This window comes from Vombatus ursinus, unplaced genomic scaffold (genome assembly GCF_900497805.2).
Source record: "Vombatus ursinus unplaced genomic scaffold, bare-nosed wombat genome assembly UNPS02009835.1, whole genome shotgun sequence".
Taxonomy (NCBI): domain Eukaryota; kingdom Metazoa; phylum Chordata; class Mammalia; order Diprotodontia; family Vombatidae; genus Vombatus; species Vombatus ursinus.
The window spans coordinates 24,699,374-24,987,731 of record NW_020949613.1 but is presented as its reverse complement, the minus strand read 5'-3'; the positions used below and the strand labels follow the sequence as shown (position 1 = coordinate 24,987,731).

The window sequence follows — 288,358 nt, the reverse complement described above, 5'->3', positions numbered from 1 at the left end:
ATTTTTGGGGTATGCTTTCACCCCGACAGTGCTAGGGTTCGGCACCCACAAGACTTTTCTCCTGAAGTCCCAGCCCTGAAGGGTGGGTTAAGTCTTATCCCCAAAATCTCTGCTCCTTTCTATTGGACCTCCCATTTTCAGGTTTCAGTCCATTTTCTTTTTTCTCCAAGTGCCTCTAGGGTCAGGGACCAAAACAAAAAAAAAAAAAAAAAAAAAAAAAAACACAAAAAGGCTCCTCTGATGGATATCCTCTGTAACTGGCTAGAGTAAAGTGACATGTGATACCTCTGAATTTTGACCAGTCTAATATCTGAATTGGTTGAAATAAAGGCTAATTCTAATTTATCTTAAAAACAAACTAAGCCTAAAAAGCCAACAAGAAAATTAGATTCATGCACACTTTGTCTTTGTCAAGCTGTTTCTGTCTCTATGTGTGTTTGTAAAACGTTTCACGTTTGTAGTGAAAGATTTAAAATGCTGCCAGAAAAAAAAAAAGAAAAAAGCTTCAAAGGTCTATAATTAGAGAGGGAACACTGGGAAAAAACTCCCACCTTAGGCTTTCAGTGGGAGATTAAGATTCTTTTTATGGGGGGGTGGTCCCCAACACTGGCCAAGTTGGGATACCAGAATAAAGTTAGATAATGAGTAATGGAATCAAAAAGCAAGGAGAGACTCTCCCAGAAGTTAGTGGAAGGTACAGCAAGAAGCCTTTGCTGATAAGTATCTAGAGCATACAGCCCAAAATAGCAAGGGCTGAGAGAGGGAAAAGCTACGGGTTTGAATTCAGGTTTAATCAGATCCTAAAGCTAGAGTTTGTACTTCACGTTTAAATCAAGACAACTGCCTTGCACCCCCTTCCACCAATATATTTAGTATCAAGACAATGTGTTTAAAACTGCAAAAATAAGAGTTTTTCTGTCATTTAAGCATTAACATTGTAAAAGCTGTTTGTGAAGGGTATAGGGAAAATACAGCTCTCTTGATTTGTAAATTGTTAAGCATTAACTCCCTCCAGATTCTAAAAAGTGAAGACAAGCAGGACCTACAGTAGTATGAGAACAATTTTTTTTTTATTTGGAATATAAAGGAAAGCAGAGGTAGTCTGAGTAATGGGTTTGAAAGATTAGTAAAGAGGAATAAAGGTTTGAACGAAAATATGACAGAAAAAAAATGGTTTGGAAATAGATGGGGGTGGGATGGTTCACAGTAAGCCCACATGCTCTAAGCCCCATCCTTGGATGATTGTTCTGGGTGCCTTTGTGCCAGCTTCAAATGGTTTAAGAATGTTGAGAAGGTATGAGGAAGTTTGATTTTGTTTTAAGTAGAAAGATTGAAAATGAAAATGTTGTAACTTGATTTGAAATCCAATAAAGTTATAGAGGAATTATGTCCACTCACTTTTCAGGATAAACGTGCAGGAAGGCCTTATTAAATCTAACCTTACATAAATATTGGCTATTAGTTATTAAGATATTAGTTATTATGATTTGAGATTATCATATAAAATCTTAAAATGTTTCCCTGTACTGTTCAATTCATTATTAAGCTTTGGAGGTTTCTACCTGGGGGAAACTGATCACACCCTGTCAGCATTGATTCAAATTCCTCAGGGCTCTTTGCCTGGGTCCAACTGTTAGCTAACCCTGATGATTACAGGTGATTTTTAAAGTGTTTGTAAAACAGTTGTAAAACTTATACGCATCAGCATGAACTCCCAGGAGGTAGTTTTTCTTTGATAAGCCTCAGAAAGAGATTTCTCAGCTCTCTTAAAGAAGTAGAGAAAAAAAAGTTATTCAGAGTTAGGAATTGCCACCATGTGTCTTTTTTTTTTTAGGGGAATATATGAATTTGTGGATAATATTTCCTTTTAAAGGGCCAAGAGTATTGGACTTTAAAAAATTTTAAATGTTTGTCATTAGTGATTATAAATCCAGATATAATTTAAGTCTATTTTCCTCAGTTTAATGTTCTGTAAGGGGATAACAATGGAACCCACTTCCCAGGGATGTTGTGAGGATCACATGATTGTAAAATAACTGGCATATGCTAGACAACATCATTATTATCTCTCTAATTTAATGTAATTATTCCATACCTGATAACTTTGAAATAGTTTTAAAATACCAAAAGGAGGCTCAGATTCTCAAAATCTGGCCCTCTTGCATTAGCAATACAAATGCTTAGATTCCTTAAGAGTTTGACCAATATGGTAGATTCTTAAAATCTCTCCCACCCCCTACCCCACCACCATCACTGAAATGAGGCTTGGGTCAAATTCATTCAGGCAGGACCCATGTCTCTTGCTCTCGATATTTCAGGGTCCCAGCACCCCTAAACCTTAACATTTTGGTGGCAGACAGTTACAAAGCTATCTCACATTTGACCTGATGCTCTCAAGCTCTGGGTCCATTGGTTTGGTTCAAGGTCAATGGTCCTGGGTATACCTTCCACAGCATAGAGAACAAGGACAGATGCCCTATCCAGAAGCATATACTCAATTCTGTCAATTTTCTCAGTGCCAAGGAATTGGGAAAACTGCAGGTGCTTTTTGCTTCCCAGAGGTTTACTTACTCCCTCCCCTGTACAACCCTGGATCCTTCTTCACAAATGCTACAGGGAAAAGTTAGAATAGCTAAAAATATCTTAGCAGATTCTAGAGCTTTTGTGATTGATCATTAAGGAGTTTTGAAACACCCCCTTACAACCCTGGTCACTCCCCCCACTCTCTTCTATTAACCCCTCTCATCCCAGGTTAGACTAGAAGAAGAGTTTCACCCTCCCCCCCACCTTGGAATTCACCCTCCCCAACCTGGTGAAAGGAAAGGGGGTAGCAGCTAAAGCATGGGCCCCACTGGCAATGGTCTTGGGCCCTGGGACAACCTTTGCCTGGAAGCATCACCCAGGTTCAGCACATCCTGCTTACCTCCCCACTCCCACCTCAACCCTCAGCAGCCATAGGGAGAGAGGGAAGGGGGATGGGTCAAGGTAAAGAAGCTAGCCAGCCTCCAAACTTGGGTAAGCCCGCTCTTTTAAAGTTGTAATTTTAGCATGTTAATGATGACATTCCGATTCTCTGTGTAAAGTAATTTGGAAATATGCGCAACAAAATTGAAGTCACCTGATTGGTAATGAGTTTGTTTCAAGTTTCAAATTGGTAAACTTTTTGTATCAGTTATGTCAAGCAACTTTTCATAATTTGGCTGCAGCTCAATTTGGCTATTGTTAGTTATTGTTTTAATGTGTAAAATTGCCAAAAAGCTTGTTTGGGTTATGGCTTGCTGAGAATTTGCAAGTACACAGAAATAATCTCTAACGATTGCTTTTTATACCAGGACAAATTAAAATTTAAGATGTAAGTCCAGAAAAAGTTTTTTTCCTAAGCTGTGATTAGTGAAACTTGCTGTTTGAGATAAAAGATCATGGGACCATAAATTATTTTGTTTTGAGTTGTCTGATGGATCATAATAATCCATCAATAATCAAAAATCCACCATCTGGGAGAAATGCCACAAGCTACTCAAAGAGAATGTGATACTGGTGGGAAGTCTGCATCGGGAAAAGCTTTTAGCCTCTGTCAAAGATGGGATCTTCTTGGCTCAGTTTCCCCATTATGTTCCTCTGAAAAGGAATGTTACCCACCCGGCCATACCTGAGTCTGGCTATGACGTGGATATGACACTGCATGGCTGGAAAACTGCGAATTATCTCAATTCAAGCAGAGCTAAGGATGTTTTATCATGAAATATTTGGGCCTTTAATCTAGTCCCTGCTTTGTGTTTTATAGCAAATTTCTATAATCAGAGCAAGTGGTCAGTAAAAGATCAATGCAAGTGTGTCAGATCTTGCTGTTTTGACCTGAATATAGTCATTCAATACACCAAACAACTGAAATTAAATCAGAAAACATCTTTTTTTAGAGGGAGGTAACCTATTTGGCCTAATCATTGCTTAAGTATCCTCTCAAGTGTTTTGTTGTAATTGAAGTAAAAGTCAGTTGGCAAATTCGTTTAGGTAACTATTGAACCCAGGGGTGGAAAACTTACACCTGCAAAAGTGTTACTTAAACTTTTGAGAAAGTAACAAGATCAGATAATCCTGCAGGTCAAATGTAAATGATTCTAATGGGGCTCTTGCACTTTTACTTCTTCCTATATCTCGGCCCTGCAAATTTGCTTGTCAGATTTGTGTCTTCCAGACTACAGTCCATTCATCCGCAGTTGGCAGCAAACAATGGGTCCCAGCCAATGTCCCTAACACCATCTCCCCTCCCCACATCATGCCCTGGATGCAGCCTGTGCTCCATTCCAGTCAACCTCCTCTTTGGGACCCCCTTGAGGAATGGACAACTCACACTCCTTGCCAGCAGGAAGCAGTTTCAGAAGATGAGACCTTTGCTCTTCACCTCAAAAGAATTTGGGTCCCATTGTTTGAGGGGGAAATGATGGGAATGGGACATGAACCCCTAAAGAAAAAGACTATTGTGTCTTTAGGATCTGGACCCAAAAAGGAAAAGCCCTAGATTTTCCCACAAGGCCCAGCTCCCTGGTGTTTGCTTGGGGCAATCGACCCTTCTCAGTTAATTAACTGCCTTTTCTTTACCCATACCTGGCCCCACCCTAGACCTCCACTCCTTCATCCTATCTAGATCCCAGTCTTCGCTGACCATGTGGTCCAGATCCCTGGCCCTTCTCTGTTACCTCACAGTCACCTCAGATTACTTAGCCACTCCTAAATCCCTCCCACAGTCTTTCTGTATATAAGGTCCATCTGGCCTCCATTAAGAGGCCCAGATTCTTAAAATCTGGCCTGCTTGCATTAGCAATACAAATGCTTAGATTCCTTAAGAGTCTGGCCAACGTGGGGGATTCGTAAAATCTCATCCGCCCCATGCCCACCCCACCCCCATTGACGTTCTACTAAACTTTGTCTTTGGCTGAAAGAAAAAAAAATATAATAAAATAAAATGCCAGAAATAATAAGATCAATAATTTTTATATGCAATAATCTGAAATTGATGTCATCTGAAGTTTACTGTTTGTGTTACTACTGTATTTCTCAATTTTTAATCTGAATTTTGTTGCATATGAATTGGTAGGTACTTTTTAAAAAAAGGATGTGATTTTTTTTGAAAACTATTAACATTTAATGAAGTATATTTGGTTATAAGCAAGTAATAATAAATATACTGATATTTACTATGAGAGAGATTTTTCATTTGAAATTTTGGCTATTATGAAAATACATAAGGTGGTTTCAGGTTGTAGTTTCAACATATTAATGATGAGATGAATGATTCTCTGTGCAAGGTGAACTAGAAATGCATTTACCTAAATTGATAATGAGTTGTTTCAAGTTTTAAATACATTATAATATGTAGGGTATTGTTACATTTTTAAATTGTGCAATTCGGTAAACAATTCTATCACCTCTGTTGTTAGAAAAGAAATCCTCTTATAATCTAGATGTTGTTAGATTAAAAATTGCACTGTGAGAGGGGGAAAAATGAATGGGTTAGGAAGCTGTTAGGTCATTCTGTGTAGCCATGTGTTGTAATACTTTTAGTAATTTAAGAAATTAAACTTCCAAGTTTTGTCTAAATTTCAAAGGAAGTTTCAGCTAAAATTATTGGTTCTCACTTAAAAAAAATTTAAGATTGTTAACTATGCTATTTGGAGTTATTGTTTAAATCAAGTATTTCCAAAGGTATTTTTCTGAAAGGAAACTTGGTAATTATGCAAAGAAAGGATCTTGTAAAATCTCCTTATAATTAATTTAGCTTGTTATAGTAACAGGATACATTGTAAGCTGTTTTTAAGAAAGGGAAATACTTTTATGAAGAAATGTTTTGAGAAATCTTTTGTGTGATTTTTAGAAGGCCTACTAAATTTCCATTTGCAAGCTAATTTGTTGCAAGTAATAATTTGATATTGATGACAATTATGTCCAAACTTACTGTGAATTTCAAGTTTCATTATGTTATTGAATCAGGAATTAGAAGAGGTGTAGGAATGCATGCAAACTACTTAAGGCTCACTTTAAAAATGTTCCCTAACCAATGTGAGATTATAGTCACATCTGAAACCTTAATTATGGGAATTTGCTATTCAACACTTTATGGGACTGTTAATGGCTGTTATCCTGAATCTAACTCCAGGTACAGTGATCAAGAAACTGACTGAGCCACTGACCCATGAGGCCAGCAACCCTGTGTGTGTTTGGGTGGGTTGGGAGTAACTGCAGAGGGCATTCTCATGGGAAGGTCGGAAGAACAACTACTCTGCATTATCTGAGGTAGGATTCTCCTGACTCAATTTCCCCAGTATGACATCTGGCAGACTTTAAGCCTGGCTCAATGAAGTTGGCCATCTACTATAACTTCTGCCTGGAACTGACACAAAGTTAGGGAAACACTGTTCCCTTACTTTAATTATGTCCCTATTCTTTTATGGCAAATTTCTGTAATTAAAAGTTTTGTATGTACAATATTAAGTCTGTTAAATAATAGCTTGATGCTGGAACATCTGAGGTTATTATAGTAAGATACCTGTCTCAGTTTGTTACAATTAGTTAATGTTAAAAGAATGGAATGGCTTGTGGTCTATCTTGCAAACACCACAAAAGAAGTATCCACTTTAAGGGTTATTTATTTGTACATGACCAGAAGCTGGAATTGTTTTATTACTTGATACGTACTGTTTTAAATTGATTACTCAATGTATGGTTGGAGTCTGTTATTAATTCCTTAGTGGAATCTCATCCTCCTGATAGGGAAATGAATAATGAATTAATGCAAAATATATATGCAAAATATAAAAAATGGAATTAATGCAAGGTATAAAACAGAAGAAAGAGGATCACGACAAGAAGACAGTCTGCTGGACACTGCTTGAACAGCACTCAGACCAGAAAACTTCATCAGAAGGTATCACAAAAACAGTTGTATGAGACACTTTAAATGAACTATTTATTGTTACTTTTTACCCTTTGGCTCTCAGTATCTGTACATAATAAGGCGACTGCCCCCACAGTTTAATTTCTCTCAAGCTGGCTTGACATGCATTTCGTGGGAGTTCATTCTAAAACTGGGCCCCCTTAAGGCCAGTTCAGAACTGGCTTGAGTTGGAAGGGGTACAGTCTTATATGCCCTTTGAAAAGGCTGTCCAGTCATCACTTTAAACTCAACATTACCAAGACTATAAAGGGTACCACTATCCTCCTAGTCCCCCAGGTTCACAACATAAATACATCATCTTCAACTCATTATCTCTCACCCCTCCATATCCAATCTATTGTCAAGGCCTACAGATTTCACTTTTGCAACATCTCTCAAATATGCTCGCTTCTCTCCTCTGATACATCTACTACCCTAGTATAGGAGGTCCTTACCACCTCACACTTGGACTGTTGCTGGTGAATCTGCCAGCCACAAGTCTCTCCCCATACCCATCCAACCTCCATTCAGCTGTCAAAGTAACTTTCCTACAGTGCAGGTCTGACCATGCCTACCTCTACTTCCTATCACCCTCCAGGACCAAATGCAAAATCCTGTTTGGCCTTCAGCTCACCGCTACCTTTCCAGTCTTCTTACACCTTACTCAATGCCACATACTCTTCTGATACAGTGACAATGGCCTCCTTGCTATTCCATAAACAGTATATTCCATCTCTCAGCTTCAGGCAATTTCTCTAGTTATTCTCTACGTCCACCTCCCCATATCTGCCTAGTGGCTTCCCTGGCTTCCTTCAAGTCAATTAAAATCCCAACTTCAAAAGGATGCTTTTCCCAACCCCTCTCAATTCTAATGGCTTGCCTCTGTTAATTATTTCCTTTTTATTCTGTATATAGTTTGTTTGTACAGTACAAACTGTATGTTTGAAGGGGAAGTTAGGTGGTACAGTGAGCAAAGTGCTGGGTCTGTAGTCACCAAGACAACTTCAAATCCAGTCTGGGACACTTACTAGCTGTGTGAGTCACTGGGTAAGTCACTAACCTCTGCCTGCCTCTGCTTCCTCATTTATAAAATGGAGATCATAATAGCACCTACCCCCCCAGAATTATTGTGAGGATCAAATGAGGTAATATTTGTTTTAAAAGAAGTGCTTAGCACAGAGCCTGGCACACTGTAAATACTGTATAAATATTAGGCAGAGATATAGACAGTTGTAAGACATTTCAAAAATGGGAATTTGTTTTAACTCAAATGATATATTTGAGAACATTTTTATCATAACTTGAATTTTGAATCTTTCTCAAGAAACAGAGAATGAGAAAAACTTCACCACTTCTGCAACTCTGCTAACGCCCACTTCCCAAACAAAATTCATATCTTTTTCATGATAAAGTATCATAATTATTATATATCTTCTGGTACAGTAGGAACAATGAGCTAAGAAGGCCTGGTCAGCATCACCTCCATTCCCGCTACCCCTTTTTTTCCTCTGCTGTAACCTGTCCAACTTGCAAGTGCAGCACTGGGGCTCAGGCTAACCAGCAGTCCAAGGCTGCAGAGGTGGCCACTATTTATTGTAGTATTTATATATTTCTTAACCATTTAACATGTACAAAACTCTGCTGCCATTTTTATTAGGTTTCTTTCTTTTTCTTAATGTGTCACTAATGAAATTTTTGAACACTGTACACTTAGCTCTGTCTTCCCCATAAGCTCCGTGATTTTACTGAAGCATTTTGCATAGCTTGGTGCTTTTTGGTGAGGAACACACACCACTATATCAATTATAGCAGAATTTCATGTATTTATTTGCTTGCTGTCTTTCCCATTAGACTATAAGCTCCTTGAGGGCAGGGGATGTCTTTTGCCTCTGTTTGTACACTCAACACTTAGCACAGTACTTGGTATATTTGTTATTGTTGTGTCATTTGTTGTGTCTTTGTGACGAGATTGGTTTGCCAATTCCTTTTCCAGCTCATTTATACATGAGGAAACAGAGCCAAACAGGGTTTAGTGACTTGCCCAGGATCACACAGGTAGTGTCTGAAGCCAGATTTGAACTCAGGAAGATGAATTTTCCTGACTTCAGGCCCAGCACCCCATCTGTGCCACCTAACTGCCTTATTGTCAGTCAGTTACTAGCTAGTAAGTGTCTGAGGTAATATTTGAACTCTGATCTTCCTGATTCCAGGGCCAACGCACCCGCTTGGCATATAGGACCAAGTTGTGCACATTTCTGGAGAGGATGGCTGGGCCATGCTTGGTCCTATTTTGTGTCGTCTTGTTGCTTTCTCAGAATATTGTCAGCTAAGGCTAGGGACATGGAAGCTTTCAATGCACCCAAAGTGGTTTAATTAAATGTGAAGACTGACCTTCTGACTTGGATTTGAGTCTGAGCAATAAAACTACGGGTTTGCCCCTGCTTGGAACTTCAGTAGATAATTGCTTGATTCAGTCACCTTCAATCAGCAGGAAAACTCTGAAGATTCAACATGACAAAGCTGTAAGGTACCCTTTGGTCTGGGCTTCCTGTCCTGGTTATTCTGTGGCAGGCTTCAGAACAGGCTCCTAGGGTTAGAAAAACAACTTTGGCATTTGCTCCTTTCTCAGTACACAGCCTATCATTCACAACCACTCCCTGGTAGGGAAGGGGGAAGGGAATAAGTATTTATATAGTACCTACTATGTGCCAGGCACTGTTCTGAGCACTATACAAATATTATCTCATTTGGTCCTCACAACAACCCTAGAAGGTAAGTGCTATTATTATCCCCATCTTATAGTTGAGAAAACTGAGGCAACATACAGAGATTAAGAGACCTACCCAGGGTCACATAGCTAGTGTCTGAGATCAGATTTGTATTCAAGTCTTCCTGACTCCAGATCCAGCACTCTATCCATTGCTATCTCTAGAAGGCCCTACATAACCACATCTAGCAAACGTTCCCTCCTTAGTCCACACTGGAACTGTGACCCAGTACTGGGTGGAGAATGACTGGGTTTCCAGCTGACACTTGTTCCCACCCCCTGAGTCAGGTCCTTCTGTGCTAAATCTGAAAACTCTTCTTGTCCTGGTGCATAGCTATGCGTAGACCTTCTTTCAGTCTCTGTGCTTCATGGTTCTACATCATTGCTACTGACTATAATCCACCCCCACTGTCCACAGACGCCACTGTCCACCTCCCTGTGCTGGTGGAGCTAGAAGAATGATACACTGATTCTTTACTTGATTACTTGATTATGAATTAATACAAGATATTTATTAGATCTTTGTCGAGTAGTTGTAGGGGAGAGCTCCCAGCTGTGCTACTTCCTTCTATTTCCCCCATCTTAGCTGTTCTCAACAATTTGATACTCCTCATCTATTTAGTTTGTGTTACATAGACCTCATCATCCATCATCCACAGGTAATCTCTTTTCAACTCAGACTCTACTCTGAATCTTTTTCATGACGATGGAAAATACCTTCGAGAACATACATCTCTGTTTTATGCTTCATTCAGCATTCGTGATAACAGGGTAAATGGACGTTTCTCTACTTTGTTACAGCTGCTCATTTTTCCTTCTTTTTTTTCACTTTAAGGCTATTTTTTCCAGATTAATTTAGAATTTTATTTTTTCCCCAGTTACATGTAAAAACAATTTTTAACATTCGTTTTTAAAACTTTGAGTTCCAAATTCTCTCCCCTTAGTTCCTTGTTTTTCAAGTAACCTTGCATGATTATGACACAGAACTGGAAGATACTTTGTTGAGGAGTATCTCCAAAAAGGCATTTTGCTTTACCAAATCAAATGTTTTCATATGGTCAAGAAACAATAAAATAATATGATCCTGTATTGTCTTCAACTTTTAGTCAAGTCTGTGATACTACAAATGCAGTCTATCTATTAATACTTTCATCAAGGATGCCTTCAGTTACTGTGTTGATTATTGTCAAACAAAGTTTACAGAGCTAGAGCAGCAAGCAGACAAGTCAGCAGGTATTAATTTTATCGTGGTCATTTCTTTCTTGCCAGTAAGAAGGAGCATTTTGTATCAAGTACTTCATGTTTCCCCCTTCTCCGAATTCCTTGAGAATCAATCCTGCAACATTCTCACAATTGAGTCACCTCTAGCATGGATTTCTTCTACGCATATTTGATCAAGTCCAGATGCTCTTCCCAATTATACTCTCTATCATGCCATTTCTACATCCTTTATAAGCATATCCAAAACTATAATGTTTGTGTGGTGATTTCACTGTCACCAATCATGAAAAGAGCCTATTATAAAGAACTTGGCAGAATTTTTCCATCTTTCATCTGTTTGTCCTTCTAGCCTTATCCTTAAATGCCCTGGGGAGGACTCTCCTTAGGTCTTTCCTTAAGCTTTCTCTAAATAGATTTTAACCACCAGCATCCCTCAATGTTTTGAGGTGATAGTGCTCATAATTTTCTACCATCTTTCTCCGTAAGATTTTACAAAGACAATTATAACAGCAATATATAAATGGAAAAAAAGACAATAACAGAAACTGAATGCTTTGAAATTATGATTCTTATGGATTTACAGTGTTCCATTAATACTCACTCACCACCCCTACCCCAGTCCTGCTTGTGGTCAAGGATATATATTATCAAAAAGACTGATTAGTGATAGGGATGCAGTCTAAAGAAAAGTTAGCTAGTCCACAGAGAGTTTTAAAAAATGGTCTTACTAGCTAAGCAACTGAGCTAAAACTTAGCAACATATTTCAGGTGACTCAACATTGCACAAAGCATGAATAAGTGACTAAGCAAAGGAGTGATTTCATCACAGCGTATAAAATTGCCTACATAGAAACTACCTCCATCAAAACAAACTGCAACCCATGTCTCACTTACTATAGAGTACAGTCACCTAAAGAATTTTCAGGTCAGATAGGTAGCATATTTGATAGAGTGCTAGACCTGGAGTTACGAAGACCTAAGTTCAAATCCAGCCTCAGACACTTACTAGCTATGTAACCCTGGGCAAATCACTTAACCCTATTTGCCTCAGTTTCCTCATCTGTAAAATGAGCTGGAGAAGAAAATGGAAAACAACTACAGCATCTTTGCCAAGAAAACTCCAAATGAGGTCACAAAGAGTCAGACACCACTGAAACAACAAAAGAGAATTTTCAGAGGTAGGATTTGAACCCGGCTCTTCCTGACTCCAAGCTCTTCTAAAAATAAACCTGAGGGGGGAAAAAAAGTAAATGATTGTAATCTGCTATGCGATCTTATGATTAAGGAGACCTTTTTAAATTTTGTATTCACAGAGCTAAATCTTAGACATAATCAATTATTGCTTCATGTATTCTGCTAATGTTTAGTGCTTTCCTGATGCTGGCTTATTTTTTTAAGTAATTAAACAATAAAGTAGAATTTCCTCCTATTTAATTAAAATTAAGTAAATGTCATTTTATACTACATATGTATTTGTTTTAAAGAAACATGGTACAGTGGAAAGGGCAGTGGTTCTGAGGACTTTGATTCAAATCTCTCTCTAATAATTACTAGCCTATAAGACCTTTGGCAAATCATCTAACTTGTACAATAGTCATCTAACCTTCTCAGTTTCCTCCTCTGTAAGGTAAAGAGGTTGAACTATCTGACTTCTAATGTCTGTTCTATAACTAGATCTTTGATTCTAATTCTAAGTGAAATGAGTGAAACCACTAAGCCTTTAATTTTCCCCAAAAAGACCTAAACTAATAAAAAGGAAGGACTTTTACTAATAACTATATATATATATGCACACATATATATTGTATTTGACAATTCACAAAGTCCATTCTTCACAATAACTGAGATAGTTCAAGTATTATTACACTCCATTTTATAGATGAGGTATTAAATTTTATTATATTCTCTCATACACAACTTCTTCTAAGAGCTATTTTCATTTACTTCCTAAGGGTCAAATTTTAAAATAAAACTTTTTTAAAAGGAAAAAGCTCATAAATTAGCAAAAGAATTTAAGAAATACTTTGCAGATCTCAACTGATAACTTACAAAAGAGAGTCAATAAGAACATGGAAAGATAAGTTTCTGTCAGTTGTATTCTGAAACAATTCCTCCCTCAGAAATACTGAATCACTTAATATCTAGCTATTCTCACTGTTAAAATAGGACTATATTTAGTTAATGGTTGCAATATGCCCATAAATATAAAAAAGTAAAACTATGCCTAATAGGATTACAAGCACAGCCTATGTCAAATATTTTAAAACCACTTACTTTTTGACTTAATTAGGTATAACTGTTACAACAAATTTTGAAGGTTTTTAATAAGAAATACAATATTATTAATTCAAATACAAAGGGTAAATAGTACCGGCAAGGAAATAGGACAAAAAAATGAAACAGTTCAAGATAGGGTAGAAAGGGATAAAGAGAAAGAGGTCAAGGTAGAGTAGGAGAGATGGGGAAGGAAAAAGTTTAATAGGTTCTAAGGTACGAATCAGTGGAGATGAATTAATCTTGTCAGATGATCGCTAACTGGGTTTCAGAATAAATTAAACAAATTATCACTTAATATTTCTGGCTTCTGAAATACACATTTTCTGACTGACCATTTATTAAAAAAGTTTCAACTTCTGTTATCCTTAAAACTAGGGCTGACCCAAGGCCAAAATAATAAAGTAGATGAAGTGTTTCATCGCATTCTGTACTCCTTTTTAAACAGTTTAAACAACAGAAAGGCCATTAATTTGGTGTTAGAAGATCACTGTCCCCTCTAACTTGAGACAACTCCCACAGTTTGCTTGATCTGTTCCCAAAACAGCTAAGTGTTTCTGGAAAAATTCAAAAAACTGATCAAGTCCACTACAAATTCATGCTAATTCTTGTTAAATATCTCAGCCAAACCTTTACCACAGGTTGGCAATCTTTTTGATCAACTCCTGTTAGATCCTTACTACACTGCTCACAGCAATTATTCCAAACATTTACTATCCAGAGGAAATCAAGGTCATTCAATGTAAACTCCCTTCACTTCCCTCTTCTGCATTTCAAAATCTTTCTTCACCCTCCCTCATCTTTGCTCTCCTCTTATCCTTGTTAAGGTTAACCCTCAGTCTTTGTCTGGATCCCTTCCCAAAGATCTAAGACCTTCAATTAACCCCTCCTTCTAGCATCTTCAATATCTCCCTTTCCAGTGGGCTTTTTTCCTCTCCATCCACAAACATGCTCAAATTTCCCCAGACTCCCCACTCCCCTCCAAAAAGAACCCTTCAAGCCTTCAACCACCCCTCTCTTTTCTTTTACCAACAAACATCTTCAATTACTTGAAGAGTTTCTTTCATGGGGATATTACACTAAATTAATATAATTGGTAAAATTCTGAGTGGAAGCTGAAATGTGGAAATTTTTTAAATTATTTTTAGAATTGGGCTAAATGCATTCTTTATTATTATTATTTATTATTATTATTATTATTATTATTACATCCTCTTCTGACTACTTACAGCAAAATAACTGACTACAAAAAGGACATATCTAGACAAAAGCATTAAGAACTACATTTTACTTCTCATTTTACACAGTAATGCAAAATTAAGTAGAACCAAACAGAAAACTTTAAAACAAATAATTGTTTTATAATTTGAGTTTCATTGGTCATTTTGCCAGTTTGTAGTGACTAATATAATAGTACTCTAATTTTTGGAACAAAAAAAATCCTAATTTTTTAAAAGGCTTATTAGTATGTCACAAGCAGAATTACATACAGAGTAGCAAGCCACCTAAAATTAGTGACATTATCTACAAAATGTATTGCTACTTCTCTGACTCCTAAAACATGACAATATATCAAAAGAATGTCAGTAAAGAGGTTAAAGTTTCAGCTTCCCAAAACATAGTTTAATAAAAGCATAATATTTTTAAAAGCTTATTTATAACGTATAATGAATTCACTCTACCCTACTGTCTTTTTTGGCATCTTGCCTTTAAAGCAAGTTTAATTACCAACATGGCTGTGAATGACTTCCTCTTAAGCTCTTCCTTTAAGTCCAGTGAGTCCATAAAAATCTAACATATGATTTATAATTACTATGTTTACTTAGAAAATCACTTATTTAGACCAGTGAAGAGTAAAATATTTTCCTTTTCTCCAAAATAGATATGGGCAATAAGCCTACAGTGACTTTTTAAAAATAAAGTAAATGCTTATAAATAATAAATTCTCACTCCTTTTAACTTAATTACACAAGACATTATTCAACAATTAAAATTCAACTCAGCTTCAACTTGGTCTAAACTCAAAATAACTGCCATCCTGGAATGGTGATGTTCAAGCTGCCAAGAACTTTTCACAAACTAAGAATCCACTCTCCCTCACTTTAAGCTTGTTCCTTTTTCAGTTTATTTTGTATAGCTCCTTTTCTTAATTCCACTAAGATCTTTTCCGCAGTATTCAAAAGATCTTTCCCCATAAAGGTAAAGGGGGAAAACAGAGTTTGGAGTGTTAAATCTGGAATTACAGGGGCTGAGTTCAAACTCACAATGTGCTCCTTACCACCTGTTTTATCTTGGGTACCATACTTAACCTTTGGGCCTCAGTTTCCACATCAGTAAAATGGGTAGGTTGGAGTTGCTCTTCAAGGTCCTATCTAATTCCAGATCAAAGATCTTTATAGTATGAAAGGCTTCAACTAGATACATGTTTGGTTTTTTATATGAGGCAACTGGGGTTAAGTGACTTGCCCAGTTACACAGCTAGTAAGTGTTATGTGTCTGAGGTCACATTTGAACTCAGGCCCTCCTGACTCCAGGGTCAGTGCTCTATCCACTGTGCCACCTAGCTGCCCCCAAGTTTGTTTGTTTTTCCACGAATAAACCAACTTCCATTTTTTTCAATTCAATTCCAAAAACATTTGGTAAGCACATCCTATGTGCAAGGGACATTGTGGCACACAGAAAAGACCTGAATCCCTACCAAAATGTAGATTACAGTCTAGTTAGTAACTATTAATTTATAAAAATTTAGATTAGTTTCATAAGCATTCTTGAGCACTTTGTTTACATATATGCAATATTTAAATTATTTTAAAACAACTCAATACAGATTTCATAATAAAAGTCACTCTCAAATTCAGTCATTTTCAGTCATACCTGACTCTTTGTGATCCCATTTGGGGTTTTCTTGGCAAAGATACTAGAGTGGTTTCCAATTACCTTCTCCAGCTCATTTTACAGATGAGGAAACTAAGATAAACAGTGTTAACTGGCTTGCCAAAGGTTAGACAGCTGCTAGGTGTCCAAAGCCAGATTTGAACTCAGGAAGATGAATCTTCCTGACTCCAGGCCCTGAATTCCACTGTGCCACCTAGCTGCCCTTAACTCTCAAATACTGGAATATAAAATGAATTGGGATCAATGAATGTTATTTTTCTACTGACTTCTTGACCACTTTATATGGAACAAAAGCATATTTCAAAATGCTGTAACATTTTTAAACAATTTTATTCAATTCAACAATATTAATCATTTAGTTGTGTGAAATGCATAGTAATTAAAACAAAGTAATTTTTCAACATAAAACTCAAAAGATTAAAAATATTACTCTCTTGCTGTGTTCAAAATAAGGCACAAGATAAAAAGATTAAAAAACTAAAAATATAGTATAGTACCAAAAACTGGTAGGACAGTCGTATGAAGAAGCAGACTGCTAATTAGGAGTCTGATATATATTGGTTGTGTGGCCCCTCTGCAAGACATTTAACCACACAATACCTTTATGCAAATCCCTACAAGTATAAATTTCTGAACAATTACCTGTCTGCCTTGGCAGAAAAAAGTTAAGTCCACCACCAAAATTACCTGGGGGGGGGGGGGGTCACCACTTTCCTCACACATTATCTACACTTACAGGATAGCCTATCTGGTCCAATCCCTTCATTTTACAGATGAGGAAAGTGAAGCTGAGAGAGATCAAATGACATGCTCACAGTCACAAAGTATTTGAGACCAGATTTGAATTCAGGTCTTCCTGACTCTAAGCCCAGAGCTTCATCCTCTGCAGGACTTAGAACATCTACATGAAGCAGACCCTAAAGACTGAACAATTTGACCTTTTTAGCAAATTCAAACGATGTTTCTCTGCAGAATTCCTTCCAAGCATTCCTATAGAAATGCATGTTTTTTGGAATCCAAAATTCTGAAGAAAATCAGTCAACAAATCAGGAATAAATATTAAATTCTCGAGAGACTTAAAAGCTAACCAATCAACGTGAGACATTCCTGGTCCAAAGGAAACCACTGACATTGAGCTGAAAGCAACAGGAGAAAAAGCTGACACACAGATTTGAGCCTTACAGTAAACATTTCACCAAGAAAGGAACACATAGGGGAGAAATGGTCCCCATATAGTCAGTCTTGCTCTGTCACCATACTATAAGCTTGTGTTTATGGTCTTATCTGCTACTGTGATTCATTTTTGCAAATAAAATATTAATAAATTTATATGCATAACATACTTAATACAAATCCTATGAGTAGTAGTCCAATAAATAAGTTTTAGAAGCAAAATAAATCCTTAAAAATTGCAATTTCAACATATGACTCTATATAGTACTGTTAACCTTTCTAAGAGATCTGAATGTTATTACTCAGGTATTATCCAATAATGTTCACTGGCATTTTCCAGTATTTGAATATTTTCTACAGGCTATAATTCTTTGCAACTATTACTAAACTTAATATTTCTTATTTAAACACATTTTTAGATATCTATAATAATGAGTAAGCGTATGAACAACGTAGGAAGCATTTTAAGAAGGACAAAGGAAATCAGTCAGCGTTGCTGCCAAATAGGTTTTAAATAATTTTCACAATATATTGTTAACGATAATTATAATCCACGTACTTGTTATTAGATATCCTTTACAGTAAACTTCTGAAACTTTCAATAAAACCCTATCACAGACAAATTATTGTTTGCTGTTATGGTCACTCATTATTTTTTGAAAACATAAAGAAAATATTATGAAAAATATAGAATAATTTGTCACTTCAAGAATTCTCAAAAAATTCTGATTTCTCCTTCCTTAATCCCAAAGACTAATATATGCCAGGAATTTGGAAACACTATTGTCCAAGCTATCTTTATACTTTAAACTTTCCTGTAAACTTTGGAGAAAGGACCAGAGGCTAAGGTTAAAAAAGGGAAGAAGTGTGATAAGAGAAGATACATTTTACTTAAAATATGTGAATTTTTCACAGGTGCGTGCTTATAATTATAAAATGATTTATATTAATATCTTTGGACAAACTGAGCAACAGATTGAAAGCTCCAAATTGAACTTAGCAGAATTATAAAATCTAAGAATCAGAAAGAAATCCTCAGTAACTTCAACTCTGTCCCACAATTATCTCAAACTCATTATGTCCAAAACAGAACTCCCTATCTTTTCCCCCACTCTCTATCCTTATTCCAAATTTCCCTATAACTTGTAGGAATCATCTTTCCAGTCACACAAGTCCATATCCTTACTGTCATCCTCAACTCTCTCACTGCCAAATCTTGTCATTTCTATTTCTACATCTTTCCATTCATAAAGCCAACATCCTAGTTCAGCCCCTCATTGCAATGACTATTGCAAAAGTCTCCACTTTGTATTCCCAGTCTCATATTTGTCTATTACATCCCATCCTCCACTCCCAACAAGCTCATTTTCCTAAAGTGCAGGTCCAACCCCTTCTCAAACTTAAGAGGTTCCCTCTTACTTAGAGGACAGAACATACACTCTTTTTTGACATTTAAAGATCTCCACAGAGGAGGCCAAATCAAGATGGCTGAGTAATAGGATGTAATACAGTGAACTCCACTCCACACACTTCTCCAAATATATCTAGAAAATGCACCAGACTAAATACTGATAAGAAAATCTAGGAGAAGTCAAAGTAAGTAATTTGTCCAGCCCAGCTTGACATAGGGAAAAGAGGGAAGTCTGCTGATACTGTGAACACTGGGGACTGGGTCAGGACAGGAACACTCCATCACCCACAGAGAGGTGCACCAAAGCAAGAGGAGGCCTAGACACATACTGGGTTACTGTGACAGGGACAGGTGACAATTACCAGTTCTTTCACCCACTACCGAGTTTTGGGTCACAGATCCAGGGCAGACTGTAAAGGGGACTTGCACAGTTAAGTGGCATTACAGGCAGGGAGGCCCTGTATTGTGTATGTAAAAAGGAGAAAGTTCAAAAGCCAGCAAGAGTAGTGTGGCTCAGACCCCAGGCACAAAGCAAGGTCTCATTTCTAGCATCTAGTACAGCCTGCAGAAGAATAAGCAAGGCAAGAATCCCATAAGTTTACAATTGTAACTCATCAGAGCTTCCCAGTTTGCTGATAACAGGCTGAGTCCAGCAGCAGTCTGCTACCATATATAACTAAACCCAGGCCAGGAATGTGCAGAATTCAGACCTGGCAGAAAGCAATCAAACTGTGCCCTGGATCTAACCATTTTGGGAACATGTAAAGAACCTGAGTTCTCCAGCTTGTTCCTGAGACTACGGAATAACACAACACTGAATAATCCAAGAAAGCAGAAACAAGACCAGCTCAGACCTTCCCTCTCAAAGTGTGCCAAAGTCCAACCCCAACATCAAGCTCAAAGTATGAAAAACCCCATCATGAGGTAAAGGAATAAGCATTTCATATAGTCCCTCTTACTGCCAAGCATTGTGTTAAGCACTTTATAAATATTACTTCATTTGATCTTCACAACAACCCTTTGAGGGAGTTGCTGTTATTTTCCCTATTTTATAGTTGAGAAAACTTGGGCAAAGTTTAAGTGATTTGTCCAAGCTTGACACACACAGTTAGTAAGTGTCTGGGGCCAGATCTGAATTCAAGTCTTCCTGATTCTAGGCCCATCACTCTACTGAGCCACTAAGCTGCCTCACAGGAAGAATAATAAGCTAGTATGGTGGCAGGGAAGCTCAAGACACAAGTGCAAATGAAAGGAATTATTCCAAAACACATACAAGTAATGAATGACTCAGAGAAAAACACCTGGGCACAAATTAAACTAGAATGCCTCAAAGAGATGAAGAAAGCTTATTTTAAGAAGAGTTAATAAGTATGTTTTTTAATGAATGAAATGATAATACTTAAGGGGAAAATTGGAGAAGAAATGAGAGCTAAGGAAAAAAGAAGTGGAAAGAGAATTAACAGTATGTCACAAAATGTACTAAACCTTGCTCAAGTAGCAAACTCCCTTAAACCTGAATGGAACAAACAGAAACTAATGACTCCATGAGACAACATGGAAATATTAAAATAAAGTCTGAAAAAGACTGAAAAAGAAGAAAATGTAAGGTACCTCATAGAAAAAAAGCTGTTCTGAAAACATGTTAAGGTGAAAAAAGTTAACAATCATTGAATGTGAATTCTATGACCAAAAAAAGAGCCTAGACATTTTATCTCAAGAAATCTTAAAGGAAAACTGCCCAGATTTCTTAGAACCAGAGGGCAAAACAGAAATGGAAATAATACACTGGTCACTTCCTAAAATTAATCCCAAAAGTAAAAATCACAGGAATATCATAGCCAAAACCCAGAACTTCCTAGTCAAAGAAAATATACTTCAAGCAGCAAGAAAGAAAGAATTCAAGTACTGAGGAATCACAGTCAGAATCACATAAGATTTAGAAGCAACTATTCTGAAGTAAAAGTGAATTTGGAATATTCAAAAAGGCAAAAGATAAAAGACTTTTTAGTTGTTTCAGTCATGTCCAACTATTCATGATGTCATTTGAGGTTTTCGTGGCAAAGATACTGGTCTGCCACTTCCTTCTCCAGATCATTTTACAGATGAGAAAACTAAGGTAAACGGGTTAAGTGATACACTGCTAATAAGTGTTTAAGTCACATTTGAACTCAGATCTTCCTGACTCCAGACCCAGCACTCCATCCACTGCTTCACCTAACTACTCCAACTGCCTTAGGCCTTGAGCCAAAAACAAATTACCAGAAAAACTAAGTATAACGCTACATGGGGAAAAAATGAACCTTTAATGAAATAGAGGACTTCCAACACTAATTATAAAATTTTAAGTAAAAATTAAATCCTGTAAACAGAATACAACATTTCAAGAAAGAAACCATTCATAATGACCAAGCTGGACTTATCTCAAGGGTAGTTCAACATTAGGAATATAATCTGTTACATTAAAAACAAAAACACATGATTATCTTAATAGATACAGAAAAAGTCATTGATAAAGTACATTAACTTATGCTAAAAACTCTACAAAGAATAGATATAGAGGCATCCTTCTATATCATAAAAAGTATCTACATAAAATAAAAAGCAAATATCACACATTATGGTGTATACTCGAAACTCTCCCTATAGATATAGGAGAAAACTAAAGACTCCCATTTTCCCTATCACTGACATAGTTCTAGAAATGTTAACAATAGCAACGAGATAAGAGAAAGAAATTAAAAGCTTAAAGAGAGATAAAGCTATCTCTATTTACTGATAATGTGAGTTTCCTTCCTAAATAATCAGCAAAGATACCAATTGAGATAATGCCTTCAGCAAAGTTACAGGCTACAAAACCTTCAAAAATCAACAGTGTCTCAGTAAAGGAATAATAAAATGCAAGGAGCAACTAACAGAAAAGGGAGATCCAATTCAAAATAACTAAAAAATACATTAAATATCTGGGAATCAGTCTACCAAAGCATACAAAATAAGAGTATATATTCAGTGACAAAGTGTTCCTTAAAGAAATAAAGAACTGAAGAAATATTCAGTGCTCGTAGTTGGGCAGCGCAAGAATAGAAATGACAATACTATCAAAATTAATTTACAATTTTAATACTATACCAAACTATCAATTGGATACTTTAAAAAAGAACTTGATAAAATTGTAATAAAATTCACAGAGAAACAAAAGATCTATAATATCAAAGGAAACAACCAAAAAATAGTACCCAGTAACCCAGTGTTCAATCAAATAAAAAACATAAATTGTTTAGGAAATAATTTCTTTTTGATAAGAACTACTGGGAACGCTGCAAAGCAGTCACAGGAAATTAGGTGTAGAGCAAACAACACTGTACATTATATTCCACAATAAATTCAAAATAAATACACGACTTTAATATTAAAGAAATTTAATATTAAAATTTTTTAATATTAAAATATTTTGCAGAAAAATTGGAAGAGAAACAGATCATATACTTTTCACAAGCTATAGTTGAGAGATGTGTTCAACTGCATATCTCAGACAAAAGTAGTATCACCTCTGTAACAGCACTTTCCTCACAATCCCTATTGGGGTAAGTAGTGAAAGTATTATACTCATTTTATAGATAAGGAAACTAAAAGTAGGAGCAACTAAATGGCCAAGCCAAGTTTCCTCTAGTAAATGATTAGTAAGCAGCAAACTGAGGATGAGCCACGTCTTTTGATCCCAATTCCAGTATACTTTCCATTGAGAATTACTACTGTTCTTTTGCATATTATACTAAATTTTAAGGCCACTTCAATCTCTCAGAACCTCCAAATCTCCTTCAAGACTCATTTCAAGTATGAACTTTTTACATGAGGATTTTCCTGAACACCCAGCTGGCTAGTGACATCCCACTCCAATAACCTTGCATCAAATTTATACTTACCAATAAATGTATGTGTTGTCCCCCCCAATAGAATGCAAACTACTTGAGGGCAAGAACAATCTCTCTTCTGTCTCAGTAGGCTGAGAACTTCATGCAGGGCCTGGCAAAAAGGAGGAACTTAATAAATGACTTGTTTTTTATCAATTCATTTTATGTTAATCAGTTTTCACAATGTTACAATATAATGTATACATTACAGTATTACCTAAATAAAAGTTTATGCAATATTAGATTACATTAATATAAGTGAAACAGAACAAAGGAGGCGATATGGTGGCAGGGCCAACAAAACTTTAATTTCTACAATGCTTTTTTCCCTTCTATTTTTATCTAATTTTTTTCAATTAACAAAATCAATCTCTCCCTCTTACCTTCCCCTATCCCTCCAAAAAAGAAGGGAAACAAATTTGAAACAAATATACCAAGTCAAACAAAACAAATTCCTGTACCGATCATGTCCAAAAAAATGTCTAACTCTGCACCCTGAACCATTTATCTCCCTGTCAGAAGGTGGACAGCATGTTTATTATGTGTATAAAGATATGGTTTTGCTTCTTAGAATTTATTTAACTGCAAGTACTATCCTTCCTTGCTCTGAGGCATACAAATGAATTAAAATTGCTTGCTACACAATGTTAATATCCCCTTGTTAGTATCTTTGTAGATTGGAAGTTTATTTCTCCTCTCACATGGACTTGGAGATAGCTTTTCACATATGCAGAATCTTAAGAAAACATACTAAGACACTACTTCTTCCCTCTGAGTGTTACGTTCATCTTAAGTCTTTGTTCCCACCTAAATGAGAAACCTTACCAATTTTTCTTAAGCTATCAATTACCAATGTCTTGAACTCATATCTTTTCACCATTATTTAGCAAAGACCTTAAACACTTTCAATGAGAAACTTGGTAAATATTTAAGGTAGAAATATGAGCTCCGGAAAAATGAATTAAGTTAGCAACCAAACAGCGCAGGGATACCTCAATCTAATTAAGGTAATTACCTAATTCCCCCTTGAACAAACTTAATTGTTTGGAAAAATTATTCTCCAGCATAAGTTGATATTTTTGGTGACTACTGTTCTGATTACCCAAAATTGTTGGTTATACTGATCTAACTAATTGTGGAATTTTGTTTTTGTTTAGGAGTACTATGGAGCTTAACTTGAAACTCACAACTAAACAAGAATCTTCTCTACAACATACTCAACACCCAACATTTAATTAAAGCTCTATGGTAAGGGGAAATGCCTTACCTCCCAAAGCAGCCCATTCCATTTGGAGATAATACTGTTAGCCAATTTATCTTTATATCAAGCCTAAATTTGCCTCTTCTGTCCACTGTTCCTAGTTCTGCCTTCTGCACCCACACAGAACAAGTCTAATCTTTCTACATGAGTCTTTCAAATATTTGAAGACAGCCAGCTACCATACACAAATCCCACCCCAGTCCAAGTCTTCTATTTGCCAAACCAATTATAACCAGGTCCTTTAACAAGTACCAATATGATAGAAATTTGAGGCCCTTGACCATCCTGGCTGCCTTCCTCTGAACATTCTCCAGCCTCTCCAAAAATATGATATCCAGAAATGAACTCAATACCCCAGAACTGGTTACACAGTAAAAATTATTTTACAGCATCATCGTAAGTAATAAGAATATAAGATGAAAAGAAAGAACATACATAGTAGTAAAGTAGAAATTCAATTTCAAAGTAAGCATGAGAAGCTGAAATTGAAATTGGAGTAAGAATGTGAGCCAAAAGATAGACTTAAGAAGGTAATCTGATTACAGGAAAAGGCATAAATAAATTGTTTCAGGAACAGTATTTTAAATTTAATGAAGATGTGGTAGAGTGGAAACTTATAATGATTAAAAGTTAAATAAAATATGAAAAAAGTTTCACCAGATAGTAAGAAAGGAACAAAATTAAATTCTATGGAATATGGAGCAACAGTGTACGTTACCAGCTTCATATAAAAGATAATACCTAAGGTTTCCAAAGCACTTTACACATACATACTCACTTTAAACTCACAACCACCCTAAGAGGTAGATGGCTACTATTATTCTATAGATGAAGAAAACTGAGGTTGAGAGAGATTAAATGACTTGCCCAAGGTCAGACAAACCCTGATAAGAATAAGGGAAGAGAATTTAAGATACACACATGGTGAGAAACTTGAACCTAAGATTTCATTAGTATAGGGAACTTCCAAGTGAAGAAATTCTTCTACCACTTTAGATTAGCACCTTTTCTAAATCATATAGTCTTAGAGAATTACGTAGGGCACTGAGAGGTTGCTCAGGGTCACAAAGTCAGTATGGTCAAAGGCAGGTCTTAAATCCACGTCTTCCTATAGCAGAAGATGGCTCTCTATCCACTAAGCTATGATGCCACTATAAGATAAATCAGTAGAAATTTAAATTTGGTGCTTATCAACTAAAAATATTAAAATTCAAATTAATTCAACATTTTCTTATTAAACTAATTTAAACCTATGAATAAATTCCAACAATGCTTAGCATGTCAGATTTTTTTAATGTTTATTTAATCAGTGAAATATATTTCAACATCTCCAGCATGCAATTTAAACTACACAGGCTTCCTAATCTCACTTTAATATTTAGAATAAGGTTACTCAGAAGACTTAACTTCATTCTAAACTCCAATACAGCTCCTCATCTGTCCATGAGTTTTAGGTAACACCTCACTCCTTCCATCTCTTTAACTTATCTTATCTTGAATAGAAAAAGTTTCTCCAAGTGACACTGGAGGAAACACACTCAATCTTGAAAACCTGGAAAGTCAAGTTATCACCCAGTACAGATCAACATCTCAACTTCATTTTGGAGATGGAGAAAGTATCCCTCTCAGTATATTGAAAGGGTCAAATTCTCAAACGATATCTTCTTTATCCAGCAGGTAAAATGAGCAGCTGTAAATGAAGGAAAAAAAAAAAAAAAAACCTCTGCAATCATTAGGGACTAGGTTTAAAAAAAAAAAAACTATCCTCCAAAAACCTTGCCAACTAAAGCAGTCCCACACAACATAAAAACTTCAAAGCATGACCTTTTGTTATTATTAATTTATGCTTGTTCTGTTAACATCAATGGATTCTCCAAAAGGTAAAATGTAGAAACTTTAAAACTTACGATGATAAATCTTAAGCCTTATGAAGATAAACCCTGACTTTTCAAATTAAAATAAAATGATGTTTTATTTTAATTTTTCAGAAAATGTTCCCAAGGACCATTCCCCGGAAACTTGAAGGCAAAAATTACTTTTGCCACTGTGCAGCAATTGCTATAATATCAATACAACAAATAAAAAATATTTAACCAAGTAATGGTCAATCTAGTCCAAATACCTTTTCAAATATCTAAGCGCCAAATATTGTTGGTTCTATGTCCATAATATTTGTTACATCCATACCCTCCACTTTACTCACTATTCTAGCTCAGGCCTTCATCACCTGAAGTGATTTTCCTAAGATCAACATCTAAACATGTCAGTCCTCTACTCAAACTCCAATGGCTCCCTGTTGTCTTTAGGATCAAATATAAATTCCACTGTCAGGTTTGTAAGGCCCTTCACAAATATATTTCCAACTTTATTAGTTCCTTTTCCAAAACCTGTGGTTTTTAATTACTCATTGGTAGGACAAGACAATATAATAAAAATGACAATTCTACCTAAATTAATCTACTTATTCACTGCTATACCATTCAAACTACCAAAAAAATTATTTTCTAGGGCTAGAAAAAATAACAAAATTCACCTCGAAGAACAAAAAGGTCAAGAATATCAAGAGAATCAATGAAAAAATGTGAAGGAAGGTTGCCTAGCCATACAAGATCTCAAACTGTATTATAAAGTGGTAATTATCAGAACAAGCTGGTACTGGCTAAGAAACAGAATGGCGGACCACTGGAATAGATTAGGTACACAATATATTGTATATGACCCCAGTAATGTAGTATTTGATAAATCCAAAAATCTAAGCTTTGGGGACAAAAACTCTATTTGACAAAAACTGCCAGGAAAACTAAAAAATAGTATAGCAGAAACTAGGTATAGAACAACATCTCATACCACATACCAAGATAAGGTCAAAATGGGTATGTAATTTATACATGGAGGGTGATACCATAAGCAAATTAAGAGAACATGGAATAGTATACCTGTCAGACCTATGAAGAAGGGAAGAATTTAGGACTAAGCAAGATGTAGAGAGCATTATCAAATGTAAAATGGATAATTTTGATTATATTAAATTAAAAAGGTTTTGCACAAATTTATGTAATCTGCAAGAGTGCAGTTATTTTTATGGGTCTTCAAGGAGAAGACAAAAAAGGAAATTTTCATGATTGAGTATGCTTAAAATTTCTTTGTTTCAACTGAAATTCAGTCAGTTTCAAAGTAGAGTTCAAAACCTGTGAAACATTTAATTATTTTAAATTCGTTGTGTTGGCAGGTTGTAGGCCAACTTAATAAAATTCTTGCTCAAATATTGGTGTGAACATATGTATATATGAAACATATATGAAACATATATGAACTCATTGGGCATTAATTGGCTTCCACTGTTTGCAGCCTTTGTTGCCCAGTTATTTGGTCTAGATCTGTAACTTTGTGTCCAATGAAATAATGACTCTCAAATCTGAGAAGGGCCATATAAAGCATTTAAAGTACTTTCTTATTTATGACTTATAGATCTCGATGAGAATCGTATCAGAATACTTCTACTAAATTAAAAATTCTCCTCTGTAGAAAATCTTAGTCACTCTTTTCAGTCACTCTACTCAACAAAAAGTGAAAAACTTGTGTGGGTTTTTGTTTTTCTTTTTGCTACATTCAGAAACAGTCTGAAAATTTCTCATTTACAGAACATTATTTTCTTTTGTTTTCCACTTTTAAAGTTAATTTTCGAGGAAGAAAATCACAGAAATAAAATCTTTTTTAAAAAAATTTTTTAGAAAAGGTTTTGCACAAACAAAACTAATGTAACCAAAATTAAAAGGAAAGCAGAAAACGGTGGCAGGGGAGAGGGGATTTTACAGCAAGTATCTCTGATAAAGTCCTCATTTCTCAAATATATAGAGAAGTGAGTCAAATTTGTAAGAATACAAGTCATTCCCCAACTGATAAATGGTCAAAAGATATGAACAGGCAGTTTTCAGATAAAGAAATCAAAGTTATCTATAGTCATATGAAAAAATGCTCTAAATCATTATTGATTAAAGAAATGCAAATCAAAACAACTCTCAGGTACTACCTCACACAGAAAAATGATAAATGTTGGAGGGGATATGAGAAAACTGGTACACTAATGGACTGTTAGTGGAGTTGTGAACTTACCCAACCATTCTGAAGAGCAATTTGGAACCATGCCCAAAGGGCTATAAAACTGTCCATACCCTTTAATTTGGCAATACCACTGCTAGGTCTGTATCCCAAAGATATAAAAAGGAGTGAGGGGAGAGAATTTATTTGTACAAAAATATTTATAGCAGCTCTTTTGTGGTAGCTAAGAAATAGAAATTGAGGGGATGCCCATCAACTGGAGAGTGGCTGAACAAGTTGTAATATATGACTGTAATGGAAAATTATTGTGCTATAAGAAATTACAAATAGGATGATTTCAGAAAAACCTGAGATACAAAGTGAAGTGAGTGGAATCAGGAGAACATTGTACACAACAGCAGCAATACTGTATGATGATCAACTGTGAACGACTTAGCTATTCTTGGCAATACAATGATCCAAGACAATCCCAAAGGATTCATGATGAAAAATGCTATCAGTCTCCAGAGTAAGAACCAATGTTATCTGAATACAGACTGAAGCATACTTTTTTCACTTTCTTTTTTTGTTTAAGGCTTCTAGCACAAAATAACTAATATGGAAATATTTTTACACAATTAAACATATATAATCTATATGAGATTGCTTACCATGTCAGAGAGGAGTGAGGGAAGGGAGGAAGAGATAGAATTTGGAATTTAAAACTTATAAAAAAGAAACCCACAAGTATTAAAATTTGTTTTTACATGTAATGGGGGGGAAATAAATATTATTTTTAAAAAAGAATCCTGGGGCAGCTAGGTGGTGCAGTAGATAGAGCACTGGTCGTGGAGTCAGGAGGACCTGAGTTCAAATCTGGCCTCAGACATATAACACTCACTAGCTGTGTGACTCTGGGCAAGTCATCATTTTTAGACTGTCTGAATGCCATGACCAAAAACAAAAACAAAACACTTAAACATCATATTTCAAGAAATCTTAAAAGAAAACTGTCCAGATAACTTAAGAGTCACAAGGCAAAGTATAAACAGAATCTACCAATCAGCTCTGGAAAGAAACCAAAACGAAAATTCCAAGGAACATTAGAGCCAAAAGCCAAAGTTTCCAGGTCAAGTGAAAAATAATGCATGCAACCAGATTGAAACCACAGTCAGAATTACACAATATTTATCAGCTACCACGATGAAGGAACACAGGATTTAGAGTATGATATCCCATAATGCAAAGGATAATAGGCTTACAACCAAGAATAACTCACCCAGAAAAAATGAGAATAATACTTACATTAGGAAAAATGGACCTTTAATAATATAAAGGAATTCCAAGCATTCTTGACAGATTCCTAATGGGGAGAGTGACTTAAATTTCAATCAGCACCCTCATCTGAAATGGTCAAAGGACAGAAGAATATACACATATGGAGTTGAATACAGAAATACTTTTCACTATATTTGTTTCATTATAGGCCAATGATTTTGACTCCTTACAAAATTTAGAGTGCATGATTAGTTACTGAACATTTAGAAAAGGAAGTTGTGATCATTAAGAACAAATACATCCAGCTGGATTAACCTCATTTCTTTCTTGAAAAAAAAGTTACTAGACTGGTAGATCAGGGGAATGTATACAGATAGAGTTTACCTAATTAAATTTTAGGAAAGAATTTGATAAGTCTGACTATTCTTTAGTCAAAAGGGAGAGAATATGAAAGAGGGAAACAGGGGGAAAAGAAAAAGGGAGACAGGAGACTAAGAGAGAGAGCAGATCAAGTGAGGGATGAATCCTATGAAAAACAAAGACAAACAATTCTGAAAGACTTAGGAATTATGATCAGCAGATGGACAAAGAGTACGCACAAGGAAACATGCCACCCACCTTCTGATAGAGAAGTAAAGACTCAAGAGTGCAGGAGATTTTTTTTTTTTAACATGGCCAATGGGAGAATTAGTTTTCCTTTACTATACGTGCTTTTGTAACAACAGTTTTATTTTTCTTTCTCAATGGTGGGTCAAGGTGAAGTTGGGAGAAGGTAGGTTTTTGCTGATTGGGGAAAAAATAAAGTTTAATTTAAAAAATAAAAAAAATTATGCTCTCAAATTTTTAATGCTTCCTAACAATTCCCCAGTTTTGTATCATCTGCAAATTTGATCAGCATGTCATCAATACATCAAAACATTGATAAAAAATCTATATAGCACAGTGACATGGATATATCCCTAGGGATCTCTTTTTCAAGTTCATATAAAGCCACTAATCTCTTCTTCTGGCCATTCAACAAATCTCAACTCCACCTAATTCACCTAACTATCTAGTCTCTCAATTTTGACTAAAAAAATAGCAGGAGAATCTTTACAAATTATTTCCTAAAACTGAACTAGGTAAGCTATAGAATAGCATTCTCTTGATCTACCAGTCTAGTAACATTTAAAAAAAAAAGAAATTAGATCGATCCAGTATGATCCTTTCTTAATGACCACTGCTCCTTTTTCTATTCACTAATTATCCCCATTAATAATGCAGTCTAAAATTTTGTAAGGAGTCAAAACTACTGGCCTATAGTTTATAAACATTGAATTTCCCTTTTGGAAAATCAGAAGACCAGCATTTCTTCTTTTCCATTTTTGTAACTACTCTTTGATTCCCTGTCATCAACCAAAGATCACTGAAAGTGGCTCAGCAATAGTATCTGCCAGTTTTTTTCGTACTTTGGCAGGTAGATCAGCTCAGTTTGATGACCAGGGTTTATTGAAAGGAATCAGGTGCTTCCATACTATACCCCTATTCACCACTATTGGTTGTTTTTGTCCAGGGCTTTCCAATCCATTGATTATTTTCCTTGGAGGAAGAGACAGAAACAAAATAATAATAAAACAGTTCTACATTCTATGTCTTCCATTATCATCATCCCATCAATTCTGAGCAGCTGTCCTTTTCCTTCTATAATTCTTCCCTTTCCATTAAAACAGCTAAAAACACTTTCTTTTGTTGTCCTTCATATTCTACACTATCCTCAGCTCATCAGCTTAGTTTTTGAGGTTTAGTACAGGTGGCACTACTTTTAGAGGACACGCTATTGTACTTACTCATCCTTCCATTAGCATCCTTTACTGCTACCTCTTGCACGTGTCTTTTTAAAATGTAAATCAGTCAATGAGTTCACTGCATGGTAACACAGGCCACTTTAGACAATTTCTCCTTTTTCTTATCAGCACTTTTTCTCTTTGCATCTTCAAATTTTCATTCTTGTGAGCTAGCCATCCCTCCCCTAAAAAATTTTAGGCCACAGGATTGTATACATGCATTCTTTGAACCCTCTGAAATGTGTTTCCTCAAAATCTACAATGCATTCAGATGTCAGACTTTCCTCTCCTTTATCATAAATTCTAATGTGAAATGATCACTTCCTCCCATGATTTCCATCATTTCTACTTCAGAAATAGTTTTCTTGGGGCAGTGAGGTGCCGCACTGGATAAAGCTCCAGCCTTGGAGTCAGGAGGACCTGAGTTCAAATTTGATCTCAGACATTTGACAATTAATAGCTGTGTGACCCTGGGCAAGTCACTTAACCCTGACTGCCTCACCAAACAGCAAAAAAAGAAAAAGAAAAAAAGAAATAGTTCTCTTGCTCAATCAACAAGTATTTAAGTATCTACTATGCATCAGGAGGCATGGTACTTTGGCACGAACTCTTTAAGAACAAAGAATGAAATAATCCCTACCCACAAACAGCTTACAGTACAATGAGGACAAGAGTATATGTAAATATAATACAGCATAAATATAAAGTTAATAAATTCAAACATATGCCAAGTCATTAAATACAAGGTGATTTAAAAATCAGATCATTAGAATCTAGAGAAATCATGAAAGGTTTCATGTAGAGGATGGTGTTTGCCATGTCATAAAGGAAGAGATGGTCTCTATTAAGGTAGAGGGGAAAAAAAGTAATGCATTCCAGATATACTGGACAAGCCAGGACAATGACACAGACAGAAGACAGAATATTATGTGTGACAGGCTAGTTTGGCAAGATCACAGTATGCAGGAAGAAAAGTCAATGTCCAATGATGCAACAAAGATAAATCAGAGCCAGGTTATGGAGGGCTTTAAAGCTAAGCATAGCAATTTATATTTGACAACAGAGGCAACAGAAAATGACTGGGGTTGCTTGAGTAACAGAGTCACGTGGTAAGCTCTGAGCTTGAGGAAAATTACTCTAGTAGCCAAATGTAGGGTGGCCTGAAATGGTGAGGTAAGAAGAGTGATTAAAAGGCACTGCAATAATCAAGGCAAGAGGTAGAAAGGACCTAACTACAGTGGTAGCTGTGCACATAGGCTGCCTACTACTTTGTAAGATTTTGTTTCCTATAAACTCCCAGATGCTTCTAATGCTATTCTTTTTCTTACACTGCAGCTCCTCTTTATGGTATCGAGCTTGGTGAACATATCTATGCATTTTTCTCTTTCTCCCTTCTTCTTCAATTTTTAAATCTGTTTTGATATAACTGACAAGGCACCAAAATTTTTACTAGTCTTTGTTAGGTACATCTTAAGTTCTATATAAGACTCCTGTAATATTGCTATATTTTAAGCTGTTAGCCATAAATCTAAATTCCATTCTCAGACATTATCTTTTTAACAAACAGTTCAATTCCCAAATTTGCATTTCTCTTCTAAGTCATTTTCTTTAATCAGCAAGAGTGATGGAAAATACCATCAATGTTCCTAAAGTCTTAAGGCTTCTTGTCCAAGACTTCATCATCCTTAGAAATTCCTTCTAGATTCCTTAAGAAAAGATCATGTATACCTAAGTAGATCACCAGAAATATACAGCAGTCATCAGGTTTGACAAGTGTTAAAAGGTTTTTTTGTCATATCCTAGATATATAAACTAGACAAGTTAAGAGATATTGTCACATAAAATAAGAAGTTGAGTTTAAAAACTAAATTCTCTCCTAATTCACTAGTGCCTATTGATACAAGCTTTTCCCCCCCCAAAAAAGTAATCATGTACATTTAAGAAAATAAGGTCTAATCCATATCCCTATGGATTCCTATATGCCTCTATGGTATAGAGATCTTCATTTAAACCATACCAGAAATACAACTACCTCCTCCAAAAATCTTGGAAGAAGAGACACAATCTATAGCAACATTTTCCAGATTTCATACATATATTAAGCACCTATTAAGGTACATAGCACTCAACCAGATTCCAGGGGAAAAAAAAAACACAAAAATCAATCAGAATCACATCTGCCCTTAAAGAGAGCACAATCCAATAGATAGAGAAAAAACTTTTGACAAAATACAACACCCATTCCTATTTAAAAAAAAAACACTAGAGAGCACAGGAATAAATGGAGTCTTCCTTAAAATAATAAGAAGCATCTCATTATATGTAATGGGGTTAAGCTAGAAGCATTTCCAATAAGATCAGGGGTGAAACAAGGATGCCCATTATCACCACTTTTGCTCAATATGGTACTAGAAACACTAGCTTTAGCAATAAGAGAAGAAAAAGAAATTGAAGGTATTAGAATAGGCAAAGAAGAAACAAAGCTATCACTCTTCGTAGATGATATGATGATATACTTAAGAGAATACTAAAGAATCAAGTTAAAAAATGCCTGAAACAATAAACAACTTTAGCAGAGCTGCATGATATAAAATAAACCCCCATCAATCACTGGCATTTCTATATATCACTAATAAAGCCCAAAAGCAAAAGATAGAAAGAGAAATTCCATTTAAAGTTACTGTAGACATTATAAAATACTTAGGCGTCTACCTGCCAAAACAAACCCAGGAACTATAGGAACACAATTTCAAAACACTTCTCACACAAATAAAGTCAGATCTAAATAATTGGAAAAAATATCACTTGCTCATGGGTAGACCGAGCTAATAGAATAAAAATGACAATCCTACCTAAAATAATTTACTTATTCAATGCTATATCAATCAAACTACCAAAAAATTATTTTATAGAGCTAGAAAAAATAACAAGATTCATTTGGAAGAACAAAAGGTTCAGAATATCAAGGGAACTAATGAAAGGAAATGCTAGGGAAGGTGGCCTAGCCATACCAGATCTTAAATTGTGTTATAAAGCAGCAATCATCAAAACTACTTGGTACTGGCTAAGAAGTAGAGTAATGGATCAGTGGAATAAGTTAGGTACACAAGAGACAGTAGTCAATGACTATAGTAATCTACTGTTAGATAAACCCAAAGACTCCAGCTTCTGGGATAAGAACTCACTATTTAACAAAAACTGCTGGGGAAACTGGAAAACAGCATGGTAGAAACTAGGCATAGACCAAAATCTTACACCACATAGCAATCAAGTCAAAAATGGGTACACGGTTTAAATATAAAGGTTGATACTATAAGCAAATTAGGGGAGCAAGGAATAGTTTACCTATCAGATTTATGGAGAACAGAACAATTTATGACCAAACGAGATACAGAACATCATAAAATGCAAAACAGAATTTCGATTATGTTAAGTTGAAAAGTTTTTGTACAAACAAAACCAATGCAACCAAAAAGGGAAACAGAAAGCTGGGAAACAATTTTTACAACCTCTTAAGGGCCTCATTTCTAAAATATACAGAGAACTAAGTCAAATTTATAAGAATACAAGTCATTCCCCAATTGATAAATGGTCAAAGGATATGAACAGGCAGTTTTCAGATGAAGAAATTAAAGCTATCTATAGTCATGAAAAAAATGCTCTAAATCACTATTGATTAGAGAAATACAAATCAAAATGATTCTGAGGTACCACATCACACCTATCAGATTGGCTAATATGAGAAAACAGGAAAATGATAAATGTTGGAGAAGATGTGGGAAAATTAGAACATTAGTACATCGTTGGTAGAATTGTGAACTGATCCATCCATTTTGGAGAGCAATTTGGAACTATGCCAAAAGAGCTATAAAACTATGCATACTCTTTAACCCAGCAATAGCACTTCTAGGGCTGTATCCCAAAGAGATCATAAAAATGGGAAAGGGATCCACATGTACAAAAATATTTATAGCAGTTCTTTCTGTGGTGGTAAAGAATTGGAAATTGAGGGGATGTCCACCAATTAGAGAATGGCTGAACAAGATGTGGTATATGAATGTAATGGAATACTATTGTGCTATAAGAAATGATGAGCAAGCGGACTTCAGAAAAACCTGGAAAGACTTGTATGGACCGATGCTGAGTAAAGTGAGCAGAACCAGGAGCGCATTATACACAGTAAAAGTCACAATGTGTGATGACTAACTTCAATTGACTTAGCTCTTCTCAGCAATGTAAGGATCTAAGACATTTCCAAAAGTCTCATGATGGAAAATGCTATCCACAACCAAAAACAGAACTGTGGAGTTTGAATGCAGATCAAAGCATACTATTTGCCATTCTTCTTCTGTTTTGTTTTGTTTCTTCTTTCTCGTGGTTCGTCCTATAGGTTCTAATTCTTCTTTACAACATGACTAATGTGAAAATATGTTTAAATATCTATCTATATATATATCTATCTATATATCTATATCTATATAGATAGATATATATATACTGCCTTATATTTTTATGTTTATAAAGTGCTCAAACTCCAAAAAAAAAAGAGTACAATCTAGTAGAAGAATAAAAAATGAATAAAAATACATACACAGACTCATAAACAAAAGGTAACAATAGTACCTAAAGTATAAACAAAATTTTACCAAAATTAGGAATGAGACACTAATTCTGGTAGGAAGATCAGGGAAGGCAGCCAAGAGAATTTTTAATTTCAGCCTTGAATTATGAATATTTTAACAGGCAGAGAAAAAGGGGTATTAAGGTATAACAAACAGCATAGTACACATTTTTCTTCTTATACTACAAGACAAATCCCTCCTATTCTAGATGAAACCTACTTGTCAAATTATTAGTGTACTTACATGTATATTTCATATGCAATATGCATTGTATATACAATATATTTCATATACAATAAAGCATTACATTTCTTCAACACTTCAAGAATCTATATAGTAATTCCATCTACAAACACAGATCACAAACCCTGCATGGTTAACAAATGGATTTTTAGATTTGCTATAGCTGAAAATTCTTTGAGGCCAACCTTCTTGAAGCTGGTAGCTGAAAAGGTAATAACCTTAAGCTGATAAACCACTCAGAACTTAGTCCTTGGAGGACTGACATCCATCATTGACTTCTATTGGAAGTATTTTCAGTTAAACAGGACCTGTCAGAGTTTGTACTGTCATATCCTTCAAGAATCCCAGAGTCACCTTCATATCCCAATGAAGTTGCCAGAATACAACACAAAAGGCATATGAGAGTTTTAATGATTGGTTATATTAATTACTTCACAGTTCTACCTAATTGCAAGGGCCAATTATTTACAGGCTATGGCAAGTTGTCCTCCAATTGTCATCTGATAAGTAGCACAGCTCTGAAAACAAGGCACAAATCTTTCTACAGGGTTAATCCTCCATTTCCCAGGATACTTCCTGCTTTTCCTTCACTCTATGCTTAGCTAACAAGCTACGGTACACTTGGAATTGGAGAAGATATATTTCCAAATCAGGTTAACAGCCAGCATAATTTCTTATCAGAAGCAGCTTGGGAAAAGTCTACCAGGCCAGCACACATGACAAGAGTAGAAGTAGTGTTTTCTTTTATGCTTAGGGATATAATAGTGTTCTTTATAGTCTCTCTGCTTGATTCAGGCAATTATTTTTATCACCACGCAGAATTTTACTGTTATCTTTAGTGACAAAGAAACTAAAATGCTGAGCACTAGAAGCAGGGATGATCATATTTATTAAAAGCAGCTTTTTGGTATTTGGAGATAACAGTATTGGGAAGGAAGGGAACATCCCCATTGTAGTTTACCATCTATAACAAACAACATAAAAAAATATAACTCACAGATGTTAAAATAATGAAGGATTTATCTCTACTATAAATTTTAAGAGATATTTTACAATGCCAGTAGATGTTATAAAACTAATGTTATAAATGTTATAATGTTATAAAACAATGATCTCATCACTTATCAAGACAGTTTAGGAAAACAGCAAGCATTTCTTTAGAAATACATCAAAAGATACCAGCCATTAATTAAAAAGCATCAAAAATCAATAAGCAACAGACTATAAATAACATTTGAACAGCAAATACAATGCATGCCTTTGGCTATTTCAATATTGAAAGCACTGAGCAATCACACAAAGCACTAATTGACCTTTCCTTTTAGTAAGAAAAGACAAAATTGAAGAGACACTAAAAGTACATCAGATACCTAGTAGTGAAAAGCACATAAATACACAAAATAACACAGCAAAATGTAAAGGATAAACTTATTCAAGGATTTTCAGAATTATGAAGAAAAAGATCTGTAACAAATTAAAACTCAAATGAGTTCATGTATGGCAGCAAAGCAAAAGCAATTATAATTAGTAATTCTGTTCAATAATTTTGAAAACATAGTTTTAAAAAGCTTTAAACTACTGATATTGGAAATTTTTAGAAAAAACAAGTTGTCATGTATAATAAATGTCTCATTTGTGAACTACAACATAACTATGCTTTATAAATAAGAACTTAAAATATTTTTATTCTTTAGATATCACAAATTGTGCAGTAATATTTTGACATATGATTCATCAAGCAAAGATGGCAGAAAATACAAATAATACTAAAGTAATTTTACTGGGGCAATAATCAAGCTTCACCATGCTACCTATCAACTAATAGATCATAGATTCAAAGGGCAGACAGAAACATTTTCAGACTCAGTCAACCTGTGGATTGGTTACTATGGCAGGGGGAAAAATATGAGGGGGAGGGGAAGGAGGGGTGTGTGTGTGTGTTTAATTTGAAGGTGTCTGAAAGGTAAACTATCAACAATATTTCCTAAAGAGAGAGAGAGAGAGAGAGAGAAAGAAGAGGATTATCAAATTATTTTTCGCTAATGTACAAAGGGAACAATAGTTCAGAAAGAATAGGGATATGTACAGTACCTTTGAAACTAATATGCTGAATTTCACTCATATATATATATATACACACACATATATACATATACATATACATATACATATGCACACACACACACATATATATAAAAGTAAGCTGTGCATAATAGAAGGGCAGCTAGGTGATAACAGTGGATAGAGCACTAGACCTGTTCAGAAAAACTCCTCTTCATGAGTTCAAATCTGGCCTCAGACACTTACTAGCTGTGTGGCTCTGGGAAAGTCACTTAGTCCTGTTTTCCTCAGTTTCCTCATCTGTAAAATAAGCTGGAGAAGGAAATGGCAAACCCCTCCAGTATCTTTGCCAAGAAAACCCCAAATGGGGTTATGAAGAGTCAAACACAACCAAAAAACAACTGAACAACCACAAAAGTACATAACAGATTTGTGGTTTCATATATAATCCTTTCTCTTTGTATATGGAAATATTCCCAATGATGTTTAATCAAGTTCAAAATAACAAAAGAAAAATTCATGGTTCATCATAAAAAAAGGTAAAACGGAAAGGGTCATAGTTGTAAAATTTAAACACTCTCAAGGCTGAAAGGGGTCTGGAGATATCTATTAAACCAAGTAAGAACATTTCCTAAAGCATCTCAAGTAAAACCTACAAGAATTTATTAAATGCCAGGCACTGTGCTAAAGACGTAGATAAAAAGTAAAGCAAAAACAATTCCTGTCCACAAGGAACTCAAAATCTAATAACAAATAAAAATCTATACTGATTCCATAACCTGCTCGGATGCCTAACAATTAACGTCAGATGTTTTCTCCAATGATTGGCCTAAACTTTTCATAATGCTGCTTAAAATAAATTCTTATTCTTGGCCTTCATACACATGAGGATAGTTACTCAGCCATATCTTATCCAATCTGATTAATACTAATTTTCTTAACTTTTCTTAAAGTCTGTTACTTCAACTTTTTACCATCTTTGTTGCTCTCTTCTGAATTTTCTTTAATTTCTTTACACTCACAAGATCAAATATTTGAAGATGGGAGGGACCTTATGGGCCATTTTGCCCAAACAATCATTCTACAGATGAGGAAATTGAGCTTCAAAGAGGTCGTGACTCACCTAGGATCATATATCTAGTAAGTGCAGGAGGAACAATTTAAACCAGTACCCTATAACCTAGTTATGGAGTCCAAAACTCAGAATAGTATTATTACAGTAAGAAATAAACTACTGAAGGACACTTATGGTTAGGCACTTCTCTAATAATGAGCAGCATCCAATTCACAAAGGTTCCAAACTCCAGTCAGCAGGTACTCGTTCCCCCAACCCATCCTATCTTACCCTATTCTTCTGCACCCCATTCTCAGAGTTCATTTCTCCAACTACAATATTCCCTTCTCACTGAACACTCAAAGAGGAACATAATATGCTAACAATACACAGGTATTAGTAGTAGTTGGACAACTAAGTGGCACATTAGATAAAGCACCAGTCCTGGAGTCAAGAAGACTTGAGTTTAAATCCAGCCTCGGATACTTAGTAGCTGTGTGACCCTGGGGCAAGTCACTTAGCCCTGTCTGCCTCAGTTTTCTCATCTGTAAAATGAGCTAGAGAAGGAAATGGCAAACCACTCCAGTATCTTTGCCAAGAAAACACTAAATGGGGTTATGAAGAGTAAGAGGAGACTCAAATGATTCAACAATAACAATAACTAATAGCATTATTTCAGCTACATTACGAGTTCAATTGAATTCTTAGGTTTGACCTTCCCAATTAATCATCCTTTATAGTTTCTATGAAAAATTATATGCCACCAACAAATAACATACAAACTAACTTCTGAAAGCCAAACCTATTAACTAGGACTTCTATTATGGTACTTAGTCCAGTTTCTCTGCCTTCTATTCACTTAGTCATTTATTCAACAAATATTTATTGAGCAGTTATTAACAAAGGTACTTTCTCGAAGTGTCTGCCTAAATTAGCTAAAGCATATTAAACTGGATAGAAAAAAACTAAGAACAGCTTTGTACCAATAAAACTTTATTTTTTATAACTGCACAATTTAAGTTAATCGCATACATAATTTTATATAATTGGTTAAAAGCCTATTTCAGGAGCAGGGAACCTGCAGCCTCAAGGCCATATGTGGCCACAGGTCCCCCACCCCTGGATTCCAATCAATATAAAGCCCACAGACCAATACACATTTTAATATAATTCAAAAAAAAATCTTCCTCAAATCCTTTCAAACAAAAACTGAAAGGAATTTTAAACTGCTATTTTTTTAAAATTAAGGACAGTAAATCTGTCTTATTTTCCTCAAAAAATTAAATGTGAGCAAGAAGAATGACCTTTAACATTTCATATTTCATATTACGAAATTTTTCTCAACATCAGTATTCCTACTGCTTAAAAATGCAATTGTCACCAAAAAAAAAGAAAATTAATTATGAAGACCTCAATGACTGTTGCAGAATGAAGTTAACAGAACAAGAACAATTTACATAATGACAACATTATAGACAAAAACAATTTTGAAAAACTTCAGAACTCTGATCATGGCAATGATAAACCAAGAATCCAAAAGGGCTAAGGATAAAACAACACCCCCACATTCTGCCAAACAGGAGATGGACATAAAATACAGAATGAGATATATATTTTGATATGGCCAATATGGACATAAAATGCAGAATGAGATATATATATATTTTTTGATATAGCCAATACGGAATTTCATTTTGCTAGACTATGCAAATTTGTTATAAAGGTTTTCTTTTCTTTTTTTCTGTTCAACAGGAGACATGGACAATGAGAGAGAGATAATAAATGCTTGTAAAAATAAATAACTTTAAAGGATAAGATCAAAAAGGGGCAGAGCCAAGAAGGCGGAGGGAAAGCAGTGACTTGCTTGAGCTCTCCCCCTAAACCCTTCCAAATACCTATAAAAAATGGCTCTAAACAAATTCTAAAGCAGCAGAACCCACAAAAAGACAGAGTGAAACAAATCTTCAGCCAAAGACAGCCTGGATGGTTGATCGGAAAGATATATCACACTGGGCTGGGAGAGGAGCACAGTTCGGCGTCGGCTTGCAGGTCGCAGCAGCCCTGGTGCAGGCCTCCGAGGACTGAATCGCAGGCCGCTGTGGCGGTTTCCAGACTTCTCAGCCCCCGAACGCCCAAGGCAACTTAGAAGGTCAGTGGGAAAAGTCTGTGACTGCGGAGAGAGAGGAGCCGCAAGTCTCCAGCGCAGCCCAGGGTCGCAGCTGTTTTCTGAGCTTCCGGCCCACAGACTGAGGGGGAATCATGTGGCTGATCAGAGGGGGATTGCAGGGATCTCTTTGTCAGTGGTGAGGCAGGAATCTCTTGCTTTGCCCATGCTTGGATCCGGATCACAGATCTGATGGGCGGTCCTGAGGTGAGGAGGAACGTTGGTGTGGTGAAGCTTGTTGTGGCGGTGGAGAGAAAACACCTCACCCCTTATCTTACCACCTTAGAAGAACTGAAAATTTACAGATCCCTAGAAGTATCTCTGAAAACAGCTGTACAAACCCCCGACGCTTGGGACAGTTCATTCTCCACATTGGAAGCAGACTCTTATCTGAACAAAGAGTTTAAAACTCAACTAACTGACTGGGATCGTGAGTAAGCAGCGCAAAAAGAGTCAGACTATATTATCTTACTTTGGTGATAAAGAAGAGCAAAACATACAACCAGAAGAAGACAACGAAGTCAAAGCTCCTATATCCAAAGCCTCCAAGAAAAACATGAATCAGTCCCAGGCCTTGGAAGAGCTCAAAAGGGATTTTGAGAAGCAAGTAAGAGAAGTAGAGGAAAAACTAAGAGTGATGCAAGAAAATCATGAAAAATAAGTTAACAGCTTGCTAAAGGAGACCCAAAAAAATACTAAAGAAAATAACACCTTAAAAAATAGCCTACCCCAAATGGGAAAAGAGGTCCAAAAAGCCAATGAGGAGAAGAGTGCCCTCAAAAGCAAAATTGGCCAAATGGAAAAGGAAGTCCAAAAGATTACTGAAGAAAATACTTCCTTAAAAATTAGAATAGAGCAATTGGAAGCTAGTGACTTTATGAGAAATCAAGACACTGTAAAACAAATACGAAAGAATAAAAAATTAGAAAACAATGTGAAATATCTCATTGGAAAAACTGACCTGGAAAATAGATCCAGGAGAGAGAATTTAAAAATTATTGGACTATCTGAAAGCCATGATCCAAAAAAGAGCCTAGACATCATCTTTCAAGAAATTATCAAGGAAAACTGCCCGGATATTTTAGAACCAGAGGGCAAAATTAGAAATTGAAAGAATCCATTGATCACCTCCTGAAAGAGATCTCCAAAGGAAAACTTCTAGGAATGCTGTAGCCAAATTCCAGAGTTCCCAGGTCAAAGAGAAAATATTACAAGCAGCCAGAAAGAAACAATTCAAGTATTGTGGAAACACAATCAGGATAACACAAGATTTAGCTGCTTCTGTATTAAGGGACCACATGTATTATTATATAATATTCCAGAGGGCAAAGGAGATAGGATTGCAACCAAGAATCACCTATCTAGCAAAACTGAGTTTAATCCTGCAAGGGAAAAAATGGTCATTCAGTGAAATAGAGGACTTTCAAACATTCTTGATGAAAAGACCAGAGCTGAATAGAAAATTTTATTTTCAAATACAAGACTCAAGTGGAACATGAAGAGGTAAACAGGAAAGAGAAAATCATAAGAGACTTATTAAGGTTGAACTGTTTACATTCCTGCATGGAAAGATGATATTTGTAACTCATGAGGCCTTTGTCAGTATTAGGGTAGTTGGAGGGAAAAAAATTAGATGTATGTACATATAGATATAGATTGATAGAGGGCACAAGGTGCGTTGAAAATGAAGGGGTCATATCTGGAGAATAAAATTAAGGGGTGAGAGAGGATTATGCTAAGAGAAGAAGAAAGGGAGAGGTAGAACGAGGTAAATTATCTCACAAAAAAAACAGAAAAGAAAAGGCTCTTACAGTGGAGGGGAAACGGGGAAAGGTGAGGGGGAATGAGTGAATCTTACTCTCATAGGATTTGACTTAAGAAGGGAATAACATACACACTCAATTGGGTATGGAAATCTGTCTTACCCTACAGGAAAATGGGGGGGGCAAGAGAGAGTAGGGGGATGATAGAGAGGAGGGCAGATTGGGCAAAAGGGTAATCAGAAGCAAATACTTCTGAGGAGGGACAGGGTCAGAAGAAAGAATCGAATAAAGGGGGGGGCGGGATAGGACTAAGGGAAATAGAGTTAGTTTTTCACAGAATGTCTACTATGGAAGTGTTTTGCATAACTGCACATATATAACCTATATTTAGTTGCTTGCCTTATCAATGAGGGTAGGTGGGGAGGGAGGAAGGGAGAAAATTTGGAACCCAAAGTTTTAAAAACACGTTTTAAAAAAAATGTTTTTACATGCAACTGGGAAATAAGAAATACAGGAAATGGGGTACAGAAATCTATCCTGCCATATAGGAAAATAGAAGGGGAAGGGGATAAGAGAAGGGGGGGAGAGATAGAAAGGAAGGCAGACTAGGGGAAGGGGTATTCAGAATGCATGCCATCTTGGGGTGGGGGGAGGGGAGAGATGGGGTGAAAATTTGGAACTCAAAATCTTGTGGAAATAAATGCTGAAAACAAAAAAATAAATAAAATCATCATATTAAAAAAAGGATAAGATCAAAAAACTGAATCTGACAGTTCAAAGTCATCACTCTTAAAAGCTAAACTACAAAGAAAAGGCAAAAAGAAAGCAGTGAGGCTGATACGTATTCAGAATACACTTTTTCAAAATTAGAAATATTTTAAATCATTTTCAACTATCCTCTAACCATATTTCTTTTACTTCCAAGGTTAAAACAAAAGAACGCTAGAAAATGCACATTAAAATGTAGGGATATAATAGTCTACTTTACCAAGTTTAGAATTTTAACAATTCATAATGTCATTTTGTTAAATATTGATTTACATTTTACAGAAATGTTGTGTGTTAAATGTGACCAAAGTTAAGCGCCTACGTTCACTAGTCAAAAGTAAGGAAGGGGCTATAAAAACAATTTTGACAAAGTCATCCAAAGAGAACTCGGTGTATCTGGCAGCCTGGAAGTTAACTTTCTCTTTTAGCAACTTTTAGAGGGCAAGAAAATGAAATCACTTCTCTAAGCACTGAAACTATGCCTAGTGAACAGCCATGATGAATCTAACATGCTTTGTGGAGAGAGTCCAATTTAATTCTTATCAAAATCACAAGATGAGAGGTCAGAACTATGGATGTGGAATGCAATGGGTAACTTACAGACATGGTCACACCGATACTTGCCTTTACATAAATATTTTCATTGTTGTAAAAAAGGGTTCAACTGGGGGAGTGAGAAGGTAGAGGAATTAAGAAAAATAACAAAATACAATAAAACTAACAAAGAATTAGAAGCACATTCCACCTAAATACACTCTGAAATACATTATTTTGTGATATAACTATCAAAAATGACTCCATTTTAATAAACTGGGGTTATGAACATCTTTCATATTAAAATGATTAAATATTAGCAGAGTAATATTTTGCTTATCCTTTACTGAGTAGTATCCAAGTAAAATTATGTATAAATTTTCACTTCCCCACTTCCTGGAAGCAATTTAAATATGTCCCAGAAGAATAAATATGCTAAAAATATAATTAAGCCAGCAGTATAAATAACTGGACAAATTATTTATTCTAATAATCAGTACTCTTTAAAATGTCAATAATTTATTGACATTATACAAAATTCTCTAGAAAAAATGTAGCATTTTATCTTCTACATGAAGTAAATAACTGTAGAATTAGAAAAACAAAGTTTTAAAAATAAAGCTTTGAAATAAAATCTGTCTTTATAATGTGAATTACAAACAAGAAATTGAAAATTTCAGAATAATGACAAAAATTAATTTAAAAATACCACTTATTTCAATTCAGGGAAGGAAGTTTATATTTCAATATTTTAAAAGTTTTTTCTTGGACATTTTCTAATACCCACTCACATAAATGGAACACGAACTAATAATTTAGAGATGAAAAAGATTTTCATATGATAGAGTATAAAGAGTACTAGATTTGCAGTTAAAAGACCTTATTTCAAACCCTGATTCAATTAGCTTACTATCTATTTGATCTTCAACAAATCACTTAAACTCTGAGTCCCAGTTCCTCATATGTAATATTTTTGGGGTTGAACTTGATGGCCTCTAAATCTATGAACCTCACAAAATTATTGGTTTTGCCTGCTGTTGAGAAAAAAATTGCTTCATATATTAATTTCAAATGCTTAATCTGTTTATGATCAATAATCAAAAAAATTGTGATTAAAAAGTTTATAAATCTTTGAGGAAAGATTTAGACTGAGAAAGTAAGATAGTCTTTATACATTAAGAATCATATGCACAGAAAGTAATTGCAGATGCTTTGCCATTCCAAAGTACAGAAGTAAAACAAATAAATATAAATTGAAGCAAGAAAAATTTGGGTTAGAAATGAAAAAACTTTTACTTGAAACTGCCTACCTAAATAGGTTACAGAAACTTCATCTCCAGAGATCTTGAGGATTAGAACTAACAGTGGCCTGTTCCCGATGGTTTGGGCATACCTGCCAAAGAACAAGGACTTCAACCAGATGACCTTTCAGGGTCACTCCCAATGCGTCAGTTCTCAAAACAACAGTGGTTTACATGTGCAAGTTCAAGTCATGAGAAACAGTTTTAACTGTAGCTTATGTTCTACTACTCCCTAATTCATACCATAAATTTTAGTAAAAAGGTCAAAACAGCCCAAATTATTTTAATATTTTTACATCAAGTTATTTTTTGTCTCACCACAATTTTACTTCAATGAAATACATTTGGAGAGAAAAAAACTTTTAAAAACCCATTTCCAGGGGGTGGGGCCAAGATGACAGAGTAAAAGCGGGGACTTGCTTGCGCTCTCCCCCAAAGCCCTCCAAATACCTGTAAAAAAAATGACTGTAAACAAATTCTAGAGCAGAAGAACCCACAAAAAAATTGAGTGAAACAAATCTGCAGCCCAAGACAACCTACATGGTCGACAGAACAGATCTGCTGTGCTGGGATGGGAGAGGGGCACAGTCCAGTGCTGGCACAGACCGGGCGCCAGTGGGACCAAGTAGGCCTCAGGGGACTGAATCACAGGCAGCAGTGGTGGTTTCCAGACTTCTCAACCCACAAACGCCAAAGACAATTTAGAGGGTCAGTAAGAAAGGTCTATCAGATCTGGGTTAAGAGAGGAGCACGGTCCAGCCTAGCCCGAACATAGCCCCAGAGCAGTGGCAGTGGCAGCTGCTTCTGGAGTTCTCAGCCCACATACGGTTAAGGGGATCGAACAACTGATCACAAGATTACAGGGATCTCTTTGCTGGCACTGAGGCAGGATTCTGTAGCTTTGCCCATACTTGGATCTGGGTCACAGTCCTGGGTGGCAGTCCTGGGGAGAGGGGGACCACTGGCATAGCAAGAGCTTGAGGCAGCAGTGGAGATGGAACCCTCCTCAGAAAAGTTCCAGGGCAGAAAAGAGTGCTTGTGGTTACTCACAAACCAGAGCACAAGCCAGGAAAGGAGTAAACACCTCTCCTTAGATCATATCACCTTGGAAGAACTGAAAATTTACAGATCCCTAGAAGTATTTCTGAAAACAGCTGCACAAAACCCCTGAAGCTTGGGACAGTACACCCTCCACAGTGGAAGCATAGCACTACCTTAACAAAGAGTTAAAAAGTCAAGTAATTGGCTGGAAAAATGAGCAAATAGAGGAAAAAAACTCAGACTATAGAATCTCACTTTGGTGACAAAGAAGATCAAAACATACAACCAGGAGTAGACAACAAAGTCAAAGCTCCTACATCCAAAGCCTCCAAGAAATGTATGAATTGGTCTTAGGACATGGAAGAGCTCAGAAAGGATTCTGAAAATCAAGTAAAAGAAGTAGAGGAAAAATTGGGAAGAGAAATGAGAGGGATGCAAGAAAATCATGAAAAACCAGTCAACAGCTTGCTAAAGGAGACCCAAAAAATACTGAAGAAAATAACACCTTAAAAAATAGACTAACCCAAATGGCAAAAAAGGTCCAAAAAGCCAATGAGGAGAATGCCTTAAAAAGCAGAATTGACCAAATGGAAAAGGAGGTCTAAAAGCTCACTGAATAAAATAATTCCTTAAAAATTAGAATGGAGCAAATAAAAGCTAATGACTCTATGAGAAATCAAGAAATTATAAAACAGAACCAAAACAACGAAGAAATAGAAGACAATGTGAAATATCTCAATGGAAAAACAACTGACCTGGAAAATAGATACGGGAGAGATAATTTAAAAATTATTGAACTACCTGAAAGACAAGATCAAAAAAAAGAGCCTAGACATCATCTTTCAATAAATTATCAATAAAAACTACCCTGATATTCTAGAACCAGAGGGTAAAAATTGAAATTGAAAGAAACTACCGATCATCTCCTAAAAGAAATCCCAAAAGGAAAACTGCCAGGAATATTATAGTCAAATTCCAGAGTTCCCAAGTCAAGGAGAAAATACTGCAAGCAGCCAGAAAGAAATAATTCAAGTATTGTAGAAACACAATCAGGATAATCCAATATGTAGCAGCTTCTACATTAAGGGATTGGAAGGCTTGGAATATTATATTTCGTGGATCAAAGGAGCTAGGATTAAAACCAAGAATCACCTACCTAGCAAAAGTGAGTATAATCCTTCAGAGGGAAAAAATGAACATCAATGAAATAGAGGACTTTCAAGTATTCTTGATGAAAAGACCTGAGCTGAATAGAAAATTGATTTTTAAACACAAGACTCAAGAGAAGCATGAAAAGGTAAACAGGAAAGAGAAATCATATGGAACTTATTCAAGTTGAACTGTTTACATTCTCACATGGAAAGATGCTATTTGTAACTCATGAGAATTTCTCATTATTAAGGTAGTTGCAGGGAATTATATATAGAAAGAGGGAGCAGGGTGTGTTGAATATGAAGGGATGATATCTAAAAAATAAAATTAAGGGGTGAGAGACAGAAATGTATTGGGAGAAGGAGAGAGAGGTAGAATGGGGTAAATGATCTCACATAAAAGAGGCAAGAAAAAGCTTTTACAGTGGAGGGGAAAAGGGGGGGAGGTGATAGGGAATGAGTGAACCTTATTCTCATCAAAATTTGGCTTAAGGAGTGAATAACATACACACTCAATTGGGTATGGAAATCTATCTTACCCTACAGGAAAGGGATAAGGGGAGGAGGGGTGATAGAAGGGAGAGCAGATTGGAAGAGGGTGTAATCAGAAGCAAACGCTTCTGAGGAGGGACAGGGTCAAAGGAGAAAATAGAATAAATGGGGGGCAAGATAGGATGGAGAGAAATATAGTCAGTCTTTCACAATATGACTATTAAGGAAGTGCTTTGCATGACTACACATGTATAACCTATATTGAATTGCTTGCCTTCTCAATGAGGGTGGGTGGGGAAAGAGGAAGTGAGAGAATTTGGAACTCAGCTTTAAAAACGAATTTTAAAAATTGTTTTTTACATGCAACTGGGAAATAAGATACACAGGCAATGGGATATAGAAATCTATCTTACCCTACAGGAAAACAGAAGGGGAAGAGGATAAGAAGGTAGAAATGATACAAGGGAGGGCAGTTTGGGGGAAGAGGTCATCAGAATGCATGCCATCATGGGGGGGGAGGGAGAAGATGGGGAGAAAATTCAGAACTCAAAATCCTGTGGAAGTGAACGTTGAAAACTAAAAATAAATAAATTAAAAAACAAAAAAAATTTTTAAAGTCACTCTAGTTAGGAATTTTATAATTTTTGATAAAACAACTAAAAATGAAATTTACTCATTATTGAATAGACTCACAATTGGTTGGAAAGTAATGTAAAACTCAACTCATTTATACTTGTAAACAAAAAGAAGGATTTCATATTATCTCATACAAATTTAAAAATAATTTTTCATTGAAAACATTCAACATATGTAATAGGACGACATAGGTCCTAATCAGTTCTTCTCAAAGTGACCTAAGGCAAGTCAATTCATTTCCCAGGGCCTCAGGTTTTTCAACCTCAAATCTCAAAAATAAAAATGCTTCACTATATTAGATCTCATTAAGGTCTCTTCCACTTCTAAACTTGGGAGTTCTATGTACCTAGCACATAAAAGGAGCTTAAAAATGCTGGCTGAATTGAAATAAGCTGTACTTCTTGCTACCTGACTTTTTTTTTTTCCTCAAATTTTATTTAAAGAGCAGTAAATTAAGCTTTTGGTTCATATGTTCACGATACAGACAGCAGTTTTGATAAGATAGTAATTAAAAATATGGGTTTATATCACTTTATGTACTAGATATGTACTCTAAACTTGTACATACATTCACATCTTAAATATGTTAAAATGTTTGCATTAAAGGGATATGACTAAAGCAAATGTTCTTAATTTTTTTTTTGTATCATGGATCTGTTTAGCAGTCTGGTGAAACGTATGAACCCTTTTCAAAATAATGTTTTTATATGAAGAAAATACATAAGATTACAAAGGAAATCAATTATACTGAAATATAGTTTTCAAGAAAATAATTAAGAATTAATTAAAAAGAACTACTGGCAGAGAAATATAGAAAGATTTGTCCAACAGAGTATGCAACATCCCACACACAGGCATACATTTCTTTAGTGAAAAGGAGAAGTAACCAAAGAATCTGAAGATTAGAAAGTTGCCTAGAAGCCATGTAACCCACTTAGCATCACAGAGCTGGAAGGGACCTCCTGACCTAAACCGTTACGTACTATTTGACAGAAGAGAAAACTGGCCCAGTAGGCTAAATGACTAGTCCAAGGTCACACATGTAGTGTCTCATATGATATGATGCAGAAAACAATCCACAATCCCAATGGAAATGGAAAAACTGAAGGAAAAAAAAACACCTAAATGATATGCAATAACAATTATCAAGCTTGGGCCCCCCAGAGAAGAGAAGAAAATGTGCATTTATAGAAGAGTTAGGGGCCTAAAGGTGTGGCATACTACTTATAATGTCAAACTCAGATGGGTTGGATGGTTTGATGAACTTTTGTTTTTTTCCTCTTGGTTTTATTCTGTTAGAATAATACATTTCTCTAGAGAGGAAAGTGGGTAATTACACATTTAGAAATGAAGGTGATAATAAACAAAAGTTTTCAAACTTAAAAAAAAAATAAAGGAACTCTGAAAGAAATCTTTTGCAAGATAAAGAATACTTTCACAAATTATAGAAACTTTTTGAAATGAGTATCATCACTTTACATAATTTTTATATTTTATAAATTCTGATTACATATTTTTTCCTAAATAAGGCATTCCAATTTTATAACTTTATTCTGGCGGCTTAAGTATCAAAAATCTAGAAACTAGCAAAAAGGGTGTTTTTTAAAGGTGATATTTACCTTGTTTTCATAGATAATAATCAAGATTCATTTAAATTAGAAGCTAATTTTAATATAAAAGTTATGAAACAGAAATCAACCAAATTTAGAAAAGCACCTACTTTTCAACTGTAAAAATGTAGAATTTGCAGATTTTTTACAATTATGTAATTCCTACATCTAGAAAAAAAAGCATTTGTGTAGTATAGTGGAAAGAGCACTGATCTTCTAAGTCATGCAACCTGAGTTCAAATGATGATTCTGCACACATTCCCCACGTGACCCTGGTCAAATCTTAGTACAACTATCACACCCCTGATCTAGCACACCTAACTATGACTTCCTAAATCCTCAATCTTCTCAGGGAGTCCTGTGTCAGTTAATATAGACCTCTGTCTTTGTCCCAAAAGTTTCTAGTGTTTCAAAGGCCTTTCCAAATCAGTCCCACTTTGAATTGCCAGTTTCTGCCTCCTGTTCAAATTATCCTAGGCTATACCTCCACCTGCTCCTTACTGATATGAAGTGGGTCTTCTGGACTTCATAAGACACAGCATACAGGGGCCTGAATAGTCTAATTACCTGCCTCCCTTGATGAATTTCTTTCCAGCCACTGTCTGTCTGAAATCCTTCCTCAACGTTTAGCATAGTTCCACTTCATTATCCCAGTGATTCTGAATCATTGGCTGACAATGCAGAAACTTCACTGACCATTTCCACTGAGTGCTCCCTTATTCCTATCCCCCTGAACTCTACCGTCCCAATGACCCACTACAAATCTACCTAGCCCTTCCACTACACTGTCTAGCATGTCTACTCCATAATTAAGAAACTTATTTTTGGGGCAGCTAGGTGGCGCAGTGGATAGAACACCAGCTCTGGAGTAAGGAAGACTTGAGTTCAAATCCGGCATGAGACCAAACACTTAACACTTACTACCTGTGTGACCCTGGGCAAGTCACTTAACCCTGATTGCCTCACCAAAAAGCAAAAAAACAAAAAGCTTATTTTCACCTTGCTTTTTTTTTCAATCACTCTGCATCTTTTGGTACTCACTGAAACTTGAACTGCATTAATAGCTGGCCAGTTTTTGCAATACTGGTCACACTTGCAGTGATTCATACCTCCACTAACTGGTTTTGGCAAAAAGGTCTGAATACTATTTTCTCCTCATTGCAACTTCCCAGACTCTCCATCTACCACCATCATTTGGCAACCTTTTCTCTTTCGTTGTTGTTGTTCAATTGTTTTCAGTCACATCTGATTCTTTGTGACCCTATTTGGGATTTTCTTGGCAAAGATACCAGAGTGGTTTGCCATTTCCTTCTCCGCTCATTTTGCAGATGAGGAAACTGAGGCAAATAGAGTTAAGTGACTTGCCCAGGAAAGTCTTAGACAGCAAAAGTCTGAGGCCAGAATTGAACTCAAAAAGATAAATCTTCCCAGCTTCTGGTTTAGCCCTATTAACCACTGAGTCACCTAGTTGCCTTTCTCCTTTGAAGTTCATTCAATTCTGGTTTATCACCCAATCAAGAATCTGGCAGCTGTTATTCACTAACCCCAAAGACACTATACTTACTTATTTCCTCAAGGAATTCAGTGTGTGGCTCACACAATCTTTCTCTACACTCCAGCTCCAGATACTTCAACATACATACTGATGAACAGCAATACTGTATGATGACCAACTGTGAGTGACTTTGCTATTCTCAGCAATACAATGACCTAAGGCAATTCTGAAGGACTTATGATCAATGAAAAATGCTAACTACCTCCAGAGAAAGAACTGATAGAGTGTGAATACAGATCAAAGCATACTTTTTTAATTTTCTTTTTTTGGGGGGAGGTTTTTTTGGTCTTTTTTTTTTACAACATGACTAATATATGGAAACATGTTTTGCATGACTGCATATGTATAACCTACATCAAATTGCTTACCTTCTCATCGAGGGGAGAGGGGAAGGAAGAAGGAAGGGAATTTGGAACTCAAAATTGAAAAAAAAACAAATACTAAAAATTGGTTTTATGTGTAATTGGGGAAACAATAAAATATTAAATAAATATCAACATATATACTGATGCCCCCTCAAACATCCTAAATCCCTAGTTCCTCAATTAACTCATTTTCCATGGTCTACTCCACCTCAGCTACACACAGGGATGGTCATACTCTTGATCTTGACATCCCTCACAAATGCTCCATCTCCACACTCCATTTCCATGTTCATGAACTCTGAAATTCCTTTATTTTATCATAATATTTTATCATTGTACCTTTTTTCCCTCTGCCTTATAACTTTTAACCTTGTTCTTTGTCCTCACTGTGACCTCTAATCCCTCCTTCCTCCCAGTTCTTTTCCAGTCCATTACCCCTGCACTAGTCACATTCTCCTCCCTTCCTTAGCTCAAGTGCTTGATGAATCAGTTCAACTCTACACTATCCTTTAAATTCAAGTCCCTTGCTCTCTTTGTACTGCTGTCAATTAGGCCTTTCCAAGAATCAATCATCCACTGCCCTTGCTCCTATTCATGTGCTGCTGAATGAAACTAGAGAAAAATCACCCAAAAATGCTGACCAGGTCCACTACAAATTTATGTTACATAATCTCAACTGGGCCTTCATTACAACAAAGCAATCTTTTTACACACCCTAATCAATTTACTCTATCACTCACCACAGTAGCTATTCAAACCTTTGCATCCCTCTTCAAACCTCCCATGGCACCCTACTAACATCACTGAGCACCTCACTTTCTACTTCACTGAAAAAATTGAGACTATTCACCAAGAGCTGCTTCTCCATCTCACATGTCTCAAATGTCTTCCCCCACTATTTCTTACTTCACTCATCTCAAGTGAAAACACGGCCTTTCTCCTTGCCAAGGCAAACCCTTTTACATGTATCCCTGATTCCATTCTTTCTTATCTTCTCCAACAGACTTCCCCCTCTATCATCCTTAGTCTCTCCCTAGCAACTTTCTGCTTCTCTACTGACTAGAAACATGCTCACATCTCTCTCATTCTTAAAAAATCTTCACTTAATTCCCCATTATCTATGCTATGATAGCAGAGCTATCACCCTCTGCTTCTTTTCATGACTAAACTTGAGAAAAACACCTAAAATTGGTGTCTTTTCTTCTCCTATCACTTTCTTATAAACTCTCTGGTCTGGCTTCTGACCTTATCATCCAACAGAAACTACTATCTCCAAAGTTGTCAATGATCTTTTAACTGCCAACTCTAAATACCCTCTTCTCAATCCTCATCCTTTTTTGACTTCTCTGTACACTATGACACTGCACATAACTCTCTTCTTGAGGTCTTCTCTCTAGGCTTTCATGACACTGCTGTCTCTTGGTTTTCTTCCTTGTCTGCCTGCCTGACTTTTCTTCTGACCATTCTTCTTCTCCTTTCCTGGATCTTCATCTAGGTCACATCCATTAAAAGATATTGCCTCTCACTCCCCCATATAGCTAATATGCCGCCATGTTCTATTGATTCTGCCTTCAAAACATTCCCAGATCTCTTCACACAACTGTCACTTCAGTATACGTAATTGCGATAGCCTTCTGGGTCATCTCCCTGCCTCATTTATTTCCCCACTTCAATCCATCCTCCACTCAGATGCCAAAGAGATCTTCCTAATAATATGCCTTGACACTCCCCTATTTCCTAATGTACTTTGTCACTCCCCTATTTCAATAAAGTCCAGTGGCTCCCTATGATCTCTGGGATTAAATATAAAATTCTCTGTATGGCTTTTAAAGCCCCTCATAACCTATCCCCTTCCTGCATTTCCAATCTTTTTACATTTTACTTTCCAAATACTCTAAAATTCAGCTATACTGGTCTTTCTACATATGACACTTTCTCTCTTGACTGAGTTTTCACTGTTTGTCCTTCATGCCTAGAAATGTAGAGCTTATATACGATTGTCTTGGGGAAGGAGGTAGAGATGGAGAGGGAAAAAATTTAAAATTCAAAAGCTTATGGAAGTGATTGTTGAAAACTAAAAAAAAAAAATTAATTTTTTTTTAATTGTCTTCACATGTAATTGGGAAAAAATAAAATACCATATTTTTTTAAAAAGTAAAAACTCATAGAGTTAAGAAACTAAGGGACTTGCCCAAAGTCCCACAGCCAATATGTGCCAAAAGTGAACTTATACTTTGAAATCAGGGCACAATGCTAAGGGGGGACAAAAAAGTATGTTTTAACTTTAAAAATAGTTACTTTTTTATAGTAAGCAAAAAAGCTCATATATTTTAAGGAAAAAATTTGTGTGCAAGCTTTACTCATTTGCACTCACCATTTAAGTTCCTTACAGGCAGGGTCTATTTTGTCTTTCACATTGTACCTCCAGTGCCTGCACATAAGTAGGCACTTAATGTTTGTTGAATTGAATTGCTGAATTAACAGGCAAGGGACTGGAGTAGCATATGTGAGTCACAAAGGTCAACATTCTCATTCACAAATATATTCAGATTCAGTTCTAGAATAAATTATACCATATTCATAATATTCTAATACTGCAGGTAGAAAATTATTCTAATATAATATGATTGTAATGAGCAATTACATTAATGATTAATGAGCATTTATTAAGCATTTACTACATATCAAATTCTAAGCCAAGCACTGGGGATACAAAGAAAGAAATAATTCCTATTTTCATGAGAGACAAGTTCAATCTAAAGATCAGAGTCCCTGAATGCATGCATTCAAACATCATCATTCCATGTCCTAAGAAGTTTTTAAAATTATATTTATATTGGTATGCTTCTACTATATTAAATTTATGTGCTAATAATCAAAATACTATCTTCAAAATTAGGCCCCAGTATTTCCTAGAACAGTGTTTTTTATACATTAGCCTCAAGTAAATTAAAGAAATTGACTCATAAAAAGTACCAAGCAAGTGTAAAAGCATATCAAAATCTAGTCTATTTTCTGAAATTTTAGATGAATACATTTTATATGAAAGCTACAAAATTTCAACATACACTATCAAAAATCTTCAATTTTTCACTTTTGTAAGTATTTATAGATCCTTTTTTGCTAAGATGATGATAACGATTCTGCCTCCTAGTTACGTGACCATTTAACTTTTCTGAGCCTCAATTTCCTCAATTATAAAACAGAGAGAATTACATATCCTTACAACTTCATATGACTGTTGTGAGAAAGATACTTTGTAAACTGTAAAGTATAACATAAACTGAGGAAGTAGAGCTAGGTTACTAACAGTAATTACCATTAGTTGGACAATATTATTTTTAGGGTTTTTCTCCAGTAGTTGAGAAGGATTAATGTGAAATCATCCAACAACAGTCTCAATCTAAGCTTTCTTTATCCTACAGTATGTAATTTCATGAGAGGTATTGTTTAGCTGGGAGCCACCTAACAGGAAGAAAACAACCCTGGGATCCTATGCAATAAAACTATTGTTTCTTCCTTAAGCCAAACATGTATGTGAAATACATCTGAAATCATTTCAGATTTTATTTTTTTAGTATAGGACACAATATATGATCATTTTTATGGAAAGTTAAGCAAGGTGGATATGATGTAATATAAAAAACTAGGTCTAGGAACTGAGACCAGGATTTTATTTCCAACACTGCTATTAATCATCTGTGTAACCTTAAGCAAGTCACTCCAATTTGGTTTCCTGACCTATAAACTAAAATCACTGGACAACAAAATTTCTAAAATCCATTCCAGCCCAAGAGTCCATGACTCTTTGGCCTTAAACATATATTCAGACAAAAGCTACACAAGGTAAACGCCTGATATGATCCCACTTTTACACACAACTCAATGAGAAAGAGCCTTTCATGTAAATCTTTTATTTTTTTTATAAATTTTTAGATTAAATATTGGATATTTAATATAAAGTTGATCTTTCTATAAATTTCAGGAAATAATATTTTACGCATTCCAATCCAAGAAACACTGAGAGGCAGCTAAAGTTGGACTCAGTTGATTTACTTCCCTTTCAGATACTAGCTGTGTGATCCAAGGCATGTGATTTTATATCTCTAAACCTGTTTCTTCATCTGACAACTTCACAAGGTTGTTGTGAGGATAAAACTAAATAATGTAAGCTACTTTGCAAATCTTAAAGTGTTACATAAATGTGACCAATTATTTATACTAATTTTTTTTTTAATTCTACTAGATTTACTGACATGGACTACTAGGCGTTAGGCATTATGTTTGGTGCTGGGAATGCAAGTCTAAGTAAACAACTTTCAAAGCAACAGATTTATAAATATAGCCATTATCTCTCACCTCTTTCCTTCTATTTCTCATCACTCTTTTCCTTCCCTATCACAAGCCAATTAAGTAGTGGCAGCAGGTAATGGCTTTCTACAACTGACGCTACTACTGCCACCAGGAAGAACCCCTGAGGATCATGGTACTAAAGGGAGTATTATCTACGTTCTCTAAGTCAGGCTTTTTCATTTCTGGTGCTACTCTAAGAAGAGTGGAAAAACTCTTCATCCTACACATCCCAATTCATAGCTCAAGCTTCTGCTCTGGTAAATGATGAGCATACAGAAGCAAAGATCTAGCCTTCACTAAATAAAATAACACACAGAAATTTTAACAAGCATTTTAAATTGTGAGCCTACTGGTGATAAAATTATACCTTTTTGTACATACTATTATTCGGGGGGGATGTGGCTGATACAGGAATTTATATTTTGCATGAATATACATATTTGTAATGGATTTTATTTTTCTTGTCTTCTCAATGAGCAGAGGAGGGGAAAAGAGAAGGGAAAGAATTTGAGACAAAATGAAATAAATTGAATTTTAAAAACACACATTATATATATATATATATATATATATATACACATATACATATACACACACACACACACACACACACACTATTACTATTCCAGATCACTAAGGTAGTAGAATACTTTATTACACATTCTTGTTCAATAGATGAAGGTCTACATCTAAAAATGCTAACACCTTAGAGGAGTTCAACTGACCGGCCTCTGCCTGAAGCAATAGTAATACTAATTTGGTTCCAGGTTCTCAAAGCAAAAGGCCTTAACAAGCTGAGGGGGTGGTGCAGGGAAGGAGAAAGTCAGGAAAAAAGATGTGGATGGGATCTAAAGCATGATGTGGTCTGATGTGGACCTAGCTAGCTATAATATAACGTGAGTTTATGCTCGCTAACTCACCAATCTGGCCAGCTTGATCCCAAGCACAAATTCTAAAGCTGAATGGCTCAGGTACCTCAGGGCATGATCTCTGGAGGTCCAAATGGCAAGAAGACTGCCAGATGGATAGGATGTAAAGGATGAAGATTATCGATTGCCTAGATCATGATTTACAGTTAAGAAAGGCAACTCACAGAGGTGAGTACATACATCAGTACATACATCTTGAACAGAAATTGCAAATAAACACTAAACCGAATAGGACAAGAAGGAAGGGCAAGGTGTTATTTGGGAAACTATGTGGATGCTCTAAATGACACAAAGCTTCTCTGTGAAAAAGAGGCCTACCTTTTTAATAAGAATATTCTTCAGGTAATCAATGTAGTTACTATCAACAGTCCCCTTTTGGACCCTGTGCTGTCCCTTGATTCAGTGTAAGATCACATCAGCTTTTTTGACAGTAACATTACACTGTCCCCCTGAAAATCCCAGGTCTTCTTCACATGAAGTGTTGTCTAGTCACATTTGCTAATCCTGTATTTTCGTTGATTATTTCTTAATCCCAAGTATACGACTTTACATTTGTCCCTATCTTCCTAGAATCCCTAGTTTCCTTCAAAACTCAGCTCCTGTGCCATCTTCTACATGAAACCTTCCCCTTCAAAATTATCTGGTATTCATTTTATACACATTTTATATATAACTATATATGCGTATTGTGTCTTCCATTATCTAGCTATTGCCCCATCAATGGACACCTACTGTTCTGTACCTACTGTTCTTTGCTACTACAAAAAGTGCTACTCTAAGTATTTTGGTGAATATAAGAGCTTTTAATTTACTGAATTTCTATTTCAAAGCACTGTACTCACAAGAGCAACAAAGTTACTAAAAGTTGTTTGGTTTGGACCCTTGACTTCAGTAGGACTATATCAAAACCATCCTGTATAGCTACCTCATTGACATTCTGATAGGATCTGTGATCTCATTCTCATTGGTATTTCTTCCAGTGGTGTAGATCACAATGCCTCCAAACCTTATTATCCTATACAGCTCTTGTCTATGCCCTCCTACAAATTCTCACTCCCCTCTCTTACCCATGTGTTGTTTTTTTGAGAGGAAAGGGAGCACCTTCCTCTAGATAAAGGGCTGAACCTTGGGATTTTGCATAGATTTCAGGGAATCCATAAACTTAGATGGGAAAAAAATTACCTTTTTAGTTTTGTTAATTTCTAATTGAAATTTAGCATTTCCTTCTTATTTAAAAACATTTTGTGAAAAGGGGTCCATGGACTTCACCAGACTACCAAAGGGGTTCATGACACAAAAACAGTTACTAAGCCCTGCTCTAGATTTCTTCACATTACATCTCTAACAGTTAGTCCAAAGAACCTGGACTCCTTGCTCTGTAACAAGCTTAGGTAAGCTTTTCTAGTAGTATAACTCTCTGATGATATCTTTTAGTTGTTTCTCCAGTATATTTCTTTTTAATTCCAAATTCTCTTCCTTCCTTCTACCCCTACCCCACTCATTGAGAAGGTAAGATATACGATGCCTATTATACATACAAAGTCATGCAAGAAATTTTCATATTAGCGACATCAGCACAATTCTTTTTTTTTTTTAACTGGGGAGGGATGAGGCTTTATTAAAAAAAAAATCCGAAATCTTAATGTACTTTGTAGCACTCTTTTGATTTATTTGTCTAGTACCTGTGTCAGTCAAATCTGTAATAACCTATACCCGATGAAACCTTGCTGCTTCTTTGGATTGCTGTTTCGTTTTCTCGGTTTACACTAATAATCTTTGAATATCACATTCTAAAACTCTGATGAAAATTGAAGTCAAACTTGCAATTTGTATTGTCATTATTGTCTCTTTCCTGAAAATTAGGTAAAAAATTTTCCCTTTCCCAATTCTAATGTATCTTTTAATTCTCCAATTTAAGTGTTTGTATAATAACTCATCCCTTAATACTAGACTGAGTAAATCAAATCAAAACAAAGCCTGTTTTCTGAGAGCTGACTCTGTTTTCTGTCTCCATTTCTTCTTCTCTTTCTGTTTCTGTCTCTGCCTCTCTGTCTGATTTTCTCTTTTTCTTTCTCTGTTTCTCACAGTCTCTCTGTCCCTCTTTTTTTAAATTTATTTTTAGCTTTCAACATTCACTTCTCTAAGATTTTGAGTTCTAAATTTTCTCCTCCTCCCTTCCTCCCCCCTCCCCAAGATGGCATACGTTCTGATGTAAGCTATACATATACATTCACATTAAAGATATTTTCACATTAGTCATGTTGTAAAGAAGAATTAGAACCAATGGGAGAAACCACAAGAAAGAAGAAACAAAAGAGAGAGAGATAGCGTGCAAACAGTATGCTTTGATCTGCATTCAGACTCTACAATTCTTTTTCTGGATGTGGATAGCATTTTTCATCATGAGTTGTTTGGAGCTGTCTTAGATCTTTTCATTGCTGAGAAGAGCAAAGTTCACATGATGTTGCTATTATTGTGTAGAGTGTTCTCCCGATTCTGCTCGCTTCATTCAGCATCAGTTCATGTAAGTCTTCTCAAGTTTTTCTGAAGTCCACCTACTAATCATTTCTTACTGCACAATAGCATTCCATTATATTCACATACCACAACTTGTTCAGCCATTCCCCAATTGATGGGCATCCCCTCAATTTCCAATTCATGACCACCACAAAAGAGCTACTATAAATATTTTTGTACATGTGGGTCCTTTTCCCATTTTTATGATCTCTTTAGGATACAGACCTAGAAGTGCTATTGCTGGGTCAAAGGGTATGCACAGTTTTATAGCCCTTTTGGCATAGTTCCAAATTGCTCTCCAAAATGGGTTGGATCAGTTCACAACTCCACCAACAATGCATTAGTGTTCCAATTTTCCCACATCTTCTCCAACATTTATCATTTTCCTGTTTTGTCATGTTAGCCAATCTGATAGGTGTGACGTGATACCTCAGAGTCATTTTGATTTGCATTTCTCTAATCAACAGTGATTTAGAGCATTTTTTCATGACTATAGATAGCTTTAATTTCTTCATCTGAAAACTGCCTGTTCGTATCCTTTGACCATTTATCAATTAGGGAATGACTTGTATTCTTATAAATCTGATTCAGTTCTCTATGTATTTTAGAAATGAGACCTTTATCAGAGACATTGATTATAAAAATTGTTTCCCAGCTTTCTGTTTCCCTTCTAATCTTGGTTACATTGGCTTTGTTTATGCAAAAACTTTACAACTTAATGTAATCAAAATTATCCACTTTGCATTTCATGATGTTCCTCATCTCATTTGGTCACAAATTCTTCTGTTTTCCATACATCTAACAGGTAAACTATTCCTTGCTCTCCTAATTTGCTTATAGTATCAACCTTTATATCTAAATCATGTACCCATTTTAACTTGATCTTGCTATGTGGTGGAAGATGTTGGTGTGTGCCTAGTCTCTGCCATGCTATTTTCCAGTTTTCCTAGCAGTTTTTGTTAAATGGTGAATTCTTATCCCAAAAGCTGGAATGTTTGTGTTTATCAAACAGTAGATTACTATATTCATTGACTACTGTGTCTTGTGTACCTAACCTATTCCACTACTCTACTTCTGAAGTCCTCCTATTCATCATTTCTTATAGCACAATAGTATTCCATTACATTCATATACCACAACTTGTTCAGCTATTCCCCAATTGATGGGCATCCCCTCAATTTCCAATTCTTGGCCACCACAAAAAGAGCTGCAATACATATTTTTGTACATGATCCATTACTCTACTTCTTAGCCAGTACCAAGTAGTTTTGATGATTGCTGCTCTATAACACGACTGAAGATCTGCTATGGCTAGGCCACCTTCCCTTGCAATTCCTTTCATGAATTCCCTTGATATTCTGGACCTTCTGTTCTTCCAGATGAATTTTGTTATTATTTTTTCTAGCCCTATAAAATAATTTTTGGCAGTTTGATTGGTATGGCACTGAATAAGTAAATTATTTTAGGTAGAATTGTCATTTTTATTATATTAGCTCAGCCTACCCATGAACAACTGATATTTTTTCCATTTATTTTGATCTGACTTTATTTGTGTGAAAAGTGTTTTGTAGTTGTGTTCATATAGTTCCTAGATTTGTCTTGGCAGGTAGACTCCCAAACATTTTATATAGTCTACAATTACTTTAAATGGAATTTCTCTTTCTTTCTTTTGCTGTTGGGCTTTGTTAGTAATATATAGAAATGCCAATGATTTATGGGGGTTTATTCTATATCCTGCAACTTTGCTAAAGTTGTTTATTATTTCAAGTAGTTTCTTACTTGATTCTCTAGGATTCTCTAAGTATACCATCATATCATCAGCAAAGAGCAAGAGGTATGTTTCTTCTTTGTTTATTCTAATTCCTTCAATTTCTTTTTCTTTTCTTATTGCTAAAGTTAATCTAGTACAATACTGAATAACAGTATTGTAACATTAACAGATAATGTTTAACAGATAAATAATAACAATAACAGATAACGGACACACTTGTCTTACCCCTGATCTTATTGGAAATGTTTCTAGCTTATCCCCATTACACATAATGCTTGCTGAGATAGATGCTACCTATCATTTTAAGGAAGACCCCATTTATCCCTATGTTTTCTGGTGTTTTTAATAGGAAGGAGTGTTGCATTTTGTCGAAAGCTTTTTCTGAATCTACTGAGATAATCATGTGATTTATGTTAGTTTTGTTGTTGATATGGTCTATTACACTGATAGTTTTTCTAATATTAAACCAGCCATGCATTACTGGTATAAATCCTACCTGGTCATAGTGTATTATCCTCATGTTAAGTTCCTGTAATCTCTTTGCTAATATTTTATTTAAAATTTTTGCATCTATATTCATTAGGGAAATTGGTCTATAATTTTCTTTCTATGTTTTGGCTCTTCCCAGTTTATGTACCAGTGCCATAATTGTATCATAAAAAGAAATTGGTAGGACTCCTTCACCTATTTTCCCAAATAGTTTATATGATATTGGAACTAATTCTTATTTAAATGTTTTATAGAATTCACTTGTAAATCCATCTGGCCCTGGAGATTTTTTTCTTAGGGAGTTCAATGATGGCTTGTGCAATTTCTTTTTCTGAAATGGGTTATTTAAGAATTTTATTTCCCCTGACTGTGGCAAAGGCATGTGGGGGTCCTGGTGTTGGTGCTTGCTTGCTCCACCACCCTGAGGCTCAGGAGCTCCCACTGGTTTGCTGAAGTGGGGCATGCTCCTGGCTCGCCAGGATGCCTCAGGTCCTGGACTGTGCTCCCCTTCATTCAAAGTGAGAGGGACCTTTCCTGCTGATCCCCCAAGCCTCCCAAGGCTAACAAAATACTCGACCCCATTTTTCTGCTAGTTCTGCTGTTCCAGGATTATTCCTGGGGCGATATTTTCTGGGTTTTTGGAGGTCAATAAGGGAACATGAGAGTGACTTACTGCTTACGCTGCCATCTTGGATTCTGGAAGTCACACAATTCTAAACTGGTAATATGTTTTAGCCTACTCATGACCATGATAATTCCTTATCATTATCCTTTCTATGACTTGCTGCAACTTTAATTCTTACCATTTCTACCTTCACAACACCTCTTGTATCCATCACTTTTTTCTACTCATATTGCCACTACCCTACTTCAGGGCCCTCATCACCTCTCTCCTGGACTATTGCAATAGCCTCCTGAATGGCCTTCCTGCCTCAAGTGTCCCCTAACTCTATTCCATCCCTCACCAGCTCCCAAAATCATTTTCCTAAACTGCACATTTGGCCATGTTACTCCCCTAAATCAATATACTCCAATAGCTCTCTATTGTCCTTACGAACAAATATAACTACTGTATTTAGCTCTTAAAGTCCTTCACAGCCTGGCCCCTAATAGACCTTTCTAATGTTCTTATTCATTACCACTCTTCCTATATTCTTTGATCCAACTAGATTGGCCTTCTGGCTATCACACACACACACACACACGTGCATACACAAAGGTCATCTTTTTTTTTTTTTGCGAGGCTACTGGGGTTAAGTGACTTGCCCAGCATCACATAGCTAGTAAGTGGAAGATGAAGAAGAAGAAGAAGAAGAAGGGGGGGGGGGAGGAAGAGGAGGAGAAGAAGAAGTTGTTGAAGGGGGAAGGAGAAATACCTGGTTTGAGGTCATGATGACCTGTACCAGCAGTGGGAAATGACTTTAGAAGGTTGAGTTAGAGTCAATTTCATCTTGCAGAATGAGTTCCTGGAGCTCATTAACTCCAGAAGCACAGCAAGGTGAAAAACTATGAGGAGAATTTCCTGCTTAAATGGTAAAGGATTACAGAGGAGCTCTCCAAATATCCAACCTGCACCCACTCTAATCAAAGGAAGTGAGGAGTCCCAGGTTCAAAGGGTGCTGAGGAAGTCTGAGTGTCAGAGTAGATTTCAGAGGGATTTCTTATTTGATAAAATATTCCAGATTTTCCTTTTGTGGACAACATTGTGCTAGTTTGAACAAGCCCTAGAACTACTACTACCTGGATGAAATCTATAACTACTCAAAAAAGTATGGCCTAACCATCCATAAAAAAAGAGCCAAGTGGATCAAAAATTCTTATTACTGAGACATGACATGCAATTAGATAGACAACCTAAAAAGCATGCCCATAATATAGATACTTTGAATAGACACTGTATTTAGCTAAATGGAAGGACAAGAGTGACCCACCCTGTCTTTACAAAAATGAAAAGCTCTTTTGTTAACTGCAAACTTCTTCCTGAAACTCCAGTGCTCTATTTACTGCACCACCTAACTGACAAAGCCTCCAGAGAATTAAAACTGAATATCACTCAAAGGACAATGGAGAGACACAAGTGGTTTTCGGTAGAATTCACCACAGAACAAATGGGAACTACAAAGAACCAGAATAAAGGATGTCAGCAGAGAAAATATGATTGAAAATGATGGGCAGTCACATGGCAAGAGTGAGGAATTCCAAACTTTCCTATGATGTTCTCAGAAAATCAAGAGAAAGTGAGAAAGGCCCCCTATACTGAACTTATAGGAAAACAAAGCCAAGTATCACACAAGATGAGCTGGGATGCCCGTTACAATTCTGCATCATCTGATGTATGCCACATAAATGAGATCACAAATATCTCTGAGTATGGTTTGGACTAAATGACATCTGTCCTTTCCAACTCTGAGATTTTCTGAAATAAAATTATCTAGTAACACAGCAGATTTACAGGAGAGTTCAGCACCAATATTCCTTTCATCATATGTGTATGTATGGAAAAACCTGTACAATTTCAAAAACTCTTTCAAGATACCTTTTGGACAGCCTTTACAAAACTAATACAATGATGTGCTATCAGTCGATGATAAATTTAACAATTTTAGACAGATGCCAGTTTTATGACCTACATACAAACATCTTGTCCAATTTCAGTCACCAAACCCAATCACAGAATTATTTAAAACCTCAAAGACAAACATATTAAATATGCAAGATGTCCTATCTGTTTCATCTGCAAAGAGCCTGTTAAACAGGAAATGCAGAGAAACTTATCTTTTTTTCAAGAAATATTCTATATTTTGTCCCATAGCCACTAAGATCACAGTGTTTGAAAGAAAAACACAAGGTACCCACAAACCAAAACACAGCTGGTTGATCTAATTTTAGAACAAATAAGGGAAGAAACCTCTCTGGAATAACCCAATCCACACTTCAAAGGAAATTCAAATAACCCAACATAAAAAGAACAGCAGCCTTAGGATGAATATCCCTCAGGACAGAATTTTCTGTGTGCTATGAGTAGCTCAATACAAATAAACACTATATTTTTTTTTTAAAAAGGCTCAAGGGTTTAGAAATTCTGAATTTTTTAAAGAACAGTTTATAAAACATGCTGAACATGAGCAGAAAATGCATTTTTAAATTATATTTTATTAAATTATATTTTGAAATGATTTTTACATGTTATTAAAGTTACTTTCCTCCATATTCTATTAAAATCTAAGTCTAAATGTACAGTGACTCAAGTGTTATTTTAAAATTCACTTGTTATACTAAAACCGTGGTCCATCTCCAGTCTTTTTATTTCCTATTCACTATAACAATCAAAAACAAAAAACTAGATTATGAGTTTAAATGTATAAATAAAAGATGTTAATATTCTTTAAATTCTCAATGATCCACATTCATTCATTTATCTTCCTGTCCAAGCAAACAAATTCTTCCAGCAACCCCAAGAGACCCAAACCTGGCCTAGCAGCCTCTTACTCAACCAATGTTTTTGTATCTCTCTTTCCCTGGGGCCCTTTTGAGAGCAGAATGGAGGCTGGCACAGATGGAGGAAGGGGGCAGGGTAGACACTGGACAGAAAAACAAGATACAACACTTTCCCACACTGAACAGGTCTCAGCCTAGACACTGTAGAAAATCTTTCCTCCTCACTGTTTATATTATCCTCAGGAATGTATTCCTGACAGTGACAATATGCCATATGTGTGTCATGGTTAGTTCCTAAAATTTAGTTTACATTAAGATAAACTAGAAAATAGAAAGTCAGGAAATGATAAAGAGAATAACAAATTGCAAAACTATTCATAAGATCACAGGACTTAGAACTGAAATGTAACTTAAGAGATCAAGTTATTTTATAGACATAGGCTCAGATAGGTTGAGTGACTTGCTATAAATTACACAGTAACTGGGATTCAAGCTTAAGTACTATTACTCTGCATCCATACTTTTTCTATTACTCCATGTTGTTATCTGAAATACTAAAAATTAAATCAATTTTTTAAAGTAGTAATTAAATATTACAATAAACTATCTTACTTGTAAATAAACTGATACCACTTCAAGTACAAGGTCTAATGTTCTACTTTTGCACAATGAATGTATTATCTCATAACTTCAAGTAGACATAACATTACATCATATCCACTAAAGCACAGAACTAGTCACACTCTTACTCCCTATTTTACAACAGGCTTTTAATTCTAGAATATGTTATTACTGGTTTGCTTTCCCCATGGAACACTCAACTCCGCAAGAATATATCTACTCCAGAAAACATTAATCAATAAACATTTTTAAGTGTCCACTATATTCCAGGCCCTGGACTAAGAATTAGGGATACTGAAAGAGGGAAAAGATAGTCCCTGCCCTCAAGGTACTTACAATCTAATGGGGGAAACAACATGCAAACAAATATATACAAAGCAATCTAAAAAGATGATAAATAGGAAATAATTAACAGAGGAAAAGCACTGGAATTAAGAGGTGGGATTGGGGAAAGCTTCCAGCAGAAGCTGGAATTTTAGTTGGGACTTAAAGGAAGCCAGGAAAGTCAGTAGTCAGAGCACAGGGAAAGTGTTCCAGGCACAGGGACAGCCAGAGAACATGGCTGGAGCTAAGAGATGTAGTGTCTTATTCGTGGAAGAGCCAGGAGGGCCACTGTTACTGGATCGAAGAATACATGTGGAGGAGTAAGGTGTAAAAAGACTAGAAACGTAAGGGGGGCCTAGGTTATAAAGGGCTCTAAACGCCAAACAGAACGTTTTATATTTGCTCCTGGAAGCAACAGGGAGCCAATGGAGTTTACTAAGTAGAAAAGTGACATGACAGGACCTGCATTTTAGGAAAATCTCTTTTAGAAGCTGAATGGAGGATGGATTGGAGAGACTTGAGGCAGGCAGATCCACCAGCAGGCTACTGCAATAGTCCAGGCATGAAACGATGAGAGCCCGTACCTCAGTGATGGCAGTGTCAGTGGAGAGAAGGGGCATATTTGAGAGATGTTGCAAAAGGCCTTGACAACAGTGTGAACATGGTGGGAGGAGAGAGAAAGAGATAGTGGGGAATCCAGGACAACAACTAGATCGCAAGCCTGAGGGACTGGGCTCCACAATAATAAGGAAGGTAGGAGTAATATACTCTGTTGAAACAAACCTTAGATATCATCTAGTATTACCCTTTCATTATAAAAATAAAGAAACTGAGGCCCAGGGTAGGTAGATGACCAAGGCCAAAGAGCAACAATTTTAGTTAAGGAGCTTTAACTAGAACCAACAGCTCCTCCCCACAACAATACGGAACTTTTTTTTTTTCATTAGCTAGCCAAAGTCATATCAAGAAACACCCATTATAAAATACAGAAGAATGGGAAAAATGAGGAACCCCCACTACAGATTTCAGAAGTTAGAAAAGGCCCTTAAAGATAGTTTATTTACTCCATTTTACAAATGATGAAACTTCAGTAAAGAGAGCTTAAAAGACTTGAATTCACCCCATGTGTGAATTCACTGCCCATGCATCACAAATATCTCTAACTCAGAAAACAAAAATTACATGTACAATGTAAAGTTACTGAATTTTCCCTAACACATAATACAGAAGGAAATGCAGAAAGAAATAAAAGTTGACCTTTCACGTTTAAAATTTTTTTTAACTACAAAGAAGCAAAAACAATTTACTTTTCTTTTCCATCGGCTTGTTATGACTAAGAAAATGATGCTGATTCCAGAACTGTTATCTTCACTTTGAACTGGTCTTTCAAATAAGTAGCCATCGTCTGAGCTTCCAGCAAGTTTTGATTCTAGTCAAGTGTAAAAAATGTTTATTCACAACATGGCTCTTAAACTGCATGGGATCTACTTTCAATATGGTATAGTTATTCTGCTCAGTTTTCTACAACTATATCACATGGTAACAAAAAAAAAAAATAGTTGCTATAAAGGACACATAACATTCCAGAAAAATCAGAACTATTTTACTCAACTATAAATCTAAATTCACTGTTTCATCAAAATCTTATACCCTTTGATTATTATATTTATGTGGCAACAAGGGTCACAAACGATCATATGAAGTCAATCAAAATTTTCCTACTCTATAATCCTCATTCTACCCATCCACCTACACAACAAACAAAAATGACAATGACAAGTTTATACAACACTTTAAAGGTTACAAAACATTTCCTTTACAACAATTCTGTGATATAAATGGTAAACATATTGCCACTGCCATTTTATAGACAGGGAAATTAAAAAAATAGTCTCAAGAGAAGTGAGTCTTTTTGCTCACTTTTACTTACTAGCTTTTACAAAGCTAGTAAGTGAGAACCAGGATTAGAATTCAAATTTCTTCTGACTGTAAACCCAGTGCTCATACACATATTTGGAGCTGTAAGGGACCTTAGAGATTATTTAGTCCAACTCCCTTACTGACAGATGAGGAAATTAAGGATGAGAATGAGGATGAGGATGAAGTAACTTGGCCAAGGTCACACAAATAATTAGTGGCAGGTATGGAATTTGAACCCTGGTCCTCTAGTGCTCTTTCCATTAACCCAACTACCTCACTGCCTTTTCCTAAAAATACAGATAACATCAAAATACTATAAATAAAAGGCATTTTCTATAGCTATTTAAAAAGCTTGGCAATCTAGAGTAGTTACTAAAAAGTTTAATTTATATAGTAATATTTTCAAAGTTTAAAACAATGTTCTCTAATCTATTCCCCATCATTACTGGAGTAAAGTAAGGTTATGTTTATAGCCCACTTATTATTATTGTTGGTTCTAAAGAATCGACAAGCATTTGAGGCACCTACGTGGTATTATGGATAGAGTTCTTGACTCCAACCTGAGTTCCAATCTGACCTCAGAAATTTGGTAACTGTGCGGTTCTAGACAAGTCATTTAATCTCTGTCTGCCTCAGTTTCCTTGTCTGTAAAATGGAGATAATAAAAGCACCTACTTCATAGGGTTGTTGTAAGTTAAAGATAATAATTGTAATGCACTTTGCAAACCTTAAAATGCAATATAAATGGCAGTTTTTATTATTATGTATTAAGTGCTTCCTATGTGCAAGGCACAGGGCTAAAAAAAAAAAGCCATAAAGATTACCAGAAGTTCTTAAAAACAGTCATCTAACTAAAACCATAAAATGATGGTTGTGCACAAAGCCACAAGAAGACCAGAAGTGATAGGCCATCTGTAGTAATCCCAGTAATGCTGATAAATGAGAATATGAAAGCGGACCAAGATCATGTTCTAACCTGCACCAGAGAAATCCTACTAATGGCCCAAGGTATTCATCGACAATACTGTTTCGACAACATAGTTGATAATAAATATTATTAGCTGATTAACACTGTCAAAAAAGCACAAATATAAAACCAAATACTTAAAAAAAACAGAATTACCAATGAGCTCTTAGAATGCAAACAGACTATTTCCACTGACATAACTATGGTATAGGTAGCTAGGTTGATATGGCCATTACTAACAATTTCAGTTTTGAATTAAAGAACCTCTAAAAAGTAAATGCAAGAAAACCCAAACACAAAAGTCAAAGAAGAGCTTTAATGTTCATTCAGAAACACTCTGGTGATGATATAGCACTTTGTACTATTCAATCCAGACTATGAGCATCTGGTTTAACCTACCTTAAAAAAATGGAATAAACAACTTAACAAGGCTTCTTCCAAACTTAATATTTTCTCTATCTTACACTCTTTGGATTCAAATGTCCTACTAAATATGGTAATTTTTTTAAAAGAAGGAAAAGGGATTCACTTGTAAAGCAGTCTCGAAAAGCTGAAAATCTGAGGTCTGTACTGAATATATGAGATTCCATGTATACTCTGAGAAACTAAGCCCTAAGCAAAATTTTATCATTTGTTTTTAAGGTCCTCCTAATGCTCTCTGAACCCCCTAAGCCTCCTAACCTACCCAGAGGAACTACATGTTCCTTTCCTTTATCCCTAGCCTGTATCAAAATCTATCTGTCCCAGGTCCCATTTTCACAGAGCCCTATTCTGACAATGCGATAATGGATGATTCTAGCGGCTACCTCTACCAGGTAATACATTTATATTGTAACAAAGAAGTGATTCTAATAGTGGGTATTTCAGGCATATTGAAAGCCAGCAGGGGAGATATCTGGAGCAGGCAAGCTCATCCAGGTTCAAGCTCACCTTCAAATCAATAAATACTTGTGTCAGTCTAATTCACTGACTGGTAGGTCCAGCCTTACTTAATACTGATTATTATATGAGGTATATAATTAAAGAACCTCAAAACAACAGTAAAATGTTATTCAGGATTAGAAATATGTAGACACACCCCTTCACCTTATTCATTACTGACATCTAAATATAAAGAAAAAATATAACTATAATCAACAAATATAATGATGCATGCTAGACACCAAAAGTATTTTTTAAAAATGTCACTTTTGTAATGTCACATATCAGTCATAAAATGACTTTTTTAAAAAATTAAATTTTAAAATGATGTACCCAAAAAAAAAAAAGAAATCATCAATTTCACCAAGAAAGCTAATATGCCAAAAATAAATCATCTAGTACCTCAACTACTGTTCTCCAATTAAAAATAAAAATTTTTAAATTATATAAACTTCTAGCCACTGGATACAACTACCAGAAGAATACTAATGTCCTGATTTTAGAATATTCCTAATTCAATATAACCAACACACACACACACACACACACACACACACACACACACACACACACACCCAGTTTCCCATACGGCACTGTTAGGAGGTTAAGAGTAGTAATTCTGTGTAAACTTCAGCATGAGAGGTGCTCACACCATTGTCCGAAAGCATAGGCACCTTCAGAATTTAAATTCTATCTATTAGTTATCTGTTTATGGTTATGCCTTTTCTCTCCCAACTGTATTACAAATCCATCAAAAGTTTACTCGTCTTTGAAACCCTAACATTTGATCTAAGACATGCTCTCAAAGTACAACTGTTCTACTCTTCAACTTGGTAGTCAAGGCCCCACAATCTGTCCTTACTTCCCTCTGTTCCCTTGTAACCCTGTGCTCCAGCCAAACCAGTCTTCTCACTATTCCTCAAACCAACCGTCCTTGCCCATGCTGTTCTCAAAAATCTTACCCATTCTGCAAATTCCATCTCAAAACCCACCTCCTGCATAAAGCTTTTCCATTATCCTCTCAGCTACATAAATGAAGGAGTAAAAATAATTAGCAACTCATTCTCCTTTATTGCTACCTCTATTATGGCCCTTGTCATATTCTTCCTTGTACCTATCTTACCCCACCCCTTATACTCATCTCAACTAGATTATACCCTACTTGAGGACAGAGTTCATCTTTCTCTTCTTTGAATCCTCCACTGTGCCATTAATACTTGTTGAATGATGATGGGTAGAGATAAACTTGACCTTGGTACAGGGAACTCCCAATGACAAACTTGCAACATTACCAAGACAGGTCAGCACTCTCTCTGAAACTTATAATTTTTGAACCAGAGGTTCTTAATCTTTTTTTGTATCATGGATCCCCCCTTGGCAGTCTATGGATCACTTTTTTTTTTTGCTTTTTTTTTGGTGAGGCAATTGGGGTTCAGTGACTTACCCAGCGTCACACAGCTAGTAAGTGTGAAGTGTCTGAGACTGGATTTGAACTCAGGTCCTCCTGACTCCAAAGCCACAGCTCTATTCACTGTGCCACCTAGCTGCCCCTTATGGATCACTTCTGAGAATAATATTTTAAAATTTTTCCAATAAAATACATAGGATTAAAAAAGAAACCAAGGGGTAGTGAAAATAAAGATGCATTTTTTCTCATCCAAATTCATGGACCTCTTGAAATTTAGCTATGGATTCCATGGAAATCCCTAAACCCCAGGTTAAAAACCTCTGTGTTAAGAAGTTGCCTGGATATTCAGCAATGTTGTGACAAAGTCATGTGAGAGACACAGGTTAGGAACTCCCCTCTCCTTTTGAAAAGAAACATACGAGCTGATTAAGGGAACCACTCATATTTGAAAAGCATATGTGGCCATTCACTAGTTAGGGGTGAAAGAAATATTCAGAAATTAAGATTTTATAAAAGCTAAAAATATCAATAAAACTTTTTTTAAAAGATGAAGATGTTGCTGCTGCCGTTGTTGTTGTTGTTCCCTGGAACACTGATAGGTTAAGTGATTTAGCTAGGGTCACACAGGCAGCCAGTACGTGTCAGTCAGAATTGAACCCCTGCCCTTCTGGCTGTGAGACCAGCCTTCTATATAGTATACCAAGCGTACATCTACAATACTGATGACCTATTTTAAACTCCTATCCCAATAAAAATTCCTGCCACATGCAGCACCTTACTTTACAAAGATTAACTTGTACGACTACATATCAAATGAGCATATAGCATATACAAAAGATTTCTATGGCTTTCAATTACTAACATCTTCCTTTGTACATTACTTAGTAGCATCATATGAGTATACAAAGAAGGAATGCATTACAGTGTTTTGGTTTCATTTGAGAAATATGCTTTCTACATAACAAATAAATTCCTCTCTGGTACTACAACATTTCTAAAGAAGACAAATGGGTCAGATGGGTTCTTCCAGTTATGTTTCTCGTGGTTTGGTACTACTGGGTGCATCCCTTTGACTTCCTACTTTTCCTTAAGTCACCATTTATGTCAACGATGTTCTCAAGAAAAAATTCCATTTAATGATTGTTGTCTATTTAAGTTTGGCACTTATCAAATTGTGTAGTTACTACTGAAAATTATTTTAAATGCATCCTTTAAAAAAATTGTTTTATTGAATACTCCAATAGCAGAATTCAAAAGTTCATTTTAACTCCATTAAGTTCAATTATCTACAGTAAAGATAAGGAGTTGCAGTGCTGATAACACAAAAGTAATTAAGCTTGGGAAGGCATTTCTTATATTCTTACATTTGTACTACATAATAGAAAAAAAGTGCATTTACATTTATATGTGGTTTAAGAATTCACAATACTTTAAACAAAATAACAAAATCCCCTAAAAAAAAAAAAAAGACAAACCAGTTTGCCTCCACCTTTCTGCTCCTTTGCCTGATTCTACCTACCTCCTATTTCATTCATTAACTCAGATGCAAAAGATGCTGGTTCCCAAAGCTTTGCATGGTCCTTTCTGCACACTAGTTAGCTTACATCTTCCTAAGGACAGGAAAAGACATTATTTTCAACTAAAGTTTTCCCTTTCAGTTCCTGCTTGCCTAATATAAGCAAAGGAAAAGGGGGCTGGAGAGAGCTTAATAAAGCAGCACTGCTGTTAACAACAATTAATCAGTGCAAGCAGCAGTGTAAAAACATTTTGAAAATAAACCCTCTCTGAAAGATAAAAGAATTGGCTGAATAGTATTGAAAAGGATACTTCACTCTTATGGGAAAAATCTTTTCTCTTAGGATAAATAAAACAGTGCTCACTAAAAGCAACTTACTATTCATTTTAGCTACAGCGAAAACTGATAGCTTTACTCATCTGCGTAAGCTAGGGATGAGGTTACAGCAAACAGCCTATCTAATTCTATGTTCTATAATCTATACAGTCCATTTTAGCTAAGCAATAATAATTTGTGAAAATACTAGGCAACAGATTATGCTTGACACTGTTTAGTACTGACTTGTTATCAAAGAAAAAAAAAAACAGGAATTAAATCAGAAGCTCCTACCTAAAAGTAAGTAGCCATATCAAACCTCCAATTACCCTCGATAATACAATGCCAGTTCTTCTGGCAGTTTAAACAATTCTCTCCACCAAAGGGTCGATACAAAAGTATAACCACATTGTTCCAACTATCATAATTCAAATAAACCATAATTTATCAAATTTAGTCTTTTTTTAAAGAAATTTTAATCAAGTCATTTATGGATATGAAATGCAAATAAGTAATTTCCAAGTCACCAAATTTCAAAATTTCTATTTTAGATAGGCATGTTCCATAAATTCAAGATTCTATTAAATATAAAAAGTAGTTAAAACTAGGTAACAATATTAAATGTTTCAGATACTTATACTTATTCAAATCAGTCAAAATCTTTTTTTAAAAGTTGTTGAAGGAAATCGCAGGTCCAGTTCCCCAATAAAGCATAATTGTCTAAACAATGGGTGACATAATATTCAATACACATTAAGCACATTCACAACAGGATGAAACTTCGGCTGCTCTCTCACTTCCTGACTACTGTTCTTTACAAACTTTACTACTGAAACTTTTTTATACTTTAGTCCAATTTAAAAATAACTCAGTGAAATAACTGAAATAAAAATGATATAGTTTGGGGGGGTTATTCCAGAAGAAATATTTTATGTTATTGTTTTTATATTTTTTTATTGTTATGAACTCGACAAATATCAATGAACATAATTATTTCTATATATGAATACAAAGAACAGGAAAAATTACATATAAAACCACAAATATCCACTGTGTAATAGCTTTTTTTAAGTATATTATAAACTTAACACTATAGTTCTGAAACCATCTTGCTTATGTCTTTCTGAACTTCCCCCTCTGCTCTTTTCTATGTATTTTTTTTAATGTTTCATAGTTACTCTTTTCCTTCTTTTTTCTGACATCACTATCAATACTCTCTCCTCTCCACCCACCTAAAAAAGCTTACTGATTTTTAACAGTTTCTGAAACTACACTTGGAACAAAGGCTAGAAGAAAAAGGTTGTATATAAAATTCAGTATTCAAATTTATAAAAAGGTTAAAGGGACCCTTGTTTACCACTCTACCTATAAATTTCTGAATAACTATCTAAAATAAGTTTAGTACTTGAAAAAGCAAATTTACAAAAAACATGAGTAATACTTTTATTATTTCTTCCTCTGACAGTGGCCCACCACATGGTAATTACGTTGCTTGATGAATGAAATATGATAATTTTGTTGAACAGGTCCTAATCACCAAACTGTAGCCCAAGGAAGACATCTCTTTAAATTCAGTTAATTTGTGCAAAAAACCCTCTGCTTTGCTGTTAACCTTTGTACCCTGACCACTACCAATCCAAGTTCAAGATCCACGTTTTATGGCAAGTGTAATTTCTGTTAAACCTTGAGATCACTTTGATTTAAGAAGTTATGCTAAAATCTTGTTTCCTCTGGAAGGAAAAAAAATCCCCAATAAATTCTAACTAGATATATTTTATCTATATCACTAAATCACAACAGCTTCAAAAATTTATGTTAAGTTTCAGTGGTATTCCTGACATTAATACTTGTAGGTTAGTACTTAAATATTGCCTCCATAACATGTATTATGAAAACACTAATGGATGTAAAAGTCAGTATATTCTCAGTGGTTGGGCTAATATCAGGAAGAGGACAATTATCAAACTACAAGTTCCCTGAAATCAAAATCACAGCAACAGAAGGCATTTTTACCCTTTTAGGAGTAAACGTCTATTTAGTAACTTACTTCTATTAACTTCTATTATTTTTAGAGCAATGTGAAATGCAGTTTTGGTTTTTTAAAATCCTTAACCTAATCACTTACACAATTACATTATTATTAATGCAAGTTGATTCTTTCATTTATCGAACAGATTTACTTAGATGTTTGCTTTTTTTAGTCATTTAATCAAAATATAAGATTCAATGGAGATCATGCAAGAGTTAAAAAAAAATGAAGCTCTGGCCACTCATGATATGGATGGGAAACTATGGGTGTAGAAAAGTGACTAGGCCTGTAGTCTAGGTAATGTTTGCTAGTTTTGTTCAACTGCATTTTTTTTTCCCTTTTTTGATTTGCTAGAAGGAATGAATGGATAGATGGGTAGTACAGGAATAATATATTCAGAAATGAATGGGATGTAAAAACAAAAGGTACCGATTTTTTTAAAAGATATTCTAAAAAAATATATTTTTAAAGCTATCTTTCTACCAAAAATAAAAGATTACTGTTAGTGTGTTCCCTCTGAATTATATCCCCGGTTTGTCCTGTATATATTTTGTTTGTACATAATTGTGAGCTCCTTGAGGAGGGAATATTTTTGCCCTTTTCAAGTCCCCAGCACTTAAGCACAGCACCTAGCACGTAGTAGGTGCTTAATAATACGTGCTTGTTGCTTTGGTTTGATTCCTGGAGGACATGAATTATCTGCCTACAGAAGAGCAAAGACGTTTTCTTAATAATAATCCAAATGGAATTTATTAAGTGCTTACTAATCAACTCCTAAAGTTTTCATTTTTTTTTCTCCCAAACTCTCCCTGCCTTTTACTGTGAGCGTCAGAGACAGCCCCGGGGGCAGGCACGGCAAGTGGTTCCCGCAGAATGGGCTCCATCTTCATCACCTCCCCACCTTCGCCACCCAGCAGGTTCACAGGCCGGACCCAAGCTACAGAGCGAGCCGACTGTCTTCTGTTCCGGCCCGGCTGCATGCCCCTTCTTTCTCCCCTTTTCCCAGAAGTCGGGGAAAAGGGGAGAAAGAGCCCGGCAGTGACCCCTCGCCTTTCCCCATGGAGACCCTAGCTCCCCCACCACACCCCCTGCAGACGCAGAGGACAATGCTGCTGCTGCCCCGACTCCGGGGCAAAGAGTGGGGGCCCGCGGGGGAGACAGGGAGGCCCGGGCTGCCCCTCCGCAGCCCCCGGCCCACAGCGGCGGGACCGAGACCAGAGCCTCTCCGGCCGGCCGGCCGGCGCACGCAGCTGCCCCTGGTGTGTGGACACTCCCTCCCTCACTCACCTGGACTGGGAGGCAGGTGAGCCGCGGCGGCGGCGGGCGGGGTGTCCCAGAGCGGAGGCGGCCGGGAGAGGGAGAAGAGGAAGAGAAAAAGGAAGGCAGGACTGAGCGGCTGCCCAGCGGGAAGAAGGGCAGGGTGCTGCTGGCGCGGGGCTCCTGGCAGGGACGGCGGCGGCAGCGGCTCCCGGTCCTGCTCCACTTCCTGCTCCCAGTGCAGCTGATCCCCGTCTCCGCCTTCCCCTTCTCTCCCTCCGCCCGCCGCGCCGAGCAGAGTCCGAGGGAGGAACTCGGCTGGGGCTCACGTCACCGACACCGAGAGGAGCCCGAGAAGGCGGAGGCGGGGCCGCCGGCGCCGCGGGCTAGGGGAGGGATGCAGGGCGCGCGCCGCTCCCAGGGAGTGGGGAAGGAAGAGGGGGCGCGCGTCACTCTCAGGGCGTGGAGAGGGAAGGGAGGCGCGCGCGGAAGGGAGGCGGGGAGAGGAGGCGGGCGCGCGCCTCTCGGAGTGTGGGGGAGCTGGCAGCCACCGTGCGCGCCCACGCGGCCACACTCCCTGGCAACCCCTTCAATCTCCCGAGGCTTGCATGTCGGAGTCCTGTCCCGCGGCTCCACACCCCCATCTCTCAACCTCTGTTCTGCCTAGCTCTAGGTCTTGATCCGATAGATAGGCATAAGAGGGCTGCGCGCATGAAGGAGTCGGGGGAGGGAGAGAGGTCGCCCCTCTTTCTTAGCACGGCGCTAGGCAATTGCCACTGGGGAATTTCCTTAGATCACAGATTTAGAGCTGGAAGCGACTGTAGCGGCCATTCAATCCCATCGCCCTCATTTTCCGGATGAAGAAACTGGGGTCCTGGGAGATTAAATGACTTGTCCAGAGTCACGCTAGTGACCTGTCTCCCTTCATGGAAGTAAGTGGCGAAGCCTGAAGTGGAACCCAGGTCTTCATTTAATAGTTTTCGGGGAAAAAAGAGAAACTGACAGGTCCAGTCTGCGTTTTCGGCTGTGTAAAAGCTTCCTCCTAATTTTATTGAGTTTTTAGCATCAAGAAAGCAAGTTGTCTACCAGCTCTAAAACTCTATGTGCTTAAAGAAAGAAGCCAGTGTTTCTGGGAAGGAAACCAAAAATGTTGTGGGAAAGAGAAGGGAGGCTTAAAGTATCCTGTCACAGTAATTAAGTACTGTATATCAGTGCCTTTCAGCAGAACTGACTAGTTTTGGTTTTTTGTTTGGTTTTCTTGTAGCTGGATAGTCAAGCTGAGGGCTATCAATTGAATACGAAGTCTGAGAGAGGCTCTTCCATTTCTCCTGAAAAGAGGTTACTCCTGAAGTTTATTAGTCCTTCCATTGTCTAACTTGTCCAGAACATCTAGAAACACTGCCCCTACGTACACACACACACACACACACACACACACACACACACCCTCACGCACAGATACAATGTATCTGTATTTGAAATACTGCTTTTGTTAGATTTCTATATGAAGCCGGTGACCTGCTTCCAAATTTATTTGTCTCTATAAGAGGCAGAGGGTAGGAATGTTGCATTTCTATTTGTGCTCACGCCCGTCCCCTAAAAAAATGAAAAGAAAAGAAAACTTGAACTTAAAAAAGCATTATCCTACTTTTAGTTTGTCTTCATTTTCCATAACTGATTTATTTGAAAATAATTTTAAAATCTAGAAAGGGCTATTCAGACAGACATTGCTTGATGAGTCTTTTGTCAGAGGTACCATAGCACAATGAAAAGAACAATGAACTTGAAATCAGATTAGGATCTGACTCTTCATTAACTCTATGATCTTGATCAAATCATTCATCTGCTCAGCCTCAGTTGCTTATCTGCAGATTATGATATCTGCATTGCTTCACAGGCTTGTGAGGAGTAAATAATTTGTAGGAAAGTACTTATAGCTTATAAATTACTATATAAATGTAGCTTTTATTATTGTGGTCCTTCTGAAGTAAAAAAATTTCAGTTTGGAGGAAATTAAATGCATCCACGATGCTGAACGTTTTTATGGAAAAAAAAAAAAGAATAAATTCCATTTGAAAATTAGATTAGTTTCCCAATATATCAAAGTAGCCACTTTAAAAGTTCAGAAAATCCATTGTAACCTACAGACATAGCTTTTGCAAAATGAGGAAAGAAGAAAAAAGTCAATGTTACTTCTAATTGCAATCTTCCTGGAATTAGGCAAAAAGCCAAATTCAGACAAGGTACTTTAGAGAGAAACCATGGCAATAAATTATGAAGAATGAATTGGGAGAAGAAGAAAGAGGAAGGGAAACCAAAAAAGGAAACAATTTGCTAGAACCACAGAAATCTAAAGCTAGCTAGACGGAAGTAAATGTTAAATAAAAGTACTAAAAGGAAGAAGTAATGGGGAAAAAATATATTAAAGTACTGTTATGACAGCCCATGCCTTCCCTTTACATTTTGAGTTTAGAATTGTGTATATACCATTTAATTTAAAAGTTTCCTGGAAACCATTAGAAGCTAACACATCTTGAGAAGTATAATATATCGTATGACTAATGATTGCTATGATTGACAGCAAAGGAAAAGAAGGAATACGTCATTTTATATATATATATATATATATATTCATATTCAGTCTCAGTCCCTTTTCTAGTTAAGCATGGTTTCCTAGTTATCTGTTCTTCACTGTAAAAATCCCCCTAAACTTTGTTCTTTTTCTGGTTTGTTTTTTCTTCACAGAAAAACAGAAATACTTCCCCTGTTTCACAAAAAAAAAAAAATAAAAGAAGTAAATTTTCCTCTTCTTTGGAGTATTCTAGTCCTTTCCACAGGTGAAGTATAATATATCATCCAAAGAATCTGAGTTTTCTCTAGCTGTAAACTTCTAAGATCCCTCTGATTCAACTGCTAAGACACATAGCACAAGTATGGCACTTGTATCCACAAAGTCTCAAGTGAACTAGAGAAACGTTTATGGAGCGGCTTGGACAAGAATCACATAAGATGAGAACAGTCAGTAAACATTTATAATGTACCTACTGTGTGCCAGGCACTGTACCAAGTAGTAAGGATACAAAGAAAGTCAAAAGACAATCGTACTTTCAAAGGATTCATGGTCTAATGAGGAGACAATATACAAACAAATATGTACAAATGGGCTATTTACAGGATAAATTAGAGATAATCAAGATAACAAATATTAAAGGGGATTGGGAAAGGCTTCTTGTAGAAGATAGGATTTTAGCAGGTACTCAGAGAAAGCCAGGGAAGTTAAGAGGTAGAAATGAGGAGGGACAGAATTCTAGGCATGGGAAACAGTGAAAAATCAAGAGTCAGTATGTGATGGAATGTCTAGAATGAAGAGAAGCATCCTTGCTATGTTCTTGAAGCACAGAGAGTCCATAGGGGTAAGGTGTAAAAAGATTGGAAAGGGAGGGCAGGATGGAAAAAAGCTCAGAATGCCAAATGGAGGATTTTGTATTTGACCCTAAAGGTGATAAGGAATCATTGGATTTGATTGAGTGGGGGGTGACAGGGTAAGAACTGAACTTTAAGATAATTTTGATAGCTGAGTAAAGGCTCAATCAATTAATAAAAGGCTAAGGTGGGAAGACAATTGTGACTTGGAACATGAGGTGTAGAGGGCCTATAGGGTAGTAGTGGTAGTGTCAGAGGAGAGAAAGGAGCATATGTTAGAGATGCTAAGAAGGTAAAATCAACATGACATAGCAACAGATTAGATATGGGTAGGGGAATGTGCAGAGGAAGGATGCCACGAGGGTTAAGAATTGAAGATGATACCTAGTTTGCAAGCCTGATTGACTGAAAGGATGGCAACATTAATGTCAGTAATAGTATTGACAGTAATAGGGAAGTTTGGAAGAAGGGACAATTTGGGGAAAACAATGATGAGTTCTGATTTGTATATGTTAAGTTTAAGAAACACATTTCAACAAAAAAAAAAGAAAGAAAGAAAAAAGAAAAAAAAAGAACCTGGGGCAGCTAGGTGGCTCAGTGGATAGAGCACCAGCACTGAAGTCAGGAGGACCTGAGTTCAAATCCGGCCTCAGACCAAACACTTGACACTTACTAGCTGTGTGACCCTGGGCAAGTCATTTAACCCCAATGGCCGAAAAAAAAAAACCACATTTCAAGATGTCCAATAGGCAGTTAGAGATGTGAGATTGGAAGTCAGCAGAGAGGTTAGGGCTAGATAAGTAGATCAGAGAATCATCAGCATAAAGATGATAACTGAATCCATGGGACCTGAGGAAATCACTAAGTAAAATAGTGTAGAGGGAGAAGAAAAAGAAGGTCCAGGACAGAGACCTGTGGGGTACCCATATTTAGTGGGAGTAAGTAAGTCAGTAAGGAGCAGTCAGATAGATAGGAGAATCAGGAGAAAGTAGTGTCACAAAAAATCTAGAGAAATGAAAATATCAGAGAGAAGAGGATAATCCATAATGTAAAAGGCAGAAAAGTCAATAAGGATGAGGATGAAGAAAAGGCCAGTAGATTTGGCAATTAAGAAATCATTGGTAACTTTGGAGAGAGAAATTTCGGTGGAATAATTAGGTCAGAAGCCAACTTTCAAAGTTAAGAAGAGAGTGATAAGAAAGAAAGTGGAGGTACCCATCATGGACTACTTTCTTAAGTTTAGTCATAAAAAGATGGAGAAATATGGGACAATAGCTAGTCGGGGTACAAAGATCAAATAAGATTTTTTTGAAGATTGAAGAGAGATGGGCAATTTTGTAGGCAGAAAGGAAGCAGTGAGTAGACCTGAAGAGTCTGAAGATAAGAGAGCAGGCATCTTTAGGGGGCAATCTGCTGAAGAAGATGAGAAGGAATGGGTGTTTGTGGGTTAGGATCCGTAGGGGGACCAATCCTCCAAAAGAGGAATTCTTTTATTAATCCCATGGGTAATCTACTATACTGTAATTATCCCTAGAAGAAGAAAAACAAAGCACAAGAAAAAAAGCTGATAGTAAGGATTTCATTTTAAAAAAAAAAAAACTTGTAGAACTTGGAGGTACTTTCTACATCTACAATGCTGTATTGTGATTATTGGAAATCAGTCATTTGCAAGTTCCTCAATCATTAACAAATATATCCATTATTCTGTACTTACTATGTCAAATTTACTGACTTAGCAAAATTTTCAATAACAAAAATGAAATTAAAATAAGGTTTCTAGTGAAGTCCCAGTTAACCAGAAAATTCACCAACCACAAGACATTTTCCAGATTCTTGTAGTTCCTTGAGGTTCTACAGTGGTTTCCCTCATTAGGGACAGATTGCATAAATCCTTATCCACTAATTTACTGTCCTATGACCTGGGGAGGAAGTTACACAATCATACTGACTGGATCTACTACAAATCTGTGTTATCTAATCTCAACTGGGTCCCCATTGCTGCAGGGCCAATTCTTTTATTTTTCCCTAATCGACTACTGAAATTGCCATACAGCTATTGTAAACCACTCCTCTCTTCAAGCCGCCTATCTTATAAGCAAAAGACCTTGTCACAGTTTACTGAGAAAATGAAGCCTTTTTACACCTTATATCCCTTCACCATCAGTCCCCATTTCAGCCTCCTTTGTTCCAGTAGTCTCTGAGGAAGTAGCCCTTCATGCTAACTCCAACCCTTCTACTTGTGTCCTTTACCCCATCCCCTCCCATTTCTTCCTGGAATTTGCCCATTATAATCATTCCCTAGCTTTCTGATCTTCAATTCTTCCTCCACCCCTTCCTCTCTATTGCCTCTAAACATGCCCAGATCTTCCCTATCCTACTTTTTTTTAATTAATAAGCTTTGCTTGATCCCGCCATCATTTGAGATGATGATGATGATGATGATGGTGATGATGATGAGAGCCAGAGAGAAGCTAGAGAGAGCTAGAGAGAGCCAGAGAGAGAATCTACCCTGTACAACCCAACTCGAAAGGAAAAAAATCATCTATATTTGTCTCTTTTCCTTTCCTTCAGTTCATTTCTAAACCCCATAAAGTCTGGATTACTCTCTCCAAGATTACTAACCATCTTTTAAATGTTAATTCAAATGACCTTTTTTCAGCCCTTATTCTTCTTAACTTCCTTGTAACATTTGATATGGTTGACTACTCCCCTCCCTTCTCCCTGACTTTTCATGATACTGTTCTCTGTTTTGTTTGCTGGGTTGTCATCCGTGTCTTCCCCCTAATGCCTGGTTGTACAACAGAATTCTAATCTAAATCCTCTCTTCACTCTACAATCTGACTTGATGATTCCATCAAGTTTGATTATCACCTCTATGCAGATGACTCCCAAATTTACATATCCAGCCCCAGATCACCAAATGGATATCTCTACCTTGATGTCCTGTAAGTTATTTCAAATTCAATGTAAAAAATGGAATAAATGATTTCTCCCTAAACTTACCCTTCTCCCACATAGCCCTATTCCTGCTAAAATTACCACCATCCTTCTAGAAACACAGGGTAGCAACACAACATCTCTCATATCTCTTCCCTTTTCTCTGCTCACACTGAGATTCTTCACCTCTCACCTGGTTATTGATATGATCTCTTAATTCATCTTCTGGCATTTAACTTCTCTATACTCCAAAGCATCATCCACAAAGCTGCCAAGCTGATATTCCTATAGCACAAGGTCTGACCATGTCACTCATGTCCTCATGGAGCTTTAATAGCAACTATTGCCTCAAGGATAAAAATAGAGATGTAACAAATATAATAAATTCCCGTTAGGCATTTAAAAGCATTTACAGACTAATTTCATGTTACTCCTCCTCATGAACCTTATTAAAACTGAACTGGCCTATTCACTGTTTCCTGTTCACTCTAGTCACCTTTCTCAACCCTCTCTCAAAAGAACCATCTGGACTCTGCCTCTGAGGTCCCTGGGCTCTGATAGATGAGCTTCACCTTATCTTGCCTCAAACAAAACCCTCATGTCACTTTTGACCACATCAATTTCTGGCCAATTTACCACTCATTTTTGTAGCTCCTCTTCCAGTACTATTTTCCAGTATTAGAATATAAACTTCTTGAAGGTAGGGAGAGCTTACTTACTTATATTACTTACATAAGCACCCTAGTACTTAGTACAATGCCTGGCACATAATATGTCTTTTACAAATGTTTTATCATTCATTAATCATTCATAACATTTCATCTACCACCTTGCACCTTTGCATTGGCTATGTTTGGAATATTCTTCCTCTAACTCTTGTTACAATGATAATGATGATAATTATGACAGTAATGGTGATGATCAAAAGTAGCATTTATATAGCACTTTAAGGTTTGCAAAGCATTTCACGTATATTACTTTATTGGATTCTCACAACAACCCTGAAAGGTAGGTGCTATTATTACCCTCGTTTTACAGATGAAGAAATCAAAGCTAAAGAAGTTAAGTGACTTGCCTAGGATCCCAAGTAATGTGTCTGAGACAGGATTTGAACTCGGGTCTTCCTGACTCCAGCTCTAATTCTCTATCCACTTGTTATGCCCAATTTATAACACCTTGTTAGAGTAACATAACCCCTAAGGTTAATGAAGTTGCCTCCTCCTAGGCTTTAGGAAGTTTATTTTAAACAAAAAGTTATGAGTTTAGTCCCAATTTCTGAGCCCTCAGTTAAGAATCTCTGCCTCTCTTTAAGGCTTATGTCAGGTGCCACCTCCTACACAAGACCTCTCTTCACCCATCCTACAAATTATTGATGCCCTACCTGTCACCCAAATTATTTCAAATTCATTTTGTACCTATAGAGTATGTAAACTGCACTAAGATTTTTGGGATACTCTATATATACAAAATGAGATGAGCCTTGAAGGGAGATGGAGATTCCCAACTAAGGGTTCAGAATTATGGTGACTGAACTCATAACTTTTTTGTTTAAAACAAAATTAAAATTTTAGCTATTAAAAGCTTAAAATTGCAGAGAGACTTTTAGGACACCTTGTATTTAGTGCAGTGGGGTCTGGTTCATGCACAAAACGTCTAAAATAGTGTCTCCCCAAATGGAAACACCTGGGAGCCTGCTTCTGAGAGAGTTATAGTGATAGGCAGTGAGGTAGTTCAGTACATAGAGCACCAGACATAGAATCAGCAGGACCTGAGTTCAAATATGACATCAGATACTAGTTATGTGACCCTGGACAAGTCACCTAACCTCTGCTTACCTCCGTTTCCTCATCTGTAAAATGAGGATAATAATAGAACCTACCTCCCGGGGTTGTTTTGAGGATCAAATAAGATAATCATTGTAAAGTTATAACACAGTGCCTGGTACATAGTCAATGCTATATAAAATGTTAGCTACTGTTATTATACATAGATGTAATGGGTATATCTTAGGAAATCTGTGCAACATGCACAGACATTATATAACTGTTTGCAGACAGCTAACCACATAGTGAATTCTATTCTTTGATTATCTGCATGGATTGAACAGGGGACATCTTCAAAAAAGACTGAGCTTAAGCCTAGTTCATCTTGTCTCATTCTCTTCATTTTCTCCCTTTTGCCCTGTATTCTCCTTGTTCCCACTCTAAGGATGTCACTTACCCCCAGAGCTCTAATTCCCCTTCTCCATCGACAAGAAGAACACTAGAGCACTAAGTGCCAAATCTGTGCAGATTATACCCATTATAAGGTCCCCATGTCCTTGAACATGGTGAAGGCAATGGAGTGCTGAGAGAGCTGGTTAGTGACTAACAAATAGCCTACTTTGCTATTAATTTATTGAATTGTTACCTCATTGGTATTCTAAACCAGTGATGTCAAACTCATATGGAGAGGATCCATGTGGGCATCATATTGACACCACAAGTTAACATTATGTTGAATTGTATTTTTATTTATTTTATTAAACATTTACCAATCACATTTTTTTTGGTGGGGCAATCAGGGGTAAGTGACTAGCCCAGGGTCACACAACTAGTAAGTGTCAAGTGTTAGAGACTGGATTTGAACTCAGGTTCTCCTGACTCCAAGGCTAGAGTTCTATCCACTGTGCCACCTACTTGCCCCTACCGATTACATTTTAATCTGGTTCTTACCTTACTGGTGCTCTGGAGATCAACACCTCTGTTCTAGATCATAGAGACAGCTGATATTACTTTATCTTATGCATAACTCTTATTTTGGAGAAGTTTGAGAGATTGTGAGGATCACAGAAAAATGTTTAGTCTTCCATATTGTTAGTCATGTCATCCAGAAGTTGTCTCATTTTCATCAACTGGCTCTGGTGGTTTGACTCCTTCACTAAAAGTGTCAGGTGTGGGACAATACTGTTAAGAGAGAAAGAGGCCTTGGGGTCTTCTCTCCATCAAGGCCCTGAGAAACACAACTCAATCCTTAGTGTATCCCCAAGGTATTTAAAATATTTCTAAAACAGTTCTTGCTACAACTTTGAAGTAAATATCCATTTGTAAAAGCTAATTGATGTTAAGTGGTTAAATGGAATGAGGGCTCTACTCACTGGCAGCTAACCAGGTGGGGAACGTAGGCCCAATGCCATGGCAGGAGAGAAAAGACACCCCCCCCTTCCCCAACCAACTTAGGGTACACTAGAACCAGCCAACCCAGCTGGCTCTGGGATAGAAGAACAGAGAATATTCACTACATTTGTATTTATTTAACATTATACAAGTTGTATCCCTAAGTAGAATGTAAACTACCGGAGGACAGAAAATTATTTGTTTTTGTCTTTGTATTCATATCACTTAGCACAATGTCCTATGCATAGGAGAGGCAGAATACTTGTTGAAATTACTTGATTATAAAGAGATTAAAACAAAGTAAAACAAATGGAGTTAAACTAAACATCTAGAATTATCATAAACTCTGTAAAATTTTTACATTATTATGCATCTTTGTAAACTTATTGTCTGTGTAAACACAACATATATTGGTAGCAAAAGACTCGAATAAAACTATTTGATTAAAATCCTTGTTAAACATATCCCTCTACATGATGCTGTTAAAATAAACAAAGAGTTGAAGATATTTGGACTCCACTGCTTAAAGACAGCAATGTCTTGGAAGAAGTCAGAAAAATAGAAGCCATCACTAACCAGGAAGTGTTTAATTAAACTGGAATTAGAGTTAAACATTATCAGAAAGTTAATAATAAACATAGTCTTGAGAAGAACAAATCACTATATGGAGTCACATCAGCAATCTCTAGGGTTTTTATTTCATACACTAACTAAACATGATATTTTTCAATGGTTCACTAACATCAGTCATTTATTCTTTGAAAACTCTGAAATTAAATTCACTTTCACTTTATTAGGTAGTTGACACTAAAAAACTAAAATCTTGGGAAGAAAGCTTTTAAAATATGGTTTACCTCTCAGAGATAAGATTATGGATCCAATGAAGTATGTGTTAAAGAAGAATTAATAATGTTAAAATAACTAAAGTTTAGTTACTCTGGTTTAGATGTAATATTTTTTTAAGAGGTGGGTTGTTTTTTGTTTTTCCGGTTTTTTTTTTGGTGGCTTACATTTTTTAGGTTAAACATTTAAGGATCCTTTGATGGGCTTTACTATCCAAAGAAGAGGAGGATCTTAGACTTCAAGTATGAAGAAATATGAAAACAATTAACTCCTTGGAGATTCTGAGTGAGTAGCATTTTAATTCAATTTCAGTTAATATCCATTCTACATACTTAATTTTATGAAGGGCAACATGCTATGCCGTGCTAATACAAAGCTGATCATTGTCCATGCATTCAAAAAATATATAATCTAGCAGGAGAAATAGCAAAAATGCATTCAGACAAGGTAGGATGCACCTTATGGTGGTTGAGTGTATAAATGAATAAATGGTATAAGGAGGGTACAAATTGCTATAGAAGAAGGAAAGATCACACAGCTGACTAGATCAGAAAAGGATAGACGTAAGAAGTAACATTTGAGCTGGGACTTATTTTATTTCTTTTCAATTAACAAAATTCTTTTCAATTAACAAAAATCTGTTTTTTTTCTCCTCTGTCACTGGAAAAAAAATAGAAAAAAAAGACCTTGAAACAAGTATAAAAATTCAGACAAAAGAAATTCCTACATTAGCCATGTCCCAAAAATGTCTCATCCTGTACCCTGATTTCATCATTTCGCCATCAGGAGATGGGCAATGTTTTAACATTGGTCTCTGAAACCATTATTGGTCATTCCATTGATCAGAGTTCTTGTGTTTCAAAGTTGTTTGTCTTTGCAAATTGATGTTATTGTATATATTGTTCTTCTGGAGGGAAATAGGTGAAGATGGGCATGCTCCTTTAAGAGAACATAATAAGAAAAGACAGCAGAACAGCAAGAAAAGACTTGATCAGATTTTGGGATGAATTAGGTCTCTAGCTTCATTTCAGGACTGAGTACCTGGAAGGTAATTGTGGATTTGTGATCTCATCAGTTCACAAACCTGTTTCCAGTCTAGATCACAATAATTCACCTCTACTACTCCATGTAATTCTTATCTGTTTTCCCACAGATCTTCTATAGAAGTACCATTCAATATGTTGGCAATCTTTCTTTGAATATTTCACAGATGTTGCTGCAAAATTTAGACTGCCCAGTTGCCGCCCCTCACTTTCACAATATAACCATGTATAAATAATTTCTTGGTTATAGTAGAAAGACCAATATAACACACTTTATGAAGACCACTACCAAATTCTCCTTGCACCTTTATAACATCTCCTTTTCTGGTCACACATGCCCTTCTTTTGATATCTCTTCTCCTGCGCAAGGTATCATTGGTAATAAGCAATAGCCTGCTTGCACTCACTATGTGGTACTCTCTGGGTCCATTATACTTTTCACCATCCACAACCTTGATTTTTCTGAGTCCATGGTGCTCCACGATAAACAGCCACAACTGTTACCTAGAGAATATTGGTGAGAATAAAAGATAATAAGAATGATAAAGGGAAGAGGATAAGAATCATTAAAAATGTGGTCCATGGGAGCTCTGATCATTCTTATCCCAAATCCCACTATCACAAACAAGTTGGGTTCCCAGAGTTAGGTGGGTTATATTTCTCCTCTTAAAGTTCTAGAAGCTTCCTTGAGGAATGAGGAGTAATTCTCTGATGCCATTGTCTCAAGCCCCTTACTAATGTGCTTTTCTCCCTCCCCCCCACAACCAAAGATTATTATTTAAGAATCAAATTTAGTCAGCCAGTCTTATGAAGATTTTAGAAAGGGATTTTATTAAAGTAGTCCACTAAGCAAAATAGGCCATCCTTTCCTCCCAATCTATGATTTATTCTCCCACAAGCACTTATATAGATTAAGAGAAAATGGACACAAACTTAGAGAAGAATGCATGGCCAAAGAGTAACTCACAGCTCCTGATTGCTAAATCTTTTCTCTAATTTTCGTTCCTCTTAAACATGATGTAGTCTCTTTAGCGGACTTTGTAGAGGCCTGAGTCCAGTTTGTTTCTGGCTCTGGATGATAATAGACAGTGCCACCGACAAATTCAGGGAAACCACTTAGAGTATCATTGAGAAGATGGGAGCCATTACTGTCCTGGGAGGTGGGAGGTACAATGCTAAGATACCAATGAGAAGATGGGAAGTCCAACATCCTCTGGACTTTTTGAAGCTGGAAGATCTTCCTCTGCTTGAGGTGGGGTGAGGAATTGAAGAAGATCTGGATGATCTGGATGATTCTTTCTAAAGAAGTTCCGTTTTCAGAGGAGTTCACTAGAACTCTATTCTCACTGCAGTTTCTTGAATTTTCTCTCTTCTAAACTCATTTGATAATTTGTAGATGATTCCTGGGTTGTGGTCAAGTTTCCTCAGCTTATTGTTCCTCAGCACAATTCCTGTGAAAAATTCCAAAACTTTTTGAACTTAGTATAAGTTCATTGCATTGATTGAGATATGTTCACACTAGTTAAGGTTTCAGGACTATAACACAATGTGTGGGGCAGAGGGAAGGGGGTTGTCAGCAAGAATGGAAAGGAATGATTAGTTCCAGTCGTAAATATAATTATTGTGGGTACTTTAGGGTTGGACTACTCATGGCTATGGTAGAAACATATGTGGTACAGGTAAATAATAGTTAGGAAATATTGTGTACATTGCCAGAAGATGTCACTGTGTCAGTTGGTCATAATTGTTTTTCTTTTTTACTAGAAAAAGTTCTGTGTCAGGAGGGAATGTGTTTCAGGACATGATCATGATGAAAAATAAAAAAAAAATCAAAACATAGAAGAAAAAGATAGTGTTAGGAGCTCTAAAATTCATCATGAACTGGAGATAACAAGGAAAATTAAGGATAACAACACTTTTTGTTTTGTTTCAGTTTAAGATATATTAGAGAAGAGAGAAACATCAAAGGATAAGATTACTTCTCAGAAAGCTCATGTTTTCTTTCTGTTTTCTGTGCCAAGAAGAATGATCTTTGGACTGGAAAGACCTGAATAAAAATGGCTAACAGGGAGATGAACCCAAGATAAATAGGGGGATAGTAAGAGATTACCTGGATGGTCTTGATGAGTTCAGATCATTAGGCCTAGATAAACTACATCCTAGAGCAGTGCTTCTTAAACTGTGGGTCTTGACCTCATAGGATCCCCATTTGGGTCCCCATTTGGGGACAGTAAAAGGTTTCTGAATATACAATAACCAAAAATTAATTAAAAATCAAACACAAAATAAAACTGTGGTGTTTCTGGCAGAGCTTGCCTATGTTGCATTGAGCAACTTCACTGCACCCTTGGTTCTGAACACAAAGCACTTTGCTCTAGGCACTCTCTCAGGCCATGAAATGCCAACAAACACTGCTGAAACATGAAAGGGGGTCTCAAGTGGAAAAAGTTTTAAGAAGCACTGTCCTAGAGTACTGAAAGAACTAACATGTTATTACTGAGTCATCTTTGAAAAACCGAAGAATGGGGGCAGCTAGGTGGCGCAGTGGATAGAGCACTGGCCCTGAAGTCAGGAGGACCTGAGTTCAAATCGGCCTCGGACCAAACACTTGACACGTACTAGCTGTGTGACCTTGGGCAAGTCACTTAACCCCGATTGCCTCACAAAAAAAAAAAAAAGAAAGAAAAAGAAAAACTGAAGAATGAGTAGGAAAGGGACTACAAGTCTGGAGAAAGGAAAATGTTCCAACTTTCAAAAAAGAATGGAGTTTTCACAAAATAGACCACTGAGCTTTATTTTAACTTCTCAAAAAAAGGTTCTAGAACATCTTATTAAAGAGATTTCTAGACATCTAGAAAAGAATATGTCAACCACAGAGAATCCGTACAACTTTATCAAGAAGAAGTCATGCCAGACTAAACTCATTAACTTTTTCAACAGGACTACTGGGCTGGTAGAAAAGAAAAATGCTATAATAGGTGATTTGCTAGATTTTAGTAAAGCCTGTGCAAAGTTCCTCATGGTGTAGCATGATGTGGGATGAAACGGAGAGGTGTGGGTTGGATAATAGTAGAGTCAGGTCAGTTTGGAATAAGTTGAATGATTGGACCTACAAAGCAATCATTATTGGCAGACTATCCTGCCAACTATGTCAAATGTAAGGGGACAGAAGTCTGCCCTAATTATACCAATTATAGTCTGGCATACCATTTTTTGAGAGGGGGAAGGGAAGGAAGGAGAGAGGGAGGGACCCATTGACACAAGGACAACTCTATGCCCCTTTTCAGCCTGAAGAAGCTAAAGAAGCTAAGACCTTCGTCCCTTTTCCTCTTTGAGGGAGGAATAATGGAATCCTAATAAAGCTGCCCCCAGCCCCAACATTCTAACTTCCTTATGGACCGTACTGAATAGCAGGCATGTCCTGATTTAACCACACTGCTCTTAGCTAGCCACTGCCCCCAGATCCAATTCACATATTTGAACAGGTATGTCCTTGTACTCAACCAGAATCCCATCATCCATTTAGGACCACAATACCTAACTATCCATCTTGACCAGACAAGGACCACAATAGCTAGCCAATCAGAAAGCAGCATGACCAGGATGTTTGACCACCGAACCATAGAAGGGACTTTGATTTGAGTGAGGAAGGGCTATGCAAAGTCACCAGCCTCATTTTTTCCTCCAGAGCCATCTGGATCCAGTGGCCAGATGTTCATCAGTAGGACTGAAGACAGCCCAGGATGCAGTGGGAGACCTTGACCCTTTTAAGCTAAAGCCTTTCCAGGCTTCTTTTCCAGGTTCTCACTTTGAGTGGTATATAGTGTAAATGTTGGTATATGCCTAGTTTCTGCCATGCTGTTTCCATAGCAGTTTTTTTTTTTTAAGGCAATTGGGGTTAAGTGACTTGCCCAGGGTCACACAGCTAGTAAGTGTCAAGTGTTTGGTCTGAGGTCACATTTGAACTCAGGTCCTCCTGACTTCAGGACCAGTGCTCTATCCACTGTGCCACCTAGCTGCCCCCCAGTAGTTCTTGTTAAATAGTGAGTTCTTATCCCAGAAACTGAAGTTTTTGGGTTTATCAAATAGTAGATTACTATAGTCATGGGCTACTGTGTCTTATGTACCTAGCCTATTCCACTGATCCACCACTCTTATTTCTCAGTCAGTATCAAGTAGTTTTGATGATTGCTGCTTTATAATACAATTTAAGATCTGCTATGGGTAGGCCACCTTCCCTTGCAATTCTTTTCATTAATTCCCTTGATATTCTGGACCTTTTGTTCTTCCAGATGAATCTTGTGATTATTTTTTCTAGAATACTTTTTTTTTCTTTTTTTTTTGGCAATCAGGGTTAAGCAACATGCCCAAGATCACATTGCTAGTAAGTGTCTGAGGCCAGATTTGAATTCAGGTCCTCCTGACTCTAGGGCCAGTGCTCTATTCACTGTACCACCTAGCTGCTAAAACTCACTATTTGACAAAAACTGCTGGGAAAACTGGAAAATAGTATGGCAGAAACTAGGCATAGACCAACATCTTACACCATATACCAAAAGAAAATCAAAATGGGTACATAATTTAGATGTAAAGGTTGCTACTATAAGCAAACTGAGAGAGCAAGGAATAGTTTACCTATTAGATTTATGGAGAACAGAAGAATTTATGGCCAAACAAGAGATAGAGAACATTATTAAATGCAAAAAGGATCATTTTGATTACATTAAATTGAAAAGTTTTTGTACAAAGTCAATACAACCAATATTAGGAGGGAAGCAGAAAACTGGGAAAGAATTTTTACAACCAATGTCTCTGATAAGGGCTTCATTTCTTTTTTTTCTTTTTCTTTTTTCTAGGCAATTGGGGTTAAGTGACTTGCCCAGGGTCACACAGCTAGTAAGTGACAAGTGTTTGGTGTGAGGCCGGATTTGAAGTCAGGTCCTCCTGACTTCAGGGCTGGTCTCTATCCACTGTGCTACCTAGCTGCCCCTCTAAGGGCCTCATTTCTAAAATATATAGAGAACTAAGTCAAATTTATAAGGATACAAGTCATTAAATGGTCAAAGGATATGAACAGGCAGTTTTCAGATGAAGAAATTAAAGCTATCTATAGTCATATGAAAAAATGCTCTAAATCACTATTGATTAGAGAAATGCAAATCAAAACAACTCTGAGGTACCACATCACACCTACCAGATTGGCTAACATGACAAAACAGGAAAATGATAAATGTTGGAGAAGATGTGGGACAATTAGAACATTAATGCATTGTTGGTGGAGTTGTGAAATGATACAACCATTTTGGAGAGCAATTTGGAACTATGCCCAAAGGATTATAAAAATGTGCAAACCTTTGACCCAGCAATAGCACTTCTAGGTCTGTATCCCAAAGAGATCATAAAAATGGGGAAAGGACCCACATGTACAAAAATATTTATAGCAGCTGTTTTTGTGGTGGCAAAGAACTAAAAATTAAGGGGATGCCCATCAATTGGGGAATGGCTGGACAAGTTGTGGTATATGAATATAATTGAATACTATCGTGCTATAAGAAATGATGAACAAGTGGACTTCAGGAAAACTTAGTAAGACTTGTATGGACTGATGCTGAGTGAAGTAAACAGAACTAGGAGAATGTTGTACACAGTAACAACCACATTGCACATTGACTAACTTTGATAGACTTAGCTCTTCTCAGCAATGCAATGATCTACAACATCTCCAAAAGTCTCATGATGGAAAATGCTATCCACATCCAGAGAAAGAACTATGGAGTCTGAATGCAGATTGAAGCATACTATTTGCTTTTTTTTTTCTTCTGCTTTATTTTGTTTCTTCTTTCTTGTGGTTCTTCTTTACAATATGACTAAAGTGAAAATATGTTCAATAGGAATGTAAATGTAGTGCCTATATCAGATTGTCTTGGGGAAGGAGGTGGGGAGGGAGGAGAAAATTTAAAATTCAAAAGCTTATGGAAGTGAATGTTGAAAACTAAAAATAAATTAATTAATAAAAAAGAAGGGGCTTCTCTCGTATTACCTAACCTTTAACAAGTCCCTCCTCCTTTTTAATATTTATAATTTCTGTTATGTAAATTGATCTTAACCCTATAAAAATCCATCTTGCTTTCAGTGAAGTCGCTGGTTCTTTTTGGAACCTAGCCCACTTCTGAGGGGCGTCAATCCTCAATAAATGCCTATACTTGGATTAGAGGTGGTCTGACTGAATTCTTTGAGAAAGTGCCACCACAATACACCATGAAACCATAATAGAGTCCTAGGTCACATTCCCACTTTGGCCTACCTCCTCACAATGGCTCAATGTCAACCTGGAAAGGTGTTGCTAGTGTACTACCCACTCTGGGATCTGTTGCTTATGTTTTGGTAATTAATATTTTATCAGTTGGTTAGATAACAGAATAGATAACATGTTATCAAATTTTCAGCTCAATCCATCCACCAGCATCTATTGAATGCCTTTTACATACCAGTCACTGTGTTGGGCATTGAGAAAACAAAAATTGTAACTTTATTCTTGAAGAAAATTTATTCTAACAAGAGAAACAACACATCCATATATATGCATATGAAAAAACACAAACACAGCAGATAAAACTTGGGTGAGGGAAGCAGCACTAGTTGTAGGAGGCTCCAGGAGAGGCCTAAAACAAAAGGTGGCACTTGAGCTGAGTCTTGAAGGAAACCAGAGATTCCAAGAGGGCATGCATTCTAGCACAATCTTTGCACCTAGTGGGAAGGCATAGATGTTAAAAGTGGTGAACAAGAAAACCAGTGTTATGGGTGACTCCTATAGCTTCCTGTCTTATGTCTTCTGGGGCCCATCTCAGAAATGCCAAGATAGCCCAATGTATGAAGTTTCAAATAGAAAACCTATGCCTCAGCTGTTTGGCTGAACCTATTCTTCCAGAAGCTAAGATAGACAAGTGAATTCTCCCAAAGTCATTATGAAAACAAGCTTCTAAATGCCCTTAGTATGATATGATTTCAAATAGAAAGAAAGGTCTGTTTTAGAACAGTCTACATATGATAGTTATAATACTATTTTAATAAAATTATTAAATAGTGCTTTTGTCTTTGCTATCCTCGCATTGCTTGAAGTGTCTCCAAGTTCTTGCTTCCTAAACTTATAGTCCTAGAGATCACAGTTGCTTTACCAGAAAGAGAGACAACTCGGGTTTTGAGCAGGTATAGAAAAGAGAGATGGGTAGTCCCCTACTCAAGGTCATTGAATAACAGAGATACATGAGGGGAAATCTAATTGTCCCTCTAGAACTTCCGCCATCACATGGAATGATTGGTTAGTGTTGATGCTTAAATGACTGCCAACAGTTGGGATAAGAGTTATCTATAGGCACAGAGAAATATATGGTTGTTTTGGTTTTTGGTTTTTTTTTTTTCATGTAGAAGCTTTGCTATGGTGTGGTGAAAGATGACTAAAGTGGATTGGAAATGAAAGTCATTGAAACTAAACTGGTTGAAGAACTGGGAGACCAAAGTATTAAAACTATCAATAGTGTGCATAGATAGGCAGAGCCAAGATGGCAATAAGGCAGGAACCTACCTGAACTTGTCCAAACTCACCTCCAAACAGCTGCAAAATAATGCCTCAAAATGAATTCTGGAACAGCAGAACCAGGAAAAAGGTGGGGTGAAGGATTTTTCCATACCAAGACAACTTAGAAGGATGGTAGGAAAGATTGGTCTCACTTGCGTAAAAGGGGAGTTCAGTACAGTGCAGCTGGTGTCTGAGCAAGTCAGTAACAGGTTGCATCCCAGCAAGCCAGTAGGATGCTTGGAGCCTCTGTGCAGGCCAGCTGCAAGGCTTTGAACCCCCAGTGCAGCAGGCCAACAGGCAAAATTTGATCCCCTGGCGTAAGAAGCTTGGGACAGTACCCCCTTGACTCCAGAATCAGAGACCAACTTTAAAAGTCACAAAATAGGATGTAAAATGAACAAAAAACCAAAAAGGAATGTGATCAAAAACAGTTACTATGGCAACAGGGAAGCTCAAAACACAAACTCAGGAGAGGACAACATCATCAAAACAGCTACATGTAAAGCCTCAAAGAAAAATGTGAATTGGTCTCAGGCCCCAAAAGAAATCCTGGAAGAGATCAAAAAGGATTTTTAAAATTAAATAAGAAAGGTAGAAGAAAAATTGAGAAATGAGAGTGATGGAAGAAAATCATGAAAACAGAGTCAATAGCTTGGTAAAGGAGACACAAAAAAATGGAAGAGGATGTAAAAAAAAAATTCACTGAAGAAAAAAACTTCTTAAAAAGTAGAATTGGGAGCAGCTAGGTGGTGCAGTGGATAGAGCACTGGCCCTAAAGTCTGAAGGATCTGAGTTCAAATCAGGCTTCAGACCAAACACTTGATACTTACTAGCTGTGTGACCTTGGGCAAGTCACTTAACCCCAATTGCCCCCCCAAAAAAAGTAGAATTGGTGGGGCAGGTAGGTGGTACAATAGATAGAGCACTGGCCCTGGAGTCAGGAGGACCTGAGTTCAAATCTGGCCTCAGACACTTGACAAATAGGCAAGTCATTTAACCCCAATTGCCTCACCCCCAAAAAAGATAGAATTGGCCAAATAGGAAAGGGGGTACAGAAACTAATTGAAGAAAATAATTTCTTAAAAATAAGAATTGGGCAAGTGGAAGCTAATGACTCCATGAGACATCAAGAATCAATTAAATATAATCAAAATAATGAAATAATAGAAGCAAATGTGAAATATCTCATTGGAAAAACAATTGGAAAATAGATTGAGAGATAATTTAGGAATGATTGGACTACCTAAAAGCCATGATAAAAAAAAATAAAAAGAAACCTGGATATCATATTTCAAGAAATTATCAGGGAAAACTGCCCTGATATCCTAGAACCAGAGGGTAAAATAGAAAAGGAAAGAATCCACTGACCACCTTCTGAAAGAAATCCCAAAATAAAAACTCCTAGGAATATTATAGCCAAATTCTAGAGCTCTCAAGTCAAGGAGAAAATACTGCAAGCAGTCAGAAAGAAACAATTCAAATATTGTAAAGCCACAGTCAGGATTACACAGGATTTAGCAGCTTCTACATTAAAGGATTGGAGGGCTTGGAATATGATACTCTGGAAGGCAAAGGAGCTAGGATTAAAACCATGAATCACCTACCTAGCAAAATTGAGCATAATCCTACAGGAGGGGAAAATGGAAATTCAATGAAATAGAGGACTTGCAAGCATTACTGATAAAAAGAGCAGAGCTGAATAGTAGATTCAATTTTCAGATATAAGACTCAAGAGAAGGGTGAAAAGGTAAATAGGAAAGAGAAAACATAAGGGATTCAATAAGGTTAAAATGTTTATATCCCTACTTGGGAAGATGATATTTGTAACTTTTGAGAACTTTATCACTATTAGGACAGCTGGTAGGTGTATACATAGACAGAAGGTATAAGTATAAGTTGATTTTGATGGTATGATATTAAAAACAACAACAACAAAATTACAGGGTGAGAAAGAGAATTGCTCTGGGAGAAGAGGGAAGGGAGAGGTGAAATAGGGTAAATTATTTTGCATGAAGAGGTACAAAAGACCTATTACAGTTGAGGGAAAGATGGAGAGGGGTGGGCATCGCTTGAACCTTACTCTCATCAAAATTGGCTCAAAGAGGAAATAATATATACATTCAGATGGACATAGAAATCTAGCTTACTCTATAGGGAAGTGGGAGGGTAAGGGGATAAGAGAAGGGAGGGAAGATTGGGGAAGGCAGTGGTCAAAAGCAAAACACTGGGGAGGAGGGATAGGGTGAAAAAAGAGAGAGAGGAGGATAAGCAGGGGGAAATAGGATGGAGGGAAATACATAGTTAGTAATCATCACTGTGATTGTGAATGGGATGAACTCAACCATTAAACAGAAGTAGATAGCAGAGTGGGTTAAAAACCAAAATCCTACAATATGTCATTTATAAAAAACACATTTGAAGCAGAGAGACACACACAGAATAAAGGTAAAATACTGGAGCAGAATATATTATACTTCAGCTGAAGTAAAAAAAAAAAGCAGGGGTAGTAATCATGATCTCAGACAAAGCAAAAGCAAAAATAGATCTAATTAAAAGAAATAAGGAAGGAAACCACATTTTGCTAAAAAAAAAAAAGTACCATAGACAATGAAGTAATATCAATACTAAACATATGCACTAAATGATATAGCAACCAAATTTTTAAAGGAAAGGTTAAATGAATTACAGGAGGAAATACACAGTAAAACTATACTAGTGGGGGACCTCAACTTTCCCCTCTTGGAACTAGATAAATCTAACCAAAAATAAACAAGAAAGAAGTTAAGGAGATAAGTAGAATTTTAGAAAAGTTTGATATGATAGGCCTCTGGAGAAAATTGGGTGGAAATAGAAAGGAATATACATTTTTCTCAGTGGTACATGGCACCTACCCAAAAATTGACCAAGTATTAGGGCATTAAAAACCTCACAATTAAATGCTGAAAATGCATTCTTTTTAGATCACAATGCAAAAAAAAATTACATTCAATAAAGGGCAGTGGAAAGATAGATTAAAAATTAATTGGTCACAACCGAGTATCCCGCCGGAAGTATGTGTGTCATAACACAGAAGCTCATTTTGTGCTTCAGAGTATCTTCCCAGTGAAGAGCATATTCTGTTGAAAAGTTGTTCGGTTTGGCAGGCCTCCTAAGAGAACAAGAAAAAAGACTTGTCCACTATTCTAATTGGATAAGGCTCAGCAACTTTTATTTGAAATGTACCAGTTGGGTTTTTTGGGGGAGTATTCAGATTTTTCGTTCATTCATTTTTACACAGTACTTGATCCACGACTGTAATGATGTGAGGACATTTAGATTTGGTAGTTTATTGCTGCAGTTGACAAAACTGAAGGAGGGCATGTGTACTTCTTTTTTCCACTCTAAACATCTATTTCATGAAATGGAACTACTGACATCTACTAACAGGATATTCATTACAGAAATGTTGACTTTACTTGAAAACAGTGTGTCTGTCAAACCAAATCAAGTGCTTTCACAACTGTGTATAATAGTGTTACACAAAGCATTTAGTGCTTCTCTAGCATTGTGAGTGTATACAGGCAGGTGTGCAACTATCTGTCTGTAGAATAAAGCCAAAATATTCCACCACAGTACCTCTCCTCCCCAAGTTATAAAAATAATAAACCTAACTTCCTGGGTCTTTTTTGTTTAAACATAAATGTGCATTGATACAATGTATAATATGTATTTGGATTTTTAAAATTATATATATATATACACCTTTTTAAAACTTGGGAAAAAAATTAATTGGAAACTAAATAATCTAATCCTCAAGAATAAGTGGGCCAAAGAACAAATCATAGAAACAATAAATAATTTCATTAAAAGGAAAGAAAACAATGAGACAATACACCAACATTTATGGAATGCAGCAAAACAGCATTTAGTGGAAATTTCATATCTCTAAATGATACTATCAGTTAAATAGAGAATTGGCAGATCAAGGAATTGGGAATGTAACTAAAAAAAATTAGGAAAAAAAAACAAATTAAAAATCTCCAGTTAAACACCAAATTGGAAATGCTGAAAATCAAAGGAAAGATTAATAAAACTGGAAGTATGAAAACCATTGAACTGATAAATGAAATTAGAAGCTAGTTTGCGGGGAAAAAAATAAACCATTGGTTAATTTGATTTAAAAAGAAGGTAAAGAAGATCAAAAATGAAAGGTGTGAATTCACCACCAATTTAGAGGAAATTAAAGCAATTAGTAGGAGCTATTTTGCCCAATTATATGCTAATAAATATGACAGTCTAAGTGAAGTGGATGCATATTTACAAAAATATAAGTTGCTCAGATTAATAGAAAATGAAATAAAATATTTAAATAACTTCACTTTAAGCAAAGAGATTGAACAAGCTATCAATGAACTCCCTAAGAAAAATCCCCAGGTCCAGATGAGTTCACAAGTGAATTCTACCAAATATTTAAAAAAACAATTAATTCCAATACTATATAAACTATTTGGAAAAACAGGTGAAGGAGAGTTCTACCAAATTACTTTTTAGGACATAAATGTGGTGCTGATGCCTAGATCAGTAAGAGCTAAAATAGAGAAAGAAACCTACAGACCAATCTCCCTAATGAATATTGATGCAAAAAAAAAATAAATAAAATATTAGCAAGGAGATTACAGCAATACATCACAAGGATCATACACTATGACCAGGTGGAATTTATATACAAAATGCAGAGCTGAATCAATATTAAGAAAATTATCAGCATAATTGATCATATCAATATCAAAGCCAACAGAAATCATATGATTATCTCAATAGATGCAGAAAAAGCCTTTGACAAAATACAACATCCATTCCTACTGAAAACACTAGAAAGCATTGGGATAAATGGAGCTTTCCTTAAAATGATAAGCAATATCTCTATAAAACCATCAGTAAGCATTATCTGCAGGGATGAGCTAGAAGCCTTCCCAATAAGATCAGGAGTAAAGCAAGGATGCCCATTATCATCACTATTACTCAATATTTTACTAGAAATGCTAGCTTTAGCAATAAGAGATGAAAAAAAGGAATTAAAGGAATTCAAATAAGCAATGAGGAAACAAACTACTACTCTTTACAGAGTAAACTAAAAAACTAGTTGGAATAATTAACAACTTTAGCAAAGTTAAGTAAATAAACCCACACAAATCATTAGCATTTATATTATCAACAAAATCCAGCAGCAAGAGTTAGAAAGAGCAATTCCATTCAAATAACTGTAGATCATAAAATATTTAGGAGTCTACCTGCCAAGACAAACCCAGGAACTATATGAACAAAATTAAAAAACAATTCACATAAATAAAGTCAGATCTAACAATTGGGAAAATATTAATTGCTCATGGGTAGGCTGAGCCAATATAATAAAAAGGACAGTTCTACTTAAATTAATATACTTATTCAGTGTCATACCAAACTACCAAAAATATTTTATAGAGCTAGAAAACAATAATAAAATTCATCTGGAAGAACAAAAGGTCAAGAATATCAAGGGAATTAATGAGAAAAAATGTGAAGGAAGGTGACCTAGCTATACCAGATCTCAAACTGTATTATAAAGAGGTAATTATCAAAACAAGCTGGTACTGGCTAGGAAATAGAATGGTAGATCAGTGAAATAGATTAGGTACACAATATATTATAGTAAGTGACCATAGTAATTTAGTGTTTGATAAACCCAAAGTTCTAAGCTTTTGGGACAAAAACTCACTATTTGACCAAAAACTGCTGGGAAAACTAGAAAACAGTATGGCAAAAACCAAGCTTAGACTAAAATCTCACACCATATACCAAGATAAGGTCAAAATGGGTATGTGATTTACAATAAAGGGTGATACCATAAGCAAATTAAGGGAGCATGGAGTAGTTTACCTATCAGATGTATGGACAAGGGAAAAATTTAGGACCAAACAAAACACAGAGAGCATTACAATATGTAAAATAGATAATTTTGATTGTATTAAATTAAAAATTTTTGCATAAACAAAGTCAATGCAACCAAAATTAAAAGGAAAGTAAAATGTGGGGAAAATTTTTACATCAAGTATTTCTGATAAAGGCCTTATTTCTTAAATATGTAGAGAACTGAGTCACATTTATAAAAATTCAAGTCATTGTCTAATTGATAAATGGTCAAAGGATATGAACAGGCAGTTTCCCGACAAAGAAATCAAAGCTATCTATAGTCATATGAAAAAATGCCCTAAATTACTACTGATTAGAGAAAGGCAAAGTAAAACAATTCTGAGGTACCACCTCATACCTATCAGATTGGCTAAAATGACAGAAAAGTAAAATGATAAATGTTTAAAGGGGACGTGGGAAAACTGGGACACTAATGAACTATTGGTGGAGTTGTGAACTGATCCAACCATTCTGGAAAGCAATTTGGAACTATTCCCAAAGGCCTATAAAACTCTGCATACCCTTTAATCCAGCAATACCACTACTAAGTCTGTATCCCAAAGAGATTTTTTTTGAAAGGAAAAAGAACATATTTGTAAAAAAAAAAACAAAAACAAAAACAAAACTATTTGTAGCAGCTCTTTTTGTGGTGGCAAAGAACTGGAAATTGAGGGAATGTCCATCAATTGGAGAACGGCTAAACAAGTTGTGGTATGTGTTTGTAATGGAATACTATTATGTTATAAGAAATAACAAGCAGGATGATTTCAGAAAAGCCTGGAAAGACTTAAATGAACTGATGAGGAGTATAGTGAGCAGAACCAGGAGAATATTGTACACAACAACAATAATATTGTTGCAACAGCAATATTGTACAATGAACAAGTGTGAATGATTTAGCCATTCTCAGCAATACAATGATCTAAGATAATCCCAAAGGACTCTTGATAAAAAAGGCTGTCTGCCTCCAGAGACAGAACCAATGGCATCTGAATATAGACTGAAGCATACTATTTTTCACTTTCTTTCTTTTCTTTTCCTTTTTTTGGTTTGTTTTCTTCCACAATGTGATTAATATAGAAATGTTTTCCATGGTTGCACATGTATAACTTAAATCAGAGGAAGGTAAGGATAGAATTTGGAACTCAAAACCTAAAAGAAATGCTTTTACATGTTTTTGTTTTTACATGTAATTGGGGAAAAATAAAATATTAAGGAAAAACTATCAATAACATGGTTATTGAGGCTGCTGAGAATCAATTCATCAACAAGCATTTATTAAGGACCTATTATGTTCTAGGCATTAAGAACAATAGAAAATCTAAGATATTCCCTGCTCTCAAGAAATTTATATTCTATTGAGGGATTATGGCTGGAGACTATATTGAAAGAAGTCTATTACCCACGTGAAGGAGGCATTGAGGAAAGTGTTCTGGAGACCAGTAGGGAAATGTACAGGATGAGAAAGAGTAGCTTTAAAAGTGGAGAGGTTTTGCTTTTCTTTTTGTGTCCTCAGTGCTTAGAACACACATTGTAAGTATTTAATAAATGCTTATTGACTAAGTGGTGATATGACAACTTGGGAGCCATTAAGAGCGAGGAGTTCACTGGTCCCTTATTCTAAACTGGTGAGTCAGGAGAACAGGTAAAGAAGCAGTCTTGATTGGATGTGATAATGTCAGGGGAAAATACAAGTGATAAAAGAAGTGGAAAGAAAGTTGAAAGGCAAGATCAAGGATATTGTGGGTGGGTGGGTTGGTTTATAATAGAAAAAGAGTACCAAAGGGCAGAGTGGAAGGAGCTATTAGAGCATTTGGTATATGTGGAAAAGACTAACTTGGTTCCTTTTATCATCATATCGTCAGGAACAAACATTTATTGATTGTTTTTTATGTGTAATACATTAGGTTGGGTTTTGGGGAGGACCCAGAAATTTAAAAGTCCATACCCCTAAAGGGCTCACATGTACAAAAATATTTATAGCAGCTATTTTTGTGGTGGCAAAGAATTGGAAATTGAGGAGATGTCCACTAATTGGGGAATGGTTTAACAATTTGTGGTATGTGAAGGTAATGGAATACTATTGTGCTATAAAAAATGATGAGCAGGCAGATTTCAGTAAAACCTGGAAAGAGACTCACATGAACTGATGCTGAGTGAAGTGAGCAGAACCAGGAGAACATGGTACACAGCAATAGCAACATTGTGTGATGATTAACTATGATAGACTTAGCTCTTCTCAGCAATACAATGATGCAAGACAATTCCAAAAGACTAGTGATGGAAAATGCTAACCACATCTAGAGAAAGAGCTATGGAGTCTGAATGCACATTGAAGCACACTATTTTCACTTTTTTTTGTTTTTTGTTTTTTCTTTCACATGATTTTTCCCTCTTGTTCTGATTCTTCTTTCACAACATGATTAATGTGGAAATATATTTAACATAACTGTACATGCATAACCTATATCAGATTGTTTGCTGTCATAGGGAGGGGTGGAGGAAGTGAGAAAAATTTGGAACCCAAAATTTTACAAAAATGAATATTGAAAACTATCTTTACATGTAATTGAAAAAAAATACTATTAAGGAAAAAAAAATTTTAAATAGGAAGATTTTTTTAGGAAGTACTTACTCCTTAAGGGGCTCATAACCTCACTGGAGAGACAAGAAATTCATATGAGATAAAAAAAAAAGACTACAATTTATTTGTCTTCAAAATGTTTAGTTTAGTCCTACTATGATGTCTTCCTGATGTCAAGATTGCTGAAAGGCTAGACAGTTGAGCACAATTCAGAAACTGACAAGGTTCAATTGCAGGTACAGTAAGAGATTATGATGTCTGTCTAAGGACTGTCTACCTATACGGAGAGGCTCATTTACAAAGTGTTGATCATAAAGGACTCCCTGTGGGAAGGACCAATGTGACCCTTAGGACAGAAAAAAATACTAAGTCTTATTCAGGCCTACATGGCCCTGTTCTGCTCTTAAAATGAGTATGGTGGAACCTTATTTAGCCAAAAATGCTAAGAATTACACAGTTCTTAGGTAAACCAGAAACAATAATTATTGGGATTCTCAATATGTGATCTTTGTGTATTTGCTAAGATGAGACACTATTAGAAATATTGCCAATGTTTATATCAACGTTTCTGATATAGATGAGACTAGAAGACATAAAGAAGCTACAATTAAATGAAAGGGCAGGTGCACAGGAGAGAACAAAAGAAAACCTACAAAGAAGCTGGATAGCTTGGAAAACAATGTGTAGTATTTATTATATAGATCTTCTTGAAATGGAAATTAACTGTTTTATATTAAATTCTCTCTTATGTCCTGCTGTATACATGGCAATGTTCTTTTTTCTCTTCTTGTTTTGTATTTAAGTTTAAAATAAATGAAAAGAAGAGAAAAAATTAAATGAAATAAAAGAAAAAATAATAAATGAAAGGGTAGCCCAAAGATTCTCCTTGGGGAGGTGAATAAAGGAATTAAAGGAGTTTGTGATTCTTGATGATCTATCTTCTTGCAAAGTTCATGATGATTGTAAGCAGACAACCATGAAGATTGTTACATCTTTGGCACCAACATTTTAAAAGTGTTAAGGCCTTGGTTTGTGTGTGTGTGTGTGAGGCAATTGGGGTTAAGTGACTTGCCCAGAGTCACACAGCTAGTATTATTTGTCTGAGGTCAGATTTGAACTCAGGTCCTGATGTGTAGTATTTGTTGATTTACAAGATGCAAATACTCACATTGAAAATTTTGTTAATTATGTATCTCAGAAACGAGATCTTTATCAGAGAAATTTGCTGCAAAGATGTTTTCTCAGTTAACTGTTTCCCTTCTAATCTTAACTCTTATTAGATTTATGTTTATATAATCGAACTTATCCATTTTTTTCTATGATACTCTTTCTGGTTTAATCATGAACTCTTTTAAATCCATAGATCTGAAAGGAACTTTCTTCCTTGTTCCTCTCATTTCTTTATGATATAACTTAGTATACCTAGGTCAGGTATCCATTTTGGAGCATATATGATGCTAAACATCTAAACCTAATTTCTGCGAGACTGAGCAGTTTTCCAAGCAATTTTTGTCAAATATTGAGTCCTTACTCCAGTAACTAAGGTTTGGGGTTTAACAAACAGTGTACTACCAAGGTCTTTGCTTCTGTTACCTTATCTGTTCCATTGATTAACCTGGCTCACTGTCTTCAAACCAGGGCTGAAATATTTTGATGATTATTGTTTTGCATTATAAGTTTGAGATCCTTTTCTGCTTAGGCCCCTTTTCTTCCCACTTTTTTTCATTGTTTCTCATGAAATTCTTGATCTTTTGTTCCTCCAGATGAATTCTGTTGATTTCTGGTAAATATGATAAAGCAATATAAAGTAATATTTTGGTAGTTTTGTTAGGTATCTCTGTTAAAATAACTTATGTAGAATTATTTTTATTATTCTAGTTCAGCCTACTGATGAGCAATTAATATTTCTCCAATTACTTAGATCTACATATTCATATTTTAGTTATATTCATACAGTTCTGTGTGTATCTTGGTAGGTAGGCTGAACATTTCATACATTCTGTAGTTATTTTAAATGGGATTTCTTTTTCTATCTTTCTGCTAGGTTTTTGCTGGTATCATATTTTTGTTGTTGTTGTAAGCACGTTATCATAGTCTTCGATTACAGTTGCTCCCTTAATTTCTTTTTCTTGTCACCATTTCAAACAAAAGTGGTGACCATGGACTTCTTAATTTACTTCTGATTAGAAAGGACTCCATTCCATTCCATATAATGCTAGTACCTGTTTTTTTTTTCTTTCACTTTTTGCCACTTAATAGTATTTTATTTTTTCCAATTACACGCAGATAGTTTTCAACATTCACTTTTATAAGATTTTGCGTTCCAAATTTTTCTCCCTCCCTCCCAAAACACTCCTTCCCCCCACACTCCCTCCCCAAAACGGCAAGCAGTCTAATATGGGCTATACATGCACAATCATATTAAACATATTTCCATATTAGTCATGTCATGAAAGAAGAATCAGAACAAAAGGGGAAAACCACAAGAAAGAAAAAAAACAAAAAAAGTGAAAATAGTATGCTTTGACCTATATTTACACTTTGTAATTCTTCCTCTGGGTGTGGATAGCATTTTCCATCACAAGTCTGTTGGAATTGTCTTATATCATTGTATTGCTGAAAAGGACTAAATCTATCAAAGTTGATCATCACACAAATTTGCTGTTACTGTGTACAATATTCTGGTCCTTGGTTTTTGGTATATACTATTCAACATGTTAAGAGGTTAACTTATTGCTATCTTCTAGTATTTTCAATAGAAATGGGTATTCTATTTCCTCAAAAACTTTTTTTCCGCCCCATCTATTAATGTGAATACGATTTTGGTTGTTCTTGTAAGATGGGCTATTATATTGATAGTTTTTCTAACATTGAACAACCCTGTTTTCTTGGTATAAATCCAACTTAGTCATAGTGTATAATCTTTGTGAAATGATATTGTGGTCTCCTTGCTTGTATTTAATTTTTTGTATCAATATTCTTTAGGCATATTAGGCTATAATTTTTTATTTCTTTGTTCTTTCTCCCGGTTTAGATATCAAAACCATATTTGAATCATATAAGGAATTTGGTAAAAACCCCTTATTTTCCTATTTTTTACAGATTACATGTAATATTGGGTTAATTTGTCTTTAAATATTTGGTGAAATTTACTATTTTCATTGTAAATCCATTTTGGTCTCAGTACTTTTCTCTAGGAACTATTTTATGGCTTATTTCTTTTTGATTGGGTTAATTTCTCTTTTCTTTTTCTAATAATCTGGGCATTTTATATTTTTGTAAATATTCATGTGAATGTCAGTTTTATTAGCATGTAATAGGACAAAAAGTTTCTAGTAATTTTCTTTATTCATCATTTGTTGTGATTTTACCTTTTTTCATTTTTGTTTTATGTAGTGAAAATCTAACTTTCAACACTCATCAAGGTAACACTGTGGATAACTTAAAGTACATATGGAGGGAATATATATGGAATAATTAAATAACATAATTAAATTGGGATGTAGGAAAGGGATATCAGTTAAATGAGTTATCTGAATTGGTATATCTGTGTGGCTAGTCTTATGAGGAGCTACCCTTCATCTATTAGCTGATGTGATCTAGTTACTTACAAAATAAACAACCTGTAGTGTTCCTTAAGAGGCTACACATTTTATTTACTGTACTTTAGAAAATACATAAAACCATCTACTGATTATATATAAAGGACTATTAGATTACTTTATAATTCAACTATGAAAGGACATTTAGTTGTATGCAAAGCAAGATTCCATTAGAATGCTCATTATTAAGATAAGGAGTGTCAGGAGAAAGGATTAGAACTCAAGATATTTCTTATGCTCCCCAGTTAATCTACTCAGACAAAACACTGTATTACAAACACTGTAGCTTTGTATCCTTCACAATCTTCATTTTTTCTGCTTAATTCCAGTTACCTTTGTGATCTCCTCCCAAACTCCATCCTTAGACTCCATTCCTGTGTCCCCCCAGTTCTGATGTCACACTTTAAACTAATGATCCACACCCAACTTCCTGGTCATTTCTTCGTATCTCAGAGCTTATATTTATATTTGTACCCCCATCACTTAACAGTAGGCCTGGCACTTGTTAAACATTGCATCAACTCCCACAACTCTCCTGTCTTAGCCATAACATTCCCTTCACCTAGAATAACCTCCTTCCCCACCAACACATAGTGAAATCCTACCCATCATTCAACGTCTAGATCAAATGCCAGTACTTTCACGAAGCCTTCCCTGATCGTTCCTTGAAAAATGATCCTTTCCTCCTTTGCACTTTCCACCTATGCTACTCACTTGGATCTTACCTTATACTGCCTTGTATTTTAATTGTGTACTTTTGATATTCACCAAATTATAAAGATCCAGGATGTAAGGGGAAACCAAGTGCTTTTCACCTATCCTCAGGGTTGTTGAAAGGAAAGCACTATATATACTTCAGAATGCTACATAAATACATAATCTGATTTCACACAGTGAGTTACACACAACAGGAATTCAGTACTTTGAATGAATACATCATAAAACTGTAATAACCAGTAAGAGCGTAACTGAAAATCTTTATTGTAGTGGCAAAATAAAGAGCAAAGAGCCGAAAGGCAGAAAACCTAAAATCTAGCCCTGGAACTGCCATTAACCAGCTGTGTAGTTAGGAGCAAGTCACTTCACTTCTGATCCTGTTTCCTCATTTGCAAAAGGGGTTGGGCTAGAGGTTGTAGGTGCATTTCCAATTCTATCCTATAACTCTATGGTTTAGTAACAAAAGGAAGCAGGTGGTAGCAATAGGTAAAGAACACCTCCTTCTATTATCACTGTGGCTTCTTTCAACCACTTTCCTGCAGAAAACGTGTTGTGTCAGCTCTTAGGAAAGAGCCACTCAGCACTTTCCTGGCTAAGGTAGAGAGAGACAAGAGACTAAAGTCAGCTCTCTGGCAGCTTGGAGCCCTCCATTTGTCTCCACTTCTCACCTCCATCCCGCCAACTTACAAAGTGATTACAGTCTTCAAAACGGTATATACAACTATATAGCGAACGCATAGGCAAGACTCCATTAAGGAATGTTTCTTTTATAAAATAAACCAAGATAATTCTACAAGACTTACGGTGTTTCCTAAAGCAGTCATGAGAAACTATATACAGTATTCCTTAAGAATAAGGATAGATAATAATGTTCTGTAATCTGGATGCCAGAAACTAGGGAAAGCAACTAAGTCACTACCATTATTACTATAGCACCTTATCACTTCAGGGGTGACTAGATGAACTTCTGGACTGCCAATATTCCTTTCTCTTCTTGAAGAACTCCAGTATTATGGTTTCTTGTACCCCTCATAGTAGCAAAAGGATGAGTATGGGTAGAAGTGATGAACCAAAAAGTTATCCTTCGGCCATGTGACCCTTATTCCTAATTTGTAAATTTAATTTTTATAAATACCTATGTTCTTAGCTTCCTTTAAAATCTTACTGCATTGCCTCACTATGGTGTGGTGTCCTTGGGTTCTCAAAGGTTCTAGAAGTCACAGGATAAATTCTGGCAAGACCCAAGTTAGGAAAGTTTTAGTATAGGTGTAGCAACACATGTGACTTTCTGAGGACAAGCTTATCTAATTTTGGAAATGTTCATCGATGGTTTTGTCATTGAGTAATGAATTTTATATCCTGCCCAACCCTTAAACTTCTGCATAATGTGGTAAAGTAGAAAAGATTGCAATTTCAAGATAGACTACTTAACAATTTGTTAGCAAGCTATGCCCAATGAATCGACACACTTCTGAAAGAACTGAAACATCCATATTGACTGATCATAAATGATAACAGGAGACAACGTTGCAGCAGAAAAGGTTTTCAGGTTTTCAGAAGTATTACAGGGTCAGCTAGGTGGCGCAGTGGATAGAGCACCAGCCCTGGAGTCAGGAGGACCTGAGTTCAAATCTGCCCTCTTGGCACTTACTAGCTGTATGACCCTGGGCAAGTCACCTAACCCCAATTGCCTTGCAAAATTAAAAAAAAAAAGTATTACAGAACCTTAGATTTAGAACTGGAATACACCTTAAAGGTCCATCTAGTTTAACCCTGAATTTTACAAATCTGGAGTCCTGGAAAGGTCAAGTATTTTATCAAGGTTAGACAGGTAAGCAAGTAGCACATCAGATTGTAACTCCAACCTCACTGACTCTAAATCCAGTGTCCTTTCCACTATATAATGTGTCCTTCCATATTAAGTAGTTTCCCAAAAGTAACAAATATAATTTCACTGGGCCTTTTATTATCTCACCCTACAATGCTAACGATGAACATAAACAAAATGCCTACTAGATAACTGGTACTTAAAAGGCTTCTTGCAGATCATGCACCAATGTGTATAGGCTGAATTAGTACAAAAGTTCTGAGAACTCAATGAAAATCTCAAAATGCTTGTCACAACTTGTAGGCTGAAAAAGCCCAGAAACCACAGTGCTAACCATAAAGACAATGGTGGGTTTGAAAAGGTTGTAATGTTATCAATAAAAACATAAATAATAAGTGACCACGGGCCAGTCATATAGTAGAGACACAGCAGAGAGAGAGAGAGAGGGGGAGGAAGAGGAGAGGGAGTGAGAGGGAGAGAGAAAGAGAGGTGTTCATTTTGGTTATTTTAAAAAACATGTAATTAAGAATTAAACATTCTTTTCTTTATCCTCAACTAGGTAAAAATTAAATTTTTTTATAAAATAATGTTGACTTTGAAAATTAAAATAAAACAAACCATGGTTCATATGAATTAACTGGAATCAATACTATTTTGGTATTCAATTTTCTTAAACATACATAGCAATAGCAGGAAAAACAGAATATTAAAATGTCACCACTGTTTCTAAACTGCTAGGCAAATGTTGACTTGAGATGCATAAATTTTTCATGTAAGTAATTTAAAACTCTTCTAAGAATTATTAACCAGTTATTCTACCCACCAAGGAAACCATTATCTAATTAGACACTGGATACTTTGTATAATTGAGTCATGCTGTTTCAAGTATCTAGTAACAAAACTTCAGACCTTTAAAGAAATACCGGTCAACAACCTGGAGACACAGACACATCAAAATTAACTTGATGTCTACTGCAGGTCTATACGAAAAGAGGTGTATATAGGAAAACACAATTATCCACTGACTCTGTGTCTTTCTGGACAAATGATTCTCAAATATAGTTTTGAGATCCTAGTTCAAGTGAAATTAAAATGTACACACTCACACAAAATTATTTTAAAACATTCTTTTAAAAAGAATTTTGTATAGAACTAGGAAAGGTTAAAAAAACTGCAATGTATTCAGTTTTGTACCTTTAATATTTTGGGAATCATCAATCTATGGAATCTACATACTTTATTGTAAAAACAAAAAATTCTGACTGCTTCTTTGGTAAGGTAGAGTGGATTCAAGAGTTAAGAAATATTTTACCTAATCAAGGAATAGATGTTATATATTTTAATCAGAGTTAAAACACTTTTCCTTGAAATAAGGTAAAAAGACATTCTGTAGTACTAATTTTTATATTTATAGTACACACTTACATTTGGACAGTATGTACAATGTATTTTTAAAGAGGTCAAATGAATCAATTTTGCAAATTTTCTATTAAGTTCATTTTATTAAAAAAATAAGTTCTATGTTCAACACGTATATTAGCTTGCTGTAAGACTGAAAATCTAAAAGCATCTTACCATAACATTTATTGAATGATGATAAAATTAAACATTTTTTTCTTCACATCCTGAAATGTGCAACTAAGTTCTAGGCTATTTCTAACAATGAAATAATCCCAACATGTCATCTGAAATAAAAATTTTGTAATGAAGCATAGGTGTTAGCAAAGAAAAGAAAATTTATAGTTGACAATTATGCTGAACTTTAAAAAATGTGTATTTCTCTACTAAATAAATGTACTAAAATTATTCTTGCAAGGAAAGGACATGGAAGAGAAAATGAAAGAATTAATCTCTATACAAATTACAATGACTAATTTTAAGTTTATCTCAATAGTTTTCTTTTTAAACAGTGAACCTTTTCCCTCCACAAATTTTAAGTGTAAGTAGAGAATGGTCCTTGAAAGCTGCAAGAGATCTCCAAACTGAAACCAAAACTGTTTTGTTTTTTTTAAACCAAGTAATTTAAAATGCTTCCCTCCATCCCCTTTTTGCTCCTGCCTTGTTTTTCTCTTCCCTTCATATCCTATATACTTCCAATTCTATCATGGAACGCAAAATGAGCGTAAAAAATTGTATTTCAATTCTGAACACAGAATTTTTTTTTTTAAAAAAAGGACAGTTTGTCTTTATATGTATGAAGATTTCATTGGAAAAGTAATGAATGACTGGGTAGAATCATGCAAGATTTGTACATGACAGCTGTAAATCTCTCATCTCAATACCAACACCTTTGAAATTTATGAAGAAGAATGTAAGGTAGGAGCTTATTCTGCATTTTACAATGATTTAAGGCTGTAACATCCTTTACATGTAAGAATAAATCATACTGTGAAAATATCTCAATTAAAAAGCTTAATAATCTATCTAAAACCCAAGAAAAGTCAATGAACACTTAAGATATTTTGCTGTAGACATTACAAAAAAATAGTAATCCTGTATTTATATTCGTATGCTTATACAGATTTTTTAAAGGTTCATTACTTAACTACGGCACATGGATTGTAGCACATTTTGAACTATAATATAGAAAGATAATGTGGGCAATTTGCAATTCTAACCATACTTACCAAACAGTTCTATAATGAAACCTTTCAAAAACTTTTCAAGATACTTTGTATAGCTAATACAGCATATTACTAAGTAGTATAAGTCAGGACACTACTTGAAATTGCTCTTAATGCTGTTTTTGATTCAAAAGTTGTTTGTGAACAGTTACACATTGGAGTGCATGAAATGAAAACCAAAGGATTTAAAACCTTTAATTTTTACTGCTACATTGCTTGAATTTGTGCCTTATATTTGTGGATAGTCATCATTCTTATTGGGTCTAAGTTGAATTTAGACATAGTCTAAAACTGTTTTTAAACTGTACTTAACTGTATTTTAAAAGCAAATGTAAAAGGTCAAAATAGGATCACAAAAATACCTGAATAGTTCCTTGAATTATGTACATTATACTCAATGGGGAACTTAATATGAATTTACTAAAGAATAGCAAGTTAACCACTTTATCCTATAAGTATTTTCTTTTTATTTGTCTTATGTTTAGAAGTTGCTATTAAGTACTATTAACAGAAAATACATAACAAAAGCTTCCTAACAAGTGAAAAAATTAATTACAAATGCTGGAAAAATTGGCTTCATTAACATATTTACAGAATTTTACTTAATACATACTCCCTTGGGAATCAATTATGACACATTTGTACAAACTTTTTTTTTAAAACATTCCCAATCTATTTTGAGTAGTGAAATACTTCAGTTCTTTGTCTAACTGAAGGTAAAAACATTCCGTTTTTTCTGACAGAAGAGCTAACATGCAACAGAAAAGTTCAGTCTGAGCTGCTGTTGATATATTGATCTGCTTTTTCCTGTAAAGATGCTTCTGATAAATTAATATCTCTATGTCCCTTCTTTTCTTTGCTCTGCTCTTCCTGTAGTTTTAGGATTATATTCCGGATTTCTTCTCGTTTAGTTTTCATTCTTGGGCGAGGAAACCAGTCTGTCAAATTCATTGGAAGTTCAAAATTCAAAATTGGATTCTAAATACAAAAAGGAAAAAAGCTGTCCATTAGAAAATAACAAAAAATATTAATTTCTGTCTCATAGAACTGTGGTGAGGAAATTGCTTTGTAAACCTTAAAATGCCAAGAAATGTCACCTGTGTATGTATGTACATTATGCATTAATTACTGTATATGTATATATAATTATGGGATGTAATGAATTTCTAGGAATTCACTTCAACAACTGAAATGAAGATACCACTGAGCTGACTCAAGAGCCAAGAAAAAAATATAGACAGTAATTACAACTATGTAAACAGAACTACATCCAAAAAATAAAATAAAATAAAAAAATGTAACAAAATTATAAAGACCAAGAGGGACTCAAATGAAGATATATGAGAAGACACCCCCAACCTACTCCTGTGGGAAGTCCACCGATGTTAATATAATGCACATGTTTTTGGACTTTTTCAATGTACTGGTAATTTGTGCTAACTTTTTTTTTCCTCTAAAAAATTTTATTTATCATATAAGATGGCTCTCTGGGATGCTATGGTGATGTAAGAAACAGAAAATATGGACAAAAATAAATAAAGAAAAATAAAAAATCTAGTAACATTATCACTAAGTGAAATTTATTATAGAATCTTCTGGTTCTCAATTTTATGTTAGATTTAAAAATGTTAGATTTTTAAAGAGCATAAATAAAATTTTGGTTACCATTTTTGACTGATTTCATGAAAAACATTTAACTACACCTGTTAAATGAATGAACTGAAACTCACCTCAAAAAAGCTTTCCACATATTGCAATACATATACTCCACAATCACTGAAGTTGTTTTGCTGTGGTACTTTTGGATTAGAGCCTTTCATGAGATCTTTGGAAAAACTTCTTTTACTTCCTTTTCTTACTTCCCATTCCACTTCCAGATACCTGTGAAAATGCATATATAGTAAGGTTATTTTCCTACTTGTTCTGCAAAACATATTATTATGTAAAGTGCAAAAAAAATGATACTTAGAACTTACTCTCTCAGTGTTTTTACAACATTTGAGCGAGAAGGACCTCTGAGTGAATCCATAAGCAGGATACAAGGTCTTTTTTTGCGTGTATAAGGGTGGAAGAAGGAGAAAAGGAAGAAAAAAAAAATTACTGTCATTAAGTAAAATAGCTGCTGCAAAGACATGAAAAATTATACTGAAAAATGAAAGTTTAAAGTTAAAACATTACTATTTAATTTCTATAGCCCTTAGTAAAGACACTAAAGAGAAAATAATCTCTTATACACAGTTTACTAATAGTGCTTAATTATTTGTCAATATATTGAAAGTAATAGTGATACTGGTTTCAAAGGAAATTAAATATATTAATATTATATGATATACTTTAATAAAACTTTAAGGTACATATTTGGTGACTACATCAAAGGTACCTTGCAAATATACCAGAAAGTTTTCCTAGTCTTACTTCAACATTCCAGTGCCCACAAGTAGTTCTTTAAGATCATAAATTACAAAAAGCTGATGTTTCTACATTGGTGGAAGTTTCCAGGAAAATCTTCATAGCAATTGAATCACAAGTTTGGAATAAATATCCCCACCCATAGCCCTACCAAAAGATGATCATATGCTTGAAAACACTTCTAAAAAATGCAACCTACCAAAACCAAATTAATTTCTATTTCAAAAGATCAAATATTTAGAGTGGGAAGGGCCCCTCAGAATTCAGCCAACACTCTTCTTTTTCACATGAATTAACTGATGTCTAAAGAAGTGAACGGACTTGCCCAAGGCCACACAAGTAATAAGGATCAAAAGAGGAAATTAATCTTGGGACCTCTGACTCTAGAGCAGTGCTCATTTCATTTTAACAGTACTTTGGATATTTGGCTTGTGGATTAATTCCAAGTTAAAAAAAAAAAAAAGGTAAGGGGCAGCTAGGTGGCGCAGTGGATAGAGCACCGGCCCTGAAGTCAGGAGTACCTGAGTAACCCCCATTGCCTAAAAATAATTAAAAAAAAAAAAAAAAAAAAAAAAAAAAAAAAAAGAGGTAGCATAACACAAAGATCTATGCAAAATCCTCTATCCATTGCTGATATGCTGAAATATTATGTATGCATCCTCTTGGCCAGATGTGTGAAATGCTACAAGACACCCACCTAGAGATGTGCTAAAAATTCTTAATTAAAACTAAAATCTGTTACAGATAATTTCCAAAGTCAAGTACAGAACAATATGCACCAAGAGCTTGAATGCAGATCGAAGATACTTTGGTCTGTGTTTTCTTTCACAGCATGATTTACACATGGAAATGTGTTTTGCAGGACTATACATGTAGTATGTCAAACTGCTTGCCTTTTATGTTGGGGTAGGGAGAGAGTTGCAAATTTTGGAACTCAATTTGAAGAAAAAAAAAAGAATGGTAAAATTGTTTCTAAATGTAATTGGGAATAAAATATTAAAAAGAAAGAAAAAAAAAGAAAAAGAAAATATATACTAGCTCCTAGAAGTTCTAATTCTGTATTATTTTCTTTTTACCTAGGAGAGCTGCAGCATACATAATGTATGCTGAAGAATAGCTAGCTCAAAGGAGAGTTTTCTAGTCTTCTGTACCTAGTTTTACATCTGCTCCTAGTTTTAACTAGAACTGTCATGGAACCATCAGTCAACCTAATCCATTTGGGAAATAAAGGAAAAATTCATATACCCAAGGAATCCCAAATCAACTGTTCAGCGACAGTAAACTTTTATTAAAAAAAACCTAACCTCCTGGGAGTCCCTAAGATCAAAGCCAAGTCCAAATCAGCCTATCTAGTAATAGGAGGGTGAGGAAAGAGAGGGTAGAGGCTAGGGTAAATACCTTCGGAATGTTTTCACTAAACAGAATAATCATAGATGTTAATGGTTCTCACTTCTATTTTCTAATAATGATTTTAAAAAACTTCAACATAATGTTTTAGCTGATTTGATTATAAATGAAATGGTGACAAATTATTTGACTATTTTTTGATGAATTAACTTGAAACCCAGTTTAATTCACTCAGGAAAGAAAGATCCACATGCCAGAGAAATCTGAATCCAAATGGTGGATTCCAGACCATCAGTTTTAAGATTTTCACCCCACACTCTTTCTATATTACAAGTGGTTATTGAAATGACCCATCTATTTCTATTTTCCATCCTATACTTAAGCTTGCCATTTTGCTTTTAGATACTCTCACTTTGTACTCAAGAAATATAAGTTAATACTTACTGTTTACAGATAGTAGGCTTCAGATGCCACTGTCCTAATTCAGAACTGCAGGTATCATCAAGACCCCCATCATCACTGCTATCTTCCTATAAAAAGGAACCATATTATTTATATTTGTAAAGTGTATAAGAACCCAAATAATGTTTAGTCAAAATAAATGCATAATCATTCTTATAGAAAATAATTTTACAAGTATGTATATATGAACTACGGGATAACTTCATGACTATTATGACTAATGTTGTCTAATATTAGATAATATTAATTTCATCCAATTCCACACATGGCAATAGTGACATGTAAAAAACAGTATTACAAGCCAGAGGTGTAAGAAGCTCTTTTACTGAACCAAGAATAAGACCCTAAGAGGGGATTCCTAAAACTTCAAATAGTGTCATTAGATTTTAATTTACATATATGTTCTCCTACCATTGCCCAGATTTCAATTTCTAAGTGGCATAAAAATTTACACCAGTGGTTTGAATGAAATTGTTACAAAGTAGGATATAATCCATGTTAAAGACACATTAAAAAACAAAACAAAACATTGGACCTGTCCAGCATATACATATACTTACTACTTACTAAGAATCTCTGAAGAGCCATCTTTTTTTCTTACAAAGACATGCCAATGACACATGTAAGACAGCAGCTTTTAAAAAAGTATGTAAAAAAATCACAGGGGCAGCTAGGTGGCGAAGTGGATAGAGCACTGACCCTGGATTCAGGAGGACCTGAGTTCAAATCCGGCCTCAGACACATAACACTTACTAGCTGTGTGACCGTGGGCAAGTCACTTAACCCCACTGCCTAACCAAGAAAAAAAAAAGAATCATAGATCTAAAGTTGGAAAGGATCTCAAACATCTCTCATGTTACAAATGAAGAAAATTAGGCTTAGGGATGTTAAATAACATGCCCAAGATCACAGAAATAATGCCAGAGCTAGATATTGAATCCAACTGTTTTTATTCCACATCCAGTGATTCTTCTATTGTACCATACTGTTTCCAGTAGCACTTATGGCTTATAAGTTCTTGATCACTCTTGCTGCAAGACCCCTTTCCCCCCAAAATAATTTAAATTTTTTGAGAATGTTTTTGGCTGGCACAAGAATGCAGCTTATGAAAACAAGAAATATAAAACAAATCTCCCCACCCTGGCAAACAAACAAACAAACAAAATCCCTAGGTTATTTATTTCTACTAGTCCACGTGGTGCTTTGACCAAAGAGCAATTCCATTAGGCCAAAGTCAAGAATATAATTATTAGATAAGATTAGTTTTTAAGGGAAAAATAAATTCAGATCTAGAACTGAACTATGTTCTTGGTCCACAAAAAAGGATGAAGAAAAAGCAGATGGCTCTCAAAGGAAATCCATTATCAGTTTTGAAAAATAATTCAAAGACATCCTGATAGAAGCATCAGTTATTATCAGCATCCATTAGCTGGTGTATCCAAAGTATAATACATTACCTTCACATAAATGATTCACACATACACATCAAAGCATGTGCTCAGGAACAATTAACCTTTAACTGAGGCTTCTAAGAAAAGATGTCTGGGGGCAGCTAGGTGGTGCAGTGGATAGAGCTCTGGTCTTGGGAGTCAGGAGGACCTGAGTTCAAATCTGGCCTCAGACACTTGACACTTACCACTTACTAGCTGTGTCACCCTGGGCAAGTCATGTAACCCCCAAATGCCTAAGCACAAAAAAAAAAAAAAAAAAAAAAGTCTGCATTTCCCCCCCGACCATGTAAATTTCAAAGCTTTAGGGCCTGTATCTGATTGTACGAACAAATATGTGCAAACAAATCAGGGGAAAATTTGGCAAATATATGAAAAATAAACAATATAGAACACAACACTCATGTTAAATAAACCAAGTTAAAAGATCACTGGAGAACTCAGAAGTGAAAAGATTATAAAATTGTCCTGTGTTTCCTTTTCCACTCATTCCAAATTTGAAATCATGTTTGATTCACCCTGATAGCAGACAAAAGACTAAATATGAATCATAAATACTCCTGTATGTGGAAAGTTACCTAATTAGCATATGCAACTTTAATTAGATATTAAACACTGAAGAGAGGGAAAGTAGTTCATAGAGCCTGAACAGATTTACCCTAAAGGCTTATAAATATAACAGTTCATTAAATTAAGAATAAATTTTTGAACAGAAAAAAAAGTTGAGAAAATGGAGTAGTTTTGTTTTGATATTATCCAAATTCATAGACAGTACAGTTTTATTACTTTTCAGAACTTATGGAAGTTGTTTAGTTCTCCCCTTGTAAAGTTCTTTTCTTTACAAAAATGTCTTTGAATTGAAGATAGGATACTACTGCCCATTCTTTTTACTTTGTATTATTCTTCACCTGGTTATCTTGATCTTCTGAGAAGTCAATAAGCTCATCGTCAAGCAATTTATTACCAGTATCAGCTGGCTCCTCACTATAATTTAATCTGATTCTGTTCAAACCATCTGTATCAGTAAGGAAAACAAACATTACATTAAAAAAAGTCACATATGTTTTTCAAGAATTCTATGGGTTAAATGTCAGTATTAACAGGTGCCTATTCAAACTTTTCTATACTTCCGAACAGTTGTCATCACTTGCATATTAGAACCACATAAAAATAGGATCCAATGAAACCTCTGTTTAATTGTTATTACCATAAGTACAAGATGATATAAAATATACAAAATTGGGAAATATCAACACTCTAATTTAGTGCCATACTAAACTACCAAAGGATTACTTAATAGAACGGAACAAAATAATAACAAATTCATCTGGACAGAAAAAAATGTCAGGGGAAATGAGGGCCTAGCAATAGTAGGTCTCAAATTATATTTCAAAGAAGCAATTTCCAAAATTACTTGTATTGGCAATAAAAAAAGTTTATCAATAAAACAGATCAGTCATATGAGTCCCAGAAGCAATCAAACAGTGGCACAATGTCTAATAATCCCACTGGAAAGTAGTATGGCAGATATTAAGTTTAGACTATCTTTTCAAATTGATATATGACCTAAACATAAAGGTCTTTCTTAAAGAAAGGTAGGGTATACGTTAAAAAACTATGGCATGCTCTTTTCCTCCCCATAGCATTAGAGATGCTCATAAAAAATAAGTCAATTTTGATTATATAAAATTGAAAATCTTTGGTACAAGCAAAATTAATGCAATTAAAACTGTATCAGTTAAATGAGAAAAAAGCTCTGTAGCAAATTTTTCTAATAATGGTTGATTTCCAAGATCTCTTAAAGATTTGATATAACATTTATGAACAAGAACTAATGAACAGGCAGGCAGTTTTCAAAACAGAAAATTCGTGCTTATCAACAATCACTTGAAAAAAAAAATTCCAATGATAGTGAAAGAAATTTAAACCACCCTGACTCTATTTCAAAGCCATCAGATTGGCAAAAATGATAAAAAAGGGAAAATAATAGTTGTTGCAGGACAGGTATAAAATACTCTTAGCGGAGCTCTGAACTAATCTGAACACTAAGGAAAGCAATCAATCAATCAATCAATCAATCAATCAATATTTATTGAGGGTCTACTATATGCCAGGCACCATGCTAGGTTCTAGGAACATAAGAACAGATAATGAAATAATCCCCATCCACAAGGACTAATGAGATAGAGTAGATAAATCCCCTCCAAAGACACTGAAACGTGTATATTCTCTGACACCATGATACCCACATGGCATGGTCAAAAATTTTATATGTATACACACACACACACATACATATAATATGACTTTTTTTGGGGGAGTAGTAAGGACCTGGAAGCAAAGTGGGTGTCCATCAACTGCAGAATAGCTAGACAAATTATGGTAAATATAATGGAATGCCATTGCTCCATGAGCAATGATAACTATGAAGAATTCAGAAAAACCTGACAAGATTTGAATAAACTGATGCAATTAATTATAAAAGAGTGGAATCAAGAGAACAATTATTAAAATGACTATAATAATGTCAAGGAAAACAACTTTGAAAGATTTAAGAACTCCTACCAATTGTGAATTGAGAAGATAGATAAGGAAGCGTACTTTCTCACCTCTTAGTGGAGATGTGATGGGCTATGGGTACAGAATGAGACATACATTTTCAGACACTGTCAAATTAATCTATTGATTTGCTTTGCTTGTTTATACTTATTTGCTTCTACTTGAAGGGAGTAGGACAGGTGGATAGTGGTAATAGTGACAGAAAAGAGCAGTAATGAAACCTTTCTAAAATAGACATGAGACCAAAAAAGACATGAGAGAAATATACAGACAAGCAAGGCAGTTTTGTTACTAGCATGTTAACTTTAATATACAACTTCAAAAATGTAGGTTAACAGAAGATAATGTTCATGTTATTTTTATATTGAAATGTTCATGATTGCTGGTGCTCATTAAGTTCATATGGAAAAAGAAATTTTAAAGAAAAAGTTAAAAGGACTAAAAGATAATTACAAGGCCATAAATCTGTATTATTAATTGATAATCTTCTATAAAGCCAAAATGTTTTTTTCAAGGATGATTTTAATGAAGTTTATTAAAAATATTGTGAACTCTTAATTTCATCAAAGCTAGCTGGTTTCACTTTAATTCTACTTGTACAAAAATGGTTTGCCAAGCAAAGTAAGAGTGTAAACAAGATTGGGGCAAGGATTTTCTTATTAGAAGTACACCACACTTTGCACAATAATATTGGATCCTGAAAAGTTACACATTAACCATTTTTGTGAAGAATTCTACTTTAAATGCACAACATTACTACTTAAAGGAGTTCTATGGGAAATTCTTTTGGAATGTAAAGAATCACCTTCAGATTTATATCTTTTTAAAATCTATGTGCTTTACTTTCAGATTTTTGTAAAAGCAAGGTTCAGTTGTAATACAGAATACATTTTTCAGTACCCACAAGAAATTTAAAAGCATTGATTTATATATAATCGATATATGTGCTGTAAGTCATTTTAATTCTAAGTCTATTCATTATGAGTAGACAGATTGAGGACGATCAAATGAGATAATGTTTGTAGAGTGCTTACCACAGTGCCTGGTACACAAGAGACACTTAATAAGTGTTCATTCCCTTCCCTTTTTCTTCTCCCCAGGCTGCATTCCAAGACTTTCTCTACATACCTCCATCCTGGATACCTCTGTTTTCTTCAACCCCAAGCTTCCTTTTACGTCTTGTCTTACCCCTTTAGAATGTAAGCTCCTTGAGGAAAGGGACTGTCTTTATTTCTGCTGGTAGTTGTATTCCAGAGCTTAGCATAGTGCTAAGCATACTGTAAGTGCTTAATAAATGCTTATTGACTGACTAGTAATAAATCTAAATTTCTTTAATACTAATTTAACAATATTCTATATAAAATTAATCATATGACTTTAATGTTATTTGTATCATAACTTAAAAAATCAAGATTAAAAACTCTAAATATATACTTATCACCTTATAGTGTATAAGAATGAATACACTCTGAGAGGCCAATTGCCAATATCTGGCTCAAATTTATTCAGCATATATTAGCAAAGCATGCAATGAGTACAGACCATAGAGACAAGTGTTAGGAACACACAAAGTTTACATAATAAAATATACAATGTTCCATGGCAAATAGGTCAGAGAGAGATGAAAAATTGAACTTCTTATGCTATATGAAGCTCAAAAGGATTAGACATTACCAATGGGGGTTCAGGGATGATGTCACTAGAGTTGGGCTTTAAAGAATCAATAGGAATTCAGCAGAAAGTGATATTCTGGGAACAGAAGGAGGGAAGAGGGAAGGAAGGCAGGATATGTGTTTCAAAAGGGTGGAGTTGGTAGGGTGTCTCAGATTATATAGAGTTTGGGAGTGTCAGACAAGGAATTGAATTTTATCTGGTAGAAAAACAGGAAGCCAAAGAATATTTCTGTGCTAGCATGATGTAACCAGTCTATGCTATTGTTATTAGACGGTCATCTTCTATAGGTTGCAGGTAAATGGGGTTGAGTGATCATATCACAATTTAGAATGAATAAATTATTATGAGTACCCCCTAGGTATAAGATACCAGGGCATGAATAAAGAAAAGGTCTAAAAGGCAACCCTAATCCTAGAACTTATCACTAGAGAAGAAATATGAAGTAAAATAAGGAAGGGGCTTAAGCAAAATACATTTTTTACTTAAAAGAAATAATGTGAGAAAAAAAGAAGGATGTCAGGAAGTAGTTTTTTTTTTAAATCTAAGAAAATGTAGGCTATTCTATTACTCTTTCATTAAAGTCACAGTACTAATTTAAAAATGTATCTCATTCATAAGTTATATTGAAATTAGCATTTTTAACCATTTGCCTGAGACAGCAAGCCTCTCAACTAGTTTAAAGCTCTATTGTAGATTCAGAAATGATATTTAGACCTTAAATATATGTTAATTATGTATCCCACAAAAGCTTCTCTTCGACTGAAAACTCCATTTCCCTTCAGCCTCCGTGTTTAAGACTATTTTGTGTCTAGTTAAAAGGAGATCATAGGATTTAGAGTGGATAGGGATCTTAAAGATTATCTAATACCACTCATCATTTTACAGCTGATGAAACTGAGACCACACAGGTGGTAAAGAGAGTCAAGTAACAAAAGAAAAAGGCTGAACATCAAAAATGAAAGGAAAAGGTCTCAACAAAATCCTAATGTACGAGCAGGTAAATTAACAAAGAGAATACTAAAATCAGAAGGAAGAATGAGTAAAACTATATGAGAATACAACATTCTCTTGGCAAATACAATATGAAGTGAAATAAAAATGGCTGATTAAAGAAAAATTTGGGATAGCCCAGAGAGCACAGAATAATAAGAAACTACAGAAAGAAAAATCACAGAAGAAGAAATAAGTGACAAATATTGGTCAGAAAATTTGAGCTCTCAATACAGAAAAAAATTACTTTTAATAAAGAATAACAAAAATAATTTGCAGATTAGGTAAAACTGAATCCAAGACAATTGCTTCAAAGAAGCAGAATCCCTGAGGAATAAAATAATGTATCTGAAAATACTGAAATGGAGGAAAATTTAGAAGATAAATAAATGGCAACAATGCTACAAGAACATACGAGATTTCTATACAAGCCAAAGTGACTGGCCTTGAAGTCAAGATGCACAGAGATATTCTACAGAAGTATCCTGGAAAAGCAGGAGAAATCAGAAAATCTGAATACCATAAAGGAAAAATAGAATACTACAAGAAAACAATCCAGGGAAATTCTTAATAGACAACAAAGCATCAGATGGATAAATCTAAATTGCTACCAGTAAGAAAAAAGAAAAGAAAAACTTCAAACTTTAAGACATAATGGTTAAATTTAACAATTTTCATGACAAAACAAACGCAACCCCCAAATTTTATAGAAGCCAGAACTTCAAATATGAAGGAAAGAAAATTTAAATAATATTAATCTGCTTTCAGAAAAACCAGAGGTTGGGGACTGGAAGAGGTTTGCTTCACTCCAAGATGGGGGCCAGAGGGTCTGGTTAAAGGACTTTCCCAAGGGTAAGGCAATGCCTGGCAAAGATTGTTGATAAGGTCCTTGTAGGAAGTTGGGAATAGTGCAGGGGAAAAGATTGGTCTGGAGGGAGTTTGGATGTTGGTAGGCCACTTTCTCTAAGAGTGGTGGGCCTTCAGAGCAATATCCTGATCCAGGGATGTGTGAGTTCTTAGGGATAAGCCATTTATTCTGGACTGTTCATGGGGAAGGCAAGGTTGAGAACAGGTACCAGGATTTGGGATACACAGCAACTTCTACCACACTGCATTGCCTCTAACTGATACTACTCTCTTTCTCAACTGGTATTTTAAAGAGTAAGGGACTTCTGGGTCATGTCACGAATCCCCATGACTTCTCAAACCTCTCCAAAACAGAAATTATGCATCAAAGATAAAACAACTTCAGCTGTCTCCATGTTCTAGCACAACCAGAATCGAAAGGAATTTTAAAACATAAAACAAACAAAAAACACAAACATAACCAAGAACCAGGAAAGTCATTGACTCTGAACTCACTCTTAACACCTCCGCTCGCCCAACAGCACTTAAGACTGCACTAGAAGACTCAAAGACGTAACACAGGCTTACATCAAAATCTGCGTCTATACCCAGTCTCCCCTACCCCCACCCCTCCTCCTTCCCTCTTTCTAGTGCCCTGGAGACCCTGAAATTTGCTCTGGCCTCAACAGCTAGCTTGGCCACAGTCTTTCAGGAGCAAAAATCTGCCAGAACTATAAGACAGACACCAGTACTGAAAAGTTCTGAACTGCTGTGCTGGGGAATAATCTTTTAACTTCCAGTGCCCAGCCAAAGAAAGAATTGAGGAGTGGGACAGATAACCAGGTCAGGAAACCCTGGGTGTTGGGGGCTGCGTAGCAAGCCCAAGGGAAAGAGTATAGCACCCAGCTGGGGACAGATGTAACCACTCAAGTCAATTGGGGAAGGGACCTAGGCTGGTGAATCATTAACTGCCCAGTGAGGAAGGAGGTATAAAAATGTGTAGAAGTACCTAGAATAGAAAAAGATTGTGTTTCAAAACCTGTTTTAAAATCAAGTACATTTGAAACTCAAAATTAATTTTTCTCATATAAACGATACTACTTATGATTGTAGTGAGAAGGGCCTGGCAATGTGCCATTGACCTTTTAGGGAATATTTTATAATATATGCCTCATTAGTTCTTCAAACCAGCAATGGGTGGTGGTGCTAGTGGTGTGAGTAAAAACAAAAGACAAAGAACAACAACAAAATCAAACCCTCTACTTTTATGTCCTGGAATAGCAATGTCTATCATGATTAAGGTTGGGTGCTGACGAGAGGCATACATAAATTAAATAAGCCTGCCATTACTATTTTCTTCCAATTCCAAGAAATGAATTTTAAACTCATGTTCTACAGAACATAATCTGAAAACCATCTACAAGCTTTTCCTGTAAACCATTACAAAGAGCTCTTGCTAGGAATGGTTGAAAAACTTACCAAGATTATACATATTAAAATACTCAGGTGAAAAGTAAGATTGCCCATTACTTTGTCTATATTACAAGAAGCTTAATAATGCCTGTCTCTATTTCTTCCCCTGACTAGGTAAGACATAATTGGACATTTACAGAATCCATTTCAAGTAATGTTATTCAGTGGTGACACATACACTACGTCAACTGCTTCTATCAAAGCCAAATTTTCAAAAAGCTAGCAATTTCAATAAGAAATATAAGCTGCATGCTTTACTATACTTTTAGCTACATAAATCAAAAAGTATAATAGGACGATTCCCATAACATGGAAAAGCAGTAGTGAAGTTATTCAAATCAATGATAATTAGATGAGAGACTTCATGCCATCAAAATCAAAAGACTTCACATCAACATCATCACCTAAATCATTTAAATATTCAAGTATAAAAAAAGACTATTGCTTCTTTTTATCCCAAGAGTGTGCCCAGGAAGAGACAAAGGAGTGAAGGGGCTTAAGAACATTCATCTGCCAAATGGATAATCCATACCTCTTCACTACATAAAAAGTGTCCTTTTTGCTTTAAAGATAAAAAACAAACTCTTCAGGTCCCCCACAAATAAGCTTATTTCATATTATTCTCTCTCACATACTCTACATTCCATCCATATCAGAATCTTAACTGTTTCTGGGACTCTTTGCATAGGCTGTCCTCTCATCTCATCAGTGTCCCAGTTAAATCACTAGCTTCCTTAGAGGATTAACTAGGTGCCTTTCTGGATTGGCACCTTCCCCTAACTTGTTAGCTCTCTCTTTTCTCAAATTATCTTGAATTTGCTTATCTGTGCACATTTTAAAATACAAGCTCTTTGAGGAAAGAATTTTATTCCTTTATTCCTAGCATAGTGTTTAGTATCACATAAATGCCTAATAAATGTCTGCTCAACTGAAATGAATAGAGGCTTAAGAGTTTGGATCATAATTTCGGAGGGAAACAAGTCTGAAAAGGTTGATCCACCCTTACTCGTCTATGTTAATACTATCTTTCACTACCCCAATTTTATTTCTTGCCTTTAGTGTTTCCTCTCTAAAATATATTCTCCTTCTCTTCCTTTTATCTTTTCTCATACATATTCCCTTTCCTATTATTTTTCCTGTTATAAAGCTTAAAAGTTATTATTTATAATGCTTCAAATTCCTGAGAAATAAAGCAGTCTACTTTTAAACCTTTTAATATGCCATAAAATAAAATGTTCCATGTATTTAATACATCTGACCTTAATTTAAATTAAGAGCTTTATTGCACTACATAATAAATATTCTGGGGAATACCTTTTCCTTCTATGTTACTCTGCAATAAGAATGGATATTCAGAATAGTTACCTAGAAGCACTGGAAAGTACTTACATAGTATCAAATTCTCTTAAAACACAAGACTAAAACAGAAATTAACCAGAATACTCCATTCACTAATCATTTAGTTTTAATTAAGGATTTATCTTACTGTACCTTTTTGAAACATATTTTCATGGTACTGAAACACCTTAAAGAAAAATAATTTTTTAAAAAATTAAATCATAGTACCACTGTAATTAAATAATTTCCAACTTGATATCTGAAATTAAAACAAACTCAAAAATTTCCATTATAATTCATGGTAAATTTTAAAAAAATATATGAAAGCTCAAAGAAGCCAGGACTAGCCATCTTAGGGTACAATATATGAAAGGGGATAGGGGACACGAGAAAGAACCATCAAGGATATTAAAATTTTTTTTAAAAAATAATTAATAGTTTTAATGTCAGCTATTTATTATAAGTCAATTATAAGGAATTCCTGAAAAGTAAAGCAATTCTTTGGTTTTTAAATACAGATAGACTTTTCCTGTTTTCGCACAAACAAGTTATTTTGGCTTTGACTCTAATATCAAAATGATTTAATTTCCATTTAAAAACACACCTTAATTGCTAATCCTCTTCACAAAAACATTAAAATTATTCTGAATGTTAGTCTTTTAAAAAACATTTAAAACACATACCTGTATGATGTGAAGGTAGAAATTCATTCTGCATGCCATTCTCATCTTTAGTCCTATTATCAAGTTTCTGACAAGCAGATTCTACTTTAGTTTCACATTCCATATGATTGATTTTTTTCAGAACACTTTTCCCACTACAAGGACTTTTCTGACAGTATAAGTCACTTTCTTCACTTACAGTGCCTGAATCAATTAAAGCCATGCTATGCTTTCTGTTTGGTATTTTCTTTATTACAGGCTTGGCAGGAGAGTTTTGTAAACTATCCATTTCATTTGAGGAAGAGGAAGAAGTACAGCTATCCTCTGCAGCTGAACCTTTTTGGTTGGCAATATTTTCATGGTACTGAGGATTTGGTTCATACTTGGGTTTCTCCAAACCAGGAAAACAAACAACAGCTAAAAACCAATGTGCACTGCAAAGAAATGAACAAAAATATAAAAAAAGAAACAAAAAAAATCAACTATTGTATATTAGTGAAATTTATGAAAGTTAGCAATTAATTAAAAATATTTTCCTGCTCTTCTGAACAAATTAGAAATGTTTAGTACTTAAAAAAAAAAAAACCCCAAAAAACAATTCACACATTCATTGCTCTTATCAACAATTCACTAATAGGACAAATCTGCTTAAAAAAAATACCTCTGTATTTTTAGAATTAACATTCATTTGAGATATTTTCCTATTTCCTTCATACAAAGTTATAGGAAGTACGGCTATTTGTTTACTTAAAATGAAATCACAATGTTAGGTAATCTTCTCTGTGAGCACAGCTGCATTAATGCCAATCCACCCCTATCTAAAACTTAAGACCAGGGCAACAATTCCCTCTTGGGACCAGTGGTAATTAACTTGAACTACTAATGTGAATGGTCACCTATGAAGAGCCAGAACAATTTCAAATCCCGTTTAAGTGATATACGCTTCCTGATTATTTATTATTCATTTGTCTGATCCATAGATGATCCTAACTTATTAGAAATCTGTTTCTTTTAATTTCCACCTTTCTATTAACTAATCCCATGACCTGCTTTAAAATAATTCATTTCCTAGTCATGATACTATGGACCAAGATATGTGTCGAATCCATTGTACTAATCTGACTTCTACGCCTTTACCCTCCTGGTAATTCCTTCTTTCCCTTCCTCATTCTTTGCTGGGGAAATTTTAACTCTCAGTGTCTGAGTGACCTTAAAGGCCTAATTTTAGTAAAACATAAAATCATAGGATATAGAAATTAATTTTCAGGAGACAACAAAATTTCAGGAAAACCAGTTTTAATATTTCTCTATACATTTACTTTGCTGTCTAAATATGTATCCTCAAGAGTTAGGACTATGTATCTATTTATGAGACACACAAGAGCACATTTTTATGTATTTTATAATTTCAGAAGGGAGTGCTGGGGAGTCAGTCCAAATAAGACCTTCCTTTCACTGAAAGCAGCACCGGGAAAGGTCTCACGCTCTGGTACCACCACTAATTGTGAAGGTGACAGAATTTATCAATTCTAACTGCTAACTATCATTCTTATGGGTTCAGGGTAGTTTGCCACTAAGGAGCCACCTATCCTATGTTTTAGACTTTCACTCTACTAACCCACTTATTAGATAAAAATAATAACCATAATAACAACAGAGACTATTACTTATACAGTGCTTCAAGTGCTTTATACATTATTTCACTTCATTTTCACAATAACCCTGTGAGAAAGGTACTACTATCACTCCCATTTGACTCATAAGGAAACTGAAGCTGACAAGAATTACACAACAATAAGTGATGAAGGAAGAATTTGAAAAAGTCGAGACCTTTTCCTCCTTGACAACAACTTCTCTATTTTTGTCCTTGAACCTTTGCTACCCCTACTCTCCTGGCAATTTGCCTTGTATTATCTCTTCTCTGTAATGTTCAATACCTCCTTATCAAGTGACTCTTTCTATATTGTTTATAAATATGTCCATATTTCTCTTACATTTAAAAAGTTTTGCCATGTTGCTACCATATCTTTAAGTTATCATCTTTCCTCTCTTTTAGGGCCAAAGGCTAAAAAATAAAAGTTGTTGCTTCCACTCTTTTACCCACCGTCCTCCCAATTTACTTTTCAACCCTTCCCTTGCTATCACATTTGAAGCTGCTTTATCAAGCAGATTTTCTCTTTGGGTTTTCTTCATACTACTTATCTGATCAATTTCCTCAGTCTTCTTTTGAAGGATCATCATCATTTCTGTGGGTATACCCTTGGCCAGTACCAGGCTATTTCTTCTTTCTATATTCTTTCAGTGCTCTCACAGTTTCTCCTTGATTAAACCATCATTTAATTCCCAAATTTAAATACACAGCCCTCATCACTCTCCTGAGCTCCAGTTCCACATTTCCTGTTAAACATGTTCATCAGGACATCCCACAAGCACCTCAGCCAATATGTTCAAAGCTGAACTTATTATTCCCTCTCCCTCTAAATAAATCCTCCTTCTTCAAGTTCGTATTTCTGGTGAAGGTAGCACTGTTCTAGCAACCAAGGTGTGCAACCTCAAAGTTGTCCTCTAATGGTCACTCTTACTTACCACCCCACCCCTCTTAATTATTTGCAGCCTTGCTGAATCTACCTCAGCAAATTCTCTTTCATCTGTCCCATTCTTTCCACCTCCTCACACCTCAAATATATTATTACAACACCCTCCTAAATGGGTTCCTTATATCAGGTCCCTCCCCTATCCAATGCTCTAATACACACACAGCTGTCAAAATGATATTCTCAAGGCAGCAGTGTGATTATATAACTCCCCAAATCAAGATATTTCAGCAGTTCCCTTCTAACCTGGAAAATCACACTAATGGAATTAGATATTAAAGAGAATATTGATAACAAGAAAAAAAATTCTTGTTTTAAAACTATGTGTCCAATAGCTGAAAAATACTTGAATAATTATGCTATAGTAATATATGTGAAAATTTTATGATCCAGCAATATCATGTAGGATTCATTAAAAAATTTTAAGTAGCTTACACAACGTGAATATGCACAAGTTCTTACTAAGAAGCTGTTTTGTAAAAGTAATCAATTAACAGTTTATTTGGTTTTACCCTGAAAACAAGTATTCAAAGAACACCACCACAAATGTTGTAGATATAAAAGAAATGTCTACTCACGCTTCATTGAGGGGAACAAAAATAAAATCCTTTTCAAAAATATCTACATGCCGAGTCCATGTTTTAACACGCCCATGTCGCTTCTGTTGTATCCTATAAGATGAAATAAAGAAATGATGCAATGTAAGGATTTTTTAATGCATTAGAAGGTCCCTCCACTGTTTTATAACCATATTCACTGTCAAACTAAAACTAACACCCTCCGTGTGACGTAAAACGTTTTGGAGTCAGAAAAAAGAAAGGCTGAGGTCAAGTCAAATCTTCAAATTAATATAATGTAGGCAAGTCATAGTAACAAATATGCCTTGCACTTCTTGTTATTAGCTATCAGCAAAAATTAAGTCATATCATATACTGTGTCTCACATGAATGAAACACTTTCCCTCACCTACCACCCAAAAAACCCCCATCAACCCAGGCATAATATGTAGACTGCTTTTAGATTTGATAAAAATCAAGACTCCAGGAAAACACTCCCCTTTTACTTCACAATCTAACATAAGCTCTCAATCAGAATAGCATGCTGTGATATTTATTAACATTTAAAGAATTTTTTTAAAAATTGTTTTAACCCAACTTACGATAGGTTTGTTGTTTCATGAAGATTTCTTCTCTCTCTTTGATTAAGGCGTTTATAGAAAAAAGAGCTAAAGATATGAATTCGGTCAGCATCTTCTTTATTCAATTTTTCAAGTACCAAATACCTAGTTCAGAAACAGTTAATTCCATTATGTTTTATTGTGTGAACTTATTATTTTAACAAAAACTAGATCTAAATTCAGGGATCAAATAGGAATTTAATCCAAATATGTATTCATTTCCTAGAACTAAAACAAGTGACTGATATTTTACTTGGTTCCTCAGTCATGACCCACACATACAACATCCTCTGAGATAAATGCAAATACAAAGAAGTGAAACTATGACTTGAAAGTTGTAAGTATTTTTATTGGTTTTTATCTAAACTGTCAAGAAATTCCTACTAATGTCACAATAATTTTTCTATCATAAAACAGATGTCATTAGATCTAAAGCTTTTTCGGGATCACCAGAGTTTAATTCCACATCCAAACTCACTGCTTATCTGCCTATCACTTTCTATACTTAGTGGGACCACAAGGATTGTACATGAGATAGAGCAAGAAAGCAGGAATTACAACATATTATATTTATTCTTCTCTCACATCGTGAAATATTCATGTGTAAATCAAGAAGTGAAGTTACCCTACAGTTTAACTGAACTCACCACAAAAAGTCTTTCCACTTACTGTTCATTACAATATTGTACTTTAAATGTTTTGCTCTATAGCACTTTCAAATATCACTTTTTTTCTGGTTTAAAAATAAAGGATAGAGCACTGTAGCAAGAATAAAAAAAGAGCCTGAGCGCTACTCTTGACACCAATACTAGCGTACAATACTTCTAAGTCTCAGTTTCTTTTTCTGTATAATTAGAAACAGCAAAAAGCACTAATCTCTTCCTTAGCAGGATGCTGTGAAAAAATAAATGTCTGTGAACATGTTCTGAACTGTGGGATTATTTTCTTCATCTGTAAAATAAGAGCTTGGACTAGACAATGGAACCCTTTCAGTTCTAAAATTCTATGCTCTTTGGGAGTAAATGCCTAAATTCTTTTATCAAATTATTTTTTAAAATAATTTACAAAACAAATGTACTGAATTTTGAATATTCATTCAATTGCTCTGACATCACTGAAATCTGATGCTTATAATTTCTAGCATAACATCTCAAATTTACATATACTGGTATCTAGTTCAAAAAGGCATCATAAGATACTTCTGATTATAGGAAAACCAATGTTTCAGTTCTTATGAATCCAGAAATCTATTTACTATACTTGTTAAATTTTAATAATATAATTCAACACTAAAATAACTCAATCACTTTGAAATCCCCAAAGCAACATGAGCACTGAAGCCTACAGCATTATTAATGCCATAATTGGTGCTGGGTAAAGCAGATCACATATATCTGAGGAAAAGAAAAGACCAACAGAAAGAAAAGCCCTTGGAGAGTATACAAAGCATTTCCCACCAATAAGAACATGTTTTTTCCCTTTCTCTAAATGTTACTGGCTGACTTCAGAAGCAGAATGTATTCTGTAAACTTGAAAAATACATGCTAAATAAGGAAACTAAACTTAGAAGACTCAAAGAACATTAGAGATGGAAGGGATCTTGGAGATCAGCTAGTTTGAGGGAGGTAGCGATACGGTGGATCCCATTAAAATCTGCAAGTTTCCATGTGCAATCAAAACTTGTTTTAGCCATAACCATGTCTGCTGTCAATACCTAGAGAACTCTTGAGTCCTTTTCTTGTTACTCAAAGCAGTTTAATTCCATAATCTTCTTAAACATCTTTTCTACCTTCTATCCATGTAAACAGATTTCAGAATTGAATGTTTCCAAAATAACGGACAGAGAAAAATAGCTCTGAGAAAGAGGTTTGCTTTCTAGCTAATTTGTTAGGATTGATTTATAGTTAGAAAATGAAGCAAATATTCTTTTCAAATTTATCTGACATATTCCTTTTTAACACACTCTAGTAAAAAATTTAATGTGTACAGAAAATGAAAGACAAAATTGTAACAAGAATTTTTAATAATTAGTGATTACATGTCATTTAAAAAAAACCATGAAAACTAACTTACTTTAAATAAAAATCTATAATAACATCATTTAAAAATTCTCCTTCATTTAGACAGTGTAGATCTTCATTAGTAACACAGATGCCTCCCTTTGCTGGAGGTGGTGGATATACTATCAATCTGAAACAAAAGAAAAAAAAAATACATATACATAAACACACACACATGCATATTTTAGAGAAAACAATAACACATCATTTAAAACTACAAAAATCTTCTCACTTTTCTATAGGACCAATAAAGACAGTATGTGGTTCTCCAATTTCCTCGTCCTCATCAAAAAATTGGAACTGCGGTGGTATGTTTCTCAATTGTACTTTGGGTTCAAATGAAACCTGGTAGAGAAAGTTAAAATAAGAATTAGTTCCCAAAGCCAAGAAGAAATTGACTTCTCACTTTCATTAACAAGAATATAAACACACGAGGAAGAGTCATCTAAATTTTGTTTTTTAAAGTCAAATGATGGAGGCTGAAAATAAATCAAGAAAGCACTTTCTTGTATTAAATTTTCAAAAGGGACAACAAATGAAATCTGTGGCATAATTTTCTATTCTTGATTAATAGTTTCAATTCAACCAACATTTACTAAGCAAGACAAGAGAGGTACATATATGAATAGTAAAATGCAAACAATAAGAACCTCTGGTGTGACTACTGCCATACCTTAACTGCACAAGAACAATCTGATGCCTAGACTATTTAACACAAAAAAAAAAGACTTTGTGATGAATTCAATTATATTTAAGATTTTAAAATTCTAACTATTTCTTGGAGAATATCACAATTATAAAGGTATTTAAAAAAAATTACATTTTTTATTTTGCTTTCTTTTTGCAGAGAACTTGCTTTGGAAACTTCTTCATAGGTTTTTGTAAAAGCAACAAGTCTTCCATTGGCTTCTTCAAAGGATATTTTCACAAAAAAATCAGGAATATTATTTCTGATACCAATTTCAGTAATGATATTTTCAAATACTATATTTGCCTGTGTATCAAGACCAGTTTCAAAAATTAAAATAATATATTGTTCTTCAGGACCTAAAAAGAAAGAAATGTACATGTAAGCATAAAAAGAGGTCATAATTCATTCTGAAGCATAACATATTTTTATACTTCTTGTTGGTAACAGATAAACACACTAGACTAGGTGCAGGGACATCCAACTTCCCAGAATAATATCTAAAATCATGCCTAGAACAAAATATCGAATACTGTTCACTAATTGCAGTAGTATAAAGATAGCTGTTAGCTGGAAAAGGTGGAGCAGGTCTGTGCCTTTTGAGTCTGTCCCTGGACCAGTTTGGAAAACTGGACCAATCTAGAAAGATCTATCAACTGGTCACAAATTCATCTACTTCAAAATGTCAAGTACATTTAATAATATAAATACATGCTACATATACAATACTTTAAAATAAACTAGTTTAATAGGCTGTATACAAGTTAGTTAGAAAATGTTCTGAGTAACTATGCCCAAAGAGCTATAAAACTGTCCATATTCTTTGAACCAACAATTAACACTTCTAGGTTTATATTCCAAAGAGTAGAAAAAGGAAAGGACCTGTAAGTACAAAAATATAGCAGCCTTTTTGCGATGATAAAGACCTGAAAAACTGAGGGCATGCCCATCAATTTAGGAATGGTGAAACTAGTTATGGTATATGAATGTAATGGAATACTACTGTAATATAAGAAATGATGAAGGGGATGGTTTCTGGAAAACTTAGGAAGACTTATATGGAATGATACAGGAGAACAATATATACAGTAACAGCAAAATTATCAAGATAATCAGCTGTGAATGACTTAGTAACTCTGATCAATACAATGATTCATCACAATTCCAAAGGACTCATGATGTAAAATGCTATCCACCTCCAGATAGAAAACCAATGAACTCAGAGGAGACTTGCAGCGCTTCTTAAATTGTGGAGGTCATGAAAACTTTGGCAACAGGAAAAGGTTTCTGAATGCACAATGACCAAAATTAAAAAATCAAATGCGTAATGAATCCAAGGTGTTTCTGGCAGTACTTGCCCTTGTTGCATTGAGCAAATTCACTGCAGCATGCACACTTTGCACTGCACATGCCCTCAGGCTATGCAATACCAAGCAACTCTGCTGAAAATGAAGTGAGGTTAACCACCTCACTTCAAGATAAGCTTAAATAGTAGTAGAATTCAACAAATATTAACAAAACAAATACTGAGCATCTATTATGACGAAAGCACTAAACTAGTATGTAAATGGTTTCTGATCTTGAACCTCTCCCTCTATACCAGACAGAATACATGCATATATATTTACTCTGCCCTACCCCAATTCTTGACTTGCCAATTTAACTTACTTTCTCCTTCACAATCATACCAAGAATTATCTCTCTCTCGGTTCATCTTCAGTTGCATTCTCAGGCTATGACAAGCAGCTGGTATTGTTTGCAGAAATACTACAGGTAACTTTCTGACACTACACCATTCACATTTAGTAAGTTCAGAGGTTTTTAAATCAATCTCTTGAATATCACCACTCTCGAACTCTGGAGGAAAAATCAGTAAAATATTCAATTCTTTATTAAATTTTCTTGAAGGATGTTCTCACTACTGTTAAGAAAGTAAAACCAAAAACAGAAACATCTGATTCACAATTATTCAATTTTCAAACCATTTCTTAGTAATAATAAATTTCAAATCTTTACAATTATAAACCCTGTGTGCAAATTTATGATTTAGTGTAGCTGATGTATGTAATGAAATTTTTTTTCAAATTGGCACTGAAATGTTGACATTACATTGAAACACTTATAGACATATGGTCTATATAGACTATATATAGTCTATATAGTCTATAAAACACATAGACAGAGTGTTGGCTTTTAGGAAATGAAGTAGCAGACCCCAATTACAGATAGTCCAAATTTCTCAAAGCAACACTATAATGAAATGTGAAGTGGAAAAAAAAATGCAGAATTATAATTAGTGCTTATATTTAAGGAATATTGGGTGTAGCCTCAAACGAGACAGAAGGGTAAGACAAGTTCTACTTATTAGAGTATACTTTTAAACAGAAAAAGTGTGCTGCTAAAGGGATTACTAAAATAGCAGTAATAGCTAACACTTAAAGAGTGTATTAAAACAACAAATTAATTTAAGGCTCACAACTCTACAGGAGTCAATTGCAAGCATTATTACCTACATTTCAGAGGTAAGGAAACAAACTTAGAGAGGTTTAATGACTTGAGGCAGCTTGGTGTAGTGGAGATGATATTGGATTTGAATCCAGAAAAACTTGAGTTTCAATCATAGCTCAGACACTTACTAACTGGGTGACCCTGGACAAGTTATAGAACTTCTCTGGGTGGGCCTCAGTATTCTCATCTGTAAAATGGGATGGTTGGACTCAATGTTTTCTAAATTCTCTTGCAGCTTTAAATCTATGAAACTTATCAAATGAGATAAAATGTAAAAAACTGTGATACTTTAAAATATTCTATAAATGCTATTATGATGACCCTAGTCAAGATCACATAGCCAATACGTTGTAAAGGTCCAGGTCTTGAACCCAAGTATTCTAGCTTTGTCTTTAGCTTATAATGTAAGCTCAACCTTAATCATTCCATGTGCTTTAAGATAAAATGATATTTTACTAGACTGTACCTTATTTCTCTTTGTATTCTTCACCCACCCAAAGAAGATAAAAGAAAAAAGAAATATTGTATTTGAAGAGTACTTAAACATCTAATGAAGATAATGAAATGACTAGTCATTTTAATAACTGTTCCTTAAGCATCACAACATCTAATAATGTCTTTATAAAATATATTTTAATAACTGGAATGATAAAAAAATGTAAAGGAAAAAGATCTTACCCTCTAGGTGAATCTTGATAAAATCTAAACAAAACTGAAAAAAAAGGGATAATATTAGCACGTTTTATTGTCCTAGATATACAATTAAAAAATGGTAAATCATAAAACAGCTCATACTTCTACAGGACTTGATTTATTAGTTTTTTTTTAAATAATAGTTCCAGATATACCGTGCCACATAATCAAAATGAATTCCATTTTGTAACAAAGCAATACAACTAAACAATAGATAGACTGGTCAATACAATGAATGGAGGTTAAGCTGCTTTTCAGTGGTCTCATTTGTATTATACTGTGCATATTATTCTCTTGGTTCTATTTACATCAACTCAGCATTAGATCACACAAATCGACCCAGATTTTAGATTTATTATTTCTTATAGCAAAATAGTATTCTATTACATTCATATTCCAATCTATACAGCCATTCCTGAATTTATGGGCAACCACAAAATATGTCACTATGAATGTTGTTGTATTTATGGATTGTTATTTCTCTCTTTGACCTAGGGGGTACATGCATAGTAGTGGGGATTTAGTGATTCTTTATACATTATTCCACATTTTTTTTCTAGAATGGTTAGATGTTCCACTAGTGGCTTTTGTAACTATACTAATCATGAAGAACTTTTAATACTATTTCCATCTTTTACCTTCTTTGCTACTTTTATCATTCTGAAGTCAAACTTCAGAGTCGACTGAATTTTTATTTCTCTCATAACTGATATGGAAAATCTGGGCTCAAATCACTGTTTTTACATTAATTGTGGGACCATGGATGAGTTGCTTCTTCTGAGGTTTATTCCTTACTTTTTAAAAAAATTTGTTTTATTTAGGTTCAGAAGCTGTGCTCTAAAGAGTACATGGAACTCTCACTGTAGAGAAATTCTGTTTTTAAGATAAGTAGAGAAAGTAAAAAATACTTGGTAGTCTGAAACTACCAAACACTCTACAGAAATACCTAATTAAAAAAAATACCTAATAATAGAGAAATACAAATTTCTTGTGCGTAAGCTGAGTTAATACAATAAAAATGACATCATTATCTATATTTTTGCTTATTCAGTATCACACCAATGAAACTAACAGGTCACTTACAGAGCTAGAAAAAATAAATAATAGAATTCACCTGGAGGTATAAAGGGTCAAAAATCTCATAGGAAATAAGGAAAAAGTACCAAAGAAGAGACCTAGGAGTACCAAATCTCAAATACAACAATGCAGCAAAATGATATGTTAAGAAATGAAGATTCATAAGCGGAACAGACTAGTGACATTACATACAAAAGCTAATGAGTCTAGTGGTCAATAAACCCTATTATCCCATATAAGGAGGCAAGGACAGATAAAGAAAGAACTGAATGAAGGAATGAATGAAGCAACCTGGGGAAATCAGGTTTAGACTTACACATCACACTATACACAAAGATAAGCACCAAATGGATACAAATACTTAGATATGTTCCAGAGGACTCTTATGATTCCAGAGGATCTATGTTAAAACAGGCTACCTGAGAGAGAGAGGTGATGGACCTAAGATGTAGAAATTAAGACATGTTTTTGGACATTTCGGGGGGGGGGGGGATAGTGAAAGGGAGAGAAAATAAATACAATTGGGAAGAGAGAAGAGAACTCTCCCCATACCAATGCAGATTTGTATCTTATAGTCTTGGAAAGTTGTAGGAGTGTAATAAGAGATTACTTTCATTTGATCCATACAATAACCCAGGGAAATTGGTGCTATTATTATTATCTCCACTTTACAGATGATGAAACTGAGGCAGAGAGTGTTAAATGACTTGCCCAAGTTAAGATGGCTAGCAAAATTTGAATTCAGGCCTTCCAGCCTCCAGGTACAGCACTCTACTCTTTGTCACCTAGTTATTTCATCCAAGATATTTGTAAGGTGTGACTATCTCAGCCAGTGATCTACTAAAGTGAGCAACTGCTTTTTTTCCTGCATGGATTTCTAGGTTGCTCTCTTTCGAAAGGCTACAGATATCACTGAACAGGTCCTATGATATTCTGGGCATGACATATCCTACCATGTTATCTGCAAAAAGGAACATCTGGATGAAACATCTACAGGGATTCCTTCATTTGCAATCTGTGTAAGACAATCTCACTAGTGATGAATAAGATCTGGTGACCCTGTCTACCTCTTTTATGCTTCCCTTGATAGTTGTAGAGGATCACTTAAAGTTACCTCTGTGGTTGTTATCTATTAAGTATTCTTGAATGGTTCTTGGAAGACTCTTTACAGTTTCATTTACCTCTACCAAATCAAATACTTTAAAACAAGCAATAAACATAGTGCTATACTGTATTCCATACGCTTTTGACAAAAGTGACTAAAAAGAGACAGCACATTGGAGAGAATTATCTTTAGGCTCTTTTCAACTGACACTAAAATGGCAGGATCTTGAGATCCCTAATCATCTTGGTTTGGGAACAGTCCAGCTTTTTCAATGTCATTCATTGTCAAGTAGTGCCCAGAATAGAATAAACTATTCTAGGCAGGTATTCTACCTATTATAACTAGAATAGGTATTCTAGGTATAAAAAGAGATTCACACCTCCCTAGTCATTGATACTATGCATCTCTTAAAACAGTCTACCATTATATTAGCTAGCCATACTTCTTTCAACTATTTGATACTTTTGAAATTGAATTTTTTTGAATCCAAGTATAATAATATTTATCACTATTAACTCAATCTTATAGATTTGGTCTCTACCAAAATTTTAGATTATGATTCTGTCATCTGTTATGTTAGTCACTCCATCTAGCATTGTGTAATCTATAAATAAAGGTAAGACTTTAGTCAAGTCACTGATAAAAATGTTAAACAACAAAGGTTCAAGCACAAATTTCCGGGCACTGCAATAGATATCTTCTTCCAAGCTGACAATCAATCATTAAAGATAATTGTTTACATCCAGCTCTTTAACTAGTTCTGAATACAGTCACTAATATGATAATAAAAAGTAAGAGAATAACTTCACATGGACTTCATTATCTCTATCTAAAATGTACTACAAGAAGAAGTAGAAATGGAACTAAAGGGAATTAAATGAAGAATGGCTACACCTACTAAAATATATGTACTCAGAGAAAGTTTGTGCTGAAGGTGACAATTTCAAGGCATTCCAGGGATCTGTTATCAAATTATCTTAAAAAAAAAAAAAAAGAAAGAAAAAAAAATTCCTTCTTGACCATTTCAGATTCCACTAGGAAAAAGAAATTTTAGATGGTCAAGTCCTACAAAAGCTTGTTTTCCTACAGCACTGTTCTCATTGTGTCAAGTGGATATGTAGAGCTCTCTAAATAAGATCCATAAACTCTCTTGAGTTCAGTCTAGCCATCCACAAATGAAAAACCAAATGGATACAAAATAGCTATTGTCCAGGCTATCATTCATAACTAGATGGACTCTTATCAAAGTCTGCTGTCTATGTTGCTACGCCATGAACAGAAATGAAGATAGACAATTAGTAAGAAGAGAAGATACTGGAATGCATTATAGAAAATGTAGTGATTTTAACGACCTGAAGCTTCTCCCTCAAAGTCTCTTCTTTTGAATGCCACTACTGGCATGCAAATCATGTAACCCCATGATTTCAGAATAACTAAATCTGCAGGTGACCTTTCATAGTAACTTTCAAAAGACCATAAGATATTACCAAGTATTACTTATGAGAAAGAAATATAATAACAGACTTCAAATACATGCTTGGTCAGAAAAGATATGGTCCAATCAGGCAATAAAAGTGAGCAATAGCCTTACTAAAGGTTTTAATTACACAAAACACACACACACACACACCCCCCAGCCAAAATAAAAAAATAATTTTTTTTAAAAGGGATGATAGCATCGGGCAAATCTTCTATAGACTTATCGAAGGAAAATGCAAGAAGTTATACAGAAATGAAAAAGTTCAGTGGGTTATGGTCTTATCAAGTGAAGGGCACACCCACCTCACTGAAATCACATATCAAAGCTTGTAAGGTCAGAAAGACTCAAATGTTTTCTTTTTCTTTCTTTCTTTTTTTTGGGGGGGTGGGGTTGAGGGAATTCGGGTTAAGTGGCTTGCTTAGGGTCACACAGTTAGTAAGTATCATGTGTCAAAGGCCAAATTTGAACTCAGGTCCTCCTGACTCCAGGGTCGGTACTCTATCCACTGCGCCACCTAGCTGCCCTGTCAAATACTTTCTAAAAATACAAATGACTTGTTGGGAATATGGAGCCAAAAATAATGTTTTGGGGCACCCCCTATATGGTACCACACTTTCATGGATATTGTAAATGACTGAAAATATACACCTATGTTTTTCTTATTAGCTCTCTTAATAATCTTTGAACATATTATGATTCTGAAAGTATTTTGCTTCTTCTCCCCCCATTAGGTTGTTTAGCAATGCTTCATCAAACAACTCCTTCTAATTGCTCAAATAAAGTTACCTTTCTAGGTTTCTCTGGACTCTTGTGTTTGTATTTCAAAGTTCCTACTTCTTTTCATCAGATATGCTTGAAAGTCATTATTCCATTAAAGGTCCATTTTTCCCCTGTAGGATTACTTAGTTTTGCAAGGTTAAGTTATTCTTGGTTGCAAGCCTATGTCTTTTGCTTTTTGAAATACTGTATTTCAAGACCTCCTATTTATGGTAGAAGCTACCAGGTCTTATGTGACCCTGATAGTAGCTCTTTGGTACTTAAACTGCTTCTTTCTGGATGCTTGCAGTATTTTTTCACTAATTTAGGAGCTTACATTTTTGACTATGCCATTCCTGGGACTCTTCCTTTGTGGGATTCCTTTCAGGAAGGATCAGTGGATTCTTTCTATCTGTACTTTGCTCAAGTGACAAAGCAATTCTGAATCAACTGCTGTACTATGTACCGAATTTGAAGTTAGGAAGTCTGAACTTATAAAATCAAAGCAAATTATTATCATTGTATACTGGCTGTAGACACAGAGAGAGATTTTTACATTGCAATTTAAAATCTCACTTAGATACAATAAAAAGCAAAGAATGTACTCACAATTACAGGCTCTGCTACCATACGCCGCAGAGTTCCTATTCGTATACTTCGACAATTCAGAATGACACTTTCAAAGTGACTTTGGAAATTTAAAGGCGTAGTATCAACTAAAGTTTCTGGAGAAGTAACTTTACGACGTTTTAGGGGTGTATTCGGTACAGAATTGCCGAACTGGAAGAAAAGAATAATTTCTTGCTTGAGTTCTTAAAAATTGGCCCCAAAATGATCAAATTCTATGTTCATGAATAACATCCAGGAGAAATTAAGTTTTTATAACATAATTATGTTCATCCGATAATATCCTAACTAAATGAAGCTTATGTAGTACTCTCTAAGGTACTACTGAATTTGAGCCTCATGACAATCTTGAAATCATGTCAATCCTCAACATTCAAGTGTGTAACTTTAGTGACTTCAAGCAGTTGCATGAAAATGAAACTCATTGTTTTCTTTCACTCCCATCCTCCCCAAACTACCTGTCCTTCCTCCTTTCTGTTGAAAGTACCACCATCTTTGCTGTCATTCAGGTAGACAACCTCACATGTAAAATCAACTCAAAAGTGTAGTTGATTCTTATTCTGCCACATCTTTCCCATCCTTACTCTTCTTTCTGCTCATAGCCATTATCCTAATCCAGGTATTCATCACCTTTTAGCTAGTCTATTGCAGTAGTCTTTTATTAGTTTCCCTTTCTATTTTACCCCTTTCCAGTCTATCTTTTTTACAATTGCCAAATTAGTATTTCTAACCATTTTTCTTTTCTGTTCAAAAATTTTCAAGGACTTTCTGTTGCCTCTGTATATTCTGATAATATGCAACTTTCCCTAACACAATAATCATGAGAGTTGCTTTTTTTTAATATTAGAAGTAACCTGATTTTCAGTGTTGGCAACTGTATACATTTGTGGCTACCTGCAATAGAGGGAAAAAAAAGGAGGTGTGATGCGTGTTAGTCTGTGGAGTAGCTGTTATTCTACTAGATGCTCCACTGCTCTTGTCTGCCTTTAAGACTTCAAGTTTTATGTTGCAATTACGCCCCTAAAGCACAGCTCAAGTACTTTGGGCACTAAGCCCACTAGTGCAAAGTCTGTAATGTGGCTTCGAAAGAAAATAAAGGTGTTAGATAAACTTCATGCTGGAATGTCTGCAACAGCTGTTGGTGGTGAGTTTGGCATAAAAAAATCAATGATTTGTTCTATCTGCAAAAAGGAGCAAAGTATTTGTGTATGATGAGGGGATTGACAAAAAGTAAAAGCGACCAAGTTTGTGGGTCAAGGAGATGATAGTCACCCCCACTCTCTCAACCCAAGATTTGTACTTCATCAAGGAATAGTTTAGTCAAAAGGGAGATTAGAGATGGCAGGTTGTTATCAGAATTAATATTTTGTTAAAGTATTATATGTAGAAAAGTGTGTGTAACAGCATTCTAGCTGAAGATTAGTTTTTGGTGGTCACAGGAACCTACCCCCCATTTCCTACAGGTTCAATATATATCAGCATTTGTGTTTTTTACTTTTGTGCTGTTTTCAAGGAATGTAAGAACCCCTGTGAAAGTTGGGGATTAACTGTAAGTTCTACTATCCCTATTTTATAGATGAGAAAACTGAAGTTCAAGATATATTCAATGATTTGCCATGGTCACACAGCTCCTAAGTGTTAGAAGTAGGATATGAACTCAAGCCTACCTGACTCAAGAACAAAGAGATAATAAACATTATTTGGTTTGATAGTAAACCATAGCCAAAATTAGTGTATAAAAACTGAAGTCCTTAAATCAATTTATAATTTTTCAACATGTCTTCTCTTTGAAAAACATGCAAATTAGTGCATGATTATTTAAATTAAAAAGGATCTTTTCTTTTCAAAAGGATAACTCCTTTAGAAACAGAAACTCACACTGAAAATTCAGGTATTTAACCTAAGATTCAGAGTATACTGTGTGCTGAGCACTCTATGTTCCTTGACCACAAGGAGCTTAATCCACTCCTCATAACCACTGTGAAAGTAGATGGGTACACCTACATAGTGTTCTGAATCCTAAGCACTCACTAAGGACCGAATACCTGATCTTTCATTCTTGCTTTTCTTGGTATTGTGACCACCAGTTCTGATTCTGTTGCAGTACTTCTCCCTCTATGTTCTAATCCACAGCTATTTTCTTTTAGTGCAGCTTCTACTTTTCCTGTAGAGGGTGCTGGGGAGGAACGTGCTGAATCTGCAGGTCTAGGTGATACACTTTCTCTTCTATTAGTATTCCCACTGTCAATGTCATCCTCGTCATCACTGGACAAAATTACTAGAAGAGAAATAGAAGCTTAAGACATTTTGCTTTCAAATTTTGTTTTGAAAACACAAAGAGGTTATGATAGTTGGCAAATATGCTAGACAACATTTGCTTTTTCCCAGGCATTATCCACTACTACTCTGAATGACTGAGTAGTTAAATCTAGGAGCAGTTAAAGCAGAAACAGAGAAAGAATGGTGACATTTTCTAAGAAAGGTCAAATCTGCTCTTATCCTTCTCCCCTCAAATTATAATACAAATGAAAATACAGATGCAAATTATAAGCAACTCTCACAGGAGAGATGTTATTGGGGGAAAAACTAATTAGCTAAAGAGGAATGTACCTGAAAATCCTGAGCATGGTAATTTGTTGATAAATAGTACTACTAATTTCTTTGTGAATTATTCCTTACTATTCCTTTGGAAAACAAAAACTTCTATTTTGTAGGACAAATCATTAAACCTGATGGTCAGTTTTCCAGGTAGGGGAGACAAGATTCCCCTTGAAACCAGAAGAACCTACTTAGGGTCATGGTATGTAAATACAATTTGACTCCATATTTATTTATTAAGCACCTGAGCTAAGCACTAGAGATAGAGATGTTTTGGTTTGTTTTTGTTTTTTTTAAATTCTGGTACTGAAGGACTTTAGGAGGAAAAGGGAGGGATATAACATGTATACAGACAAAATGTTAAGTTAACTGAGGAAAGGGATTGTCTTCACTTCTGCACTTATATCACCGGCACTTGGTAAACATTTGATAACTTTTGTTACTTCATTCCCTTAGCCTTGTAATTAAAGCCCTATATAACTTGGACCCAACCTATCTTTCTTTCTTTCTTTTTGCTGAGCAATCAGGATTAAGTGACTTGCCCAGAGTCACACAACTAGTGTTGTATGCCTGAGACCACATTTGAACTCAGGTCCTCCTGACTTCAAGGCCACAGCTCTACCCACTGTGCCACCTAGCTGCCCCCAACCTGTCTTTCCAGGCTCACTGGACATTATTTCCAACCCCTCCCCATAATGTGATTAATGCAGCCAAACTGGCCCTCTTGAGGCTCCTCACAGAGGAACACACCACAGCATATCTCTTAGCTTTTACATGGGCCCCCTATGCCTAGGATAAATTGTCTCCTTACCTTCGTCTCAGAGTCTCCCTTCTATTTTAAGATAGATCTCAAGTACTATTGTTGCCATGAACTCTCTCCTGGTCCCCTCCAATTGTTAATGCTTTCCCTTTCCCAAACTACCTTGTATTTAGTTGATTTGAATTTTTATCTATTCGCTTTTATATTTACGCTAAATATATTGTCTCTCCAGGAGACTATATGCTACTTATTGCTACTTCATTCTTTTTATTTGTACCCCCTTAGCATTAGTTTTTGTATTTGCACCCTCTAGCATTAGTTTTACTAATTTTTTTTTTTTGGTTGCTGTTCTTAAGTCTTGGTCATGTCTAATATGAGAATTTGTTTTGTTCAAATATGTATATTTTTATAAGGCATGTTTTTTTTTCCTTTTTAGATAAGGAAAGATGATGGGAAGAAGTAGGAAGGAAAGAAAAAAATGTCTGTTAACAGAAAAAAAATTTTTTTAAAGAAGGACAAGACACCAAAGCCAAAGTTTTGAAGAGTTAGGGATTTTAAGAGATGAAGTTGGAGAGGAAATACATTTTAGGAATGGCACACAGCCAACACAAAGCACAGTGACAGAAGAAGAATGTCAAGTTCAAGGTAAAATCTGGCAGGAACAAAGAATATATAAAGGGAAATAAATATGGAAAGGAATGTTGAAGCCAGAATGTAGGGTGCTTTAATGCCAGGTAGAACAAATAATTGAAACATTTATTAAATGTTTAATAAGCAATTGGGATGCAAATACAGAAGTGAAGACAGTCCCTGATATCAAGGAACTTATATTCTAATAAGGTAAGACAAAATATGTAAGGGGTCTGGTGGCTGGGAGAGATATACTGATTTGGAAAATTACTGAGATGGCTAGCCACAGGGGAGTAGACCGATACACCATTTCAAGGAGCAATGATTCGATTATATTTCCAGACCTAAGGGTGGGGGGAAAGAAGACTTTGCCCAATGGCATGCCAGCTGAAGGATGTATATTTTATCCTAAAAGCAACAGAAAACCCTTGAATATTTTTGAACATAAAAGGAAAATGGTTAGAAATATTAATTTGGCAATTGTAAAAAGGATAGTCTAGAAAGGAGTAAAAATAGAAAGGGAAACCAATAAAAGATTACTGCAATAGACTAGCCAGAAGGTGATGAATACTTAGATTAGGATAATGGCCACAGGCGGAAAGAAGAGTAAGGATGGGAAAGATGTGGCAGAATAAGAATCAACTACATTTGTAAATTGATTTTATATGTGAGGTCATCTACCTGAAAGACAGCAAAGATGGTGGTACTTTTAACAGAAAGAAGGGAAGACAGGCAGTTTGGGGAGGGTGAGAGTGAAAGAAGACAGTGAGTTTTATTTTGAGAATTTGAGATGCATATAGGATATCCAGATAGATGTCTAGAAGTCAACTGATAATGTAGGACTAGAGTTCAGGAGATAAATTAAGGTTCAGATCTATGGATATTTGAGTATTTGTAGAGGGATGATAACTAAATTTATGGAAAATAAAAATCATTAAGAGAAAATGTATAATGAGTAGAGAGAGCGCCTAGGACTGAGCAATGGGGGACACTATGCTTCACAGGCAGAAAGATGGACAGGGGTCCAACTCTGGGGACTGACAATGACCACAGAACAATGCCACAAGTGCTAAAAGAGAGAGTATCTATGAAAAGAGGGCTGTTTGAAATGACAAAAACCCACAAAAAAGGTCAAGGATGAAAAAGTCACTAGATTTAGCTGTTCAGCAGGGTGAAAAAATTAATACTGGTGACACTGGACAGGATTTCAGTCAAGTGCTGGATTTGGTAATAACACTACAAAAGACTAAGATGTGAATAGGAGAAAAGGAAATGAATTCTTTCTATGAGATTGTTGGTAAAAGGAGATTATCTTGAGAAGATATCAGGTTGTCAAGGTTGTTGTTAGAGATGAGAGAGACCTGGGAATACAGCACAGGGAAGGAGCTGGTAGAAAACTAAAAGTGACTAAAAAGGACAGGAAGAGGAAGAGATGGGATAAAGTTCCTGAAAGAGATAAGAAGCAATGAAAATGAGAATACCAATAAAGGGGCTAACCTAGGCAAAGAAGACTACGTTGGCTAGAAATCGGGGAAAAGAACAAAGAATAGAGGATGGTAGAGAGGGGCTTTAAAAAGAGAAGAGGGCTCTGTAAGTCAATCAATCAACAAACATTTATAATATCTATTATGTATGAGGTTCTAGGGATGCAAAAACTGAAGTGAGATAGCATCTATCATTGAATTAACGTTATACAGTCTAGTACATGGTCAAAGACCTTTAGATAGAGGATATTTACAAAATAAATATATAATTGAAGGTAGAGGATAAGTGGGATACTAACAACAAATAAACAAGAAAGGTTGCAGAAAGAGATGGCACTTGAACTGAGATATAATGGGAGCTTAGGGATTCTAAAACATAAGAGATAAGGAGGGAAAGTATTCTAGGAATAGGGGAGCTTGTACAGACACAGAAATGAGAAATGAAATATTTTGTGTATAGGTGAAGCAAGTAGGCTCATAAGTTTGGAGTAGATATGCTGCATCAAGATTGCAAAATGATTTAAATACCAAATAAAGGAGTTTATATCTTTTCTTAAAATAATCATGAGGAACCCCAAAGGTTTCTTGAGCAGGACAGTGGCATGGTCAGACCTGCACTTCAGGATTATCAGTTTAGTAGTTGTATGGAAGTTGGATGGTAGAGGGAGAGAGGGTTGAAGAAGAGAGTTCAAGTTAAATAGTGCAGCAGAGAAGCGATGAAGGTTCAGACAAGGGTGGCTGTAGTATGAATAGAAAAAAGGGGAACACAGTAAGATGAGATGGAACTGAGAAAACCTAGCAACTGGATACAGGAATGAGATAAGATCGGAAGATCTTATTATTGAGTTTTCAAAACTAGAGGGCTGGAACAAATGTTGGTAAATAAATACAGGGAAGTTAGGAGGAAAGGGAATTTAAAAAGAAAAAAGTTCTTTCCAAGTGAAGATTTCAATTAAGGTGTTGGAGACCTCAAACAGGAGCTTAGGAAAGATGAGAGTAGAGTTGGATACATAGATTTGTGAGTCAATTGCAGGAATAATAGGGGAAACTCATAGGAGCTGATGAGATGAGTACAGGCAGTGAAGAGGAAAGAGCAAGGACAAAGCCCTGAGATACACTCATACATAGGAGGAAGGACATGATTGTCTGGCAAAAGAGACCAATGATTCATTAGACAGACAGAAGGAGAACCAGGAAAAAACAGTGTCACAAAAAACCAGGGAAAAGGTAAGGTACATATGATTATGTGACAGAAGCCCCAGTCTTTGTAGCAAGTCATCAAAGTGAAGATATATCAGAGGACTTATGGGCAGGCAAGAAAATTACCCTCTACAGTGCTCAGTATACATGCAAGTATCTTACAAAGACAATGTACTGAAGCTTTAAGGAGGTGAGGAAGAATAAGGACTAAGGCCAATTGGATTTGGCAATAAAGAGGTCATTGTGACCTTACAGAGATTAATTTTAATTGAGTAGGAGTAGAAGCAAGATGAAAAAACAGACTACATTTTTCTCTCTTTAATTTTCTCAAAGAGGAGGCAAAGTTATCTGTTGAAAAATGGGGTGGCAAAGGCATATGGTGGTGCTTAAAGAGGCTAGAAGTTTGAAACAGCAGCTAGAGTTTGATATAGCTAATATGGGCAGAATAAAAAGATTACGGTGCAACGGTGATTGCTTCCAAGCTCTGGATCTAAGAGCCGTACCTACCAGGAACCCTAGATGACAGAGCATGGCATAAGTGTTTAGATGATAGCATCAGCTTCCATACCTTTTTGACCCAAATACCAGGAAGTAGGTGTGTGTTTATATGTCTCCCTTCCTCCCTTTCTTCATGGATCTAGACTAAACTGACAGTAAATACCGGCATCATAGCCACATTATAAACATTATAAAACCTAAAAGTCTAAATGTAGAGGAAGCAAAAATAGAAAGAATCCACCAATCTCTCCTCCTGAAAGAAACTCCAAAATGAAAACTCTCAGGAACATCAGTCAAAATCCAAAGCTTTCAAGTCAAAGACAAATACTTTAAACAGCCAGAAAAAAGAAAGAATTCAAGCATTGAGGAGCCACAGATCATAACTTAGCAGTCAATACTATAAAAGTGCAGATAACTTGGAATATAATATTCCAGAAGGAAAAGGATGTAGACTTACAACCAAAAATAGCCCAATAAAACTAAATATAATGCTATAGGGGGGGAAATGGACCCTTAATTTAAGAGGACTTCTAAGCATTACTTGAATGATGAAAAGACTAGAGCTGTGTAGAAATTTTCAAATTCAAACAGAGGAGTTGAGAAACAAAAATGTGAACATTAATAAAAAATTATAATTGATTAAAAAAGGATAAGCTGCTTTCATTCTACTATAGAGAGATGACAAGGCTCAGAGGAAGTTAGAGAACATTATCTCATAATCAGATTGCATAAATATAAATAAGAAAAGGGTGAGGAACAATCAATATTTCAAACTTACTCTCATTTGAACTTCTTAAAAAGAAAACACACACACACACACACACACACACACACACACAGAGAAAGAAATTTCAACAGGGAAAAAAGGAGGAAAGATGGAGAAAACTCAAGGGGGAACTAGAAGATGGATTAAGGGAAGGAGTAGTCCTAAGGAAACCAAACTCTAAAGTACCAAAATATTTAGAGCTCTTTTTGAATTGGGAAAGAATGGGAATGGGAGGGGTAAGGGGGTGTACTCATGTATTAGAGAATGGCTGAAAAAATTCTGGTATATAAATGTGATAGAGGATTATTGGTTTGTAAGAAATGATGGAGGGGATGGTTTCTGAGAAACCTGGGAAGACTTGTATGAACGGAGACAGTGGAATGAACAAAATCAGGAGAACAGCTTATACAATGTCAGCAATACGGTAACGGTAAACAGCTGTGAAAGAATTAGGACACCATCAGCGTAATGATCAACCGCAATTCCAGAGGACTAATAATGAAACATACTACCCACCTCATGATAAAGAGGATTCTGATTCTATCTGTCTCTGTATATGTCATGGCCAATATGGAAATTTATTTTAACTGACTATATATGTTTGTAATGGTGTTTGTTTTTCTTTGGTTCTTGGTGGGGATGAGGAGGGGGCTTGGGGTGGTTGAAATGAAAAGGCAGATTTTGGCTGATAGAAAAAAATAATACAAAAAAAAAGAATTGACAAAAGGGAGTTTCACAAAAACTTGGAAAAGGCTTGCATGAATTGTGAATTATTAATAGTACTGTGTAAAACACCTGGGATTTATTAAAAATAGTGACTAAAATATCTAGACATTTTTACTTAAATATTCAATTCCAGGGATATACTCCAAGGTCAGGTGGGAACCTGACCCAAGAGGTCTAATAACAAAAAGAAAAACTACATATACAATAAAATATTCCTAATAGCACTTTTATGGCAGCAAAGAACTAGAAACAAAGTTGATGCCTACCAACTAGGGAATAGTTAAACAAGTCATGATATGATTGTAATAGAATATTACTTCTTTAAGAAAGATTAAGATGAATGTAGAGAAGAACTGATTCTGAGTGTAGTAAGCAAAACAAGGAAAACAAACACAATATCTAAACAATGTAAATGGAGAACAATAAAGCAATTGAAACAGTGTTATGAAACTACAAATATCAAGCTTCACCCTAAAGAAGAGATAAGAGGACGAAGGTTCCTGCAGAAGGTAGGAGATTAGAGGGTGGAATATGGCATGTAATCTCAGACTTTTTCAATATATTTATTCTGCTGAAGTTATTTTATTTGTTTCTCTCTTCCAGTCTATGTTTACAAAGGATGGGTCTCTGGAAGGTAGAAAGGGGATACACTGGGAAAAGTTGGTGATTTTAAAACAAAATGTATCAGAGTGATTCATTAAGAAAAACATCTAACTTTCTCTCCTATTATTCCAATCAAATAAGCAGCCTTTTATCACTTGCCATATCTTCCTTTACTTAAATTGAAAAAGGACAAAAATCCTCAAAAAACCAAACCGTTTTAAGACTTAAGGGAATATCCTAAGAAATGATTTTTTATTTTAGAAAAAGGGTTTAAAATAAGAAGAGATACAAAATAAAAACATACTTACTTGGATCATTTAGATCAGATGGTTTTGTATTCCGTTTTCTTAAGTTTGTAATTTGGGGTATTTTTGCACCAGGTAAAAGGATTTTTCCGTTTGACTGTAGAAAATTCTGTCCAACATAATCATGACTCACAATAATATCAACTGGAACCTTTCCCAAAGTATTGCCATAAAATTTTTTGGCATTTAGTCCAGTGTTTTGAGACTTTTGTCCTCCTGAATTATGATGAATGGATGTTCGTGATAAAGATACTGCTGCTTCATTTAATGCTTGCCTACAATTTCTTTGTAAATCCTTAGAAAAAGTAACCCCGCAGTTTTGGCATTTGGTTTGATTTTTTCTTTCTTTCCCGCACTGTGGACAATATTCAGTTTGTGCAGAAACCTAAAATTCCCAATGAAACAGGAAAAAAAAAAAAAGATGTCTCCATCAACAGCAAAACATCTCAAAACATCTCAAAAATAATGCCCCATTTACTTTTACTAGCAGTATACCAACTAAGAATCTTGTAAATTGGAAAAAAAAAAGGCGAAAGTCATACTGTTAAGATTATCTTTTTGGGACAAAGAGGTAGCTCAGAGTCAGGAAGACCTAGAGGTTCAAGTCTCACCTTTGACACATATTGGTTGTATGACTCTGGGCAAGTAACTTAACCTCTCACTGCCTCAGGGCATAACAAGTGCTAAACTGCACTGGTAGAAGAATTTCTTTAACCGGACTTCCCTATGTCATTGAAATTAAAGGCCTAGTTCAGAAAAAAAAAATTGGGATGGGAGAGGTTGGAGGCTGTTCCATAAAATATATTGGCTGAAACTTCTTGAATACCCCTTATATGTAGTCTGACATACAAAATAAAATATATAAGATCACGAAGGAAATCCATCAAACTGTAACATAATGATCAAATTGTATTTAAAAAAAAAAAAAAAAAAAAAGGCCATGAATTCCCTGAAATCTAACCACAAACTCCTTGGGTTCCACAGACTTTAGGTGAAGAGCTCCTCATATAGTCCATTACTCCCTGTGTAGGCAGAGGTACAGTAAGCCCACAGAGTCCTTCCATGGGGTTAAGATCCATAGAGATTGAATGATTTAACCAAATACACACAACTGAGCCAGAGGCAAAGTCAGGGCCATTAAGTCAGAGTGCATCTCCTCATCATATTGCTCTAAGGCAAGCCCATATTTTCCCATTTGTACAAATAAAACAAATTTGCTCTAATTACCCTTAAATAAGTTACTAGTGATACATATAGATTAAATGAAGATAATTTAATGAGATGGGCCACCCCAATCTTTCTCTCCAAGGAACATAATTTGTTATAGTAAATGAAGGGACCCTGAGAAGAACATAAATATATTCAGCAGAGGAAATTCAGAGCTGTCCTGCTGTGTTGGAGCAAGGGTGACAATTACCATAAGAATATGGTAGCTGAGTGTTAGTGGTAAGTTTCCATGTCAAACTATTCAAATGATTTTCTGCAAACAACTACTAAGTTTCTGGAGTATTTCCTAACAATCTTAAATATACGGGGTGAACATTCTAAGAAGAGAAATAAAAATATCTTGAAATAGTTTAGATATCAGACCACTCTTGGAGTATAGGGATCTGAACTCAACTCTGTTACCTTTTTACAAACCAGGAAGAAATTGCCCAATATGCTGAATAAGACAATACCATTAATAATGCACTATTATAATTTACTGTATTTAACACTTTTATCACATTTAAATATTGAAAAATGCAAGGTAATCAAGGTATCATAAGGAGTTTAGGTCAGCAGAGAGTTTAGAACATAATTTTTGAAAACGCAATGTAGATTACTGAATAAGTTTAAACTTGGGTTTAATGATGATGTAATTCTCAAAGAGTTTTCAACAACCATTAATCTGGAGTTAAAAAAAATAACACAAATTACTAAAATAATTTTGTTCACAAAAGTATAAACTTTGAAGATCAGTTATTTAACCCATTTTCATTTCTCAATGCAAAAATATAGTTAACGTGCTACTTTCTATTAAGTACCAATGATGTGTTATCTCATTAAACAACATTAATTCCTGAAACAAATACCATATAGACCTTCTCTTAATTCAAACACCAACACTTCAAATCACCTGGGATAATATGACTTAAGGAAATGTGATTCAACAATAATCTTCAAGTAATCAAAGGGCTGTATAGAGGCTGATGACTCAGAAGAAATAAACAAACAATTGACAGAGGGGATTTATGTTAATTTTAGTGGAACCCAGACCAATGATTTCAGAACTCCTACACTGTGTACAAACTCCCTTATATAAAACATTTAAAGAATTACCTGTGGGGTATTGAGAAATTAATTGACTTGCCATAATCACAGCTAGTTTGTGTCAGAGGCAGGGGACTTGAACCCAAGTCTTGACTACAAAACCAGACCTACATCCACTATACTGTACCACCTCTTAAGAGCACGTATATGAAATGTACTGCTAATAAAGGGAATTTTATCTTTTCCTTCAGAATTAAAAATAGTCTAAAACTCAAATGTGTTTTCAATGGTTGAAGAAAATGGATGGTGAAGGGGACACAGCACAAAGTGGGGGGAGGTGGGAACCTGTTAGAATTTTCTCTCAAAATCTTATCCAGTCATGTGATTCTAAATTGAATGTTTTAAATATGCCAACATACAGAATCTAGACCCATATAAAATACTTAAAAAAAAGTAAAATGCTTAAAAAGTTTCAATAACAACACTGCTTAATTTCTCTAACCCACCTCTAAGTGGGTTAAATTTTTTTTTGAAGCAGGAGACAGCTGGAAATCAGACTGGTGTGAATTGCAGTGACGTTTTGGTTGTACCTTCCTCTTGATTTCAGACTCTGACTCTGATTCAGACTCTTCTGTTTTCTCTATTATGCTTTCTAAAGGAATATAAAAAAGAAAAGAAACTCATTTTTATACTTCATCAGGTGGTAATTCATAGAATAAAAGTAACTTAATTTTTAAAAAAGCCTCAATAAGTTAAATATGAATTAGTCCAGTATTAATATGAATGTCGGAAGACGACATCTCAGGTCATTAAACTGTAAACACCTGGAACTTCATTTAGCTCCATGTATTTACATTATGCTCTTTCTCTCATCAGGCCCTCCTCAGTTAGCCAATACCATGATAGTTCTCCCACTACTCTCTTCCTTATCTATAGTTGAAGGGATATGGTAAAGTGTAATTTTGCATTCCAGCCTCCACCTCCAACTTGGAAATTAGTTCCCACCCCTGGGGCTCTCCACTTCTAATTGCTGAGCATTTACCTTATGCTGCCTAGACTCAGATCCACTACATGATTTCTGTGCTATATAACCTTATGTGTACATCCATATCTCCTTTCCAACTTGAGTGTTAAGTTATCATTCAAGGCAACCATTCTTCAAGGGGATGTGTCAATCAATTGTAATATGACTCTAATCACCAATTCCCTCTGACTTCCTTATCCAAAATGCTCCTCCCTGGACACCACTTCCAAGAGAGTTGTCTTCTCTTTTAGGCACTTACTGTAAGGGTAAACTGTCCAATATAACTTCATTAAGTTCCTGAGGGCATCACTGTACTCTGAATTCATAATCATTTTTAGAACTTGGGTTGAATTCTATTCAATAAACTATATTTTTAAAAGTTTCCATAAAAAATATAAAATACATTCCATGTAAAATACATCAAATGAAAAACTTTGGTATCCCGAGGATTAAAATGGCAACTTTCTTGAAAATCCAAGTATACTGAATGACTCAGCCCCCCAGTGGATCCCATACTATGTTAAAATTTTTAAAAGGAGAAAGGCTTGAGAAAGCCCTTTTTTTTGTTTGGGAAAGCTGAGGGAAGAGAAAAGGAAAAATGCTCATTGAAATATCCAAGTTTAAGAATCACTATCTTTTGGAGGGAAATATCTAATCTAAAACCACTCTTCCAAAAATGGAATATTGTCAGAACTTTTTTCTTCACTCTTCAATAATTATCTCTCCTAAAGTCTGAATCCAAGGTCTAGATATTGAACTACATGTAAATCATAATAGTAATAATAATGATGCACTTTACAAATATTACCTCATTTGATCCTTACCACAACTCTGGGAGGTAGATGCTATTTACCTTCATTCTACAGTTTGGAGGAAACCAAGACAAATTTGCCCAAGGTCACACAGCTAGTGTCTGAGCTCAGGTCTTCCTAACCCTAGGCAGAGGATTTGGGTCGCTGTGTCATATAGGTACCTCTAGATAAAGTTTTAAAAAACTGAAATATTTGCTACACCAATCTAAACTTTCACCCGCATTTGATTTCGCACTTATTATTAAGCAAATTGGTATAGCAGACATGATGTCTTACTTAGCAGTCTGATCTTATTTTTTTAAAATATATTTTAAAATAAAAAAACCCTATCAACATCTCAACAAAAAAAATTACCCAATAATAACAATAACACTGACAATTCATAAATATTAATCTTTATTATAGCAACAATTCAACACAAAAATAAAAATCTGATTTGAAAATGCTACCACTTTTAGTCTACCATCTGAAATGAAAGATTATTCATATTTTAAGTTAATTGTGCTGTATCTATTATGTAAATCTCTGAGATGCTGTAATTTATATGCCCCTCTAACAAAAGTTAAAATTAACAAAGTAGGCAACATTATAGACAAATAGCTATATCCATCTTCTGGGTGGAGAGGCATAATCTATGCCAAACAAAATAATTTGAATTTTTCAGTAAAAAGTTTTCTGGGCCACAATCTTACCTAGTATTAGTCATCTTTGATATAACAAAAGTTCAATTAAAGAAAAAAACCCAAAACTAAGTGCCTTAAGAGTTCATTATAAAGGGATATAATGTGTAATTATTAAACCATGCTCTATTTCAGAGTATTTTCAGTATGCTTTTATAAAGAGTCTCAGATCAAGACTTTAAAATGATACAGTCTCCTGCTAACATCTTTCACACATAACCACTTACATGTATGAGACATTATTTTAGACTCTAGAGAAAAGGGAAAAAAAGCAAAATACTTACCTATACTTTGAGGCCGTGGCAACCTAATATGGTCTATTTCTATTTTCTGAACATGAGGGGGGTATTCTTTCCTGGAAAAGAATAGATTGTATTTTTCTTTTAGGTAGTAATTCCCCGCACCCCCCGCCCAGAAAAAAAAAATTAAGAAAGAAAGAATAAAAAGTAGTTTGCTTGTAATTTTTTTTTCTGAGAGAAAGTCAATGCATTGCTTCTTTGCCAGATATGACACAAGATTACATGAATGGAATAAGGCTGCTTTTTTAAAAAAAAAAAAAGCTCAGAAATTCAAGTAATTCTTTTTTCCAAGTGGCTGCCTTGCAATCTTCCCCAGCCCCCATTATATTACTAAATGTTGGAAAGGTTGGGTTTAATTCTTTTCAGATATATTTGTAGAAATTAAATAATTTTATTAGAATGTATAAGATGAAGCTTTAACACCTATTTTATATTTAAAGACTAACTTAATGGAACCATCAAACCCAAAAGGCACACAGTATGTAAAATTATTAAGTTATGGGATAAACTATGGCAATAAATAAAAGGCAATGAAGTAGAACAAGGCCAAACTAAGACAGTTTTTATGCCCTACCTGAGATGTTTGTGATTAAAATATAGCATGTAAGAATACTTTATAACCATGGCTTAAATGACAGTAGAACTTGGAGGTGAATGGAGAGTCCAAGTGCTGAAAAATATTACTCCTATTTAGATGTAAAAAAAAAATCTGTATCCATTTGACTATTAAGAACTATGTCAGAATTTTCTTCTACTCATGCTACATTCCTACATTTTTATGGTTTAATACTATGCATGTCATAGTATTAAGCCACAGAAAAAGGTTTCAAATTACTATAGTCAATAATAGAGATAATTTTACATTACCAATATTAGTCCACTTTTATTACCATCCTCTCCACTTAAGCAGGATCAGAATTTGCAGTGAGAATAAAAGTTAAGGCAAAGTGAGGCTTCAGTGGATATGTTAGGTACAAAAGAATGATATGAAAGGAAAAATTCAGGGCTTAATTGCCAATTTAAGATGAATTTTATAATGAAAAGGTTGTTAGGTATACTTATATTTTAATGGTGTGACATTGAGCTATAAGACTACTTTATATTTAAAGCAATGAGATTTTAGAATAAGCAACACTAAGGTGCCGGTTTTAAAATGTACCAGAAAGAACATAAAGAGAATTTAATTTAACTGCAATAAATCAACATACAAAAATGTAGTAATCTTTAATGAACATATTACAGGTACTTATAAAAATGTTAATTATTTGCATTCAGTAAAAATAGTATTTTGCAAATCCCACAAAATTATAGGCACAATACCATTCTTTTATCAAAACTACAAATGGAAACCATTAACAAAGACTTGGTTTACTATTTGCCAATTTAAAAGAAATAAGTGATAAAACTGAATTTTGCCTTGTTATTTTAAAGGAAAGGGTAAGGGAGAGGAAACCCAAGTTTTAAACTCTAAGTTAAAAATAATCTCAGGATATGTAAATTAGAGATGGGAGAGGGTTCTGGCTGTCAAGTAATTTCTTCATTTTCTATTTTCCAGTACATTAAAACTATTAAATGATAAATATTTTGAATAAGTACAGTAGAAAATACCAAAACAGATTGGATCCTTTTTTCCCCAAGTTACTAAAAATAGCCATCCACTATTTATTATACACACAATGCAATAACGATGTTGTATACCTTACTATATCCCCAAGTTTTTCAGGTATGATGCAATTAAGTAATTATTTATCAAGGGGGTACTATGCACAAATATGATCAAAGTAATATTTTAAAATGCAGTTTCCTGTGTATACCCTTTACATTGCTTGCTCTGTTTTTGTTAAATTGTAAGACATTTGTAATACAGATTAGGAGAAGCAAACATTTTGATTTTATCCAAAACACTAATTGAGCCTTATCACCCAAAATTGGGCTATAACAAAGAGACAGCTAATTTTCAAAAATTTAGAGCTATTAAAAAATCATGCTAAGTTAATAGTTTTTTAAGTGGTAAAAAGTTGATCCCACTCTCCTCACTCCGCAACTCCATTACGTTATTAAATCTGAAAGCACTGTTCACTCTAACCAATACAAAAAGGGAATATTTATTTTTAAAAATAAAACTACTAATGAAACATACAAAGTTGATACTTTTTAAGGAGCATGAAAGATGTCAGTAAAAAACAACACATTTAGAATCTACAGCCTGTGACCTCTTGGCTTCAGTTTCATTATCCTTAAAAAAAAGTTCTAAAATTCTGTGGTTCAAAAAACATAAAGTTTTGGAAGGACAGTTAAAAAAAAACTTCAATCTGTCTCTACTGGTTCCATCCCTGCTGCAATTGAAAAGAGCATTAGATTTGATTTTCAAATTCTTTTGTTAAGTATTAAGATCTTGCTTCAAATTATAACTCTTCCACTTACCAATGTGATCTTCAGCAAGTCTCAACCTTTCTGTAAAATGAGGAGTTTGAACTAGGAGACCTCCAGAGTTGCTTATAACTCTATAATCTTATGATCTCCCCCATCCTTTAAAAAAAAGAAACCCTAATAGATCCTATCATACTTTGAAGTTAATGTCCTGTATCTCTCCTTTTCTCAGTAAAACTATACACATACAAAAAGTTGTCTTTATTTTTCTTCCATTTTCTCCCCTCTCACTCTTGAACCCTTGGCACATTGGCTACTAACAACCTTATCAAATTACTGAAATTGCTCTTTCCAAAGTTACCAATGATCTCCTAATTGATAAATCTGATGATCTCTTCCTCATCCTTCTCAACCTCTCAGGGCCAACTGATATTACTGACCATTCTCCTCTTGTATACTCTTTCCTCTGTGGGGTTTTGTGATACTGCTATCTCCTGGTTCTCTCACTAGTTTTATTGCTCCATCTCGGACTTCTTTGCTAAGTTATCATTCTTTCTTACTGCTTAGTGATGAGTGTATCCCCAAGCCTCTATCATGGCTAATCTTCTCACGACAGAAGTCTGCTACTTCTACCTCACTGTTTCCCATGGGTTCAATTATTATCTCTATGAAAATGATTCCTATATCCATATATCTAGTCCTACTCTTCCTTCTGAGGTACAGTTTCACATCACCAATTGCCTATTGGACATTCTGAACTGGATATGCTATGAGCACCTCAAATTTACCATGGTCAAAAAACAGCACTCATCACTGATGCTGAGTGAAGTGAGCAGAAGCAGAAGAACATGGTACATAGTAATAGCAACATTGTGCAACGATCAACTTTGATAGACTTAGCTCTTCTCAGCAATGCAATGATCTAAGACAATTCCAAGGGACTCGTGATGGAAAATGGTGTCCACAACCACAGAAAAAACTATGGAGTCTAAATGCAGATCGAAGCAAGCATACTATTTTATCTCTCTCTTTTTTTCTCTCATGGTTTTCCCCTTTTGCTCTTATTCTTCTTTTACAACATGACTAATGTGGAAATAGGTTTAATATGATTGTACATGTATAACCTATATCAGATTTCATGCTGTCTTGGGGAAGGGGGAGAAGAGGGAAGAAAAAAATTTTGAACTCAAAATCTTAAAGTGAAATGTTGCATATAATTTTTGCATATCTTTGCATATAATTGAAAAAAATAAAAACTATTAAGTGGAGAGGGGAAAAAAAACACTCATTTTTTCCCAAAACCCTAGACCCTTTTCCGAAGTTCCCTATTTCCATCAAGCCCATGACAATCCTTCCAGGTGCCCAGGTTCTCAACCTTAGTAACATTTCTGTTTCCTCACTCTAGCTTATCACATATAATCAATGGATTGCCAGGTCTTGTGGATGCTACCTCTCCTACCTGTTCTCTTCTCTGTATTCAAAAAGTCACTATCCTAGTTCAGGCCCTCATCACCTCTTTAAAGGGTTATTGCAATAGCCTCCTAATTGTTCTCCCTGACCTAGATGCTTCCCCTTTTAATCCATTTGCCACACAGCTGCCAAAGTGATTTTCCCAAAGCACCAGTCTAACCATATCATCTCCTTACTCAAACTCTAGTAATTTCCTATTATTTCTAGGATCAATTATACATAACTGTATTTGGGATATAAAGAGCTTCATAACCTGTCCCCAAGTTACCTTTCCAATTTAATTATATATTATTCTCCTTCATATACTATATTTTCCAGATGAACATTCTTATTGTTCCTCATATACAGTAACACTCTACCTCCCTGTGACTTTACATTTGTTGGTCTTCTTGCCTAAAATGTACCTCCCCCTTACCTTTGAGAATCCCTGGCTTCCTTCAAAATTCAGTCCAAGTGATTCCTTTCTACATGAAGCCTATTCTGATCCCTCTCCCCATGTTCCCCATTCCAGCTTAACTCAGGTAGATTTTATTTTGTATATACGTGTATAAATATGTGTTGTCTTCCCCAACAGAATGTAAGCTTCCTATGGGCAAGGACTACTTCATTTTTGTCTTTGTATCCCTAGTACCTAACCTGGCATATAGTATATTCCTAATAAATGCTTACTGAGCCCTGTGAAAATATAAAATGGAGTGAAACTTTACTTCCTAGTGAACTATATATGAATTATAAGGAGTAGAAGAAAATATAGGTACTCAAGAGCTAGCTTTTGAATTTTTTTTCAGTAAGTAGATTTTTCATACCACCTGTAGCTGAGACTTATGAGCCATACCTTATGATCATGATGGAACATTTAGGTGGATGTCTTATATTTATAAGAAGATAAAACCTAAGAGTTCGGTTTGGTTTTTTTTTGATTGCTTGTTTCTGGCAAGAATAATACTGACATTCCTTATTAGTATTATCAAAAGCCATAACAATTTTTTGTTCAGTTATAGTGAACATTTTTTGATAGCTAAAAAAGCAATCAGGGTAGAGACCAGATTTAGAGCTCAACAGAAATGCTTCACAAAACTGAAAGAAGTTGAATGCCACTGCTCTGCACTAGCATCCTCCAATACAGCATAAATTTGAATCCATGACCTCATGTAAGAACAAAATAAAGTCATCTGTTCTTCCTACCAGATTTCCACTATGTGAACTGTGATTACATTAACTGGCCTACAACGACAACATGAATATGAATGGCATGTTAACACTAATGCAGTGGTGAGCTCTCATATGTGGGTATAATACTAATTCTTTTTTTTTCCTTAAAGATAAATACCTTAAATTCTAGTATCTTTTTGGGGAACTACTGTAACTGTAAAACTTCAATTTATGTGAAGCCTCAGCTCTCAAAAAAGGAAAAAGAGGGGCAGCTAGGTGGCACAGTGGATAGAGCACCGGCCCTGAAGTCAGGAGGACCTGAGTTCAAATCTGGCCTCAGACCAAATACTTGTCACTTACTAGCTGTGTGACCCTGGGCAAGTCACTTAACCCCAATTGCCTAGAAACCAAAAAAAAAAAAAAAAAGAAGAAGAAGAAAAAGGAAAAAAGTTTAAAGGTCCAAAGGCCCCTGTTTGACTCCCAGCTCCACTACTACCTGTGCCACACTGGGTAAGTCACTTAATGTTTCTGTGTCTTGGTTTCTTCATCTCTAAAAGGAGAGAGTCGAATCAGATGATGTCTAAGATATTTTCAGTTCTTGAGTCCATATATTTTTAATCTGCCAACTATGTTAAAGTCTAGAATCTGGAGGTTTAGTTTAGAAAGCATATATCCATCCCTAATCCCCCAAGTTCAATTTCTACATCACCAGCTAGCTGTCTATCAGACAGCTCTTCTTGGCTGTTCCATAGGCATTACAGACTCAACACACCTAGTACAGGACTCAATATTTTCTTCTCTAGATTCATGAACCTCTGAAATCCCTAATTTCTATTAAGGATATCACCATTTTTCCAGTCATCCATGGTTGCAACCTTTAGAACCAACTTCAATTCTCTCCTCTCCTTTACCTTCTCATAATTAATTAATTGTTAGGTCCTATTGAGTCTGCTTCCATAACACTGGCTCACATCTGTCACCTTCAGACTTAAGCTACTGCAGCATTTATCTATTCGGACAGTGGACTTTGAGTCTCTTTCTCTCTTCTCTTCAAGCAAACCTCTATATAGCTGCCAAAACATCTTCCTAAAGCATAAGTCTAATCAAGTCACTTCCTGCTCAAGAAAGTTCAATGATTACCTACTGCCTCTCACATAAAATACAAACTTCTCAGCTTGGCATTCAGAGTCTAAATGTAGTCTTGACCCTTAACTGTTCCACATTCCAGACAACTTGACCCATAAACTATTCTCCAACTGATTATCTACACTTCTACTTCTATGCTTTTATCCCTTATACCTGGAATGCACACTCCCCTTCATCAACTCTATTAGCATCTTTCAAGGTTCAAGGCTCATCTCCCATGAGTTATCACTTAGAGAATATTAATTCCCTTTTATAGTTTATTAATCCTCGTTATCTTCCTTAAATTTTCATACATACATTATTTTTGACATGTATTCCTGTCACCTTCAAAGTAAGCTCCTAGAGGACATGAATTATTTTTCATCTGGACTTTGTATCCACAATAACAGGCACATATTAGTCACTTAACAAATACTAGTTGGATTGGATTAGGTAAGTTTTTTTTTTCTCACAAAAATTAACATTTCTGTTGCTCTGAAAGCACTGTAGGGGTCTATAGGGGTTCATTGCAAAGTACCTTTGCAATTGTTCCAAGCCCAGGATTCTGTCTGAGCTGGTGTTTCTCCTTTATATATGGCTCCAAAAATTGGGGCACATATTCACAACTGTTCAATTTTAAAAAATCCTCTTAACTAGTTATGCTAATTGAATAAGGTATGGCCTTAGTAGCCTAGGGCTCAACTATATACACAAAACAGCTATATGTGAGTCATTAACAGTTACAATTTCTTTAGGTATGGTTACTTTTGATATTTTCTACCATTTACATTATGCTCTTAATGAAACAAAGATGTTAATGCTAGTGTCCTGCTATTTTACTGAAAAATTCCTAACCCAAACAAGCAGATAGTTGATCATATTCAGTCGTCAAGTCCTATCAACTGTCCCTTCATATCATCTCTTGGATATGTTTCTTACTTTCAATTCCTATTTACAACTAAAATGTAAGACTTTAATTCTCATACCAAGACTATCTGAAATTCTGAACCAGTCTAGTTTCCATCTCCCCACCACCAATTCACAAAGCACAAGACTACTAGGTTGCTCAAAAATTGTAGATGGCTACTGTTCTCTACAACTTGTTCTCAACCTTATCTAATACTTTCCCTTTCAAATCCCACTTAGGACTAATCTCATTTTCCAATGCACAGGTTGAACTTTCCCATTTTCAACCTATCTGAAAAGATATCTCTCTTCTTGTGAGTTTTATAGGGAATGCAGGGGATGTTGTCAACTCTGTATCTTTGAGATAATAAATTAGCAGCAGCTTCTAATACTTGCACCAGAAGAAATTCTAGAAACCAGTACACATACTTCAGCATTTGCGTGTACCAAGTTTGGTGTCATATGCATGCATAGATTATGAGCCTATAATTTCATCCCTAAATGTACTCGGGATGACTTTGTTTAGTTATGGCAGTGGTATTCTGTTGGTGAGTCAGTCAATGCACATAGCTCACTTGATTTAGCTGGCTTCAGACTTCAGACCATGCTTTACAACTCATCTGACATCTACCCTCATTATTTCTTTCACTTGCAACCCTGCCATGACTCTCTCTGGACCACAGAACCCCTGAGACCTTGCCCTGAGTGATCTACTAATCTCTGAAACTACTGCTGTAAAAGTGGTATTGTCTTGAATAGTGAATTAGGTAGTGCCAAGACACGTGGTACCTTGTACCTAGTTTGCGCCAAATCCCCCAAACCCCCAGGTTTCATATTCTACTTGACTATTCTCCCTGGCCAGTTCCTTACTATATTCTCCAATACACCCTATGGTCTAACACCCCCAGGTCACATTCTATCTTTTTCTCTGGGACAGTAACCAAATCAATACAAATACTGCTTTTGTTAGTCCAGTGTCAACTGGCTCCTTTACATCTCAACTCACTATCCCTGTGACTTCCCAAACCAAAACTCCCTTTCCTAACCATCAATCCCTTAAAACTAATTGTCTACCCATACTAGAATGTAAGAGCTCCTTGAAGGCAGTGGCTGTCTTGATTTTCTACTTGTATCCCTAGCCCTTAGCATAGTGCTTGGCACATAGTAAATAATTAGTAAATGCTTTTAATTCATTCATTCATTCTCTCTACCTATCTGAAATTTACCACAAATCAAATCCTGCCTCCTCATGCTAAGAACATTCTTAATTCTTCTAACATTAAAAAAAATAAAATGTACTACTCTTGTACTTGTATTATTCTCTATATCGTTAATTGTGCTTATGGTACTAATTTATAAACATTCATTTATGAATGACCCACACATAAAAGTAGGTTATGAGAAGCTGAAGTTCCTATCCTATCACTGGAGTAAATGTGTTTTTTATTTCATAATTTAGAACACTAGGAATAAGTGACCCTAAGAAATAGCTGTCATATCAGATGAGGTACCATCTTTTAGGCAGATCTGGAGAAGTCTTTTGTGAGAGAGAAAGTGTGAAGATGGTGGTGGTAAAGATATGTTTCTGGAGTGAACTCTGTACCATTTCTCAGTTAAAAACTTTTATAAATGATAGTCTACTATAGATTAGTTCGGCTAGCATTTCAATTACATTATGAGTTAAAAAGACTTTTGTAGGAACTTGTGATCCTAATCACTATTTTTACTGGTACATACAGGATGTGTTCCAAAAATCTTTTGGGACACTCTCTATTTTGAATTATAAATACAAACCTATGGAACATAGTCCACTCACACATTATGAGTGTTTATACATGTTACTTCTTAACTAGATTGCAAACTACCCTGAAGAAAATTCTTTACCAATTCCATATCTAATATAAAACCCCACATACAGTTGATGTTAAACAGGTACTTATTAAACACTTATCTCGAGGGGCTTAAAAAAATTTCCCCTCATACATATACAACTTGAATTCACTTTCATTTTTTTGGGTAAATATTGTAGATGCCACCTTGTCGGGCAATGTTGTCCCAATTAAAAAAAAAAGGACAGAAAATCATTTCATTTGTTTCAAAGAAAGAGTTCAGGTTAAACTGGAAGTATAACAATTTGTATTAAAGTTATGATTTTTAGTTAGACTAGGGATAAATAAGGAATCAAATCTCCCCCCACCCATATTTATAAATTCATAGACAATAAGATAATACTACATTTCTAAATTCTAATTTCTTTCACCTATTGCCTCATCCTGTTAAGGTAACCTAAAAATCAGAATAACTTTCAAAATGAGGCAGAGGCTGGGCTCAACCCTCTCAAAAAATTGAAACTCTTTGAACAGGTAACAAAAACCTAATGGTCAAGAAGCAGAATTCAATAATCATTATTTAATAACGAGCAACCATAAAAGATTCTTCATTCTAAAAAAAAAAAAGAAAAAAAGTCAAGTGGCTCTAATACCAAATTATTTAAATATTTTTGATTTCCAGGTATATCCAATGCTTTAGATTTCAAACTGGGTTTATCAATACAGCTGAGTTTGAAAACGTCTTAGTTAATTCAATGAACGGTCATAAATTACTAGATACGGGATTTTTTAAAGCAGTGTTCTCCGAACTTTTTTTTTAGGCAATTGGGGTTAAGTGACTTGCCCAGGGTGACACAGCTAGTAAGTGTCAAGTGTTTGGTCTAAGGCTGGATTTGAACTCAGGTCCTCCTGACTTCAGGGCCAGTGCTCTATCCACTGTGCCACTTAGCTGCCCCTAAACTTTTTTTTAAACCATGAACCCCTTCCTATCAGTAAAAACTTTTGAGCACTGCACCCATGTGTGTATATTTACTTATAAATTATATACACTTGCTATTAGACTACATACATATAAGCAGGACAGTATATTCAGTATGAAACTCAAACAAAAAGGATGAGCTGAAGATGAAATAATTCTTAAACACAGAGTCAATAAGTGGCCATGGGAGTTTATTGAGTGGAAAGGAGTGAGGAGGTCACACCTACACTTTATAGAAATTACTTTAACAGTTATGTAGAGGATAGACTACAGTTGAATAGAGACTTGAGGCTGGGAGAACAATTAGGAGGTTTTAATTTGGTACAGGTGATGAGAATCTGACCTAAGGTGGTAGCTGTCTGAATAGAGAGGAGAAAGATGCAAGGTGTTGTGGAGGCAAAAACAGTAAGACTGCTCAACTGAATAGCTGTTGAAGGAGAGTGAGAGAAGAGGAAGTTGACATTACGGCTGTAAATCTAGTTAGAAGGATGACAGTACCCCCTCCAAAGTAAAGTAAAAGGGAAGTATGGAAGAAGGATGCAGTTGGGAGATAGAGGAAAGATGAGATCTAAGACTATGACTCATTATGTCTCACCTCCAAATTAAACGTGGGTATCTATTGGTATTTACCCAGTAACTAGTCCAGATAGTCTCAAAAGAAAGGAAAGTGTCGAGTTTGCACAGCAGGGAGGGAGAGGGCAAAGTGAGGAAGTGTTGGGAGATAAGGGTATGGTGTGGGTGTTAAAGATACAAGCCACAGGATTGGCTATTGTGTGGAGGGTGAGATGAGAACCATCTTCCCACCATTTGATTGGTTCACATCCCACTTTTCCTAGGATCACTCTGGACATAACTACTTTCTCAAGAAAGGTTTTCATATAGGCATATACAACTTTGTCAACTCCAGAATTTTACTCTGAAATTATAATGTTTTGTAAAACTTACAGCATATTTTATCAGAACGTGCTTTTTTTTTTTTTTAATGGAGGAAAATCTGACAAAATGTATTACTTCACAGTACTCCAATTTTAAAAGTTTGTAAATAGATAGTAACTAAGATGTTGTTACAGGACGAAAGATCTGGAGATTTTACTTCTTAACCAAATGAACTCGTATGTTTGAAAAAATGGCTTGAAGTAAAGATCTTTCAATATTCTCCAGACATCAATAAAAGGAGATGATTCTAAAGTTTCATAGAAATTCTAATAATAAATACAAAAATGTAGAAAAAAATGACAAAAAAGCATTTTATTCTATAATAAAGTCAATAATTTGCTGATCTATGTTGAATTTAAGATTTTTACTTTTCCCAGGACAAGACTTAGCAAAACACTTCAGTAATTGATTTCAAAATAATAAAGGGTATGAAAGAAACAAAAAACTCGGCAGAAGATTAAGAACCAATACAATCCTATCCCAGTAGCTGCTCCTGCACCAGTAAAAATGTAAGTAATTTTATAAATGCTCATATTTAGTTTAATGAGTCCAAAATTTCATCTGATATAACCATTAATAGCCAGAAAGGGATAAGATCTGTGCCTGCAAGTACAGTGAATTTATATAATTTTGTTTCATGAAAAGAATGAGTTATTTTATTTTTTAAATAAACACTTTTAAGTTAGAAAATAAAAACACACTAAAATCTCAAATAGTTTGTATTAGAAGTGGTTGTTTAAGATAAATGACACATATTTGGTAAAATTTCCCAGAAAGGTTTGGCAAAAATTTATATTTAAGAAATAAGCACATTATTAAATATTTAAGAACTGAATTTAAGGTCATTTGATACAGATGTTTCAACATTATTAAATTACATTATAAACTGCAGTTTCTTCTGATGGTCTTTTTCTATACTGTCCTCTTTCCAGAAACTTAATACTCAGGATGCATTTATACTTACACCCTCTGAGTGATTTAGCATCATTCATTTAATAATAAAGTTTTAAAAAATATAACTGGTATTTTAGCTTCCCTTTAAAACACAGAATAAAAACCTCTAAAATTTAAAATGTTCACTTAATACTGTAAAGCATTGATAAGCATGCCAACCAACTTAGTTCATCCACATTCAATATTTCATTTTATGAACTACATCACTTTTCTTTGTTGCTTTCAAAAATAACTTTCTGATATTATGAATAAAGAGAATATGATGTGATATAACATCAACCCTAATTACTGAACTCTGCTCTTTTAGGGGAATGGTGAGTATAGGTATAGAATGTATTTTCAGGAATAATGTTAACTTGATTTTTTCCCTTATACTCTAAAGCACGTTAATGTTACTAATGAATAGCAGTAGAATAGGTTTTTATATTATACAATGTAATTAAGACCTGACTTGATACTGAAAAATTATACCACCACAAATATAATGACTGTACATGAAAATGTGTCTCCATGCATTATAATGAAATACTACTACACAAAACTGAAGTTCTGTTGTTTATACTGTTTCATTTTAATAATTAATGTGTAGGTTATAATGCTGGCTCCTGACTTAGATGGTTTTTTCCAGAACCAGATGATCAATTTGTTTATATATTATTGCTATTCCCATGTTCTAATTCATCAATATTAAGCTTACCTTTCTTTTTGATCCAGATTGCTTAAAACATGAAAAAGAAAAAGATGTAAGAGGTAAAACCTCACTTGTTGGTATATCATTGTAGTGTTTGTCATCATAGTCAATAATGCAAAAATTACCATCTGGTCATTTAAAAAAATAAAGATACTATATATTTGTTATATGCCAAGTTTAAAATCATGTCAATGTTCACATATTAAATCCAAAGTGCTGAATTTAAAGTCAACAAGCAATTTAAATCTACTAATGTTGTTTAAATAATCTTCCTTGGTTCATATTATTGGAAGAAAGAACTACAATGATATGAAAAATATTTGTTTAACCTTCAAATCTTAAATCACTTATATGCTATTTTAGAAGAGTTTTTAAAGTTTTATAGTTGCTTTTGTGCAGCAGCAAAATTATCCCTTGCTGCTGAATCAAAAGCAGACTTTGAATCTACAATCACATATAATGAATGATGAATATTTGTTTGACCATGTATAAGAATATTTCTAGAATAGAAGTAAACCAATAAAAGCCACAAAATCTGAATCCGGCACATAAGTATATATGTGTATATGTATGTGTATATGTATTGTACATATATGATGTATTACTCCTTCTATTAGAAAAAACTTCCTGTAATTGACTTCTCAAAAGTTCCTTCAAAGAAAATCACAGTTAAAAAGCTTTTTAAAATCAAATTTATCAACTTGACACTAATTCCTAGAGTCATTTAAAGTAATGGTTCAAATATAGAGAATAAAGTTAAAAGAGAATGAAAGAGATTGAGTGAATTCTATTTTTACATAGTTAACTATTAAAAGGAATACATACATATAGAAAAATTATGATAGATGTTTGTTTCTAAGGGAAAAACATTAATTTCCATTAAAATCAACCTAAAAATCTGACTTCTTTTAACTTTTAAGAAGGCAAAACATGGGCCAAGAGTAAATAGCATTAGCAAAATTTATTATTTTTACTGGAACTGTGATTTTATCATTGTAGGGAGCTACCAAAAAGGAACTTTCTCTATTCTTAAAAAGTTGCCTAGGGAATGAATGAATGAAGTATTAAGCTTACTGTCTGCAAAGCACTGTGCTAAATGCTGGGGATACAAAAAGAAAAGTAAGGGAACTGAGCGGTTAAGTGATTATGCCACATCACAAAGCCAGTGTCTGTCAGAGGAAGACTTGAAATCAAGGCTCCCTATATCCAAGACCAGCTCTCTAATCTTTTTATACACACAAATTGTCTTAGTTTCTACATCTGGGAAGTTGGAAACAAATAGCAAATATATAGGCTATTACTATTATGTTCCTGTACTCACCTGTGCAGCTATATGGGAAGAAGTATGAAATCGTCTTCCTGTTCCTCCCAAAGAAGGAGGAAAGCACCCAAAATGGTGTATATTTATTTTTATTTTCTTTAACTTCTTACCACAGAGAACAAAGGCTTTTACGCCATGGTGCGAGAATGGGAATTTTTAAAAAATGTTACCTTAAGGTTACTGTCCTCAAGGAGCTTGCATACTAAATAGTGAAAAGAAAACCAAGCACGAACTATTACTAAAATAAGATTTCCTAAGGATGTTTTTAGTGTTAGCATGTTTTAAAAAATAAAAAAATTTTAAACCCACTAAGAATTTAACAGATTCTATAACCTGAATCAAAACAAACAGAATATGATTCTAGTGGATATTATTTCATTCTTAGCAGTACTATGAAGAAATAATATTGTTTGTAACAACAAAAAGAAAAGGAATTATTCAATTGAAGCCATCCTTTTCCAAAATGACAAAAGGATGGATTCTAAAAGCCAGGCAGTTATTCAGTGACCTTTCCTTTGTAAGCCAAATGATACCACTACATTTTCTCCCCATCCAACATATAGTTATACGCCATCTTTCTCTTCTGCATCACCTCAACTCAGTATTGAAAAATTAGCAATGGAAAGACTTAAACATAATAATTAAAAATAATCTCAAAAATCCATTTTCCGTGCTATCCCTACTCTTATTCCCCGTTACCATAACCAATCTAGATGTATGTGTATGCTTAACAAACTATTTTGAAGATAAATAAAATTAGCATTATGAAATTTTTTTAAAGGGGAAGGGGTTTGAATTTTTTTAAAAGTTACTAAAATTTATGTCCAAGTTGCTTTTTCATCAACATGTTTATCTCATTAATCTCTCTGAGATAAACAAGTGCCTTTGTATCTACTTAATATGAAAATCACGCTGTTGGCACTTTTCTGAGTTTTGTCTTAATGGCTGAAAAACACAGAAGAAATGGTATCTTAAAAGTCAGATTGTATCATTTGCCCCAAAGAGAGAGGTTGAGCAAGTGAATTATGAAAAACTAGGGATAAACACGGGTAAAAAGGAGATGTTATAGACATCTCCTTTGAATGACAGTTCAAAGTGATTTAGGAAGGGAAAAGAATCTCCTGAACACATCCTTAAAGACTTAAGTGCTTGCTATTCCTACACTAGATATTATGCAATGGGGATCAATTTGTGCCAGCTACCAACAGTCTTGGCACAGGACCTTATAACAACGGAAAAGCCTCCTCAGACCCTGCCCTGGAACCTTAAGTTAGACATTTTTAGAAACATAATTGCCAAAGTAGACACCTGAAATGCTTATCATGAGGTAGAAATAAATCCTAAGTTCAAGAAAATGATGCCTTGCATCTGTCAGTGCTAATTTCTTTTTTATTTTTAAATTTAAAAAGTGATTTCCTTCTGAAATATTTTCATTTACCATGTCAGGTTTTTTTTTTTCTTTTCCATGCAGTTTAATTCAAGGGGCAGGGGGGAGGAGGGGAAGGGAGAGGGGAAGTGATGGGAGTAGGCTAGAGGTATTAAGATACAGTGGCATAGATAATTGTCAAATCTATTAAATTATAGAAGGGTTCCAATCTGCCTTGGTACTCCATTGACAAAATCACAGATCCTTGATGTAATTATTGAGGCAAATATTAAAATAAATTTACATTTCCCTCTAAAAGGTAACGTAATAGAAATATGCTAGATGGCACATATAAAGAAACCTAATAATTACAATTTACCACATGTAATCCACAAAGTGGATACTATCCAGTGCAACTGGAACGAAAAGAAAAAGAAAAGGAATTATTCAATTGAAGCCATCCTTTTCAGAAATGACAAAAGGATGGATTCTAAAAGCCAGGCAGTTATCTGGTGACCTTTCCTTTGTAAGCCAAGCTAATCTCAATAGTGATCATGAGGAAGCATAATTCCAGGACTCAAAAAAAAATGTGTTTTTGAAAGATACAAGTATTTCTGAAAGACTATCACTAAGAGTATTAAATTTCACCTGACTTAATGAAGACCATGACCCATAATAAACCTAATTTCCCAAATTTTGATAAAATGAGATAAAATTATCTAAATATTCTGGAATATAGTAAAAGACATTAAGGACTTCTGATTAAATTGAAAAAGGAAACATCTTACATCTTTAAACAGATACCTTTGAAAATCCTTAATGATCAACTCAAAACATTCCTTTCTATCTCAACTTCGGTTTCCAAGGTTCAAATTGTATTTTCAAGATCAATGAGAACAACAAAATTGGTCTATTTTAAGTGCTAAAATGCACGATAATTTACCATATCAATCAAAACCATGTTAGCCTAATGTGGTATAATTTTATTACATTTTCAAAACAAATACATAAGTACTCATAAATATAAGGAACATAGAGCTCATACTTTAGTTATATTTACCATGTCTAAAGGGAATCTCTGTGGAAACAGCAAATAATTTTGATTAAAGGAAATTATCATAGCTATTAAAAAAAATGAAAAAATGAAATCAGATCTTGTTATAGTCTCCATTTTCATAAAGACTATTACAGAATGCTGAATTGTGGTTTAATAGACAAGACTTACATTATCCACATATATAAAGTAGGCAATTATTAAATTATTTTAGATTTTCATCATAATTTGGAAATTCTAAATCTAAAAGTATTAGAAATTTTTTGAATGTTAAAAACATTTCATAGAAATTTTATCTAAGACATTTGTAAAGGAACAGGAATATCAAATATCTCTGCCTTCCAATTGTAAGATCACTTTCCAATATTTACTTTCTAGGAAACTCATAAAAATGTGAAAACAAAAACTAAAAATTCCATCTTTAAAGCATCAATGAAAATAGTTCGCATATAAGCACGTGCATTTTTTCTGTTGAAGAATCTTAGAGTTTTTTGATCACAAAACATGTGTTCTTTCCTGTTTATTCCACAAGAGCTTAAACCTTTTTATAAGCAGATATAAATAAAAATGCTTAGATTCAAAGTTTTATTTTCATTATTTTCCTAAACATTCATATTCATTTACATGAGACAATGACATTCCACATAGGAAAAGGAGTGCTTTTTAAAGGAAAAATAAGAAATGACTGTCATTAAACATTGTTTGCTAAATATGAAAAAAAAAAAAAAAACAAAAAGAAAAAATGGAATCCTTACCTTTGTGCTGCAGTTTTTACTACTGGTATCTGCGCATTAGCATGATGAAAACGTCTACCATGCACTATGGTTCCAGAACATAGTGAAATATTTTTTGCATTTTCACTGTAGAGATTCAGCAAAACAAGAACTAATGTTTCAACAGAGCAAATAAGTTGTATTTATGAAAAAAACGTAATACAAAATACCAAAATGTGGCCTATAATACTTTGAAATACAGTAATAAATGAATTCAATGTCATACTACCTTCTCCAATGACCTTTCTGGAATACTTTAGAGCTGTCCCTTGATTTAAATCTTACGGAAACCCTAAGTACCCTAAGTTTGAACAAATTCTGAGACAATACTGAACCTAAATCAGAGTAGTGGCAGCTTGCTGAGACTCAGCAGTAAGACTGCAGCATTCCATGAAGAAATTTCTGTATATACAAGTTTTGATTCACTTCATTCCCAAGACCTAGAACAAGGACAGCTCTATAATCAGATCAATTCCACACCTCTTACCTTTCTTCTCAAATTCTTCCCTTAAAAGCCAGGTATAGAGAGCTTAAGTGTAGAGAACTTTTGCTCTAACAATTCAAAGCTTAAACATTTTTATAGGAGTTGTGATGAACTGACGTGCCAGTTAAATCAGTTCATCATAGCAGTTTTAACTAATTAGCTTTTGATCTATTCTCATTATAATTTCCCATCATTTGGAGATTTGCAAACATTTACTAAAATAATAAATGTTCAAGCATTAAATATTAAGTGACAATGATTTGTCAAAAAGTTTTTGGATTGAGTCTTATTCATAAGATTATTCTTAAGATAAATTAATTTGATTTGATGAATATAGACGGTAAATACTATGTATGATGCTCCAAAGGAAATTAAACAAATGCTTTCGATGTTATTCATCTACACAACTGATAATTACTATGTCAATTTGGGAAGTGCTATACCTCAGTTTCTTGTTGTTGCTCAACATATTAAGGCCCATTGAGTTCCCTTTCAAAGTTCTGAAGCTTCCAATCTTGTTTCGTCTTACATATGTCTTTAAGAAGTCACCAGAACTAGTACCAACAGCTTCAGATCGACAATGTTGTGACTGCAATGCAATTTACAGGTATAAAAGTTAATGAATAGGGAAATAAAAGTATCAACAAACATTTGAAAATTCATGGAAAAATATATACAATGAAAGTATTAGTCCATTGGGGGTGAAGTGGGTGGGGCTAGTGGAGTGGGTAAGAGGGTAAAATCCTTCTTAGGATATCAACAGTGAATAACTATCTTCCTGCTTATATGAATTACCTATAATTCAAGGGGAAACAGGGTGGTGCAGTAGAGAGAACTGGATTTAGAGTCAAAAGATCTAAATTTGAATGTTGGTCTGATACTCTTAATATCTATGTAACCTAGGGCACATTGATAGACACTTAAGATTTCTGATTCTAAGTTTCCTGAATTGCAAAAATGAAAGACTTAGAATAGAAAGCTCTTGTTCAGTTTGAAATCTAGGGTATTATGATTCTGTATGTAAACTGTCTTGTTAAGTCAATCATTCAACAAGCAGTTAGTATGTTCCAGGCACTGGGGATACAAAAAAAAGGCAAAGGCAAATGTTTTTTATTTTATCTATTTTATTTGGTTTTTTCCAACTGATTTACATCAATTTCATCTCAGAAAGAAAATTTTTGAAATTTCTTATCTGATTACCTTTGAATATTTACACAAGTTCCTACATGAAAGAAATATACAACATAGAGAGTATTACCAGATGCAGCATCAATGGCTGGTTAAAAGGGTTCATAGGATTATAAAGAATAATAAAGGGCCTTAGATCACTTTGTCTAACCCTCATCACTTTTTAGTTTCCTCAAATGGGGCCTAAAGAAATCTTCAACAAGGATTTATTAAGTGCTTATTACGTGCTAAGTGTTGGAGACAGTCCCCTGTCTCCATCCTCCACACTTAAGCTCACACTTAAATAGGGGATATAACATTTAAATAACTATCTATACGTGATAAAGATAGATAGCTAGATAGAGATATAGAATAGATAGAGGGTAATCTCAGAGAATAAGCACTGCGGTCAGAGTTAGAAGAGAATGAAGCAGGTAATACCTTGCAGAAGATGGGATTTTTTTTTTTAGCTTTTATTTATTATTTTATTTTTCCCCAGTTACATGTAAAAACAATTTTTAACATCTGTTTTTAAAACTTTGAGTTCCAAATTTTCTACCTCCTTCTCCCCCACCATGATATAGGTTATACATGTGTAGTCATGCAAATCACATCCATAATAGTCATATTGTGAAAGAAAACATAGACAAAAACAAAACCTCAAGAAAAATAAAGATTTGTAATCAGACATCATCAGTTCTTTCTCTGGGGATAGATAGCATTTTTTACCTAAGTCCTTCTGAGTTGTCTTGGATTATTGCATCGCTGAGAATAGCTAAGTCATTCACAGATGATCACAGAAGATGGGATTTTTGTTAATTCTTCAAAGAAGTCAGAAGATTTACTAAGTGGAAGAATATTCCAGGTTTAGGGAATGGGGGTGGGTAGCATTTCAGATATGAAGGGAAAAGCTATCTGGTAAAGACATTAAGTTAAGTAATGGAGTGTCATGTGCCAGGAATAGCAAAAAGACCAATGTTACTAGACCACAGGGTATGCAGAGGAGAGTTAAGGATAAGACACAAGAGTAAGAAAAATAGGAGTCAGGTTGTAAAAACTTTAAAAGCTAAATAGGATATTTTATATTTGATCCTGAAGGTAATTGGGTGGAGGTGGAGAATTGGGTCAGGTTGTAAAAAGCTTTTAAAAAGCAAACAGTAGATTTTGATACAAAGAAGAAATAGAGAGACGATGGAGTAGAGGAGTGAAATAGTGCAACACTTCATCCATGACATCACACTGCCACTCAGAGCACTGTAGTGATACCAAGGTAGTAGCTAATACAAGTTCATAGGCTCATCAGTTCAGATTTAGCACTGAAAGGGGCTTTAGAGCCCCATTTAATCCAATCCCCTAATTTTACAGTTGAGGATACCTGAAGCCCAGAAAAGTCTCCTCAAATGCTCAAAGGCTGCAATGGGAGTAAGTGGGAGAGTTGTGAAGTTGTCCGACTTCAAATGAACCATGTGGAAAGTTCAGTTACAGAGGGGAAAAAGTTGAGTTAATTTTGTGCCTCTATTAAAATGACAAATAGGGGCAGCTATGTGGCGCAGTGGATAGAGCACCAGACCTGGATTCAAGAGGACGTGAGTTCAAATCCAGCCTCAGACACATAACACTTCTAGCTGTGTGACCCTGGGCAAGTCACTTAACCCCATTGCCTAGACCAAAACAACAACAACAACAACAACAACAAAAGACAACTATCCTGCAAATGCATGCACAGGATCAAGGAAAACAGTATAAAGCTGTAAGGCAATCATCATTCCTAAGAATAATAGCATTAGGTTGAGTATCACTCAGTTAACATTATTTTACACAAAGATTAGTTATCATCATTATTTTATACAAGCATAGTCCAGCTGTTCTGACCCAGCCTTCACATATTTGGATATGTTCTTAATTTTAACATTTTATCTATGCTTTCTTTAATACTAAATTTTTCATTGTCAACATTAGATTTCATCTGCATAAAATAACTTAAAAAAAATGGAAAAGAAACATAAAATTCCAGCTAAGGCACCTTCCAGCTACCTTCGTAAGATATTTAATGAGACTGAGAAATACGTGTAAGTTTCTGCACCTTTATTTTTTTAAATGAGGAAACAAAGCTGGACTATACAATTCAGGTAAAAAAAAAACCACATAGCTGGCAAAGGTCTCAGAAAATTAAGATTCCAAAAAGCCAAGTTTTTTAAAATTAATATTATAAAATCATTTTAATGCCATTATTTAAAAAAAATACCAAAAAACTTCAATTCTCAGCTCTTCTCCAAGCTGACTAATTCCCCGGGGCTTTAGTACAATAGATAAGAGAATTACAGGATCATATGTTTAAAATCAAAAGGTACTATGGGGGCACCTCATTCTCGTTTCAGCTGAGAAAACTAAGAGCCTGAGAAGTTCAAGGGCTTGCCTAAGGGGGACACAGGTAAATAAATGGCAAAATCAGGATTGTAACCCAGGTCCTTTGACTCCAAATCTAGCCCTTTACCCATTGTACCATCACACTACCTTCCTCCCTTGAATAATTGTGGGTCGTCCCATTTTCAAGTTTTATTGATGCCTTTTGTTTTTTGCCACTGTTATTTCCTGATTCATCACTCTCATTACAAAGTAAATAGTTAAGCAAAACCAACCAAGAAATCAAACTTGTTTCACAGTATATAAAACATTCCGTAGATGCAACCCATCACTTCTCTACTGAAGGCAGACAAAGGTAAACCTCATCTAATTTCTCCCCTGAATCCACTTTTAGGCACTACATTTAATCTGAGATCATAAAGTGCTGTTTTCTTTTACATTATAGTAAACTCAATATCATGCATATTATTCTCCTGGATCTGCTTTTTCCCCTTTGTATTAATTTTAAAAGCCTTCCTTTTCCCAAATTTCTCATTTGTCATTTCTTCTGGCATAATATTCAATTACATTCCTTTACCATAATCTGTTAAGTAATTTTTTCACCTGAGGGGCATTCACTTCATTTCAGCTGTTGTTCTTTTGGTGGAGACAATCATAAAAAGTTGCTAGGTATTTGAGACACGAGGAGGTCTTAGTTATCCAAATATAACTGACACCAGAAGTAGACCACTTAAAGGAAAGCCAATTAACATAGTGACCAACATTTTATAATAAATGAAATTACTAAGAATAGAAGCAAAGATTTGCAGAGAACAATTTCTCAGTGGGAAATTTTATAAATGGTCAATTCATTAGGGTACAAATTATGACAACTTTTACAACCCTATGCAACCAACCTTGTAGGAAGGCAGAAGAGTATGACAGATAGAGACCTATCATCAGAGTTAGGAAAATCTCAGTTGGGAGAGATGGGTGTTTCCCCAATGAAATCTCAAGTCCAGATCTGAACCAGCAAGATGCAAGCTCATAACTATAAGGCCTAAGATAATGCTTGAATGTGGAATCTTTCTTTTTCTCTTTGACATTTGTGGTATACATACATAAATGGAGGGTCAAGGTGTATGAATAGTTTCTTTAAGCAGTTTTTGACCATGAGTCCTTTATCATGAATTCCAGTGGCTTTCTATTGCCTCTAGGATAAAACAAACTCCTAGTGCTGTACAAGCAGTTCCAAACTATCTTTCTCCTTCCCACACTCTATTCCTCACAGAAAACATTCCTATACCTTCTCCCTATGCCTTTCCACTGAGCCTTCCTTCATATCTGTGAACACATTTCCCTCCTAACTTCTACCTCAGCAAAAAGATCCCAGTTCATCTTTCCTGATCTTCCCAACTGTATGTACCCTTCCCTCCAAACTATGCTATAAATAGCTACTTTACAGAAGTTTTATTTATTGACTTTATATTTATGCTATATATATATATATATGTATATATACACACACACTTATGTGTATACATATACATGTACTTCTACCTCTCTTCAGTATATGTAAGCATATTATAAGCAGGAATTACTTCATTCTATGTACTTGTAGCCCCTTCTCCTAGCATAGTGCCCAGAACACAATTAGCACCTAATAAAAATTTTGTCAAGAAGTATTATAACCAGGAAACAATATAACAATGATAAGACATGATGTTGTTCAGTTGTTTCAACTGTGTCTGACTCTTGATTCCATTTGGGGTTTTCTTGGCAGAGATAATAGAGTAGCTTGCCATTTCCTTCTCCAGCTTCTTTTACTGATGAGGAAACTGAGGCAAAAGGGGTTAAGTGACTACTTGTCCAGGATTATGCAACTAATGTCTGAGGCCAAATCAGTTCCTCCTGACTCCTGGACAACTATGTGGCCCAGTGAACAGAGTTAACAAGCCTTAAATCAGGAAGACTCATCTTTCTGGGTTCAAATCTGCCCTTAGTTAGACATTCACTAGCTGTGTGACCCTGAGTCAGTTTCTTCATCTGTAAAATGAACTGGAGAAGGAAATAACAAACCATTCCAGTATCTGTGCGAGGAAAATCTCAAATGGAATCAGGAAGAGACAGACAGGACTGAAATGACTGAACAACAATTTCCTGACTCTGGGCCTGGCGCTCTACCCCACTGCACCACCTAGCTGCCTATACCAGATGGGATCCTATAAATATGTGATAGTTTAGTAGAACAAAATATGTAAACTGAGGTTGCAATAGTTTTATTATGGACAATTAATACAGTGTTTTATGGCTGTATTTATGTGAGTCTTGAGTTTATCAACTGACTTCCACATATTTTATGCATTTTTTAGTTAAATGAGTAACTGTTTCGATTGTTTCATCCTGTCTTTTGTAATATACTGTAGTACTAATATCTACAGATTCATTTTGTATCATAACACTTAAGTTATCATCTACATTACTCTCTTCCCTGATTCTTGGAAGTCTGTGAAAGTGTATAATTTTGTGTCCCTTCCTGATGCTTATTCTTCTAATTTCCCTTTAGTCTACTTGCTATGGCTAGATCTTCTATTATTATGTGAAAAAATTATATAGGGGAGGGATATCTTTGCTTCAACCTTTTGTTTAACTGGAAAGAAATCAGTATTTTTCCACTGCAATTACTATTACCTCTTAAATTTGGACATGAGCTTTAATTCATTATATTAAATAAGGGCTTTTCAATGCTTATTTTTTGAGGGTGCTTTTTTTTAAATCCACTGCTACAATCATGTAGCTTTTTGTTGTTATTTATGATTATGCTTTTTTAAATAGCCAATCATTTTGCATTGATGATGGAAATCTACTTTGTAATGAAGTCTTTTTTGACACAAGGCTAGTCATTTTGCTAAAAATTTTAAATGTTTCCATCAAATCATTAATGATACTCTTCTATAGTTTTCATTCTCTTTGGTTTGGGTATTAAAACCTTCCTTAGTCTAGGTATGAAGACCCTTTGTAAATCATAAAGAGAGTTTGGAGAACATATTCTTTCTCTAGTATTGAGTCAATTTTGTAGAATAGTTATTAATTGCTTTAAGAGTTCATTTGTAAATTATTCTGAACCAGGTAATTCCTTTATGGATTATTTGTGTTGTATGGAATTGGAGTAAGAGATCTATTTCTTGATTTGTTAATCTGGGAATTTTATATTTCTATAGATTGCCATGATTTCCTTTAAATGTTTAGGGTTTTTGTTGATATATAATTGAGCATAATAATTTCTGATAATTCTTGCAAACAAACCTGGTTCATTTTTTATTTTGGCAATTTAACTTTTTTTTTTCAGTTTTTGCTCTGATTAATGTTTATAGATTTTGGCAATCTTTTAAAAAAAATCCCATCTCTGTGTTATCAATCCAACTTTTTTTTTGCTTTCAATTTTATTTCTCTATTTTCAAATTTTGTGCTTACTTTGGAACTAATATGTTCATTTTCTAATATCTTAATTGTATACTCAATCCTTTAATCCTTTCTTTTATTTCAATGTTTCCAAAGATAATTTTTCTTGAAAACTGCATATATAGCTACATTCCATAAATTATTTTGTTATAAGCCAATTTGTAATTATTTATGGTTTTTAATGGCTTGTTCTTTGTCCCACTGTGTGTGTCAGAATGCCATTACTTAGTATTCATTACAATTCTTTATGTATCAATTTACTCATACTTATGTGCATTTATTTCATATAGTAATGAAAAGCCTCCTTCACTCTCTCCTTCCAGTCATTGTATCTGCCAAAATATCCCATCTTGAGGTGCTACACCCCTTCCCACTTGTCAAAGTACAGAGAAATCAAAGACACCATTTTGTTCGTTGTTCCTAATTTCATTATGGTCTTTAAAGGATTACTTATTACTTTTGCCTTTTTCAGACTTTTTAATTTCTTTATGACTTAGGACATGATAAAATTTAAGATAATATGTAACACTGAGATTGTGCGTGTAGTTTAATATTCCAACTCGAAATCTGCCAAAGGCCTGACAATTTTGTTTTTTCCAATACTCTTTAGCTCTGTTTTTTTCTGTTCAATTGCTACAGTTCTGGGAAAAGAATATGAAAGTCTCCTTGAGTTATAGTGAATTTTGCTCATTTATTCAGGCTTCTTTTTTGTTAGTCTGATAGATTCCCATTCAGATTTTATGATTTTAAAATTTGGATTTGCCCTCATAAATTCTTATACTACCACCAAATCCCCCTAAAATTAGCATGCAGTCCTTGTTTTGTTGACAATGATCTAATCACCTTCCCATAGTCCTACAGTTCAGTCCATCCCCTGAACCTTTATCCAATCCAATTCTTTATTGTTTGGGGTTCCTCTGATTACTATTTCTCCTATGTTTAAACTTTTTCTAGTCTAGATGAGTGTGGTATAAAATTCTCCTTGTCTTACTGCTTACTCTAAGTTACATTAATTTGTGGTGTTCCTTTCCTAACAAACTTAACTGTTCTTCATTATTCCTCTCTAGAATCTGGTATCCCAATCACTGGCTTTATGCTTACAAATTCCTTCTTAATTCTATGTCTTTTATACAAGATGGAACTTCTGGAAAACAAAAGCAGTGCATCCTACTCAATCTAGCACACCCACTAGTGAATATACAGATGTCTCCCCAAAGTATCTGTTTAAACCTATCTTTTCACAAAGGGTCTTCCTTTAAGAAGCTTTACTTCTAGAAATATTAATGCATGTAAGAGCCAAGTTCTATATCCAGAATTAAATGAGTCTAGTCCAACTCCAAGCCTGGTCACCCAGGTATCCTGAGGCCTTCTAAATCAATGATCCTTAACCTTTTTGATGTCATGGTCATTTATGGTAGTCTGATGAAGTCTGTGGACCTCGTCTTTGAATAATGCTTTTAAGTGCATAATATTTTTACCCCTCCCACCCCAAACCAAGGTTAAGACCACCTGTTCTAAACCAATGTTTCTCTATGCAAACCATTCCTCTCCAGCATAAGTCACTCCTAGGACTCTGATACTCCTCTTCCTCTACTCCCAATCCATTATGAGATCCTTGCTATTTTCTTATCCAGAACAGACCACAATGTCCCAAAATGACAGTTATCTCTTGGTGGGACCTGATTTCTGCTTCCCTCCTTCCCCTGTTTCTCAACCCCCAATGCTATTACCCTCTTCTCCCAAAGCCTCTTGAAGAGTCAAGGTAAGTAAACAAAAACCCTAAAAAACAAAAATAAAACAAATAAAGAGATCCAAGCAAACACTCCAGTCCCCTATCCTCTAGAGTATAGGCCAAGCAAGAATATGAATCAGTGAGGATTTCTTTTCAGGTATGGTCACTTAGGTACTTTCAAACTCTTAAAATTCTGTGATTCTGTGAAGCAGTGATGATACTGGAATTTAAGATAAAGGAGAGAAATTGGAAGCCATAAAGGCTAGCAGAGAAAATGAGAGATACAGCATATATAACCAACAATAAACAAGATGAACAGGCAGAGAGAAACAGTTCTAAATGCCCAAAGAAAGGTTCTTGGAGTGGGAGTCCCTGAAACAGCCTATAAGGGCTGTTTGGCTTGGTTATTAAGCCAAAATATTCCCGAGGAGAAACAGAATGGCTAATACATCATTGTGGGGTAGGGAGAACAAGGGAGTTAGGGGGAAGATAAGAGAGGATTGTGCTTTTGCTGGATGCTAGAAGAGATCAACACCTAGTTTTGCATGGTGTTTAGAGCACTACACTTGGAATAAGGAAGATGTGGGTTTGAATATAGCTTCAGACACTAGCCACTAATAGTATGATCCCTGGGCAAGTCCCTCACCTTCTCTTAAACCTCAGATTCCTTATCTGTTATATGTGGAAAACAAAAGCTCCTATCTTAAAAGGTAGTTTTGAGGGTCAAATAAGATTATGTATGTAAAGAGTTTCTCAAACTTTAAACCCCTATGTCCATGTGAACTATGATTATTATATTCTCTTTTATCATGTGTTGGCTAGAAAAATCAGAAAATTTTATGTCTGTTGTACATATGTCAGGCTTTGGGTCCCTGGAGCTGTCAAGAAAAAGCGACATGTTTGTTGTTTTATACACGATATCTGTCTGGATAACCTTGAACTATTATTAGCATTTTGCACAAAATTGTCTGGTATACTCAGAATTTTCTTAGCACTTTGTAAAAGGGGAAATTGATTTTGTTATGCCAGTCAAATGTTTTCACAAAATTTTAATTGTTACAACTTTGGAAGATCTTAAATTTACTGAAGGATACCAATAAGAAATGGAGAACATGGGAGAAACATGGTTGTTTCTCCTAATCCTTTACTTCATAATTACCATTGATCAGGTTAGGTTGCAAAGCCAAGTAGAAACTGCTACAACATTCAACAGGGTTATTGGATCATCTTAAGAGAAGACAATACCACCAACTCATGGCAAATGGACTACATCCACTTAAAATGCAAAATTAATGGTCCATGTACCAAACTGTTACGGAATGTGGGTGGAAATAAAAAGTTTTTAAAAAATCAGTTACTTGATCACTAGCACATGAAATTCACGTAAAACTGACATTTCATAACTGGTTGAAAAGTTTGCCTGAATACTTTTTAACCACAACAAACAACACAACTTTAAGGACTCTGGTTATGTCTCTGTGTCAATGGAATATTCAGGAACTACATTTAGAATACTTAAAGAGTACTTTAAGCTGATTTTGTAAAGAAGACTATGTTAACGGGTACAACTTATGTGATCAGGTTGCTTTAGTAGTAATCAGCATTATCTGGGACTTTGCAGACAATGATGCAAGCAATATTACCTCCAAAGGGAAGCTGATTGACCATTATCTTGTACTGAATGAAGAATATCTAATCTTAGATGGAACATACATTGGAAAACCTGACTATATTTCTTCACTGGATGAACCAGGATCCAGAAGTTGCACAGAAAATCTGCAAATTAAATAAGAAGAAACGAGAAGCTGATGGAAAGGAATGCTATGTTCACGCCAAGAAACTAAAACAAGTTATTGCTGACTTGCAAAAGGCTAGGGAGAATCTGCAAGAAAAAACATGGAAAAGCATTGTGCTGAGAAAAGTCTATGACTTTGTAAAAAAGATAAAAAAGTACAGTACCAAAGATCATTAGCAGTGCCTTTTGCACGTCTAGTCTATTCTGACAGCCTTGTCCAAAATAAATCAGTGCATTCACCTCTGAGACATAAAGTATAAGACTGCCTTGAACATAGCAGGAACTTAGTAAATGCTTGCTCACTGACAGAGGTATAGTCCTCACTATTGGCCAGGATCAAGGAAATGCTCAAAATTGCTCCCTGTTGTTTAGCTATGGGAACTGAGTTTTGGATTATCTTTAAGTGTGGATTCTTAAATTCACTTGAGAAAATTATATGCCTTTTTGTGAAATTTCAGTATGTTGAAAAAAAAATCTTGAAATCTGATGCTTTTTTCTGAGAATCCCCTTCTGAACAGAATTGCTATATTTCATCATAACTTTAATTTATACTAATGTCCTAAATTTCATGGTAAGGCTGAATAGTTCACTTTCTTGTGGGCCAAGTGTTGATTATCTATGCATTGATATGTACTGTTTTAAGCTAGATGGGTAACATGGCTTTTAGGGTCTTTAGTGTCTTACTGTGAGGTGTTCAAATCTGATCTCTGAAGACTTTTGTTACCACTACTTAACTGACAGGACAATGCAGCTAAGGACACCTCAGTTTGCACTGTGAATGACTGGGCAGGGAGCAGGGTTAGGAACTACTTGTTAAATATTATAGGAAGGAATGGAGGAATCTGGACTTAAGTTAGCTATCATTAGTGGAACATTCTACCATACTACAGATCCTTCACTGAGGAAGGAAATAGAAATGAAACTTTAAGAGACTCTTTCAGAGGGAGACTGTCAGAAGATGCTACATGGGCAAAATTGACATCTGGAGATGGAGAGCAAGCTAGATACAAGCCAATGCAAGGACTCCATTGCAGCATGTTGTTATTCTTTTCAGGAGAATTTCCTCATTCATGGTTGAAAAGCTCTCAAACCCTGGATAGGACATGCTACTGTGACAGTTGAGCAGTAGTAGGCTCCTGAAGTGAAGAAACGAAAGAAAGTAATAAGCTGTATCAAGAGACCAGCATTCAATTTGTTAAATCTCAAATCAGCATAACCTATTGTTAGTGTTGGAATAGTTGCAAAAGTTAATTTAGTAGTGTGGTGAATCCACAGAAAGTTTTTGCTCAACTAGTAACCTATTACATTTGCCAGCAGAGGAGTTACTGAAAGTGAGACGTTTTATCTTATGTATAAATGGGAATTCTTGGCTTTAAACCTGGAGTTCTTCACCTGTGGTCTGTGAAATTTTTTTTTTAATATTCTGGTAACTGATAGCTATTTCAATATAACTGAATTTCTTTGTAATACTATGTATTTTGTTTTATGGATTTAAAAACATTATTTTCAGCAAGAGTCCATAGGCTTCAGACTGCCAAAACATTCAATAACACAAAAAGTTTAAGAATCCCTGCTCTAAAGAGAATTATAAGTGATTTGTGGTCAATTTCAAGTACAGAGTTACAATAACCCAAGAATATTTTAATAAGCACTAAGCTAGATGCTGCCTATTGGAAATGGGCAGCAGCAGAACGAGTCAAATATGAGTTAAGGTACTAAGATATAAATTCCAGTGGCCCAAAATGTCATCAGGTACTTATAAGAAGTGTGAAATTCATGTCTGATATATCCTAAGTAAAGTAATATGAACTAAAGGAGCATAATGGAGAATACCGATAAATATTTAGAGCTTATATGTATAGAGTTTTTATCTGACAGATCATTTCATCTAATATACAAAAGCATACCTGACCAGGAACCAGAAAACTTTTCTATTCTCTACTGCTAAGGAAATGCAAAACAAATAAACTTTGTATTTGTGCCCCCCTGCCAGGATTCACTAAGACCAAGGGAGAAACTAAAAGCAAACTACTTAAGGAGGTAATGGCCTTGGCAGAAATTAAGTCTAGAATTATACCTTGCTACCCTCAGGAAATCCCATAGCCTGAGCACTTCTACCCCCTCCACCCCCACCACCCTCACCAAGCAAGCCTGAGCATTTCAATCACACACTGATGAACATGCTGGGGATCCTGAGGCCTGAGCAGAAATTTCAGTGGCAGAAACACATGATGTTTTTAATGTATGTATAAAATACTACCAGAATGATGATGCCAATAGGCTTTACCTCAAACGCTGCTTATGTCTGGATGAGTCATGTTTGATTGTCCACTGGCATGTGTTGTGTAGTCTTAGAAGATGGAATAGATGCAGAGCCTGACAATCCATCTCTTTCAACTAAGACATCAGCTAAAGAATGCTTATGCCCTAGACTCACCTCAGAAAATCACTAATAAAAACAAGAAATATTATTAAGCTCAGGTTTACTGATAAGATCTTAATAATGGTGATAGAGGGCTTCTAAGAAATCTTGGCATACAGTGAATGCCCAAGATAGTGAAGCAATGTAAAAGTAATCTATACAAAGTACCTGAAAAACAAGCCAATTTGTTTTTTCAAGGACACAATATATACCCAGACAATGGTGGGCCTTAAAAGACAATATACCACAATCCTTGATTGCTAAGTGAGGAACTTATATTCTCTGGTCAGCAGGAAGGATTGATATTCAAGAGGACTCAAAGAAAAACCTGCTTAAAAGTTGCATAATGGGGCTACATGAACTAGATAATATCAAATGATGATACAGAATAAGAAACTGATTTTTGGTACTATATAGACAGTTGGGAAGTCAATCAATTCTTTCTCAAGTCCAGGTGTGGTGGTGGTGGCTATTCAGAAAGTGTAAGGGGGTTAAACATGGAGGAAGTCAGTCTCTTTTCCTGGTTTGTTTTCTAGCTTTGAAGACTTTCTAGTGAAGAAGAAACCTGCAGATCCTGAAGACTGTGATAGCTTGCCATCTGAAACTTAGATTCAAGATTGGAGCCTTCTAGTTCTGTAGATATTAACAGTCGGCTTAGGCCATCCACAAACTCAGGAGGCCTTGTTACAAATTCCAGGTTTTTTAGGCACTTATGGTTGCCCACAAAACCAAACAATGTCTATTGTTGGAGTGCACATAGTGCACGTTTCCATATATAGCTACAACATATATCATTATGTATGTGATATTTGTAACTTTTTTCTGTGCCATAGGTTTTTACTGCTGTTACGTTTCTGTCCTATGTGATACTATGCCAGATTATGTATATGCTGTTAGGGTATTTAGTATGTTTCTACATAGGAGCTATATATTTGGGCCACTCTAACTCTGGCTTTGTTATGTTATGTTTTGGTATATCACAGGATGTCTTTAGTTTATTTAGGAGTTCTTAAAATGTGATCTGGTTACATTTTTAAAAATTTATAATTGTATTTGAAAATAATTGGTTTCTTTTATAATTTCAATGTATTTTCTTTTATATATTTAAATGTTATTCTAAAAACAGGTCAATAGGCTTCAGACTGGCAAAGGGGTTCATGACATAAAAAAAATATTAAGAACTACTGGTTTAATATGTCCTATTGTCAAGTTGCTAAGTGCTATTACTATTATTGTTGCATGTACTAGTGCTAATTGCATTTAGTCCTACAGTAAGTATCAATACTACACATCTACACCCCCCCAATATAATCCATGCTAGGTTATGATGATACTTACATCTGTTTACATATTGTTCAAGTACACTGTACACTCTATAAGGCCTGCAAATGTTTCACTGGAGTGAGGACATAATGGGGGTTATTATAATAGGATATAAAAGGACATATCTATGGCTATGTCTGCAACTAACAAGCTAGCTCTGAGCAACAGAAATTAGCCCTTCTCATAAAACTTCAGAGAAAGCCAAAGGAGCCCACAAAGCTCTAGCTGCAAAGATGATATGTAAAGAGCCAGAGAGGTGGGAGTGGCCTAGAGCAGAAGTAGGAAGCTGACACACAAACTTGGGGAAGAAGGAACAAAGATAAAGATAGGAAAATAAATATGCTGAGTAACTGGGTGAAAAGCTGAGCTAATCATGCCTCACAAAGATGCTGGCTTCTGCTAGTGTGTAAGATGAGTAGTAAGTGGAAAAGCAGGAACAATTTTGGTGGCAGGAACCTGTTCTTTCGCAAAAAGCTGAACAGATACTAGGGGCTGTTATCTTTCTCGAAAGAGACATTACAGATATAGTACCCACAGTCTTTCATGTTTTCTTCAAATTATTAAAAATGATAATTACACAAATATATCCCCCAACAAGTAATCTAGAAATCACACTTAACAAAAACTGGAAAATGTTCTATTTGCCTCCATATTTTAACTTCAAGCATTATTCAAAATTTTAATGTGGCCTTATTTGAGAATTAAAAACTCTTGAGGAATACACGAACAAACTGTGGTATATGTGGTTTATGGTTATTATGATGTAAGAAAACACTTAGAAAAAAAACAACCAGGAAGACAAATTGATGTAAAGTAAAAATCGAGAACAATGTAAACAAAAAGAACACAAAGATTATCAGAATTCAGATTGAGGATGAAACTTAACTCTCTCCTCTTAGTAAATAAGCAGTAGACTGAGGTACAGAACAAGAAATATACTGTCAATGTGGTCTTCCGTTAGATTGTTTTGCTAAGTGCCCTCTTTGTTACAAGAGAAAGTTCTATTGAAATGGGGATGGGGGGACATTGTTTTGAAAACAGAAATGTTAAAAATATAAAACACCAAAAAACATCAATAAAACATTAAAAATGTTAAACTTCAAAAGTATTCCAAAAATTCAATTCAACAGAGTATTTAATCTGATCTAGCACTGGGAGGTAAAAGGACCTATTGGAATAATTTTAAAATGTCTGAGGACTGGATTTATTATTGAAAATAGGACGTTTATAGTGAGTGATCTAAACAAAGTACAGGAGTTAGGAGAAATCTATTAGAATGTTACTTATGCACAAGCAATACTGGACTTGAATTTCTCCATGAAGGCAACATTCAAGAAGAATATACTCTACAAAAATAAAAATAAGGAACACAGAGCAACTTTTGGAAACAATCTGGATTTGAAATTGTCACCTACAATGAATTTTGAGAGCATCTATGACACTCACAGTTGGGGTGAATGCCCTAATAAGGTAGTTCATGCACTTAATCCATGCTCCTTGTATAGTTCTGTCTACCCCATATCTGGAAAAAAAAATTGCATATTAATGTGAGGGGATGACAGACCCATACTGTTAGCAAGACACTAATTCAAAATTTGGTGTTTCCATTCTTCATTTTAGACATTTTTTCATATTTCTTCCATCTTCTGGCACTCAATCACTTACATCTGGGTTCCCTGACCCAAAAACATGCCCTCTCCCTTCCACCAATAACGGTGTATATCCTTGGCCATCCTTTTCAATATTGGTTGCACCGCATTCATATCCCGCCAACTCATTAGTAGGAAAATTGAAATACTTCTTACTCCCCCAATGCCACTTCCAGACCTTCCCTCTATCACTATCACTAAGCAACCTTCTCCTATTAGGTTCACTCTATCTAAATTTATCACCAAAACAGACACTAGTGGCTATTATCTACCAACCCCCAGAACATTCTCCTTCTTTTCTCACTGAGTTTAATTAATAATAGTCTCCCTCAACTCAACTCAAGCCCTCATGCTAGGGGACTTCAGGATATATATTAATGTCCTCTTAAATATCATAATTTCACAGCTTCTCAATCTACTCAAACCTTCCCACTCTACCTCAGCAATACACTGTTGTAACTGCTGTTAAAACGTTTGAGATTGCAGAGCTCCTGCTCTGGTCTGGTGATCTATTGTTAAAATAGAAGTCCTTAAACAAAGGCCCAGGATATTCCATACATTTCACTCAATATTACTGCTAGACTCAAGTGGTACATATCTATGGTTAAATCCTTTTGTTGTTGTTCAGTCATTTCCATCTCTTCCTGAACCCATTTAGGGTTTTCTTGGAAGACATACTGGAGTGGTTTGCCATTTCCTTATCCAGTTCATTTTACAGAAGACAAACTGAGGCAAATAGATTGAAGTGACTTGCCCAGGGTCACACTGCTAGGATTTGAACTCATGAAGATGAGTCTTTCTAATTCCAAGCCCAATGTTCTATTCATTGTGCCACCTAGCAGCCCTAAATCCTTTTACCAAGCCGAAAGCCTGGATTTCTTTCTGGAATACTAATGGTTTTATCATTTTGCTTGGTGCTATTTTCTTTATGACCAGCAGAGAACTCTGCCCTTGGAAGTGTTGCTTTGTGACAATACCACAGTTAAACATTGGTTTGAATATCGACATTAACAGATATGGGATGACCATTCTCAGCTTTGCAGTTCAAGTCCTTTGTGCAGGAGAGCAGAGGTCAGCAATCACAAAAAACACAGTGGCATGGCTTGAGAGTTGACTCTGAAGATCTATTAGAGGGACTAGCCAGGTCTGCAAATTGCTATTTGTGTAACCCTGGGCAAGTCTTTAGGTCTCACCCAAAAAAAAAAAAAAAAAGAAAAAGAAAAAGAAAAAGTTGGACTTGATATCTAAAAAAGTGCCCTCACAACTCCAAATCTATGATACTATGGTCTTCTCCTGCCTACCACCATTTTAAACTACTACAAAAGCATCTCCAGCTGTTGAGGGAGCTAAGATAACAGATAAGCCTATAAAGACTTATACTATTTGCCATTACTTCTACATTGTGAATTATTGTGCTTTCTCATACAACGTAAATGTAATGACATTTGTCTTGAAGCCTCCTATGATTCATCAAAACCTAGTATTTACTTCTACCTCAATGTTTGATTCCTTTTTTAACCATTTCCCTTGTGTTGTTAACTAATAACTTTGCTTACTGTATAAAAAAGTTGCACCTACATTCATCTTTGGTTCAACTCAGCAGAGCAAACTCCTGTGAACTTCCTCATTGGTGAATGCACCATATTCCTTTATGTATCCTGATAAACAACTGTGGGAACCATTAGCAAATGAATGTTAATGCATATCTCTTACCTTGACTCCAATACTTATTATCATCTGGATCATGATAATTGCAGAGATAAAGAAAATATCTATTCAAAATTTTATTTAAAAAGGCCTTGCAAAACAACATCAATAATAACAAGAATCTGGAAATAAACGCTGTTGTTTGTATTTGTACCTTGGTTTTTAAAAACACAAATTCCTGAAGGCCAGAGACATAACTATACAGTAATGATTTGCAGTGGTTAAAATATTCAATAATTTTGATGTCACTTAATTATGAAAAATTCACCTTACCTTCTTTCCTTCTGAAGTGTCAGACTCATTATCCTCTTCTATACTGAGGAGATTTGCATCACTATATTTAAAAAAAGGAAAAGAACACTTATGAACACTGCCTCTTCCCTAGGCTTTCAAAACAGAACAGCACTGGGCCCCACTCATGGTTCACTTCCAAGTGGACATCCCAAGACACAATACTAACTTCTGTCGGGTAAAGCAGTAGTTTGTGACTTGGGTCCAGGAGAAACCAAGAACCACCCAATCATTTAACTTTAATAGGAACCTACTCCCATCCAAAGATACTCTGACTGGACTTGGATGGTTTGTATATACCCAAGCCCTTGTCAAACTTCATTTTTCTTAGCTTTTGCAGGATCTCACAATATTGGTCACCTTCTCCCACTAGATACAATCTTTCCAGTTTTGTTGTTTTTTTTTTTTTACATTGTTCTCTTTTGGATTTCCTCCTGCTCACCTGACCGTTTGTTTTTAGTCTCTTCTGCTAAATCTTTATCCACATCATGGCCACTAACTGTGGGTATACATCAAAGCTTGGCCCTGGGCCCTCTTCTTGCTGTACCCTTGCCCACTTGGTGATCATCATCAGCTCCCAGGGACCTAAATATCATCTCTATGCAGATGATTCTAGATCTACATACAGAAGTCTTCATTGTACTCCAGGAAGTACTCTAGACTTTTTTTTACTATGCCCTAGAAATTTCTTCATTCTGGAAACTCAGTCAAGCCCTAGAAGTACCCTCCCCAGTCCTGCAGCCTCTCCCTCTCTAACTGGATCACTCCTTTCAAAACCTCCATTTAAGGAGAACACTCTTGGCTACCATGTCTTCAGTCCTCTCCATTATCCTCTCCAAACTTTCACCCCTCACCCCAATCCTTCCCCACCACCATTTTCATCTTCATCTTCCCCATTAAAACTTAAGATCTCTGTGGACAGAAACTGTCATTCCTTCTTTGTATTCATATTCCCAGTGCTGAGCAAGGCCTAAAAAATGTTTAACTTGTTATTAACTGAATATGTATGCAGACCTAGCATGTCACTGGAGTTATAGTACAGAATCAGCAACTGCCTATTAGACATTTCAACTAGGACACTTTGTTTCAAACTGAACATGTAATAAAGAGAATTCATTTTTCTTCCCTCCCAAACCTATCCCCCTCTTCCACACTTTCATATTACCATTATCCAAGTTCATAACCTGGATTCTTCTCTCTCCTTCACCTCAGATAATCAATTGGGTGTGAAAGTTTATCCATTCTATTTCTACATCTCTCACATCTGTCCCCTTTTCTCTATCATGTTGCCACCACTCTAATTCAGGATCTCATCATCTCTAAACTATTGCAACAGCCTCCAATTGGTTTCCCTGTCTCAAATCCCTTCTACTTCAAATCATCCTCCACTTTTGTCACAAGGTAATTTTCTTGACTTGCAATTATGTCTATGACACTCTCCTACCCAAACTCCAGTGGGTCTCTATTACCTCCAGGACCAAATAAAAAGTCATCTGCATGGTATTTAAAGGCTTTCCACAAGGTGTACAACTGTTTTGGAAAACAATTTGGAATTATACAAATAAAAGTGACTAAAATGTCCATATCCTTTCGCCCAGAGATTCCTCTCTACTAGGTTTACACACCAAGGAGAGGCCATATAGAAAATATTTATAGATTCTAAAATATTTATGACAGGACTTTTTGTGATAAAAAAAAATGGAAGCAAAGTAAATGGCCACTGATTGGGGAACAGCTAAACAAACTGTAGTATATAAATGTAATGTACTATTACATTGATTAGCATTACTATACTGCAAGAAATGATGAATGCAGAAAAGCATTTGTGAATTCACCAACAAGATGGAGGACTAGACATTTCTTCTCATCCCTATGACCTCTCATCCTCTCCAAAATACAAACTATTTGCCAAAAATAAAACAAATTCAGCTGTCTCCATGGTCTATGACATTGGTGTCAAATTCAAATAGAAATGGAGGACCACTAAACAATATATAAGCATTCCAGTGAGGTACATAATGACTGAGTTTGAAAATTTGATATTATTCCTTTTACCCAGCAATAGCACTTCTAGGGCTATATCCCAAAGAGATCATACAAATAGGAAAAGGACCCACATGTACAAAAATATTTATAGCAGCTCTTTTTGTGGTGGCAAAGAATTGGAAATTGAGAGGATGCCCATCAACTGCGGAATGGCTAAACGAGTTGCGGTATATGAATGTAATGGTATACTACTGTGCTATAAGAAATGATGAACATATTGATGTAAGAAAAACCTGGAAAGACTTGTATGGTCTGACGCTGAGTGAAGTGAGCAGAACCAAGAGAATGTTGTACACAATAACAGCCATGCGGTGAGATGATTAATATTGATAAACTTAACCTTCCCAGCAATACAAAGATCTAAGACATCTCTAAGAGCCTCATGATGAAAAATGCTATCTACATCCAAAGAAAGGACTATGGAATTTGAATGCAGATTGAAGCATACTATTTGCTATTTTTTTTCCTCTTCTGTTGAGTTTTGTTTCCTTTTTCTGGTGGTTCCTCCTATTGGTTCTAATTCTTACTTACAACATCACTAATGTGAAAATATGTTTAGCAGGAATGTATTTGTATAGCCTATATCAGATTGTGTGATGTCCTGGGGAGGGTGGTGGGGAGGATGGGGGAGAAAAATTTTAAACTCAAAAGCATATGGAAGTGATTGTTGATAAATCAAAATAAATTAATAAAAAAAGATGAAAATTTGATGTTATCTATGATTCATTATGTTTTCATTAATTTTGTCAAATACTTCAAAATGCATCTTAATATGGTTCAGGGTGCACTCAAAAATCAAAGAAAACATCTAGCCCTCCATCTTGTTGGTCACATCATCATAAATAATATTTTAAAATAAAAAAGTATGTAAAATGGATCAAAGAAGTAGAGAAGGAGTTGTCTTCTTTTGTTTCTTCTGTGGAGTCATGCTTATTCTTTTTATTTTGCAACATTCATTTTTGGTTGTCTTTCAGTTTTTTCTTGGTTCTGCTTTCCTCATTCTGCATCTAATTACGTAAATGTTGCCATGCTTCTCTGCATTCATCATTTCTCACTGCATTCTAATTCTACACTGCAAAAGACCTTTGCAGGTGTGTAGAGGAACAGAGGGAAAAGAGCAGGAAAATTTCTGGGCTTCAAATAGAGCCAGAGCCTCAGACACCTAAACTACAGAAATGCTGCTAGGACAGTGAATAGTGGAATAGAAAAAGAGAGGATACCAGGACAGGGCAACATGGAGTGGGACAGGAGTTGGAGGCAGGGAGGGAGGTACTCCACTAAGCTTGAGCATACAGCTGAGGCCTTTTTTGTCCCCCCAAAAGGCACTTGGGCAGGAACGTAATCTGGAGAACAATGACTGCCCAGTGTGGAAAGATTCTCAGATGCTTTTAAGATCCAGCCCCCAAGGAAATCACCTTCAGTGAAAGATAGAAAGTAACAGTAATAGAAAATGGTAGGGGAGAGGGTACACGGAGACTGAAATTACTGAAGATCTCAAGAACAAAACTCACTAAACAGATATAACACTAAAAAGAGAAGAAAATAAGGCCTACAGACCTAGTAACCTAGTTCAGGAATCTTTGAACAAATAACACAAAACAAAATGATCCAATTATCTTTTTTTAAATTATACTATGTTATAGAAAGGCGTGTTCTATTCAATAAATTAAAAAGAAAATAAAAAAAAAAAAGAAAATGATCCAACACTTGATAAGACAGAGGGCCTTGTGGAATGTGAGAACATGAAATCACAACAAGCTGTTCTGGAGTGGTTCAAAAGAGAAATGAAAATTTTTGAGATCAGTATTTAAGGCCTGCATAGTAAAAATAACAGAATAGAAAAAGTGGAATCTTCAATGAGAGCGAACAAAGGAATGCAAATGTGAAGGACAACCTAGAAGAAAAGGAAGAAACAAGCACACTATGCAGGCAAAACATACAGATCTCTAAGACAGGAAGAGTACAGACCACCTAAGGATGGTCGGTCTCTCAGAAGAACACCACAAAACAACAAAAACAAACAAGCAAAACAACAACAAAAAGCAGAACACTATTAATGTTAAGAAATAATTCAAGAGAACTGTCCAAACTTCTAAACACACAAAACAAAGTGTCAATGTGAAAGAATTTATAAGTAGCCTCCAGGAAAAAAAAAAAAGCAAACAAAAAATCCCAAAAACCCAAGGCTACAAACTCCAAGTCACATTGTTAAATTCAACAATTCATTTCAGAAACAAGTTCACATTAAAAAAAAAAAAAAAAAAGTAATTTTGAATAACAGACTATTCTATATATACCAGAAAACACAGACAGGAATAGAATAATATATTCAAAGAATACATTATTCAGGATACAGCCCTGAGTGACCCCTGCAAATCTGAGCTTTAACTTTAAATGAAAAAAAGATGGACTTTCAATTATAAAGAGGCATTTGAAATACTCTTGAAAAGAAAACCAGACCTAAGAAACGATTTACTTCTTGAATACCTCGGACAACAGAAATGCAGAAACGATAAATGAATGTAGCAATCAAGGATGACAACAGCAACAGACTGACAATAGAAAGATTAGTAAGAAAATTCTTTCTAAATGTACAAAGGAGATGGATGAAGGTAGAAGTAAGGCAGAGGTAGCAAAGAAGAGGTTAGTCTGGTGCATTATGAATAAAACTTTGTAACACCTTGCATAACTTCAAATGAATCAAGGTTTTTGTGGACTACATTAAAAATAACGAAAGGATGCGTGAAGCAGGGTGGGTGGGGGTGGGGGGTTAAGCAAGGGGATAAAAGAGAGTATGTGACATGCACTGATCAAATCAAGGACTGGCAGTGAGGTGAAGGATACCCCTCCTATCTCTCAAAGAGAAGAGCCTACAAAGGAATGGGTAAGGAGGGAGGATTAAAAATGGGAGCGAGGAAGAGAGCCCTAGTTTGCTGGTAGGAAGGGTTTCCACTGATGAATTCTCCTCTCCTAAGGGTAAGGGAAGGTAGGGGTGCAGCTAGGTGACACAGTGGATAGGGCACTGGGCTGGGCTTCAGGAAGACTTATCTTCACGAGTTCAAATCTGGCCTCAGACACTTACTAGCTGTATGACCCTAGGCAAGTTACTTAACCCTGTTTGCCTCAGTTTCTCATCTGTAATATGAGCTGGAGAAGGAAATGGCAAACCATTCTAGTATGTTTGCCAAGAAAACCCCAAGGCGTCATGAAGAGTCAGACACAACTGAAATGACTGAATAACAACAACAAAAAGGGTAAAGGGAGAAGGTTTTTGAAGGGAGATGAAGACTTAGTGCTGGGTATGGTCTGGGGATTGGTGCTTGAAAAGACTTCTTTCGCTACTAGGGATGGAACTCCTGGGAGCAACTGATTTTAGTGAGAGTGGGAAGACAAGGAAACAGGGAAGAGGGTTTGCGGTAAATGGGGAAAAGAAAGCAACCAGGGGAGGATTCAGATCAGGAATGTCCTGTGTAATCAGGGACAAAGTGGTAGGGAAGAGGTCCTACCAAGGGACAGTGTCCTAACACAAGCAAGAATTGTCATTGTTCTAGAAGTGAGGTACAGTGGAAAAGGGGAATCCATGGGGCAAACTCTACAACGCAGAGGCAGAAACTGCTCAGAGGAGAGAGAGCACAGAAGACATACCTCAGAAACTCTGATTCCATGAGGAATATAAAAAATAGAAACTAGATAATTATAGGGGTCTTGACCAGAGAATGAAAGTCTCAAGTAGACAGAAAGAGAAGCTGAGTAATGAAGAGAATGAAGACAATCTTCCCTGGAAAGGGGTTAAAAAACAAAACAAAACAAAACAATGAACAAGACTATCTGATGGGGAAATCTATTTTAACTGAGAGGGGAAAGAGGAGCGGGAAAATAATTATAAAAAGAAGAAAATAATAAGCAAAATCTCAAAGAAAAGGGGGTAACAAATGGGTGGGGAGGGTAAAGGGGTGATTGGAAGAAAACCAGTGGGGGTAGGGCCAAAGGATTAAGTTAAAGTAACTGTATAGACCTAATACTGTGTATTCAGTAGAAAAGGAGGGAGGGAAATCTTAACTTAGGAAAAAACATCATTAGAAACAAATAGAGGAAAATATAAACCTAACACATAATGTTAAATATGAATAAATTAATCCAATAAAATTAAAGTGACAATATAAGAAAACAAAACCACTCCTACTGTTGCTTACAAGAAACACATTTAAAAAATAAAGACATACACAAAATAAAACTGAGGGGATGGAAAAATATTTACTATGCATAAAATAAATCTAAAAAAGCCATAATTACAACCATTCTAACAAAGCAAAAACAAACATTCAAAAAATAAAAAGATAAATAAGGAAACTACTATACACAAAAAAGACCACAGTCAACTAATATCAGTAATAAATGACCCAAATACTTTACTTTACAAATTCATAAAAGAAACATTAACTCAACTATAAGAAGACATAGATTGTAACATGATAATGGCAGAAACCTCATTATTCCTCTCTCATTTTTGGATAGTATAACAAAGATAGAAAAAAAGAAAATATGGAACTAAATAAACTACTTGAGAAACTAGAGATAAAAGACTTATGGTGTCTTCTAAAGGAGGCTCAACACCTTATGGAGCTTTTACAAAAATTAATCACTTATTAGTGTACAGAGATATTGCAAACAAAAGCAACAAGGCAGAAAGTCAAAACATCGTTTACAAAACACAGAAACAATAGTTATGTGAAAGAAAATGATAACGATGAAACATACCAAAATTTCTGAGATCCAGCTAAATCACACTCCTCAAAGGTAAATCATACACCCACAAACATAAATTGGAAACAAAACCCTACAAAAATAATAAATAAAAGTAAAAGGTGGTTCTTGAAAAGAGTAATAAAATTAATAAACCTTTACCTAATCTGAAAGAGTACAGAAAATCAAATCAATAAAATGGCAAATGAGGTGAAATCACAACAAAACCAGAAGAAATAAAGAGAATAATCAGAACACATTATGTGTATATTATGCCAACAAAATAGAATACAAAAAAAGCAATGCCTTAAAAAAATGTAAAATACTCAAACTACCAGAAGAAAAGACAGAGATATTAAATAATTCAACATCAGAAAAGAAAATTGATATAGCAGTAAAGGAACTACTGAAGAAAAGACTTCTAGCATTGATGGGTTCAGAGAAGAATTCTTTCAAACTTTAAAAGAACAATTAGTACACATACTTCACAAATTATTCTCAAAAATTGAGAAAGCACCACACCAGAATCCTTTTATAAGACAAATATAGTCCATACCTAAACCAGAGAAAGATAAAATACAGAAGGAAAATCATAGGCCAATATCCTTCAGGGCAGGGACTATCTTTGGCCTCTTTTTGCATCGCCAGACTTTAGCATAATAGTTGACACATAGTAGGTGCTTAATAAATGTTTACTGACTGATAGCATTACTGAATATTGATTAAAAATTTTTAAACAAGACCCTGTCAGACTACAGTGATTCATCCAAGAAATTATTCATTATGACAAAATGGGATGTGTATCAGGGATTCAAAGATACTCTAACAATAAGAAAACATTTGACAGTTTATCATATTAAAAACCCAAACATTCTAAACCACATGATCATTTCCATAGTTGCAGAAAAGGCATCTGTCAAAGTACAACATTCTTTTATGCAAAAACTCTACAAAGCAAGGATGTCCACACTCCCCACTATTATGGGATATGCTAAAATATGTCAGCAGAAATGCTAACAATGACAAGACAAAAGAAAGAAATTAAAAGAATAAAAGATAGGTAAAGTAGATATAAAACCATAACTATTGATTGATAATATGCTGCTAGAAAAATCCCAGAGAATCAGCAAAGATACTGAGAGAATAAATACCCTCAGCCAACTTGCAGGCTACAAAATAAATTCTCAAAAAATAAACACTATTTCTATATAACAATGACAAAACCTAAGAAGCAAAAATTAAAAGGGAAATCCCATTCCAAATAACTACAAAATGCACAAAATACCTAGAGACTGACTTACCAAAGCACAGAAAAGATTTATATAAATTCAGTTAAAAGTGCTCCTTAATTTAGACTTTTAATACTATATGATTCAAATTATGAAACAGATACAGCACTTGATAAAACAACAAAATTATTTTGGGAAAATAAAATATCTAGAACATTAAGGGAAAGAATGAAAAGTAATGGGGATGAAGAGGAAATAGCACTTCCAGATCTCAAACTTTATTATAAAGCAGCAATTATCACAATCATGTAGTAGGAGATAGATCAATGGAACAAACTAGACAAAGGAGAATCAGAAACAATGGAGCTCAATAACTCAGTGTTTGATAAAGTAAAAAACATAAATCATTTAGAAAAAAATCACTGTATGTGATTTTTTAAAAGAATGCTGGGGGGGGGGAGCAGTACAGCAGAAATTAGGCTTAAGCCAACTTCTTATATCATATTCCCACAAGACATTAGCCTTAATTTTAAAGATTAAGGGGCTGTAAGAAATGATGAGCAGGCTGATTTTAGAAAAACACAGGAAGACTTGCATGAAATAATGCCTGTATATCTCTACCAAAAATAGTATTAATATTCCTCTTTTCCCAAAAGGGGCTTGTATTATAATCAAGAAGACAACATGGGTATAAACTGATCTATCGAAGTACTTTCCAAGTAGATACAAAATACCATGGAAGAGAAGGTACCATTACTAACTAGCTTGGGACACTCAGGAAAGCTTCCTCCTGAAGGCGGTACTTGAGCTGAATCTGTAATCTCACCTCAGGGATCACTATTACTGTACATTCTGCTCAATTCACTCTTCATTATTTCATGCTTTCCTTTCACTTACACTGAGCAACCTCAAACAGTGACAACATATTTATTTTTTAATCAACACACACTTTGTGTGTGCTCATTCACCCAATCAATAAATTGATTAAGCACCTACTACACATCAGGCACTGTGTTCAGTGATGGGAATAAAAATTTTCAAACGACAGTCTGCCTTCAAAAAATGAATGCAAAGATGTTCAAAATGAATTTAGCTGGTTGGGAAATGAAGAAATGTTTGAGATGTCTCTTCTATCTCTTCTCCTTAAATGAAGGATGAGGATTTCATAGTTCATGTTTACTCTCTATTCTACTTAAGTTTTCCATATTCTTTCATAATTTCACTATTTCTTACATTTTCCTTCCTCTCAATGTTGCCTCAACTTTCATTTAAACTTTTAACACTAGTATCACTTGCCATTTTCTCTTTCCTGTTACTCTGCATTTTTACCTTCCATCATAAATACTGTGACAAAGTTTGTCAAGCATTAACCATAGCTCAAATCAGCACCATCTCAAATTGCTCCAATAACTTCCAGTAAGCAAACTCCCCCCCCCAAAAAAAGGGACTTCAGATTCTTAACAATGGAACCTGTAGTATTCCTATGACTCTCACAAACCATCACACTGACCATACATGCTAGATAGTTTAACATCTTCACCACATATAGCCTACATATCCTTTCCTCCACTGAATTAATTGACTCCCATAATTCTCCTAGACTCTAAATCCTTGTTGCCCAAAGAAAAACATTTTGGAACCATTTAATTTGCTTGGGCAGATGGAAAATCTATTTCTATTTGAAATAATAGGTTGGCAAATGTCCAAATCACCTATGACAGTGGGACCTGTTTCTGGAAAAAGTCATTCTGAATTCCCCTACCATGTGGGTGGCAGCATACTTTTCTATTGGCTGTGCCTTTAAAACTACCAGACCTAGACTATCTTCTCTCTTTCTGGCAGCATATAGCAGGTCTGAGGAGAGGAGTGAAGGTCATATTCACCCTCAAGCATGGGTACCATTAACAGAACTAAGTGAGGTGAAAGAATAGTTTTCCCTCCCTCTTTTAGGCCCTGTGGCCTGTAGTTTTGTTCTGTTTTGCCTTTTTCAGTTCTAGGTATAGGCAGTGTATTTTCAGGACTCGACTCAGCCATTTCAATTTTGGAGGCAGGATTTCAGACTGGATATTGCAGTCAGCCCATCAGGGAAGCACTATGAAGCGAAGGGGCCTGGTGCTTGAGCCCAAGGGGTGTGTGTCCTTGTGGAAGACTCGAAATCTAGTGGGACTATGCTACATGAGAACAGTTACTCCCCTCCCTAGAGAATGGGGGGGGGTATGAGTTTATGTCCTCAGTTATGAAGAGGAATATTTGTGTATCTGTTCCTATGTACTTTTGAAGCAAATATTCCTTTGTAAAAACTAATCTGTAAAGTGATTAAATGGAACTGAGACATAGGAGATTCCTCTAACATTAAGGAAACACAATTGGTGGGGCCTGGAGCTAGTAGCAGAGAGACTGAATATCTCATAAGCCCCCTTAAGGGTACCAGAGAACCCTAGGGGAGAGATGAAATATAAAAGGCAGTGTGGAAGAAGGCAGTCACAATATATTTGTAAACTAAGGTTTATGCTAGATAGCTACAGCCATGGAAAGGTAGGTACAAAACGCAAAATGCAAACAATGTGTGTGTGTGTGCGTGTGCGCACACACGCGTGTTTATTTTTGGAATACTTCATAGCTCTGCCACCAACTTCTTCCCTCTCTGACCCAACTTTCACACTTTGGCCAAGTAATATTCCAAAAGTACTGATCAGTCAACAAGCATTTATTAAGCGTCCCCCCTCCCCCTTATTGCTTTTTGGTGAGGCAATTGGGGTTAAGTGACTTGCTCAGGACAGCTAGTAAGTATCAAGTGTCTGAGGCCGGATTTGAACTCAGGTCCTCCTGACTCCAAGGTCAAGGCTGTCTATTCATTGCGCCACCTAGCTGCCCCTTTTAAGTACTTTCTACGTGCCAGGCACCGTGCTGGGAATATAAAGAAAGACAAAAACAGTCCCTACCTTCAAGGTTCTAAAGGGGCAATTGTGTATATAAAAAGGGACAATTGTGTATATAAAAGCTTTATATACAATAAATTAGAAGTGCTTGCTCTCTTAAGAGGACAGACACTAGCCTAATAGAGGCTGGAAAAGTCTTACCAAAGGTGAAATTTCAGCCGAGACTTGAGGGAAGCCGAGACATATAATGAAGAGGAAAAGCATTCTAGGAATGGAGGAAAGCCATTGAAAATGTGCGGAATAGGGAGATTGAGTATTCTGTTTGAGTAATAGGAAAGAAGCCAGTGCCACGGGATTACAGATCTCAGTCACCTCATTTTCCTGATCAAAAACCTTAAACCTACCATAGTTCTGGTCCACCCATTATATATCCAATAAAGAACTCCTCTGTCATTCAAGGTCTTTTATGATCCAGCTATCTACCATCTTCCTTATTTCACAGTATTCCCCTTGATCTATTCCACTCATCCACACCCATGCCTAGAAATTTCCTCTGTACATTTCTACCTATCAGAAGTCCTTTTCTTTCTTCCAGGCCTACCTCAGGTACTACAAACCCCATCCTGCGTTTCCCCTATATCATCAGAGAGATGCTATACTTCCTCTTCAAATCTTGTCCCAATGGCTGCATCCTGTGAACCTAATTATATCTATATCTATATTTATAACTACATATGTCAAATTGTAGGCTACTGTTGACAGATGGAATCTGTTTGTCTTTTGATTACAGAGTCAGTGGGCTTCACACTGTGGTATGCTGAGTCTTTCATCTAACAAAGGACTTACTGCCCTAGCAGCTGATTCAGATATAAACTCCCACACAGGCCATCAGTCATTTCTGATGTATAAAATACAATCAGTATTTTTGGGGTGATGCCTTTTACTGAACACCATTTCTTGTACCTCCTGATCACCTTCTTGAATAAAGTATTCATGTTACGTAAGTGTGACACTTCTCTGTAGTCTACCATTCTTTAGTTCCCCATGTCTCATTCCTAAATCATGTTTTCCAAAATACTTTTCACCATTCTCCCCTATTCTGCATTTGCTCTGGATTCCCTGGGGACTAAAGTATATGTTGATTTAACATAAGGGTCAATTTCTCCACATCTTTATTCCTTGCAATGGATATTATACTGACACATAAGCAACAATTATTTTCATGGTGGTCTTTTGTAAAAGTTTGAAAGCTAATACAGCAATATGAGGTGACCAAGTATCCCATTCAATGGAAGTTTCTTTTTATTTCTGGATGCAACAACTTGATCTCCTCTCCAAAAAGAACCTGTGGACCATCCTTCCATTTAGCAGCAACATTGTTCTATTCTCACTCACAGCAATAAAGTAAAGGTTAATATGCATCAGTTCTCCCAGCAGTATCTCCACAGGAAGATTAAAGAATCATGGTATTATAGATCTAAAACTCAGAGGCCTCAAGAGCCATCTAGTCCAAAGCCCACATTTAACACTGAGGAAAATGAGGATCAGAATGGTTTTAAATGACTTGCCCAAGATCACATAAGTAAGCATCAAAAGCAGGATTTGAGCCCAGGTTTTCTGACTCTAGAGTCTCGAATGTATAGAGTACCAAGAGTATATGTTTATAGACATCTAAAATTGCACAAGTCTAAGCACTGTCTTCTCCCTTTTTATGCCACTGCCACTGTAAAAATAGTAGGGAGATGATGAGGACTGAGGGTCATTATACAATGTTTATTTGTTTCAGGGTTTGCTATAGTCAAATAATCACTAAGAGGTCAGTCTAATGGTAATTAACATCTCCCACAATTAGTTGGGCTACTTTTCAAGAAGCAGTCATGAGCTGTAGCCAGTACCTCACAGTTTACAACTTGAAATTCTAGCACACTGTAGGACAGAATCAGTCAGTCACAGCCTTGGAGCTAGAAGGGTCCTTAAAAGGCTGTCTTATCCAATCCCCTCATTTTATGAGTGAACTGAGGGAAGAAAAGTGAATAAACCAATGTCATAGGCTCTCAATCTACATGCCAAGTCTTGTTCCACAATATACTATAGAAGATTTAGCTGAAAGTGAAAATTTGTTCAAGCAAATTCCTGGAGTGAATGGTTTCTCTTTAACTTATTAGTCTTATCTTCGTAAAAGAATCCTGCCCAAAAACACTGCATAGAACTATTACCATTTATATATGGAAAGACTCTTAGTATTTACCTAGTTCAAATGTCTCAAATTACAAGGCAAGAAAAATTAATCTTCAAAAAGGTAGTGACCTGACTAATGTCAGAAGTGACAGACAAGTACCACAGCTAAGACTATACTCCTTCTATGTACTGTGTTTAACTGATAGTTCAATAAACTGAGGTTTTTATATCATTTCCCCAAAATGGACTCATCCTAGGTCCCAGCGGTAAAATGTCTAGCCTCTAGTTCATGGTAAGAAAAAATCTGTACTTGTCACAGTAAAGTCACATCAAGATAACATACAGTTATCTACTAATACCAAAATAGTTCTAAGCTATCAGAATTCCTCAGATATCAACCTCAAAATCCTCAGTCATATACAAAAATTAAATGCTGGAAAATGGGCCACTTAGGTCACCTTAGTGACCTGCTGACTCAGTATTTCTCTCACAACTGTCCTTGTTCTTGACCCCTTTGTTACTAAAATCTCCATAAGAAAAGGAACTATCTTATACAAAAAACATGTTCTTTTGAAACAGGGCTCTTAGCAATAACACACACACACACACACACACACAGCTTTCTCCTTCATGTGCTTAAATGTAGTAAGAAATTCAAGTTATCATGATGCACATTTTCTATTATGCTCTGATGGATGACCATTTTTTTTTTATTATTTGACTTTTGAATTTTAAAAAATAAAACATTTCTTCATATAACTTTAGCATTAAAAAGTTTATAAAAACAAAATTGGCCTTAAAATAAACTGAAAAACTTTTAACTCAAGATTCCTCAACTAAAACTTAACTTCAGACCAACTTCCTATTAGTGGAGGCAGTCAGCTCTAAAATAAAAATGTACCAAAAGACAATGTGTTCAAATTACTTTTTCAGGTGAACATTTCAATATATAAAGAACAGAACAGTATATATAAAATTGTGAACTTCTGGTCCTTTAATTTTAAAATAACTATTGCATTTAATATGCTAATAATAAAACTGCCTAGATTACGTGGGTCCCTTTTTGAACTTCAGTTTTCTTCTGGGCATGTTTTTAATGTTTCATTGATACTCTTTTTCCTTTTGTTATTTTATTGTTTTTGTTTTGCATTATAACCACTATCTACAACTTCCCTCACTCCCCCCCCCATAGATGGCCTCCTAAAGGACAATCAATCTTTTATTCTTAAAAATTAAATTTGTTTCAGAAGTAGTACATGTTTGGTGACCTGCGTGTTTAATCAAAAGAAAACTTTTTTTTAAGACTTAATAGGAAAAACATCAAACAGATTAAAAAATTTATCTTTCAAAAAGTCTACGAAAAATATCCTTACTCTTTTTCTGCATCTCCTTCACTCTCTTCTGTATCATCGAAGCTCCAATTATTTTTAAATCCTCCATCTTTCTTGAACTGTGATCTAGCCAAAGCTGAAATGAAAATAAATTGAAATAAATCCTTCAAGGTATAGAACAAATCAATGTGAAATCAGTGTGTGCTTTTCCAGGTCCTTTGCTTATTCCCTACCTGCTGTTTTCCTTTATTTCAGTCATTTCCCGACAGAAAATTTTGGTAGAAAAAGAAGTTAAACTCCTGGTTAACATATGAATTGAATCTTTCTTTAGTGTTTCATTTATTTGCTTCATTCAAACTATAAACCCCTTTAAGAATTTCTTTTTTAAAATAGTATTTTGTTTTCCAGTTACATGTAAAGATGATTTTTAACATTCTTTTTTAAATAAAATTTTGACTTTCAAATTTCCTCTCCCCCACACAGACTAGGCAATTTGATACAGGATATATATGTGCAATCATGTAAAACACATTTACATACATGACCGAAAAGGTAGCAGGAAGAAGGAGTGAGGAGGGACAGGGTAAATAGGGTGAGGATAGTGAGAAAAGAATAGGAAGGAGGAAAACACACAAGTAATTGTAGCTTAGAATGTGAATTTACCCATTAAACAGAAATGGATAGCAGATTAAAAATTTGAATTCAACAATATGTTGCTCTCAGGAAACATTATAAAAATGAGAGATAACACACAAAGATAAAGTGCAATAGGAGAATTTAGTATGTAAAAAAATTTAGTATGTAGAAATCATGATCTCAGATAAAGTTAAAAGTTAAAATAGATTAATTCAAAAGTGAAAAATAGAAAAATGACACTGTGTCAGCATTATTATTCAATACTGTTTTAGCATTTGAAATACCTAGACAATATAAAATACCTGAGCATATACTGGACAAAACAGACAAAGGAGCTATATGAACATAAACATAAAAACACTTTTTATACAGAAACTCAGATCTAAATATCTGAAGTAATATTTACTGTTCATGGGTACGTAAAGTCAATATAATATTTAAAATTATAATTTTACCTAACTAATTTATTCAATGTCATCCCAATTAAATTACTAAAAAATTATTTTACTGAGGTAGAAAAAATAACAACAAAGTTCATTCAGAAGGACAAAAGGTCAAGAACTTCAAAGAAACTAGGGGAAAAAAGACGTAAAGCACGTAAATTCAGCAATATCAAACCTTATACTATAAGGTGAGAGCATTGTTGAAGAGTAAAAAGGATAACTTCAATTATTTTAAATTAAAATTTTCTTGTACAAATAAAATCTATGTAGCTAAGAACAGAAAGAATGCAAAAAATTAGAGAAAGAAACTTTCACAGACAATCTCTCAGATAGGAAGTGAATGGGCTGGAATATTGCTGTGGTATAGGAAATGATAAGTTGGTTGAGTCAGAAAAGCATGGAAAGACTTGGACTTATGAAGGATGATGCTATGCACCTTGAGAGAAACAGATGATAGAAGTAAATAAACACAGTACAGTCTTACATATATGCATATAAGTGTGTATGTTCAGATATATGTTTATAGATATCTACGTGTATGAATATGTATGTGTGTAACAACACTTAAAATTGTAGCCTTCTTTAGAGTGGGGGTAGGGTGAGAGGGGTGGGAAGGGAGGGATGGAAAAAAAAAAGTTAAAAGTGCACCTAGAGAACAAAAGAAAAGCAGCAAGGAAAGAAGGAAAAGCTGGGCAACTCTGAAAACAATATGTAGTATTTATTATATAGGTTTTCTTTAAATGAAAACACATTGTTTTATATTGAATCCTCTCTAATGGTCTGCTGCGTACATATCAATTTTTTTCTTTTCTCATTTTTGTATCTAAGTTTAAAACTAAAAAATTACCAAAAAAAGGGGGGGGGGGAGATCACCAAAAAAAGAAAGCAAGAAAGAAAGCAAGAAAGAAAGAAAAGAGCAAGGCAAGAAAATCATGAAAAAAAGTCAACAGCTTGGTCAAGGAGGCACAAAAAAAAAATACTGAAGAAAATAACACCTTAAAAAACAGAATAGGCCAAATAGTAAAAGAGGCACAAAAATACACTGAAGAGATGAACTCCTTAAAAAGCAGAATTGGCCAAATGAAAAAAGAGGTACAAAAACTCAGCAAAGAAAATAATCCCTTGAACATTAGAATTGGGCAAGTGGAAGCTAATGACTCTATGAGACATCAAGAATCAATTAAACAAAATAAAAAGAATGAAAAAATAGAAGAAAACATGAAATAATGGAAAAACAATTGACCTGGAAAATAGATTGAGGAGAGTTAATTTAAGAATTATTATTGGACTACCTGGAAGCCATGGTCAAAAAAAGAGCCCAGACATCCTCTTTCAAGAAAAGGAAAACTGCCCTGATATTCCAGAAGCAGGTCAAATAAAAATTATATACTGATCACTTCCTAAGAGATCCCAAAATGAAAACTCCCAAGAATATTATAGCCAAAATTCAGAGTTCCTTACTGTAAGCCGTCAAAACGAAACAATTTAAATATCTTGCAGCCACAGTCAAGATAATGCAAGATTTAGCGGCTTCTACATTAAGGAATTGGAAGATTTTGAATGTAACATTCCAGAGGGCAAGGGAGCTAGTATTACAACCATGAATCACCTACCCAGCACAAATGAGAATAATCCTTCAAGGAAAAAAATTGATATTCTATCAAATAGAGGATTTCCAAGTATTCCTAATGAAAAGACCAGAACTGAATAGAAAATATGATTTTCAAATACAAAACTCAAGAGAAACATAAAAGGTAAACGTAAAAAGGGATTCAATAAGGTTAAACTTTTTTACATTCCTACATGGGAAGATGATACTTGAAAATGCTAAGAACTTTATTATTATTATGGCAATTAGAAGGAGTATTCATAGAGGACATGGGTATGAGTTGAATATGATGGGATGATTTCTAAAAAAAAAGGGGGGGGAGAGAAAGAGAAATGCACTGGGAGAAGGGGAAAGGGAGAGGTAGAACTGGGTAAATTATCTCACATGAAAGAACTTTTATAGTGGAGGAGAGCACTTGAAACTTATTCTCAGCAGAGTTGGCTCAAAAAGGGAATAACATACATACTTATTGACTATAGAAATCTATCTAACCATACAAGAAAGTAAGGAGGGGAAAGGAATAACAAAACGCAGGGAGCTAGTAGGGGAAGGTGTATTGAGGTAGAGGTAGTCAAAAACAAAACACTTCTGAAGATGGACAGGGTAAAGGGAGGGAGGGAAGGTGGAAGGGGGAGGGAGGGAGAGAGAGAGAGAGAAAAGAATAAATGGGGAAATAGGATGGAAGCAAATACACAGTAATCATAACTGAAAATTTTTTACAGCAAGTGTCTCTGATAAAGGCCTCATTTCTCAAATATATAGAGAACTGAGTCAAATTAAGAGTAAGAGCCATTCCTCAATTAATAAATGGACAAAGGACACGAATAGGCAGTTTTCAGATGGAGTAATCAAAGTTATCTACAGTCATATAAAAAAATGTTCTAAACCACTACTGATCAGAGGAAATGAAAATTCAAACAGCTCTGAAGCACCACCTCATACCTATCAGATTGGCTAACATGACAGAAAAGGAAAATGACAAATGTTAAAGGGGATTTGGAAATATTGAGGCACTAATGCATTGGTGGTAGAGTTGTGAACTTATTCAACAATTCTGGAGAGTAATTTGTAACTATGCCCAAAGGGCTATAAACCATGAATGTACCTTCTGGCCCAGCAATACCACTACTAGGTCTTCATCCTAAAGAGATTAAAAAAAAAAACAAAAAAAAAAACTAAAACCAAAAAGGAAAAGGACCTATATGTATAAAAATATTTACAGCAGCTCTTTTTGTAGTGGCAAAGAATTGGAAATTAAGGGGATGGTGATCAATTGGGGAATGGCTGAACAAATTGTGGTGTATAAATGTAATGGACTATAAGAAATGACAAGCAGGATACTCTCAGAAAAGCTGGAAATACTTACATGAACTGATGCAAAGTGAGGTGAACAGAACCAGAAGAACAATGCACACAATAACAGCAACACTGTGTGATGATCAACTATGAATGACTTAGCCATTCTTGGCAATACAAAGATCTAAGAGAATTCAGAAGGACCTATGATGAAAAATGCTATTTACCTCCAGAGAAAGAACTGATAGAGTCTGAATGCAGATTAAAGTATACTTTTTAAAACTTTATTTTTGGTGGGTATTTTTTTTGGGGGGGGGGGGTCTGTGTTTTCTTTTACAACATAACTAATATGGAAATGTTTTGCATGACTACACGTGTATAACCTATATCAAATTGTTTGCCTTCTCAAGGAGGGAGGAGAGTGGAAGGAAAGAATTTGGTATTTAAAAATTATTTTTACATATAATTGGCAAAAAATAAAATTATGCACACACACATATATTAAAAAAAAAAAGACTTATTAATTCCAATGAAAGCAGTGACCAATCATGTTTCATGGTCTTTAGGAGGATTCATTTTGCTCGACTCAGCTTTTTTATAAGGTCCCCCCCCACCTTTTCTCTTGATTAATGGTGGGGGGTGGGGAGGATTGTTGGGTTGGAGTATAGTGGAGAGAGTGGCTTAGCAATAGTAATACTGGGCAGCTAGGTGGCGCAGTGGATAGAGCTTCGGTCTTGGAGTCAGGAGGACCCAAGTTCAAATCCAATCTCAGACACTTGACACTTACTAGATGTGTGATCCTGGGCAAGTCACTTAACCCCAATTGCCTCACAAAAAAAAAATTAGTAATGCCAAAAGAAGGTGAATAAGTGTTCATACCCTTTGACCAAGAGATTCAACTAACAGGCCTCAAATACACTAAAATATTGTTCACAGCACTTTTTGAGATAGCAAAAACAACAACTTAAAACGAAATAGATGCCCATCAATTGGGGAAGGGCTAAACAAACTGGCATATATGAATGTAATGGAACACTGCTGTGATGTAACAACGATGAACGCAAGGAAGCAGGGAAAGATTTAGTGGACCTGATACAGGTAAAGTAAGCAGATCCAAAAAAACAACATATATAATGATTACAAAAATATAGATGGAAATAACAACCATAAAACAACAGAACGTGAATGTTGCAAATTTCAAGTCTTCTTAAATGATTGTTGACTTGCAAAATTACAAAAACAAGCATAGCTGCAAAGAAGAAATATGAAAAAACATTCTAACCCTACACCTTTATGGAAGAAATGGGAGGTCCATAGGTGTAGAATATTGCATTTATTTTCAGACTTTTCCCATGTATTAATCAGTTTTATAGATTTCTCTTCCTTTTTTCTTTTTCTTTAAAAGAATGTTATATGGGATAGTTTTGGGTGGGGTAAGGGAGGGACAAGGGAGAATTTTGGGGATGTAAAAAAAAGATATCAATAAAATTTTATTTTAAAAGATAGTGATACTAAAAACCAAAAGAGGATAATTGAATTAGTTTTAAAAGTACTGAAGATAAGGTCAGATGAAAGCATAGAGAAGCACGATAGTTTTTAAAGTAACATGAAGAGTTTGTTTTATACTCGTAGAAACATAAGTAGTGTGAAATGGTATAATAAATATAATATTTATAGTATAATAGAGGATTTGCTTTTTGTGTTTTCCTTTATGTATGGACATGTACAATAAGTTCAGAAGAAAAAAATTAAAAAGCAAACAAACCAAAGAATTAGTAAGAGTCTTCTCTGTGAGCAACTGACTGGATCTGTGAGGCTGAATTTTCTTCATATACTTCAATCAAAATAAGATAACAGACTGCCACTCTTCTCACTAAATATTTGTTTTGGAAAATAATGATTTTCACAAAAAAAATGTTACTTATATTAACATGTAATAGTTACTGTTGTTTTTAACTGAATTAAAATACTTTAAAATTTTATCAATTTTAACTTAGACTACAGTAAAAATACCAGTCCTCAATAATTAAGAATGAAAAGTGGTCCTAGGAATGAAAAATTTAAGGACTGCCAGTTTAGAGAACCCTGAAAATTCAAGTAAAAGTAATTGTAAAAATAATTTCAGTAATAGCAAAATACAAACTCACAACAATTATCAGCTTTTCTGTATTACCAAAAAACAAACAAACAAAAACCCCACAACATAAATTGAAAGATAAATTCCACTCAAAAGAACTCTACAATGTATAAAATATTTGGGAATATACCTACCAAGCACATAAAGAAATATATATTCATATTTACATATACTCAAGTACAAAATACTCTGCAGAAATATAAATTACTGAAGAAAAAATTAATTGCTAATGGGCAGTTTGTGCCAATAATAAAGATGATACTACTACCCAAATTACTTACTTAGTGTCATACCAATTCAACTATCAAGAGATTACTTTATAGGACTAGAAAAAAATTATAATGAAATTCATCTAGAAGAAAAGGTTAAGATTCTCAAGTGAAATAATGAGGGGGAAAAGTGGGAAGGAAAGGCACTTATCAGTACCAGGTTTCAAACTATTCTACAAAGCAACAATCATCAAAACTCCTTGGTATTAGCTTAAAAGAAAAGTTTATCAGTGGAACAGATCAGGTATACAATGTAGAGAAATAAACTAGCACAGTGCCAGATAAAACTAGGCTCCCAAACACTGAGATACTACTATTCAATAAAAACTTCAGGGAAAAGTGGCAGAAATTAGGTTTAGAACAACATCTCATACAATATACCAAAGCAAATTCCAAATAGACATGTGAACTAGGTATGAAATCAGATGCATAAATAAATTAAGACAGGAAGGAAAGCTATGGCTTTTGTACACATGAATGGATGAACACACAATCAAATGACTGATTATCACTGAAGATAAAATGTACAATTGAAATTACTGCTAAGTACAAATTAGTGAGAATAAGTGGTTGAATTATTTAAATTCAAACTCTAACCACTAGGCTGGAATCACTTACCATATTTTACATAATTATAACTTAGAATAGCAAGGACTTGGAATATATGCAACCACTTCATACAATTCATTATTCACACCAATAATGACCTAGTTGTGCATAAAATTAAAACAATTCTTTAAAAAACATTAAAGGAGGGGGGCAGCTAGGTGGCACAATGAATAGAGCACCGGCCCTAAAGTCAGGAGGACCTGAGTTCAAATCAGGCCTCAGACTAAACACTTGACACTTAGTAGCTGTGTGACCCTGAGCAAGTCACTTAACCCCAATTGCCCAAAAACAAAACAAAACAAAACAAAAAAAAACCAACAACAAAAAAAATTAAAGAAGGCAAAATTAAAAGGAAACGGTTGGGGCAGCTAGATGGCACAATGGATAGAGCACCACCTCTAGAGTCAGAAGGACCTGAGTTCAAATGTGACCTCAGACACTTGACACTAGCTGTGTGACTCTGAGCAGGTCACTTAACCCTGACTGCCTCACCAAAAAAAAAAAAGGGGGGGGGGGAACAGTTACTTATGGAAAAAACTTTTCAGCAAGTTTCTGTCATAAAGGTCTGACACCCAAAATACAAGAAGATTCAATTCAACTAGGATAGGAACACAGAAGGCTCAAAAGAAGACTGGCAAACTATCAAAAACTCTAAGAAAAATATGCTCCAAATTACTAATAGGTAAATGAAAATTAAAATAACTTTGATGTCTTACCTCACAGCCATCAGATTGGTAGGGATGACAAAAGGAAAATGACAGTAGTTAAAGTGGCTGAAGGAAAACAGACACACCAATGAACTACTTGGTGGAACTGTGAAATGGTTTGACCATTTGGGAAAACAGTATGGAGCTATAGCCAAAAAGGACGCCAATGTTCCTGAGTACATGTAAGGATTAAGGAATAAGAAGATCTGGAAAGATAGGAGGGGGCTAGTTTAAAGAAAGGCTTTGAATGTCAAACAGCATTTTGTATTTGATCCTGGAGGTGACAGGGAGTAACCTGGAGTTAACTGAGTAGAGAAGTTGACAAGGTGGGACTTGAACATTAGGAAAAATCACTTTGGTGGCTGAATGGAAGATGCACTGGAGGGAGGAAGAGTCTTAAGGTAGGCATATTCGCTAGCATATTTTAATAGTCCAGTTGTGAGGAGATGAGGCCATGCACCAGGGTGGTGGCAGTGTCAAGTGAGGGGTGAGACAGTGAGAAGTGAAGGATAACTCCTAGACTGAGAGACTAGATGGTGTTCCTCTCTACAGAAATAGGTCAACTGGGATGGGGACAATGGCTTAGGGGGAAGATGAGATGATTTTTGGACATGTTAAATTTAAGATATCTATAAGACTTCCAGTATGAGATGGCAATTAAATCCATGGGAGCTGATGAGATCACCAAGTAGAGTAGATAGGTAAAAGGGTCTAGGCCCTGTGGAACACAGAACTAGACAGATGAGAATCCAGCAAAGGAGATGGAGAAGAAGCAGGTCACAGAGGTAGAAGAACCAGAAGAGAATGATATCCTAAAAATCTAGAGATAAGAGCATCAAGGAAGAAAGGTGATTAACACATCTGACCTAAAGAAAGGTCAAGCAAAGTCAGTGATGCAGCTTAGTAAGAAAACAAAGGTGTTAGATAAACTTCAAGCGGGAATTGTCTACAGCCACCATCCACCAAGAGTTTGGTGTTTATAATATATGCAAAAAGAAGCAAAGTATTTATGGTATTATAGATTTCAATTGTTATGAAAAGTGAATATTGTCTGAAATAAAAATTGTTTTGTTAAGATGTTAGCATAAAAAGTCACAATTCTAGGGAATTACTAGTGAGAAAATGTTGTGCATGTTAGCAATTTTATTTTGTGTACTGTATTTTATGAGTTATTTCACGGTTACGATATTAGGAAAATGTGCATATTATCAGAATTAATGTTTGTTATAAAGAATTATATACAGAAAAGTGTATTTACAAGCAATCTAGTGAAAGATTACAGTTTTTGGTAGTTGCAGGAACCTAACCCCTATTTCCCATAGGTTCAATATATCAACTTTCATGTTTTTTTTACTTCTGTGCTGTTTTCCAGAAACATTACTCCCATGAAAGTTGAGGACTGAGTGTACTACGAGCCAGCTATTTTACAAGAGATTAATGAGAAAAAGGACTCACATGTATAAAAACTTATAGTAGCTCTTTTTGTAGCGGTAAAGGAGTAGAAACAAAGTGGGTGCGTGTCCATCAACTGAAAACTAGATTAACAAATCATGTTATATAATGAATATATGAAACATAAAGAAATAGTTGTGCTATGAGAAATGGTAAAAAGGAGAGATTCAAAGAAACCTGGGAAAACTTTTATGAATTGATAGAGAATGAAGTGAACAAAGGGGCTGCTAGATGGCACAGTGGAAGGAGTGCCAGGCATGGAGTCAGAAGATTCATCTTCCTAAATTCAAACCTGACTACAGACACTTACTAGCTGTGTTGAACCTGGACAAGGCACTTAACCCCATTTGCCTCAGTTTCCTCATCTGTAAAATAAATTGGAGAAGGAAATGGCAAACCACTCCAGAATCTTTGCCGAGAAAACCCAAAAGGGGGTCATGAAGAGTTGAACACAACTGAACAACACTTATTTAATAAGCTATGAATGTCAGTGGTTTTTCTTAATACCTTTCCTTTTTACGTCAATTACCAATATGGAACCATAAAACAAGGCAATGAACATGCTGGGAGTTCACACGATAAAAATTTCTGAACAATGATATTTTGGTACCTAAAACATTTTTAAAATGGTTCAGAAATTTATTTTAATTTGATAGCATACCATAACATATTACAGAGACTTTTAATATTTAATATCTTCTTGGGGTGGCACTATCACAAAACAATTTAACAGTCATCCACCCAAAAAAAATTTCTTCCAAAAGTGATTTTCTTCTTAGTTTCCAGCATAAGTAAAATAACAAAGTTAACTTAATTGCCATGTTAATTAAAGTAAACAATGACAAATAACTTCAAATATAATTTTATTTGGCTTTGAAGTGCATCATAGGATTTTTCTGGTAGCCTATCACTTTTCTAACTATGTTTTTTTCCCTCAAGTGTGCTTATTTATTAAAATGTGTTTCACAAAAGCCAAAATGTCTGTGTGATATAAAGTTGAAAAAGGATGTCTAAGTGGGATTGCCTTTCATTTCTGTAAGTGGTCTCTCATCTGTTATAAACTCTTTGAGAGTAAGGAACATATCTCATACCAGGGTTTAAGAAATCCTAGCCATAAAGTTATTGTAGTAAAGTACAATTAAATCATAGCACCAAATATTTGGGATTCAATCTTATCCCCAAATATGGCAGCATAATTTGCTGAGATTATATTTTACTATCACTTAAGAGCATAGTCCTGTACAATATTACATGGTGCAAGCAATATTGGAGGCTAGCCTGGGAGCTTCTGAGACTTCAGCTGCTCCAGCTAGTCCAGCCCATGTTTGAGTTCTATTCCACACAAAGGGTTAGATGGCTATCAGATATGGCCTAGAAAAATCTTGACTAGGTCCTCACTTCTTTCTAGATCTTCTTGATTTTCATCAACATTATTAAGAACTGACAACAAATTTTGTGGATATATTGTTTATCCTGCTGCTATGATGAAACTATAGAGGAAAGGAAGATAAATAACTTTCAAAGATGAAACAGCCAGTATGTGTCAGAATTGGTATGTGAATTCAGGTCATAGATCTAAACCAGCTTTCCACCAACTAACACACTCTCTCTCTCCCCTTCACAGGTTATCATATTGCCTTTAAGCTACTATTTTAACTTTTTTTTTTTTGCGCTTTTTGGTGAGGCAATCGGGGTTAAGTGACTTGCCCAGGGTCACACACTTATAAGTGTCAAGTGTGTCAGGCCACATTTGAACTCAGGTCTTCCTGACTCCAAGGTAGAAACTCTATCCACTGCACCACCTAGCTGATCCCTTAATTAACTTTTTAGTTGATATTCTAGAGTACTCTGTACACCATCATGTAATTTCAGAAATAAAAATAATTGACTCCAATTTGCCAACCACTTTCCTCCTTAATTTATTATTGTCTTAGTAAGCTATAGCAATACATCAAATAATAATAATGACAATGAACATTCTTGCTTCACTTCTGATCTAACTAGAGAAGTCCCCAGTGTGTCAACACTACAGGTAATGTTAATACTTGGTTTTATATAAATTGGAAGATCACAGTAAATAAGTTCTTTTGTTCTTATGCTTCAATATTTAACATACACAAGTTTTATATTTTGTTGAAGGATCTTTCTGGATCTATTACTATAATCGTGTGCTTTTAGTTTTGCCATTAATATGATTATTATGCCAGCTGATTTTCTAATTTTGAACTTTCCTTGCATTGTTCATATGAATCCAACTTGGTCACAATGAATCATTTTTTTGGTTAAGTTGCTCTAACTGCTTTGCCAGTATATTATTTAATTTATCCTATCAGTATTCATTAGTGACATTAAACTAATTTTCTTTCTCTACTTTATAACTTCCTGATTTGGAAATCTGGACCATCTTTATCTGAAGAATTTAGTAGATGGATAGTGGCAGCTAGGTGGCACAGTGGATAGAGCACCTGCCCAAAAATCAGGAGGATCTCAGTTCAAATTCAGCCTCACACCAAACAAATGACACTTACTAGCTGTGTGACCCTGGGCAAGTCATTTAACCCCAACTGCCTAAAAAAAAAAAAAGAATTTAGTAGATGGGGCAGCTAAGTGGTGAAGTGTATACAGTGCTTGGCCTGGAGTCAGGAAGACTCACCTCCCTGAATTCAAATCTGGCCTCAGACACCTAGTAGCTGTGTGGCCCTGGGCAAGTCATTTATTCCTCTTTGCCTCAGTTTCCTCGTCTGTAAAATAAGCTGGAGAAGGAAATGGCAACCCACTCTAGTATCTTTGCTCCCTCACAAAAAAATCCAAATGGAATCATAAAGAATCGGACATGACTCATAACAATAACACTCTTATTTCTCTATATTTGAAAAGTTTGTATAGCAAATTGCAAAGGCAAGTATTATAGGTGGAATCAGATGACTTGAGTTCAAATCCAGATTCCATTACTTTCTACCTGTATGACCTTGGGCAAATCAACACCCTTGGGTCTGAGCCTCAGTTTCATCATATGTAAAATGATGGGGTTAGACTGGTTGACCTTATGAGGTTCTTTCCAGCTGTCCATCTATGATCTTGTTAGTATTTTAAATATTTGATAAAATTCATTTATACCTAGTTTCCTATGTGGCTGTTTTCAATCTCCCTCAAATCCAAATAAATGCAAAATTAAATTAAAAGAATATAAGGGGAATTCTATTAGCGTACAGATTAGACTGGATGGCTGCTGAGCTTCCTTTCAACCCTCAAATTCTATGACCATGAATTGGATGAATGATACAGTAATGGCTACAAACCTGGCCTGTTTAAAGACAACTTACAACACTAAAAAATGGGAAATGGATAAAAGAACAAACACTGACTAAGACAATTACCATGTCCTAGGAAATTTAACAGATATAAATCAATCACCACAAGGAGACCTGAAGTAGCATTGGTGAGTGAGCTGTTATCAACACCCTTGTCAAGTTAAGAAATATGACAGCCAAGTCACCATCTACAAGTCAGTTTAGAATATAAACTTATTTGTAAAAGTTTACAGAGGATAGTGAAGTTAATGAGCAACAATCATTTCAGGGAGATGAAGGGAAAAACAAGTTTACAGAAAAGGATGACCCAATGCCAGATCAAATCCAGGGCACTTTAGGATGAAACTAGAAGATGACAAACAGAAAAGATATTATAATAAGGCTTTCATAAACTCTCCTCCAACCCCCCCATTACTAACAATTGAACTATCACCTTGGCCCTGATATACCACATGATAATAATAAATAACATTTATTACTTAAAAGTTTTCAAAGTGACCTACATACGTGAAACCATTTGGGCCCAAGAATAAAGCAAAAGGTAGGTATTAGGATATAATCCCATTTTACAGATGAGAAAACTAAGGCTCAAAATGATTAAGTAACTTGCCCAAGGTCACATTGCTAATGTCAGAAAGTAAGATTTGCATCAAAGTTTGACTCCTAGTCCAATGCTCTTTCCACTAAGTCACATTGCCTCCTGAGAAAATAAAGAATTTAATCTTTTGAGAAGTTAGAAACGGCACAAAAGAAAATAAAGGAAGAACAGCTATGGATACACAAAGAAAACCATGCTGAAGGTAACAATTTTGAGAGTGAAGGTTTTCCTCCCCCCCTCCCCTTTACACCTGTTCTTTATAATAGGATAATAGATTAGAGCTGGAAGGGATCTCAGGTTATCTCAGGTCACTCAACCTCCTCATTTTACAACAAAGGAAACTTGAGGCCCAAAGAGGTAAAATGATTGGGTTCGTTTCCTGTCCATCAGAATTTTCTACAAGCTATGCAATGCTTTGGACTTTATGGTTTTCTCATCTATAAAATGAGGATAAGACCCTACCTACCTTACATGATTTTTATGGGGGTTATTAAATGAGAATATGTACCATGCAAATGTAATGTGGTAGAAGCAGGATTAGTATATAATTATGTTAATAATTATAATGAAATAATATATATAACTAAAAGATTTTAAGGTTCTTGGGTCCATCCTTCTAGCCAGCTTACCCCTTCTTTTAATGAATCTGTGACTGTAGGTAGTAGTTCCATTCTTTCAGATCACAACTTATTTATGTTTTTTTACCCTGTGAGATTCTTGACCAAGTTCCCCCATAGAGCCTTTAGAGAGGATCTATCCAAGGTGCTGGAGGCCCTCCTGGATCTTTTACATTTCATGGATATCAATGCTACATGCTTGTCCATCTGTATTTCCTCACTTGCCATAAGACCAGCAAACCTCCTTTTTTTTTCCCCCTCAACCATGCATTTCTTCAATGATACCCCTTGGGATATCAGATCATTGAAAGTACTGTGTAATTTCTCTAATGTAATCCAACCTGTTATTTTCTCCCTATTCAATTCTATATCTAACTCACTGTCCATCTACAGTACTGAGCCCAAAAAAATCACAATATTGCAACCTTTAACTGAGTAGCATTTCATTAAGTTTATTCAAAGGCTCATTGTGTGGAAGTTAACAACAAAGACTAACTATAATTCACTTTGCCCCTTAAAGACGGTCTTATACTTCTACCTTAGTCAGTGTCTTTTATTTTTTGCATAAGGATATAGAAAAAACTTAGCAGTCAGTAAACCCAAGATCGACTCCTAACATGGCCACAAACTTGTTAAGTGAAGTTAGCTAAGTCATATAACTTGTGCCTCAATTTCTACATCTAAAAAGTGGACAACACCCTCTATCTACCTCATATAAGTATCAAGATGGATAAGTTAGAAAATAGGAGACAACATGGAAAAGAACTATGTACTGTTATAGCATATAATAATTTACCAAAGCAGCTCAGGAGATGAAAATAAACAGTAGGCACTAAAGAATGCAGTAAAGAATTTGAATGGGAGCTGAAAATAAAATAGCAGGATTACAAAATCTATGAGAAATTAGATACGCAGAATTAAGCTTCCACCTTTCAGAAGTAGTTTTCTAGTAAAAATAGGTGCAACAGAAAGAATCCAAATTCAAATGTGAACTCAATCATTTCCTGTGTGTTAGGCAAATTATGTTCTACCCTCAGTTTCCACATATGTAAAATAATGGAGTGAGACCATATTTCCTCTAAGGTCCCTTCTAGCTCTAAATAACCCTTCTTAGCAAGATAAGGGTGTAGTAATGGTATAGTTACTAACTTATATGAAAAGAACCAATGAAAACAGGCTTGTAGTAATAAAAATTATTCTAGAAACACGGAACTTGACGTGCACTTCAGATTAGCAAAGAAATTGGACTAACTTTCAAAAATGAGGTATTAAGCGCCATGTGCTTGAAAAACTCTGTTGGCTCCACTAACAGGTCAAAAAAAATGTTCATTTTCTTCTGGAATGAAAGTCAATGAGACTTTGAGTTAAAAACATATTGTGAAGTTATTTTATAATTCGAGTCAAAGTAGTAGACTGGGTTAGAGCTGAATTAGTATACATAAGTGTGAAATAAAACAGTGGCACCAGGAGACTGAGTTTAACCGTCTACTTGGTGCTCTTCAGCTAGGGATGAGGTTTTAGCTTGCATTAAGGGGCAAGGCCCAAGGAATCATTTAAGTGAAATTATAGAATTTATAGAAGAGAGGACAATTAGTCCAACTCCTACCTAAGAATTTACTTTATCACAAATCTGACAAATGCTTGTGTGGTCCTGGAGACCTGTGATCAGAGCAAATCTATTAGCTCCTTAAAAGCAGCCCATTATACTTTGGGATAGCTCTATCTATTCAAAAATTCTTTCTTGGATCAAGCCTAATCTGCCTTTCTGCCACATCCACTTATTACTCTTGTTTTTGCCCTCTAGGCCCAAGCAAAATAAGTGTAATCTTTCCTCCACACGAGACTGCCTTCCAAATAGGAAAGATTCCATGACTAGTGGTGTCACTGACATAGAAATGGTAGTCCCGGTAAATGCTTTATTGATTTGACTTGATCTGGAGTCAAGCAAACAAGCAGCAAAGTCAGAGCTGGAAACAGGTGATATTTGAAGCAGAAAGAAGGTAAGAATGCCTGGGGACTGGAAAAATAATAGCTGACATTTATATGATGCTGCAGCGTTTTCAAAGTAGTTTATATGATATTTCATTTTATCCCTGCAACAACTCTGTGAGATACTATAAGTAGCATGCCCATTCCACAGCAGAGAAAACTAAGGCTCTGAAAAGATTAAATGACTCACCTTTGGTGAAATAATTTGCAAATGTTATAGCTGGGATCTAAATCCAGTTCTCTTCTGACTTCCTAGTCCAAAGTTCTCAGTATGCTTGCTACCTCTCAAAAAGCACAAAGAGCCAGACAAAACTGAGTCAAAAACAGTTTCAGGCTTAGAGTTAAGGATCAGATGTCATTAATACAAACTTTCCAAGATCAAGAACAATCTGGAGTTAGTTAGAAGACTTTCGAGACCTAGGATTGGTCAGTAGCAGATACACAGTTACGAACAAGTCATATAACCCCTTCCCTCCAGCCAGTTTCCTCATTTGTAAAGTAAATGTATTAGGTCAGTACAGAGCCTCCAGAGAGAGATCAATAACACTTCAATGAGTATGGCCTGTCTATCCACAAAGGAAAGACCAAGTAGATGAAGACTGCCAAGATTTCTAAATGTATTTGAATAGACAACCTACAGAACCCAACTGCGTGTGTATCTGTGTATCTGGGACAATCAGTAGAGAAAGACAATGAGCTGAGCCTAAGCTGAAAAGGAGATTCCAACCAATTCTGGCTGGATTGCTTTTGGGAAATTGCAAAGTTCTTTTATTGAAGTACCATCAAAGCAAAGGTCCATCTTTTCAATACTAACATTTTGCCAAAGTTATTGTGTAGCAGTGAAACATGAAACCTTTTTGGTGTTGTTGAGTTGTTTCAGGCACGTCCAACTTCTCTGTGACCCCATTTGGGATTTTCTTGGCAAAGATACTGCAGTAGTTTACCACATCCATCTCCAGCTCATTTTACAAATGAAAAACTGATGCAAATTAGGTTAAGTGATCTGCCCAAGGTCATGCAGCTACTAAGTGTCTGAGGCCACATTTGAATACAGGTCCTCCAGGATTCCAGGGCTGGGTGCTCTATCCACCCAGCTAAAGCTAGAGTCACATAAAGAACAATGAAGAAGTATATGGTAGGTGTGAGTAAGATGCAATATATAACCTGGGATTCCAAAGAACCATAGACGAAGACATCAAGGAATTGTAAGACACAGAGAAAATGGGCTGGTAAAATGACAAGACTGAGGGAATACAAGTGTATAGCTAGAGAACTCCACTACCCAGATGTGGTGAGAAAGTGGGCAGGCCTGGATGAGCTACAGTCATCACTGTCGGAAAGATCTTCAGATCAATGAACTCAGATTCGAATGTCTGAGCAGAAGGGATTAAGGTTCAGTCAAGCTCTGAAATTATGATTAATTCACAAAAAAAGGAGGTAGGCATAACTGAGGAAGAATCAATTAAAGAGGAAACACAAGTACTCTGAAAGATGATGAACTAAACTGAGCTGATAACATCTGTTTAGAGGAATATAGGGAAAATCACTGGGCTTTACAATAGAGGGGAAAGACTTAAGGAATTAACAGCAGGGGGAAAAGATGATGGATTTCCCATAGTTGCAGGGTAAAAAAAAAGATATATACACACATATACATGTGTGTATATATATTTATACATGTATATGTACACATATGTATATATATGTACACATACACACATATTTAATGTGCCTAGTTAAGACAGCATGGTACAGTGGAAATTGCTGTTGGAATTGGGAGTCAGCTCTACCACTTAAGTGTATGACCTTGGGAAAGTACCTTAATCTTTTTGGACTTCAGATTCTTCATTGGTAAAACAGAGTTGCACTAAATGACTTGAGTTTCTTTCTAGCTCTAAATCTATGATACAATAATAAAGAACAGGCAAAGCAACTTCTTTGAGAAAGCAGACAAGGTATTATCTACTTCAAAAGGTCTTTATTTTGGGCCATAAACGAGAAAAGGAGGAGGGGGATTATTTAGGAGAGTTAAGGAAGGGAAAGGGCAGAGAGGAGGAGGACAATTAGCCCTATTCTGAAGGCTCCCAAGAACATAAGTAGAAATATGGAAAGGGAAGGAATAGTAAGGATTAGGTGGCATAAATGGTAAGGGCCACGAGGAAGAATTCAAATGAAATAAAAGAATTAAACAGAATTCAAAGGACTAACTACTCAAATCTGTTACACAAATATGTTGTAAGGCTGCTGAAAGTTAACTGGAATGTTAATAACAATAGTTAACATTCAAATAGCAATTTAAGGTTTGCAAAGAGCTTTACATATATTCTCTCATTTGCTATTAACAAAGTAGGTAGAAACAGAGAGTTTGAGTCTACAGGATTCTGAAGCAGAAAAACCAAAGAGGAGAAAGAAAGAAAATAAAAATTTGTTTTTCTACTTCGAAGAAAAAGATGTTTTTATTTTTTAACTAAGAACATCATTTTTGGGTCTGTTTTGTGGGATACCCCATGTGTTCCATTCAAAAGAACTAGAAGAAGGCTTTAGGCAAGTTGAGAGGATGATAGTCATGTCACATCTATGAGTGAATGGGTGTTGCAATCTCTACCATTGGAGATAGAATCACTGGATTAACGAGATCATGGATTCAAAGCACAGAAGAATTAGTTATAGATAACATGCATATCTGGGTACCAAATCAGATAGATATTGAAAGTACTTTGCAAAACTAAAAATGCTACCCAGATATAAGTCATTAATGTGAAAGTTCCAATTATTTAAGATGATTGTATCAGGAAAATTACAGTTAAGTAAAAGCATAAATAGGAAAATATAATGCCACATGCTGCTCGGCTTACAAGGAAAGGTGCGGATAGATCTGGTAAAGGAATGTTACTCATCAGGCAGTTTTAGGATGCTATTACCATGATCTTAAGAGCAGGAGATTTCTTCCACCCTAGCTATTTCACTTAGGAATGTAGTTTCAAGGCTATCTACAGTGAAAGGAAAGGGAAAGGAGTAAGGAAAGTGATTATTAGAACTGTAAACATCAATGTATTAATAATGTAACTTTAAAAACTTCAATTTTTATGATTACATAGTCAATAAGCATACAGTTTTTATCATTTATATGTATATAGCATATAAAAATATGTATCACACATTAATGTTTGCTTTACAGTCTCTAATTCCATTTGGCCATCCAGTAATCGTGACTGATTACCATTAATTCCACCTCCTCCTCTCCAGTTATTTCACATCAGTGTTGTAAGAATGAGATGAGATGATCTATGTTAAAGTGCTATATAAAAATCAAATGTATTATTGTTGTTCAATATTGGCAGTTCCATTAGGCCTGGTGGAGAAAGATCTAATGAAACACAGTGCCGAGCACACAGTAAGCATTTAAATGTTTATTCCCTTCTTCTGCTCACTCAAAGGCAGTACTGGTAGGCTAAAAATCTAAAACTAACAACTAATGTGAAGTTAAAAACATCATCAGTTAATCCTTTGGAGAGTAGAAACAGCATCATGTATGTGAACTTTTTTATTTATGTTACAGAATTATAAGTTTCTTACTTATCCCTGACTTTAACAAGAATATTCAAGTCTTGGCTTTACTTCTTTGTGTTAAATCTCTGTCAGTTATCATGACAGTATCTTCAGTATTTACAGAAGCCTGCTACCCTATAAACTGATCTCTCAAGATACAGCATAAAACCATCATTCAAGTCTCTAATCACAAAGCACACCATATTGTACATATAGCAAAGACTTAAGAAACAGAACTTGGCCATTCAGACCTCTTAACTAGCAACCAACCGGATCAAATATGATCCTAGTCAGAGAAAATAAAACTAAGAAAATTCACAAGCCTTCTCTAATTTCATACCAGGAAAGTCAATATACTTTCACTACTGACTAGGTATGGGCTAATAATCTAGCATAGTTAAATTGTAAAGTCAAGTAAAAAAAGACTCTAAAATATTTTCTCCCCTTCTAACACCTTGTTATTCTTCAAAGAATTCTCCCCCCCCCTTAATTCAGTGGTCATTCTGGCTTTAAAAAAATCACTCATAATATGCTCTGCAAATAAAAACAAAATACACCTAAATCATATGATACATGAAGTTGGCTTCTAGTGTTTTCAGCCAAAGGGAGTAAGAAAACTGGTTAATTTAAAAGTATCTTTGTATACCAAATTAGCAAAGTAAACACTAAGTACCATTCTCTGCCACTTTATCCAGTTACACAGAATTTAGTTTCTTTTGTGGGTGACTTATAAAAAACTAAAATTTATTCCTAATAAATATTTTCCTATCATTTATAAACCAGTTCATAATGGGCATTTTTTTTTTCATTGCAACTAACCTGAAAATAAAAGTACTGCTAGTCTCTGTTAAGGAGACTTTTGCTTGTTATTCCCTGACTGGATTCTGTTATCTCCATCCTTTCTTATTTGGGGAAAGAGTTCATTAAAAAAAAAAAAATCAGACATTTCACAGAAAAACAAAACAAGGCCTAATTACAGAACAGCAAAAAGAAGCCTGAAGCAAAGGAGAGGAGCAAACAAACAAAAATATCCCATTTTGCCAAAGCAAGTCACTTCTCCCCTCCCCCACCCTTCCACAACTACCCCTCCGCACAACCCCAAACACTCCCGAAACTTTCCATCAAAAACAAAGCACTCCAGGAACCCAGTCCCTCCCGCCCCCTACCCCGACTCCGGTGGTCCACCCAAAATATGAAACTTCATCGCCAATGGCTGCTCTCCAGGTCCTCACCTCACATCACCTCTTAATCCACTAGAGCCTTCGCTTGCTAGCCCCACCGCTCCACCCCAGCTGCCAGGCTGTGCGTCCCTTCCCTCCCCCAGGCCTCGCCGGCCTTCCTGGGGGCTGCGGGCCGCGGGCCGCGAACCCCGGGCCCAGCCGCAGCCGGCCCCACAGGGTCCAGTCCTGGGCCTACCCCGCCCTCCCAGTACATTCCCTCGAGAGGCAGGGACAGGGTTCTGGAAAGGATGGGAGCGAGAGCGGGGGGTGGCATTCCCAGGCCCGAGCGCCGAGGCCACATTTCCCTTCCATACTCCCCGCGCCCACACAACACACAAACACACACGCATTCTCTCTCTCTCACACACACACACATACACACACTTACACCCACCCACCTTCCAGAAAGCGGCCATCCCGAGCAGCGCTACCGGGGCCGCCGCCGCCGGCCGCCATGTTCCTCCTCCTCCTCCCTCCACCACGGCCGCCGCCGCCGCCGCCGCCACGGCCGCCGCCTCCTCTTCCTCCTCCTCCTCACTCCATCATCGTCCTCATCGCCGCCGCGCCGAAACCGAGGGGGGAAGGGGCAGTGCAGCAGCCACGTCGCGGGCCCCGACCGGGCCCCTCAGCCCCGCCGCCGGTTCCGACGCCTCCACAGCCCGCCTAAGTTGAGCGACCGAGGCGCCGACCTCCGGAGACCGATGCTGCGGCCTGGGCCCCAGTCCTGGCAGCGGGCGGTGCTGAGGGCCGGGCCTGGTTGGCTCCGGCTCAATCCCTTCCACCGTGCCCGACCCCGCGGGAGAAGCCTCTTTGACGAGCGCCCCGGGAAGGGGGAGACCGCGAGAGCCGCGCGCGCTCGGGCCAGGCTATCCGCCTGTGCACTCAAGCCAGCCAGTAAAATGGCCACAGAGGTGGCAGGAACAGCAGCTGCGCTGAGGTGGCGAAAGCTGCGCGCTGCCCTCGGCCGCCCCCGGCCCCTAACTCGGGCCTCTACGCCGCCGCTCGCAGGCTACAGGCTCCCCCCGTCCGCCTACAATGTATCAACTCAGGCCTCTCGGGCAATCCATGTGGGCTGGGGTGGAGGCGGGGGTGGGTCTCGTCTCGGGCGGCTGCTCCTCCCCCACAGGCCCGGCCCGGGCTTCCGCCTCCCTCAGATGCAGCAGAGAACACCTCCGCCACTGGCTGCTTCCGCAGCAGCGCCTGCACCGGCCCAGACTGAGGAAGGGAGGGAGAGAAAGAAGAGGGGTGGGAGTCCCCGCGCGCCGGCTGCCCAGGCCTCACGGCGCAGCTGCCTCGAGAGCCCCCGAGCTCTGAGCTTCCGGCCGCCGCGTGGGCAGCTGCTGCGTCCGAAGGGCTCTTGGGGTGGGGAGGGGGAAGCGCTAGTTCCCCAACCCTTCCCTAGTCAGTGTCTTCTTAAGCATTCGGGGCGGGGGGAGAAGACGATGCATTCCCCATGGTGACGGGCAAAAAAAAAATGCGTTTGGGGAAGACTGCATGGTACAGTGTTAACAGTTGTTGGAATTAATGGGGACCTAGCTCTCTACACCTTGGCCCCCGAAAGCTCACGTTAGTATTAAAGGGGAAAAAAAACCCTAATACAGTCATTATTTGAGAGCTTCAGGTCAGGCCTGGCTTCTTAAAAGAGGTAAAGTGCTGTCAAACGCAGTCTGATGCAGACCTCATCCCCATTCCCAGACCCAAGAATTGCCTGAGGCTGACCAGACATTATCACTCCCAGCCTCTGACTATTTTGTAAATGTCCAAAACTACCCTCCGATATTTCCTAGCTTTTTTAATGGTTATGTAAAACAACTTACTTAATGTCCCAATCCCCTGGCACCTGCGCTCCTCTCCCTCTGCCCAAACACTTCATAAGAACCCTTAGTCCAGCCTCCTCTTTGGGCTCCCCTGCACTTGTTACGTGGAACTCTAATTGTTACTCCTTTCCCTGACTAAAGATCATAATTTTAGCTATATTGGCTGCCTTCTCTAATTGAGATTAAAAGAGCCTTCTTCACTTCTATTCACTATACTATTTCACTTGGAGATCTCATGGGCTCTATGGATTCAATTATCATTTCTCAAGCAGTCTATTCTCCCATCTAGCACAAACCGGTCTGCTGACTTCCAGTCTCAAATGTCTAACTGTCTATTGGGCATCTCAAATGCCTCATAGATATCTTAAACACAACATGTCCAAATCTGAACTCATCTTTCCTCCCCAGACTTTCCCCTCTTTTTTGACTTAACTACCATCCTCTGAAGCACAGAGTCTCCCACCCCTATATGCAATTAGTTGCCAAGTCCAATGTTTCTACCTTCTATCTTCAAAAGATCTCTTGTATATGCTTCAGCCTTCTTGGCTGATGCTGCCACCGTTCTGGTGCTTCCTCATCCTCTCAGTTTGAACTATTGCAATAGGATTGGTCTCTCCGCCATAATTGCCTCCCTACTCCAGTCCATTCAGATGTCAAGATATAGGCCAACTCTAACCCAGTTTCCCCCCTCCCATTCAGTCAATCCCCGTGGCTCTCTGTTGCCTCCAGGATCAATATGAAATCTCCTATTTGGCTTTTAAAGCCCTTCATGACCTGGGCTTTTCCTATATTATTCCCCCACCAATATACTCTTTTCTCCAATGAAATTGGCCTCCTAGATGTTCTTCAGATCAAGACATTCCATCTCTTGACTCCTTGTGTTTTCACTGGCTTTCCTCCATGCCTGGAATTCTCTTCCTCCTACCTCTGCCTCCTGACTTCCTTCCTTGTGACTTTGCACAGCCCTCCCTCACTTAAATCCAATTCACTTGCAAGTCATGACATCTGCCTGACATTATAGTCCTCTTCCAGATTGAAGGACAAACAAAGTGTGAATAGTAGTAGCTGCCAGTTCCAGCTGGGCAACAGAGTTCCTTCTTTTCTTCCTTCTTTCCTTCCTACCTTCCTTCCTTCTTTCCTTCCTCTTTCCTTTCTTTCTTCCTTCCCTTCTTTCCTTCCTTTCTTCCTTCCTTTCTTCCCTCCTTCCTTCCTTCCTTTCTTCCATCCTTCCTTCCTTTTCCTCCCTTCCTTCCTCTTCCTCATCTCCCTCTGTCCACATATGAAATCATATGCTTACCTTCAAGTGCTCTATCCTAAGGAGTATAAATTTTGATCATTGAAACATAGGAAGATATCATGGGGTTTACTATCTAGATTTCTTTTCATGCCTTAAACCCAAATCACTCTGGCTCACCTTGATTGGCCAAACAACCAATGGGTCCCAGCCAAAGCCTCACTTGGTCATTGTTTAGATTCTGATGGCTCAGAGTGAGTGTAAATAGCAGTTTTTCCTGTTCTGGTCTCTAACCCTGAGGGTCTTCCCCTCCCAGATTGATTTTATTTATTTTTTGCTTAGGTAAAAGAGGCCATTCTTTGCTACATTTTTACCTAGCCTTGATCACTGAATGGACTTTGTCTCCAGCAAACTGAGACCTGGGAAAGACCTTAGCTTAAAGAGGCCAAGGCTTCCCATATTATCCAGGGCCATCTCCAATCATTCTGACCTAAGTCTTACCACAGGACCCTGATGGCTCTGAAGGAGAGAATGAGGCTGGTGACTTTGTACAGCCCTCCCTCACTTAAATGCAATTCACTTGCAAGTCAATCCTGATGTCATGGTCCTCTTCAAGGATGAAGGACAAACAGCAGCTAAATCCCACCTTCTGCAAGAAACCTTTCCCATTTCACCTTAATTCTCTCTGTTGATTATCTACAATTTATCCCATGTATATCTTGTTTAAACATAGTTTCTTACAAGTTGTCTCCACCATTAGACTTGGTGAAATCAGAGACTGGTTTTTGCTTTCTTTTGTTTCCCAGAGCTTAGCATGTGCTTAGGCATAATAGGTGCTTAATAAATACTTATTGACTAGATTTGACTAAAACTTTAGTTGTGATTTATTGCTATGTAGCTGATTTTAAAAAAAATAAATAAAGCTTTGAAGCACTACTCATTGCCTCCCCTGTGATACAACAATCCTCACTCATTTTACAGATGAGAAAACTGAGGCTCAGGGAGTTTAAATGACTTACACTCCTCCCCACCCCATCCCCAGATAGCAGGTATCTGAGGCAGGTTTAGAAGGCTTGCTCTTCAACCACATCCAGGTGTAGGTCACACTCTCTCACTACTGTCTTGGGTGGTTTCAAACAAGACTTTAGTTCATTGAACACCTACTGTGGGAATAGTGTAGGGGATGCTGTAATGAATAGGAGGGATAGCCTTGAAGTCACCAAAAACTGAGTTCATGTCCTGTCTTGAACATAAGCTAGCTTTACTTGCACCAGGCAACTCAAACAATAAAAAGGAGTTACCAGTCTGTATTGGTGATGAGTTCCCTAAATTGAACCTATCACAAGTCCAGCTTTCTTCTTCCTCACCCCATGCTAATCCTCAAATGTACAAAGCACAGTTTTCATCACATTTGAGATATGTGGAGGATTAAAGAGGATTAGAATTAAACCACCAGAGAATATGAAAGCAAAATAAAGTTATAAAAGAAATGCTATAGAAATTCAAGAGAGGAAGAGAGCAGCAAGGAAAGCTTCGATGGAAGAAGTGGTGGTTCCATACTTTAAAGAATGGGCAGAAGTTATAGAGAAGTGAAGCTTGGGGATAGAAGATCACATAAGTGATCAGAAGCAAGAAAGTGGAAAAGCACAAGATGGCATTCCAGTCCAGCATGGACTGCTGAAAGAGGTTATAATGGAAAATAAGTCTGGAAAGGGTAGCTTAGAGCCAATATTGTAAGTGTCAGAGCTGAAAGACCCAGGATTATCTAGTGCAGTCACCTCATTCTGAAGATAAAGAAATTAAAGTTTAGAGAGTTTACTTGGTCAAAATTACGCAGCTAATAAGGATTCGAATTTAAATTCCCTTATTCAGTGTTCATTCCATTACAGACAGTTCTAGCTTTATGTAAATTCTCATTACACAAATTTTACTTAATGCATAGAATTCTAAAAGAAATGTGCATTCCTAAAAAAACACCTCTGTTAACTGTCCTGCACAATATTGTACTCTTTTTGGCTCCTGACCCTAGACTTGGTGCTCTAAGGCCTCCCACTCTCACCCGACCCTACCAAGAAAAAAAAATAACCGTACCAAAAAACCCTTCCAAGTGAAAGTAGAAGAGGAGGAGACCACCACCATAGGCAACTTGGCTTGAGACCTCAGGGACTGACTTTCAAAATGACTTTGTCCCACTTTCCCTTCACCCCCATCCACCCTTGGGTACCATGTGTCTGTCTGTCCCCTACCCAAATGACATCTGCCCTCTTCTGTCTTTGCCTCTGGCCCCTGGGCAAATTAACATTATGTAAAAAAAATTTTACATAGAGGTCTGCAGAACAGTATAATTTTGTAAAGCAAGAACTGTCTGTATTATGGTGCCATCAATAAAAATAAGGTAACATCTCATGAAGAGAAATAGCTTTGGAGGAGAAAGTAGCTTTGTTTATCAACATATTGAATCTGAGATGATGAAAGGACTTTCAGGCAGAGGTAACAGACAGTTGGAATCAGAAGATAGAGATTTGAGTCCTGCTTCTAAGACTTAACTAGCAGTATAACAATAGAGAATCCTTTTAACCTCTGTAGGGCTCAGTTTTCTATCTGTCAAATGGGATTAATATTTGTGCTACTTACGTTATAAAGGTGATATAAGGAAAATGTTTTATAAATCTTAAAGTCCTATATAGATTTGAGATTTTTATTATCGTAGAGGGTCCAGGAAATTCAAATTCATAGGTTTTATGATTTATTCTTTAGTTATAGGTTTGTCTATAAAATTGCTCCAACTCCTAAGTTTAAAACTCGTTGCTGTTATAGGAGTTATTAATTAGCTGCCTATGGAGCATGTCAAACTAGAATGTCCCATAGAGATCTCTAACTCAACTCTATCTTTCCCCTAAAATTTACCTAACTTTCAGACTTCCCTATTTCTCCAAAAGATACCACACTTCTTCCATTCTCTCATCATCTTAATCTTGGTGTTCTCCTGGCTCCTTACTTTCCCTCACTCCACATACCTAATCAATTGCCAGATCTCACCATTTCTATCTCCACAACACCTCTCATATATGATCCCTTCTCTTTACTCACAAAACCACTACCTTAGTTCAGGCCCTCATCACCTCTTGCAATAGCTTCCTAATTAGACTCTCTTTTTCAAGTATCTCTTCACTTCAATCCATCTTCTATATAACTGATAAACTTATTTTCATTGAGACCTGACTATATGGCTCCCTTACTCAATACACTCCATTGACTCCCCATTGCCTTTAGAATAAATATCAACTCCTTTGACTTTTAAAGCCTTTTACAATCTGGCCCCAATTTATCTTTTTTACCCTTATTGGACAGTCTTTCCACTTTCATACTCTGATCCAGTCAAACTGTCTTTTTTTGTTCTTTACATAAGAGATCCATCTCCTGTCTCCATCTTTATCATTCCCTCCTCATGGCTGCCTTATAGAAGCTCTTCCACCAAGACACAGCTCAAGCATCACCTTCTACAGAAGTCTTTCCCTAGAGCTCCCAACTTTTAGTTTCTTCTTTTAAGTACCTTGTACTTAACTACCTTCTATTTATTTCCTGTTTATTCCCTACATATTTATTCTATATGTATGTACATATCATCTTCTCTGATAAGACCACCTACTGTTGAGGTTCAGGGGCACCCCAAAATGTTGAGGTGTGTGGTGTATGTGTAGTGGGGCTATCTCCAATGAATTCACTTAGGCTGTTTCCAAATCAACAAACCCTGCAGGCTCCTCTACCCCCAAGGGAGAAGGCCCCCTCCCCCGAGGGAGAGGGCTGCTTCAGGAAGATCCTTTCCCCTTTAAGGGAGAGGAAACTTAAGGGGGAAGACTGATTAAGGGAGACACCCACTAGCCAGGAGAGGCTAGGGATTCTTATAGAGGAAAACCTGCCATGAATGGGGAGATAAGGTAATCAAGGACAGAAAGATGGACAAGAAAGTGAGGTAACCAGGAACACATAGGCAAGGGGGATGGGGTTAATTCAGAGTTTTGCCCACATCTAGGCATCTCATTATTCTATTGTTCAGTCCAGGGCAGAAGGGCCTCCATTAGTTTCAGTATTTCAGTGACCAGCCTACTTGAATCTCATTATCTCCTAAAGTGGCTTTAAGTGGTACTTGAGATAATTGGCTTCTCATTGACCAGTCTATTTTGTATCTTACGATCTCACCCCTCAAGAAGTAGGCATCTAAATTCATTTGGGAAAAAGGGCTAGGGTCATACATCCCTTATTACCAGACATGGTGCTAAGCATTTTACAAATATTTTACTTGGTCTTCACAACAATCCTGGGAGGTAGGTGCTTTTTATCCCCATTTTGCAGTTAAGAAAACTGAGGCAGACAGAAGTTAAGAAATGTCCTGGGTTACCTAGCCGATAAGTATCTGAGGTCAAATTTGAACTCAGGTCTACCTGACTCCAGGCCCAACTCTCAATTCATTGTGTTAAGTAGAAAAAATTTAAGCTCCTTGAGAGTAGGGATGTTTTATTCTTTGCATTTGTATGTCCAGGGCCTAGCCTGATGGCTGAAAATTAGTAACTGCTTGTTAAATGATTGATTCAAATGATTGTCATTTCAGAAGGACAATCTGACCCATTTTCCTTTTGTTTAATTTTGGGTCACAACAACTTGTTCATTTGCAGTATCTATAGATTGTCCTTCTAGCTTCACATCCAATCAATTATTGAATAATAAACATTAATCAAGCACCTACTATGTGCCAACCACTGTGCTAAGTGTTGAGATTTAGAGGTTTAGGGGTGCTGGGACCCCAAAATCATGACACTAGGGTCCTGCCCGAATGAATTTGACCCAAGCCTTCCTTTAGCCCAAGGTTTATTAGAACATCAATCAGGGGTGGGTGAGATTTAAAGAATCTGCCATATTGGCCAGACTCTTAAGGAATCTAAGCATTTGTATTCCTAATGCAAGCAGGATACATATTAAGAATCTGAACACCTTAATGGAGGCCAGATGAACCTTATATACAGCAAGACTGTGGGAGGGGTCTAGGAGTGGCCAAATAGTCTGGGGTGACTCAAGGTAATGGAATGCCAGGAACCTAGACCATATGGCCAAGGGAGAATGGAGGCTAGATAGGATTAAGGGTGGGAAGTGGGGGCGGGGGTGGGGGCAAAGGGAGGTAAAGTAATGGAGGACTAGGCTAGGTTAAGGGTAACAGAGAATTGGGAGATTAGGTGTAGATGATAATGAAAGGTCAACTGATAGGATTATAGCCTCAGTCCAAAGCCAGAGATTTAGCCATGTGGGAAAGTCCAGAGCTTTTCCTTTTTGGGATCCAGATCCCAAAGACATGGGTCTTTTCCTTTTTCGGGGTTCAGATCCCATCCCTATCACTAAGCACTAGAGATACAAAAAGAGGCAAAAGACAGTCACTATCCTCAGAGACTTTACAATCTAATAGGGGGATGTTGACCTTGCCCAATCCTAGAGCTACAAATTGTCTGAGGGCTATAGAAACCAGTTTAAAAATAAAAAAAAAAAATTGTTGAATGCAGATATTCTGAAGCCAGAGCCTGCTGTTCTGATCAGATGTCACCCCCTCTCTCCCACCCTCCCTCAACCTTCTCCACAAATTTTTGGTTGTTGTGTAAAACAGCTTATCTAACAGCTTCTCAAGTTTGAGACTCCTTCCTGGTTTAAATATATTTAATCTTGCCCTTCCTCAGCCCCTCTTGGGTGTTCTCTTGATTGTAATTTTCTTGCCTCACTTCAAAGACTTCTTGTTTTGGCAGTCCTCTTTATTTCATGTTGACAGGGGAGACAACAAGCAAACAAGTATGTACTAACATGGGACATACAGGATAGATATGAAGTAAATAATAGAAGGAAGGCACTAGAATGAAGAGGATTGGAAAAAAGTTTTTTTAGAAGATGGAATTTCAGTTGAGACTTAAAGGAAGCCAGGGAAGTCATTAGTTATAGATGAGGACGGAGAGCATTCCAGGCATGGGGGATAGCCAGAGAAAATGCTTGGAGTTGAGAAATTGAAAGTCTGGTTCGTGGCACAAAGAGGAGGCCAGTGTCACTGGATCAAAGAGTGTATGGTGGAGGATAAGGTATAAGACTGGAAAGGTAGAAGTAGGGCTCAGTTATGAAGGGATTTGGATGCCAAATGGAGGATTTTGTATTTCATTCTAGAGGCAATTGGAATTGTTGAGGTTTAGAGGTTCAGGGGTGCTGGGACTCCAAAATCAGAACATGTGGGTCCTGCCCGAAAGAATTCAACCCAGGCCTTCTTTCAGGCAAAGACAAGGTTTATTAGAACATCCATTATATTGGGCAGACTCTTAAGGAGTCTAAACATTAGTATGGTATTGGCTAGATTATAAGAATCTGAGCAGTGGCTAGATTTTAAGAATCTAAGCAGTGGCTAGATTATAAAAATCAGAGCATCTTAATGGAGACAAGATAGACCTTATATACAGAAAGACTATGGGAGGGATCTGGAGTGGCCAAGTAGTCTATGAGGTAATAGAACTCCAGGCACCTGGACCATCTGGCCAAGGGAGAATGGAGCCTAGATAGGATTAAGGGTGGGAAGTGGCCTGGGGCCATTAGGAGGTAAGACAATGGAGGGCTAGGCTAGGTTAAGGGTAACAGAGAATTGGGAGATTGGATGTAGCCACAATGAAAGACCAGTTGATGGGATTATAGCCTCAGGCAAATGCCAATTTGGCCATGTGGATGTCCAGGGGTTTTTCCTTTTTGGGATCTAGATCCCATCCTCATCAGAACTACTGGAGTTTATTGAACAAACATAGACAAGCATTTGTGAGATAACTTTCTTTTTCTTTTTTTTTTAATCTCCCACTGAAATTTTTTTTTTAAGCCAGTTGGGGTTAAGTGACTTGCCCAGGGTCACAGAGCTAGTAAGTGTCAAGTGTTTGGTCTGAGGCCTGATTTGAATTCAGGTCCTTCTGACTTCAGGGCTGGTGCTCTCTCCACTTCGCCACCTAGCTGCCCCCTTGAAAATTTTTAATAAAAAATTGGCGCACACAGTTTTCTAAAAGCATCTCAAAGCTTTTACTATCCATGATGATCAAAGGTGCCAAATACTACTGGATCCCATTTTCTCTTATGGAGACTTCCCCTCTAGTCTGGAGGATAATTTTATTCACTTGAAGGGACTTCCCCACCAGAGTAGAGGGTAACCTTATTCTCTTGAAGGGACTCCCCCACTAGAATGGAGGATAATCTTAGCTAGCTACTTTCTCAATGGTGTGGAGGCTTACCTATTTCCTTAGATGGACTTTCTGAAGATATCTTTCCCCACCAAAGTGGAGGTTTCAGAAAAGCTGGGACCTGAGGGGTAGATTCAGGTCCCTGATGCCATCCTCCTCAGAGAACTCCTTCAAGGAAAAATTTCCCTGGAATGCTCAAGGATTTCACCTAGAAAGCCTCCCTCCCCCAGTGCCTTCATGGTCCCCAAGCTGTTATGGTAGAAATTAATGTAAACTGAGAGGCAAAGTTCTCTCCCAGCATGTTAGGTTAGCAGTTAGGTTGTTAGTAGTTAGGCTGACTAATAAATTGAGTCAATGGCCTCTCTCAATGACCAAAGACCTTGAGTGAGAGCTGACAGGGTCTTTTATAACAATTGGCAAAATGACCGAGCAAAATCTCCAGTACTATTAGTGAATCTTCTTTTGATTGGGTTGATGTTGTTCAGTAATTTTTCAGTAAGGAGTTTAGATTTGCATGGTATAGGAGAGTATTAAACCCATACCAGCTTAACTAAAAAATAGAATTAAAATCAATTTTCAATTTTACACTATGTTTTTCTGAATTCCTCATATTCTTTGCAACTAGTAGAGTTTCATTCTATTCATATGTGATAATTTGTTCAATAGTTCCTCAATCAACAATTTCACACTTTGTTTTTTTTGTTACCAAAATTTTCTGTTTCGGTTTTTTTGTTTGCTATGCAGATTTTCTTTCTGTCTTTGTTTTTTGTTTTATTTTTTTTTGGTTAGGCAATGGGGTTAAGTGACTTGCCCAGGGTCACACAGCTAGTGTTATGTGTCTAAGGCCGGATTTAAACTCAGGTCCTTCTGAATCCAGGGTCAGTCCTCTATCCACTGAGCCACCTAGCTGCCCCTCTTTCTGTCTTTGCAACCTTCAAAGTACCTGCCCAATGGTGTAAGTGATGAGTCAAAAAGTATAAGCAGTTTGGTGAGTTTTCACTCATAATTTCATATTGTTTTCCAGAATGTTTGGACAATGTACTACCAATAGTGTGCCTGTCTTCCCACAGCTCCTACAGCACTAATTAGTTCTAACTTTCATCAGTTTTGTTACCCATGATTCATTGGTCCTCTTTGAAAATGAAGGACAAACAACATTAAGTACCTACTGAGTGGCAGGCATTGTGCTAGGTTCTGGGGATACACAACAAAGCAAAAGATAGCTTCTGCTCTTGAGCAGCTCACAATCAGATGTGGGAGATAATTTGCAAACAAGTATGTACAAATAGGTTATAATATAAGGGATAAATTCTATATATAAAAGGGATGAATTCTACTTCTCCGACCTAATACACAGCATCTGCCACATAATAGATATTTGATAAATACAATAAATTAGCAATTAGGAAGTCATTAGCAACCAATGAAAAAGAAGTTTCAGAAGAATGGTCAGATTTACCTTCTTATCCTGTGCATTTCTTGTCCATGTCTGCAAATTCTCCATAAAATATCTACTCCATAAGCTAGAGGCCTTCCTCTAAGTCTTTTAGTATTCCTTGGCTCATGTTAATGCACTTTGATTGTTCTGTTACTCTATTTTGCTGCTTGCCCAGCCATCTTCATTATAATAATACATTCCCTAGGTGGTATCTTTCTTTCTACTTTTTTCTTGCAAGTCGTCCTTGCTAACATGCAGCAGTCTACTTCCAACCACTGTGCACCTCCCTACTGCTCTTTGGGTCACTGCAAATTGGATTTTTTGTACCTTATGGCATTTCATGATTCATAGGATCAAAGATTTAGAAATGGAAAATACTTTTGTGGCGATCTAGTCCAACTCCCTCATTTTGTAGTTGAGGAAGCTGAGGCCCAAGAGGTGAAGTGCTTTAAACGAGGTCACACAGATGGTGAATGATAAAGCCAGGATTTGAACCTAGATCCTCTAACTCCAAATCCGGTGCTCTTCCTACTAATGCATGCGGCTTCATATACCCATATAATATTTCTGGAAGGATACTGATACTTAACATATTTGTTTTTATATAAAAGTACAACTTGGGATGGAACAGCTAAGCTGTGCAGTGGATGGAGTGCCAGGCCTAGCGTCAGAAAGACCCATTTTCCTGATTTCACCCTGGACAAGTCATTTAAAACTGTTTGCTTCAGTTTCCTCATTTGTAAAATGAGCTGGAAAAGGAAATGACAAACTACTCTAATATCTTTGCCAAGAAAACACCAAATGGGGTCATGAAGAGTCAGATGTAACTGAATAACAACAACTTGAGATAATGGAAAGGCTTCTAAATTTTCCCAAATGCAATCCAGGTTGCCCTCTTCTTCCTATTCAGTTCCCAGTCATCCTGATCTATACCTTGCCACTGGACCCAGATAGCTCAGGAGGAGAGAGTGAGGCTGGTGACTTTGCCCAGCCCTCTCTCACTTAAATCCAATTCACTTGCAAGTCATGACATCTCCTTCCTGATGTCATGGTCCTCTTCAAGAACAAAGAACAAACACCCAGCAAAACTGAGTATAATCCTTCAGGGGAAAAAAATGGTCATTCAGTGAAATAGAGGACTTTCAAGCATTCTTCATGAAAAGACCAGAGCTGAATAGAAAATTTGACTTTTAAATTCAAGACTCAAGTGAAATATGAAGAGGTAAAGAGGAAAGAGAAATCATAAGAGACTTATTAAGGTTGAAATGTTTACATTCCTTCATGGAAAGATGATATTTGTAACTCATGAGACCTTTGTCAGTATTAGGGTAGTTGGAGGGAAAAAATTATATGTATGTATATATGGATAGATAGATAGATAGAGAGAGAGAGAGAGAGAGAGAGACCAAGAGATAGATAGAGGGCACAGGGTGAGTTGAAGATGAAGGGGTGATATCTGGAGAATAAAATTAAGGGGTGAGAGAGGATTATACTGGGAGAAGGAGAAAGGGAGAGGTAGTGGGTAAATGGGGTAAATTATCTCATATGAAACAGACAAGAAAAGGCTTTTTACAGTGGAGGGGAATCGGGGGAAGGTGAGAGGGAATGAGTGAATCTTATTCTCGTTGGATTTGGCTTAAGGAGGGAATAAGATACACATTCAACTGGGTATGGAAACCTCTTACCCTTCAGGAAAATGGGGGGGAAAGGGGACAAGAGAGCAGGGGGATGATAGAGGGGAGAGCAGATTGGGGGAGGGGGCAATCAGAAGCAGACACTTTTGAGGAGGGCAGGGTCAAAAGAGAGAATAGAATAAATGGGGAGCAGGATAGGATGAAGGGAAGTATACTTAGTTTTTTACAACATGACTACTGTGGAAGTGTTTTGCATGACTACACATGTATAACCTATATTGAGTTACTTGCCTTTTCAATGAGGGTGGGTGGGGAGGGAGGAAGGGAGAAAATTTGGAACCCAAAGTTTTAAAAACACATGTTTAAAAAAAATGTTTTCACATGCAACTGGGAAATAAGAAATACAGGAAATGGAGTATAGAAATCTACCCTGCCCTACAGGAAAATAGAAGGGGAAGGGGATAAGAGGGGGAGGGAGAGATAGAAGGGAGGGCAGATTAGGGAAAGGGGTATACAGAATGCATGCTATCTTGGGGTGGGGAGAGGGATGAGATGGGGAGAAAATCTGGAACTCAAAATCTTGTAGAAGTGAATGTTGAAAACTAAAAAAATTTAAAAATTAAAAAAAAAAGAACAAACAACAAACAACAACAGCAGGCCCAGCATTTTGTGTGGCTGAAATGCCAGAGGCAGCTAGGTGGCACATTGGATAGAACATGAGTCTCAAGTCAGGAAGATCTGAGTTTAGATCTGGTTTCAAATACTTACTAGTTATGTGACCCTGGGTAAGTTGCTCAATCTTGGTTTGCCTCAATTTTCTCAACTGTAAAATGAGAATAACAACACATACTTTGTAGGTTGTTGTGAAGATCAAATGAGATAATATTTGTAAAAAGTACATAGCACAAAACTTGGCACATTGTAGGCACTACTTCTAAATAAATGCTTATTCCCTTCTCTTTCCTCTTCAAGATGAATATTGATAAATTAAATCATTGGGCTGCCAATCTAAATGAAAATCAGAGTTTGGATAATAGGAATTTTTCATACATGTAGTTTTTACTGTATGGATTGCTAGACTCATCACTTCTCAGTAGTCATGGATCTATTTCATTGAGGGCTTACTGTAATCTGTACAGTACCATTTATAAATAGGGCATATAGAGGATCTCACAATGAATAGGTAATTTTCTTATTTTTGGACTTTATACAACACAAATGTCATGACAGAGACAAATATATCAGGTGACTATACATCTTCAGGGGCTTTTAATCTTTCTTTCTAAATGTCATGGGCCCTTTGTCAACCTGGTGAAGCCAGTAGATTCTTTTTTTTTTCATTATTTATTTTTATTTTTAAAATTAATTTATTTATTTTGAGTTTTGAACATTCACTTCTACAAAATTTAGAGTTCCAAATTTTCTCACCATCTCTTCCCTTCCCCCATCCCAAGACAGCATGCATTCTGAATACTCCTTCCCTCAATGTGCCCTGCCTTCTATCACTTCCCCCCTTTTCTTATCTCCTTCCCCTTCTGTTTCCCTGTAGAGCAGGCTAGATTTCTATACCCCTTTGCCTGTATATCTTATTTCCCAGTTGCATGCAAAAACAATTTTTAACATTCATTTTTAAAACTTGAGTTCCAAATTTTCTGCCTTCCTCCCTCCCCACCCACCCTCATTGAGAAGGCAAGCAATTCCTTTTTTTTTTTTTTGACTAGGCAATGGGGTTAAATGACTTGCCCAGGGTCACACAGCTAGTAAGTACTATGTGTCTGAGGCCGGATTTGAACTCAGGTCCTCCTGAATCCAGGGTCGGTGCTCTATCCGCTATGCCACCTACCTGCCCCTGAAGGCGAGCAATTCAATATATGTTATACATGTGTAGTCATGCAAAACATTTCCATAATATTCATGTTGTGAAAGACTAACTATATTTCCCTCCATCCTATCCCGGCCCCCATTTTTTTTATTCTCTCCTCTGACCCTATCTTTCCTCAAAAGTGTTTGCTTCTGATTACCCCCTCCCCTATTATACCCTCCCTTCTATCATCCCCTCCCCCTCTTATCTCCTTCCCCTCATTTTCCTGTGGGGTAAGATAGATTTCCAAACCCAATTGAGTGTGTATATTATTCTCTCCTTAAGCCAAAACTGATGAAAGTAAGATTCATTCATTCCCTCTTACCTCCCTCCTCTTCCCCTCCACTGCAAAAGGTTTTTCTTGCATTTTTTATGTGAGATAATTTACCCCATGCTAGTTCTCCCTTTCTCCTTCACCCCTTAATTTTATTTTTTAGAATCATCCCTTCATATTCAACTCACCCTGTGTCCTCTGTCTATATATATTCCCTCCAACTACCCTAATAATGAGAAAGGTCTCATGAGTTACAAGTATTATCTTTCCATGTAGGAATGTAAACAGTTCAACTTTAATAAGTCCCTTATGATTTCTCTTTCCTGTTTACCTTTTCATGCTTCTCTTGAGTCTTGTATTTGAAAATCAAATTTTCTATTCAGTTCTGGTCTTTTCCTCAAGAATGCTTGAAAGTCCTCTATTTCATTGAATATCCATTTTTTGTACCTGAAGGATTATACTCACTTTTGCTGGGTAGATGATTCTCTGTTTTAATCCTAGCTTCTTTGGCCTCTGGAATATCATATTCCAAGTCTTCCAGTCCCTTAATGTAGAAGCTGCTAAATCTTGTATAATATTGATTGTGTTTCCACAATACTTGAATTGTTTCTTTTTTGGCTGCTTGCAATATTTTCTCTTTGACCTTGGAACTCTGGAATTTGGCTCTAATATTCCTAGGAGTTTTCCTTTTGGGATCTCTTTCAGGAGGTGATAGGTGGATTCTTTCAATTTCTACTTTACCCTCTGGTTCTAGGATGTCAGGTCAGTTTTCCTTGGTAATTTCTTGAAAGATGATGGGTACGCTCTTTTTTTATCATGGTTTTCAGGTACTCCAATAATTTTTAAATTATCTCTCCTGGATCTGTTTTCCAGGTCAGTTGTTTTTCAAATGAGATATTTCACATTGTCTTTTATTTTTTTCATTCTTTTGGTTTTGTTTTATAATTTCTTGATTTCTCATAAAGTCACTAGCTTCCACTTGCTCCATTCTAATTTTTAAGGAATTATTTTCTTCAGTGAGATTTTAGCCCTCCTTTTCCATTTGACCAATTCTGCTTTTTAAGGCATTCTTCTCCTCATTGCCTTTTTGGACCTCTTTTGCCATTTGGTGTAGTCTATTTTTTAAGGTGTTCTTTTCTTCAGTATTTTTTTGAGTCTCCTTTAGCAAGCTATTGACTAATTTTTCATGATTTTCTTGCATCACTCTCATTTCTCTTCCCAATTTTTCCTCTACTTCACTTACTTGCCTTTGAAAATCCTTTTTGAGCTCTTCCATGGCCTGAGACCAATTCATATTATTCTTGGAGGCTTTGGATGTAGGAGCTTTGACTTTGTTGTCTTCTTCTGGTGGTATGTTTTAATCTTCTTTGTCACTGAAGTAAGTTTCCATAGTCTGAGTTTTTTTTCTGCTGTTTGTTCATGCTCCCAGCCAATTACTTGACTTTTAACACTTTCTTAAGGTAGGAATCTGCTGCCAGTGTGGAGGGTGTATTGTCCCAAGTTTCAGGGGTTTTGTGCAGTTGTTTTCAGAGATACTTCCAGGGAATACAGAGATACTGTAAAATTTCAGTTCTTCCAAGGTGGTATGATCAAAGGAGAATTGTTTACTCTTTTTCTGGCCTGTGCTGTAGTCTATAGGTATTTGAAGGGGTTTAGGGGAGAGCTCAAGGGAGTTACTGCTTTTACTCCACCATCTTCCAGATCTAAATAACTGAAGTAATATTTATTGTTTGTGGGTAGGTAAATCCAATATAGGAAAAAAAAATCACAATTTTACCTAACTAATCTATTTATCCAATGACTTCCCAATTAAATTACTAAAAATTTAACTTACCGAGTTAGTTTGGTTGGTTTTTTTTTTAGGCAATTGGGGTTAAGTGACTTGCCCAGGGTCACACAGATAGTAAGTGTCAAGGTTTTGGTCTGAGTCCAGATTTGAACTCAGGTCCTCCTGACTTCAGGGCCAGTGCTTTACCCACTGCACCACTTAGCTGCCCCTTATCTTACTGAGTTAGAAAAAATAGTAACATAATTCATTTGAAAGAACAAAAGGTCCCCCCAATAGCATTTTTCCCCAATTACATGTAAAGATAGTTTTCAACATTCAATTTTATAAGATTTTGAGTTCCAAATTTTTCCCCCTCCCTTCCTCCCCTCCTCCCTCCCTAAGACAGCAAGTAATCTGATATAGGTTATATATATATATATATATATATATAATCATATTAATTATATTTCCACATTAGTCATGCTGTGAAAGAAGAGTCAAAACAGAAGGGAAAAACCATGAGGAAAATGCAAACAAAAAACCAAAAAAACAACAAAAAAGTAAAAATCGTATGCTTCAATCTGCAATCAGACTCCATCATTTTCTTTCTCTGGATGTGGATAGTATTTTCTATCATGAGTCTTTTGGAATTGTCTTGGATCATTGTATTGCTGAGAAGAGCTAAGTGTATCATAGTTGGTCATCATACAATATTTCTGTTACTGTGTACAATGGTCTCCTGGTTCTGCTCATGTCACTCAGCAACAATTCATGTAACTCTTTCCAGGTTTTTCAGAAATCTGTCTGCTCATCGTTTCTTATAGCAAATAGTATTCCATTACATTCTTATACCACAACTTGTTCAGCCATTCCCCAATTGATAGGCATCCCCTCAATTTCCAATTCTTTGCTACCACAAGAAGAGCTGCTATAAATATTTTTGTGCATGTGCATCCTTTCCCTTTTTTATGATCTCTTTGGGCTACAGCCCTAGAAATGGTATTGCTGGATCAAAGGGTATGCACAACTTGATTGCCTTTTGGGTGTAGTTCCAAATTGCTTTCCAGAATGGTTGGATCAGTATAATAACTCTACCAATAATGCATTAGTGTTCCCATTTCCCCTCATCTTCTCCAACATTCATCATTTTCCTTTTCTGTCCTATTAACCAATCTGATGGATGTGAGATGGCACCTCAGAATTTTTAAATTTGCATTTCTCTAATCAATAGTGATTTAGAGCATTTTTTTAATTTGGTTTTAGAGAGCTTTAATTTCTTCATCTGAAAACTTCCTGTTCATATAAAGGTCAGGAACTTCAAAGAAATGAGGGAAAAAAGATGTAAAGGAAGCAGATTCAGCAGTATCATAACTTAAACTATATTATAAGGTGAGAGCATTGTTGAAGTGTAAAATGGATAATTTTTATTATTTTTTAATTTTTTATTATTTTAAGTTAAATTTTTCTTGTATAAATAAAATCTATGCAGCTAAGAATGGAAGGAATACAGAAAATTGGGGGGAAACTTTCAAGACAATCTCTCAGATAGGATGTGTTTGGGTTGGAATATTGCTTTGGTGTTGGAAATGATGAGCTGGTTGATTTAGAGAAACATAGAAAGACTTGTACTTATGAAAGAAGATGCTATCCATCTTCGGAGAAAGAGATGACAAATGGAAATAAGCATAGTACAATCTTATATATATGTGTATGAGTATATACTTATATCTATGTGTATATGTGTGTGTGTATGTGTGTGTGTGTGTATCCAAGTTTAATTGTAGCCTTCTTTAGGGTGGAGCAGGGAGAGAGGAGAAAAATAAAGTAAAAACTGCCCAGCAGAAAACAAAAGAAAACCTACAAGGAAGCAAAGAAAAGCTGGCCAGTTTTGAAAACAATGTGTAGTATTTATTGTATAGGGTTTTCTTGAAATGGAAATTTATTGTTTTATATTTAATTCTCTCATGTTCTGCTGTGTACATGGCAATGTTTTTTTCCTCATTTTGTATTTGTTTAAAATACATTTTAAATATTTACCAAAAATATATTAGTGGACTACCCAAAAGCTATGTTCAAGGAAAGAACCTAAACATCATCTTTCAAGAAATTATCAAGGAAAACTACCCTAAAATTCTAGAACCACAAGGTCAAATGGAAGAAATCCACTGATCACTTCCTGAAAGAGATTCCAAAATGAAAACTCTCAGGAATATTATAGCCAAATTCCAGAGCTTTCAGGTCAAGGAAAAAATATTGCAAACATCCAAATAGAAACAATTCAAATATCATGGAGTCACAGTCAGGATAACATAAGCTTTAACAGTATCTATGTTCAAGGATCAAAGGGCTTAGAATATGATATTCCAGAGGGCAGAAGAAGTAGGATTACAACCAAAAATCACCTACCCAGTAAAACTGAGTATAATCCTTCAGGGAAAAAATAGATTCAATGAAAAAGAGGAATTTCAAGCATTCCTTATGAAAAGAACAGAATTGAATAAAAAATTTGACTTTAGAATACAAGGCTCAAGAGAAACATAAAAAAGTAAAGAGGAAAGAAAAAAGATAAGGGATTCAGTAAGGTTAAATTGTTTACATTCCTACATGGGAAGATGATACTTTAAAATGCTAAGAACTTTATCATTATTAAGGCAATTAGAAGGTGTATATATAGACAGGGGGCATGGGTGTGACTTGAATATGATGGGATGATAATCTAAAAAAACAAAACTAAGGGGCAACAAAGGAAAGCTCTGGGAGAATAGGAAAGGGAGAGATAGAAGAGGTAAATTCTCTGGCAGAAAAGAGGCATGAAAGAGCTTTTACAATGAAGAGGAATATAAGGGAACTAAGGGAGAGGGAGCATTTGAACTTTACTCTAATAGGAATTGGCTCAGAGGTAATAACAAAAACTCAGTTGGGCCTAGATATCTATCTTACCATACAGGAAAGTAGAAGGGGAAGAGAATAACAGAAGAAGGGAGGCTCACAGAAGAGAGGGTGGATTGGGGAAGATAAAAAAGTCAGAAGTGAAACATTTTTTAGAATGGACAGGGTGAAAGGAGACGGAGTAGGATAAACAGGGGGGAAAATAAGATGGAAGTAAATACATAGTTAATGTAATTGTGAAAAAATTTTATAGCAGGCTCCTCTGATAAAGACCTAATTCCTCAAATATATGGAGATCTGAGTCAAATTTATAGAAATAAGGGCCATTCCTCAATTGATAAATGGCCAAAAGATATGAACAGGCAATTTTCAGATGAAGTAATCAAAGCTGTTTATAGTTATATATTAAAAAAAGCTCTAAATCCCTATTGATCAGAGAAATGCAAATTAAAACAACTCTGAGATACCATCTCACAGTTATTAGATTGGCTAATATGACAAAAAGAAAATGACAAATGTTGGGGATGCGGAAATATTGAGAAACATGCACTGTTGGTGATGTTGTATACTGATCCAACCATTCTGTAGAGCAATTTGGAACCATGCCCAAAGGGTTATAAAACCATGCATACCCTTTGACCCAGCAATACCACTCCTAGCTCTGTATCCTAAAAAGATAAAAAAACCCCCAAAATATGTACAAAAATATTTATAGCAGTTCTTTTAGTGGTGGTAAAGAATTGGAAATTGAGGGGATGTTCATCATCTGGGAATTGACTGAACAAGTTCTGGTATATGATTGTGATGGAATACTATTATGCTATAAGAAATAATGAGTAGAATGCTCTCAGAAAAAGCTGGGAAGATTTACACGAACTGATGCAAAGTGAAATGAGCATAACCAGGAGAACAGTGTATATAGTACCAGCAATATTGTATGATGATCATGTGTGAATGACTTAGCTATTCTCAGCAATGCAATGATTTAAAATAATTCCATAGGACTTATAATGAAAAATACTATCCACCTCCAGAGAAAGAACCAATAGAGTCTGAATGCAGGAAAAAAGTATACTTTTTCTTTACTTTATTTTTCTTGTTGTTTTTTGGTCTATGTTTTCTTTCACAACATGACTAACATAGAAATGTTTTGCATAACTGCATATGTATAACTTACATCAAACTGCAATCTCAATGGAGGGGGATGAAAATGAAGGGAGGAAGGGAGAGTATCTGGAACTCAAAACTTAAAAAAAGAATGTTAGTTGTTTTTACATTTAACTGGGGGAAAGTAAATTATTCAATTAAAAAAATCGATAGAATTCTCTCGTGAATCTATCAGGAGCAAGAGTTATTTTTTTCCCCTTTTTGGTTCAAGGACCATAAATAAAAGATATAAATTCAAATGGAGATTTAATAATTAAATCCTAAATAATGAATAGATCAAAGAACAAATTATAGAAATAATTAATAACTTTGTAAGAGAAAATGATAATGATGAAACCACATACCAAAATTTCTGGGATATAGCTGAAGCCATACTCAGGGGAAAAAAAATCATATCCATCTAAACATATATTAATAAAATAGAAAAAAAGAATGAATAAACTGAAAATATATTTTAAAAAATTAAAAAGCCAAAAAAACCCCCCAAATCTAAAATAAACACAAAAGAAGAGATATCAAAAATAGAGGGGAAATAGATAAATTGAAAACAAAAATTAAAATGATAAATAAAACCAAAAGTTGGTTCTTTGAAAAGTCTAATAAAATTGATTAATCCTTACCTAATCTGATTAAAAAGAAGGAAACAGAAAATCAAATCAACAAAATGGCAAATCATAAAGTCAAAGTCAAAACAAAACCAGAAGAAATAAAAAGAAAAATCAAAACATACTATGCAGTTATGTGCTTTAAAAAAAAAAAAAACTGAGGGGGCAGCTAGCTGGCGCAGTGGATAGAGTACCGGCATGGAAGTCAGGAGGACCTGAGTTCAAATCTGACCTCAGACCAAACACTTGACACTTACTAGCTGTGTCACTCTGTGCAAGTCACTTAACCCCAATTGTCTAAAAAAAAAAAACCAAAAACCAAAAAACTGAGAACACAAAAGAATAGAAGAATACTTTCAAAAATATAAAATACTCAAACTATCAGAAGACCAAATAGAGATCTTAAATAATCCAATCTCAAAAAAGGGAAAGTGCTATGTCTGGTGAGTGGCTCATGTATACAACAAGCTGCACACTCTGATCCTATACCCACAGGGCCATTCAGGGCTATATAGAGTATTACACAAAAGTTGAAGAGGCAGTATTAGGAGACTGCATTGTCATCTGTGGGGCAAGGCAGTGTAGCAGTCTAGAACACTGAAATCAGGGTATTTTCTAAGTTGTCTAATGGGGAACAAGGAGCACAGGCTTAGGAAACTAAACTCTAACTGTGCCGTAGCAAGCAAATGGTTTGGGAGGGAAACAAAGCCTGGCCTCTAGGTCAATTGAACCTTGGCATACATGCATTCTGGGGACTGGGGCCATACTATTCAAACTGGTTTTTACTGAGTCACATCAGGTCAAGGTTTCTAATTCTCTTTGTTTATTGCTATGTACTAACTAATATGTAGTCATTGATGACCTCCAAGGGCCTCTCTAGTTTTAAATCTATGATCCTATAATTTGGGCCCATAAGCATGATTATGTTGCTGTTATTATTCAGTTGTTTCAGGTGTGTCTGACTCTTTGTGACCCCATTTAGGATTCTTTTGGTAAAGATACTAGAGAAGTTTGCCATTTCCTTCTCCAGCACATTTTTTTTAACAGATGAGGGAACTGAGATAAACAATATTTAAGTGACTTGCCCAGGGTCACATAGTAAATGTCTGAGGTCAGATCTGAACTCAGGTCTTCTTGATTTTAGGCCTAGCACTCTATCTACTGTACCACCTAGCTGCCCTTTTCCCAAATATTTTTGTTTCTGAATTACTAGGCACTTGCATTACTATTCTTTTTTTTATGTCATATCTCTTATTCCCTATCTGGCTTAACTGTTTTATAAGGATAATTTTCTCCCTTTCCTTTTATTGTGAGGGGGGTTAAGTGACTTGCCCAGAGTCACACAGCTATACGTGTTATATGTCTGAGGCTGGATTTGAACTCAGGTCCTCCTGTCTCCCAGGCCAGTGCTCTATCCACTGCACCATCCAGCTGCCCTCCTTTCCTTTTATTTTCACTTGAAAGCCCTCTGGAGATGCATAAGTCTTTAGAGAAATATATTCTTCATTATTTGTGTGCCATTATTTTAACCTGGTGTTCTTGCTAGTAAATGTTGATTTTTAACATTAAATGTGCTGGCATTATGGTCAGCTATGGCTATACTGATTTGGGAGAAATTTAATATAATTCTGAACCTTTACAATTTGTCACCTGATGAACATTGTGGTATATTCTAGAAGCTTAAAAAATCATCTATTATAGTATTTAGTCATCAAAATACTAATCAAAATCCAAAAGTGTTTCAAGTTTAGCATCATGAGTATAAAACAAAGTGACAGACTACTTATATTTCATATTAAAATGGTGTACTCATCAAATTCCTGCCCACCAAAGGGTAAAAACTGATCTGTGCTGATGATGAATGGCAACCAACCAACAGGGCCTAAAAAAAAATTCCCCTTGGGAAACTGGGCATAGACCAAGTCACAATCAGAGAAATCAAATCCCTTGCCAGGCCAAGACAGAGTTCACAGAAATGCCAAATCTAAATGGAGAAAGTGTCACGGAAGTGTCTTGAGAAGTCAGAACAGGGTCATGGAGAGCACACTATGAAGAGGAGTGCTAGGTGTCAGTGAAATGCCAGTTTGTCCCATGTAACTTGTCCAAGATTGTGTTTTTTTTTAGTGGCAGGGGCAAGTTAGCAGAGTCCCTTCTTTGCTCTGCTACGTTGGCATTGCTTTTATGCCAAACAGTATGCTATTTTGTAGAACAGAGGTTCTTAGCTTCATTTTGTGTTATGAATTCCTTTGGCAGTCTTGTGTAGCCTCTAGACCCCTTCTCAGAATAAATAATGTTTTTAAAATTCATTAAATAAAATACTTAGGATTATAAAGGAAACCAATTATATTAAAATGCAGCTATATATGTATGTGAATATAAGTATATATGTATCTAGTATATGTATGTATGTATTTTTATGTACATACACATATATATGTATATACTATTAAAAATGTTATGCCCTCAGATTCCCAGGTGGTCTTCTAGTGTTCTTATCCTGGCGTGTGAACTATGTACAATTATCCCTTCCACATTGTAGAGGTTAGCGGTAAGGCACCCCCATGATCTAACAAATCTGCATAAAATTTTTTGGTTTTCCCTTTGTACCAGAGAAGAAGTATGAATTTTTTCTTTTATTTTTTTATGGGGTGTTTACAGTACCTTATTGTAAAATTTGGGTTAAGTATTTGGTTACGGGATATTATGTAGGTCAACATTAAAAATATTAGCCTTTGTGTGTTTTCTGCTGGCTTTCATGTTCTTTTCACAAATTTTAAATTTTTACTTATTTTAACTTTAAAAAAGAAATTGTGTATATTTATGATATTAAAATTAAAAGATAAAATATATTGATATTATATAATATCATACATATATTTTACGGATTTCTGAGTTTCTAAACTTTTTCTGCTGGCCTTCACATGTTGTTTGCAGCTTCCATAAAACTCCCCCAAAATTCTCACTTAATTTCTTATGCTGACCTGTGAAACCACCATGGGGAAAGTCACAATGTGGAAAGGTTAATTGTATGTAGAATATGTAGAATGTGTGTGTGTGTGTGTGTGTGTGTGTGTGTGTGTGTGTGTGTGTGTATAGTTCCTGAACCTTATTTCTAAGAACACTAGAAAATCTCCTGGGAATCTGAGGCCATTGCTTAGTGACATAGCATTTTTGAAACACTTTGGCGCATTCATACTTCAGTTTCCCTCCACTATGTTTTCATAGGGCCCCATCTTGTAAATTTGGTAGTCTACTACCTACTGGAGACAACTCTATTGCCATTATGAACCTAGTATCTCCTGACTAATTGGTTATGCTTCTTCACAGTTAGGTATGGGCAAAGATTTGGTGAATATAGTTCAGGAGCAAAGTAAGCATGTCACAACAAGGAACAGTAGGAAATGGGGTGGATGTGAAATGAAGAGTGTAATGTTAAGTTATATTACATGTAAGCTTATTACCACGTGCCCTAAGAGTGACTAGGTGAGGTCTTGGAACGATTATGATATCAGAAATGCAATTGGGATTCTTTTTGAATGTCCTTTAATTATAGATTTGTCTATACTGGAAAACTGTCCTGCTAATAATAATGATGATAGCTGACATTTATATAATGCTTACTATGTTCCAGGAAATGTGCTAAGTGATTTACAATTATCTCATTTGATTGTCAAAATAACTTTAAGAGGTAGGTGCTATTATTATACCCATTTTACAGATAAGGAAACTGAGGCAAACAGAGGCTAAGTGACTTTCCCAGGATCACACAGTTAGTAAATGTCCAAGGTTATATTTGAACTAGTCTTCCTGACTTCATGCTTAGTGTTCCATCCACTGTGACACTTAGTAGCTCCTACCACAAGTTTTCATACCAAGCGCTCCAATAGCATCCAACAAACAATACATTGCTTTTTTCAGCTGACTCCCTACAAATGATCTTGACAGGAAAGAGGCACAGCAACATGCCCAAATCAAGGAAGCTTCTCTGGAGTTCCATCCTGTGTTCTTGTTACCTTTCTGATTCTTCCAGAAGCTTACGTTGAACTGATCTTTGTTTCAAACAACCAAATCTACTCAAAGATTTTGACTAGTTTAATTATCTACTAGCATTTGGTAACTGCTTCTTTTCCCCTTTAAGTCCTCATCAACTGTCACTTCAATAACCTGACAAATGTTCAGAACTCAAATACCTACGTGGATCTCTGATCTCATTCATCTAGATGTTCTCTCCACTGATGCAGTTCACAATCCATCCATGCTTGCCATCCTGTGAGACTCTTGTCTATGTCTTCCCATAAATTCACTGCAGGGACTCCGTATAATATGATGTAGACCTTCCTCTATTTTTCCTGACATCAAGAGGACACCAGTGGAGCATCCAGGCTGTCCACGTGCCATTCTTTACTCTTTCATATATAAAGAGCAGTCAACCTAGATCTCTTTTAAATTTGTTTTATCAATTTTTTCAATTATCAAGCATTTACATTTTTATTCCTCTCACCTCCATCCTTTTCTTCCAAAAGAAACAAAAACTCTTGGAACAAATAAGTATAGCCAGGTAAAACAAATTTCCATATTATCCATACCCAAAAATGTTGCATATTATTTTGTGTATTAGTCTATCACCTCTCTGTCATGAGGCAGGCAACATTCTTTATCATTGTTCTTCTGGAATCATGGTTGATCATTGCATTGATCAGAGTTGTTTTTTTTTTCCCCACATGAACTATATTCTCTTTTTTTTAAAAAAAATTAATTGATTAATTTTGATTTATCAACAATCACTTACATATACTTTTGAGTTTAAATTATTCTCCCCCTTCTTCCCCACCACCCTCCCCAAGACGGCACACAATCTGATATAGGCTATACATATACATTCCTATTAAACATATTTTCACATTAGTGATATTGTAAGTAAGAATTAGAACCAATAGGAGGAACCACCAGAAAGAGGAAACAAAACACAACAGATGAAAAAAAAATAGTAAATAGTATGCTTTGATCTACATTCAAACTCCATAGTTCTTTATTTGGATGTGGATAGCATTTTCCATCATGAGGCCTTTGGATATGTCTTAGATCCTTGTATTGCTGGGAAGGGTTAAGTTTATTAGTATTAGTTATCGCACAAAGTGGCTATTATTTTGTACAATGTTCTCCTGGTTCTGCTCACTTCACTCAGCATCAGACCATACAAGTCTTTCCAGGTTTTTCTGAAGTCAGCCTGTTCATCATTTCTTATAGCACAATAGTATTCCATATATTCTTTTTATACTCCTACCCTTTACTTGTATAATTCATTTTTTGAAATTAAGTGTAGTAAATTAATCCCTATTAAATTTCATCACATTAGATTTGCCCTCTTACTCTAGGCTACCAGAACTTTTAGATTCTAATTCTTTTGTCCAGTATTATAGCAATTATTCCCAGTTTTATGTCATTAGAAAATTTGAGGAATATGCAACCAATGGCTTAATCTAAGTGATAATTAAAATTATTGAATAGAACAGGACTCAGAACAGTTCTTTGAGGGGTACTATACTCACTCTAGGTTGGCATCCATTCCTTAATCAATATGCTCTACCCAGTTCTGAATCTAAACATATGAGTATTTAGGTCATATCTCTATATCTTGTCTACCACTGAAAAATCAATCATGTAACCCAAGTTCCAAAGCCCACTGGTATAGGACTCTCTCCTTGTTGGTAGAGAGCAATGCACCATACCTGCATGAGGGCTAGGGCAGAGTTGGCAAAAGCAGAAGAGAAGAGAGATTTGGTCTCTTAGTCTTTGGGCTTCTGATATTCTGCATTAAAAGAGAAGACATGAAGGATTCCAATCTCTCTTCAGGGCCATGAACAGAGAAAGACTCTGGGAAGAAACTGACATGTAGAACTTCCATGTACTTATTTTTAGCTTATTATACTTCAGGGGATATTTCAACTTTGAGTGAGAGCTCCTTCACTCTGTATTGTCTGGTATATATTCTTCTATGTATACTCTGTCTGATTTCTGTTTTGCTATTGACTTGGATAAACGGGTTTATTTGATATTTGCTAAGTGCTTTCATTGTGGAACTGGCATTTGTGGGAAAGGATGTCAAGCCTTGGATATAAAGCTTGGATATAAACCTCCTTTGCCTGCAAAGAAATAATGATCAGGAGTTTAGTTTGAAACATGAAATTATATCCCTTATACTAATAATATTTAATGGAGAAGATAGATATAATTCTAGCTTAGAATCCCATCTCTTTGAGGAGCTTACTGTGACTGGCCTCTTGCCCGAACTTTCTGCTTCCCCTCCTGGCAGGGACTAAAGTCTCCTTTAAAGAAGGGTGGAGAGAAATGATTTAGAAATGTTTATTCTAGCTTCGCTATGAGCCACATTGACACTCCTTGTTATCTACATGTATTGCTGAAATTTAGGCATAGGCCCCACTTTCCTAATTGGTGACAGCTCATGCCTCATTTTGCCTCCCACTTGATTCTAGTTCTCTTCTTCCTTGCAAATTGCCTTGCCCTAGCATGGGTACCCTTCCATAAATTTCTAGCTCCCTCTTATGTGCTGTGCTCCCCCATTAGAATGTAAGCTCCTTGAGGCTAGGGACTTTGTTGCTTATTTGTATTTGTATCCCCTGTGCTTAGCACACTGCCTGGCATATAGGAAGCACTTAATCAATGATCTCTCCTTGGAGTGAGAGACTAGGGAACTCTTAGTGAATTAACTTCCTCTATCAATGCAGATTGGTAATTGTTCTGCATCTTGTAGTCTTAGAGTTATTTAGAACACTGAGATGTTTCCAGGCTAGCTCTCTGTTCACCTATACTCTTCCTCTGTAGGCCATACAAAAATGGTCAGGCATGACATGTTTTTGATGAATTCATGGTGGCTCTCAGTGATCACTGCTTCTCTTCAGGGCTATGAACTACTCATTTAATAATGTTCCCTAGAATTTTGCTAAGAATTGCAGGCAAGTCTGTAGTTTTCAGATTCCATAGTCTTCTCTTTTTGAAAATGGGGACAGTTAAGGGCAGCTAGGTGATGCAGTGGATAGTGCTCTGGCCTTGGAGTCAGGAGGACCTGAGTTCAAATCTGGCCTCAGACACTTGACACTTACTAGCTTTGTGACCCTGGGCAAGTCACTTAACCCCAATTGCCTCACAAAAAAGAAAATGGAAACATTTTTCTTTTTTTTTTTTTGAAGAACAAACTATAGAAATATTTAATAATTATATGAACTACAATAATAATTATGACAGAAAATTTTCAGAGATGCGGTTAAGCAGTCTTCAGAGGTAAATCATAGTCTTTTCAAAATAGTATTTTATTTTTTCCCAATTTCATGTCAAGACAATTTTTATCATTTGTTTTTACAAGATTTTGAGTTCCAAATTTTTCTCTGTCCTTCCCTCCCCTCCATCTTCCAAAAATGGTAGACAATTTGATGTAGGTTATACACATGCTATCATGTAAAACATATTTCCATGTTAATCACAATTGTGAAAGAAGAAACAGATCAAAGGGGAAAAAACCATGAAAAAGAACAAAGTAAGTAAAAAAAAAATGCTTCAATCTGCATTCAGTGTCCAACAGTTTTTCATCTGGATGTAGATAGCATTTTCCTTCATGAGTCGTTTGTACTTGTCTCAGATCATTGTGTTGCTGAGAAGAGCTGAGTCATTCATAGTTGATCATCACACAATGTTGCTGATACTGTGTACAATGTTTTCCTGGTTCTGCTCATTTCACTTTGCATCAGTTTGTACAAGTCATTCGAGGTTTTTCTGACATCTGCCTGCTCATCATTTCTTATCGCACAATAGTATTCCATTATATCCATATACCACAGCTTGTTTAGCCATTCCCCAAATGATGGGCATCCTCTTAATTTCCAATATCTTCCAATACCACAAAAAGGGCTGCTGTAAATATTTTTGCACATGTCAGTCCTTTTCTCTTTTTTATGATCTCTTTGGGATACAGACAAAATAGTAGTATTGCTGGATCAAAGGGTATGCACAGTTTGGTTGCCCCTTAGGCATAGTTCCAAATTGCTCTTCAGAATGGTTTTATCAGTTCACAACTCCACCAACAATGCATTAGTGTCCCAATTTCCCCACATTCTTTCCAACATTTATCATTTCCCTTTTTTGTCATATTAGCCAATCTGATAGGTGTGAGGCGGTACCTTAGAGTTGTTTTAATTTGTATTTCTCTAATCAAAAGTGATTTAGAGCACTTCTTCATATGATTATAGATAGCTTTGATTTCTTCATCTGAAAACTACCTGTTTATCAATTGGAGAATGCCTTGTATTCTTATAAATTTGATTCAGTTCTCTACATATCTGTTAAATGAGGCTTTTATTAGAGACACTTGCTGTAAAGATTGCTTCCCAGCTTTCTGCTTTCCTTCTAATCTTGCTTGCATTGGTGTTGTTTTGCAGAGACTTTTTAATTTAATACAATCAAAATTTTCCATTTTATATCCTGTAATGCTCTCTGTCACTTGTTTGGTCATAAATTCTTCCCTTCTCCATAAATCTGACAGGTAGACTATTCCTTGCTCTTCTAATTTGCTTATGGTATCACCCTTTATGTCTAAACCATGTGCCCATTTTGACCTTATCTTGTTATACGGTGTGAGATGTTGTTTATATCTAGTTTGGATGCTATTGTTTTCCAGTTTTCCAAGCAGTTTTTGTCAAATAGTGAGTTCTTATCTCAAAGGCTGAGGTCTTCGGGTTCATCAAACACTACATTACTATGGTCATTTATTACTATGTCTTGTGTACCTAATCTGTTCTCCATGACCTTTCAGATATGACTAATGGTCATTCAGAAGTTACAAACACCAATCTTTTTAGTACCTTGATTTTTTTTCCCATCTAATCCTGGTGACATGAATGCATCATGTAGGGCATCTAGGGGCTCTCTTCCCATTGCCTCACTTTTCTTGGATTTAAATTGTATCCCATGGCAATTTTGGGCTTGATTCTTCCAAGTCCACAGATCATTCTTAGCAGAGGAAACATGAGCAAAATAAACATCATCTTCAACCTGCTGTCTGTTATCATCGTCTTATTTAAATCCTCTGCAAACCTTTAATAAGACTATGTAAAAGAGTATATTCCATACCTAACCAAGAACCCATCATTCCTGACTTTTAATATGTGGTCCAGAAATCCAAATCCTATTAGGATCATGGGATCATGGATCTAAAGCCAGAAGGAATCTTAGAGACCATTAGTTCAATCCTCCTTTTCCAGATGAGGAAAGTGAGGATCAGCACATTTAAGATTTTGTCTAAGATTAAACCCAGAAACAAGCATCAGAGATGGAATCTGAACACAGTTCTTCTGACTCCAGAGACAGTATTCTTTTCATTGCACTATGATTCCCAAATGCTATCTTCTTAACCAATGATTCACTTCTCAAATCTGTATTTCTCATTTGAAAATGTTACCTGTAATAGTCGGTAGCATGGATGAAAATGGTGTTTAGCATTTAGTATGTTCAGTTGTTTCCCCAGGATTTTGTAATCTCTAGAAATGCATGTTAAATGACTTCTAGCATTATGCTCTGTTCCTGCCTGAATCACTAGGAGTAGATAGGGAGAATTGGGTTTGACAAGTATTAAGAGTTTCTTCTTTAAACAACTGAGAGGACATCTTTCTATTGTTTGTCAATTCAACAAATAAATACTTCAGCAACCCTTGGTAGGCAGTCAGCACCATCACTGCTCATATCTTCTGATTCCTACAGGTTGACCTTTGTTTTATTAAAACTGTGGATTCACCTCTTTATTTCTTGGAACACAAGAAGCAGCTTCCTCATGAGGCAGTTGAAATCCTCATTCTACAGTAAGAGCTTCAGACCTTCTGATATAAGTCAGCATTCCTCTCTGTCTCTTTTTATCCTTTCCCTCCCTGTTTTACTCCTTGAAGCACTTCTTCCACTTTTTATTTCAACAAAGAGAAACATTTCAACATACAAATGACAAAAAAGAGAATTATATATGAAACCATGAAATTCCATTACATAGTTTGTCTTTTAAAGGTATATATTATGGAAATGCCAAAATTGTCCTATGTCTCCTTCTGAATTTCTTTTTGTTTTGTAATTTTTAAATGTTTTATTGAAGTTCCTGTCTATTTGGCTTTATATTCTTTGATTTCTAACATGGGTTTGGGGATATTTACAGAGTTATATATACCACATATGTATTGACTGCTTAAAATCATAGAATGATGGGGTTGAATGTTGCACTCAGTAGAACATAATCCAATTCTCTCATTTTACAGATGACACAACCCAGGTCCAGAGAGATGATTTTTTTTTCATGACATGAACCCCTCAAGTCTCACTCACTTTGAACCTTGGATCCCAGGGCACCAAATCTTTGTGAAGGCTGAGAAATATCTTTCCCCTCTATCCCACAAAATCCTATTCCTTGATCATAGTGCCTCCTCAATATAACTGTGGGTTTTTGTATTTAAATGGCTTCTTTGGTTTCTTCATGTATCGTACTATGTAGGGTTACACAGACCAGCTTCGCCTAGAAGAGAGTTGACCCCATGTATCATAGAGCTAAATGGGACTTTAAGAGATAATCTACTGAAAGTCAGTGTGATACAGTGGATAGAAAACGAGGAAGACTTGGGTTCAAGCCTGGCTTTTGACGTAATTTGGCAGAGGATTCTTGGAAGATGATGGAATAGGTCAGAAAACTTTAGCCTCTCCAAATTTTCTCCACAAAAAAAGACAGAACATTGTCGCAAAGTGAACTTAGAGCAGTGGAAATAAAATTCAAGGTAAAGAAGTTGTCCTTCTAAGACAACTTAAGAGAACCCAAGGAAAGACTTGACCTCCAGGGGTGGTGGTTTGGTCTGAGTGAAGGGCCTAGTGATGGCTGAGTACCAGAAGATTGAAGGACCTTTCACTGTCAAGGGATGCCAAGCATAGCTGTGCTGACCTGATGTGGTTCCAGTCCCAGACTATAACTGTGGGAGAGAAGGACCTAGCACATGCCTGGTGAATGCAGTAGAAGAAGGGTGGGGATCTTGCTGGCTGTGGGCACTTGCAAGAGAGTAGAGTCCCTTGTTTCATTTCCAGGGCACAGGGGACAGTTGAAGTTTGGGTCAAGAGATATGAACAGGCAATTTTTCGATGAAGAAATCAAAACTATGTATAATCATATGAAAAACTGCCCCAAATCATTATTGATTAGAGAAATATAAAATAAAACAACTTCGAGATATCATTGTTTACCTATCAGATTGGCTGAAATGATAGATGCCCTTCAATTGGGGAATGGTTAAACAAGCTGTGGTATGTGTGTGATGGACTCCTACTGTGATATAAGAAATGATGAGCTGATTTAGAAAAACATGGAAAGACTTGGACCTATGAAGGAAGATGCTATCCACCTCCAGAGAAAGAGCCGACAAAAAGAAATATGCATAGTATGGTCTTACATATACATGTATATATTTATATATATGTGTGTGTATATGTGTATATGCATGTATGTTTATAGATATGTATGTACATATACATATTTTTGAATTTAATTATAGCCTTCTCTAGGGTGGGACAGGGAGAGAGAGAGAGAAAAATAAAAAGTACACAGCAGAGAACAAAAGAAAACCTAAAAGGAAGCACAGAAAAGCTGGGTAGCTTTGAAAACAATGTGTAGTATTTATTACATAGGTTTTCTTAAAAAGGAAATTTATTGTTTTATATTGAATCCTTTTTTATGTTCTGTTGTGTACGTGGAAATATTCTTTTACATTTCCAGTCTTCTCATACCTTACTCCCTAATACATACTCTTTAATTTGGCTATTCCATGAACAAGACACGTCATCTCTGTCTCCAAGCATTCTCTCTGTCCCTCATCCCTAGAATGCTCTCCCTCCTCCACTCCCACTACTGACTTCTTTGGCTTCCTTTAAAGTCTCAACTAAAATCCCACTTCCTACAGAAAGACTTACCTAACCCCTCTGAAATACAGTGCCCTTTCTTTGTTAATTATTTACTGTTTATCCGGTATATAGCTTCTTTGTATATATTTGTTTGCATATTGTCTCCCCCATCAGATTGTAAACTCCTTGAGGACAGGAGTTTGCCTCTTTTGTATTCTCAGCACTTAGCTCAGTGTCTGGCATGTAGCGGGTGCTTAATAAATGTTTGTTTGAATTTAATTGAATTTTTGGTGATGGTCTCAGGCCGATCAGGCTTCATTCCCCTTTTAGGTGTGCTTCTGACTCTTGGGATTTTACCACCAAGCTCCATGCAGGTACCTTCCCCATCACTCCACCCCCTTTTCACTTCCCTTTCATGTATTATCTTCCTCCATTAAAAAGTGAAGTGGTAAAGACAGGGACTGTCTTTCTTTTTCACTTGAATTTATATCCCTAGTGCTAAGCATATAGTTTCTGCACATAGTAACTACTTAATATATTTATGTTAGTCCCCTGTCTAACTCTCCCTACCCAGGAATACAATTAGATTAATTTAAGATTTTATTAAATATTTTACATATTCTATTTCCTTGATGTTGAGGTTTAAAAATTATCAGAGTAGGTTATATTAATTATTTTATAAAGAAGATTTTGGACTTACAGAACAAATGTATTAAAAAAAGATGCAAATTGGAAGGAAAAGTCAGGAAAGTTTTTTTTTTTTTAAATAACACAGAACTACCTTGTTTTGAATAAAGACAGTTCCATTTTCTCCAAAGAAGAATGTATTCCTTCCACAAATACATTTCTGAATGTGCTACTGATGAATATTAGCAAAATTTGTGGCTTTTGCAGAGCATTGCAACTGAAATGACTAGAATAGCAGAAAACAACATTAAGCTACTCTATGAATTCTGCCAATAAGGAGAGAGATGGAAATTGAAGGTCAAATGATAGTTTCACAAAACAGGGAGAAATTCCTTCTGGGTCAGTCCTCTTCTCACCATAAAGCTGCTTTTAGTATTTATATTTCTGCATGAATAAATGCCAAATACACCATGGTATCTACTGTGGAGTGCATTGTGATAACATTTTAAAATGGCTTCAGCTCACAAAATTTGCTGTGCAGTGCAAGCATATTAAAGTCTACAATATTACTTACAATGTCTGATATTCTGTCGTGTATCATGTGCTTTTATATTAGCAAAGCTTGAGCGCAGGGAAAGATCATTTCTTCCATTGTTATTATATTCACTGATGTGTACAATTTTGCTTTAGAAAATGAGTATATATACCCTCGCAAAAAGATTTTATTCCAAGTAAAACAATCATTACATATTCAGTGCAGAAGCTCAATTAATATAACATCATGTTTGAGATTTTTAAGTCCACAAAGCTTTATAATTTAGATGGAAAGTTCCCATGGCAACCTCAATTCTCTCCTTAGTGTGCTTGCATTATGATGGGGTCTTTTCTGACTTGACCACAGAACAAGAGATTTTTGTGATGGTATTGATTTCATAAATCTGAGTTAACAATCTAGGAATAGAAAATTTGGAAATTCTAAAACTAAAAAAAGAATAAGGTAATGAAAAATAAATGGAAAATCAATATTTTTTATCTTGAGATATAATGTCTCACTGACTCTTTCTTTTTCTCTTTCTGTCGCCATCTCTTCAGCCCCCACCTACTTCCAAAAGGATTTGGAATGACTCACCAAAAAAAAAAAAAAAGTGATCAGGCAGGATCCTTTATAATTTGCAAAGCAAAAATTTTAAAACATTTTGTAAAAAAATTCCTCTAATTTTTTTTTATATTGCAATGCTACTATTTAGCTCTCAGCAGATGACTATTTAGCATGCCTAGGTGAAAAATGTAATGTCTTGCCTGGAGCTCAATATACTTACTGGTTTTCAAATGAATAATAAATTAAAATTAAAGGATGAGATTTAGGTTTCAGCAGAAGAAACAGCAATGTATCATAAGTAGCTTTTTTAAAAAGTTCACTTATTGCCTATAGGGTTTTAAGCATGATTTATTATATATGCAAACATAATTTCTGCCATCATAGAACCTACATACTAAATAAGATACAAGCGGAAAACATGTTTCAGTTGAGAAAATAAGCTCCTAAACTCTTCGATTCATGTATTAATCCTAAAGTTCATAGGACAGATAACATGTTGTACATAACATGTCATAGAACACCTCATAGTTTCAATGCACCTCAATGTGCTTCCTCACACATTATCTCATTACTTGGCAGTCATAAAATGTTCTATGTATTTAGCTCAGTATTTGCAAAATGTTATTCACTACAATGGCCATTGGAACAACTGTTGGTTAGCGCATTGCCTCTACTTTGTGTAGCCTTTATTTTATTAAATTATTTTATTAAAAATAATTTAACTAAAATAAAATCAAATAAAATCCAATTATTTATACTTTTAGAAAGAAATATATATACATGTACACTTAATATATACACATATACATATATACTACATACATATGTGTATAAATTTATATATGGATAGATTATAAACTTTCAAAAAATCATCTTTTTGTTCAAGATGGCATTCCAAACTATTTTCCGCCTCTATTTCTGAGTTTTCTTTTTAAATTATTTTTCTGCCTTAAACAACTAATTAGATGTTTATTTAAAAAAAAAAAGATTATAGTCACTAAGTATGTTGTTCTAATTTTCCTTTCTTTGCTCTTCATTAATTTTATGTGTATTTATGATTGTGGTCAGGACCTGTAATTTCTTTCTTTCTTTTTTTTTTAGGCAACTGGGGTTAAGTGACTTGCCCAGGGTCACACAGCTAGTAAGTGTCGAGTGTTTGGTCTGAGGTCACATTTGAACTCAGGTCCTCCTGACTTCAGGGCCGGTGCTCTATCCACTGCACCACGTAGCTATCCAGGGACCTGTAATTTCATTAGCATGATAAACTCCTGGGTCAGTGAGAGATTAAGAAGGTAAATGACTTGCCCAGTGTCATACAGCCAGTAGACATTGTAGGTTGGACTCAAACCCAGATCTTACTGACTTCAAAGCCAGTTCTTTGTCCACTACACCAACATGCCTCTATTTTGCTTATATGTATGTACATATGACAGCTAGGTGGCACTGTGGATAAAAAAACTGGGCCTGGGGGCAGCTAGGTGGTGCAGTGGATAGAGCACCGGCCCTGAAGTCAGGAGGACCAAACACTTGACACTTACTAGTTGTGTGACCCTGGGCAAGTCACTTAACCCCCATTGCCTAAAACAAAAACAAAAACAAACCAAAAAAAAAACAAAACTGGGCCTGGAGGCAGAATGGCTCATCTTTCTGAGTTCAAATACAGTCTCAGACGCTTACTATCTGTGTGACCCTGGACAAGTCGCTTAACACCATTTGTATCAGTTTCCTCATCTGTAAAATCAGCTGAAAAAGTAAATAGCAAACCACTCCAGTATCTTTGTCAAGAAAACCCCAAATGGGGTCACAAAGAGTTGAACACGACTGAAATGACTTACAAGTCACAGATGCTAGTGCCACTATGTACTTGTTGCATATCTTATGGATACTGTGTGGTTTAACAGATCAGGTATGTGATTTCTGTTCAGAAGATTGAGGGTTATAGTCCCTTTGTGGTCAAATTGTTGGGACAGCTAGGTGGCATAGTAGAAAGAATACTGGGCCTTGGGTCAGGAAGACCTGAGTTTAAATCCAGACTCAGACACTTACTAGCTGTGTGACCTTGGGCAGGTCACTTAACCCTGTTTGCCTCAGTTTTCCCCCTCTGTAAAATGAGCTGGAGAAGGAAGTGGCAAACCACTCCAATATCTTTGCCAAGAAAACCCTAAATGGGGTCATGAAAAGTTGAACATGATTAAGTGAAACAACAACAAAGTATATATTTTTTGTTTTCATAGCTGTCATTTTTATGGTGTTGCAATATTCTATTACATTGATAAACATCAATTTATTCAGCTGTTCTCCAGTCATTTCAGATATTTTAATTGATACATTGTGGGATTTTTTTTTTTGGTTTTACATTTCTATTTTATTCTTGGTGTTTAATCACAGATCATATAAACAATTTAATCTATTTGAATAGTGCATCACATAAAATCCTTTAACTATTTTCATATTGTCTGCTGGTGGCAGATTAAAAGGCTTTAGAATTTCAGATCTTTCTGAACATCTCAGAGTGTATCTGTACTCTTTTTAAAATATTGTTCCTTCTCAGAATTCAGAGTCAGCTTCACTGTATCTATGATGCTATTATGCCCCAAGATACAAAGGACAGTAAGGAAGACTTCATTTATTCCACAGAGATCCTTGATCATGGTGCAAACTAAATACACTCTTCCAGTATTCTTCATCATAGTTCTTACCAAATATTCCATAGACAGGCTAATAACCTTCAGTTTAATAACCTCATAAGCACTTTCAACCACTTGTCTATGAAGAGTTTTCCAGTGCTCCTTGTCTCCATCGTTCCTAAAGTGGGGTGCAGATTTTTCAGGAAACACCAGCAATATTCACTCCACTCCATATAGGCATAGTAGAATTGTCATGCTCCCCAATAATCTAACCATGACAGCTTGTTGGATTGACACCTAGCCTACTCTCAATTAGGAAATGGAAATGGGGAGAGCCCAGATTAGTTCCACTTCCAATAACACAGTTTTTGGGCAAGCCACTCAGCTTCCAGGTGACTTATGTCAGAATGTCCATTGGATTAGAAACAACAAGCAGTTTGCAGTTAGGACTATTGTTTACAATTTCAAGAATAGTTATTTTCAAGATATTCATTTTACACTGGACCAAATTCAGGCAAATTTCCCCCCCTGCTGGCATGCATCTGAAATGACAACTACTATCTTGACTGATACTCTAGAGTCTTTGCCAGAGACAGTCTTTGGGGTACTAAAGAAAAGGCTGCTATGTTGGAGATCCATCATCTCTCCCTTCAGTTTGTCTTCCGTGACATCAATAAGAAAGAATTCATCAGTGAAGTCCTTTTTTAAGATACTGATGGCACGTGGTATACACCACATCCAACAATGATGACCTTATTTTGAGCAGATGACTCTTCTTTTAAAAGATTCTCAATTAGCATTTCTTTGACTGGTGCCATTTTGGAAGTCCTTGGGACTTGTCTCCCTGATACTCGGGAGATACATTTATACGTTGTTTAGGCACGTCAGACAAACTCCCAGCATACTCCAGATTGAATTTCCCACAATGGATAATCCCTGAAAACAGTTAAGTAAAGCAATATAAAAAGTAATTGTGAATGAAAGTGATGCAAACTTACATGCTGTAGTTTCACATTTGTTAAGAGAAAGGATGGTTGTATACTTTATAGATTCAATTATATCACTCTTGCCATTCTTGCTATAAACAAAACCTGAAGGAAGAAGGAAGCTTCAGTTAAAGAAAGGATGGGACACAGATACTCCTTGGAGAGGCAAGGCAACAGTATTCTACTTTCCTCCTGGCTTACTCTTTTGTTTGTTGCACCTCTACATAGTGTGACCACTCCAACCTCTCCTCACTACTTCCCTTTTATGTGTTTTCTTTCTCCAACAGCATTAAACTTCTTGATAATAAGAACCATCTTGTTTTCTTTTTTTGTGTCCTCAGTGGTTAGCACAATGCCTGGCACACTAACATTAATAAATACTCTGTCTGTATGTTTTTTCATTAGTACCAATTTTGTACAATGTTTTTGACCAGAGTTTGGTTGAAGTTTAAAGTTGTTTTCATTAACATGGTTGTTGTAATTATAAATATCATTATCATGGTTCTTTGTTCTTCTCTATTCCCTCAAATCTTCTCAGTCCTAGTAACAAATATATGTAATCAAGCAAAAACAAAATTCCTATTGGTCATGTCTAAGAAAAAATCTCATTCTTCACCCTGAGTCAAGTACCTTCTTCTCAGGAGAAGGGTAGCATGCTTCATTACTGATCCCCTGGAATCATGACTGGTTATTGCATTTGTAAGAATTATTAAGTCTTTCAAAGTTGTTTTTCTTTATCATATTGTTGTTATTGCAGAAGTTATTCTCATTCTGCTCACTTCAATCTGCATCAGATCATATAAATCTTCCAAGGTTTCACTGAAACTATTTCATCATTTTTTTAATGGCACAGTAATATTCATTCATATAGTTCAGCCATTTCCCATTTATAGGCATCCCCTATTTTCTATTTCTTGTTAGTACAAAAAGAGCTACTATAAAATTTTTGTATATTTGGTTCCTTTCTCTTTTTCTTTGACGTCATTAGGTTATAGACCTAGTAGTGGTATTGGGTCAAGGGATGTTCACAGTTTAAAAACTTTTGGGGCATAGCTCCAAATTTCTTTCCAGTAAGCTGGAGCATTTCTAGTCCATTTCTATTATTTCAACCAATGCATTAAAATGCCTGTTTTCCTTTAACCCTTCCAGTATTTTTATTTCTTTTGCCAACTTTGCCAATCTGATGGATATAAGGTAGAATATTAGAAATTCTTTCATTTGTATTTCACTGATTTGGAGAATTTTTAAATATTGCGATTGATAACTTGGATTTCTTTCTTTAAAAACTGCCTGTTCATATCCTTTGACCATTTATCAGTTGGGGGAACTTGAATTAGTTCCTTATAGATTTTTAGAAATGAGAACTTTTTTTCTTTTTTTTTATTAATTTATTTTGATTTATCAGCAATCACTTGCATGTGCTTCTGAGTTTAAAATTTTTCTCTCCCGTCCTCCCCATCACCCTTCCCAAGAAGGTACACAATCTGATATAGGCTACACATATACATTCCTATTAAACCTATTTTCACATTAGTGATGTTGTAAGTAAGAATTAGAACCAATAGGAGGAACCACCAGAAAGAGGAAACAAAATACAACAAAAGAAAAAAAATAGCAAATAGTGTTCTTCAATCTGCATTCAAACTCCATAGTTCTTTTTTTGGATGTGGATAGCATTTTCCATCATGAGGCTCTTGGAGATGTCTTAGATCTTTGTATTGCCGGGAAGGGTTAAGTTTATCAATATTAGTCATCACACAATGTGGCTGTTATTGTGTGTGACATTCTCCTGGTTCTGCTCACTTCACTCAGCATCAGACCATACAAGTCTTTCCAGGTTTTTCTCACATCACTATGTTCATCATTTCTTATAGCACAATAGTATTACATTACATTCATATACCACAATTTGTTCAGCCATTCCCCAATTGATGGGCATCCTCTCAATTTCCAATTCTTTGCCACCACAAAAAGAACTGCTATAAATATTTTTGTACATGTGGGTCCTTTTCCCATTTGTATGATCTCTTTGGGATATAGCCCTAGAAGGCTATTGCTGGGTCAAAGGGTATGCACATTTTTATAACCCTTTGGGCATAGTTCCAAATTGCTCTCTAAAATGGTTAGATCATTTCACAACTCTACCAATAATGCATTAGTGTTCCAATTTTCCCACATCTTCTCCAACATTTATCATTTTCTTGTTTTGTCATCTTGGCCAATCTGATAGGTCTGATGTAGTACCTCAGAGTTGTTTTGATTTGCATTTCTCTAATCAATAGTGATTTAGAGCATTTTTTCATATGACTATAGATAGCTTTAATTTCTTCATCTGAAAACTGCCTGTTCATATCCTTTGACCATTTATCAATTGGGGAATGACTTGTATTTTTATAAATTTGCCTAAATTCTCTATATATTTTAGAAATGAGGCCCTTATCAGATATTAGATTTTGTTTTACATTCAGAAAGAAGTAGCTGAAAAACACTTAAATATGAAACACTAAATGAGAAGAAAAAAGCAATAATAATCATAACATTTACTCATTAGAAAGCAAAAGCAGGAATGATGCAAATATAACAGTCCGCCCTAAACCCTGGGTCTTGGTTCCCAACAATGCACAAAGTATCTGTGTGGAAGAGTGAACATACACATAAGGAAATTTGTTAAGGAAAAGAAATTGAAAAGGGAGAAATAAAACTATAGGAAAATATCTCTAATGAACATTGATGCCAAATTTTAATTAAAAAATTAGCAGATAAGCTACACAGCATATGACAAAGATTAAACACAGTAACCAATTTGGATTTACAGTAGGAATGCAGGACTGTCTCAATATAAACATAATTGGTCAAGTTAATAATGAGGGCAATAAAAACTTTGTGATCAAATCAAAATTCAGAAAAAGATGTTGACAAATGAAACATTCATTTCTACTAAAAAAAGAACAACTAAAAATCATAGGAATAAATGTGTCTTAAATAGATAAAACACATCAAAAACCAAGAACCAGCATTATATGCAATGGGGATAAATTAAAGGCATTTTCCATAAGATTAGAAGTAAAGCAAGTAAGAAATAGAGTTGTGGATCAGTGGAATAGACACAGTAGTCAATGACTATAGTAATCTATTATTTGATAAACCCAAAGACCCCAGCTACTGAGATAAGAACCCACTCTTTGACAAAAACTGCTAGGAAAACTGGAAAAGAGTATGGCAGAAACTGGGTATAGATCAAAATCTCACACCATATACCAAAATAAAGTCAAAATGGGTTCATGATTTAAATATAAAGGCTGATACTATAAGCAAACTAGGAGAGCAAGGAATAGTTTACCTATCAGATTTATGGAGAATAGAAGAATTCATGACCAAACAGGAGATAGAGAACATTAAAAAAGGAAAATGGATAACTTTGATTACATTAAATTGAAAAGTTTTTGCACAAACAAAGCCAATGCAACCAAGATTAGAAGGAAAGTAGAAAAATGGGAAAGAATTTTTACAACCAGTCTCTCTGATAAGGGCCTCATTTCTAAAATATATAGAGAATTAAGTCAAATTTTAAGTCAAAATTATATAGAACAAAACAGAAATAGGATTGTACATGAAACTGAAAATCTTTATTATGTGCAGCTTAATCTCTCTTTTAATTATATAATAAATTAAAAATGTAACTTTCAAAGGTTGTACTGCTTGGCTATGCATCTTTGTTGCTTTCCTTCTGTTCTTTTCTGTACACTTAAAAAAGACCTTTTCTTGCATAACAAATTGACACCTTGACGATATCTAAAAATGTATATTTTCTTCTGTCCCTTGAGTCCATCATTTCTCTGTCAAAAGATGGGTAGCATGCTTCATCATCAATCCTTTGGAAGGTAGTTGGTCATTGTTTTGATCAGTTCTCAAGTTTTTTGGAGTTGTTTTTCTTTATACCATGTTGTTGTTATTGTATAAATTATTCTCTGATTCTATTCTTCTCCCTGCAGTAATTCATACAAATCTTCCTAGGTTTCTCTAGAATTGTCCCTTTCACAATTTCTTTGGTACAATGATACTTCATTATGTTATACATATACACATATACATACATATATATTTTTATATAAATATACATATCTTTATATATAATATATAATCAATCATGCATTCATTCCTAACTAATCATAGTAGAGAGGTTTCTGCCAGCCTACTTTCTAGTTTTCCCAGTTGTTTTTGATTGAATTTTTACCAAAGTCTTTATCGAAGATTACAGAGATCTTTGATTTTATCAAACATTGTGCTAATATTAATTTACTTTTGTAAGTCATATGTCTAATCTCTTCCACTGTTCAAAGTCTGTATTTTTAATTGATTCTAAATAGTTTTGATGATTAATGCTTCGTAGTATAATTTGAGGTGGCCCTGTTTTAACTGGCTTTCTTCCCCTCATACCTGATCCGCTATTCTCACTTGTTACCTTTTCCTTTTGGGGTTTTGATTTTTGTTCCTTTTTCTCTCTTGCTTTTGCCTGGTTATAGATTTCTTCTACCTCCTTTTTCCTCTCAGTCAAGTAGATTCCCTCTTTGTCTCCTCCCTTTAAGCTTGTCTTGTTCATTAGTTTTTTAAATTTCATTTTTATACTTCTTTCCAAAAAGGAAGACTCATTTTTAAAAAAATTTATGCATCTTCTTTTTCTGTTTACTCTAAACCCTCATTCTCTGATTTATGATGCCTATAATTTTCTAGTCTCTCTTTTTTCTCTGTATGCTTCATGCAATCAATGTTTCTAAAGCATCTGTTCTAGGTGTTTTCTGCCACTACCTTGTAAGACTTACCCCATGGATTCCCCTTTTATATTGTGTCTGATTCCCAGAACAGGTGTCAAAGAAGACATTGCCCCATGGTAGGGCCTCTCCCCCATCACTGATCTATACTTTCTTTTGTTGATTTTTTCTTCTATATTTGCCTGGAAATTTCCTTCCTGTGTCTATGCTTTCCTACTCTTCTAGGTGTCAGTTGCTTTCAGAGGGATCCAACTTCCCCCTCCCAGGGAAGCAGACTTTTCAAGCACCAAGTCCCCAAGGTCTCATCCACTGTAAGGTCCTCATCTCTCTTCACTGGCCATCTTTCTTTATTCATAGGAACATTCATTAGTGGAACCCCTTCTACCTCCAAAGTAAGGCCTTCTACTTTTCCCCCTTTTCAACATTTTCCCCTTTCCCCACCCACTTCCCTGTAGGTTCTTCTCTTTTTGAGACCAGAGAGTATACTTTCCCCTCATTGCTAGCCCTTGATTTGACCCTGGCATATCACACTCTCCTCTCTATCCTTTGCTCCCCTCCCATCTTTTATGGAACCTCCCATGTTGTAATCTACTTCCACAAAAGAAGAGTTCACCTGTAGGCAGAGTGTCACCAGCTTCTGTCCATAATATCCCATCTGCCTCTGCTTTGTTACCTCTATCAGATTTCCAACTTCACTCCTGTCTCCTTGTGCACCTTCGGGAAGAAGTCTCTTATTGGTCTTTCTGTTGTCACTCTGTTGCCATTGCTGTCCTTGTCTGTTGTATTTATTCACTCCTCCTATTCTTTGCAACACATTATTCCATTCTTTCCTGCTTTTTATAGTGAGTGTAAAATAGTCTTCCTTTGTATTCAAAAGTCTTCTTCCTGATTTTTTACAGAATTTGTTGTTTTCTGGTTTTGTTTTTTTTTTTTAAGTGAGGCTTTTGGGGTTAAGTGACTTGGCCAGAGTTACAAAGCTAGGAAGTATTATGTGTCTGAGGACATATTTGAACTCAGGTCCTCCTGACTCCAGAGTTGTTGCTCTATCCACTGAGCCACCTTACTGCCCCCTGAATTTGTTGTTTTCTGAATTGAATTGTTAAATTTAACCACTGATTTGGAGTTTGCACTGATAGAATTTCTTCTGGAGGTGATGTGTTAATTCTTTCACTTGGTATTTCATTTTCTATGTTTAGAAGTTCTGGGCAGTTCTCTTCTATTATTTGTTTTATTATATTGTTAAATTTTTTTTGTTTTGTGTTCTTCAGGGAGACTTATGATCCTCAGGTTGTGTCTGCTCATCCTGTCTTTGAGTTCAGCATCTTTTACTTGCATAGTGAGTATATCTTCTTTTAGTGTTCTTGTTTTTTTGCTTCTCTTCTTTAGGTTATCTTTCAATTCTGTGTATTTTCATTCCTGATCTATTGTTGTTGCTCTTGTTTCTTTGGTGAGCCTTGCCATTGCAGATTCAAGTTTGTCTTGGTAGCTAGACTCACAAATATTTTATACATTCTGTTATTTTGCGTAGAAATTGTCTTCCTACTGTATTTTTTTTTGGTAATACATAGAAATGCAGATTATTTTTATGGTTTTATTCTAGATCCTACAATTTTACTGGTTATTAATGTTTCAATTACATTTTTTATGTCTCCAGATCATATCATATGATACTATCATATCATATCAACATCATATTATCATATCATCACAAACAAGTGATAACTTCATTTCTTCTTTTCCAATGCTTACCAAAAAGGTTGATAATGGTAGATATCCTTCTCAATACCAGTTCAGCCAGTCAGCTGACCAGTGCTGCTTACTTCTTTTCCTAGAGAAACCTTGGTAAATGTGTTCTGTCTTCTCTGGCAAGTTGTGAGGTCCCAATCAGATATCTTGCTTTGTTGAAAATATAACAGTTTTAAATATCTGTCATGTATCTGAATCAGCCTTTCCTTTTACCTCAATGTCAGGATAAAAAAAGTTGGGGAGATTTCTGCCCATGACCATTTATTATATACCTCTAGTGTCCTGATTTCTTTGGTAACATCTAGAGAGGCATGGCCAATTAAACACCCAAACACTGTATTTTGATATATTCTCATTCATATACGTTTTTATCAACAATTTATCTAATTCTATGAAGTTGACTATTGGTATAACAGGGAATCTATAAATTAATTTGGGAAGTATTGAAATTTTTTTCTATATTTACTCAAACTAGTCACAGGAATAGGATGTCCTCTATATTAATAAGTTTTCCCTTTGTTTCTGTAAAAATCATTTTTACAGTTGCCTCTATATAGGTATAATAAGTATTGGTGGTTAATCCTTAGGTATTTGATCTGCTTTATCATGTTTCCATTTATCCTGGTTTTTGTTAGTGACATGCAAAGTGATTTTTTTCTGTGGATTTATCTTGTTCGCTGATGCTAGGAAAGACTGAAGGCAAAAGGAAAAGGTGATGGCAGAGGATGAGATAGAGAGTATTATGGAAACAATGAACATTAACCATGCCAGACAACTTATGTGATATATTATGGTCATAATTCCTCATTTTTTTTCAGCAAAAGAAGGAAGGTGAAATGTTTCAGTTCTTCCCTGGGGCTCAGCTTGGTCATTTATAATCACATAATGTCCAGTTTTATTTTATTATTCTTTCCATTTATATTGATGTCATTGACATACAACTTTTCAGGAACACTTCTAATGTATAAAGGCAGGCAGTCTTAGAATTGGGCAGTCTTAGAGTAGGGTTATGGTTATAACATTTTGGAGTTGACTTGACAGAAATTTTGGATGTGTGATGGATTGTTATGGGAAAGAAAGCATAGAATTTATTCTACCATGATTCAAACCCCATTGTCATTCATCTTGTCAAGTAGGATAAATGTAAAGGCATGAGATGAAGTTTCTGGTAACCACTGAAGGATTAGTATATTGAAGGATTAATATATTAAATATATTAGTATATCAGTCTGCCGTACAGCAACATCAAATGCAAAATTTCAATTCATATAGAAACATCTTTTTGAGGATGTAAGATAAGTTGAGCAACGAGTACTTTTGGGTTTTGGATTGTGTGGAGGTAGCATTAATTTTATTTTCTTGACATTTTACCTTGATGTGCCTTCATACCTCTATAGTAAGGTAAGGGATCAAGGTATTGGCTTTGGGTGGCGGGGACCTGGAAATCTAATTCTTTGTAAGGGAAAGGCAGGGTTATTGGTAGTTGGGGAACATTACAATTGACTGTACTAGGAAAAGTGGGTTGGCATTCAGGTGTGCCTAATCACACCCCTTTCTGACAATTAAGGAATGTTAATTGTTTTATGAAATTCCTCTGCCTCTTGGCAATCTTGGCTAGGAGATTAGTACCACCTGGTTTGCTGTCCCCTTGGGGGAGATTGAACCTCCCCTAATTGCATAAGGGCATGCAAGTATAGACAATATGTCTTTTGGGAGATGACACCAGGTTGGGCTGGTTGGAGCATATACACAACAAGCATATGTCCCAGGGTTAATTGAATGACTGGTAACATCTTTTTCTTTCAACCACACCTTTAAACTAACTCGGAGGGAAAACTGCATTCCTAAGCTTAATTTAAGATTGGAAAAGTACAGAATGGAATCAATTACAGAATGGAACCAATTATTAAATGGTACAAAACAATTTTAATTTCTCAGTGGAGAATGGAAGGATTTCCTTCACAATTGAGCTATGAAAGTCCTTGGGGATTCTGGATTGTCTTCATTGTGTGTAAATTTTCTAGCCCTTGAAGGTTAGCAGTGTTAGAATTAGGGCCAAGTAGATGCTAGGTGAACCAGCCAATAATAAGAGGAATTCCTTTCCTGGTCCTTAATAGCAGTTATGGAATCAGATTGATAATGCATGAAACAGTAGGTCTTTATAATAGCATAGTTTAATTCATCCAGAAATCATAACATTGTTTATTTATTTGCTACTAAAAGGGAATTTTGACATAATTTAGTCTAGCTCCCTCATTTTGTAGATGAGGAAACACCTCGTGGAGGTTTAGTGACTTGTTCATTGTTGAAATTGAGCCCAGGTCCCCTGATTTCCAATTCAGTACTTTTCCTGCTGCACTGTTCTGCCTTAAGACTGGAGGCTAAAACAAAACAATCCAGGACAATAGCATAGGATAACGGGCAATGAGAGAAGAATATAACCAGGGTTTTCACTGAGACCCTGGATGAAGTCAACTAGAGAAAATGTCAGAAGACGTAGGGGGAAATTAACAATAGTCCTTTAGAGAAGCATTCTCAAATCTGACACATCTAATTTCCTGAACTGCTCATCACTCAACTGATGTGGGATGTCTGGGAAATAACCTTTAGAACAGAGCAGCTCATGATCATGTGTTTTATAGGTAGGAGTGATTTCTTAATCAGATTTATTTGGTTAGCTTCCCATCTCTGATGTCACAGGGCAGGAGATCCTACTTACTGGCTAATGTAAGAAACCCTAGGGCAGCTAGTTAGCAAAGTTGATAGAACACAGGGCCTGAAATCAAGTAAGACCTCTCTTTCTGAGTTCAAATCTGGCCTCAGACACTTACTAGCTGTGTGACCTCTGAGCAAGACACTTAACCCTGTTAGCCTCAACACTTTGTCTGTAAATTGGGCCAGAGAAGAAAATGGCAAAACACTTCAGTATCTCTGATGCAGAGACATACAGTGTTAAGAGAATATTAATGTTGCTTTTCCAGTACTTTGTGAAACCCCAGCTTATTCTATAACTTGAAAGGCATCCTAAAGTCCTTTACCCCTTATCTTGAACCTGTAAGAAAAGAATTGCTTTTGTATCCCTTATCCTATGTTCCTCCTGTCCTTTAATTTTTAACCTGTGCCCTCATGCCCTGTCCTTAAATCCTTAAACCATAAAGAATTCCCTTTGTCTCCTTCATTCTGTCATAAAGTCCTTCCTTGACTTGTTTCTAATCTTTAACCCCCATAAAAACTTCTAAAACTATCTTGTAAGCGACCATCTTCCTCATCCTGTCCTTAAAAAACAAGCCCCTCTCCCACTGTAAGTTGTTTTTTTTCCTCCTTTCCTCCCTCTCTTCCTTCTTTCCTTCCTTCCTTCATTCCTCACTCCTTCTCTTCCTTCCTTCCTTCCCTCCCTTCCTTTCTCTTTCTTTCATAAATAAAATTTAATTTTTTCCAATTACATGTAAAGATAGTTTTCAACTTTTTTTTTTTTCCAGAACCTTCTTATTTTTATTCGTTTCGGGCTTAATTTCTACCTGATTGAAGGTCTTGCCGTTGTAGACGCCCACCATACTTCCCACCATCTCTGGCAGAATGATCATGTCCCGAAGGTGTGTCTTTACTACCTCGGGTTTTTCCATGGGGGGGGGGCGGTGCAGGCGCTTCAGGAGGGAATGCTGTTTGCGCCTCAGACCCCTGTTGAGTCGCCGCCGCTGCCGAGCGCTGTCCAACTGCATGAGCTGTTCATAGGACAGGTCCAGCAGCTGATCCAGGTCAGCGCCGCGGCAGGTGAACTTCCGGAATGTTCGCTGCTTCTTCTGCTTCACTTCTGCCATCTTGTCTGCTATCAGTAAAAGTCAACATTAATTTTTTATAAGATTTTGAGATTCAAAATTTCCCCCCCTCTTTCCCTACTCTCTCCTTTCCCCAAGATGTCAAGCAATCAGATATAGGTTATACGTGTGCAATCACGTAAACATATTTCCACATTAGTCATGTTGTGAAAGAAGAAAGGACAAAACGGAAAAGCCACACACAAAAAAAGAAAAATAGTGAAAATATGCCTCAATCTGCATTCAGATGCCATAGTTCTTTCTGTGGATGTGGATAGCATTTTCCATCATGAGTCTTTTGGAATTGTCCTGGATCATTGTATTGCTGCAAATAGTTCATTTAAGTCTTTCCAGGTTTTTCTGAAATTAGCCTGCTTGTTATTTCTTATAGCACAATAGGATTCCATTACATTCATATACCACAACTTGTTTAGTCGTTCCCTAATTGATGGACATCCCCTCAATTTCCAATTCCTTGCCACCACAAAAACAGTTGCTATAAATATTTTTGTACACATAGGTTCTTTTCCTTTTTTAATTTAAAAAAAAAATCTCTGGGATATAGATGTAGTAGTGGTATTGTTGAATTAAAGGGTATGCAGAGTTTTATTGCATTTCTTTAATCAATAGTGATTTAGAACATTTTTTTCATATGGCTATAGATACTATTTTCATTAACTTTTTCCTTTAAGAATTTGGATGCTATAGCATTTGGTGCATATAGGTTTACTATTGATATTACTTCATTAGCTGTGTTACCCTTTATCATAATGTAGTTTCCCTGTTATCTCTTTTAATTAAATGTAGTATAGCTTTAACTTTGTCTGGGATTGTGATTGCTATCCATACTTTTTTTGTATTTGCTGAAGCATAATAATTTCTACTCCAATCCTTTATTTTTACTCTATGTGTATCTCTCATTTTAAAATGTGTTTCTTGTAAACAACATATTGTTGGATTCTATTTTTTAATCCATTCTCCTATCCATTTCCATTTTATGTATGAGTTCACCCCATTCCCATTCAAAGTTATAATTACTGCTTGTGTATTTCCATCTATCTTATTTTTTCTCCATGGTTAATCCTTCTCTTCCCCCTCTTTAATCCTCTTTAATCTCTCTAATCCTCACCCCTTCTAAGAATCCTTCCTTTATCCTCTCCTCTTGCCCTCCTACACCTTAATCTACTCACCCTTTTAAGAATCTCTCCTTTGGACTTCTGGGAGCCAAGATGGCAGAGTAAGAAGTAAGTTGCTCTCACCCTCCCTTATTGACCTCTGAAAGCCAGAAAATATCACCCCAGGAAAAACTCTGAAATAGCTAAGCCAGCAGAAAGATGAGGTGCAGTAGTCTTGTAGTCCAGGAAGTTTGGGGGATTAATGGGAAAGGCCCTTCTCACTCTGAGGGATGGGAGGTGTCCCAGCAAGCTAGTGGCAAACCCCACCTCAGCAAACCAGGGGGAGATCCAGAGCTTCAGGATGTTGCAGCAGGCAAGTGTGGATACCAGGACCAGGGCCCTGAGTGCCTCAGCAAAGGCAAGGGAACCAGTAAACACCAGTTCAGAAAACCACCATGTATGCTGGTGTTCTTCAGCTGCCAAATCCTGCAGTGCTCCATCAGAGCTCCAGGCTGGCAGACATCCTCCAGAAGCCAAACATTCAAGTGCTTTAAAGAAGTGCAGGTGAGCAGGTGTCTCCCAGCGGCCAGACTCCTCATTCCTACCCTGAGAGCTCCAGTACTGCTGACTCCAGCTCAGCACCAGGTAAACTGCCAGCATCTGTGAGGTCAGTGCCCCCTAGGCTCCAGCAGGAAAGCTGAACTTTAAAAGCCAGGAAATAGGCAAACACCATGAGCAGAAAGCAAAAACCACCAGTGACCATAGGTTCTTTCTTTGGGAACAGGGAAGATCAAAACGCAAATTCAGAAGAGGACAACATTGTCAATATACCCACATCTGAAACATCACAAGGGGAATATGAACTGGTCTCAAGTCCAAAAAACCTTCTTGAAAGAGCTCAAGAAAGATTTTAAAAGTCAAATAAGAGAGGTAGAAGAAAGATTGGGAAAGGAAATGAGAGGTATGCAAGAGAGAGTTAATAGCTTGGAAAAGGAAGGACAAAAATTGGCTATAGAAAACAAGTCCTCAAAAATACAATTGGTCAAATGGAAAAGGAGGGTCAAAAACTCAATGAACAGAATGACTCCTTAAAGAGTAAAATGGGCCAAATAGAAAAGAGGTAAAAAATCTAATAGAAAAAAACAATTCATTAAAAACTAAAATTAGGCAAGTGGAAGCTAATGACTCTATGAGATATCAAGAATCGGTCAAACAAAAACAAAAGAATGAAAAAATAGATGAAAATGTAAAATTCCTAACTGATAAAACAACTGACCTGGAAAACAGATCCAGGAGAGACAATTTAAAAATTATCGGTCTACCTGAAAACCATGATGAAAAAAAAGGCCTGGACAGCATCTTCTAGGAAATCATGAAGGAAAACTGCCTGAGGTCCTAGAACCAGAAGGTGAAATAGTAATCGAAAGAATCTACCCATCACCTCCTGTAAGAGAACCCAGATTGAAAATGCCAAGAATATAGTATCCAAATTCCAAATTAACAGGTCAAAGAGAAAATACTACAAGCAGCCAGAAAGAAACAATTTAAATATCATGGAACCACAGTCAGGATTATGTAGGACCTTGCAGCTTCTACTTCAAAAGATTGGAGGGCATGGAATATGATATTCTGTAAGGCAAAGGAGCTTGGATTATAATCAAGGATCAACTACCCAGCAAAATTGAGCATAATCTTTCAGGGGAGGAGATGGATATTCAATGAAGGGACTTCCAAACTTTCCTGAAGAAAAGACCAGAGCTCAACAGAAAATTTGATCTTCAAATACAAGACTCAAGAGAGGCATAAAAAGGTAAACAGGAAAGAAAAAAAAACATGTTATTAATAAGGGCAAACTGTTTACATCCCTGCAAGGGAAGATGACACTTGTAACTCTTGAGAACTGTATTGTTATTACAACATTTAAAAGAGGTATACATAGACAAAGGGCATGGGTATAAGTTGACTTTGATGTGATGATAAGAAAAATCTAATGGTGAAAAGGGATTGTTCTGGGAGAAGAGGAAAGGAGGAGACAGACAAGGGTAAATTACATCACATGAAAAAGCACAAAAACCAATTATGGTAGAGGGAAAGAAGGGAAGGAGAAGAGCATTGTTTGAACCTTACTGTCATCAGATTTGGCTCAAAGAGGGAATAGCATAATCAGTTAGGTATAGAAATCTGACTTACCCTATAGGAGGTAGGAGGGGAAAGGGGAAAGAAAAGGGAGGAAAGAAGTAGTAAGGGTAAAGAAGAAGAAAAAAAGAGAGGGAGGATAGAAGGGAAGGCAGACTGAGGGAATTGGTGGTCGACAAAATTCTAGTGAGGAGTGAAAGGAGAGAGAAAAGGAGAGAGAAAAAAATGGGGAGGGGGTAATAGGATGGAGAGAAATACACAGATAGTAATCATAACTGTGAATACGAATGGAATGAACTCTCCCACAAAACGGAAGTGGATAGCAGAGTGAATTAAGAACCACAACCCTACTGTATATTGTTTAAAAACCTGGACGTATATGAACTGATGCTGAGTGAAATAAGCAGAAACAGGAGAACATTGTACACAGTAACAGCCATGTTGTGTGATGACTGACTTTGATAGACTTAACTCTTTCCAGCAATGCAAGGATCTTAGATAATTCCAAAAGACTCATGATGGAAAATGCAATGCACATCCAGAGAAAGAACTTTGGAGTCTGAATGCAGATGGAAGCATACTATTTGCTCTCCTTTTCTTTTGTTGTTTTGTTTTGTTTCTTCTTTCTCATGGTTTTTCCCATTAGTTTTAATTCTTCTTTACATCATAACTAATGTGAAAATATGTTTGATATGAATGTATAAGTGGAGCCTATATCAGATTGCATGCTGTCTTGGGGAGGGGGGAGGAGAGCAAGGGAGAGAAATTTAAAACTCAAATCTTATGGAAGTGAATGTTGAAAACAAAAAATAAATTAATTATAAAATTAAAAAAAAGGAAAAAAAGAAAAATCTTAGCTCTTGAGAGAGCTCCTCATGAGGTCATATCCCTCTCTTGAGATGCTCCCTCCTTTTTTCTTATTGGGATGATTTATGATTGTATCATCAGAATTTTTTTTTTTTTGGTGAGGCAATTGGGGTTAAGTGACTTGCCCAAGGTCACACAGCTAGTACGTGTCAAGTGTTTGGTCTGGGGCCAGATTTGAACTCAGGTCCTCCTGACTTCAGGGATGGTGCTCTATCCACTGCACCACCTAGTTGCCCCATCATCAGAATTTTTTTGAGAGCCTTTCCATACTTTTTGATCCATCTCCCTTTTTAGAATCTCTGGCTACTGGGTTATACCTTTTTTCCCTGAACTTCTTGAAATTTGCTTTTCCAAAGTCTAAGGCGGAATTTCCCAAAATATGTCCTGGGGATCCTTGCTATTCTGTGATATGAATAAAGATTCCATGAAAAAAAGAAAAGTCCCTCCCTTATCATCTTCCCTTACCCTCCTATTTCTTGATCTGCATACCCTTCTAAGAGTCCCTCTCTTATTTTATCCTCTTTAGAATATCATGTTCCATGCCCTTTAGTCTTTCAATGTCAAAGCTGCTAAATCTTATGCTATCCTAACTGTAGCTCCACAGTATTTAAAATGTTTATTTCTAGCTGCTTGTAGTATTTTCTTCTTGACTTGGGAGCTTTGAAACTTAGCTATAATGTTCCTGTGAATTTCCATGTTGGGATCTCTTTCAGGTAGTGAAAGGTGGAGTTTTTCAATTTTTATTTTACCTCCTAGTTGTAAAACTTCAGGACAATTTTCAATAATAATCTCTTGAGGTATAGTATCTAGATTCTTTTTTTGATCATAACATTCAGGTAGTCTAACAATTCTTATATTGTCTCTCCTCTATCCATTTTCTAGATCAATTGTTTTTATGATGAGATGTTTCATATTCTCTTCTATTTTTTTCATTCTTTTGATTTTGTTTTTTATTATTTATTGGTGTCTTATGAAGTCATTAGCTTCCACTTGCCCAATTCTAATTTTTTTATTAATTTATTTTGATTTATCAACAATCACACCCATAAGCTTTTGAGTTTTAAATTTTTCTCCCCCCCATCCCCAAGACAGCACAGAATCTGATATGGGCTATACATATACATTCTTATTAAACATATTTTCACATTAATGATGTTGTAAGGAAGAATTAGAACCAATAGGAGGAACCACAAGAAAGAGAAAACAAAACAAAACAGAAGAAAAAAGTAGCAAATAGTATGCTTCGATCTGCATTCAAACTCCATAGTTCTTTCTTTGGATGTGGACAGTATTTTCCATCATGAGCCTTTTGGAGATGTTTTAGATCCTTGCATTTCTGAGAAGGGCTAAGTCTATCAACATTAGTCATTGCACAATATGGCTGTTACTGTGTACAACATTCCCCTGGTTCGCTCATTTCACTCAACATCAGTCCATACAAGTCTTTTCAGGTTTTTCTGAAGTCTGCCTGCTCAGCATTTCTTTTTTTTTAATTAATTTACTTTGATTTATCAACAATCACTTCCATAAGCTTTTAAGTTTTAAATTTTTCCCCCTTCTTCCCCTCCTCCCTTCCCAAGATGGTGCACAATCTTATATAGGCTATATATATACATTCCTATTAAACATATTTTCACATTAGTGATGTTGTAAGTAAGAATTAGAACCAATAGGAGGAATCTCCAGAAAGAGGAAACAAAACACAACAGAAGAAAAAAAAATAGCAAATAGTATGTTTCAATCTTGGATGTGGATAGCATTTTCCATCATGAGGCCTTTAGAGATGTCTTAGATCCTTGTATTGCTGAGAAGGGTTAAGTCTATCAATATTAGAAGCTAACTGATTATGTTATTACCTTCTTGAGCCAAACCTGATGGAAGGTTCAAACTATGCTCACCTCCCTCCCTTCTTTCCCTCTGCTGTAATAAGTTTTTGTGCCTTTTCCTGTAATGTAATTTACCCTTGTCTGCCTCCTCTGTTCCTTTTCTCTCAGTACCTTTTCTTAGTTAGATCAGATTAATCCACTTACTTGGATCCATTTAACTCACTTGATTAGATTTTTTTTCATCATTACATCAAAGTCAACTTATACCCACCCCCTTTATGTATACCCCTTTAACATGGTGTAATAACAATACTGTTCTCAAGGGTTACAAGTGTCATCTTCCCTTGTAGGGACGTAAACTGTTTGCCCTTATTGATAGCATATTTTTTCTTTCTGTCCTGTTTATCATTTTTATGTCTCTCTTGAGTCTTGCATTTAAAGACCAAATTTTTTGTTTAGCTTTGGTCTTTTTATTAGGAAGGTTTGGAAGTCCCCTATTTTGTTGAATATCCATCTCCTCTCCTGAAATATGATGCTCATTTTTGGTGGGTAGTTGATCCTTGGTTGTAATCCAAGCTCCTTTGTCTTACAGAATATCATATTCCATGCCCTATGATCTTTTAATGTAGAAGCTGCAAGGTCCTGTGTAATCCTGACTGTGGTTCCATGATACTTAAATTGTTTCTTTCTGTCTGCTTGCAGTATTTTCTCTTTGACCTGGTAATTTTGGAATTTGGCTACTATATTCCTTGGCATTTTCAATTTAGGATCTCTTGCAGGAGGTGATGGGTGAATTCTTTCTATGGATATTTTACCCTCTGGTTTGAGGACCTCAGGGCAGTTTTCCTTTATGATTTCCTGAAAGATACTGTCCAGGCTCTTTTTTTTCATTGTGATTTTCAGGTAGATCAATAGTTTTTAAATTGTCTATCCTGGATTTGTTTTCCAGGTCAGTTGTTTTACCAATGAGGTATTTTACATTTTCATCTATTTTTTCATTCTTTTGTTTTTGTTTGACTGATTCTTGCTCTCTCATAGAGTCATTAGCTTCCATTTGCCCAATTCTAATTTAAAAAAAAATTTTTTTTTAGGCATTTGGGGTTAAGTGACTCACCCAGGGTCACACAGCTAGTAAGTGTCAAGTGTTTGGTCTGAGGCCAGATTTGAACTCAGGTCCTCCTGACTTCAGGGCCGGTGCTCTGTCTACTGTGCCACCTTGCTGCCCCCAATTCTAATTTTTAACAAATTGTTTCCTTCTATTCAGTTTTGTACCTCCTTCCCTATTTGGCCAATTGTATTTTTTAGGGACTTGTTTTCTACAGTTAATTTTTGTCCTTCCTTTCCAAGCTATTGACTCTCTCTTACATACATCTCATTTCTTTTCCCATTTTTTCTTCTACCTCTCTCATTTGACTTTTAAAATCCTTCTTGAGCTCTTCTAAGAAGGCTTTTTGGGCTTCAGACCAGTTCATATTCTCTTTTGAGGTTCCAGATATGGGTTTCTTGACAATGTTTTCCTCTTCAGAATTTCTGCCTTGATCTTCACTGTTCCCATAACAAGAATCTATCGTATGTTTCTTTTTGCTCATGGTGTTTGCTTATTTCCTGGCTTTTAAAGAGATTGAGCTCTCTTGCTGGGGAGCAGAGGGTACTGACCCAAGTTTCTTGTGTTGGGAGTCTAGGGCATGGTTACTGGCTTTGTGTGCTGGGGACTCTGATGTTGGCACTTGTATCTCTTTTTCCAATTGGTTGACTTTCTTTTTATAATGTTCTTGATTTTCTTGCATCACTCTTATTTTTTCCTACTTTTCCCTCAACCTCTCCTTTTAAAGTCCTTTTAAAGCTCTTCCAAGAACTCTTTTTGGCCTTGTGACCATTTTACATTTTTCTTTGAAGTAGAAGCAGCTATTTTGACTTCACTCTCTTCTTCTGAGTCTGAACCCAGACCTTCTCTGTCACCATAGTAGCTACCTATGGTAGGTTCTTTTTCTTTTGCTTACTCATTTTTAGAGGCTTATTTCTTGGCTGTTAAGTTTATGTTAGACTGCAGATCTAGTTCTGAGGTCTAAGGGGTAATGTCTCAACCTTCAGGTTTTTTGTGCTATTATTTTATTTTTATTCCCTTTATTTTATTTTTAAAATAATATTTTATTTTTTCCCAATTACATGTAAAGACAATTTTTAACATTCAATTAAAAATTTTTAAGTTCCAAATTTTCTCCCTCTCTCCCTTATCTCCCTCCTCCCTAAGGTGGTAAGAAATTTGATATAGGTTATACATGTGCAATTCTGTAAAACATATTTCTATATTAGTCATGTCGTGAGAGAAGAAACAAACCAAAATGGGGGGGGGAGGAGAAACATGAAAAAAACACAGTGAAAAATACTATACTTCAATTTGCATTCATATTTTGTCAGTTCTTTCTCTGCATGTTGATAACATTTTTCATCATGAATCCTTTGGAACTGTCTTGAATCATTGTATTGCTGATAAGAGCTAAGTAATTCCCAGCTGATCATTGTACAATTTTGCTATTACTGTGTACAATGTTCTCCTGGTTCTGCTCATTTCACTTTGCATCAGTTTATGTAAGTCTTTCTAGTTTTTTCTGAAATCAACGTGCTCATTGTTTCTTATAACAATAGCATTCCATTACAGTCATATACCACAATTTCTTCAACCATTTCACAATTAATGGGTATCCCCTCAATTTCCAATTCTTTGCCACCACAAAAAGAGCTGCTGTAAATATTTTTGTATACATAGGCCCATTTCCTTTTTGTTTTTTAATTATTTCTGTGATACAGACCTAGTAGTGGTATTGCTGGATCAAAGGGAATGCACCATTTGATTGCCCTTTGGGCATAGTTCCAAATTGCTTTCCAGAATGGTTGGATTAGTTCACAACTCCACCAAAAATTCATTAGTGTTCCAATTTTCCCACATCCTCTTCAATATTTATCATTTTCCTTTTCTGTCACATTAGCCAATCTGATAGGAGTGAGGTGGTACTTCAGAGTTGTTTTAATTTGCATTTATCAATCTCTAGGGATTTAGAGCATTTTTTCACAGGACTATAGATAGCTTTGATTTCTTTCATCTGAAAACTGCCTGTTCATATCCTTTGACCATTTATCAATGGGAAAATGACTTGTATTCCTATAAATTTGACTCAGTTCTCTATATATTTGAGAAATGAGGCCTTTATTAGAGGCATTTACTGTAAAAATTGTTCCCCAGCTTTTTTTCTAATCTTGCTTGCATTGGTTTTGTTTGTGCAAAGGCTTTTAAAATAAATATAATTAAAGTTATCCACTTTACATCCTGTAATGCTCTCTATTTCTGGTATGGTCATAAATTTTCCCCTTCTCCATAGATCTGACAGGCAAACTATTTTTTTGCTCTCCTAATTTGCTTATTGTACCACCCTTTATGTGTAAATCATGTGCCCATTTTGACCTTATCTTGTTATACAGTACAACATGTTGGTCTATACCTGATTTCTGCCATATTCTTTTCCAGTTTTCCAGCAATTTTTGTTAAATAGTAAGTTCTTGTTCCCAAAACTGGGGTCTTTGGGTTTATCAAACACTAGATTACTGTGGTCATTTACTATTGTCTTATGTACCTAATCTATTGAACTGATCCACCACTCTATTTCTTAACCAGTACCATATAGTTTTGATGATTACCACTTTATAATACAGTTTGAGATCTGGTACAGCTATGCCACCTTCCTTCACACTTTTTTTTTCATTAATTTTCTTGATATTATTGACCTTCCAAATGAATTTTGTTATTTTCCCGCCAGCTTTATAATTTTTTTTTGGGGGGGGGAGTTTGATTGGTATGGCACTCATGTTGTTGGTTTCTGAGCCCTGCCTGGGGACCTGAGCTCAGGTATTCCTCTCCACCCCTGAGCCCTGACCAGGCCCACCAACAATGCAAGCTTTAGCTAAACCCTCTGCCCTGGAACCGAAACCAGGGACTCTGCTCTCCTTAGAGTGATTGCAGTCAGCAGGGCCCCTTCCACACCTCTATCATGGCATTCACCTCATCTGATCATCACACCTGGGCCCTAGGTCCAGGGCCAGTCAGTGGAGGACCCTGAAATCTTCCCCTAATTGGCCATCTCACTCCCACACTATCTGTGGGGTAAAAGTTCCTGAAGCTGAGGCTGCTGCCTACACAGCTTCCCCCAGGGCTTGTTTGTTCATTCAGAGGTATCTGAACTTCAATCAAGCCTGGCCACCACACCAGGAGGTCGGTCTTTCTTAACATCCTCACAAGTTGTCTTAGGCTAGACAACTGCTTTACCCCAACTTTTAATTATTTCTGCCACTCTAAAGTTCACTTTGAGGCATCATTTTAAATTATTTGTGGCAGAATTTGGGAGAATTAGGTAATTTCCTGCCTTATTCTGTCATCTTCCTGGGTTATAGACATTTCTTTTTTTAATATTTTAAAAATTTAAACTCAAATACAAAATAAGAAAAGAAAAGTATTGCCATGTAAACAGAAGAACATGAGAGAGGATTCAAAATATACAGCAAAAAATTTCCATTTTAAGAAAGCCTATATAATAAACACTATGCATTATGGTAACAGCTGCTCATATTTTCTTTGCTTCCTTGTAAGTTAGTTCCCTGCTGTGAACTTTTTATTTTGTTTTTTTTTTTCCCTTTTCCCCTCCCCTAGAAGGCTACAGTTAAGTGTGGATACACACACACACACACACACACACACACACACACATACA

General features: G+C 35.8%; 2 protein-coding genes and 2 pseudogenes across 6 annotated transcripts in view; all 4 read right to left on the bottom strand.

The window, feature by feature from the left end:
* The window catches only part of MYO6 (myosin VI), a 236,477-nt gene extending 159,153 nt beyond the window's left edge, over positions 1 to 77,324 (bottom strand). Inside the window, exons 1-3 of one of the 4 annotated variants that reach the window (XM_027852915.1) lie at positions 77,146 to 77,324; positions 22,593 to 22,692; positions 9,323 to 9,518 (exon numbers count right to left, since the gene is read on the bottom strand). The gene's annotated coding sequence lies outside the window, so the exon portion shown is untranslated. The remainder of the gene's footprint in view (positions 1 to 9,322; positions 9,519 to 22,592; positions 22,693 to 77,145) is intronic. The other 3 variants (XM_027852916.1, XM_027852918.1, XM_027852917.1) reach the window with 3 other exon arrangements.
* Positions 77,325 to 112,272: 34,948 nt separating this feature from the next.
* On the bottom strand, positions 112,273 to 228,613 carry SENP6 (SUMO specific peptidase 6). 2 transcript variants are annotated; one of them, XM_027852919.1, is made up of 23 exons: positions 228,534 to 228,613; positions 207,736 to 207,829; positions 193,270 to 193,330; positions 175,840 to 175,985; positions 174,895 to 174,999; positions 157,972 to 158,042; positions 155,678 to 155,823; positions 152,922 to 153,303; positions 145,394 to 145,626; positions 143,331 to 143,501; positions 138,289 to 138,322; positions 136,771 to 136,959; positions 135,235 to 135,461; positions 134,647 to 134,759; positions 134,428 to 134,544; positions 132,337 to 132,459; positions 131,756 to 131,848; positions 128,605 to 129,017; positions 119,950 to 120,056; positions 117,576 to 117,661; positions 115,352 to 115,420; positions 115,106 to 115,256; positions 112,273 to 114,353 (listed from the first exon to the last, which is right to left on the bottom strand). In XM_027852919.1, the coding sequence occupies exons 1-23, from the start codon at positions 228,589 to 228,591 to the stop codon at positions 114,144 to 114,146; spliced, it is 3,399 nt and encodes a 1,132-aa protein (XP_027708720.1). In that variant the 5' UTR covers positions 228,592 to 228,613; the 3' UTR covers positions 112,273 to 114,143. The 2 variants fall into 2 exon arrangements, with proteins under 2 accessions (XP_027708720.1, XP_027708721.1); XM_027852920.1 differs by lacking the exons at positions 207,736 to 207,829; positions 228,534 to 228,613 and adding an exon at positions 185,744 to 185,876 and having other exon boundaries at positions 193,270 to 193,328.
* Positions 228,614 to 266,191: 37,578 nt separating this feature from the next.
* LOC114036375 lies at positions 266,192 to 267,156 on the bottom strand (annotated as a pseudogene).
* Positions 267,157 to 276,413: 9,257 nt separating this feature from the next.
* On the bottom strand, positions 276,414 to 277,657 carry LOC114036433 (annotated as a pseudogene).
* Positions 277,658 to 288,358: the final 10,701 nt, after the last annotated feature.

Coding starts and splice junctions, on each gene's coding strand:
- SENP6 (XM_027852919.1), bottom strand. CDS start 228,591: ATGGCGGCCGGCGGCGGCGGCCCCGGTAGCGCTGCTCGGGATGGCCGC. Junction 193,331..207,735: donor GAAGGAGATGCAGAAAAAGA/GTAAGGATATTT, acceptor TTTTAAATATAG/TGATGCAAATCTCCTCAGTA. Junction 117,662..119,949: donor CAGAAGATCAAGATAACCAG/GTGAAGAATAAT, acceptor TCCTTTTTATAG/GAAGATAGCAGTGATGATGG.